Source organism: Acomys russatus, chromosome 16 (genome assembly GCF_903995435.1).
Source record: "Acomys russatus chromosome 16, mAcoRus1.1, whole genome shotgun sequence".
Lineage (NCBI taxonomy): Eukaryota > Metazoa > Chordata > Mammalia > Rodentia > Muridae > Acomys > Acomys russatus.
In genome coordinates, this window is record NC_067152.1 from 23,788,745 (window position 1) to 24,005,483 (window position 216,739).

At 52.5% G+C, this 216,739-nt stretch overlaps 2 protein-coding genes across 9 annotated transcripts; one reads left to right on the forward strand and one right to left on the reverse strand.

The window, feature by feature from the left end:
* Positions 1-19,035: 19,035 nt before the first annotated feature.
* Positions 19,036-128,458, forward strand: Arhgap23 (Rho GTPase activating protein 23). 6 transcript variants are annotated; one of them, XM_051158420.1, is made up of 24 exons: positions 19,036-19,148; positions 61,668-61,829; positions 64,453-64,498; positions 66,076-66,171; positions 66,355-66,433; positions 66,533-66,587; positions 69,699-70,857; positions 72,558-72,713; positions 72,919-73,030; positions 73,153-73,210; positions 75,185-75,328; positions 82,016-82,333; positions 83,482-83,543; positions 83,677-83,807; positions 84,452-84,573; positions 84,892-85,047; positions 88,794-88,872; positions 93,912-93,985; positions 94,233-94,322; positions 94,988-95,113; positions 106,301-106,342; positions 107,443-107,539; positions 109,382-109,413; positions 127,332-128,458. In XM_051158420.1, the coding sequence occupies exons 1-24, from the start codon at positions 19,140-19,142 to the stop codon at positions 128,334-128,336; spliced, it is 4,410 nt and encodes a 1,469-aa protein (XP_051014377.1). In that variant the 5' UTR covers positions 19,036-19,139; the 3' UTR covers positions 128,337-128,458. The 6 variants fall into 6 exon arrangements, with proteins under 6 accessions (XP_051014377.1, XP_051014376.1, XP_051014378.1 ...); XM_051158419.1 differs by lacking the exon at positions 19,036-19,148 and adding an exon at positions 32,325-32,452; XM_051158421.1 differs by lacking the exon at positions 19,036-19,148 and adding an exon at positions 32,325-32,452 and having other exon boundaries at positions 82,265-82,333.
* An 11,917-nt stretch (positions 128,459-140,375) lies between these two features.
* Positions 140,376-206,291, reverse strand: Srcin1 (SRC kinase signaling inhibitor 1). 3 transcript variants are annotated; one of them, XM_051158427.1, is made up of 20 exons: positions 206,025-206,291; positions 198,378-198,440; positions 183,357-183,658; positions 173,265-173,288; positions 168,463-168,658; positions 167,735-167,933; positions 167,205-167,298; positions 165,895-166,757; positions 165,227-165,319; positions 164,903-164,946; positions 164,447-164,637; positions 163,287-163,462; positions 156,224-156,354; positions 155,948-156,095; positions 155,378-155,624; positions 154,686-154,920; positions 152,562-152,716; positions 151,834-151,986; positions 147,323-147,463; positions 140,376-140,618 (listed from the first exon to the last, which is right to left on the reverse strand). In XM_051158427.1, the coding sequence occupies exons 1-20, from the start codon at positions 206,146-206,148 to the stop codon at positions 140,484-140,486; spliced, it is 3,714 nt and encodes a 1,237-aa protein (XP_051014384.1). In that variant the 5' UTR covers positions 206,149-206,291; the 3' UTR covers positions 140,376-140,483. The 3 variants fall into 3 exon arrangements, with proteins under 3 accessions (XP_051014384.1, XP_051014382.1, XP_051014383.1); XM_051158425.1 differs by lacking the exons at positions 140,376-140,618; positions 147,323-147,463; positions 151,834-151,986; positions 152,562-152,716; positions 154,686-154,920 and adding an exon at positions 179,987-180,088 and having other exon boundaries at positions 155,254-155,624; XM_051158426.1 differs by lacking the exons at positions 140,376-140,618; positions 147,323-147,463; positions 151,834-151,986; ... (1 more) ...; positions 154,686-154,920; positions 198,378-198,440 and adding an exon at positions 179,987-180,088 and having other exon boundaries at positions 155,255-155,624; positions 206,025-206,290.
* Positions 206,292-216,739: the final 10,448 nt, after the last annotated feature.

Genomic DNA, 216,739 nt, shown 5'->3' on the forward strand with positions numbered 1-216,739 from the left:
TACACAGAGAAACCCTGTCTCAGGAAAAAGGACAGAAGGAAGGAAAAAATAAAACAAGACAGTGTCTGGAAAGATGGCTCACCAGTTGGGATCACATACTGCTTTTGCCCAGGACCTGAGTTGAATTTTTCCAGCGTTCACGTCCAGAAGCTTACAGCCTGCTATAACCTGAGCTCCAGGGGATTCAGCACTGTACTCATGTGCACAAACACATACAGACACATCACATAATAAGGGATTAAAGTATTCAAGTTAGATCCCATTTTTCTACTACCCTGCTGCGATCTACTCAGTTTCTTTATAAGTTGTCTGATTTGTGTTGGAAATTCTCTCTCTCTCTCTCTCTGTTTTTCTTTTTCTTTTTTTAAAGGTTTATTTTTTTGTAATTATGTATACAGTGCTCTGCCTGCAGGTACACCTGGAAGCCAGAAGAGGGCATCAGATCTCATTATAGATGGTTGTGAGCCACCATGTGGTTGCTGGGAATTGAGCTCAGGACCTCTGGAGGAGCAGTCCAGTGCCCTTAACCTCTGAGCCATCTCTCCAACCCCCTCTCATTTGTTTTTCAAGACAGGCTTTCTCTGTGTAGCCTTGGCTGTCCTGGACTTGCTTTGTGGACTGGACTGGCCTCGAACTCACAGAGATCCACTTGCCTCTGCCTCCCGAGTGCTGGGATTAAAGGTGTGCGCCACTGCGCCTGTCTTGTGTTTGAGATTCTTATCATTACTGGTAGTTGTTGTAGTGTGCTCATATGGGGGTCAGAGGACAGCTTGTGGAGTTAGTCCTCTCCCTCCACCTATACTTTGAGTCTAGCAATCAAACTCAAGTCACCAGGCTTTCCAGGCAGTGCCTTAACCCACTTCTTGAGCTATCTTGTCAACCCAGTTTGTTTGTTTATTTTAACAGGCTCTCATATGTTACATAAATTGTATCTGTTCAGCCTAGGAAGCCAATAACTGACACAAAGAGACTGAACGTAATTTAAAGCAAAGCTGCAAGCACTACTGCTGGGCAGAATCTAAACTGCTACTAATCTAACAGTAAACTAAAATAAACTACTTTAATCCTCATAACCTCATATCCCAAGCACTTGCTAATCTGATCCTCCTCCGGTGGCTTCTTTCCCCCAACTCTCCCATCCACTGTCAACCATCAACTCTTAACTGTCAACCCCTCCAGGTGCCTCCTACTTCTCACCTTCTACTTCCTGTCCTCCTGCCCAGCTGATTGGCTAAACCGCTTTATTGACAACTGCTGCATCCACTCAAGGCATTCCTCCACAATTCCCCCTTTTAGTCTAATAAAAAGCCCCCTTTACCTATACATTTATATTATTACACATATGTAAAATATACACATATATACAATAAACCATATACAGCAAGAAGAACCCCAAAATAGTCAGAAATTATATTAATGACATACAGTGTTTTGCTGTCTTCAACCCCATCAGAGACTTGAGGAGTAAAATTAATTACCTGATAAAAAGGAAGTGCTAGTTAGCAGCTTCCAAAATAAAAAAATGACAGAGACACTTTGCTGCCTGAACAGTCACTCAAAACTTTCTAACACGTTGGAGCATCATCTTCAGCCTTCTGGTCCAGTATATCTGACAGGCATATTTGTGAAGCAGGGACTATTGAGGACTTGCCTACCCTGTCTTGGCAGAGTTAGGCCGTCAACTCCACCTGCATCCAAGCTTGCCCATCTCAGGTAGAATTCTGTCTGTGGCAAAAAAACAAGGACATTTTTGCCCAGTGGCTGCTTTGCCACATCTGAAGCCATCTCCATAAGGAGGTTCCTTGATGCTCATTACTTTCTTTGAGGCAGGCTGGATGTTGCCAGGAGTCAACATACCTCATTTTCAAAGAACCCTCTAAACAATTTTTTAAAAATCTTTTATGCCATATTCTGTAGGTCTCTGAGATTTTTGAAGACCTTATCTAAATATTTTACCTTACCTATTTATTGAACCTAGGATATGTATTCTTGTGATAGAATTGAATAGAATAATGAATTAAAAATAAACTTATTTTGCATCAATATACAAAATTCTATACCAATGAATTAAAAATAGCCTTGTGAGTGACAATTAAAGCCTTAAGTTGAAGAGTAGATTCACTAATCTACTTTTGTCCTATTGTCCCTATATAGTTCTATATTCTCAGAGAAAAATCCCTGAATCCAATCTCGTTCTCTCTCTGAATAAGACCAATAATAACATAACCAACTCCCAATGAAAATAAACATCCATAGCCCAAAACCTTACCCGATCCCCTTAAAGGAAATGAGATGTCATTCTCTTTTTAAGGCTTCTTCTGGCTGCTTTGGGATGAATAATACCTGTGTAGGCCCCATCCCCCAAAAAAGGGAAAATGGTTAAGCAAGCTAGAGACAGCATTTGTGGTCCAGCCTCTAAAGGTTGAGAAATTTCCAGGCTTAATAAAAGTCCTGTGTGGGACGGTCTGAAATGCTGGACCAATTGGAACCAGGAGCTTTCTTGGAAGCTGTCGTGGGAGATGTTCTGTTCTGATGACGAACAGCAACCGAAGCACTTGTGGATGGGACATGAGGAAGGCAGGATGTCAGCATCTCAGCGTGCTGGAGGATGCATCCTGTAGGGTCTGATCCAGCATCAGTGTCCAGTTCTTTTGTTCTGAAAATATATAATTTCTCACAAGCATTATACAGTTCTAAAACTATAAATGCATGAGATGTGCAGGATGCACAGAACAATTGAGGCTGGTTCTGTAGTTTGAATTCATGTACATATAGACTGACTTAAGTGAGCAGTCTCCCTTTCATCCAGGTCTGTTTCATTTGACCTCTTCCAAAGAGGAATATAATATTACCATTACCAAAGAACATAAATCATTATTTAATTGAAATCAAAACAAGATTGTATAGTTCTAAATGTCCTTCTCTAGGCTCTGTGGTGCCTGATGTATAGGCCAGGCCGCTACCTGTCTCATGAGAAAATGTATCCCATTTTAGAGACAAGTCGGTTGCCCTGAGCAAAAGAAGAGACATTAAGCTTTAAATAAACGTATACACACCCTAGGCAGTTGTACCTGGGTTTTTACATTTGTTGAAGGTGTTTTTGTCTCACCCCTTTTCTCCATAAGGGATGGACATTTTCACCTTTTAGTTCTAAATGTCATCTTGGCTCCATGGCACCTGATGTATAGACCAGGCCACTACCTGTCTTCCCAGAAAATGTATCTCGTTTTAGAGACAAGCAGGTTGCCTGAGCAAAAGAAAAGGCATTATTTAGCTTACCCTTTTAAGTATATGAATTGTAGCCTTTGAGTTTTTGGGACCTAACTAGGCTGACCTGTGCTTTGCCGCCTGTAAGTCCTCTGTGTCTTTTTCCATCTGGTGTTACCACCATCTGTCCTCTATGAAAGTAGCTGATGTTTAGAGGGATGAGTCAGCTGCCAGAGCAGTGACACCTCAACTCAGCATACAAAGGAAAAGTTTGTCAGTTTAAATCCTAGGCTGTCTCTGCAAGTGATTTATCAGCAGAGGTCACACCCTGTGGAGACCAGGCTGGTCTAGAACTCACAGAGATCCACCTGTCTTTTTCTCCATTGTGTTAAGATTAAGGGTGTGTGCCATCACTGCCCTGCACTAACATTTCATCTCAATTCCAGTCAAAATCCACAGAAATCTCAAGTAAAATTCAAAAGTTAACAAAAAAAAAAAAAAAAAAAAAAAAAAAAAAAAATCTAAGTCTTGGCTCAGTTGTGCCAATTTAGGCTTCAGTAAGTGAAGCCCTGTCTTCCATTCCTTGGATTTAGTTATTGCTAATTTGTGTAGGCGGACCCTTTCCAGAGAGAGCTGACAAACAGCTTGCTAATAAGCTAATAAGTGCTGAATTTCAGCCACTATCAACTCTAAGGAAAAGAGTTTGGTTCCTTCTTCCTTTCTCTTTCGTGGTTACTTAGCCTGGCATCTCTCAGCTTTCTGCCTTTCTCCCTGAACAACAAAAGCCAAAAAAGAGCCAAAGGGGATTCAGGAGCCTCTGCCATAGCGACTTGGAGAGGGGCAGTAGCTGTCTCTATTTTATTATTTGGGTTATATCTTAGGGAGCTATTCCCCACCAAACTATAACAAAGTATGCTTTTTCAAGAATGTGGATACACTAAATTCGTTGGGCACCAATTTGTTACAGTAAATTGTATCTGTTTGGCCTAGGAAGCCAATAATTGACACAAAGAGACTGAAATGTAATTTAAAGCTGCATTAAGCTGGGAGCACTACTTTGGGAGCATCACACTGGGCGCACGGTGCTGGGCAGAATCTAAACTGCTGCTAATCTAACAATAAACTGAAATAAACTGCTTTAATCCTCATAACCTGCATATATCCCAAGCACTTGCCTTATTGTGTGTCTCCTCTGGGCCCTGAAAGTCCTGGTTCCTTTGCTGTTATGAGAAAGCATGCTAGTGGCTGTTAACAAGGGCAGGTGGAAACCCAGAAACAGTAGCTCTGCACGCTGTGGGGCTCTGCACTCTGTGGGGCTCTGCACGCTGTGGGGCTCTGCACACTGTGGGGCTCTGACCTAAGGGCTCTGGACTAGACGTAAAACTGCTCAGATCTTCAGTTACATGCAGGTTATGTGCCCTGGGAGTGGTTTCTAGCATATCTGAGTGTTTAAGCATATAGGAAGAAAATAAATAAATAAATAAATAAATAAGAAAAAGAAAGAAAGAAAGAAAAAAGCATATAGGAAGAGTTTTCTGTGTGGTGGCTTTACATACAGCATTGGAGCGAGCAGGAGCTGAGTATGGTGACATATATCTGTAATCCCAGCAGTTTGAAGATAAGAGCAATAGAATCTGTTTGCTTTTTGTTTTGTTGCCATTGTTGTTTATAAGATTTATTTATTATTTTTATTATTATGTATACAGTGGTCTATCAGCACGTACATCTGCATGCCAGAAGAGGGCATCAGTGAGCCGTGTGATTGCTGGGAACTGAACTCAGAACTCTCCAGCCTGCTCTTTTTTTTTTCCCCTGGTTTTCGAGACATGGTTTCTCTGTATATCTTTGGCTGTCCTAGACTCTCTTTGTAGACCAGGCTGGCCTTGAACTCACAGAGATTCTCCTGCCTCTGCCTCCCGAGTGCTGGGATTAAAGGCGTGTGCCACTACACCGGGCTTGAGTCTGTTCCTTTTAAAAAGTATTTCCCCAAGGACAATACGTGCAGTAAACTTCGAACCCCTACCCAGATCTAGCCAATGGACAGGACATTCTTCACAGTTGAGTGGAGAGTGGGGTCTGACTTTCACATGAACTCTGGTGCCCCGTATTTCCATGTGTGTGTGTGTTTGTGTCATGCATGCAGGAGCCTGTAGAGGCCAGAAGACCAGAAAAGGCCATTGGGTTCTCTGGAAACAGAGTTACAGGATGTCTAAGCCACCATATGGTGCTGGGAGCCACACCCAGTTCCTCTGAAATAGTAAGCGCTCTGAGCCATCTCGACTCCCTACTGGAAAGTACTAGGACCCGTCAACTAGAATGTGATTGCTGTGCTCGCTATGCCTACAAGAAACCCACATCACTAGGAGCACCACCTACAGAAAGCCTTGGGTGCTGGGGAGAGAGGGGGCTCCAAACATCATCATATGGAGGGCATAATCAGACTGAAAATATAACTAGCTCAGAGCAGAGTATTAGAGTGGCAGCTAAAAGAAGGCCTTGGGGTTTTCAGGAATAGCATTGATGTTCTATGGCTTTGTGGGACAGAAGAATGGCCAAAATGACCAGAAGCAGTTGCCACATGTGCTGCTGTCACAGTGTCACAGTGTCAGCAGAAGCATCTGGTTGTCCCGCTGCAAATCCGTTCTCCTTTGACTCTGACGCTGCTGCTCTTATTGAAGTGTGGGTTTTGTTTCCTTCCCCGTTTACCTAGGCATTTGATTGCCAAGCTCCAGTGTGAAGAACCAAATGACGCTACCACAAAAGAAGAATTGCCAGAAAGAGGAGAGCGAGAGGGTTGTGATTCCTGGCACAGACTGTGGCTCCCCTGCAGCCCTGGGGCTTGGAAGAAGCACACAACCACCCTCCGAATGGGGCTCCTCAGTCCCCACCCCGTGCACCCCAGGACTTGATGGGCTCCTTGGAAAACTGGAAGAAGTCTTAACACTGTTTCTTTTCAGAAGTTATGTTTTGGTATTTACATTTCTCAGTGTAGAAAACTCAGTCGAAGGCAGCTGGGGTTTATACCCAGGACTTGAAAGTGGTGTTGGGGATGAGCTGGTTAGGGAAGAGGCCGGGAGGGGAGGGCTGGCGCTCAGCTGCCTCCAAAGGCAGCACTGAAGTCTTTCCATAAACCTGGGAGGAAGGCATGGGGAGGTGGAGACCTGCAGAGGAGTGAGATCGGAGCTCTCTGAGGAAAGGAAACTGTCATCTCCAGCCTCAGTTAGGCGAGGAGAGAAGGCTGCTGGCTGAGAGGGAAACCGGCTAGTCCCATTTCTCCAGGAAGTGATGACTCCCCACTCCTTTCCTTTTAAGGTTTACAAACCTGATTTCAGAATTGCCTCTCGTGGAATCAGTGTTGATTTTGTTGTACTGAATTCCTTAAGCTCAGTGATCTGAGGCAAACCCTATTCTCCCTCCATCCTCAGTCCCCTCCCCTCAGTAACTGCATTTCACTTAGGTCAAAACAATGTTCTTATCGCTTCTACCAGCTATCAAGGCAGTGGTGTCCCTTGTAACCGGGGCAGCTCAGGGCTCCAATCCTGGGCTGCTGAGGTTAATGGAGCATGCTTCCAGATTCTTCGCAGCAAAGCATACCCACAGCAGAGGAGGCAGTGTTGCCCTATCTGTCAGCTAGTGAGAGGAGATGTGGAGGAAGTGAGAAACAGCTATTGTGCTCCTAGAGGGGTCTGCGTGTCTCAGCCTTAACGGGATTTCTGTAGTGCAGAGAGGGCATCAAGTCTCATGATCATAGGCTTATCACTGTCATCGCCTCTTGGGGACGGGTGGTGGCAAGGACTTCTCCATTTTCCCGTGTTCATTATTTCCTCAGTCAGACCCCACTGCCTTTCACTTACTGGGAATCTGTCAGATGCTAGTTTGAAAGTTGCCTGGATGTGGAGACAGGAAAGAACTTAGGTGCTTGAATGGTGGTTGTGTCTGAAGATGGCCACGGCCACTCATAGGCCACATAAGTTTATTCTCCTAAAGGGTTACGCCAGAAGTAACTGTCAGAATGGGCGTGGAACTGTTGGGTCTTCATTGCTCGTCTGTGGTGTTCCACATGACGGCCATTTGAGTTCCCTCTGCTTGTGTCTGCTGCAGATGATAAACAACATCGTCGGGCTTGGGGTTCTGCATGGTTTAGGGTGAAGCCCTGTGTCTAGGTAACTTAGAGGATAGTATCATCTGGAAAGTGGCCTGTGTGCTCCCTCTGTACAAGGAGTCACCTTCCTCCTCCTCCTCCTGCAGCTAAACAGACAGGAAATGGGCTTTCTCAGCTGGCTGTAGGAAATGAGCCCAGAATGGACTGTATATGCATCCGTCCATATCTCATGATAGCCTCTTCTTCCATGGCTTCATGTTGCCAGCAGCATAAGATCATGGTTTAGAGACCAGCATCCCTGTAAGTTCTGTCTCTCGGGCACAGGTCACTCGCTGTCTTGTAGAGAGGGCCATTCTACAGTAGAGCCCAAAATCCATAGAGGTCTTCAAGTGGTTAATATGCAGTTTGGAGGAATTCTTTCTCCCATTTCAGCCACCCAGAATTTAAAAATTAGTTTTCAGCTTGTGTTTGCATGGCTCCGAGCTGCGTAGTGTGAAAGGACGAGGTAGAAGATAAGACCCCTGCTGGAGGAAACTGTAAAATGACTATTGCATAAGAAGGAATTGGAAAACAACTCATTGCAGGAGAAGATTAAGGGCCGTCTTAGACAGAGGGTGTGATCAGGGTAGACCAGATGGTCTAGGAAAGTTCTGTGGTGATGATGCTTTCGGGTGCAGGTGAGGGCAGTGTGACAGAGCACTCAAAGTACAGAAACAGAAATCCATGTGGCAAGTGTGCAGCTACCTTAGGTACCAGCATCAGTGTCCTCCTTGACAGCAAAGAGATCTAGACTGAAACTTCCCAGTCGTTGGACAGGTCTGAAGGCTAAGGGGGTGTGAGGATGTGGTGAAGGACAAAGCTAGAAGTCAGCAGTCACCTCTGTGGTACTGGGGTTACCAGTGGAAAAATGTATGTACTCAGGTGGAAACCAGACCTGCCTCAGAGCATGGGCAGCCTTCTGACCTTTCTGTCCTGGGAAAGCATATTGCTCTGTGCTTATGATCTGCATGTGTTTCACTCATAACCAACTGGCCTGACCCTCAGCTGCAAAACAGCAGTGTGGGAAACAGTTGTATGAGACCTGGCCTGGTACCCACCCGGGAGGCCTTGTGTAGAAGGGAATGAATAGTTGGGGAGTCCGTCAAGGCAGACTGACAATGCTGCAGGCTCACTGGAGAGGGGAACAGGAGCAAGGCCAGAGGCAGCACTGGCCTTTATCGTTTGCCCATGGTGGGCAGTACCAACGGAAATACAGTCTACAGAGGGGACTCAACTTGTCTTTGGTAGTTTCCTGCCAGCTTCAAACTGGGAAAGGCCACCACTTCTAGAGACCTGCTGTGGATTTCCGAGGTGTGGTTGGGGGTGTCACTACTAGACCCAGCCTAGTTGATCTACTGTAACCTTCCTGGAGACGGGTACGTGTCAGTGTAAGCTAGTGACAGTTACTGCTACAACCTGTTGTTACTTGAAATGCATATCTGTGCTGGTAGCATAGGCATGGAGCAGCAGGGGCTGGGCTGTGTGGTCCAGCTTTCCTGGTTTGATATTTAGGCTGAGCATGGCCTCGTCTCCTGCTAATGCCTAGGTGAAATAAATGTGAATGGCAGTGCCAGCCTCTTGGAAGTGTCCCATAGTTCTTGTTTCTCCTGTCCCACTGTCACTTGGGCTGAGCCACTGTTTGAGGCCAAGCAGGGAGTGATGGAGTGGCTGTACATACCCATAAGGACTAGGAAATAGATCAGAGGTCAGCCCTGGAGGCGCCCCAGGAGCCACCCCCTCAGGCTTCCCCATGCTCCTAGGAGGGCACAACCTGTTTGAAGCCCCTGTCCCCATGTGAAGTAGGGACAGGAGAAACTTCCCTCAGGTAAGGTCTTTCCCTTCCTTGTTGCCTCTCCCTGACCTTTGAGCCCAGGAGTCAGAGGCTAAGTCACTGAGATGTAACGAACTGCCACAAGTTCTAGAAGTCTAGAGTGAGCGTGTGCCCTCATTTGTAGAAGTCTTGTCTACAGTTGGGGTGTTGGGAACATCTCCACTAGTGAGGACTAGGGTTTGTTTTCCACTTTAAGAGAATGGCATGCCCCCTGTGTGGAGGGAAAGAGCTTGGAGTTACACATTTTCCCTATGGGAATCCTCTTGGTTTGGTTTGTGGGGAGAGGGTATTGCATAAAGTGGTTTTCATTTTTAGTCATGAACACAGCTGTCCTTACACTAAATTTGTGCTATTGCATACATGTAGCCATCTTTCTTTTCACTGCAGCAGTGTTTATCAGTAGTTCAAAATTATTTATTTGCTCCTGGGGAGTAAAACCTTTTTTTTATTTAAAAAAAAAGAAAAAAAAAAAAAAAAAAAAAAAAAGAAGAAGAAGAAGAAGAAGAAAAAGAAAGGCGTGCCCCATTATGATAGCTGTAGAATTACTGGGCCATAAGAGTCAAGTCTGCAAGTCCCCCTGGTACATCTGTTTTGGCATTGGAGCCCTTGTGCTCAGTACAGTGTGATGGGAAGCCTTCCTTGAACAAATGGAGAAGAACATTTTGGGGCCTGAGGCTGGGTTGAATCACCCTGGGGCTCTGGGACACGGTACTGCAGTTGACAATAGAGTGCTGATCCTGTAATCTGCCAGAGAAAGGGGCCTTTCTTTACATGCAGATTTCCTTGGTCTTTCACTGCTTCCTGGTGTTCTGGTAGGGATCACCTAGTTTCTTTCCTGTCCCTCTTGTCTGCCTGTCCTTTGTCCTGCCCATCCCACTTCATCTACCTCCCAGAAAGCCAATCCTGCATGCTGAGTTTGTGACATGCCTTTGCTCCATTTCATCCTCAGAGGGTTTTTGAGGGTCCCTGGTGCTGCTCCCTGCCCCACTGATCGATCCCTCCTCAGAACGCCAAGAGGCAGCAAGGAGCAGAGAAAAGCAGCCAGCCTTAGTGGGGAGACAGCAACATTGGATCGCAGCTGGACTGCGATGGCAGCTGTTCCTGAGACAGATAGGGAAACCAAGACACTCCTCTTCAGCCCACTTGGGTTTGACCCCTGCTGTGCTCACAGCTCCGTGGACAGTGGGTTGGTGTGACCACTCCATCCCTGGTGCTCCCAAGAGGGACAGGCAAGATCCAGGCACCGCTCTGGGCAGGCCAGACATTAGGAAGCCCACACTGGTGCTGCATGGCATAGGTGCTGCTGTGCACTCTGGTGGTGTTTCAGAAACTCCGTGCTGAGGGGTGTCATTCTGGGCTCAGTGGTTGGGGGGTGGGTTCTTCACCACAGGGGAGCCATACCCCACAACCACTCGGTCCTGCTATGCCACCCCTGCCCTCCAAGCCAAAGCGTGGCCTGGCTTTTGTCTTCCCATTTAGTTTTCCTCCTTTATTCTCCCCTTTTGTGCTTAATTTATTAAAATAGTTGCTGTATAATTTATTTTCATAAAGTATAAAAATAACTAAATGGTTAAAATAGACTTGCAGGCCAATCTTAAATGGGGGGTGGTCTGGGGTGGATGGGGAGAGGGAAAGATGTTTTGATATAAACAAAACAAATGCACTTTGGGTGTGTTTTGGTATTTTTCTGGGCATAGAGGGGTGGGTGTTGGGATGTCCCTGTAGATTAGTCCCAGAACGGGGTGTCTGTAAATATTGTAGTAATAGCATGTTTGACTCTTGTAAAGGGACATTAGTAGCTGCTGCAGGTCCTGTTTGGAAACCCTGTGTATAATTCCCGGTTTTTGTAAGTGTCAGTGCGGGAGACATTTGACTCTTGTGTTTGTATCTCCTTTTTATGATTGCTGTACCGACCCATGTCTTTTTGGGGAGGGATGAAAAGAGATTTGAAATAAAAACGTTTAGAAATGACCTGTCACTCGGATTGTGTTCTTCAGACCTTCTCCTGACCTTTCACCCCCTGGCAGCCATGTAGAACAAATCCACTGTTTTCTCTAAAGTAAGTTGTTGGAAAATTCCTGAGGCTGATAGCAGCCCACTGCCCAGAGCTGCCCTAGGAAGTGCTGGAGCATTCCAGAGAGCCTTCCTGCCAGGGTTAGCAGTGGCACAGTATGGAATGGCACATTTTATGTGGCAGCAGCCATCCTGGTCTGGCTGGCCATAAGGGTTCCCTGCTGCTTTCCCAGCCTTGCCCTTCCAGCTCTTGGGTAAGGCCCTGTTGCTTTCTTGCATATGCTGGTGTGTTCTGGGAACCACTGTAACCTCCATTTACCCTTTTCTACTGAATCTTCTGCTTCCTGTTTAAGGAGCCATTGTGCCAGGGGGTCTTCTAGAAGTGTCTGCTAGCCCCAGTTGGCTCCTGTGGGATGCAGTTCCTGTTCTCCGTCCTGATAGTGCAACAATGGCATTAACCCCCAGCAATGTTCTTGAAAGAAAAGGTGGCTCCAACAATAAAGTCAGCAACATTACAGGGGAGGGAGCTTCATCTGGGAGCCCATCACAAGAGAGCTCAGCCAGAGCACCTGAGCTTGGCAGGCCTCATCCAGAGTGTGTTAATAGCCCCAGAGGCCGAGACTGGTGGAGCTCTGTGAGTTTGAGGCTAGCCTGGTCTACATGGTGAATTCCAGGCCAGCCTGTTACACAGCCCTGTAGGTATTAGTAAATCCCAGCATGGTGGCACCAATCTGTAATGCCAGTACTCAGGGGTCGAGGCCCTATCTAAATGAGAGGAGGTAGGGAGGTGAGGGTGGGGGCAGGGGGCTAGGGGGAGGGGGGTACATAGATCCCAGCACCCATGGAACAAGCCAGGCGTCTCAAAACTTAAAATTCCAGCTTTGAGGAACCAGGCTTCCTCCTGGCCTCTGTGCACATACAAGCAGCACATGCGTGTGCATACACACACACACACACACTGCATATTTATGCAGAGACATAAGTTTGAAGTATGTTATTAGGGTATACTTTCCAAATGTAGCAGGTCACCCAATGTGGTGAGGCCTGTTGGACTCTAAGCTTGGGAAAGCTAGGTCCAGATCGCCTCTGACTTGGGCCATAAGACCCTTGGAAGAACGAGCATCCTTTGGTAAACGTGGATCCAAAATGGTCTTCACTCTACAACCTGAAACAACCTCTTCATCTCCTGTTGTTCACTTGCAACTACTGCCTTTTGTCCCAAAGACTGTCCCCCGCCCCCTACCGTGGCCGAGCGCCCTGTACATAGGCTTAACTTACAGACAAATAGGGAGTGGAAGATTGCCCTGCTATTCCATCCCATACCCCTGACAGAGATGCAGTAAGGAAGTGTTTCCTGTCTCTCTTGGCTACTCCCACATCTCAGAATGAGAGTCTTACATCTCATGACTACTGTGTATATTTGTGCCAATTGGACTCTGAGCACCCCACTATTTAGCCAAAGCTCAAAGAGTTCGGTCAGGTTCACAAGTGGCTTGTCATTGGAATCCCTTAAAGGATTCAGAAGATTTTTTTGGGTTTTTTGTTTATTCGTTTGTGGGTTTTTTTTTTTTTTTTTTTTTTTTTTTTTTTTTTTTTTCCTGTAGCCCTGGCTGTGCTAGAACTTGCTCTGTAGATCCAGGCTGGCCTTGAACTCAGAGACTCTACCTCTGCCTCACTGGGGGTGCTGGGATTAAAGGTGTCAGGTATCCCACCCACCTCACCTTTAAAGATTTATTTTATTTTTTGGTTTTCAAGATAGGGTCTCTCTGTGTTAGCTTTGGCTGCCCTGGACTCGCTTTGTAGACCAGGCTGGCCCCGAACTCACAGCCTGCCTCTGCCTCCCAAATGCTGGGATTAAAGGCATGCGCCACCAGACCTGGCTTTAAAGATTTATTTAATGTGAGTGCATACACCTGCATACCAGAAGAGGGCACCAGATTTCATTATAGATGGTTGTGAGCCACCATGTGGTTGCTGGGAATTGAACTCAGGAGCTCTTGGAGAGCAGCCAGTGCTTTTAGCCATCAAGGCATCTTTCCAGCCTCCAGGTAGTTCCCCTTTTTAATCCAAACAATTTCAGCAATTTCCCAAAACGGATTGCTTCCTGTTTCCTCCCTCTCATCCTTTCAGAAGAAGCTTCTAGAGGGCCTGCCTCTGGAGTACTGGGATTAATGGCGAGTGCCACCAGAGCACCTGCAGAGGCAGGCGGAGCTCTGTGAGTTCGAGGTCTACAAAGTGAGTCCAGGACCGCCAGAGTTACACAGAGAAACCCTGTCTTGAAAAACAAACCCCGCCCCCCCAAAAAAAGGAAAGAAAGAAAAAGAAAGAAAGAAAGAAAATTGCCCTCCCCACCCCCCACACAGAGTACAAGTCGGGGTAGTAGCAGGGACAGATCCTCCTGGCTGAAATCACCTCTGGGCTTGAATAGGGGCCTGGACTGGAACCCAGAAGGGTTCTGGGCCCCTCTGGCCAGAGGAGAACCCAGCATGTGTGAGGAGGCTGGAGGAGAGACAGTGAAAGGTGGTCTCGGGAAGGACAGGAGCTCTGAGCTGCAATTACATTGCCAACCCCCTGAAATCGCCTGCCCAGGTGATTGGAAAGATCAGGACAGGGCACGCTCTTCTCTGCTGCATCTCGTCGGTGCCAGCGCCTACCTGTAACACTTGGTGGCCCAACTGAACCGCGTAGTAAACCTTCAGTAGGGAAGGGAATTCCAGCTGGACGCAAGGCAGGAGCTTCGCGTCACCTGGTTCTAGGGCTCAGGGTCCGGGGTCCGGGTGGGGCAGTCGGGGCGAGGAGTGAGCGGAGCCGGGTTGGGGGAGCCCTCGGGCTTCTCCTGCCACCTAGTGGCTGTTCTGAGCCAGGCCACCCAGCTGCCCTCTCTGGCTGGTAGTGGTTGGTGAGGCTGGAATAAATACTCACAGTCTGCCTTTCCAATCCTGAGGATTTTGCCTTGGCCAGGAGGGGACCCTGGTTTGTCCTGAATCCTCTGAGGGACAAAACCTCTTTCTAAGATGAAGGGAGAGCCGTGTTTTCTTAATTAATTTATTCTTGTTACATCTCAATGTTTATCCCATCCCTTGTATCCTCCCATTCTCCCCCCCCCCCCATTTCCCCATTATTCCCCTCCCCTATGACTGTTCCTGAGGGGGATTACCTCCCCCTGTATATGAGAGCCGTGTTTTCTAAACTCACTAATGATTCGTGGAGATGAGACTGACAACCCCACACTGCAGTGGGAACCAACCTACAGCCTGCTCCAGCTCCCCCACCTCCCGCCCCAGCCCCTGCCACTGGTTTGATGATGGCCAGTGACAGATGCCGGATCCCTGCCTGGCTTGGTGTCATTTTAGGATTCTGTGCAGTTCTCTAAATATGTGCTGTTTGGGGGCAGGCCTTGGGGCCTCTCTTTGCATCTCCTCTGGAGGATTTGCCCTCTTGTTTATAAGATAATGAGAGAGAGCAGGCACCCTGAGGCTTGCTGGGGAAGGCCAGCCTGGCCTGTGTTACTCCCGGGCCTCCTATCTAGCTTGCACTGAGATCTTCATTGCATCATGTTAGAAAGCAGCTGCAAGGATTTGGGGAGGGGCCAGACTCTGGGTGAGGAGCTTCAGAGTGTATCCAGGAGTCTTATGAAGGGGGGGAGGGGCGGTGCATCGTGATGGGCTGTGAATCCTGAGTCAGGCGTCCAGGGACACCTGTGTACACTCTGGTGCCTGCCACCTTCCCCAACTGACAGCCACTTTCCCTCTCCAGGCCTGGCAGCCTCAGCTGCACCAGGCCAGATTGCATCATGCTTGGCTTTGTTCTCAAAGAGGCAGGTGCAGGAGCACAGCCACTTCCGGCTCATCCCTTCCACTCCCTCCTGGGTCACCCTTCTTTCTCTCTTCGGGGCTCTCAACTCCCCATTAGAGGGAGGAAAGCAGAGTGGGCTATATCACTATGGCCACCCCCAAAAAGGAACACCAGGTGGCATAACAGGATACAGACTATTAGAATTGAGTGACAAGGTCAGAAACGTTCTCCTGCTTCTAAAGCTAAAAATAACATAAGCTGAATTAATTCAACCCTTGTAGGGAGTACGAAGTGTGTGTGGCTCATTTGTGTGGACCCAGGGCTTCCTGCTCATACTCATGAGTAACTTTTACTGCAACCCTGTGGGGTGGGGCCACTGTCACCTGTTCTCTGTGAGAACGCAGACAGGTGGCATGACCACAGGGTCATTTTCAGGCAGACCTTGGACTTGAATCTTTTCTTTTTTTCTTTTGTTAGTTTTTTGAGACAGGGTTTCTCTTGTAGTCCTGGCTGTTTTGGATTTGCTTTGTAGACCAGGCTGGCCTTGAACTCACAGAGATCTGCCTGCCTCTGCCTCCCGAGTGCTGGGATTAAAGGTGTGCACCACCACACTTGACATCAGTTTTCATTTTGACAGACTTGAAGCATCACCAAGAGATGGACGGAAAATTCCATGCTGTCCGGACCTGAACATTTTCTTTTAAAAAAGGTGGGCCTGGGGCTGGAGAGATGGCTCAGTAGTTAAGAGCACTGTCTGCTGCTCTTCCAAAGGACCTGGGTTCAATTCCCAGCACCCACATGACAGCTCACAACTGTCTGTAACTCCAAGATCTGACACCCTCACACCAATGCACATAAATTAAGAGAAAAAAAGAAAAAAGAAAAGGCCTTTAAAAAATAGTAAAAATAAAAATTAAAAAAGGGGGCTTGAAGCTGGGTATAGTGACTCATGCTTACATTTCTAGCACTCAGGAGAGAGCTGCAGGAGAGGTTTCAAGACCAGCCTGAGCTTCATAGTGAGTCTGAGGCCAGCCTGGATTACAGAGTGAGACCTTGTCTAAAAATATTAGACAGCCAAAGGGGTGGTGGAGTGACCAACACACTCATCAGGAGACAAGAGTGCTTCCTTGTCTTTTAATTTGAGCGAAGAAGTAATGTAAGTAACCAAGTAATCTGGCTGTGGCAGCCCCATTGCCCACTGCTCTATCTCTCAGGTGTGGCTGCTGCTGCAGATTCTGGCTTAGGCAGGGTATGAAAGGGTAAGATGGGGTTGGAGAGGTGGCTCAGAGGTTAACAGCACTAACTGTTCTTCCAGAGGTGCTGAGTTCAATTCCCAGCAACCACATGGTGGTTCACAACCATCTATAATGTGATCTGATGCCCTCTTCTGGTGTGCAGGTGTACATGCAGGCAGAACACTATACACAATCATAAATAAACAAATCTTTTTTTTAAAGATTTATTTATTTATTTATTTATTATGTATACAGAGCTCTGCCTGCATATACATCAGATCACATTATAGATGGTTGTGAGCCACCATGTGGTTGCTGGGAATTGAACTCAGCACCTCTGGAAGAGCAGACAGTGCTCTTAACCACTGAGCCATCTCTCCAGCCCCCAAATAAAAAATCTTAAAAACTAAACTAAAATAAAAGGGCTAGGTGGTGGCGGCGGCACATGCCTTTATTTAATTCCAGCACTTGGGACAGCCAGGGATACACAGAGAGAAACCCTGTCTCAAAACAAACAAACAAAAAAAAAAAACCCCAAAAAACAAACAAACAAAACAAAAAAGAAAAAGAAAGGATAAGAGCATGTCCAGAGGTGCCCTGGCCCTGCCAGGGGATTTAGTTGGCTAGGGGACTACATATAATGATCCCAAACTCTAGGCAGAGATGGTACCATTCCTTCTTGTCTGTACTTGTAAAGTGGTGTTTGAAGTGTGTGTGTGTGTGTGTGTGTGTGTGTGTGTGTGTGTGTGTGTCTGGTGTTTGTTTGCTTGTTTGTCTGTCTGTTTCTCCCATGACAGGGTTTATCTGTGTAGTAGCCTTGGCTGTCCCGGAACTTGCTCTGTAGGCCAGGCTGGCTTTGAATTCACAGATCTACCTGCCTCTGCCTCTTGAGTGCTGGAATTAAAGGTTTGTGGTACTGCACAGGGATTGATAATTTGACATTGGGGTTTCACAGTCAAGCTGCCATGAATTTGGCTAATAGGAATCTAGTCCTCAGAGCCAGACCATCTTTAGGGATAGACCTCACAAAGACCCCAGCCAAGCAGCAGCTATTTCAGCAGCTTGGAAATGGGTGGCTACCCAGCTTTCCTTTCCTGGTCTTTGAAAGAGGACAAGAGGGAATCCAGTGGGAAAGAAGACAGTCTAGCTTCTGCAAGCAAAGTGCAGCTCTTCCAGGGTCTGGCAGAGGCCATTTGGGGCGGGCGGGGGGGGGGGGTGGGGGCGTGAGGTCATGCTCGCTTGCTGGCACTCCTATCTTTTTAGGCCAGGACACACTTCATATAAAGGGACAAAGGGTCTATTGACCCCCATAGCCTTGTGACACCACCCAAGACTGCCCTCCCTCCCCAGGCAGCCAGCAGGGCCCTTGGGTAGCAGACAGGGGCCATGAGGCCACCTAGAGGGCATGGCAATGAGGCTGAGAGAGGCTACAGTGAGCTGGATGGGGAAAGTGGGGAGGACATGGGTGGTGGCACGGTTAGCCAAGGAGGAGGGCGGGTTCAGGGACAGCACTGCTATGCTTAGAGCAAAGATCCTAATATCCTGCAGTGTGGAGGCATGGGAGGGGCTGGAGACTCCAACTGCAATAGCAAATAAATGAGCTGAGTGCTTGCTTGGGTCTCCCTGCCCCCATATACCCCCCCAACCCCTGGCCGATAAAGCCCCCTTTGTCTGGTAGACTGAGATCTTAAACTCTCCATTTCAGCTTCCCACTCGCTTCTCCCTCACCCTCTGGTGCCTGAGAGAGAGAGACCAGGACTGGGTAAAAAAAATGTGAGGCCAATGTCTTGCCAGCCTGGACACTGGCTTGGGCATCAGCAGCCAGCTCCTGCACATGAATGTTGGGAATTCTACTACCCCATTCAGGGCAGGTGACTGTCCTCCCATGGCCTCTCTGGACTTCACTCTTGCCTTGGGGGCAGAACACCCACTTCATCTATGCCTATTCATGAGATGTCTCTCTCAGTTTGGTCCTGATCTGTCTGACAAGGGACACCCTGGTTTTGGTTGCCAAAGAAAGAAGGAATCCATTTGGCACGCCTTGGTCTTCACCAGGGTTGGTGGGCCTTGTACTTTTGTCATCTGGGGCACAAAAACCCCCTTCTTGGGAGTGAGTAACCAGGTCATCATCCAGTTTGGCACATGGCTGGGGCATGGCATGCTGGGTGGGCGACTGGAATCTCCATCCATCCCTGTTCCCCACCCCCACACCCCAGCCAAAGTCCTTAGGCACATTTCCAGAAAGGCTGGACCTTGGCAAAAAGGAGCTACCCCTGCCAGCTGCCTGTTCTCACCGCCATCACCCCGTGGAGTGGCACAGTGCCTCCCCTGTGTTCCGCACTCTGTGGGTATGTCTGCAGGCTCTCGATCTCGGAAGTGGCCCATTGCCATTTGGGCCATCGGGTCAGTTCTGGCACCAGGCTTCTTGGTTCCCTTGGCCGAGCTCCTTTCTGGAGCTTGTGAAAGAAGTGGGGCCCTCTTGACCGAGCTAGCCTCAGGAAAGTGACAAGGGTCTTCCCTTGAAGAGGAGTCTTCTCTCCACTGACAAGACCCTAGGGCAGGCAGGCAGCACTGGGGGTGAAGGCAGGAGGATCCCCTGATGTATGAGGCCCTGGGATGTACTATGTGTGACAGCGTGTGTGACTCCGCGCAGCTGCTAGGCAGTGCCTGTGTGCGAAGGTGAGCTCGTGGAGCGCAGCCCCCACCCGGGCGGGGGAGAGACGGCTGAGCCCGCGGAGGGGCGGAGTCTGCGGCGGGGCGGAGCCCGCGGCGGGGAGGGCTCGGGCGGCGGAGTCCAGGCGCTCCTGGCGTGGCTCGCGGTCGCCCCGTGCAGCTGCCCGGCAAGGGTGCATGGAGGGGCCGCCGCCCCCTACGCCCCCTGGGGCCGGCACGAGGAGGACGGCGTAGCGGTCGCAGCATGGAGCAGGTCAGCGGATGCCGGGTATGGGCGCGTGTCTCAGAACCAAGGCTGCGGGTGCGGTGACCCGGCGAGGGTGGGCGAGGCGGGAGCGAGGGCCAGACCACGAGGGAGGGGTGCGGGCGCAGGAGCTCGGGGCGGGGCCGAGCTTGAGGAGAGGGATGGGGCCCGACTGACACCAAGCTGGTGCACACATGCACACACGCGCGCTCTCGGGGCACTCCCCCATCGCTGATAACCAGGGAAGCACGCGCAGAGGGTGCACTCTGCGCCCCCTTCCCACATTTAGAAGACCCTTCCATCTCCAGTCCGGAAGGGAAGCCCTTAGCCCTTGCTCCTTAAACCTAGGCCTGAGGGGACATGGGCTCTGCAGAATGGAGGGGTGGCCATACAACTCTGTTGTCCCCCAGGTCCCCACCCTCCAGTGGGACTTAAAGATACAGCGGCCCTTCCCCCTACGTGTCAAGGGACTTCTCCCAGCCTGTCTGCCTCTTCTCCCAGTTACAGCAGCTGCAGCAACTGCTGCCACCATTTCATGGCAATGAGAAGGTGGGGTGGGCTGGGAGGCTCGCCACATGCGCCCCAAATGCAGCATAGCAGCACGGGCCAGGTGGGCGGCTGCTCACCTCTTTACCCAGGTTCCTGGCAGGACACTGAGGGTGTGGGGCTAGGCATAGTGGCCAGGGAAAGGCCCCCTGCTAGAGCTGTCACTCTGCAAACCCCAGAGAGCCTTGCCAGTCAGGTCAGTGAGTAGAAGGCCCAGATTTTTGGCTCACAACCCTGGCTCTAAGAGGGACAGCAAAGGATGGGGTGGAATGCCAGCATCCCAGGGATGCTGTTTCTGTGAGGTCTTTGGGTGGGGTTTGGAGTGATGGAGTTGGCTTTTCTGTCACTGGATATGCCTGAGGTGTTGAACCCGTCCATATAAGCATTTTTTCCCTGCTCTGGGCTCCTTTCACTTGCTTAGCCTCCACCAGTTGGTGTGAGGTCCTGGCCTCTTAAGATCTGCCCCCCTCCCAGTGAGCTCAGCCCCCGTCCCCAACACTGTTGCAGAGGGGTTTGGGCATGTGCCACTCGATGAAAGGGAGGAGTCAGCAGATGGGTGGTCCTAAATTCTGGAAGGTTGGGAGGCATCAGTGTTCTGGGTTTCTTTCCTGGGCTGTGCTGTGAGGTTTGGGGTGGGGTCATGGGCTGCTCCAGGCTCTAGGCCTGTTTGGCATCTTGGCCATTAATTTAAATGGCCAGTGGCAGCTCCCCAACCACCAGGCTTGGTAGGGGGAAGGGGACACAGCTCCTCATTTTTTTTCTTTTTCCTTTTTTAAAATTTATTTTATTTCATTTTATTTGCATTGGTGTGGGGGTAAAGGTGTCAGATCCCTTGGAACTGGAATTACAGACAGTTGTGAGCTGTCATGTGGGTGCTGGGAATTGAACCCGGGTCCTTTGGAAGAGCAGACAGTGCTCTTAACCACTGAACTCTCTCATTTTGCGGCTGAGTATTGATGGAAGCACCAAAAGAGGGTCACAAAATGCCACTGGATTCTTTAATATAAAATTAGTTTTATTTTGGTCTTTGTTTGTTTTTTGAGACAGGGTTTCTCTGTGTAGCCCTAGCTGAACTAGAACTTGTTCTGTAGACCAGGCTAGCCTCGAACTCACAGAGATCTGCTTGTTTCTGCCTCCCTAAGTCCATTTTCTTTTCTTTTTCTTTTTCTTCGGCTTTGTTTTTGTTTTTTCGAGACAGGGTTTCTCTGTGTAGCCTTGGCTGTCCTGAACTCACTTTGTAGACCAGGCTGGCCTTGAACTCACAGCGATCCGCCTGCCTCTGCTTCCCGAGTGCCTGGATTAAAGGTGTGCACTACCACACCTGACCTTTTTTTGGTTTTTCGAGACAGGGTCTCTCTGTGTAGCCATTTTTTTTTTTCAAGAGGGGGAGGCTAGGGCCACTGCTGCTTCCTGTCTCCTGCAGCCCCACCCCCACCCTAGTGCTCCTCCAAGTGACCTCTCTGCCCAGACATCTACATGCGCTACCTTTTCTGGTATCAGCAGCTTCTGCTTTCCCAAATGACAGGTCCCCCAGGCCCGCTGCCATCTCTCCCTAGGAGCAGAGCAGGACATTGGACTTTCTTTTCTTCTCTGCTTTCTTCTTCTTGGTGTCACTATGATCCCCAGGCTGGGTTCCTTAGTGCTGGGGTTACAGGAGTGTATTGTGAACCTGGCGTTAGGCCATGGGACTCCAGGCCTGGCTCCGGGACTCCTGGCCTGGCTCCGTGGAGCGCTGTTGGTAGGCCTGGGATGTATATTTCCAGGCTGCTATGAGAACTGCCAGCTAGGGAGAGGGATGGCCTCTGTGTGACAGCGAGAGGCTACTCAGCCTGGGGCCTTCCAAATGTGAGTGCACTCTTGGGATGGGCGTGGTGTGCTGGGATTCCTGTGTGCATTCAGAGTGGAGGTGCCAGCCTGACCTATCTAAGACCTTGGGGTGTTCTATGCCCAGAGGCCTGCGATCCTCTCTGCCAAGGGCTGGTGTTCGAAGCTGCCGGAAGCAAGGTTTGGAATGGCTGTTTCCGAAACCAGAGCTGCAGCAGTTCCTATTTTAAGTTCCCCATGTGCTGAGCCCTCTTGTAAAGCAGAAAGAACCTCCCTGGTGTGTCTGTTTGGTATGTGTGGATTCTGGCATGTAGGGTTCCCTAAAGGGGAGGGGGCTGGATTTGTCAGGTTTCCCCAATCTTGTGGCCAGCCCCGCCCCCCTGCCCTCCCCATTGGACTCTCTTCTCTCCACCCAGGGCTGGCTCAGGGCCAGACAAAGGAGAGAGGGGCAGCTGCTGGGGATTTCCAGAGCTTCCAGGGGGGAGTTGGGAGCCGCCGCCCACCTCTTTCCTCATCTCCCTTTCCCTCCCCTTCTTTCCTTTCCTTTTTCCCTGATCCTGATCCATTACCACCTTTACTCCCTCTCTCCTTCCAGGAGGGCAGCATGAAAGTGGAACAGGCCCCTTCTGTGTGGGGGCTAGGCAGGGTCTTGGTCTTTAGATAGAACTCCCTGGAACAGGAAGGGTCTGGCTGGCCTGACAGCCCTCCGCCCCCCCCCCCACCCCCACCCTGCCCTACAACAGAGAGCAAGGACTTACCATCGGAGGAGCTTGCTTGAGTCCTGAATCTGAGCTGGGAGAAGCTGGGTACATCGCTCACCCTCTCTGAGCCAGTTTCCTCATTCGCAGCAGACCTAATTATATCCATCTCTCAGTGTTCTCACGGGGTTAAATAAAATTAGATTGAAAAGACTATGAGACCGTCACTGGCACTCAACACAGTTCAGTCCCTTTCCCCTCCATCTTGGTGTTCCAAAGCCCTGCTAGCAGGTGCCACGACCTTTGTGAACCACTGTTCAGCATTATACGTCTGCTCAGCTGCTACTCTGGCCCAGGGGCGACACTATTTGATGACTTAAAGTTAAGGCACCTTACTGTAGGGCAGAGTCCTCACCCCAAGGCCTCATCTCCTAGCAGTCAGGCAGTTCTGATGGAGCAGAGTGATGGCTTCCTGCTGTGACACTTGCCCAGGCTTCATGGGGGAGCTGCAGCCTCCTGCTTCTGCTGGCCTAGGGGCTCCCAGCTAGCCTAATGCCTTTGGCCCCAACCTGGCCAGAGAGGTCTTTAGCCTCCTTTCCCAAAGTGTGTTCAGATAGGATTTCTAACACAGGGACCTGGCAGTAGGGATCAACTAGGGACTGACATCTTTTTGAACAAATAATATCCCCCACAGACACTTCGGGATGCCTCTTGCCTTTAATCTTAGCACCCAGGAGGCAGGCAGACAGTTCTCTGTCAGTTTGAGGTCAGCCCTGGTCCACATAGCAAGTTCCAGGCCAGCCAAGGCTGCAACAGTGAGACTCTCTCAAGAGACAAAGCAAGCGGGCTGGAGAGATGGCTCAGTGGTTAAGAGTGCCGCCTGCTCTTCCAGAGGTCCTAAGTTCAATTCCCAGCAACCATATGGTGGCTCACAACCATCTATAAGGTGATCTGATGCCCTCTTCTGCAGATAAAGCACTCATATGCAATAAATAAAATAAATAAATCTTTAAAAAAAAGGAACAAAGCAAACAAACAAAAGGCTGTGAGTCTGCTGAGTAGGGGTGTGGGTTTGCCAGAGCCTGCACCCCACTCCTTCCTCTGCCATTTGCCAGGCAAGGGCCTTCAAGGGTGTAAGCTAGCCTCCCAAGGCCACTGCTTTCTATTCTCAGTACCCAGCCTCTCTCTTTTGCTCAGGACTGTGCTTGCCCCCCACCCCTCTGTCCAAAAGCGCCTTCTGTGGATCCATTACTCTCCCTAGAGTAAGGGTTTCTTGAGAGAGCACATCTTCTGTTTCATCAAACTGTCCCCACCATTCTATCACACCCTGTCTCACATGCTTTGCATAAGCAAACTGCGGAGGGGGGCAGTGTTTCCTTAGGGAGACTTCAGAAGATCTAGGAGCCAAAAGCCAGGCTTGCCAAGACCAGCTCTCCCGCCTAGCCCTGCCCTCCTCTCTTTGTCCACCAGGGGGCACTCGTTTTCCTTTATTGGCAGGACCGCTGCAAACTCATGCCCTTAAATCCGCCGGTCCCATTTTGCAGACAGTTCCCCCATATACAGTGGCTCAAGTGACAGCTTCTTAATTTTTTATTTTTGTGACAAGGGCTTGTTATGTAGCCAAAGCCGACCTGGTACTTGAAGTGTAGCCCAGACTAGCCACCCTCCTACATCGGCCTCCTGTGTTGCTGTATGTACCACCACACCCAACTCAGTTGACAAGGTTGACTTTACCATAGTGTAAAAGCAATACAAATTCAGCAGGAACCACATTAAAAAAAAAAAAAAAGATCTCATAGCCAGGCACGGTGGCACATATCTTTAATCCCAGCACTCGGGAGGCAGAGGCAGGAGGATCGCTGTGAGTTTGAGGCCAGCCTGGTCTACAAAGTGAGTCCAGGACAGCCAGGGTGATACAGAGAAACCATGTCTCAAAAAGCCAAAATTAATAATAATAATTTATTATATTAATATATTATTATTATTATTGTTATTATTATTATAGATGCACCTCTAAGCCTGACTTAAGCAGGTGGAATCCAGGACTCCAGGTATGCTAGGAGAGCACTCGAGCACCTGAGTTAAATACTCCCTGTGTGTACTTCAGCTTTTGAACTCTGACCCTTTCCTGAGGTCAGAGGTCATATGGCCCTGTCCTCTGTGGCAGCAGGATCCAATCTGCAGCAGCCCCTCAACCTAGGGGGAAACTATCTGGAATCTGCACTGTTTGACTAAATCAGGATGCTCTACAGGACGGGACAGGGGACAAGCTATGTAGACCAGGCTAGCCCGAAGCAAGCAATGTAGACCAGGATAGCTCAGAACTCAGAGATGTACCAGCTTCTGCCTCCCTAGTGCTGGGATCTAAGGTGTATACCACCACCATGAGGGACTTAGGATGTTTTTGATGGAAGTGAAACTGTGCCTCGAGTGGAGTGTTTTCCTTACAGCTGCAGAGTGCTTCGGGTCTGTTATTAAATATGCGCCTCCCTGCCTCTCTCTCACAGCCACATGAGAGATAAGGCCTTACTGATTCATGTTAAAGGGTGAGAAGGAAGTTCAGAGAATGTCTTAGTCCTCAAAGTCAGACAGCTGCCTGGTGAGGCGGGGGCCTAGGCATCTCATCTCGGAACTCCTTTGATGCCACTGTTAACTCCTTGGCGACTCAGGATCCCTCGGCCAGTTCAGTGCTGCCCTCCTGGCCTCTGTCTGCCAGTTCAGAGCTGTCCTCCTGGCCTCTGTCTCATCCTGGTGCTGCTTTTCCTCCTTCCACTCAGTCTCCCACTTTGTGTCCTCAGTCTCTTTCCCAAACACAAAGCTTTTTTCAAATGCTTGGTTTAGTTTTTAATTATATTATATGCAGATGGGTGTTTTGCCCGCATGTGCATGCGTCTGCACACCATGTATGTGCCTAGTGCTAGCGGAGACCAGGTGAGGCCATTCAGTCCTCAGGAGCTGGAGTTACAGATGGTTGTGAGCCACTGTGTGGATGCTGGGAACCGAACCTGAGTCCTCTGGAAGAGCAGCCAGTACTCTTTTTTTGGGTGGGTGGGGGTTTTGAGACAGGGTTTCTCTGTGTAACCCTGGCTGTTTTAGATTCTCTGTGTAGATCAGGCTGGCCTTGAACTCACAGAGATCCACCTACCTTTGCCTCCCAAGTGCTGGGATTAAAGGCATGTGCAAATATTTTCTTTTTTTTAAAAAAAAGATTTATTTATTATGTATACAGTGTTGTCTGCTTGTAGGCCAGAGAGGGCATCAGGTTACATTATAGATGGTTGTGACCCACCATGTGGTTGCTGGGAATTGAACTCAGGACCTTTGGAAGAGCAGGCGGCGCTCTTAACCACTGAGCCATCTCTCCAGCCCAAATATTGTTTTCTTAAAACAGTTACTTATTGATTTTTGTGTGTATACCTGTGTATACATGCATGCATGTCTGCCACCGTGTGCATGTGCAGGAGAATTCTGGGAATTAAACTCAGGACACTTGCTTTGGAGTCTTAACCTGCTGCACCATTTTGCTTGGCCCTATATTTAAAACAACAACATTGTTTAAAGGGTATATTTATTACATGTGGATGTTTTGTCTGCACGTATGTCTCTGCACTCTACACGTGTGCCTCATCCCTGTGGAGAGCAGAAAAGTGCATCAGATCCCCTTGAACTGTACTTACAGATGGTTGTGAGTTGGATCTGAACCTGGGTCCTCTATAAGAGCTGCTGAGCCATCTTGGCACCCTAAAAGTACATGTTCTATGCTGGGTGTGGTGGCACATGCCTTCAATCCCACAGAGATTAATCTACACCTTTAATCTACATAGAGAAACCCTGTCTCAAAAAACAAAACAAAACAAAACAAAAACAACATGTTCTAAAGATTTATTTATTTATTTATTTATTTATTTATTTATTTCTTGAGACAGGGCCTCACTATGTAGCCCTGGCAGTCTTGGAACTCACTCTGTAGACCAGGCTGGGCTCAAACTCACAGAGATCCACCTGCCTCTGCCTCCCAAGTGCTGGGATTAAAGGCAGGTGCCACACAGGGCCAGACTATTTATTTTCATTTTAGATGGATGAGTGTTTTGCTGGATATATGTATGTGCACCTCATGTGTACCCACAGAGGCCAAAAACAGGGGGCTGGGGGCCTGGTCCCCTAGAAGTAGAATTACCAGGGTTATGAGCTACTATGTGCTAGGTACTTTTAACTGCCAAGACATCGCTCCAGTCCCTCCCTCTAACTTTTTTTTTTTTTTTTTTGAGACAGGGTCTTAATATGTAGCCCAGGCTATCCTTAAACATGCTGTTAGACTGCTAGACTGTGATGACTTCTGGTTTGTGATCCTCCTGCCTCAGCTCCTAAGTGCTGAGATCACAGGCATGGGCCACCATACCGTCCCTGTCCTCAGCCCTTTTCAAGTACCTGTTTCATCTGATCTGTGACCTGTTTCATCTTTACCACTCAGACAGCAGCCTGCCTGGCTTGCCCTGTTCCTCCTTCCCGCCCAGCTTTACCCTCTCCCTGTAGCTCTGCCTGCTCTGCACAGTTAGACCTCTGTTTGGCTCCAAGCAACCTGCTAGGAGTCTTCTCTGCCCCACAGAATGCCATGCCACCTTCCTGTATTTCTATCCTGCCTGTCCCTAAGGCTGATCTTCCAGGTCCTGTCTTATCATATGGTCACCTCATCCCTCATGGTCTCTAGAGACTCTTTTATTTTTTAAAAGAGAATTTATGTATTTTCATGGTATGTGCACTGCTCTTTTGGTTGTATGTCTGTGTGAGGGAGTCAGATCCCCTGGAACAGGAGTTACAGACAGTTGTGAGCCGCCATGTGGGTGCTGGGAATTGAACCCGGGTCCTCTGGAAGAGCTGTTAGTGTTCTTAACTGTTAAGCCACCTCTCTAGCCCTCTCTAGAGACTCTTGAGTTGCTTCCCTGTCTTACTAGACTTCCACAATCAAGACTCTAACTCAAGACGGACCAGACCCAGGGTTTAAGCAGACAGTGAATCCACCAAGTGTAGATTATGTATGTGGACTCTGGAGCCTAAGTGCCTGGGTTCAAATCCTGTGTGGGTTTTATTTTTTAAATATTTATTTATTATTATTATGTATACAGTGCTCTGCCTGCATGTGTATCTGCAGGCCAGAAGAGGGCATCAGATCACATTATAGATGGTTGTGAGCCACCATGTGGGTGCTGGGAATTGAACTTAGGACCTTTGGAAGAGCAGGTGGTGCTCCTAACCACTAAGCCATCTCTCCAGCCCATGTTTTTGTTGTTGTTGTTGTCTTTGTTTTTATGGTTCGCTTTTTTTTCTTTCTTTCTTTCTTTTTTTTTTTTTTTTTTTTTTTTTTTTTTTTTTTTGAGACAGGGTTTCTCTGTGTAGCCTTGGCTGTTGTCTTGGACTCGCTTTTAGACCAGGCTGGCCTCGAACTCACAGTGATCCACCTGCCTCTGCCTCCCCGAGCACTGGGATTAAAGGTGTGCGCCACCACAGCCCTGGCTGCATGCCTTTAACCTTGATATTATACTTGAGAAGCTGAAGCAAGCGGATCATGAGATCCAGGGTAGCCTCAGCTGCTTGGTGAGCTCCAGGCTAGACTAAGCTTATTGGTTGAGGCCCTGCCTGAAAACTCAGCCCCCAAGGCAAAGTAAAGGGAGCCTGCGGAGATGACTCAGTTCAGTGCTTGCCGTACAAATGTGGGGGCCTGAGTTCAGACTCCGAATGCCCAGGGAACCAGGCGCAGCTCATTTCTGTAACCCAAGTGCTAGGGAAGGGGAGACAGGGGGACCGCAGAGTTCTGGGTTCAGTGAGAGACCCTGTCTCAGGGAACAAGATGGGGTGTAACTGAGGAAGATACTCAATGTTAGCCTCAGTCTAGCACACACACACACACACACACAATTCACACACCCTCTCACACATACCCACATACACTCTCACACACATACAGACACTCACACACACATACACACACACACACACATACAGACACTCACACACACATACACACACACTCACACACACATACACATACACACTTGCATGCATAAACACTGTATACACATGCACCACCCACGAACCAGACTAAAACAAAATCCACAAATGTATGTAAGTTGGTTGAAGCCTAGATTCCTTACCCATTAAACAAAGCAGTAAATACTGTCCATGGCAAAGCCTTCGTAAGTGTTAACCAAGGCAGTAACTCACCATTTGAGGCCTGGCCTGCTTACTCTCCTGGGAACATCCTCCATCTACGGTCTAGCAGTCTAAGCCTTGAAATTGTTCTAGATTCTTCCATTTCCTTCCTTCTTCACTTAGTACGTTACCAAGTTCCAAAGCCTCTGATATTTGTTGCTCCCTGCCCCTCTTTCCGGTAAATCCCACTCCACCCCGATCCCTAACCTCCTCTCTTACTGTCTTCAGTTCCTGTCCTCGCTGCGTGTCAGAGGGAACATTGCACACCGCTCCCTCAAGTTTCTGCCAGACCAGGCCAAAACCTAAGTGCCTGAGCCCAGTCTCTCACATCCTCCTGTTTCCTTCCTCATCCCTTCACACTTCCTGTCCATACACCACTGGAGCCCTCCCTGCCTCTGCCCATGGGAAACCTTCTCCTCAGCTCGCTTCTCCCCCCCACCCCCAATCACCTCATTCAGGTCTGCTCAGCCGAGAAGCCCCATGGAGCAAGAGGCAGCTCCTGCGGACAGCCCTTCTGTCTCTCCAGCCTTCCATGGCTGCTCTGGGGTCTCACCATGTAATCCTGGAGTTAGGATGACCAAGCAACTGAAAGGAAGGAGCAGGGCTTGATGCCTACATCCCCAGGGCCGCCTGCCACACCCTTGAAGGTCTCATGTTTCCTGGGGTAGGACTCTGAGTCAACAAACCATGACTGGACTGGTGGAGGGCTTTAGAAAGATGAGTGTATAGGGGATCCCTGGGAGAACACTCAGCGAGACCACTCTTGTCCCAAACCCCAGAGTAAGATCCTACAAGGAAGAAAGTGGGTCTTCTTTGGGCGGAAGGCAGGATGTGCAGACAGGAGAGAGACAGGGAGTCAGGAGAGATAGGGAGGATGGGGGGGGGGCGGCAGAGGGAGGGGGGGGGGGTGAGGTTGGAGAGAAGGCCAGAGGAGATGGATAGGAATGAGTGGCAGGAGGGGGAGGGGGTGTAGGTCAAGGTGCAGGAAGAGGTGGGAGGGGCAGCAGGGTGGGGGAGAGTACACTTTCTGGGAAGTGGGAGGGGGTGCATTGTGGAGGGAGGAATTGGCCCTGGCGCTTGGCGTGAGCTCACTTCCTCTTAACTGCCTCCTGTAGGGTCTGAGGGCTTCAGGCTCTGGAAAAAGTGAGCCAGGGGTACCCAAGGGGCCACCACCTCCTCCCTGCCCCCACAGCCTCAGCTCAAGTCTGCTCTCCTTACAGAGACAACCCTTTGTTCTGGAAGGAAAGGACCCTTGTGCTGTGGGGGGTGGGTGGGAGGGGGGGGTCAACATGCCTCGGAACACTGGAGCTACAGGCAGAAGGGCAGGGACTGGTTCTCTGTTGAAATGGAGAGGATCCAGGCATTGTGACAGGTTACAACCTGTTGGTAGGGGGGACTTTTAGGAGTAGGAGGGTAATTCTGGCTTCTGACCTTGATGGGATAAAAGAAGTCAGAGAAATCTTTCTAGGAGAATCCTTTTAAGTGCAAGGAACTTAAAAGCACACAGTGTGAGCCTGTCAGTGTGCCTTCGGGCTCTCAGGCTCTCAGGAGTAGGGGTGGCTTGGTTGACATCTCACCAGTCCCACAACCTGCATTTCTGAGCCTGAACAAGTAGCAGGGAGTGAGTGGCCTTGGGTACTTGGGTCTGTCCTGCTGGAGCTGGTGGTAAAGTGAGCATCCTTATGCGTTCTCCCAGCTCAGGGGCTGGTTTTTCTAGCAGACAGTCTTTCTGCTTTGCCTGCCTTTCTTGAAATCAATGACTAAGCCTGGCCTGGTGGCGCACGCCTTTAATTCCAGCACTTGGGAGGCAGAGGCAGGTGGATTGCTGTGAGTTTGAGGCCAGCCTGGTCTACAAAGCGAGTCCAGGACAGCCAAAGCTAACACAGAGAGACCTTGTCTTGAAAAAAAAAAAAGAAAGAAAGAAAGAAAAGAAAAGAAAGATTGAAATGACTATCTTGGGGGAATATTTAATATTTAATATCTGCTTTTCCTCCAGTACATAGTCTGGGGCAAGAAAATACTGCAAGAAGGAGCCACGTGTGGCAGCTCATGATTATTATCCCAGTCGTCAGGAAACTGAGGCAGGGAATAAGGTTCAAGGCCGCTCCACTCTGTCTCAAAAACATCAAACCAAAGTCATCCCAAAGAAAACCCCCAAACACCACCAGGTGTGATGTTGAACCCTTTTAATCCTATCGCTAGGGAGGCAGAGGCAGGTGGATTTCTGTGAGTTAGAGGTCAGCCTGGTTTACATAGTTCCAGGCCAGCCAAGTCTGCATATTCTATAAAAAGAAGAAAGACACAGACCCCCTAAACAAACAAAAAAATCCTGTAAAAAGGCTGAGGGAGAAGTTAGCATAGCCTGGAGGAAGAGGAAGGGGGAGAGTTAGATAGCAAAAAGAATTTCCCAGCTCGAGGAAGGACAAAGGACATAGTGGTCCTCGCTGGATTGTGTGGGGACATGGGGGGGGGGGGATGGCACGGGGGGGGGTTCTGTCTGAGGCCTGGGAAGTGAGTGGCTGGCTCTTTAGGCCTAACTCCCAGTGAAGCAAGAATGGTGGCTGGGGGGGGCTGTTTCTTTATAGGTGTGCTTCATGGGGGGTGGGTGTGAATCTTTGCAGATCCAGAGGTGTGAACCATAGTACTGCATTGCGGTGGGTGCCAAAAGTCTGGGGTGGTTGTTGGACCTCCCTTCCAGCCTTGACTGATGCCGTGGGATCCTGTCTGAGACTCCTCCTGGGAGGGGGCTTTTCTAGATGAGGAGCAATGCCCCACACTATATCTGGTGTGCCTCAGCTTCCATGAGCCTCTGGTGCAGTGGTTCTCAACCTTCCTAATGCTGCAGCAGTTTAAAACAGTTCCTTGTGTTGTGGTGATCCCCAACCATAAACAATTTTTTTTTTCTTTTCTTTTCTCCTCTCCCTCCTCCTCCACCTCTTCCTCCTCCTCCTCCTTCCTCTTCTTCCTCTTCTTTCGTTTTTCGAGACAGAGTTTCTCTGTGTGATATAGCACTGGCTGTCTTGGAACTCTCTTTGTCAACCAGGCAAGTCTCAGACTCACAGAGATCCACCTGCCTCTGCCTCCCGCGGGATTAAAGGCGTGCAGCACCACCACCCGGCTTAGTTGCTACTTCATAACTGTAATCTTGCTACTGTTATGAATCGTAACATAAATATCTGACGTGCACAATATCTGATATGCGACCTCTGTGAAAGGTTCTTTCGAGGCCCAAAGGTGTCACTGCCCACAGGTTGAAAACCGCTGCTCGGGCGAGCGAGATGGCTCAGAGGTTAAGTAAAAGCACTGTCGGCTCTTCCAGAGGTCATGAGTTCCAATTCCCTGCAACCACATGGTGGCTCACAACCATCTATAATGCGACCCGATGCCCTCTTCTGGCATGCAGGTGTACATGCAGACAGAGCACAGTATACATAATAAATAAATAAATCTTTTTAAAAAAGAAAGAAAACTTCTGCTCTAGAGTCTTCTCCCTAAGCCTTGTTCGTTCTTTCCTGGTCTGACATGAGGTCAATTCTCCGCCACTCACAGGCTTTCTGGGCCTCTGGGTCCATTTCTGTCCCTCTCTGGCTGCCTTTCCCTGTGCTATTGGGTGTGGGCCCTCGGCCTCTTTCGTACTCACCGATTCTATCTGGACAGGTCCCCTGGAGGCCCTCTTCCGAAATTTCCCTTGAGATCCTGTCTCTGGGCCAGGCTTGGTTCTGACCCATGGCTCCACGCATGGTACACGAAGACCCCTGTCTCGGTTCCCTTTACTTTTCTGTGCACTGTTTAGGGAGGCCCCAAGCCGAGCTTGGTCAGGAGCGTGGCTTGTTGGGGCGGAGCGGGCCGTCGGGGCGGAGCAAATCAAGCCCCGCCCCTTATGGCCCCGCCCCCTCGGTTCCCAGTTCCCCGCCCCCTGGGCCCGGGACGGTGCCCCCAACAGTGCCCTGGCCGCAGAGCCTCCACTGCGGCCCGATGAATGGAGTCGCCTTCTGCCTGGTCGGGATCCCGCCGCGTTCGGAGCCCCGGCCCCCGCAGGTGAGGACTCAGAGCTCGGATCAGGCTGGGCGGGACCAGGGACGACGTCCGGGCTGGGGTCACAGCGCCCACGTCGGTGGGTACTGCTATAGGAGATTGGTGTCCCGCTGGGGAGCCGCAGGAGGAACAGCAGCACTATGCAGGGACTTGGAGAGGGGCTCCGCATAGGGACCCCAACGGGCCCGAGGCTACCGGGCCGGGGCCACACAGCTGGTGATGGTGCCAGGCCCTGGGCGGTCAGGCAGCGGGGGTGGGAGGCCCGCGCCTTTTGTCCGGGATTTTCAGGCGGGGCGCCCGCCGCCGTTTCCTCTGCCCAAGTTTTCGTTTTCCGTTGGCGAGGCCCCCGCACAGCTGGAGCCACAGGGAGTGGGGGAGGGGTCCCAGGGCGGGACGTCCTCGGCTCGCCCCCTCCGGGTGGGGCTGCGTTGTATGGCTTAGAAACTCTGGGCACTGGGACCCTAGCCTTGCCCGGCCCTCCCCTCTGCCCGCTCCAGCTGTGGGTGGGTCAGGGAGTGGGGTGCCAGGGGCATTACTCAGCGCTGGGCTGCTTTGCTTGGGTTCTTTCATCTGCCAGCTGCTGAGGCTGGGGAGGGGCCCTCACCTTCTCACCAGAGTTTGTCCCCTGCCTTGGAGTGTGGTTGCCGGTCCTGCTCAAGCACACCCCCCACCCCAACTCACAGGGGCAGGGCAAGCTGAAGGGCTGAACAGTGTGTGGCTAGTAGTTTTCCTGGCTTAGAGTCCAGTTGGAGGGTCAAGGCCAGGATTGAGCCACTCCCTCTTTTGACACTCCGGCGGGCTCCTACCCTCCGGGTGTTGGTCTGGCGGGCACGTACTTTGTAAACTCTTCAGGAGATTCTGGTGTCTGAACTGGATGTATTAAGTTCTTCCGTCGTTGGCTTCTACCCTTCCTTCAGCCAAAGTGTGTTTCCTAATTATAAACTTGAAATTCAGGATGGACAGGGGGCGGGAGTGGAGGTCATTAAGCTTGAGTCCTTCAGATTCTGCCCCCACCAACAATACTTCATCCCTGTCCCCTTACTGTCTCCACCCCTACCCCCTGTGGGCTTCTGGTGGGTGGCCTTTGATCCCACGTGGTTTTCCCCTCTGCCAGGCAACAGCCCCATTTTCAAAGTGGCCAGCGCTGACAGCAAGAGATTTGAATCTTCATTGCAAAACTAGTCATTTGCCCAAAGGCCCCCAGCCCTGGTGGCTTCCTTCAGTTGCCTACGTGTGGTTGGTCGGATCTACCGGAGTCGGCTGGGAACTCCAAGGTCCTGTGTCCCCTGCCCTCCTGTCTCCTTTCAAATGATAAGAAAAGCGGATCACCACCATGCAATGCTAGCTTCGAGGGTTGTGTAGTAAAAGTGTTAGTTCCTACTACATTTTTCTTGTTGGCTTTTCAAGACAGGATTTCCCTATGTAGCCCTGGCTGTCTTGGAGCTCGATTTGTAGACCAGGCTGGCCTTGGACTCAGATAACCACCTGTCTCTGTCTCCCAAGTGCTGGGATTGAAGGTGTACATCACCGTGCCTGGCACTGTTAGTGCCTGTTTTACAGATAGGGTCTGACCTAAAGGTCTGGGGACCTTTCTGGTGGTGGGGAGTTCCGGCAGGAAATAAAGTTCGAGGGGAATGTTTTTAGGGAGGCAGCTTGGATACTGTTGGGATGGGTGGGGCAAGTTCTGTGGCTCCCAGCTGAAACTGTGGGCAGTGGACCTGGGAACAAGCCTCTGTGTGGGCGGTGTGGATGAGACCTTCTGTGTCCTCTCTCAGGGCAACCCTGAACTCATGGCGAAAGGATGTAGTGATGTTGGCAGAGTTGCGAGTGGGGGTGAGGGAGGGTGCGGCAGGGCAGAGCAGGACAGTGGAGGAGTGGGCTGTGGGTTGCGTCACCACTCATTGCAAGGATGCTTCAAAACGTCTCTTCTTGTATCAAGTTAAAAGACAGACTGTAGCTGGGTGTGGTGGTGCACGCCTTTAATCCCAGGAGAGGCAGGGGCAGGTGAACTCTCTTGAGTTCGAGGCCAAGCTGGTTCACATAGGGAGTTTGAGGACAGCCAGGGCTACATAGAGAAACCTCGTCAATGATAATATAAAAGATGGACTACACAGTTGGTGACTGGACTAAGTGTTGAGGTGAGGAATTGGGCTGGCTTTTCAGGAGAACTTCCAGGGACAGGTTTGTGAGCTGTAGCATCCCAGAGCAGTCTGGTACGTGGTAGAGATGTTTCTTCCAGTAGGTGGATTCCAATGCAGATATCTAGAGTGATCCAGAGACCATGCAAATATATTCAAATGAGCATGTATACTAGTGCCTGAGATTTTTTTTGAGATTGTTATTCTATTATTATTATTGTTGTTGTTGTTGTTATTTTGTTTAGAGACAGAGGTTCTCTGTGTGTATCCTTGGCTGTCCTGGAACTCACTTTGTAGACTAGGCTAACCTTGAACTCACAGAGATACCCCTGCTTCTGCCTCCCAAGTGCTGGGATTAAAGATGTGAGCCATTTTTACTTTTTTAAAATTTAATTTATTATCATTATTGTTGTTGTTGTTGTTATTTGGTTTTTCAGGACAGGGTCATTCTGTGTAGCTTTGGCTGTCCTGGACTCACTTTGTAGACCAGGCTGGCCTTGAACTCCTGCCTCTGCCTCCCAAGTGCTGGGATTACAGGCGTCAGCCACTGTGCCCGGCTTGGTGTGCATCATCCTAAGAGAGTTATTCTATCCAGGCTGGCTTTGTCTGTCTCAGTCTCCACAGTGATATAGCTTTGGTAGCAGTCCCTCTGGATCAGGATTGATATAGCTCATTCTTGTGTCACGGCACCCCCTGAAGGGAAATACTGTCTGTCAGCACCCCATTCTACAGTTGAGGTCACTGAGTACTCGGAAGGAACAGAGCAGGGGAGGAAAGGGCCCCTGGGCTCTAGACTTATGCCTGGCCCTCAGTGTCCCGCTGCCACTCTGCCTTGAGTCTGTGCCCATTTAAAAGAGTCCAGGTCTGGCAGGGCATGGTGGCGCACACCTTTAATCCCAGCACTCAGGAGGCAGAGGCAGGAGGATCGCTGTGAGTTCCAGGCCAGCTTGGTCTACAAAGAGAGTCTAGGACAGCCAAGGCAACACAGAGAAACCCTGTCTCGGAAGAAGAGAGAGAGAGAGAGAGAGAGAGAGAGAGAGAGAGAGAGAGAGAGAAAGAGAGAGAGTTCAGGCCAATTCTTCCTCCTGTTGGTTTAGAGCCTGATTGCTTAATTTGGTTGGTTGTCAGGGTGGCACTGCCTCAGGTGTCCCTTGGTGTTTGTTGGTGGGGTCATCTCATGGTTTTCAGCCCCCCCTCCCTAGGCAGCGCTCCGGCCTCCACTGGCACTCTCCTAGAGGGCTTCGTCCCTGCTCTGTTGGCTGCATTGGTTCAAAGGCAAGGTATCGGCTTGGTCAGGGATTTAGACAAAGCCTGGTCTTAATTTTCCTGCTCTGCCACTGGCCTCTGTCATGAATAGGGCCTGTGCGAGCTGGCACTGCCTCTCCCCACGCTCAATCTCCCTCCCCTTTCAAACAGCCCGACTTCGGATCTAAGCCCCTGTTTCTCGTGAACTTGTGCCAGTGTGTCAGCAGGGTAGTGCCAGGCTGTCCTGGGAGCGTGTCTTCTCTACCCTCTCAGGAATAACATCAGACCCAGATGGCCTTGGCTTTGGACATGGGTAGCCCTTGGGAGACATATTCATTACCTGTCAGAGTGGTCAGTACCAAAGGGCCTGCCGTGTTCAGTTTCTCATGCTACAGAGGAAAGGATGCTCGGCTGTGTCCTCGGCTTGTGAGTAGCGCATGAAGACTTGGGTCCTTTGAGCCCCAGGTCCTCGGGGGTTCTGTCCGTAATGCTGTTTCCCCCATACCCCATCAGTGCTAGTCTCTGGGACTGAGTCCTGGGGGTGTGGCAGAGATGAGTAGACAATGTGTCCTGTCATCTGTGTCCCCAGCACCCGGCACAGTGCCTGGCACAGGGCAGCCCTCCATAAATGTTTGTGGAGTGCAAGCCAGAAGCCTCCCCCACTGGTCTCCTGGGCTGGGAGACTTGTCCATCTCTCTGTCCGACTTAAGTTATTCAAAGGCCAGAAGATAATATGGGATACGCTCATGGTGCCTACTGCTGGCCTGAGGTATTACTGCATCCCAGCTGACAGAAAGAGAGTCCATGGCTTCCTAAGGTCACAAGTGAGTGACAACGCTGAGGCACTGGCCACACTCTTAACCTCATTCCAAGGTGTCATGTTTATCTTGGTACCCACATAGCCTGGCACCCAGCCAGTTCGTGGAGACTGTTTGTTGACTGACTGACTGACTGACTGGCTAACTGGATTCATGAATTGTGAGATAATGTGTGTGACAAACCCACACAGAATCCCGTAACCCTGCCTTTGTGCGTAGATGGGGTTAGGGTCTTGGGAAGACAGCCTGGGAGTATTGCTGTGTTGTCTGCACAGAGTGCCAGAGCCAAACCGAGGGAGGAAGGGAAGAGCCTCTGAGGGCTTCCTGTCACCCCTGCCCTCCAAGGCTTCAGGTACCACGGCCTCCAGTGCTCCTGGCTTCTCTGGCTTTCACGTGGCCCATTATTCCCCAGAGGCAGCATGTGAGGAAGATCTGTGGGCTGAATGGAAGGGCCGGCATTTCATCCCATGCTGAGGTGTTTGGCTCAGGCCATGGGAAGTTCTGTTCTTGTCAAGTTGGAGGGTGGTCTGAGCGTGTCTGGGATAAGGCCTGTCATAGATCTTAGCGCACCCCCCCACCATTTTCAGTGCTTAGTCTTGTATTGACTAAGTGCTCTGCTCCCTGATGTGTCCAGCCATTGCTCTCCATTTTCCTCCCTTGCCTGTGCCGCTGTAACGCTGGCACTAAAGGCATGTACCACCACACAAACTGATTTAGGATTAAGATTTGAATCTGGAGCCTTGTGCATGTGAGACGAGTGCTTTCTTATTATCTATATGCCTGGCCCTGTTTTTACTTTTATTATTATTATTTTATTTTACTTTATTATTTTCTGTGCATGGGTGTTTTGCCTGCCTCTATGTCTGGGCACCACCTGTGGACTTGGTGTCTGTGGAGGCATCGGATCCTCTGGAACTGGGATTATGGATAGCCACCATGTGGTGCTGGGAATCAAACCCCTGTCCTCTGGAAGAGCAGTTGGCGCTCTTAACCCACTAAGCCATCTCCCCAGCCCCTTTTTATTTTGAGACAGGATGTTGGCTAAGTTAAGGAACTGGCCTTGAATTCGCTCTGTAGCCCAGTCAGGCCTTAAATGTCTACCCCACACATCAGTTCTGGGATTATAACCGTCTCTCATCCGGCAGGACTGTTAATCAACTATACATCTCTCAAGCAGCAGGTGTTGGGTTTCTAGCCCACATCTGCCCTAAACCTTGGGCCCAGGGACATCGCCAGCTTCCTTTGACCCTTACATACCTGGGCTGTTAGGTCACCCTTATTTTCTGTTCTTTTTTCCTGGTCTGAGTTAGCGTTAGTCAGTCAGCCTCTCCCCCACCCCCCCCCCCCCCAGGCTACAAGTTCATCTGCTCATAGGGACCTGTGCATGTGTGATATTTAGCAGTCTACCTTCTGACCCAGCAGACGGGCCCTGGGAGATGAGGGCCTGGGGCTTGGGCCTGGTATGCCCCTTCAGGCCCTTGGGAGTCTGGACTAGCCGGTGGTTGAGTGTACGGATTGGGCCTTACCTTTCTTAGTTCTTATTTCAACACTACCCCATCTTTACGGTGTGGCGTTGGACACTAGCCTCCATTTCCTCTTTCATGTGGACTCGAGGCTTGAACCTAGAAGCTTATACATGCTAGGCCAGCACTTTGTGCCTGATCTTTGACCTCCCATTTTCTTAACCTCAGATATAATCCTTCACTGAGAGGCATGAGTGAGGGGAATCAGGGCTGTCTCCACAGGCAGCAGCCACTGCTAGGCAATAAGTGGGTAGAAATGAGAAGACAGGCTTTCTTGGAACCCCTGAACTGTAACCCCAGCACTCCTGGCTCAGTAGAACCCTTTAGTAAGGTGGAGTAGCTCACATCTGCCGTCCAAGCCATGGCGGTGGGAGGCAGGAGGCTTGCCACCAGTTCAGAGAGAGACCCTGGTTCAAAAGCAAACAAAGCCTAGTGTGGTGGCGCACACCTTTAATCCCAGCACTGGGGAGCAAGAGGCAGAAGGATCGCTATGAGTTCAAGGCCAGCCTGGTCTACAAAGCGAGTCCACGACAGCCAAGGCTACACAGAGAAACCCTGTCTTGAAAAACCAAGTGAGGGTGGGGGAAATCAAAGACAAACAAAAGCAAGCAAGCAAATAAATGAAACCCTCAAACACCACACAAACAAACAGAGTAGCTCATGTGGCAGAGGGCTTGCCGAGAGAGCACACACGAGCCCTGCGTCCGAATCAGAGTGATCGGGCATATTGGTGCAGGCCTGTGATCCCACCATTTGGGAGGTGGAGGCAAGAGGAGCAGAAGTTCCAGATCGCCGGAGGTGGGGTGGGGTAGGGTGGGGTGGGGTGGTGCACACCTTTAATTCCAGCCCTTGGGAGGCAGAGGCAGAGGCAGAGGCAGAGGCAGAGGCAGGCAGGAAGGATCTCTGTGAGTTCGAGGCCAGCCTGATGGTCAACAGAGCAAGTTCCAGGACAGCCAGAGCTGTTACACAAAGTGCAAGATCATCTTTGGCAACATAATGTGTTTGTGGCTAGCCTGGGCTACAGAAGACACTGCCATAAACTAACAAAACAGGTATTTACCGTCAGAGTAATCTGAAGGGGAAGGGAACTCCCGGGAAGTAGTGGGGTCCGGGGGTGGGGGGGGCGACTCTGCTTGGATTCCTATAGTGTGTTACAGCTGTTTCCTGGACTCCTGCACACTGAGGACTAAGACTGTGGCCAGACGTCCAGTCTAGGGGAGTAGTAAAGGCTGGTGTTATGGTTGGGGCTAAGTGGCTCCTCAGGGGCCTGGTTCCTGAACAGGCTGCCTGGAAGGCCTTGTATGAGGATGCTGGGGGTTGGAGAAGGTGGACTGCCACTTTAGAGCCAGAAAGACTGGGTGACTGAGGAGCAGGGAGGCACCTGGGCCACTGGTCCTGGAGGCTGCCTGATCATCCTGGCTTTGAGTGCAAAGGAGAGGGCGAGTGTTCCCTGGTCCAGCAATACAGCCTCTCATGTAGCGGGGGGGCCTGCCTCAGCTGCTCCCTGTAGCAGAGTCTGGCCCGTAGGAGTGGCACTGGGGGAAAGAAAGCCTTATGCCCAGTGCATTTTGGGGGCGTCTGGGGGTCGGGGGGAAACAGTGGAGCCTTTGTCAGCAGCTGCCAAGAATCTGGCAGAGGAGCTGGCCCTGGGTCTGACTGGGTTCTCCGCAGACTGGCCCTCTTTGAAGTGACCCTTTCAAAAGCTCAGCCTGTATTCCCGGGAGGAGAGAGAGCCTGGTTAGACTAGGGTTTGCTGGCTTCTGTAGGATGGACACGGGGCCGGAGGACTGTGGGCCCCAGGAATGTGCTGGGGCTGGGGGACATGTGGGAGCCCTGTGGGAGGACATCTACTAGGGGTCTCAGTGACAAGCAGGAGTGTCAGTTCAGGGAAGGGCAGAGTTCATTCTGGCTGGCTGCCCGCCCGGCTTCTTTCAGCCAGCAGTTTGATTTTTGTCTACATTGAGCTCCAAAACCAGCACTGTCTTCCTTGTTAATTCCTCCCGCTGCCGTGAGAGCCACTTGGGAGACCAGGGTAGGAATGCAGGACCCAGGGCACATGATAGGGGTGTGTGAAGTGGGGATCTGGGGCATAGGTGCTTTTCTCACTCCTTAGAGCCTCTAGCAAGCTGGAGACCGCCCCCCCCCCCCCCCCCCGCAGACTTCTCCTTATCAATGAGGAGACGATGATGGTTTGCAGGAGAGAGAAGAGAGAAACAGCCAATTAGAGAGGGTACCTTCTCTGTGCCCCAGTTTTTCCTTTAGGGAAACTGAGGTCTAGTGAAGAAGCAGGTTTAAGAAGAATAGAAGCAGACCAGGTGTGGTGGCGCACGCCTTTAATCCCAGCACTCAGGAGGCAGAGGCAGGCGGATCGCTGTGAGTTCGAGGCCCGCCTGGTCTACAAAGTGAGTCTACAACAGCCAGGGCTACACAGAGAAACCCTGTCTTAAAAAAAAAAAAAGTGAAAGAAAGAGAAAAGGTGCCATCCAGGTAAGGAAGAACAGGTTTCCCAAGGGGAACTTGGATCATTGGAACTGAGCATTGTGGACAGGGGAAACTTGGGCCAGCCAGATAATCACCATGCTGTGGACATATACGGCTTGCATACTAACTGTAGCCATGTGATCCATGTGGACAAGGAACTGGACTGTGGGTCTACTAGATGACCGTGCCTAGTAAACTGTAGCAGGTTAGAGTGTGCAAGTGTGTGTGTATGCCGTGACGATCCCACACGGAAACTGCCCAGTGACACAATTCTCTGAGAGTGTCAGCAGCAGCACGAACTGTCTTCACTAGTGCTGGAGCCTCTGCTTCCTCCTGGGAGGGGTTGGGCTCTCTTTATTGCTCCCTGTATCTTGAGCCAGCATCTACACAGCTGAGCTCTTATTAGCTCTAATGAGACCTTGGCCCTGGGCCCCTGCACCCTGCTGCACGTGGGGGAGTTGGGGCAGCTGAGGGTGGGCAGGTGTACAAGAAGGGAGCAATTGGCATAGGTCACCCAGGCTGGTGGGAGAGACGCCTCACTTCCTCCTCCTGCAGCCTTTGTTTCTTGCACTGGCTCCCAGAGGCCCAGGTCCCTCAGTGCTAGGGACCAGCTTATCTGAGGGACCACGCATGGCCTGGGGCTGCCAAGGACATTCCCAGGCTTGGCTGGCAGAGTGTTCTTGTCCTCCCCCAACTACAGCCTCGGGCAGCATAGGAGGCTCAGTGCTTGGGGAAAATTGGGCAGTGGCGCTATCTTCAAGCAAAGCAGCCTTCATTTCATGGGTGGTCATTACTTGTAAGCAGCCTGGCCTCCACACAGCCCTGCCCTCAAGGGGTTCCTTGTCTGCTTTTTCCTACTGCCCAAAAGCCAGACACAAAGACTCCACTAAGATTTTATAACCGTAGCTTGTGAGGTTCCCCCCTCCGTTACCAGAATATTCCCATGGGCCCCTTAAAAAGACCCTGGCAGGCCAAAGGAGCAGTGGAGTGCAGGTTCAGAAAGGGGGACTAGAGGCAAGGTGGGTGAAATGCACAGATTATGGATTCAGAAGGGCGAAGTAGGGCTGGGTGTGCTGGCGTACGCCTTTAATCTCAGCACTCGGGAGGCAGGTGGATCGCTATGAGTTCGAGGCCAGCCTGGTCTACAAAGTGAGTCCAGGACAGCCAAAGCTACACAGCCAAGGCTGCCTCAAGACAATAAATAAATAAATAAATAAATAAATAAATAAATAAATAAAGGCCCAATTTTCAGTTTGCTTCCTGGGTGACCTTGCATGGTGGTGTTTTTCTTTAGTTACTTATGTCAGTCTTTTGACAGTCTGTGTAGCCTTGGCCAGGCTGGAGCCTGAGGGAATCCTCTTGCCTCTGCCTCTTAGGTTCTGGGGTCACAGGCTGTCTACCCTCAGAGGAGCTCACGTTTGAACTGTAAATAGCCAGGCACCTCAGAGTGGCCCTTGAACATTCATCTTTATTGATTTGATTTTTAAAGATTTATTATTATTATTATTATTATTATTATTATTATTATTATTATTATTATTATTATTATTATTATTATTTTGAGACAGGGCTTCTCTATGTAGCCCTGGCTGTCCTGGAACCCACTCTATAGATCAGATTAGCCTTGAACTCATAGATCTGCCTGTCTTGGATTAAAGATGTGCACCATCATCGACAAGCTTTTTTTTTTTTTTTTTTTTTTTTTTTAATGTCTATGGATGTTTTACTTGCATGTATGTCTGCGCACCATGTGCGTGCCTGGAGCCTGAGGAGGCCAGAAGAGGGTGTCAGATCTCTTGGAACTAGAGTTGCAGATGGTTGTAAACCACCATGTGGCTTCTGGGAATAGAACCCTGGTCCTCTGGAAGAGTAGTCAGTGTGCTTCTGTGCCGTCTCTCCTGCCCTGGAAAATACTATCACTATTTTTTTAAAGACAAAGTTTAATATATCCCAGACCTACTTCAACCTTGATAGGTAGCCAAGGAAGACCGTGAACTTGCAGTCTTCTGCCTCACCTCCCAAGTGCTGGCGTTAGTGGAATACCACCATGGCAGCTTATGTTGTGCTGGGAACCCAACCCACAGCTTCATACACTTTATGCAAGAATTCCAGCAAATGAGCCGGACCCCCAGTCCCAAGTGAGAATGCTTTAGTAAAATACCTTCTTCTGGAATGGATGTTCAAAGGCCATTACTAGGCAATTGTATATTTGTTATAAAACCAAAACCAAAATAAATCCCGAGAGGGTAAGTAGGGCAGCAGCTTGGTAGACAGACTTTTTTGAGTCGTACACTTGTCCTGTGCTCACTGCTATATTGCCTGACATAAAAGTGCATGGTCATCACCTCCCACAGCCCAACATAGGCCCACCTCTCCCAGAGCCATCACCTGGAATCCAAGGAGGGCTGGCATGATAGGGGAGGGGAAGACATCACTGCTGGTGGCTCTGGTACACACACACACACACACACACACACACACACACACACACACACAGCCTGAGTGAGACTCAGAGCATGGCTGTGAGTCCCAGCGTGTCCACCTTTTAACTGTCTATTGTTGGACAAGTTCCCAACTTCTGCTGGGACATCCCCACCACCAGCTATTCAGCATTAGCAACCTCGCCTCCATAAGGGCATCTTCTAGAAGCTTCTTGGAGAAGCCTGTGTTCACTGAGAGAATACAGTGGCCTGGGATGGCGGCCCAGACCTTCAATCCCAGCACTTGGGAAGCAGAGCAGATCTCCTGAGTTCAAAGCCAAGACCAGCCTGGTCTACAGAGCAAGTTCCAGGACAGCCAAGGCTACACAGAGAAACCCTGCCTCAAAAATAAACAACGAAACAAAGAACCCTAGGATCCCGGCTACATGAAGAGTGAGCTCTTACTGCAGCCACAGACCGACAGCATGAACCACTCCACAGCCACCAGTGGAGACAAGGTGACATGTCCCCCTCCCCCACTCTGACACAGGGTCTCTCTATGTAGCCCTGGCTATCCTGGAACTCACTATGTAAACCAAGCTGGTCTCAAAGTCACAGTGATCCACCTGCTGCTGGTTCCTGAGTGCCAGGACTAAACGTGTGTGCCACCACCACACCCGACCCCTCCTGTGCACCTTTGTGTTAGGCAATATAGCAGTGAGCACAGGACAGGTGTATCACACACATAGATATATTCAACACCTTTTGCACTTGTGTTTGTGCTGACACGCCACAGCACATAAATGGAGGTCAGGCAGTTCTCAGCTTCTACCTAGTGGGCCCAGGGAGTGAGTTCATTTGTATGTTTTGTTTTGTTGCTGTTGTTGTTGGGTTTTTTGTTTCTTTGTTTTTGTTTTGTTTTTCGAGACAGGGTTTCTCTGTGTAGTCTTGGCTGTCCTGGACTCGCTTTGAAGACTTGGGCTAGCCTTACAGTGACCCACCTGCCTCTGCCTCCTGAGTGCTGGGATTAAAGGTGTGTGCCACCACGCCTGGCTGCAACCACTGAGCCATCTAAACTCAATGTTTCCCAGGCTGGCCCTGAGATCTGAGTAATTCCTACCCCCCACCCCGAACACCCTACCGCCAGTTCCGGGGTCCCCATGTACCCCCAGTTCCGGGGTCCCCATGTACCCCCAGTTCCAGGGTCCCCATGCACCCCAGCTCAGGCATGCTTTGAGCCTTTTGTTCATATCTGCTTTGCTTGTTGCGTGTCTACGTCTTTGATCTTTATAAAATCAAACTGCCTTTAATATTTGCAAATCCTTTGGGGCTTGCCGAACCAAAACTTGCTGAGAGCAGATCCTAGATGCTAGGTGTTGAGCTGAAACCTCTGGAAGGTCCCCTTACAGCTCAGGAGGTGGAGCCTTGGAGAAGGGAAAGGATGCCACCAGGGTTACCCAGTGGGGACTGCGCCCCAGGCTCCCCCGGCCCTTCTTTACCTAGTGTGCCAACCCCTCCATCCAGAGCCCCACTTGGTGATGACATTTTCATTGTTCTAGATTAGTCTCTGAAATTTGAATTGTTTGGGGACCAACAGGGCACAGGGCGTGGCCATGGACTCTCCGGTCCTTAATGTGTCTCTGAGGCAGGGACTGGGGCAGATGTCATTTCCTAAGTGCTCAGCTGTTTGTGAGCTCAGACCTGTGAATTCCAAGAAAGCGAGGCTGACCTGGGGCTAAGGTAGTGAGGGACGGTGTCACAAGGAGGCAGAACCTTATTAGGGCAGTGATGGGACCAGGAAGGTCTCCAGCAGCCATGGCATCATTGGGGTTCAGCTCTGAGGTGACTGGTGACTGATGATGACCCTAAGGGGCCTGCAGGCTTGGGAAACGCAGCCGCTCCAGCTTGTGAGTGTTGCCTTGGGTAGAGTGACCTTTCAGTCCAAGCTTGTGGTGATGCACAGAGATAGACCAAGAGATGCTGCTCTCATTTTGCATAGCCACGCCTCTCCCATTCCAGCTCAGCCCAGCCAGCAGAAGAGGCTTTTGCCCCTGGGTGCTCACATCGTTTCAGGCCCAGTGCAGTTTGTTCCACGGGGCGGGTGGGGGCTGTGACCAGGCTGGCAGCCTGGCTGCACTATTCATAGCTCCGGGGCAGGCGTGCTTCGCATATTTGTCCCTCTTCATGTCTGGCGGGACCATCCCACTCTGCCTTCCCTGTCCTCTCCTCCCTCCTGCTCCCCCCATCTTATCATTTCAGCCTCTGCAGTCACCTGATGTCTCAGCTGCCTCCTGCTAGCCTGTGCACATAAGGACACTAAGGCCTGACAGCTGCTGCCCCTTTAGGCCTAGAGGGAGTAACTGGTAGTGATGAGGTGTGAGACAGGAGGCCAAGAGCCTAGGCTTGGCCTGCCACAGGAAGATGCAGCTGGCAGGAATCGGACACACGGGGACCTGGTCCACCCCTCAGCTGACATCTGAGGATGGGGAGACTAGTCAGGAGTCATGGAAAGGGGGCAGGGGACTGTGGGAAAAGATGGGTCAGTAGTGTGTCTAGCATGTTTGAGGTCAGGTGAAGAGGGCGTGTGGCTGGAACACGGAATGTGAGGCCAAGGCATGGCTACAGAAGATGGAAGCAGAGCCCTGTCTATACTCGTGGCCCCGCCCCTCTTCTGTACTACAATGGTCCCACTTTTGGACGTAGTCCACACCAAGAAAGGACAAAAAGTTGGAGTATGGGTGTGGTGTCACAAGCCTTTATTCCCGATCTTTACAAGCTGGAGACCAAGGATCAGAAGTTCAAAGTCATCCTTGGCTAACCTGGGCTGCATGGGGCCCCGTCTCAAAACAACAAAAAGACATGAAGTAGTCTCTGTTCCAGGCGGGGCCCCAGGAGGCAGGGGCAGCCACCCCAGTGATGAGGGCATTTTTTATTCTTCCCCCAAAAGTTCAGAAGCATTGTGCTTGATGCCCACCTGGACCACATACTGTCCCTTCAAAGCAGACACAGTCCTGGCCTCCCAGGACTCACAGCTAAGGGGGAAATAAAGATCAAAATAGCCTCATTAACATATGTGCCCTGAGAGGGTGCCTAGAGACCTGGCATTGAGCACAGGGCCAGTATGTGTGTGAAGAAGTGACTTAAAAATATTAACATTTTGGGGCTGGAGAGATGGCTCAGTGGTTAAGAGTATGGTCTGCTCTTCCAGAGGTCCTGAGTTCAATTCCCAGCAACCACATGGTGGCTCACAACCATCTGTAATGAGATCTGGTGCCCTCTTCTGGCCTGCAGGCCTATCAGGCAGAGAATTGTATACATAATAAATAAATCTTTTTTAAAAAATATTAACATTTTGGGCTGGAGAGATGGCTCAAAGGTTAAGAGCACTGGCTGCTCTTGTAGAGGTCTTGAGTTCAGTTCCCAGTAACCACATGGTGGCTCAGACAATCTATAATGTGATCTAATGCTTGCTTCTGGCCTGCAGATATATATTGCAGGCAGAGCACTGTATACATAATAAATAAACAGATTTGAAAAAAATAACATTTTTCTGGGCGTAGCGGCAAAGACCTTTAATCCCAGCACTTGAGGCAGAGGCAGGCAGATCTCTGTTTGAGGCCAGCCTGGTCTACAGAGGAAGTTTCAGGACACATATGAAGGTCAGAGGATAACTTGTGGATCAGTTCCCTCCTTCCATCTTGTGGGTCCTGGGGATTACGTTCAGGTGCTCCGTCTTTAATACTAAGTGCCTTTCCTAGCCGAGCCACCTGGAGCTGGTGTGTTGCCAGATGTTAGTTCTATAAACTCCTAGGTGAGTAGGGAGCAAATCCAGGTGAGGGTTGGGGAAGCAGGGAGGGAGTTGGAGACAGAACATTCCAAAAGCATTGCAGTGGCCCAAAGGCTGGAAGGGTGCAGAGTGCTCACAGGAGCTGGAAAGAGGCCCGAGGCTGGGTGACTGGAGCATAGGGAAGGGGTGTGGTGTGTGTGGAGGCTGGAGGTGTGTCCTCCGGGGCCATGGCCAAAATATTATCCGCCTAGACTGACCTCCCAGAGGGAAACCAAGCCTCCCAGAGTGGGTGTGGGTGAGAAGTGGGCTGGCTCGCGGCCCTTTGGGTGGCAGCATCTACCCTGATGGTGGGTGGGAGGCCAGGTGGGTGACACCGCCCACCTCTCCGTTCCTAGAATGCCTCCCCAAAACTTTACTGAACAAAGAAAAGCTATGTGAACTTGACTGACGACCTCAATGTTATTTAGAAAAGAACCAAAGTGAACGCCAGGGGTAAATGTGTCCCTCCCTGGATGCTGGGGTGAGCATAGGTCTTTCTCCCAGCCTTCTGTCCCCATCCCCTCAGCATTCCATAGGCAAGCCCAGAATTCTCTATGCAGCTGTGGCCTGGGTCAGGGAACAAGATGGGGGTGGGTGGCATCCCTCAGGTTCACAAGCTGCTGTGTGTGCAGGAGGCACCCTCCTCTTCCTCTTCCTCCCCACCCCTTTTACTTTCTTTATTGCATGTCAGTGCTTTACAGGAGAGGGCAGCAGCAGATCTCATTATAGATGGTTGTGAGTCACCATGTGGTTGTTGGGAATTGAACTCAGGACCTCTGGAAGAGTAGGTAGCACTCTTAACCACTGAGCCATCTCTCCAGCTCCTCCTCCTCCTCCTTTTCCGAGATGAGGCTTCTCTGTGTAGTCCTGGCTGTCCTGGAACTTTCTCCCTCTGTAGACCAGGCTGGGCTAGAACTCAGGGATCTGCCTGCCTCTATCTCCTTAGTGCTAGGATTAAAGGCATGTGCCACCACCTCCCCCTGTCCCTGTCACCTACTTCTGCTGTGCTTATGAGTCCATGTCTGAGGGCAGAGCTGGGCTGACTCAGAGTGAGGGTCTGGACATAAGCGAGGCCTCCTTTTAAAAAAAAAAAAGCCACATGGTGGTGGTGCACACCTTTAATCTCAGCACTCCTGAGGCAGAGGCAGGCAGATCTCTGTGAGTTTGAGGACAGCCTGGTCTACAGGACAAGTTCTGGGACAGCCAGGGCTACACAGAGAAACCCTGCCTCTGGGGTCAGGGGGAAGATATCTCTTGTCCCTTTCTGGTGAAGGATCTCAACTTAGAAGCCCTCCCAACTCCCTCATAGTCAGGAGCATGAAGGGCATTTGACCTGAGAAAGCTGCCTGTCTCCTACCTCCTTGGGGAAGAGGTTCTGCTCAGAGGCAGGGCCTGCACACAGGGCAATGCAGGTTGGGCAGGGCTAGGGTGAGGGGCTGGGTGGTTTCAGAGGTGGCCTCGGGGAGATGTTAGCAATCTGCTAAACCTGCCCTCTCAGGGAATGTGGTCTCAGCTGGACTGGAGCTGAGCTCTCCCACTCCCCTCAGAGAAGCCAGTGAGTGCACCTGCTGTCTCTGCCCAGGTGGAAGAACTGGAGGGGAAGCAGGGAAGGGTGACTCAGGCGGAGTTTCCAGTCCGTCTCAGATGAGCTGTCCAGTGATGGAATGGGTGTGGGATCTCAAGAGTTACTGCAGGCAGCTCCCTGCTCAAGAATGATTGCTTCCTAGTCTCTTGAGGAGAGGGTATTAGGCTGCCTTGGTACTCCTGGACCAACGGGGAGGCTTCAAGGTTCAAAACCCTGATGGGGGAGCCAGGCATGGTGGCGCACGCCTGTAATCCCAGCACTCGGGAGGCAGAGGCAGGAGGATCGCTGTGAGTTTGAGGCCAGCCTGGTCTACAAAGTGACTCCAGGACAGCCAAGGCTAACACAGAGAGACCTTGTCTCAAAAAACAAAAACAAAAACAATACAAAACAAAACAAACAAAAAACCCTGATGGGAACTGGCATGGTAGCCCATGCCTTTAATCTCAGCATTTGGGATGCAGAGGCAGGCGGATCTTTGTGAGTTCAAGGCCAGCCTGATCTACAAAGTGAGTACAAGATAGCCAGGGCTGCAGAGAAACCCTGTCTCGAAAAACCAAAATGAAAGAAAAAAGAAAGAAAGACACTGATCAGAGTGTGTGTACATTGCCTCATTCAACTGGGACTGAGCATCCTGGAGTATGCAGGGTCAGGACAGGTCACAGGAATGACACCTTGTCTCTCTTATTTCCAAGTGAGATGACCTGAAGTGGCATGCGTGAGCCAGCAGGGGGCTCTGCTGGTTGTGGCTCTGACACACTGTGTAGTCAGGATCCTTGCAGCCTGCAAAGATAGGGATGGTCCTTCTTGGGCACACCCTTTTGTGTGTGTTGCAGGTGGTTGCAGGCTCACTGGGGCTTAGCACAGACTGGGTGTGCTCTGTAAGGTGAGATGTCAGGCAGGAGTCCCACACTGAGCCAGCGAACTCTTCAACAGTCCCATTGCCTCTGCGTGGGGCAGAGCTGGCAAGAGTGGCCATTGGTTCAGTTCCTGAGGGATGGGATTCCATCAACAGCAGGGACTTTCTGTGTCTGTCATGGCCCCCGGCAGCCCAGCAGCTCCCCCCCGTATGGGGCTCTCTAGGACCTCAAAGAGGATAGTAGCAGCCCTGAGAAGATGCAGACTGGAGCCGGAGTCCTTCAGGGCCAGAGTTATCCAGGCCCCAGGGTCACCCAGGCTAGGAGGGGTCTTCTAGGCCAGGTGTATGTGTTTGAACTCTGACCTTGCCAAATTTTTCCATTTTGATATATTTATATAACATTTCTGAGCCAGATGGTACTCCCAGCAGTTGGGAGCCAAGGCAGGAGGATCTCTCCAAGTTCTCTGCCAGCCCGGGCTACACAGTGAGTTCCAGGCCAGCCAGGCCTACAAAAGTTAACAGCTCAAGCATTTGGAAAGATTTTTAAAAAGCACGTCTATGTGTCTGTGCGGGGGTGTGGACATGTGCAAGTGCAGGTGCCCATGGAGGCCAGAGGCATCATTTACAACTGGAGTTGGGGTTGCAGGCAGTTGTAAGCCACCTCATAAGGGTTCTGGGGACCACATGTTGGCCCTCTGGAAAAGCTGCAGTGAGCGCTCTTAACTGCTGAGCTATCATTCCAGCCTCTCATGAAGCCATTTTTGAGTGTATAGTTCTGTGACATTATTAGTGCTTTGCATTGTCACCACGACCATTGACCTGACACCACCACCCAGCTCAAACCACAGCTCTGTAACCATGAAAGCAGTAGTTTCCAGTTGCTCTTCTCCCTGGAAGCCACCTTCCTTCTCTCTTTCTTTCTCTCTCTCTCTTTCTTTCTTTCCTTCTTCTCTTGGTTTTTCCAGACAAGCATTCTCCATGTAGTGTTGGCTGCCCTAGAACTCACTTTGTAGACTTGGAGATCTGCTTGCCTCTGCCTCCTGGGTGCTGGGATTAGAGGCATGTGCCACTACCACCTGGCCTGTTTTGTGTATTTTATTTTATTGAGATTAAGTCTCGCTTTGTAGCCTTGATTGACCTGGACCTCACAATGTACACCAGGTTGGCTTTGAACTCAAAGATCTGCCGACCTCTGAACCTCAGGGAGTGTGAGTAAAGGGTCATATGTCACCATGCCTGGCAAAGAATACTGTTGTGAGCATGTTTTCTGTGCTTTTGGGTTTGTGCTCAGAAGTGGGAATTGCTAGGTCATATGGTGATTCTAGATTGAAGTTTTGATGGATGCTCCATATTGTTTCCCACATCAGCTGCTGTGTGTGTGTGTGTGTGTGTGTGTGTGTGTGTGTGTGTACATGCTGTTTTAGTTTCCCCACATTGACATTTAAACAATCCTCCCCCTCTTCCCCCAGAGTCTCAAGTACCAGAAGTTGGCCTTAAACTCACCATGGAGTTTAGAATGACCTTGAACTTCTGTTCCCCATGTTGTTACCTCTTGAATTCTGAGAAAATAGTGTGTGTGTGTATGTGTGTGTGCATTTGTATAGAGGCTAGAAGACAACTTTGGCTGCCATTCCTTGGTCATGGTACACCTAGTCTTTGTTGTTGTTATTTATTTGCGGAGTGTGATGTGATGGTGCTATAATCCCAGCGCTCAGGAGGCAGGAGCAGGCAGGGCTCTGAGTTTGAGGCAGCCTTTCTATACTTACACAGTGAGTTCCAGAACGGCCTTACTTCATGGGTATTAGATGTCTGTATGCTGACCTCAGGTGCCAGAAGAGGATGTCAGATCTCCACTGGAACTGGAGATGTGAGCTACCAGGTGGGTGGTGGGAATTGAACCGAGCTCCTGTGCAAAAGCAGCAAGTGTTGTTAAACCCTGAGCCATCTCTCTAGTCTTAGATCTTGGTATGTATATATGTATTTATTTATTTATATAAGTGCTTTATTTGCATGTACACCTGCACGACAGAAGAGGGCACCAGATCTCATTATAGATGGTTATGAGCCACCATGTGGTTTTCGGGAATTAAACTTAGGACCTCTGGAAGAACAGCCAGTGCTCTTAACCTCTGAGCCATCTTTCCAGCCCTAGACCTTTTTCTTTTTCTTTCTTTCTTTCTTTTTTTCTTTCTTTTTTTTTTTTAATGTGACAAGGTCTCACTTTTCTGGAGCTCAGCAGGTAGGTTAGGGTTGGCTGGTCAGTAAGCCCCAAGGGATCCCAAGGGATCCATCTGTCTCTACCTTCCCCAGTGTTGGGGTTACACCCACACTTCCACATCTGGACTTTTTTTTTTTTTTTTAAGATCCTTGGCCTTGAACTCAGGTCCTTATGCTTGCAAGCCCTTTATGTGACTGAGCTGTCATTTCAGCCTAGCAATTTCTGAAAGCCTGCTCTGGACAGAGGCACTCCAGGGCAGATTCACTTCTGAGCAACAGTGGTCTTCATCCTTAGGAGCTCTCCAAAGGGAGAGGCTGCAGCCATACCCTGATGCGGTTTCTTTTTCCTGTCCCTAGGGACTGACAGATGTGGGCTAGGTCTTCCAGACATCCCAACATGCTGTGGGACAACAAGCCCCTACTTTCAGGGAGCAGCCAGCAGCAGAGGACCCCCAAAAGATAGGCGGGGGCATCTGTGTGGAGTGATCAGAGCGGAGGGGACTATGGTGGGCCCTGTCCCACACTGCCTGCGGTTGCCTTGGCAATAGCCTGGATGTTTACTTTGCGGCTGACTGCAGGCTCACCCTCCTCTGTAAGTGCTCATTTCTCAGCATGAGCAAAGCCTCGGTCTTTAAGGCCCTTCTTCCTTGGCGTCACTGAGGCTGGCAACAGCTCTCCTGCCGGGGGATAGTCCTGCCAGCCTGGCATGCTCCTAGCCTGCGGGAACGGCCTCCACTTGGGGTCTCATATTGTCTGTTCCCAGAGGGCCTAGAAGCCAAGTCTGAAGGGAATGTGTCTCAGTCCGTAAAAGCCTAGGGTCTGCTGTGGGAGGGGCCACGGTGCCACTGTGTGTGGATAAGTGCCTACTTCTATATGTGCCGTGTCACTGAGTTTTGTGCAAACCTGGCTGTGTACATGCCTGGATATCAAACAGCCTGCATTTTCAAGCACCTCCTGTATGCTCTGGGTCCTTTCTGAGACTTTCAGTTTTTCTTTTTTGATATGGTCTCACTATGTAGTCCTGGCTAGCTTCTAACTGCTTTCCTGGCTAGCCTCTAACTGTTTTCCTGGCTAGCCTCTAACTGTTTTCCTGCCTTCTCATTGTTGAGGTAACAGGCAGGTACCTCAGCTAAGACTTTCTTTTGTTGGCTTAATTCTCCCATCATCTTTTGGGTGAAAGTTTCTCTCCACCTCCATTTTTTCATTGAGAACTCTAGGCTTGCCTGCTGGCCTCTGTCTAGGATTGTTCCATTGCCTCCTGGACAGGTGGCAGCGGTTGGAGGCTGGGGGCATGGAAAACTGCTTCCCTGCCCCAGCCTTCCTCTTCCTCGGCTGTGACCCACTTTGTGAGGGGCGGGGATGGTGTGTCACAGACCATCCCAGTCCTGGGCACAGTGGTCTGAAAAGGAAAGCCCGGGTAGGAAAGACAGTGTCAGCTGCCCAGAGGAGCACAGGGTCCCACGTTCCTAGCTGCAGGTGGCGTGTCAATGTAGGGGCTGGACCTGCAGCTTGCCTGGCTGGCTTGTCAACTTGGCTTGTTAGGGCACGTCAGGAGGGGCCTCTGCTCTACCAAAGCTGGGAACTGGGATGTGAATGGGGCTAAAGGGTGGAGGAGGCCCAGGAGGCACTGCCCTGGAGGGAGGAGACTGGGCCAGGGGGCAGGCATTGTCTTTTCACATGCCTGTATGCCTATGGTAGCCTTGACTGTGGATTTGTCCCTGTGAGTGAGGTTAGGGGTGGCTATGGGTGTGTGTTTGGTGGTGTGAGAGACCAGATGAATGATTCTCTGCGGGTAGGGCCCTTGTTGGTCACCTGTGGTTTGGGACTTAAGATCTGGGAGGAGGTGCTGAGCCAGCAGAGGAAGGAAGAGCAGGCGGGACTGACCTTGAGCTCTGTCTCTGCCTTCCTGAGCTGCAGGCTCCACTAGCTCGCTCAGCAGGCAGTGCTATCAGCTTCCCTCCTTCTGTCCCTGACCCTTGGGCTGGGGTGGGGGGGACATAGTTCTCCTCCCTTTGCCTGGTTCCTGATGACTCTGCAGGCTTCTGCTCCTCTGCTCCCCACCCTCCTGTCCTGGAGGGCTAGCCTGGGAGCTCATTATTGCCTCTCTCAAAAGTCCAGGCCCCTGAGGTCATGTCAGGAGCCCCCTTTGTGTGAGGGGCACCTGGTGGGTGGCAATGAGAGCAGCTGGCTGGGCCTGGATCTGGAGCTGGGGGGGGGGCCTGGATCTGGAGCTGGGGGACCCTGGAGGCACTCCTGATGGAAGGGCCCTGCTGACAAGGAGTGGGTGTGCCTTAGGTTTCCAAGGGGTCTCACCCTGGCCCATGACACCACTCTGGTGTGGTAGTTGAATGGATAACCTAAAAGGTAACGTAGAGGACTGGGGGTGGCTCCGGCCCTGGGACACAGCCCTGGTGCCACAAGAGCAAGGCGGACCTGGGGGTGGCTCTGGCCCTGGGACACAGCCCTGGTGCCACAAGAGCAAGGCGGACCTGGGGGTGGCTGCGGACCTGGGGGTGGCTCCGGCCCTGGGACACAGCCCTGGTGCCACAAGAGCGAGGCGGAGCTGGGGGTGGCTCCGGCCCTGGGACACAGCCCTGGTGCCACAAGAGCGAGGCGGACCTGGGGGTGGCTCCGGCCCTGGGACACAGCCCTGGTGCCACAAGAGCGAGGCGGACCTGGGGGTGGCTCCGGCCCTGGGACACAGCCCTGGTGCCACAAGAGCGAGCCCTCTCTTTCTCTGTCCTTGTCCTCTTTGAGTGTCATTTCTGTACTTAAACATTTGGGTTGACATGGTGGTGCACACCTTCCATCCCAGCACACAGGAGGCAGAGAAAGGCAGATCTCTGTAAATTCAAGGCCAGGTTAGTCTACAAAGTGAATTCGAAGCCAGTTAGGGTGCCACACAGCGAGAGCTTGTCTTAAAAAAGGAGGGGCAGGGGATGGAGAGATGGCTCAGTGGTTCAGAGCTCATACTGTCTAGCAAGAGGACGTGGGTGTGACTCACAGAACCCGTGGGGATGGCTTACAGCTGTCTATAACTTCAGCTCCAGGGGAGCTGCTGCTTTCTGTCCTCCTTGGACATCTGTGCTCATGTGTATGTGCACACACAATTTAAAATTAATAAGCCGGGCGCGGTGGCGCACACCTTTAATCCCAGCACTCGGGAGGCAGAGGCAGGTGGATCGCTGTGAGTTCGAGGCCAGCCTGGCTTACAAAGCGAGTCCAGGACAGCCAAGGCTACACAGAGAAACCCTGCCTCGAAAAACAAACAAACAAACAAATAAAATTAATAAAAATAGCCGGGCGTGGTGGTGCACACCTTTAGTCCCAGCACAAGGGAGACAGAGGCAGACGGTTCTCTTTGAGTTCGAGGCCAGCCTAGTTAGTCTACAAAGCAAGTCCAGGACAGCCAAGGCTATTACACAGAGAAATCTTGTCTCAAAACAAAACAAAACAGGCTGGCAAAATGGCTTAGTGGTTATGGCTGTTCTACCAGAGGTCCCGAGTTCAATTCCTGGCACCCACATGGCTGCTCACAACTGTAACTCCAGTTTCAGAGGGTCACCCTCACACAGGCATACATGCAGGCAAAACACTAATGTACTTAAAATAAAAACAAACTATTAAAACAAAACAAAAACCTAAGAACCCTCTCAGAGCCAGGAACTGTTGTCAATGCCTTTAATCTCAACATTCAGGAGACTGAGGCAGAAAGGTTACTGTGAGTTCAAGGCCAGCCTGGGCTGTATACAGAGTCCTATGCCACCAGGGCCACATAGTAAGATTCTTCCCCCTCCCCCCAAAACCAAAGCCACCATGGATATCTAGCACTTAGGGAAGGGTCACAGATAGAAGTACTTTTTTTTAGAATTCTGGGTGTCCTTTCTTGGGGATGCAGTCCTGAGCCCCTGGACAGGGACCCTTAGGAAGATAAGTGGGATAGATTTTGCCAGCTGGTCCACTTAGGGGTCTGGGAGGGGCTGGCCATTGGGTGATTCCTGCAGTTGGGGAGGAAGCAGGCAGGGTGTGGGGGGAGGACACTCTGAGCAGGAAGGCTTGGAATAGAAATCTCAGCAACGCCTGGTATTTCCCAGGCTTGCCCCTCCCCCTTGGGCTCTGGGGCCCACCCCACATTCCTTTCCCAGAGGAAACAGGAGAGAGCTGGCTCCCCAGGCCTAGAAGGTCATTTCAAGCTGTGGCCCACCTTTGAGGCCCTACTGTGAGCCCTCTGCTCTTGTCTCCCCTTCTGCTGAGTCTCTGCTGAGGCCGCCTTTTCCGAATCTGCCAGACAGAAAGTGGACATTGAAGACTCTGGCCACTTTCAAGGTCTCCTTGGGCCTGGACACAAGCCATAGATCTCTGCCCTCCCCTATAGCACCCGGTCCTCCCCAAGTCTCAGACACTCATCACGGGTCAGCCACAAGGGGCCTATGGGACGAAAGAAGGAAGAATTTCTTTGCTTAAATATAAGACCTGTGCTGGCAACAAGATAAAAAGGCAGTTGCGGGCTGGGGAGATGGCTCAGCACACGCAGGTCTAAGACCTGGGTTCCAACCCTCAGAGCCTTTGTAGAAGGCACAGGTAGAATGCAAAGGCTGACTCCAGAGGTTTTCCCTTGACCTGGTAGGGAAATGGCATGTGTGTCCCAGTGAACACATACACATAAATACATTTTTTAAAAAGAAGCCTGACATTGTGGCAGAGGGGAGCACACCTCTCTGAATTCAGGGCTATCCTGGCCTATGTCTTAGGTTCTAGGACAGACAGGACAGCTAAGATGGCAGTTAGGCAGCTGCCAAGGACGTAGTAAGGAGGCCTGATGAGGGGTCAAGGACTTCCTTGTGCCTCTGCTGCCTATTTTGGGCCCCAGAGTCAACATGGCTGCAAACGTCTTAATGGGACGGCCACTTGGTCTATGAAGGTGTGGCCTTTGGGAGGGGCAGAGCAGGAGTTGGTCAGACCCAGAATTTTTAGCTTTCAGTTACCCAGCGGCTGGGAGAAATGGAGACTCTGCTTCACTGTCCCTGGCTGCCCCGCTGTCCCTGACTGGTCCTTTCCTGCTTTCCCTGACTCCCTGAGTCCTGACTCAGCTCATGGCAGCCGAGCTCTTCCCGTTGGGCTTCCGCAGGGTGGAGGTGGGGGGTCCAGCTCCTGCTTGGGCCCCACAAGCAGCAAACAGGAAACAGGAGAACAAAACCCGCTCCCTGGCTGATTCGGTCCCCCCACCCTGGGCCTCACCCTCACCCTTCCTCCTCTGTTCTTCCTTCCCTCCATCCTGCGCGCTCCCTCCCCCCCATTTTCTGGATCTATCACCTGTCACATAGGCCACCCTTCTTCCTGGAGGGTGAGGACAGTGGCTGAGCAGAGTGCTGTCCCAGCAGCCCAGCCCTGTGGCTCCGGGCCTGTGTTCTTCTGCTGAGTAGTTCCTCCTCAGAGCATACACTGTTCCATAGTGGTGGTGATTGTAGTGACAAATGCCTCCATAAGCTCAGGCATGAGTGACAGTGGAGAATACACACCACCCAGGGCCATTGCCGGCTCTGCCTCTGCTGGGGCAAAGGATGAGGCCTGGAGAGCCAGAAAAGGGGAGTAGGCCATGTCTGGAATCAGCCAGTGTCCCATCTCACTCACATACATTATCGGGTGGTAGAGGGAGGGTGGCCAGCTCGAAGGAGCCTCCTCTCAGCTTGGTGATGCCAGGGTTCATGGGAGGCTGGAGTGGGGTCACCCTGCAGCCTGAGGGAGTATCTTACACTCTGCCACACCTCACTCTGGGCTGGCAGTGTGTGTGCCACCTAAAGAGCACAGTGTCCCGAGGCAAGTATACCCTGAGGAGTGTACGCCAGTTACCCACCACTCTGCTTGTGTGTGGTTAAGTGGGCATCTCTGTAGGGTCTGGAAGGGTCTGGCATACTTTAAATAGCTGTGCTTGCATATGTTCCCTCTGGGGTTAGGATGTTTACGTGGGATGATGTCCAAAGATGTGATATCCACACTGAGGGTCTGTGAGGGACAAGTGGCGGGGGTCCTAGCCATGTATGTGAGGCACAGAGCCAGAATACGTTTCTGCAGGAGTCTGAAGCTGATGGATCCATAGTGTGATCCCGTGGCAATGTGGGTCCCGGTGTTTACCTGGTGTCGTCGGTGTGTGATGTGCCTGAAGCCTCTGGCGTGGGGCGGAGGGTGGGCTGGCGCGGCGCCGGGGCCGCCCCTGAGGGGGAGGTGTTTGTCCCAGCGAGTTGCCGGCTAGTGCCTGCCCCGCTCAGGCGGGCGCCTTCACCCGGGCAGCGCGGGAGGCGCGGCCCGGCTCCAGCCGTCCTGCCACCGTCCGCACGGGCCGGCCGCCCCCTCGGGGCCTCTGGGCCGCGGGCCCGCGGCCCTGGGGGGCGGACTGGAACCCTTGGGCTCCGCCTGCCGCGCGGGGGTTCGAGGACGTCCGCCGCTGGCCGCCGATCCGCGGAGTACCGCACTACGCATCCGGCTTCGGAAGCCAGTGGCCACGCTTGGAGGCCACCGCAGGCTACTTTGGTAGGCAGCGCCGTGTGGCGCGTGGAGCGCGCGGGCGTCGGGGGCTGGCGCTGGGAGCGCGCCGTCGGCGTGGACTGCAGCGCCCCGGAGCCCCGCTGTCTCTGGCTGCCCTATCTGAGCCACAGCGACCGCCACACGCCCGGGCTGCGTCCGGCCAGGGTGAGCAACAACTTTGGATCGGGGCGAGAGCTGGCCGTCAGCGGCTCTGGGCGATCGATCGGGTTACCCGCTCTCTAGCTGACAGCGTCCGGCATTCCCAGACGGACATCCTTCCAGTTGGGGAGTGTGTGAGGAAGTTGAGAGTCAGGTGAAGTGGCAGCGTTTATGTGGGAGCTTTCCCAGGGGTGCGAGATGGAGCGTCGAGTCTGAGTAATGGCATCTGAGTAATGGCTCAGCCCTCCCGGTTGACAGGCAGTGGAGGAGTGGAATGGAGGCTGATGACTGGAGGAGTCACTGGCATATCTAGGAATCCTGGAGCAAGGGGGCTGGCAGAGACCCAGTTAGAGCTCAGCATAGGGTTGCTAACCCAAGCAGTGGGCGCCACTCCATTCTTCTTACTTCCTATCAGCATGGACACGGACACGGAGGCCCATAAGGGTTTCCTAGTGGTCAGAGGAAGTTGAGGTGACAGAATGGCCCCCAGCAGGCACTGGGTGATTCCCAGGGCCAGATAGTGGCAGGGCTGGGGGCAGTGTTTCTGATGTTCGGGATCTGCCGGGCTGGTAGGCATGAGTCACAGTGGGCACCATGCCCAGCTTCGATACTGTGTTCTCTGCAATGACCTCTTTATGCTGGGGTGGCTTGGGGAGGGTCAGTACTGACGTGGCCAATCCATCGAGTGCCCACTTCTGCCTGATGTGTTCCCCTGGCTGTTGGCCCTAATTTAACAACAGTTGGTGTTTCTGGATGTCTTTGTTTTCTGACATGAGGGTGAGAGCCAGGAGGATTTAATCAACAATGCCTGGGGGGGCCCTCTCTGACCCCTGTCTTGTGCCTGTGTCAGAGAGACAGAGTTAGGGGAGCTGAGCTGATGGCCTTCCTAGTTCTCAATGCTGGATCTCTCTGGTTCTATACCTTGGACCTCTCTCCCTCTCAAGAGGAGAGCTAGAGTTAGTGTTGTCACAGGTCAGAGCCGGAGAGCAGAAACCTGCATATGAGGTAATATGAAGGATTGAGGCTAGGTCTGAAAGAACTTCCCACGGCGAGGCAGCCAGCTCTGACTGAGTCTGTGGAGTCTCCTCTGCTGATAGGGATGTGGTGCCTGTAAGGGTGGGGGTGGAGGGGGTGGATGGGGTGGTGGGGGTGGAGGGGTGAGGGTGGTTACTGACATTCTCAAGAGACTAATTGGATAGGGTGGGAGACTGGACCTGAAAGGAAAGAAGAGAGGAAGTGCAGAGACAGAGATAAGTAAGAAAGGGGCGCTGCTGTACTCGAGTGAGGGGAGACCAGTGGGAGGAAGGCAGACCCACTGTCCTGGATTACAGCAGGTCCCCCAAGGGAGTGGCACCCCCAGGCAGCTGGCAGCTCTCGGCAGGATGTGTGTGTGTGTGTGTGTGTGTGTGTGTGTGTGTGTGTGTGTGTGTAGGGGGAGGGGAAGGGAACATGTGGGGACCTGTCCCAGTCGCTTCTCATCACTGGGGCAGCTGGTGGCTTAAACCTTAATCCAGGACACCAGCAAAACAATGAGCCCTGCAAACACCCTCAGCTCTGCGCCTGGGTGGGAGTGGGAAGGGGGGCAGCCACACTAAAGGGGGAGCAGGGCTTTCTGTGGGAGAGGCGCTAGGGACCTGTGAGGATATCTTTCCAGACAGCAGAAATAGGAAATTGGCGGTGGGGTGGGGAGAGTGTTCAAGTCTCAAGGACTCCCCAGGGAACATTCTTGGGGTTCCTTGGACCCCCTGAATGTGGAGCTCTTGGAAGAGGCCAGGGTGTAGCCACAAGTGACAAGACATCACTGGGTCCCTGCTAAGGACTGGGACCAGGAGGGATACAGGTCTTGCTTGGGTCCTTCTGGGGGTGGAGAGCTTACAACCTAACCTGTGTGTGTGTGTGTGTGTGTGTGTGTGTGTGTGTGTTTTCAGACTATGTGGAGTGTCTCTTCTTCTGGAGCCTCATTTAGCTGTTTTGTGTCATCCACCTGGTTCTGTTCTCTGAGACTACAGCCAGCAAACCTATTGCGTCTGTCTCATAGTTCTCTTATTTATTGAGATTTCCGCATGTGCTTGCTCTCCTAAGCCTGTGGGATGGTGGCTGGGCACCTTCGCATGCTTCTCCTCTGTTGACTAGGTGAGCGGGCATACACGGCTTCTCAGACGGGCCTCCTTAGCACGCCTGTGCCATCAGGTGTTTGCACACTTTCTCCAGCCAGCAGGAGGGCATCTTTCCCATACAGTGCGAGCTCCTTCCAGCCCAGCTCTGATGGGTACATACCAGCCCTGGCCTTCCATCTCTTCAGGTTCCTGCTGGGGCTGAGGAGGAGCAAGGAGTGGAAACTTGGTGAAGGAACTGGTGGGACGCTTTTGGCTTCCTGAGGGCTTTGGGTCAGAGGCAAGTGCTAGCTCAGGCTGCCCATGGCTGTTGGCCCTTACAGCTTCCCATGGCTTGTCCCCTGATCACTTGAACACTTTTCTGTCAGCATCTCTGCATGCAAGCCATCTTATACTTGTTACTGGCTGTTTATCTCGGTGTCCAAAGACACTCAAGACAGTCCTCTCTGTCCGTCATCTTTTGCCTCCTGCTGTCTGGCCCCCTCAACTCTGCTTTGGATAGCCTGCCATCTAGGGAAACCCCAAGGGTTCCAGCAGCTTGGACAGAAGGCAGTATCTCCCTCTTGTCTTTCTGGTGAGCCAGCCTGACCTTTGGGCAGATCTTTGCAACCTCAGCAAGTCCCTTTAGTGGCCTGATGTCCAGTTGGCTCCTGATCCATGCTCCGGGAGGGTGCGTTTGTGTGTCAGTTTGTTTAGAGATGTGGTTCTCTCTGTGCTGTGTGCATGTGTGTGCAAGACTGGTTATGTGCACCTGTGCCGGTGTGCTTGTGTAGTGTATACATATGGTTCTGTATGTCTGCCTGTGTGTACATTTGCTACTTATTTAGCGTAGTTTAGTTTTTTGAGACAGAATTTCTCTGTGTGGTCCTGGCTGTTCTAGAATTCACTTTGTAGACTAGGCTGGCCTGAAACTCAGAGACCCACCTGCCTCTGCCTCCTAAGTGCGGAGATTGCGCCACCACTGCCCAGCTTATGTGTGCACATTTATATGTGTGCCCATGTTTGTGGTCTGGTCTGTTTGCTTAAGTTGTGAGTTGTGTTCATGTATGTTAATGTATGTGTGGGGACGTGCAAGAGTTGTATGCACACCTTCCTGTGCAGAAAAACTGTGTGTTCAGTGTTTGGCTCATAGAACATGTGTGTACTGGCTCCATTTCCGGGGAGGCAAAGGTGTGGTGAGGAGACTCTGAGGGAGGAAGATTTCTGGCTTTGGAGCATGTCGGCACTTCCTGTCTGGCTCTAGGCTCCGAGACAGCTAGCGGCAGGTGCTCACTCATCTCTTCATCCCTCACCCCCACCCCTGTGCTCCTGCAGCTTCCACTGGGCCCACGAGATGGGTGCTCTTCTGGGCGCCCCCTCCCCTGGCAGGGGCCGAGGACATTGCTGCTGCGTAAGAATCTCCAGGATGGCTTTGGCTTCACCCTGCGCCACTTCATCGTGTACCCGCCCGCGTCAGCCGTACACTGCAGCCTGAAGGTACAGCCCAGCCTGCCAGCGCCGCGCCACCCTGAGGAGAGAGAGAGGCTAGGTGGCTCACCCTAGCCCCCTGTCAGAGGAGTCCCTCCAGGGGACCAGCCTGGCTCCCTCCTGCCACAGTCTAAGGAGGGCTGCAAGGAGGCAGTGCCAGCCGAGTCTAAGGCACGCACTTCCTCTGTGGCTGTGGACAAACTCCTTCCCTTTTCTGGGCTCTGGGGAGGGAATGATCATCCTGGGGAACTGGGCCTCCTGGGACTCCCGTCCACTGGTCCACTGGCTCTCGATCTGCGTCAGCTCTTTATGTCCCCAGGCTGAGGAGGAGTCAGGGACCCCAGCTTATTTTCTAGGAAGAGTGCTGGGGTAAGGGGTGGGGGTCCAACGGCCCCTAGGTCTTAGTCCTAACTTAGTCTTGTTTGCTATAGATTTGGTCACTGTGGATTCAGAGCCATCTCGCCCCTCAGTGACTCAGTTTCTCTGGGAGGGCTATTGTTACTTTGATCCCTAAAAGCCTTTTCATCTCTAATCTCTCTGAATCAGATACCCAGAACTCCTCAGGCCAACACAAAGCCACCAGCTGGAGCGAGGGTCCCAAAGAGCAAAGAGTGTACAAGATGGGGGTGGGAGTCAGGTAGCCAGGTAGCACTGTGGCCTCCTAACCTCTCCATGAGACAGATTTTTTTTCTTTTTCTTTTTCTTCCTTTCACTTTGTTTTTGTTTGTTTGTTTTTGTTTTTCAAGACAGGATTTCTCTGTGTAGCCTTGGCTGGACTTGCTTTGTGGACCAGGCTGGCCTCGAACTCACAGAGATCCATCTGCCTCTGCCTCCCCAGTGCTGGGATTAAAGGCGTGCACCACCATGCCTGGCTTTGATGAGACAGATATCTATTAGAGTTGATGAAGCCCTCTTTCTCTCCCAGTGCTGGGGCCAGCCTGCATTAATTGTTGGGGGATTCTCTCTTGGGGACCTTGACCCCACCTGCCACACAACCAAAAAAGAAGAAAAAGAAAAAAAAAAAAGAGGTTTCTCTGCATGCATGCCTCAGCACCTGTGCATAGCTGTGTGTGTGTGTGTTTGTGTTGTGTGTACATGGTCTGTCACATACTTTGCAGCTTTCACATGTGTATGAATCTTTGATTTCATGGTTTTCACTGTCATTAGCTGTGGCTATGCCTAAGCATGGAAGTGTGGCATCGGATGGATGACCAAGGATGCCAGTCCCTTCCTTCCTGAAACGCCTAGTCTTTTCTTCCCTTCTTTTTTTGTTTTTGTTTTTTTGGTTTTTTTGTTTGTTTGTTTGTTTTTGAGACAGGGTTTCTCTGTGTAGCCTTGGCTGTCCTGGACTTGCTTTGTAGACCAGGCTGGCCTCAAACTCACAGTGATCCACCAGCCTCAACCTCCCAAGTGCTGGGATTAAAGGCGTGTGCCACCACCTCCCGGCTCCTTTCCTTCTCTCTAGCTCCTGCCCCCTTCTCTCAGGACACTGCGGAGGAGTGGCAGTGACAGCAGCTGCGGTCTAGCATGGTGGACTCTCCCTTTCATGGGTCACTGGCCAACTCTGGGCAAGCCAAGCCGGAGTTGCTCCCTCCCTTTCTAGAACCTGCCCCAGACTGAGCGAAGCTCTTATCCTGAGGCAGGGGAAGGTCTGAGTTCTCTGCCTGGGAGCCTGCAGTGAGCTTAGCTGTCCAAATGCATCTGTCTGCCTCTGCCACCCGCTGTCCATGCTGTCAGCTCACATCAGTGGCCATGCACCTCCCACGGGAAATGGCGGAGGCCCAGGTTTCAACAACACTCAGCAACCTTCCAGGCCCACCTTGGCCTGGCTGGGCTGCCAGTGAGTCCTGAATAGAACCCTGACCCTGCTTCTACTGTGGAGTGTCTGGATGAGATGACGCTGAAGGTCTGGTCAACTCTGAAATGCAAGACCTGCTGGCTCAGCCTGTCTCTGACTTTCTTACTGTTCTCCAAAGCCAGGACTCTTTCCCCTCATCAGGACCCCTAGACCTCCTAGCAGCTCTCCTTCACCCCTGTAGCTAGCTGCTGGAACCCTGCGCCTTGCCTAGCAACCTACTTCTGTTTATCAAAGACCCTTTCCTGGCCCCCTCTTCTTTCCGTTCAGATCAGAATGCTTTTAGTCTGACTTGTGTCGCTTGCTGGTGTCAGCTCAGCACATCCAGCCCTAAGTGTGCACCTCCCCAACACCCCCCCCCCCCCCCCCCCCCGTCACTAATCGGGCCTCCCAGCCTATTCTCTGAGAGAGATAGCCCTGTTTACACTTGTCAGGCTGCTTATCTTTGTCTGCCTGGGTCCTCGGTGTGCTTGTTGGGAACCTCCTCCCTTGGCCTGCACCCTCCCTAGGGGATGGGGGCATGGGTCCCTGGTAGATTGGATGTTCTTGGAAACCTGCGATGCTTGTGTAGTGGGATCAGCCGGTCTCGAATAGGGGGTGTGTGACTGCGTACTCCTCTGACGGCTCTTCCATTTCTTTGCTGTTGGCTACTTGGAAGGAGATAAGGGTGGGCATGTGGGTGTAGGGGTGGCTCAGCAGGGCTGCCCAGGTGCAGTATGCTGCTGATGCTGCTGAGGGCTGAACAGTTCGCCACGCCCATCTCTCTGTTCCCTGCAGGAGGAAGAGAATGGAGGCCGAGGCCGCGGAGGAGGAGGAGGAGGAGGTAAGGGGCGGGCCTGGGGCGGGGCTGGGCTTCAGTTTCTCTCCTGTACCCCGTGGGCCCCACCCTTTTCTTGTCCCTGTCTACCCTTTCTCCTCTCTATGTTCCTGGCTAGGCTAGCTCCAGGCATCCTCTCCTCACACTCTAGTCTCCCTTCTCGTTTTCCCCTTCGGCTTCCTGTGGGCCTGTCCCTCCCACAGCCATCTGATACTGAGTCCTCTGGGTGACAGATCTCCATCTGGTCCCACCCTCTCTCTACTTTCTCCCAGAACAGAGTCAAGGCTAAGACTGCAGGGCCTGTGGATCAGGGTTGGGGTGTACTGAGCATTGCTCCCCTTATGGCTGGAGACAGTGAGGTCCCGATAGGAAGAGTGGGGCCCTACCGCGTGTCTTAGAAATGTGAGCCTAACTCATCTTACTGTCACCTTTGCTATCCTAAGGCTCCTTTACTGGCTCTCAGGCTCCCCAGGGATTTAGAGATGAACTCCCCAAACAGGCAGCTTGCCCTGTGTCTGTCTGTGGGCATCCTTGGGGACCTGGTCCTCCTGAGTTCTTCTGCCACGGAAAGAGAAGGAGTCCACTGTCCTAGCACAGGTCCCAGTAGAGCAGTCTTGTTAACAAGTGATATGGTCACCCTGTGCCAACCCCAGGGTTCTCAGGCTTTTGCTTGGAGTCCCTGACCCTGGAGAAGGAGGAAGGGTGGGAGGTATGAGTGTATTGGGTATCTCTCCAGACCTGTGACACGTCGTCTCTCCGTATATGTGAGGTCTCCCCAGCTTGCATCTTCAGGACTTGACAAGTACATTATTTAAACCAATTGTTTTATGTTCGTTTGTGCCTGGCTGTATAAATATATGCGCACCATGTGTGTACAGGGAGTCAAATATGTTAGAAGAGGCTGCCACTCTCCTGGAACAAGAGTTCCAGGCATTTGTGAGCTGCCACATGGGTGCTGGGAACCAAACCCAGGCCCTGGGCAAGAGCAGCCATCTCTCCGGCCCTGACAGGGGCCTCTTTTTAGACATTTTCAACATTGTTAGCAGCTGTGCTCAGGCTAATGCCAGAGTGCGCATGTGCCACGCGGAGTGTGTAGCGTCCAGAGGAGGACTTGGTGGAGCTAGCTGTCTCCTTCCACCTTCATGTGGGTTTCAGGGATTGAATTCAGACCTCCATCAGGCTTTCATGCAGGTGCCTCTCCCCACTGAGACCTCTTGTCAGCCCTGTAGGGACCTCTTGTATGGGTCCCTTCCCTTTGTCTTGAGACTATGTGTGAAGTCTGCTTGACAGTGAACTCTGGAAGGGCAAGAGCTGTGTGTGTCCACACGTACTGTGAAGCCTGGCTTCTAGCACAGGACCAGGGACTCAATTCATGGCTCTGGGCAGCTCTTTATGTGTCCCTGGTGATGTCCTTCTCCTGGGATGGTCCCATGTCTGGCTGTGGCCATAGGTCCTGTGTGGGCCTTTGCATGCTTGTGCCTGTGTGTGATCATCCTCTGAGTGTGTGTCCCCCTGTATGTGTAGTTGTGCATGGGTGTGACCTCCAGCAGCCACCCCCAGCTAACCTGGCTGATGCCCACCAGGACCCTCCTCCCGGCACCGCCTGGAGCCCATGGACACCATCTTCGTGAAGAATGTGAAGGATGGAGGCCCTGCCCATAAGGCGGGGCTTCGTACAGGTAAGCCTGCCTGTGCCCCAGCTTAACACTCCTCTGGGGCTCCCATGCCTTTTAGCTGGGTTGGGGTTCTCGAACCCAGATGCTGGGGAAGTTTCTCCTCTCGGTGTCATTCACGCTCAGTCCAGGGGTACACTCCACCACCTGCTTTGGACTCTCACATGAGACCCCACCCCTTGTCTCTAGGAGACCGGCTGGTGAAGGTGAACGGAGAGAGCGTCATTGGGAAGACATACTCCCACGTCATAGGTCTGATCCAGAACAGGTGAGTGTTCACCCTTCCTCCTTCCAACCTGGGTCCTGCAGCAGGATTCCTCTCTCCAGGCCCTGTCGCCTCTGCTTGACCCTCTCCCTGTCTCTGCAGTGATGACATCCTGGAGCTCTCCATCATGCCCAAGGATGAAGACATCCTCCAGCTGGTGAGTCCTGTGTGCGTGGAGAGCCAGGGCACAGCACAGTCTTTGGGATCCTGTGGGAGAAAAGAGAAGGAAATAGCCTGGCATTGCTCAACTGGGGCTTCCAGGCCCATCCCTGGGCTGGGGCTGTTTGTTGCTTCATTGAAGGCTGTTCTGTGCTAGGAAGAGAGGAGGTGCTGATCTCGGTAGGCAGGATTCCTGCCAGGGTATCTGAAGAGAGGGTGGCCCAGCGGGCCCTGCCAGCCTGGCATGTTCTTGTTTGCTCCTGTGAAAGATGCCTGCTCCCTGCACCCCCCTCCCCACTCGGCCTGCGGGAACATGGCTCAGTAGGTATGTCCATACACGCCACAGTCACAGGTACCATTTAGTGCATATCAGGACACAGCCTTGCATAGCACTATCCAACTCAGCTCCGTAGCAGACACACAAGCTCACAGACTCTCCCCCTGTTTCTGTGCCACCACAGTCTGTCCACTTTTCATGCCAGTGTACCCCAATAGCCATGTAGCACACAGCAAGACCTCATAGTAGTCTCATTTGCATTTGCACCTATGTCTTGTAACACAAACGCTGCAGACATCTGGATTCTGTGCTGTTGTGACACACACAGTGGCGTGTTATTGTGTGCAGTGCTGCCTACAAGTGTTGCAGCATGCTGCAGCCCCTCTTGGCATGTAAGCTTAGCAATATCACAGGAGTCCAAGTTCATACATAGAAGATATAAATTCTGAACCCATCACCACCAATTCTCTGCATACCCATAACATAAAATCATTGGGAGGGGCTGGAGAGATGGCTCGGAGGTTAAGGGTACTGACTGCTCCTCCAGAGGTCCTGAGTTCAATTCCCAGCAACCACATGGTGGCTCACAACCATCTATAATGTGATCTGATGCCCTCTTCTGGCGTGCAGGTATATGTGTAGGCAGAACAATGTAATACATAATAATAAATTTAAAAAACTTTTTTAAAAGTTTATTTATTTGTATACAGTGCTCTGTCTGCATGTACACCTGCAGGCCGTAAGAGGGCATCAAATCACATTGTAGATGGTTGTGAGCCACGATATGGTTGCTGGGAATTGAACTCAGGACCTCTGGAAGAGCAGGCAGTGTTCTTAACCTCTGAGCCATCTCTCCAGCCCCAATAAATAAATAAATCTTTTTAAAAAAATCATTGGGAGGGTGCCACCCAAAAGCACGTCCCACATGTGTTGGGTGAAGCAAGCCCAGAGCTCTCTGTCTGGAGCTCAGAATGGTCCCTCTTGTCCGGGCCCTGTTCTTGGTCTCATGGATCCTACCCAGGTGCCAGCTTGCTTGCCCTTAGGTTACTGCCCCTCAGAGGGTGGCTGAGGGCCAAGCCCAGAGGCCCAGAGCTGCCATGCTGGCTTTGGCTGTGTCTGTGTCATTTAATGACAGGGCCACACTTGGCATGACGCCTCCCTAGGAACCTCCATTCCTGACCTCAAATGTCCCCTTGCTCTTCCTGGGATGAAGAGGAAAGAATGGAGGCTCAGAGAGGTGGATGGCTCACCCCAGGCCTTAAAGTGCTTGCCCGTATACACCAGACTTGAGGCATAGCCAGTTATGAAAGAGTAAAGGGCATGACCCTGGGGCGCCCTGGCTCAGTCCAGCTCTCAGGGGCAAGGGGTGGCAAGGGCAACAGCCTTGAACTCTGCTAAACCTAGACCAAAGTGGGCTGGCAGCTCCCAGATGTCAACATCTGGGAGCTTCCACTACCCCGCCATCTCCAGTCAGCCAGAGGGTGGGGCTCAGGCATTCCTGTGGTTGGGAGCCAAGGCTGGAGGCCAATCGGGCGGCGGCAGCTGCTGACGCCACCACCGACGCGGCAAGTCCCCTCCACACCCATCCTCCCTCCTCCTACCGCCAGGCAGCCGAAAGAGAGCCGGGTGGGGGAGAGGGGGACGCTTCAGGGAGGGCTGACTGAGGGGACTGAGAGACACAAACCAGCCGGGCAGGGGCTGTGGTGAGAGGCAGCAGGCACAGGCTGGCGGGATGCTGCCCCCGCCACAGTGATGCTGGGAGCCCCAGGAGCCGGCAGGATGGCAGGAGGGAAAGGTATGTGTTGCTGGCCCAAAATGCTAGTCTGGAGGGGCCGAGTGTGCGGGGGTGTGGTTAGCTGGTCCTTGTCACATGATGTTTGTGTTTGGGACTGGAGGGGTAGTTATTTGTGTATCTCATTGTGTGTGTGTGTGTGTCTCTCAGGGTGTGTATCTTGCCGTTTCTCTGTGATGGGGTGTAGTTTGTGTGTGTCTGTGTCTGGGCTCGCCCTCCCACCCTTTGCTGTGACAGGTCCCCCTCAGCTCAGCCAGTGCTGGGCTGGGCCAGGGCCACAAGGCTACTGTCCCTGGGGGGCTGCCTCCTTTTTTGGCTGAGCCTGGGCACCAGCCCTGTCACTCCTTAGCAATGCAGCGTCAGCTTCAGGAGCCAGTGCCAAATTCCAGGCCTAGGGGTGGCCGGAGGTGGCCCAAGGGCCCTTAGCCTGCCCAGCCCCTCCTCTAAGCAGGCTTCTGGGGAGCAAGAAGTGATCATGTTCTTCATCCCTCGGCTCAGGCCCTGGGCCCCCATTCACACCACCTTATACCGAAGGGACTGTGGGCTTCTCTAGCCTCCGCCCACCCTCGGACCACCCCTCCTTGGACACACCCCTTAGCCAGCTTTCTACTGTCTTCTACCACCTGGACAGGCTTCTGTCCACCTCCCCACTGTGCTCCAGGGGCTGTGGGCATCGTTGGACATAAAGGAACAGTAGGCGGTAGAGGACGGGACGGGGGAGGACCCTAGCAAACAGACGTTGGAATGTTGGTGGCTAAAGGCTGTCCTTGTTTTAAAAGTCTTAGAGAAATCTGGCTATTTTGAGAGGGAGAGAGAGAGACAGAGACAGACAGAGAAACACACAAACACAGAGAGAGAGTCTTATTTCTTTGTCCTCCCCCAGGACTGTCCTTGGAGCCTACCCTCATCCACTCAGGGTGCCCCTTCTTAATCGGCTCCCTTTCCCGCCCTCCTGGGGACCTTGGTACCCTAGGGCTGTCTCAATCCTGGCCTCTAAGTCCAGTCTGGTCATGCTTTTATGCCTCTGTGTTTCTGGCCAGGCCTACTCCCAGGATGCCTACCTGAGGGGCAACGAGCCATATTGTGGAGAGGCCCGCAGCATCCCAGAACCACCTCCACTCTGCTACCCACGGAAGACCTATGCCCCACCAACCCGGGCCCCTGCCTGGGCCACTATGGTGCCTGAGCCCATCGCAGCGCTCCCCACGGATCCCCGGAGTCCTGCTGCCTGGAGTGACCCAGGGTCCCGTGTTTCATCTGCCACCCGTGCCCACCTGGACAGCTCTTCATTGGGGATGAGCCAGTCCCGTCCAAGCCCTGGTGCCTTTCCCCACCTCCCCTCAGAGTCCCGGACGCCCCGTGCCTTCCCAGAGCCTGGCAGCCGGGTGCTTCCCAGCAGACTGGAGTGCCAGCAGGCTCTGTCACACTGGCTGTCAAATCAGATACCCCGCAGGGCGGGGGAGAGACGGTGCCCAGCCATGCCACCTCGGGCCCGCAGTGCCTCCCAGGACCGGTTGGAGGATGTGACTACCCACCACCCATGGCCCTGCTCCACCTCCCAGGATGCCTTGAGCCAGCTGGGCCAGGAGGGTTGGCACCGAGCTCGCTCAGATGATTACCTGAGCAGGGCCACCCGCTCTGCTGAAGCACTAGGGCCAGGAGCACTGGTGTCACCTCGCCTTGAACGCTGTGGTTGGGCTCCCCAGCGTCCATCTGCCCGCACCTCTGCTTGCCCTTCTCGGGACCTACCAGGGCCGCAGGCCCCTCCCCCCTCTGGCCTGCAGGGCCTGGATGACATCGGGTACATTGGCTATAGGAGCTATAGCCCATCATTCCAGCGCCGGACTGGTCTCCTGCATGCGCTCTCCTTCCGGGACTCTCCTTTTGGGGGACTTCCCTCCTTCAACTTGGCACAGTCTCCTGCATCATTCCCACCAGAGGCCTCCGAGCCACCTAGGGTTGTCCGGCCAGATCCTAGCACTCGAGCTCCGGAGCCTCCCGCAGAGGATCACCGCGATGAAGTGGTCCTGAGGCAGAAGCCTCCAACGGGTCGCAAGGTCCAGCTGACCCCTGCGAGGCAGATGAACCTTGGATTTGGTAATGAGTCCCCAGAACCAGAGGCCAGAGGGGAACGTCCTGGCAAGAAGGTGGCTCCTTTGGCTGCTACAGAAGATTCCCTGGCTTCTATCCCTTTCATTGGTGAGTGGTGTTACAAGTCACTTGCTAACTATTCCAGTCTCCCTCCTGTTGTGTCCCACCTACTTGTCTACTGTGCCCAAGACTCTGGGCTGTGCGCTGTTAGTATCATCTGGGTTCTCTGTCCATCCCTTTGTCGGTTCTTCACTCTTTCATCCCAGCTCCTATTTATTTATTTATTTATTTATTTTTCTGAGACAGGGTCTCTCTGTGTGGCCTTGGCTGTCCTGGACTTGCTTTGTAAACCAGGCTGGCCTTGAACTCACAGCGATCCGTCTGCCTCTGCCTCCCAAGTGCTGGGATTAAAGGCATGCGCCACCACCACCCACCCCAGCTCCTATTTATTTGTTTATTTATTTATTTTGTTTTTTCGAGACAGGGTTTCTCTGTGTAGCCCTGGCTGTCCTGGACTCGCTTTGTAGACCAGGCTGGCCTCGAACTAACAGTGACCCACCTGCCTCTGCCTCCCGAGTGCTGGGATTAAAGGCGGGCGCTACCATGCCTGGCTTCTCCCATTTATTTATTCTTCTAGTCATCGTTCCATCCAGTTTTCTTTCCTTTCCCCTCCTTCATCCATTCTTCTCTTCTTTTTGGTTCCTTTGTTCATTCACTCATTTATTCCATTTATTTTCTTTCTTTCTTTTTTTTTTTTTTCGAGACAGGGTTTCTCTGTGTCGTCTTGGCTATCTTGGACTTGCTTTGTAGATCAGGCTGGCCTCAAACTCACAGCGATCCTCCTGCCTCTGCCTCCTGAGTGCTGGGATTATAGGTGTGTGTTAGCACCCTGGCTCCTATCATTCTTAACTTTACTCCTTCCTTCCTTCCTTCCTTCCTCCTTTCTTTGTGTCTTTTATTCTTTGTTTTTTGTATTGTTTTGTTCCTCCCTCCCTCCCCCTCCCGTTTATCCTACATTCCTCCAATAGATACTCAGGTACCGAGTAGGCTTCAGACTTACCTGGGGAATGGATGGTCAGACAGAAAGCACATGGGACGGGCTCTGTGGTTTAGATGTGTGTGGCCGGCTGTGGGCTGTGGGAAAATGTTGGAAAAACAACGTTTGACTAAGAAGGATTCGAAGTAGTCTGAGGAAGAATGTTCAAAGAGGAAAGATGGTGCTCTGCAGAGCCTGCAGTGACAAAGGCAGAATGCTCTTGCAGGCCATGTGGTCCTTTTCTGTCCAATGCCAAGCTCGGGACTTCATCCCAAGAACAGAGGAGGCTGTGAAAGCTGCCTGTAGAGTTGGGGCAGGGGGGCACAAGAAGGCAGAGTGCTGAAGGTGGTCCCCAGAAGCTTAGGCAGGGTGGTGGGGTGCCGTCAGCAGCCTGTGTTGGCCGTCCAGCCCTGTTTCAGAAAAATGCCAGCTCAGCCTCTGCCAGGTGCTCCCGTCTAATGCGAAGACAGTAGCTTCTGTCCTCACAAGCCACCGATCTGATAGAACGTTCAGGAGCCCACTCCACAGGGGGTGGCTCAGGCCCACTCCTTGCTGCCCTTGATGTATTGGGAGACTCATCACCTGCTAAGAGGGATAGACTCCCTGACCACAGGCTGGTGGGCGAGGCACCCCGGGCAGTGGGCATGTTGCCAGAAATGCCCTAGTGAGGAAGAGTTTGAGGGCTTGCAGTTTGTGTGCCCAAAGCCTGGTAAGATTGGGATATTCAGTCAGCTTGACCTGTGTCCATCACCCCTTCTTCCTCTGCTGGCAGATGAGCCCACCAGCCCCAGCATTGACCTCCAGGCCAAGCATGTCCCCGCTTCTGCTGTGGTCTCCAGTGCCATGAACTCAGCCCCTGTCCTGGGCACCAGTCCATCGTCGCCAACCTTCACCTTTGCCCTCAGTCGCCATTACTCCCAGGATTGCAGTAAGTATCTCCACCCCGTGTCACCCCCTCCTCTGCTGCCTGCTCCCTGTGGGTCTTTTTCCCAATGTCTGTTTGCTTCCAAGTGGTTTTTGCTTCCTCTGGGGCCCCATGGGAGAGCCCACTCCTCACCAGAGGGGAGGGCTCCTAGGGTAACTCCCAACTCACTCTTGGCTCACCCTGCGGCCTCGTGTGGGCACCTTTTCAGGCAGCATCAAGGCTGGCCGCCGCTCCTCCTACCTGCTGGCCATCACCACAGAGCGCTCCAAGTCCTGTGACGACGGCCTCAACACCTTCCGGGATGAGGGCCGAGTGCTCCGGTGAGGCCACGTCTGCCCTGGGGAAGGGTGGTTTCCTGTTCTCCTAGGTTGGGTCATGGGTTTGGGTGGGTGATGAGACTCAGGGTGGCCCACAGCCCTCACCCTCAATCCTTGCTCCCCAGACGTCTTCCCAACCGTGTGCCCAGTCTACGAATGCTGCGGAGCTTCTTCACAGACGGGGTAAGCCAGCAAGAGCATTTGCGTGCATGTGTGTGCGTGCATGTGTGTGCGTGCATGTGCGTGCGTACAGGCATGCGTGAGGGTGTGCGTGCATGTGTGTGCCTGCATGTGTGTGCGTGCAGGCATGCGTGCATGTGTGTGCGTGCAGGCATGTGTGCATGTGTGTGCGTGCATGTGTGTGTGTGCAGGCATGCGTGCATGTGTGTGCGTGCAGGCATGTGTGCATGTGTTTGCGTGCATGTGTGTGCGTGCAGGCATGCGTGAGGGTGTGCGTGTGTAGAAGAGTGGTAGCCCGACATGTCCTGGGTTCCACAGCTGTGATTCCTGTGACTCCCTAAATGAAGTGCTCTGGCCCCCTTCTTCATGCCACCCATGTGACCTGCCTCCCACCTGAGGACTTTGTATTTGTCCTCAAATCTGGAAAGTCCCAAGTCACAGATCTCTTTATCTGTCTCTCTCCCTCCCTCCCTCCCTCCTTCCCTCCCTCCCTCCTTCTCTCTGCCTCCTGTACCCCATCCTCCCTCCAGTGTTGGGAATGGAACCAAGGACTCAAGTGTGGTAGGCAGGAGCTCTAGCTCTGGGCAGTACCTCCAACTCTTTGTTGTTATTGTTTGTTTTGAGACAGGGTCTTACTGTGTAGCTCTGGCTGGCCTCACTCTGTAAACCAGGCTGGCTTTGAACTCAGAGATTGGCAAGCTTCTCCCTCCCCAGTGCTAGGATTAAAGGCATGTGCCACCACACCTAGCTTCCAGTTCTTGATTCCTTTCCTTTTAAAGATTTATTTTTTTTAAAAAATCTTGGTTACGTGTGCACGCATTTGTGTGTGTGTGTGTGTGTGTGTGTGTGTGTGTGTGTGTGTGTGTATGGGTGTGTGCAGCTAAGTGGGGTGCCCCAGGAGGCCAGAGGCATGAGATTCTCCTGGAGCTGACTTATAGGTGCTTGTCACCACAATATGGGTCTTTCAAGATTCTTTTTTTTTTTTTTTTTAAGATTTATTTCATTTTATGTGTATGAGCGTTTTGCCTGTGTGTATTTATGTCCACTGTGCTCATGCCTACTGCTGTGGAGGTCAGAAAAAGACATTGGATCCCCTGGATCTGGAGTTAAAGGTGGTTGTGAGCTGCCACGTGGGTGCTGAGAACTGAACCTGGGTCCTCCGCAAGCGCAGCCAGTTCTCTTAAGCACTGAGTCGTCCTTCTAGCCCTTGGTTCCTTAGGACAGGCCTTGATAGACCTTGAAGACAGTTTAATCCAGGCTGGCCTCAAATCTGTGATCTTCCTACTTTAGCCTTCTGAGTGCTGGGAACACTGTACGGATGCTGTGCTGTCGTAGGGCCCTCTGAGGCTCGCTCTGTACGGATGCTGTGCTGTGATAGAGCCCTCTGAGGCTCGCTCTGAAACCTCACCCCGACACCCACTGTTTCTGGCTCCTTTTGGTAGTTTGTGCATTTCCTTTCACGCGTGTGTCTTTTGTTAGCCTAGCACCTTCAAGACATGGCCACCTGGCTCCCCTTCATCACTTCCTCACCTAACTGAGCTCTCCCTGGTTGTGCCACTGGATTTCTGTTGACACCACCACTTCCTGGTTAACTCGCGGTGGGTTTGATACCTGCCTCCTCACTGTTTCTTTGTTGATGTCCCCACTTCCCCATTGCCACAGTCGCTTTCCTGGTTTCCTCAATTCCTTTGAGGCTGTGAAGCTGATGGAAGGCCCAGCTTGGCTTTTCCAGCGTGGGGAGGCATGTGCTCTGCTGGCAGGTCGGAGCTGTTCCTCCTTCCTGGCTTCCTCATGAGGCCTCATGACCACAGCACAAACAGTCCAGAGAGGACAAGCAAGGCCCATGAGGTCACATAGCACAGCAGAGTGCAGCACAGACATACTCCAGGCCCGTGTGGCTGCCAGTGGTCCATGGGGTTCCTGAGATGCTGGTACTATGGGAGCCACCCTGAATTGCCCAATGTTTTCTCCCTACAGTCTCTAGATAGCTGGGGCACCTCTGAAGATGTTGATGCCCCCTCTAAGCGACACTCAACCTCTGACCTCTCAGATGCAACTTTCAGTGATGCCAGGAGAGAAGGCTGGCTGTATTATAAGCAGGTCCTCACCAAGAAGGGGAAGGTAAGGTGGCCTGAGGAAGGAGGTTGGGCTGGACACAGGCTGGCTCTGGTAGAACTTTCCAGGTCCTCTTACATCTGTCCTGAAGCCTCTGGAGCCAGAAACAAACAAACAAACATCACCTTAGGCTCTAGCCTGAGGAATCAAGGTTTGGTGCCAGAAAGAGCTTCTCAGAGAGGGGGACTCACTGAACCTCAAAATGGAGGCTAGCAGAGAGGCTCCTGATGTGGGAGCACACAGCAGGCTGTGTGCGGAACCCCGACCAAACTGTTCCTCAGTGATCCTGAATGACCACTGAGGCTTATGGTAAAGGAGCAAGGCCAGGATGATGCTGAGGCCCAAGAAGGAAGCAGAGGCCAGTTCTCTTGGGGACCCTATGAGGCCCTCAGGGCGCAGACTTGGCTTATGGACAACGGAACCCTTGGGGCTCTTAGAGCCAAAGCTTTCAAGGGCTCATGTGGCTTCCTGGGGTGACTTAGTGAGGGATGCCCTGGAGTAAGAAGACCATTTAGAAGCCCCCACAAGATCCAGGTGAGAGACAAGGACTTGCGTCAGTGGGTAAGGATGGGGCAGGAAGGGACCCAGGGGACTCGGAAAAGAAGACGGGGCTCTGGTCTCTCAGGCTTAGAGCCCAGGGCTGGAGAGAGGGAGGAAGAGGAGGCAGGGTGTTTCAGACAACCCTGGCCTTGATTCTTGATAGCTTGGCTTGTTTCTCTGAGGGCTCCGTCCATAGTGGTTGTGACTCAGTGTCAACAAGGAGAGCTGACAAATGCTTTTCTTAACCTGCTGCTAAGCATTTAAAAGACTTGGTCTGAATCTGAACAAGGGTGTATCATGCTATGTGTGGTGAGATCAGTCTGTACTCCAAGCTATTTGGGAGACTGAGACAGGAGGATGGAAAGTTCATGACCTGTCTAGGTTACAGAGTGAATTCAGGGCCGACCTTGGCAACTTACTAAAATTCTGTCCTTCAAGTTACCAAAATAAAATGTGAAACAAGGTCTGACGGTGTAGATTATTGGTAGAATATTTGCCTAGCAGGTGTGAGGGCTTGGTTTCAAGTCCCAGTCATAACACACACACACACACACACACACACACGCACACACACACACACACACATACACACACACACACACACACACACACACACGTTTCTTTTGGGCTGTGCCTAAGGAACTCTTGCCTGACTCATGGGAGGGCCTGGGTTCCATTCTGAGCATTGGAGAAAGAGTGTGAGGAAAGTGAGGCTGGGGTCCCCACAGAGCTTGGCCCTTGGGGGCTGCTGTCCTCCTTCCTTACTGCCATTACAGGCATCCCTCAGTATCTGGCAGGGTGGCTCCAGAAGCCCCCCTGGGTACCAGACACTCAGAGACACTCAAGTCCCTCATATAAAGCAGATTAGCACCTGCATCTGGCTTATGCAACTCTCCATGCACTGTCATCTCTGGATGACACACGTTGCCTAGTACTGTGTATTGCTGTGTAAATAGTTGTTACCGCGGGTTGTTTATGAGATGCGGAGGAAACAAACCATCTGCACCCCTTAGTACAGATGCAGGGTTTCCTCCTGAGTGCTTCTGACCCATGTTTGGTTAAATGCATGGTTATGGAACCTAGAGAAGGGATGCCCCCAGGGCTGGTACCCGGAGGGATGCACTTTGAAATCGTCAGACTTAGAGTCCTGCACAGCCACACGTTGTTGCTTCAGGAGCACACTTAGGTTCCCTGAGCTGTAAGATGAGTTAAGAGGGGAGAAGTGTAGGTTATGTAGGCCAGAGAGCACTGGAGTTTATGGACACAAAGCCTCCTGGGGACTTAAGTGAGGGAGCCAGTTTGCCCAGTCCTATCCCCTTGGGGTTGATGATCACGGAGACAGTGCTAATTGCTCTTCAGTGGCAGCCCAGGGAGCTCAGAGGCTCAGCAGGCTGGGGCTTAGGAAGACATGAAGGCTGTGGGGGTCTGTAGTGGAGAGGGAGTGGGTGGGAGGGAGTATGCAGGGTGAGACCCCTCACTAAGCGCTGGAGGGGAGGCTCAGAGGAGTGTGTCAGGAGCTGGGTTGCCTAGAGAGCGCAGAGCAGGTGGTAGAAGGTGGTAGAAGGTGAAGTGGCAGTTTGAAGCCTAAGGAACTTTCCTGTCCTGAGATGCAGGATAAAGCAGGGAGATGTGATCTGGGGGTGTGGTGGCGCACACCTTTAACCCCACCACTCGGGAGGCAGAGGCAGGCGGATCGCTGTGAGTTCGAGGCCAGCTTGGTCTACAAAGGGAGTCCAGGGTAGCCATACACAGAGAAACCCTGTCTCAAAAAAAAAAAAAAAAAAAAAAAAAGTAGGGAGATGTGTGCTTTTGCTGCGAGGAGTCTGTGTCATTGCTGTTGTCTACGTAATCGAGGCCCTGGGATGGGACCAGGAGCTGTTTTTTTGTAAGAGATTCTAGGGAAGAGGTTGCCTGATGGCCCCAGGCTGAGGGAGGTAGAGGACAAGCCGAGTGAGGCTCCTGGCTTCTGGCTTGGCTGGTGAGGGAGAATCTCCCTTGAGCCTCTGGCCACGTGAGGAGAGGATTTGGGGAGAAGCATCTCTATTGGAGCTGTGTGATCCCACAATACTTTGGCTGAGGACCTGTGAATGGAAACACATATGAGGAAGCCCACCCAAGAGTCCCTGTAGTCCATCAGGTGTGCACTCGCACCTGTGTGGCCTCAGGGAGAAGGAGGTGACGGCCCAGAGGCAGTCAGTCTCTCTCTCTCTCTCTCTCTCCTCCTGCCTCTGCCTCCTGAGTGCCAGGCCAGGATTAAAGGTGTGCGCCACCACGGAGTCTTGACAGGAAGTGGAAACTGGGAAGGTGAGGCTGGCTAGGAAACTAAAAAGATGTAGGAAGGTGGCAGTCACTCCAGGAAGGGTGGCCTAGGAGGGGCCAGGTGGGTGGCTGTGTGAGCTTTCCAAGCAAAGCCTGGTGTGGACAGCATCTTCTAAGCCCATGGTAGAGAAATATCTTAGAAACATTTCTCCCAGGGAGCTTGGCTCCCCAGCTTTGGATGGCCTGGGCAGTGTTGTCTGGGCAGGGATAGGCACTGGCTCCTTGGTTCACTGACCAGTTCTGAAGCATAGGGGCTTCCACTGTCTTGCTGCCCAAAACCCAATGTCATTTGTGTACCTGGTGCCATGCCTCAAACCCTGGGTCTACCTGGAGTTCTGTCTTGTGGCTTTATGTCATCTATACCAGTAGTCCCAGCCACCCTCTCCCATCCTTGGCCTCCCTCAGAGACCACCAGTGGCCAGGCAGAGGATGGGCACCTGCATGTGGCACTCCTAATGCCAGAGCCACTATTGGAGGGGCTTGACCATGGCACTTGCTGTTTAACCCTCGTTACTTGTCTTTTTGTTATTTAAACATTGATGATGATGATGATGATGATGATGATGATGCAGTGCTCTGCCTGTGTGTACACCTGCAGGCCAGAAGGGGGCATCGGATCACATTATTGTAGATGGCTGTGAGCCACCATGTGGTTGCTGGGAATTGAACTCAGGACCTTGGAAGAGCAGTCAGTGCTCTTAACCTCTGAGCCATGGCTCCAGCCCAACTCTCATTATTTGTTAGCAGCAATATTGATGCCAGGGGAAGACTTGACTTACTCAGGGTTATCCGGCTGCTTTGGTCACAGACGGGCCCTCGGGGCCACCTCACGCTAACACAGTCATTCTCATGGAGCAGGAGTCTAATTTAGTACATTAGTGTTAGGGCCGTTCCAGTTGGCACTGCCTTGGCCCAGCTGCTCTGTGACGCTATGCTAGGCTCATGCCATAGGATCTACCTAAGTGAGCTGGGCATGGCTGCTTCAGCCCTGCTCTCTGGAGGGCCCTGGAGCCCTCACCATCAGGACATAGAGCACACTCAATATTAGCGAATGAACACTTGGCCTGTACTCAGCCCAGGGCTTGGAGCACCTGTCCCAGCAGCTCACCATGTACCCAGGAAACCCACAGCCAGGACCTGAGGCTATGGGGCTACCCACAGGGCAGTAAAATAGTCAGGGCACCTGGTCAAGGTCCTGATGACTGGCAGCCTAGCTCTGAAGGGCAGCCACATAGAGAAGTGAGAGAAAGCCGAACACTTGGGAGGCAGAGGCTTGGAGATTAGGGCTTCAAATACAGCCAAGTGCGATGGCGCACGCCTTTAATCCCAGCACTTGGGAGGCAGAGGCAGGCAGGTTTGAAGCAGGAATTTAAGGCCAGCCTGGTCTATAGACAGGGCTAGGGGCTGGGGAATCTAGCTCAGTGCAGAAGATTTACCTGACATGTGCAGGCCCCGGGTTCAATCTCTAACGCAACAATAACAAAGGACAAAGTGGAGAGGGATGACTAGGTGGCTCAGCAGGCAAGGGTGCTTGCTGCCAAGCCTGAGGACCCAAGCTTGGGCCTAGGACCCTCATGGTTGTGGTAGGGAATGCATTCCTTCACATTGTCCTTTGACTTTCACTAGCATTCCACGGCACACCCACATTTTCCCACCCATAAAAAAATAAATAAGTAGTCGGGAGGCAGGGGCAGGTGGATCACTGTGAGTTCGAGGCCAGCCTGGTCTACAAAGTAAGTCCAGGACAGCCAAGGATACACAGAGAAATCCTGTCTCGGAAAAAGAAAGAAAGAAAGAAAGAAAGAAGAAATGGGGTCTGGGGAGACAGGGCACAGGAGAAGAAACAGCTAGTGTGTGGGCCCTAAGATAGGAAGGCTGTGGCAGTCACTGGTAGGCAAAAGCCTGGTGGCTTGACAGACAAGAAACATGGAGGTGAGTTTGGAGAGGGCCAGTATGGGGCCTCAGTGCCTTCTGTTTGCTTCACGGGGACCACCCAAAGGAGAGGTAGGTTCCTTCACTCTAAAAAATGACTGTGGGGCTGCTGCCTGGAAGGCCAAGGCAAGAGGGCCTGGGAAGGGTGACGCCGGGGTCCAGGTGAGGAGGTCGGTGATGTGGGCAGGCTGGCAGCACCCAGGTGAGGACAGGAGATACTCTTGGGAGCATGAGAATTGATTTCTGATGAGCTGATGTCAAGGGCAACTCCCAGGTTTCGGGGCGACTAGGCGGATTGACTGAGCTGGCAAAGGTGGCATGAGGGTGGAGAACAGGTTTGAAGGCCGAGACTCATGCACTACAGTGAGCAGCGAGCACGAGCCCTGCCCATGCTACATGCAAGTTACAGACGGGGTGGGGGTGGGGTGGGGTGGGGGAGGGTTGCTGAGTAGGCTCGGAGCCATCCAAAACTGGGCCAGTGCCTACTGCAGGCTGGAACTGTGTGGCTGGGCGTGGCCACAGGTGTGCACGGTGTCCCTGCAGGATGTGTGCAGGGTGAAGAGAGCTCAAGGCAGGACAGAACCTTGAGGCTTCTTTCCGAAAGGCTGCCTTCTCTGTTGCCTGTTGGGCCAGGACTAATGCTTTGTTAGCAGGCGCTGTCCGCATAAGGGAATGGTCAGGGCCATCCTTGCCTACGATCTGCTAGGCATGCTCCTCCCTTCCACCATATCTCCAGACAAATGTCTCCAAGGGCCAGGTCACTTTGGGCCTGGGGACATGGCTCAGTGGCTAAGAGCACATGATCCCCTCCCCCCTCCGATAGGGTTTCTCTGTGTAGTTGAAGCTATACTGGAACTTAGTATGTAGACCAGGCTGGCTTCATACCCTGAGATCTGACCGCCTCCTCCCCCCAAGTGCTGGGATTAAAGGCATGGGCTCCCACCACCAGCATCTGATCCTTTTACAGAGGACCCAGGTTCAGTTCCCAGTGCCCACAGGACAGATGACAGCCACCTGTAATTCCAGGTCCAGGCAATCTGGAACCCTCTTCTGACTTCCACAGGTACCAGGCACGAACATGGTGCGCATACATGCAGACAAAACATTCCTACACATAAAATAAAATGATATACAGGTCTAGAGGCTGGATGGAAAGCTGTAAAGGGCCTGAGCTGTGGTGGCGCACTCCTTTAATCCCAGCAATCAGAAGGCAGAGGCAGATGGATCTCTGTGAGTTCGAGACCAGAGTGAGTTCCAGGACAGCTAGGGCTACATAGAGAAACCCTGTCTTGAGAAACAAAACAATGAAGGGGCCCAAGAGAGAGCCAGAGGGATTGGGAGAAACCCAGGAACACAGTGCCTCATGAGTCAGAGGCTGGTGCTCGCCTTTAATCCCAGCATGGGATGTGCAAGGGATGGCTTCCTAAGGTGTTTCTTTTTTTCTCCCTCAAGACAAGGTTTCTCAGCCAGGCAGTGGTGGTGCACACCTTTAACTCATAGAGATCAGACTGGCCTCACACTCAAAGAGATCTGGCTGCCTTTGCCTCCTGAGTGGAGGGCTGGGACTAAAGGTGTCCGCCGCCACACCCAGTGGCTTGGTGAGATTTTATACTAGCTGGGGGAGCTGTTCCTTCTTGGATCCCCTTGTCTGGCAGTTGCTGGTATTTAAGAGTAGGAGGAAGTTGGCATGGGGGCGGGGTCTTAGTGGTAGGTAGGGAGGTCTGGGCAAGTGGACTGAGAGACCACAGGCTGGCTGGAGGCTGTCCAGGTACATGAGGGGAGGCTGAGTGGGCTGGGGTCTGTCTCTGTAGTCCATGGCCTGCTGCTTCTCAGCCTCAGGCAGCCTCGTGGCAGGCCTGGCTCTCACCGCTGCCCTGTCTCTTCCACCCTGTGTCTCTGCAGAAAGCGGGCGGCGGCCTGCGCCAGTGGAAGCGCGTCTATGCCGTCCTGCGGGCGCGCTCGCTCTCGTTGAGCAAGGAGCGGCGGGAGCCCGGGCCGGCGGCTGCGGGGGCTGCGGCGGCCGGCGCAGGTGAGGACGAGGCGGCGCCCGTCTGCATCGGCTCCTGCCTGGTGGACATCTCCTACAGCGAGACCAAGAGGAGGCACGTGTTCCGGCTGACCACCGCTGACTTCTGTGAATATCTCTTTCAGGCTGAGGATCGGGATGACATGCTGGGCTGGATCAGAGCGATCCGGGAGAACAGCAGGGCCGAGGGCGAGGTGAGGCCCTGGGCTTGTGCCCAGCGGGCCACCAGGGCAGGGCAGGGCAGGGCAGGGCAGGGCTGCCTCTCAGCTGCTGTGACCTGGGGTAGCCACTCTGAGCCTCGCTTCCTCTCCTAGAAAAAGAGCGATTAAGAATCCACCTTGGCTGTGAGAGAGATGTAAAGGGAATAAATACGTTTTAAAAAAGAATCCACCTTGGGCCTGCCTACCTGGGTTTGGGTGTGAGGACGAAGGCTAGAGAGCAGCTGGCACCCTCAGGCTCCAGTGACTAGCCAAACAATAACAGCTGCACCAATGACAGTAATTACTGTTAGGCTTGGGACTGCCTTGGGCAAGCTCTGGCCCAGAGAGGTCAGCTCCAGGCCAGCCATAGCCTCTGTCAGGCGAGAGTAAGCAATCTCCATAGACCAGGTGTAGAATGAGTCCAGATGCTGCACTGTCTTGAGTCAGAGGGTGGACACACTGACCTTAACCAAAGACTAGGTTTGGACAGCAGGTTAGGGGCAGGGGTAGGTAGGCGTAGGGATTTGGAGAGAGCTTTAAAAAAAAAAAAAAAAAAAGGACACCCCTGCTGGGGACTGCCCCATCTCTTCCTGGTCTGCACAGATGTCATTTCACACACCTATGTAGAGGAAGGTTCAGTCTAGGGGCTTGGAGGCTGGCGTCCACCAGGAGGGCAGTGTGCCTAGGCTCCACCCAAGTGGCATCTGGGTGACCCTCTCCCTGAGGACAAGTCTTTTGCTGGCAGGGTTCTCCCCTCCTGAGGATAGCCTCTTCTTTCCACGGCAGGAAGCCTGGGTCCCCTGCTCTCGAGGCCTGAGTTAACTGTAGTGGCTGCCTGTACTCATGTCCCTCCGTACCTGACAGGCCTGGGAGGAGTGCTGCCATGTCTGCATCCCAACACAAAGGCTGCTATGTCCACCCCGGCTATGCTTATGGCCACAGTGACCGAGGCTCAGAGATGTTAGGCAGCTTCCCCAAAGTCACACAGCTGCCTAGGGAGGTCAGCCCTGGCCTTTGTCCATCCAGAGTCTACACTGTCTACCTGGTGGATAGGGGCGAGGCTGAGGCAGGGGCCAGGGAGGAGTTCTGGTGGGGTGCTCTGTGCGGACTGATGTGGCTTCTCTCTCCTCCCCCTGCTGCAGGACCCCGGCTGTGCCAACCAAGCTCTGATCAGCAAGAAGCTTAATGATTATCGCAAAGTGAGGTAAGGCCTGTCCCCCCCAGAGCAGCCTGTGGTTGGGAGTTGTCTCTCGTGGGAGAAGATGGAGGCCAATGAAAGCGGCATGCTGGGCCACCCCACATGAAAACATCCCATCCCTCCCTTTTTCCCTCTGCAGCCATAGCTCTGGGCCCAAAGCTGATTCCTCCCCTAAAGGCTCTCGGGGCCTGGGAGGCCTCAAGTCTGAATTCCTCAAGCAGACTGCAGTCCGCGGCCTCAGAACTCAGGACCAGGCTGCAGGAAGCAAGGGTAGGAGGGCTGGGTGCAGTGTGTGCCTGTGCGGGGCGGGTTGCCTGCCCGTGTTCTTGTATCTGCCCTAAGTGTGAGCCTTCGAGGGGCTGCAGCCTCAAGGGTTCAGAGCTGAAAGCTTCAGCCACACATTCTTGTTGGGTGACCCCCAGTTTCTGCGCGTGCCCCTTGGGAATGAGAGACTCACGCTGCAGGCAGCCGCCATCTTTACAGTCCTGGGCCAGAGAGATCGCTCAGGGCTTAGGAGCATCCAGAGGGCCTGAGTTGGGTTCTGAGAGCTCACAACTGCCCACAGTACAGCTTTAGGAGATCCGACACCTCTAATATCTGTGTGCACCCCCACCCCAACCCCACAACCCACAACCCACACATACAAACATAATTTTCTTTCCTTTGGTCATGCCAAAGTGTGGACAGTACTCATGCGTTACAGGTTGGGTCCTTGAGGCCACCAACAATCTGTATGGAGACAGGATCTCCTTCCTGCGGGCTAATCAGCGCGTCCTTTCAGCCTTTTCTCTCTCAGGAGTGATTTTCAAACTCCCTAGTTCTTTGATGTCCTAGGTGTGGGTGGCATTGGATGTGCGGGACCCTTCTGAGCACCTCCAGCTGACCCTAGCTCTCTCTGCCACTGTTCATCCCAGAAGACAGTGCTGCAGCTCCCAAAACCCCCTGGGGTATCAACATTATCAAGAAGAACAAGAAAGCTGCCCCGAGGGCATTTGGGATCCGGTTGGAGGAGTGCCAGCCTGCCACGGAGAACCAGGTGGGTCCCCACAGTGCTAGGCAGCACATGGAAGGCCAAGGCAGGGAACCAGAGCTGTAGGAGTGCGGCACCAGCCCCCTCCTCATAACACACAAAGAGAAGAGACCTGAGTCCTGCAGAGGACCCTGCTGAACCGAGGCCCACCTTGGCCTGCGTCTGAGTCAGTGGCTCACGTTAGTGCTGACCCTTAGAGGGGGTCAGTAAGGGCTTCCCCTTGGGTGTCCTTACAGCAGCTCTGGCCTTTGTGCTCTCTCCACATTAGCCTCCTACAACCTCCAGCCACATCCCTAAATCCCTCTCCCCTGTCTGTGCTCCCAGCGTGTCCCCTTGATTGTGGCTGCCTGCTGCCGTATTGTGGAGGCACGGGGGCTGGAGTCCACTGGCATTTACCGAGTTCCTGGCAACAATGCGGTGGTGTCCAGTCTGCAGGAGCAGCTCAACCGTGGGCCCAGTGACATCAACCTGCAGGATGAGGTGGGTGTGGTGCGCCTGCTGGAAGAAGTCCAGGGACTGTCGGGTTCACTCACTGTGTGCTGCTCTATACTTGTCATTGGGCCAGAGTGTCCAGGTGGCAGGAGAAAGCCTGTCCAGTCAGCCAGCCCCAGTGGGCGTCTCCCAAGGATGGCTCTGAGACAAATATAGCCCTGGCCTGATGGGTACTGAGACAGAGGCAGGGGTTTTGCTTTGTTTTTCTTTCTTTTTTTTTTCCAGAGAGGATCCTCTGTGTAGCCCAGGCTGATCCTTTTGCCTCTGCCTTGTACATGTGTGCCACTGGCAGGACAGCTGTCCTCCTGTGGCTGGATGACAGTTTTGCATGAGCACTTAGGACAGCCGAGTTCTCTCAGTTAAAGTCAAATATGGTCAGAGATGGGGCTGAACACTGCTGGGAATTAATTTCCAAGAGAGCCAGCCAGGGAGTGGTTTTAGGCCTCCTGCTACTATTGCCTCGCCCCATTCCCCCAATCATCCTGCCTTCCCTTCCTCCTCTTTGCTGTCCTTTTAGCACCAGGCTGGACAAAAATGGGATGCTGACTGGGTTCCATGGGCCACTGAGGTCTGCAGAGCCCTGGCCTGGAGCAAGGGCATGTGCCATGGTCTCAGGGTAGCCAGCCCCCGAGGCTGTAGCCTGAAGAGAGAAGCTGAAGCTGAGAGCAGCTTGTAGACGTAGCTGGCACGACACCCAAGAGCCTGTAGCATGGCTGGCAGTTCTCAAATGAGTCCTAGAGTCTGAGGGTTCCCAGAGGAGCTTTGAGGGGCCATGTGGAGGTCGAGACCTCCTTTGCTAGAGTGAGGGCCACCCTGCTTTGCTCAGAATATTATTTTGAGTTTGCCACATCTATTTATTTACTTGTTGGGGACCCACATGCACTATGTATGTTATGGCACACGCGTGGAGGTCAGAGGACAACTTATGGGAGTTGTTCCTCGCTTTCCATCATGTGGTCATGGGCCTCGAACTCGGCTCCTCAGGCTTGGCAGCAGCGTCATTACCTGTCGAGCCATCTCTCACTAGCCCACCATGGCTTTCTGTGTAAGATTTTATTTGACCAAAGGGGCTCTTTTTCATAAAGGTTTTGGTGGGGGCGGGGAGGAGAGGAGCCATGAATCTGGCTAAGGAAGCACCGTAGACCCCATGACACAGAGTATTTTTGTCTTTGGGGGACGGGGAGAGAAGACAAATAGATGTGACGTCAAGGACATGAGAAAAGTGATCTGTCATCAAGGACTTGTGTAAAAGAGGAGGGAGAGACTGCTGAGGGCAGGAGCCGGGGTGGGAGAGCTCCTGAAGGTGTGGGGAAACATGGCAGCCCTGGCAGGGAGTGGCAGCATTGTTTAAAGCTCGTGGAAGGATTGGAAGGTTGGACAAAAGGTGGATACACGGTCTGTGTTTGGGGGTAGGGACTGTAAGACCCAGAGCTTGAGAAAGCTTTCTGGAACCTTTGACCTTGAGCCAGTAGCCAGTAAGGAGCTTTTGATAGTTCTTATGCTGGGAAGCACGGCCAAGATAGCGACTAAGCTGGAGTGGTGCTGAAGCAGAGAAGACAGCTGTGTATGCAGGAGGGTCGAGGGTGAGGGAGGAAGCCAGGAGGTGCTGGGACCACTAAGGGTCTGGATGCCTTCATCGGCCCTAAGTAAATGGAGGCAGAGAAGGAGGGGCAGAGAGACCAGAAGGGAGAGCTGGCAGCTGTGTGAGGAACAGGGTCGCTTGAGGAGAGGCTGAAGGAGGAAATGAGCCAACGCGTGGCCCCATTGGATTTGAGTTAATGGTACATCACCTGTATGGGTTGGCAGTACCCTCAGGCCGTAAGTAGAGTCATGTGACAGCCCGGGACCAAGGGACTGCTGTCTGGGCAAAGGCAGAGTGCCACCAGCTTGGAAGGGCAGGGCCAGGCTTGTAGGAAGCTGGGGTGGGAGCAGACCCTGTCACGGGAGACCAGGCTGAGTGGGTGGTGAATGGTCTTAGGTTTGGCAGCTGGGAGATGAGAGGCCCTCAGCCCTCAGGGTTGCGGGTGGGGAGGTAAGGAATAAAGAGGGGTATGGAGGTGCTACCCAAACGGGGTCAACATGCAGTGAAACACATCAGCTCACCTTAGCTAGGGAGAAGAGGGGCCAGAGCTGGAGGGCGGCTGGCCTGACCTAGGGTCTAGCAAGCATGCCTGGTGTGCTGGCTGTGTGTTTTGGTAGCAGGCATCACTTGAAACAATTTTCATTGCTTCAGGATGTGCGGGGAGTCAGTGGTGTGAGTGGAGCCAGTGGGGAGGGCGATGCTGGGGACTCTGTGGCACTGAGCTGAGGTTCTTTGTGATGAGTGTGCACAGGTAGGATTGTGTCCCTGTTGACCGTGGTCTCTGGCTCTCTGTGCTGTTCTGAGTGGTTCCCAAAGGATGGCTAAGCCTAGCATTAGCTACAGCATGTGGCGTGTTGGTGCCCCCTGGTGGGCAGGATGACCTGGCGCTCCCTTCTCGGCATTACTAGAGCAGTTTCTTTTCCATAGCTCAGTGGCCATCGGGGGCAAATTCATTATGTATTGAGGCGCATGAGTGTGGTATTGTATTGGAGGAAATTTGGCACCATCCGTGGCCTATGTCCACCCACAGGTGTGGTGCTTCCCTCACTCAGTTTGGAAAACCAAAATAGCCTGACTGGAGAAAGATCTGGGCAGGTAAAAGTGCTTGCGTGCAAGCCTGATGGTGAGTTTGAACGTCCCCGGAACCCCCAGGGAAAGGAAAGAACTGACTCCCCCGACTGCGTCCTCTGACCCCCCCCCCATGTGCACACACCCAAATGTGCTAGTAAGAAGCAGTATTTTTAAAGTAAGAAGAAGTGCTGGGTGACTCTGTGATGAAAGTGCTGACCAGGTCTCAGGACCAGAGTCCAGAGTCCGAGCACCCATGGCAGCCTACCTGCAGTTCCAGTCTTGAGAAGATGGAGACAGGCTCTCCAGAGCAAGATAGCTAACAGGAGCAGCCACACAGGTGTGCTCTGGGTTTGATTGAGACAGCCTGCCTCAATGGATAAAGTGAGAGAATGGTCAGGTCTCCACAAGAAGGAACAAGTACACTCCCACACACATGGCGTACACACAGGTATGAAAATGGAAAAAGACCCCCTGGGGACAAAAATCACCCCTCACATAGATCATTTGGCTCCCAGCTCCTCACAGAGCACAGCCTCATGGGAGATGGTGACAAACAAGAGACGATACAAGAAAGTCAGAGGGTGGTACAGATGGCATGGTAGTGGCATTCATGGCAGCAAGGCAGGGTGAGAAGCCATTCCTGTGAGGGGCAGAGGTGGAGAGTTCAAAAGCGGGGCCACATGTGCAAAGGGCCTAGGATAGGAAGGAGTCTGCGTGTGAGTCTGTGCTGTGCACACTCGGGCTCTGGGTGAGGAGAGTGGCCTGAGGAGCACTCTTAGCTGGATGGAGAGCATCAGGAGGCAGGCACTGGGCTTAACACTTATGGATACACTGGAGGGATCCAGGCATGCTCATGTGTGGGGCAGCTCCCCTCATTTCTGGCCCCCACATTTGGGCCCTCATGCTTTTAGTGGCAGGCACTATGGCCCATTGGGCTTAGCTGGAGTCAAGTATGTGTTCTGAACGGGCATGGAGGGCTGGGCATTTGGGTGGCCTTGCTGCCCCAGGAGCTGGTATGGGTATGGGAACGTGGGTACCTGGGATAAGCCTGCTGTGTCCTGACATCTCTGTCCCTCCTTAGCGCTGGCAGGACCTCAACGTGATCAGCAGCCTGCTCAAGGCTTTTTTTCGAAAGCTGCCGGAGCCCCTCTTCACTGATGGTGAGTAGTGGGCAGGAGTGGGAGGTGAGACAGATGGCCACGCCCCATCCCTGCCGTTCCTCATCACTCCTTGCCTCACCCCCTCTTTCTCTCTCTCTCTCATGATCTGGGTTGTTTTTTTTGAGTTTTTATTTTATATGTGTTTATTTTTATTACATTTAAACACACCAAAGAAATGGTGGTGCATGTAAAACGCACAGCCTTTGCAGCTGTGCATCAGTCCTGTTACCCTGTCCTCCCTCCCTGAGGTCGTGGCCATGCTCCGAGCATTCACTCTAGTCCAGCGCTGCTCCCTGTAACGGTTCCCTGAATAGCCCAGTCACGCTCCTTCATGGGCCAAGACACAGGGGCTCAGAGGGACAAAGGGACATGCTAAGGTCACCCAGCCTGTATGTGGCACAGCTAGGATTCCACCTCAGGCCTATCTCTAGCTCATTAGTAAAAGTTTGAGCAGGTTTAGCCGTGTATGCCTTTAATCCCAGCAAGAGGCTGGGCCAGGAGGATGGTGCTGATGAGGCCAGCCTGGGCTACATAGAGAGCTATAAAACAAAAGCCTGTTTCAAAAACAAAATTACAAGCTGGGTGTGGTAGCATACACCTTTAGTCCCAGTACTTGGAAGGCAGGGGCAGACAGATCTCTGTGAGTTGAAGGCCAGCCTGGTCTACATAGTGAGTTCCAGAACAGTCAGGGCTATGTGGAGAGACCCTGTTTCAAAAATCAGGTACAGACAAAACCAGTTCTGCCATTCTGTTGTGTTTCTTTCCTGACCCTTATGCTGTGAGTGACACGCCCGGACCAACCCAGGGTAGAGTAGGGGAGTTTAATGACACACTGGTGAGTGTTGACAGCTGGCTCTGCAGGAGAAAAAAGTCCCGGTTTGTTACATTTTCCAATTTCCATGGTGTAGATACTCTCTCACTGCGACTTATTTCAAGCCACTGGCATCCTATCCCCAGCACAAATAGGAAAGAGACTGTGTCTGCACAGCCAGTGTGAGCAGGCTATGTAGCCAGTGTGAGCAGCAGTGTGAGCAAGCTGCACAGCCAGTGTGAGCAGCAGTGTGAGCAGGCTGCACAGCCAGTGTGAGCAGCAGTGTAAGCAGGCTGCATAGCCAGTGTGAGCAGGCTGCACAGCCAGTGTGAGCGGGCTGCACAGCCAGTGTGAGCGGGCTGCACAGCCAGTGTGAGTGGGCTGCACAGCCAGTGTGAGCGGGCTGCACAGCCAGTGTGAGCGGGCTGCACAGCCAGTGTGAGTGGGCTGCATGCTCATTGTTGAGTGGAATAAAATGAAAATAACCCCAGAGCCTATGCTTTTTTAATTACTCCTCACTGCTAGGTATTTAGATCATCCCCAAACTGTGCAGTGCCCTTCTGTGAATCTGTCCTTCCAAGCCTGGCTCCGTTCTGTAGGTGGATGCTTACACATGGAATGGTATGTCAGTGTCTCCCTGTGAGAGCTGGTGTGGCGTTCTCATGGAGGGGGTCACGTTCATATTCCCATTTGTAGCAGAAGCAAGTCTGTCTTTGACATCCTTTTCAATGGAGTGGCATTCAGTTTTGTTGTTGTATTTTTATTTACATATATATAATGTTTTTGAGACAGGGTTTCTCTGTGTAGCCCTGCCTGTCCTGGAATTTGCTTTATAAGACCAGGCTGGCCTCGAATTCAGAGATCCACCTGCCTTTTCCTCCCAAGTACTAGGATTAAAGGCGTGCACTGCTCCTGCCAGGCATATTTTTATTTTTTACATTTTATTTATTTTGTGGGAGGTGGGGTAGGGGTGCATGTGCCACACATGGAGGGCAGAGGACAACTTGTAGGAGTTGGTTTGCTCCTCCCAACCTGCCAGTCTCGGGGATTGAACTCTGACTATCAGGCTTGGCAGCAGATGCTTTACCCACTAAGCCATCCCATCAACCTTTTTATTTTATTTCACTTTTTTCCTTTTGGCTTGGTTATTTATTTATTTTTTTTAAAAAATTTATTCATTTATTATTATGTACACAGTGTTCTGCCTGCATGTACACAGGCACACCAGAAGAGGGCATTAAATCACATTATAGATGGTTGTGAGCCACCATGGGGAATTGAACTCTGAACCTCTGGAAGAGTAAACAGTGCCCTTAACTACTGAGCCATCTTTCTAGCCCTTGGCTTGTTTATTTTATTTTGTGTGTATGGGTGTTTTGCCTGCATGTATGTCTGTACATCACATGTGTACTTGGTGCCCAAGAAGGTTAGAAGATCCTCGGAGTTGGAGGCACAGATTACGGTGAGCCCTGGGACTTGAACCTGGGTCCTCTGTAAGAGCAACAAGTGCTTTTAACCATCTCTCCAGCCCCTTCTTGTTTCATTTGAAACAACAATAAGTTACTGAGACTGGCTTTGAACATATGGTTGCCTCCTGAGTATCTGGAGTTACAGGCAGGTACCACCACACCTTGTTTGTCCTGTTTCCCTTTTTGCAGTCTGGACATCAACTGCAGGGCCTTGTGCGGTCTGGGCATGCGCCCTACCGCTGGACGCAGCCCCAGCTTTGTTAGTGTGTGAAAGCTGTTTCATTGAACTGCCCCATTTCTCAAGAGCTTAGGCCTCTCCCCGTTAACTCCTGTGGAGTTGCTGCTTCATACTGTGCACCCACATTTTAACTGGGTCATTTTTTTTTGCTTTTGATTTGTGGGAACAAATTTTCTGTTTATGATATACATTAACCTTTGTTGATCTTTGCACCTATTTGCTGTAGCCCTTCCCCCTACCTTTTTACTTCTCTCTTTGTTTTTGGTTTTATTTTTTGAGACAGAGTTTCTCTTATAGTTCTGGCTGGACTCACTCTGTAGACCAGGCTGGCCTCCCTCGAACTCACTGAGATCGGCCTGCCTCTGCCTCAAGAGTGCTGGGACTAAAGGCGTGCACCACCACACACGGCCTTTACGTCTTAGACAAGGTTTTGCTATATACACACCCCAGGCTAACTTCATACTTGAAACAATCCTCCTGCCTCAGCCTTCTGGATGCTGGGATTACAGGTGTAAACATCACAGCCAACTGCTATTTCCCTTTGGACTTTCCAGTTTAGAAACTGAAAACAGGCTAGGTGGTGGTGGTGCACGCTCTTAATTCTAGCACTTGGAAGGCAAAGGCAAGTGGAATCATGTCTCAAGAAACAAAAAGAAGAAGAAAAGGAAAGAAAGAAACTGAAAGCAATGTTTAGAATCTTATAAAATTATATTTATTGGGGCTGGAGAGATGGCTCAGAGGTTAAGAGCACTGGTTGCTCTTCCAAAGGTCCTGAGTTCAATTCCCGAAAACCACATGGTGGCTCACCACCATCTATAATGAGATCTGGTGCCCTCTTCTGGCATGCAGGCACACATGCAGGCAGAATACTGTATACATAATAATAAATATATATATTCTTTAAAATTACATTTATTTACTAAGTGTGGAGGGGAGGAGCCATAGCATGCATACAGAGGTCAGAGGTCAACTCTGTAGTGTCAGTTCTCCTTCCACCAGGTGGGACCCTGGATTGAACTCTGGCTGTCAGCCTTGGCAGCAAGTTCATTTAACCACTGAGATACCTCTCTGATCCTAAAAACCTTTTCCCCCCAAGACAGGGTTTCTCTGTATACCCTTGGCTCATTTGAAACTCTCTGTAAACCAGCCTAAATCAGGCTGGCTTTCAACTGACAGAAATTCACCTGCTTCTGCTTCCTGAGTGCTGGGATTAAAGGCTTGTGCCACCACTGCACGGCTGGAAACTATATTCTTAAATGCCCAAACAGTTACTTTTTTTTTTTTTTTTTTTTTTTTTGGTTGTTCAAGACAGGGTTTTTCTGTGTTATCTTGGCTATCCTGGACTCGCTTTGTAGACCAGGCTAGCCTCGAACTCACAGCGATCTGCCTGCCTCTGTCTCCCAAGTGCTGGGATTAAAGGCGTGCACCACCATGCCCAGCCAGTTACTCTTTCTTTAATGGATTGGGTATCTCAGATTTAGGCTTTGTGACTATTTTTTCACTGTGCTTTTTTTGTTTGTTTGTTTGTTTTCCTTTTGAGACGGGTTTTTACTCTTATTTAGACTGGCCTCAGACTTAGAAAAAATCCTCCTGCCTCAGCCTCCTGGGTACTGAGATTATATGCATGAACCAGCATGCCCAACTTGCCTTTTATCTTTTAAAAATATATTTATTTATTTTCTTTAGTATGGTGCAGGCAGTACGCAAACATGCAAGTCACTCATGTAGAATAGAGGTCAATGGACAGTTTGCAGGATTCAGTTCTCTCCTTGTACCGCGTGGGACCCTGAGGTTGAACTCAGGTTGCCAAACTTGGCAGCGAGTGCCTTTACGCACACAGCCACCCCACAGGCCCTCAGCTTTGACATTTCAGTTCACATATTGGACTCTGTCATACGACTAAACCAACTTGTGTGATGTAGAAATAGATGTTTTTCTCACTGGTCCCAGGTGTGTAGGAATGCCTTCATCCTTCCCACGACCTTTGTCCTGTGTGAAATCCCAGGCCTTCCCACTGCCCCGAGTGCACATCTTCATAAAGCCAACGGCTGACACCCAGTGTCTTCCTCTGTCACTCTCCACTTTCTTTTCTGAGACAGGGTCTCTCCATGTGTCTGGGGCTTGCCAGTTAGCTAGACTGCCTAGCCAAGTGAACTCTGGAGACCGTCCCGTCTCCTCTCCCGGTATTGGGGTGACAGGGCGTACTGCCACAGCGAGCCTTTTATGTCATGCTGTGGATCTAGATTTCAGGTCCCCATGCTGGCACAGCAAGCATTTCACGTGTTGAGCCATCGCCCAGCCCAAACCATGATCCTGGCAGTGCTTGTACACGGCTCCTCCGGGTGAAGTTTGTTGTATATTTTGGGGTGCTGGAGATGGTACTGAGGGCCTGGCCATGCTAAGCTCCTATTTGCTGGAGGTTGCCCCAGCTGATCTGGTGGAGGCTACCGGCCCCAGGAGCATAGGGAAGAGGGCGGTGCACGGGTTGCCTCCCTCCACTGAGGATTTTTCCTGTGTCTAGACAAATACAACGACTTCATCGAGGCCAACCGGATAGAAGATTCCAGGGAGAGGATGAAGACCCTTCGGAAGCTGGTGAGGAGATGACGTACCGGCAGGCAGGCAGGCAGGAGAGGCTGCTGGGGGCCATTCTCCCAGAGGCTTTAAAGAAGTCTTCCTCCACCAGTAGCCTCAGTTTTCCCATGTGTACCAAGGAAGGGGTTGGAAGATGGACTCCAGCTCCCCATGGCGGAGCAGCGGGAGACCCTTCGGGGCTTGGCGGAGGCTGGATTTTGCCGAGAACATCACAGCCTGACCCCTTTTCCTTCCTCCCGCCCCCTAGATCCGGGATCTCCCAGGACACTACTATGAAACGCTTAAATTCCTCGTGTGCCATCTCAAGACCATTGCTGACCACTCAGAGAAAAATAAGGTGCGTACGGCTCCCTCATGGAGTCTGGGAAAATACTGCCCGCTCTGGGATCGCTGCTACCTCGGCATGATTTGAGGCCCCGTGAGCCCGCACTCTGCCTAAGGGTTCTGTTCCTACCACGCTGGCCCGTGCACACCATTCCCTCAGAGAGCCGGCTCCTGAGTTGCTGAGGGCCGTGAAGAGGCCAAGAGCTGTAGTGCTCTGGGCGGGCTGTCATTTGTCCTCTGTTCCGTGCAGGCTGTCATTTGTCCTCTGCTCCAGTTCTTTACTTTGCATCTTCTTAATCCAGTTCTTTCTGTCTTTTGGTCCTACACTGGAAAAGAAGAGGGGACTAATAGAACAAGGGGGTCCCTCCTTGGTCTAAAATGCCGTAGACCCCCCAACATGTCCCCCACATCAGAATCCCCACTGCTAGTACTAACCTCCCAGGGCTGCCCTGGATGGGCGTGTGAGGTGGACATTGATCATGGCTGCCGGGCATAAGAGATGCTAAACATCTGGCTTTTACTCAGCTTGGCAGCCTCTCCATGCCCATGTGAGATGTTCATTCCCTAATACAGGGGCATATCAGAGTTGGGCAGGGGGGCTCTCAGTGGCCTGGAGCGAAGGGTACTGGAGGTCATGCTTAAAGCAATGAATTCTGGGATTTTTCCCTCCCAACCCAGATGGAGCCCCGGAACCTGGCTCTGGTCTTCGGGCCAACGTTGGTTAGGACATCCGAAGACAACATGACGGACATGGTCACGCACATGCCGGACCGCTACAAGATCGTGGAGACGCTGATCCAGCATGTGAGTGCCCACTGTATATTTGTATCCTGGAAGTTCAGGACCAGGCTCTGTTCCTGCCCAGCCCAACCTGTGTGCCCAGGATGCTTGCAAAAGCATCTGCAGCCAGGGAGGACACTGCTGGGTGGCTGCAAGGCCTTGGACAGTGACAGGCTGCCATCAAGGCGGAACAGGAAGGAATCTAAGTCCTCAGCAGAGGATCAAGATTGGAAGAGTCGAGGGATGGAGGAAGGGGAGGATACAAGTGATGGGATAACAATTGAGTTGTAATCTGAATGAATTAATTACATTTGAAAAAATCTTTTTAAAAAGTCCCGTACAATAAAAGAATTCCTAAAGTAAAAAAAAAAAAAAAAAAAAGATTGGAAGAGTCAGGGAGGAGAAGCAGGAATAGTACCGTGGGGCTGGAGACTAGATACAGAGGGGCCTCAGTAGGCTTTTCCTGGAGAGGTGGCCTGCAGAAGTGGGTGTACAGTGTGACTTGGGTGTCATGAGGAGGGCCCCAACACCCACACAGGCCAGCTCAGGGAGCACAGGAGGTACAGGACATGGAGCGTGGACTCAGGCCACATCCTCCGTGGTGCTCTAGTGTAACCTACTGCTTTACTTACCTTTTGACTCCTGGAGGGCCAAGGAGCCTGTAGTCGGCTAGATTCTTGCTTTTGTCTAGGAAAGATGAAGAAACCAAAGTGTCCAGCAGAGGGCGACAGAGGCCTCTATCTTCTGAGGCCTAGTCAGAAGTCAATTGCTTGCTTTTCAGACAGTGGTTCTCTAAGACCATCGGAAAACGCCAGTAACTACATTACGATTCATAACAGTAGAAGATTTACAGCTATGAAGTAGCAACGAAAATAATTGTGTAGTTTCAGGTCACCACAACACAAGGGACTGAATTAAAGGGTCACAGCATCAGGAAGGTTGAGAACCACTGTGCTAGGGGCTCAGGTGTGATTTATAAATCATCCGATTTCGCACTTAACCAATCTTGTGACAGCCACAAAGTGTGGACCCAGAGTCCTCTCCTGCAGAGGGAGTAAGGTTGGCTAGCCATTGGTCGCAGGAGGGGAGCTGTGGTCTTCTCCTTCACAGACACTTTACAGAAGAAAAGCTGCGTCCTGTCACCCACACCTATAGATGAAGGAAACTGGGTCTTAGAGAGGTGATGACGCACACAAGGTCACGCACCAAAAATGGCATCTCCGGGATTTGAACCAGGTCTGTCTACCTGGAGGCTCACTGCACTGCCTCACTCCTTCCGGCCAGGGCTGACTGGCCAGAGGGCAGCTGGTGGGCCAGGGAACTGAGGCAGCAGTGGGCTCGGGTCATGCTGACCCTGTTGCCTCCTCATCCGCCTTTCTTTGCCCTCATGGTCGGGGACCTGGCTGCAGGAGCAGTGCCACAGCCTGTTGTCCTCCCAGCACGGGCCTGGCCACTTGGATGCTAAGGCTGCTGCCAGCACCAGCATCTCTGTGTGGCCCAGGAGGGGTGTGCTGTCATCCCCAGAGGCACCCACAAGAGAGCCGTGGTTGGGAGGGAGGGCTCCTGGCTCTGTGGTTTTTGGAGACGTTGCTGGAAGCCTGAGTCCTGTGGTCAACACAGGAGTTAAAACAGCAGCCTTTGGGAAGAAAGCAGCCCCATAGCTAATCAGTTTTCCTGGAGGCAGTGTCTGTCCCTCAGGGGGACAGAGGGTGTGTCTACTTGGTACCCATTTACTAAGCGAGTGAGTAAGAGTGAGTGAGTCAGCGGACAGTTAGCTGCTAACTCTACACTCTCGACTTCCTAGGCCTGGGGCCATCTTTAACTCTGAGGAGGCTCCACCCTCCGCGGCCCCTTTGGGCCAGCACACCTAAGAGTCTGTGGTGTGTCTCTCTACAAGAGCAGCAGAGCCCAGGCTGGAGGGGGGTTGTACAGATTGGAGTCAGCCCTGGCCAGACAGTGACCATTGGAATTAGTAGGAAATATTAACTCCTCCCGGGATTTCAGCCAAAATGGCTTCCTACTGGAGTTCCTGTCATGGGGCTTGGACCACACCTTTAATTCTAACACTTGGGAGGCAAGAGAGAGACAGGCAGATCTCTGAGTTCCAGGCCAGCCTGGTCTACCAAGCAAGTTCCTACAGAGGGTACGATATAGCCCAGGTTATGTGATTGAGGCTAGCCTTGAACTCTTGATGATAGGCGTGTACCTCCATTCCAGCCTAGTTTTCCTTTCAAAGGACCAACTTTTTATATATTTATCCCTTTGTTCTTTTAGTCTCTACTTCATTAGTGTCTATGTGATCTGTGTTTTTCCTTGACATCCGCTGCTGGGTGTGGCTTGTTCTCGTTTGTGTAAGACCTTGAGGTGCATCATTAGATGACTGAGATCCTTCTGATTGAGAAAAAATGGCTATTATGTGTGTGTGCATGGTGTGTGTGTGTGTGCGCGCACGGTGTGTATGTGTGTGTGGGTACAGGGTGTGTGTGTGGGTACAGGGTGTGTGTGTGGGTACAGGGTGTGTGTGTGGGTACAGGGTGTGTATGTGTGTGTGCACGATGTGTATGTGTATATATGCATGGTGTATATGTGTGTGTGCACGGTGTGTGTGAGTGTGTGCACAGTGTATATGTGTGTGCACGGTATGTATGTGAGTGTGTGCACAGTGTGTGTGTGTGAGTGTGTGCACAGTGTATATGTGTGTGCACGGTGTATATGTGTGAGTGTGTGCACAGTATGTGTGTGTGAGTGTGTGCACGGTGTGGATGTGTGAGTGCATGTGCTGAGTTGCATGTGTGGAGGTCAGGGTGCAACTTTGTGGCAGCAGTTCTTTGCCGCCATCTTTGTTTCCACAGATTGAACTCTGGTTACTAGGCCTGCATAGCCAGACGCTTCACCAACCCAGCCATCTTGCTGCACTGTCAGATTTTAGTGAAGTGCTTTATTATTGCTGTAAAGTTTCTCTGAAAGCCTCCTTGCTGGTTCTCTCATTGGTGTGTTGAGAAAATGTAGTGTATTACTCGGTCTCCAAGTGTCTGTGCAGTTTCTTTCACTGCTGATTTCACCTCCCCCCACCCCAGAGCTGAGGACCAAACCCAGGGCCTTGCGCTTGCTAGGCAAGTGCTCTACCACTGAGCTAAATCCCCAACCCCTGATTTCAACTTTTATTTCATTTTGATTTGATGAGATAGATGAAGTTATTTTGAATCTTTTGTGTGTGTTAAGACTTGCTCTGGTGCCTAGAACGTAGTCCATTTTAGAGGGGACTTCATGGGAAGAGTGTGTCTTCCCTCTGTTGGAAGGGATACTCCATGGTTACCTATTAAGTCCATTTGATCTCTGATGTCATTTAAAAAAAATTGAGGCAGGGTTTCTCTATGTAGTCCTGGCTATCCTAGAGCTCACTATGTAGACCAGGTTAGCCTCAAATTCAGAGATCCACCTGCCTCTGCCTCCTGAGTAATAAGGTTACAGGCACCCTGCCCAGCTAGATTTTTTAAAAAAGGTTGTGTGTCTGTGTGTATGTCTCTGTGTGTTGTGTGTCTGTGTGTATGTCTGTGTGTGTGTGTGTGTGCGCGCGCGTGCATGCATGAAGTGCTCACGGAGGCTGGAAGAAGGTAGAGGACCCTCTGGAGTTACAGGCGGCTGTGAGCTGCCCAGCGTGGGTGGGTACTGGGAAATAAACCCAGGCCCTCTGGAGAGCAGCAAGCGCTTTTAACCCATCGCTCCATCCGCTCTTTATTATTTTAAATTTGCGTACAGTATGTACAGATAAGAACTGGGCATTCAAGTTGCTGTTGTATTGGGACCATCTACTATGTTACGCAAGCTTATGAGTGTTTGTTTTGTAAAAGAAGAAACATGTGTGCGAATGCACACACTGGTCACATCTTTTTTTTTTTTTTTTTTTTTTTTTTTTTAATGGTCTTAGTATATTTCTTTCAATGGTAGCTTCTTTTTTTTTTTTTTTTTTTTTTTTTTTTTTTTTTTTTTTTTGAGACAGAGCTGCTTTGGGACCATCTTTTTTAATTAAACTTTTTTTTGTATGTGTATGGGTTATGCCTATGTGTGTCTGTGCACTCCTTTCTGCCTGGTGCCCACAGAGGCCAGAAGAGAGTGTTGGATCCCTTGAAAAGGTGGCCCAGGCTGCCCATAAACTCAGTATTTAGGCAGAATGACACTGAGCCTCCGTGTTTACTGCCTGTCTGGCTTCTGTGGTGCTAGGGATCGAACCTACAAACCTCATGGATGCTAGGCAAGCACCTACCAACTGAGCTACATCCTCAGCTCAAATAATTTCTACTATTGATTTTCCTGGTCCAATGATGATGACTCCCCCCTCGCCCCATGCTGAGTAATGAATTCAGAGCCTGGTGCATTCTGGGTAAGCACTCTGCCAGCTGAGCCATACGCCCAGCCTGCGCCCGTTTTGAGGTTTACTTATTACTTACTGCTACACCAGGTGTTTTCCGCTTCCGTTCGCTTGACCAACTGACTATGGTGATCTTTGCTGATGATTAACTTTTTTTTTCCTTTCTTTCTTTTTTAATTATTTATTTTTATTTTATGTGCACTGTATATCTGTGGGAGTCAGATTTTGGAGTTATAGACAGTTGTGAGCTGCCGTATGGGTACTGGGAATTGAACCTGGGTCCTCTGGAAGAGCAGTCAGTGTTCCCAACCACTGAGCCATCTCTCCAGCCCGCTGATGGTTAACTTTTTAATCCAGTCAGCTAGTCTATCTCTCTGTTGATGGGTTGAGGTGATTTCTATGTAAGGCTGTGACTGAGCGGTGCGCACTAACCCTGTGATCTGCTTGAGGTGATTTCTATGTAAGGCCGTGACTGAGCGGTGCGCACTAACCCTGTGATCTGCTTGAGGTGATTTCTATGTAAGGCCGTGACTGAGCGGTGCGCACTAACCCTGTGATCTGGCTGCCTGGATTGTGGTGTTTGTCCTTTTCTTTCTCCCCTGTTACTATCAGGGGCTTCAGGGTTAATGTTCTGGTCCTTTTGTTTATCTCTTCCTCGTGAGATTCACTCCTTCCTGTGTTTTCAGGATGGAGATTTTTGTCCTCTGTGTAAAGAAACCTCTGAAGTTTGTGTTCACCTTGAAATGTTCTTAGTTTTCTGTCAGTTTCAAACCATAGCTCTGCTGAGCCCCGGTCAGCAGGTGTTTATTTGCACAGGGCTGGAGGTGCGCAGCGCCATGCTTTCCTGGCCTCTTGCCAGCCAGTGAGAGTCCCTGCTTTGACAGATCCTCCTTTGTAGATGAGTCCACATTTCCCCCTTACAGCTTATAATATTGTTTCTTTTTTTACCCCAAGACAGGGTTTCTCTGTGTAACAGTGCTGGGTATCCTGGACCTCGCTCTGTAGACCAGGCTGGCTTCGAACTCACAGAGATCCACCTGCCTTTGCCTCCCAAGATGTACGCCCTTCTAATATTGTTTCTTTTTACTTTTACACCTTGCTTGTAATCTGTCTTGAACTAACACTCTCCTCCCCCCCCCCCCTCTCTCTTTCGGTTTTTCGAGACAGGATTTCTCTGTGTAGCCTTGGCTGTCCTGGACTCACTTTGTAGACCAAGCTGGCCTGGAACTCACAAAGATTTGCCTGCCTCAGGGGCTGGAGACATGGCTCAGAGGTTAAGAGCACTGGCTGTTCTTCCAAAGGTCCTGAGTTCAATTCCCAGCAACCACATGGTGGCTCACAACCATCTATAATGAGATCTGGTGCCCTCTTCTGGCATGCAGACACACATGCAGGCAGAATACTGTATAAATAAATAATAAATAAGTAAATCTTAAAAAAAAAAAAGATCCGCCTGCCTCTGTACCACCATGCCTGACTAGTTTAGGGTGTTTGTTCTAGATTTGGCAATTTTTCTGCTCTGTTCCTCGACTAGAGTCTGTGCACCTTTAGCTTTCATCTCAGCTCCTCTTTCCTGTGACTGCTTAGGTTTGGTCTCCTGACCCTGGGTCAGAGCTCCTGGTCACTGTGGCCGTGCTCACCGTTTTTCTCTATTGTTACATTGTGGTATTTTGACCACCTGTGCTTTGCCTTAGTCAGTAGCTGTGAAGAAACACCACACGGCAAGGCTATGCCGTTTGTTTAAGTCAGTGGGGGAGGAGGAGTCTGGTGAGGAGCACAAGAGGAGGGAAAGAAGAGAAGCCGAGTTGGTGGAGCACTTCCTGGTGGAGTACTTTCTGGTAGAGCACTTCCTAGTGGAGTACTTGCTGGTGGAGCACTTCCTGGTGGAGCACTTCCTAGTGGAGTACTTCCTGGGTCCTCAGAACTTGGAGCTTGCCAGTTCTCTGCACCACCGGGAGGGCAGTGACCTAGGTTGCTGGCATCTTTGTATTTTGAGGCTTCAGCTCCCATATAGCAGGCTGGCCTTCAACTTGCCAAGTAGCTCAGAACGACCTTGAACTTCTGATCCTCCTGCCTCCTGGTTCCTGCTGTTGTGGAGATCAAACCCAGGGCTTTGGCGTGTTCACCAAGGACCGCAGCTGAACTTTATTCCCAGGATGGCTTAGTTGTTTGTTTTTCAGTTTTTATTTTTGTTTTATGTGTATGGGTGTTTTGCCTGGACTATGTCTGTGCAGCACTTGTCTGCAGAGGGTGTTTGAGCCGCAGGAACTAGAGTTACAGGTAGTTGTCAGTTGCATTGTGGGTACTAGGACTTGAGCTCAGGTCCTCTGAAGCACTGAGCCATCTCTCCAGCCATGTTCATTTGTCTTGATCACACTTGTCAAAGACTTTTGGATCTCTTTTTGCAGAGCATCAGTGTAAACATCTTTTATGGTTTGGTAATTCATGCCTCCAACCAGCACTTGAGAGGCTGAGGCTGGAGGATTTCGGCGACTCTGAGGCTCGCCTGGGTCAAGTGGAAGACCCTGTCTCAAACAGCACCACAGCACACATTAGATGTCTTCACTTTGCGCTTTATTCTTGTCCACTGAAGTTTTTTCCTTACCTCTTGCATCTTCGGGATTCTCTGGGATTCTCTCGGGATTCTCAGCCTTAGCTCCATAAGTGGGATTCGCAGCTCACCAGTCTCAGGTGTCTCTGTTTTATGATGAGTAGATGCAAGGCCACAACTGCCCTTACTTCATCTTACCTCTTAAGCAAGTTCTTTTCTTGTTGTTTTTTTTTTTTTTTTTTCTTTTCTTTTTGGTTTGGGCTGTTTGTTTGTTTGTTTGTTTGTTTGTATTTTGAGACAGGGTCTCTCTGTGTAGCCCTGGCTGTCCTGGACTCACTTTGTAGACCAGGCTGGCCTTGAACTCACAGCAATCCACCTGCCTCTGTCTCCTGAGTGCTGGGATTAAAGGTGTGTGTCATCACACCCGGCTAGCAAGTTCATTTTTTTTCCCCTATATATTTTCAGGAAGTTTTGGATTCATAGCAAAATTAAGCAGAAGACACAGAAATACCCCTGTCTTCTCTTCATTGTTTTGCTTTTAAAACAAGACCTTAGTGTGTAGACCAGGTTTACCCTGGAACTTGCACCGATCCTCCTGCCTCTGTCTCCCAAGCGTGTACCACCATCCCTGGTTCTCAGCCTGTTTGCTTCTGATACCATTGGAGGGTATATGATGGTTTATTTATGTGTTCCTTTACTGAAGGGTTATAGGTCAGGTCTCAGTTATTTAGTGAAATATCCGAGGTAATTAACTTGTTGAAAGATAAGTTTATTTTGGCCCCCAGTTCTGAGGCTCCCAGTTCGTGTGTGTCCCTGTTGCCTTGGCCTCTAGTGTTTGGAAGAGTAAAGCTGTTCACCTTATTAGCCTGGGAGCAAAGAGGAAGAGGTACCGCCCACCAGGCTCCACCCCCTAAAGTAGTGCCACCTGGGGACCAAGCCTTTGATGCCCTTGAAGGACTTGTCAAACCACAGCACACAGCTTGGTGGCCCTCAAGCCTTAGCCATTATACATAAAACTGCTTCAGACAGCTATGTACAGATCTGTGTGTGGACTTAAGCTTTCAGCCCCTTGGGTTAACTCCTGCGAGCAGGACTGCAGGTCACATGAAAGGAGAGCTGCTGGCTTAGTAAACAGCCATCACTGAAGTTGAGAGTAGCCCGCCATCTCATCCCAGCGAGGAATGCAAGCTGAAGTTTCTGTTGTTTCGGTTCTTTTTCTTTCTCTCTGTTTTCACTGTGTAGCCCAGTCTAGCCTTGAGCTCTGCAGCCTCTCAAAAACTTACAGAGATCCCCCTGCCTCTGCCCCCACCACCACACACACACACACACACACACACACACACACACACACAGCCTTGTTCATACCACACCAGTGTGGGGATATTGTGTTGTTTTCGTTTGGGTGCCCCGATGACGCATGAAGCGGGGCCTAAGTCGCCCGAGCCTACGGGCATTGAACCTTCAGCCTGCAACTTATCACTGGTTCCTTCCATGGATAGGTCTGCATGCCATTCAGACAGAAGCACGGATAGCTGGGGTCTCTGTGCAGTGCTGCTGTTGTGATGAAGCTCTGCAAACCGTGGCGGGCTCCTCCGTGTGTCAAGTCTGGAAGGGGCTTTAGCTCCTGTACAGTTATCACTAGGTCTCGTTTTATTCCCTGTGAGTCCCGCAGTGGCCCAGAGGAGGCTGGCTTTTAAATGCATTTTCTTTTCTTTTCTTTCTTTCTTTCTTTCTTTCTTTTTTGTTTTGTTTTTTGTTTGTTTGTTTGTTTGTTTGTTTTCTGGTTTTTCTTTCTTTTTTTTTTTAAACATTTTTATTTAATTTTTAAATTTATGTTCATTGGCGAGGCTGTCAGATCATGTAGTTACAGACAGTTGTGAGCTCCCATGTGGGTGCTGGGAATTGAACCTGGGTCCTTTGGAAGAGCAGATAGTGCTCTTAACCATTGAGCCAACTCTCCAGCCTCTGGTTTTTGGTTTTTCAAGACAGGGTTTCTTGTAGGCCAAGTTTGGTGGCGCATGCCTTTAATCCCAGCACTTGGGAGACAGGATTTCTCTGTGAACAGCTCTGGCTGTTCTGGAACTTGCTCTGTAGGCCAGGTTGGCATCAAACTCACAGAGATCCACCTGCCTCTGCCTCCCAAGTGCTGGGATTAAAGGCGTGCGCCACCACCGCCTGGCTCTAATGGCTGAGGGCAAGGTCCCAAGTATGTCCCCTAGCTCAGATGTGCCTACTGAGTTGCTAAAAGAATCATATATATATGTATTAACGTCTTCATGTGTTTACCTGCATGTGTGTCTGCTGACCATGTGTGTGCAGTGTCTGCAGAGGCCAATAGGGCCCCAGCTTTCTCTGGAACTGGAGTTACAGCTGACTTGAGCTGCTGCGTGGATGCCGGTAATCAAATCTGGGTCCTTTGGAAGAGCCGCCAGTGCGCTCAACCCAGAGCCGGCTCCAGTTCCCCTGCTTAGTTTTTATCTGCTCAGGCAGCTACAGTATTTTTCTAGTCTCCTGCAGGTCTGTGAATTGTTATCTACGTGTGTGCTGATGCACTTAACCTGTGTGTGCACATCTGGAGACCAGAGGTCCACAGGCATCCAGTGTCGTCCTCTGTCACTCTCCACATCACTATTAAGAAAGTCTCTTCCTGAACCTGGAGCTCACTGTGTCAGCTCAGAGGGCTGGTCAGCAAAATCCCTCAGATCCACCTGTGTCTGCTCTCCAGTGCCGGAGTTAAAAGCTCTGTGTCAGCAGCCCACCTTTTTATATACTGCTGCATTGCTGGGGTCTAAGCTTGGATCCTCATTTTTTTTTTTTTAAATGTGCGTTAGTATGAATATGTCAGATCCCTTGGTATTGGAGTTACAGACAGGTGTGAGCTGCCACATGGGTGCTGGGAATCGAACCAGTGTCCTTCAGAAGAGCAGACAGTGCTCTTAACCACCCAGCCATATCTTCAGCCCCAGGTCTTCATTCTTATGCCACAAAAACTTTATGGAGCCACCTCCCTTGCCCCCAGTTGTCCTTAAAATATTTTAAGATATCTTAGAGCCGGGTGTGGTGGTTCACGCCTATGATCCCGCTACTTGGGAGGTGAAGGCAGGAGGATCAAGAGTTCAGGAGCTCCAGGCTGGTCTGGCCTACATGAGGCCTCGTCTCCAAAAAAAAAAAAAATTTTCTTTTTTTTTTTTTTTTGAGACAGGGTCTCTCTGTGGAGCCTTGACCATCCCGGACTCTATTTGTAGCCCAGGCTAGCCTCGAACTCACAGCGATCCGCCTGCCTCTGCCTCCCGAGTGCTGGGATTAAAGGCGTGCGCCACCAAGCCCGGCTTAAAAAAAAAATTTTTTTTTTTTTCACAAGGTCTCTTGTAACCCTAGTTGGCCTGACTAGGCTGGCCTCAACCCTGTGGCTATCCCCCTGCTTCTGCCCTAGTGCTGGGATTGTAAGTCTGCACCCGTATACCTGGGTGTAGCCTTAAATTTAAATGAGAGTTCAGCAGGATATAAAATTTCTAGTTTCAAAGTGGTATTCCTCCAGCACAGATAGGAAACGTTGCTTGCTGTCACCCATGTCCCGCTGCTGGAAGCTCCATGTCGCTCAGGTGTTTGTAAACAGTCTGGACCTCTGGCTTCTCAGAGGCCGGGGGTTCACGTCATTTCTTAACCTGTTGTGTTTGGTTTGACAAGACCTTCTGTAGCCAGGCTGGACGAATTCACAGTGTAGCATGGGCTACCCTTGAACTCAAGGAAATTCACTAGCCCTAAGGCTCGTACAGGCATGTGTCACCACGTCTAGTGTTTGGCATTTATGAGAAAGCCATTGCCTGCCTGTGTCTGAGGGAAGCTAACACTTATTTCTGGGTACTTTCCTTCACTGGATAGACTGACTCAATGTCAGGGTGGATCCACCTGGGCTTTGGCTCCCAGAACACCACCAATTCACCTAATGACCACTAGAGGGCTCTGCTGTTCAGGTCTTCTGGCTGGCTAGGGTGCATACACCATAGTGAGGCACCCAGGACCAGTTGGTGAAAACTGCTTGTGGTGTCACCTGCTTGTGGTAGACTCTTCTAGCTCTGACCTGTTTTCCTCCCACATGTGGCCCCACTTTCTCTCCCTGTAAGTGTTTCTCATAGCTTGTGGCACTACCCGGGCCCCCTCTCCTAGGACTTATTTAAAGGAGGAGTCACCCTTGGGACTCTGGGTCCTTTGGCCTGGAAGTTGAGAGACCTACATCTTCCCTCAGTTCTCCCCATGCTAATTTTACCCCTGTCCTTTGTCTCTTCTACAGTCTGACTGGTTCTTCAGTGATGACGAGGACAAAGGAGAAAGAGTAAGTGATGAGAAGGTGGGCAGGGTCTGGTCCGAGGTAGACCCCTTGTCCTGGGGAAGGGTGTACAGCAAGATTCAAATGGGTGTGGTGGCAGAGAGATGGCATAAAGGTTAAGAACACCTGCTCTTCCTGCAGATAACCTGTAGTATCCACACTCAGTCCACAACCACCTCCAACCCCAGCACTTGTGACGCCCGCCACCTTCTGGCCTCCATGGGTACTACACTCAAGTGCACAAAACTACACTCAGACACAGATAATTACACATAATTACAATAAAAGGGAGCCAGCCGTGGTGGCACATGCCTGTGATCCCAGCACTCAGGGAGGCAGAGGCAGGCAGATCGTTGTGAGTTTGAGGCCAGCCTGGTCTACAAAGTGAATCCAGGACAGCCAAGGCTACACAGAGAAACCCTGTCTCGAAAAAATAAACCAACACAAATAAATAAATAGAAATAAGAGAGGCTGGCGAGATGGCTCATTGATTAAGAGTGCTTGCTGCTCTTCCAGAGGACCCAGGTTTGAGTCCCAGGACCCACATGGCAGCTCACAGCTGTCTATCTGGACATCAATTCCAAGCGTATCTGATGCAAACTGCCCAGACATATAAAAAGTTAAAATAAGGCTGGGCGGTGGTAGCACAAGCCTTTAATCCCAGAACTTTGGAGACAGAGGCAGGCAGATCTCCGTTAGTTATAGGCTAGCCTATAGTTCCAGGACAGCCAGAGCTGTTACACAGAGAAACCCTGTCTCAAAAACCAAAACAAAACAAAAGTTAACATCTTTTTAAAAAATTAAATCAAAAGAGGATTCTTGGTCCAAAACACCTGCAGTCTGATGGAGGAGACACAGCCTGTCCTTTCAGGAGTACCAGTCAGATAGGGACGACACAGGTCGAACTCCGAGGAAACCCAGTACTTAGCGTGTAGGATATTCCAGTCAGATGGGAGAGGCAAGCCCTTGTTCTCAGCTGAGGGAACCTTTGGGATTCCATCCTGGTGGGACAACACTAAACAGTGCTGTGGGAGACCTGTCAAACCTGTTCTCAGGGTGTTCCCATTTGGGAGGCTGCTGGCTGACCCTCCTCCTCCTGTTTACAGACCCCTGTTGATGACAAGGAGCCACAATCAGTGCCCAATATTGAGTACCTCCTGCCCAACATTGGCAGGACAGTGCCCCCCAGTGATCCAGGCTCAGGTGAGTGCAGGGACCTGGGTAGGGGGTGCCTGGGGGTGGGTTCTGCCTTCCTGAGGGTCCCAGATGCCTGGCCAGATGTTTAGCTTCCCTGGCCCCTCCCCACAGGGCCCTCGCCTGGCAGTACCCTAAGATGGGTCATGGTGGGCTTTCTCTCTCTCTCTCTCTCTCTCTCTCTCTCTCTCTCTCTCTCTCTCTCTCTTTGGGAAAATCCAGCTGTGTGCTCAGCTTACCCAGGGCTGGGCGGGGGCTGTGTTTGGCCTTCTTCCCTGATCTCGCTCCTGAGCCCTTGATGTGCATAGCTGGCGGTGTTCTTCTGGGTGCATTCCTCTTTGTAATTTTTCTTCCTTCTCTCCTTGCACCCTGGCCCTCCCTCCTCTTCTCCCTTTGCTCTCCTCCCACCTCCTCCATCCTCCCGTTCCTCTCCTCCTGCCCTCCTCCTCCTCTAGCGGACCTCTTGGAGATTTAAAGGGTATAGTGCGGCGTCGCGGCCTCAGTCACTAACAGTGGCGGGTGATTATAAGAAGGCTGGGCAGGCATGAAGAATGGTAGACATGTCTCCAGCAGTGAGGGACCCCAGCCTGACATAGCAATTGGTAGTACTGGTTCACAAGTGACCCTTGACCCCCACCCTGCCTCCTCTTATCCTTGGGTTCCCTTCTCAGAGGAAGCCAAACCCCCACCCCGACCCTGCCACCAGGGAAGCCCCCAGCTCTGTGGCCTTCCCTGTGCAGTGCAAGCACTTCAGGGTGATCAAGATAAGGGAAGCTTGCCTGTGGACCCAGCCTCTGCAGGGATATTGATGTCACCCCTAGAAGCCGTTCTACAATGACAGCTCCTGCCTCAGTTTGGGCCCTGGACACTCCTGGAAGCCCTGTTTCAGAGGAAGGACGCTTTCTGTGCTCAGAGGCAAACGGGTGGTCCCTTTCTTCCTGGCCCCAGCCACGTGCTCATCTCCCGTTCTGGCTTTACTGCCCTCTGGCGTGTCCAGTTCTTGTCCCAGAGAAAGGGCCCCACAGCGTCCCTCCAGACTGGGGGTGGGGTGGCAGAGGAGCCCCCTGTCTCTTCTAATCACCTGCTGCCGCCTGCCCCATGTGTGTCCAGTGTGGTCAGCCATTCTTGCTCTTCTCACCATTGGCAGGGGGAGGGGCTGGGGAGGGGCCTCTAACCTGCCTGCCTGAGAGTGTGAATTAACTGCACTTGCTCGCCATCCCAGGCCTTTGAACCAACCTGCTTCCTCCTCCGGCCTTGGAGAAGCACTGCCAGGTCTTGTGATCTGGTTCCTTCTCCATTCTGGAGATATTAACGAGTGGGACCCTTGGATGTGATGGTTTTGACTGGTTTTAAAAGGGGACAGGGCAGGTTGATGTCGGCTCTGTCACCAGCCCACTGTACCCCCTGTGTCTCACCCACCTCATGTCTGCTTTGTTACCTGATCACTCTCATGTGGTGGGGGTGGGGCACACACCTCTCTCTGCACTGTGTGGTCTTCATGTCCTTCAGAGTAGCTGTGAAGTGCTGTGTTGCGCCACTGTGGTTTCTGTGGACTCCATCCGATACTGGCATTTTCTCTCCAGAGTCCCAGGGGTAGGAGGGGGAGGGGAGAGGAGCCAGGCCCAAAGAAAAACCCACTTTGTCCTTAAATCTGGGCCTCTAAAAGAAGTGGTGGCTAACATCATCTTCTGCTCCAGGGCCATCCCATAGAAAATGCCAACAGAACCAATGACACTCCTAGGGCCTGGGGAGAACGCCCTCATCTCTGAACCTTTGAGGAGAGGAAAATGTGTTAACAAGACCCGGGCTTATCTTTCTTGATCTAACTAGTTTTCTTTCTTTTGCCAGCAGATTCCACCACCTGTAGTTCAGCCAAGTCCAAGGTTAGTGCCAAGGCTTCCTAAACACGTTCTGCCTGGACAAGGCAGCCCGCCCACTTGGGGTTTTGGTCCAGAGAATTAGAACCGTAGCTGGACTCGGGGGAAAGTTGAGGGTCCTATGGGAAGGAAGGTGGGAAGTATTTGCGTGTTCGGGGAAAGCTGAGAAGTTAACCCTGGTGGTGCATGGAGAGGCATCTGATGTGGAAGAGGGCCTGCCCTTGGAGTTGGGTAGCCAAGAGGCAGTGAAACATTACAACAGGCTCTACAGGCAGAAAGCCCTGAGTTCGAGTCCTACCTCTGCCACTTAGTTTTAGGATGTTGGGTAGTTCTTTCTGAATTGCAGCTTCCTTACCTGTAAAATGAAAATAACAGCAATATGTCTGCTGTGATAAATATCCCTAAGGATTCTAGGGGAACTGAGTATTATGGCTCATGCCTGTAATTCAGCACTTGGGAGGTAGAGGCAGCTTGGGCTACATACTGAGTTCCACGTTAGCCAGGACTTCATAACAGGATTCTATCTCAAAACCAAACCAAACCAAATAAACAAAAGGCTCTCTGGGAAGATGAATGAGAAATCAATGAAATTGAAAACACTTAAAAAAATCAATGAAACTACAAGCTGTTTCTCTGAAAAAAATCAATAAAATTGGTAAACTTCTAACCAGACTGACAGAATAAAAAGAGATGGCACAACTTACCAATGCTAAAGATGACTGCAAGTACATCTACAGACACACAGACACTAACACAGGGACATCAGTGCAGAACACACAGACACTAACACAGCGACATCAGTGCAGAACACACAGACACTAACACAGCGACATCAGTGCAGACCACACAGACACAAACACAGCGACATCAGTGCAGACCACACAGACACAAACACAGCGACATCAGTGCAGACCACACAGACACTAACACAGCGACATCAGTGCAGACCACACAGACACTAACACAGCGACATCAGTGCAGAACACACAGACACTAACACAGCGACATCAGTGCAGACCACACAGACACTAACACAGCGACATCAGTGCAGAACACACAGACACTAACACAGGGACATCAGCGCAGAACACACAGACACTAACACAGGGACATCAGTGCAGAACACACAGACACTAACACAGCGACATCAGTGCAGACCACACAGACACTAACACAGGGACATCAGCGCAGAACACACAGAGCACTAACACAGCGACATCAGTGCAGACCACACAGACACTAACACAGCGACATCAGTGCAGAACACACAGACACTAACACAGCGACATCAGTGCAGAACACACAGACACAAACACAGCGACATCAGTGCAGAACACACAGACACTAACACAGGACATCAGTACAGACCACACAGACACTAACACAGCGACATCAGTGCAGAGAACACACAGACACTAACACAGCGACATCAGTACAGACCACACAGACACTAACACAGCGACATCAGTGCAGACCACACAGACACTAACACAGCGACATCAGTGCCGAACACACAGACACTAACACAGGGACATCAGCGCAGAACACACAGACACTAACACAGCGACATCAGTGCAGACCACACAGACACTAACACAGGGACATCAGTACAGAACACACAGACACTAACACAGCGACATCAGTGCAGAACACACAGACACTAACACAGCGACATCAGTGCAGACCACACAGACACTAACACAGGGACATCAGTACAGAACACACAGGACACTAACCACAGGACATTCAGTGCAGAACACACAGACACTAACACAGCGACATCAGTGCAGACCACACAGACACTAACACAGCGACATCAGTGCAGACCACACAGACACTAACACAGGGACATCAGTACAGAACACACAGACACTAACACAGCGACATCAGTGCAGAACACACAGACACTAACACAGCGACATCAGTGCAGACCACACAGACACTAACACAGCGACATCAGTGCAGACACACAGACACTAACACAGCGACATCAGTGCAGAACACACAGACACTAACACAGGGACATCAGTACAGAACACACAGACACTAACACAGCGACATCAGTGCAGAACACACAGACACTAACACAGCGACATCAGTGCAGAACACACAGACACTAACACAACGACATCAGTGCAGAACACACAGACACTAACACAGCGACATCAGTACAGAACACACAGACACTAACACAGCGACATCAGCGCAGAACACACAGACACTAACACAGGGACATCAGTGCAGAACACACAGACACTAACACAGCGACATCAGTGCAGACCACACAGACACTAACACAGGGACATCAGCGCAGAACACACAGACACTAACACAGCGACATCAGTGCAGACCACACAGACACTAACACAGCGACATCAGTGCAGAACACACAGACACTAACACAGCGACATCAGTGCAGAACACACAGACACAAACACAGCGACATCAGTGCAGAACACACAGACACTAACACAGCGACATCAGTACAGACCACACAGACACTAACACAGCGACATCAGTGCAGAACACACAGACACTAACACAGCGACATCAGTACAGACCACACAGACACTAACACAGCGACATCAGCGCAGACCACACAGACACTAACACAGCGACATCAGTGCAGAACACACAGACACTAACACAGGGACATCAGCGCAGAACACACAGACACTAACACAGCGACATCAGTGCAGACCACACAGACACTAACACAGGGACATCAGTACAGAACACACAGACACTAACACAGCGACATCAGTGCAGAACACACAGACACTAACACAGCGACATCAGTGCAGACCACACAGACACTAACACAGGGACATCAGTACAGAACACACAGACACTAACACAGGGACATCAGCGCAGAACACACAGACACTAACACAGCGACATCAGTGCAGACCACACAGACACTAACACAGCGACATCAGTGCAGACCACACAGACACTAACACAGCGACATCAGTGCAGACCACACAGACACTAACACAGGGACATCAGTACAGAACACACAGACACTAACACAGCGACATCAGTGCAGAACACACAGACACTAACACAGCGACATCAGTGCAGAACACACAGACACTAACACAGCGACATCAGTGCAGACCACACAGACACTAACACAGCGACATCAGTGCAGAACACACAGACACTAACACAGCGACATCAGTGCAGAACACACAGACACAAACACAGCGACATCAGTGCAGAACACACAGACACTAACACAGCGACATCAGTGCAGACCACACAGACACTAACACAGCGACATCAGTGCAGACCACACAGACACTAACACAGGGACATCAGTACAGAACACACAGACACTAACACAGCGACATCAGTGCAGAACACACAGACACTAACACAGCGACATCAGTGCAGAACACACAGACACTAACACAGCGACATCAGTGCAGAACACACAGACACTAACACAGCGACATCAGTGCAGACCACACAGACACTAACACAGCGACATCAGTGCAGACCACACAGACACTAACACAGCGACATCAGTGCAGAACACACAGACACTAACACAGCGACATCAGTGCAGACCACACAGACACTAACACAGCGACATCAGTGCAGAACACACAGACACTAACACAGGGACATCAGTGCAGACCACACAGACACTAACACAGCGACATCAGTGCAGACCACACAGACACTAACACAGGGACATCAGTACAGAACATCACATACACAGTGAGACCACAGACACTAACACAGCGACATCAGTGCAGACCACACAGACACTAACACAGCGACATCAGTGGCAGACCACACAGACACTAACACAGCGACATCAGTGCAGACCACACAGACACTAACACAGCGACATCAGTGCAGAACACACAGACACTAACACAGCGAATCAGTGCAGAACACACAGACACTAACACAGGGACATCAGTGCAGACCACACAGACACTAACACAGCGACATCAGTGCAGACCACACAGACACTAACACAGCGACATCAGTGCAGAACACACAGACACTAACACAGCGACATCAGTACAGAACACACAGACACTAACACAGCGACATCAGTGCAGACCACACAGACACTAACACAGGGACATCAGTGCAGAACACACAGACACAAACACAGCGACATCAGTGCAGAACACACAGACACTAACACAGGGACATCAGTGCAGAACACACAGACACTAACACAGCGACATCAGCGCAGAACACACAGACACTAACACAGCGACATCAGTGCAGACCACACAGACACTAACACAGGGACATCAGTGCAGACCACACAGACACTAACACAGCGACATCAGCGCAGAACACACAGACACTAACACAGCGACATCAGTGCAGAACACACAGACACTAACACAGCGACATCAGTGCAGACCACACAGACACTAACACAGCGACATCAGTGCAGAACACACAGACACTAACACAGCGACATCAGTGCAGAACACACAGACACTAACACAGCGACATCAGTGCAGAACACACAGACACTAACACAGGGACATCAGTGCAGACCACACAGACACTAACACAGGGACATCAGTGCAGACCACACAGACACTAACACAGCGACATCAGCGCAGAACACACAGACACTAACACAGCGACATCAGTGCAGAACACACAGACACTAACACAGCGACATCAGTGCAGACCACACAGACACTAACACAGCGACATCAGTGCAGAACACACAGACACTAACACAGCGACATCAGTGCAGACCACACAGACACTAACACAGGGACATCAGCGCAGACCACACAGACACTAACACAGCGACATCAGCGCAGAACACACAGACACTAACACAGCGACATCAGTGCAGAACACACAGACACTAACACAGCGACATCAGTGCAGACCACACAGACACTAACACAGCGACATCAGTGCAGAACATACAGACACTAACACAGCGACATCAGTGCAGACCACACAGACACTAACACAGCGACATCAGTGCAGACCACACAGACACTAACACAGCGACATCAGTGCAGAACACACAGACACTAACACAGCGACATCAGTGCAGAACACACAGACACTAACACAGCGACATCAGTGCAGAACACACAGACACTAACACAGCGACATCAGTGCAGAACACACAGACACTAACACAGCGACATCAGTGCAGACCACACAGACACTAACACAGCGACATCAGTGCAGAACACACAGACACTAACACAGCGACATCAGTGCAGAACACACAGACACTAACACAGGGACATCAGTGCAGACCACACAGACACTAACACAGGGACATCAGTGCAGAACACACAGACACTAACACAGCGACATCAGCGCAGAACACACAGACACTAACACAGCGACATCAGTGCAGACCACACAGACACTAACACAGGGACATCAGTGCAGAACACACAGACACTAACACAGCGACATCAGCGCAGAACACACAGACACTAACACAGCGACATCAGCGCAGACCACACAGACACTAACACAGGGACATCAGTGCAGAACACACAGACACTAACACAGGGACATCAGTGCAGAACACACAGACACTAACACAGGGACATCAGTGCAGAACACACAGACACTAACACAGCGACATCAGTGCAGAACACACAGACACTAACACAGCGACATCAGCACAGAACACACAGACACTAACACAGCGACATCAGTGCAGACCACACAGACACTAACACAGGGACATCAGTACAGACCACACAGACACTAACACAGCGACATCAGTGCAGAACACACAGACACTAACACAGCGACATCAGCGCAGAACACACAGACACTAACACAGCGACATCAGTGCAGACCACACAGACACTAACACAGGGACATCAGTACAGACCACACAGACACTAACACAGGGACATCAGTGCAGACCACACAGACACTAACACAGCGACATCAGTACAGAACACACAGACACTAACACAGCGACATCAGTGCAGAACACACAGACACTAACACAGCGACATCAGTGCAGAACACACAGACACTAACACAGCGACATCAGTGCAGAACACACAGACACTAACACAGCGACATCAGTGCAGAACACACAGACACTAACACAGGGACATCAGCGCAGAACACACAGACACAAACACAGCGACATCAGTACAGAACACACAGACACTAACACAGCGACATCAGTGCAGAACACACAGACACTAACACAGCGACATCAGTGCAGAACACACAGACACTAACACAGCGACATCAGTGCAGAACACACAGACACTAACACAGCGACATCAGTACAGAACACACAGACACTAACACAGCGACATCAGCACAGAACACACAGACACTAACACAGCGACATCAGCACAGAACACACAGACACTAACACAGCGACATCAGTGCAGACCACACAGACACTAACACAGCGACATCAGTGCAGACCACACAGACACTAACACAGCGACATCAGTGCAGAACACACAGACACTAACACAGCGACATCAGTGCAGACCACACAGACACTAACACAGCGACATCAGCACAGAACACACAGACACTAACACAGCGACATCAGTGCAGAACACACAGACACTAACACAGCGACATCAGTGCAGAACACACAGACACTAACACAGCGACATCAGTGCAGAACACACAGACACTAACACAGCGACATCAGTACAGAACACACAGACACTAACACAGCGACATCAGCGCAGAACACACAGACACTAACACAGCGACATCAGTGCAGAACACACAGACACTAACACAGCGACATCAGTGCAGAACACACAGACACTAACACAGCGACATCAGTGCAGAACACACAGACACTAACACAGCGACATCAGTGCAGACCACACAGACACTAACACAGGGACATCAGTGCAGAACACACAGACACTAACACAGCGACATCAGTGCAGAACACACAGACACTAACACAGCGACATCAGTGCAGAACACACAGACACTAACACAGGGACATCAGTACAGAACACACAGACACTAACACAGCGACATCAGCGCAGAACACACAGACACTAACACAGCGACATCAGTGCAGACCACACAGACACTAACACAACGACATCAGTGCAGAACACACAGACACTAACACAGCGACATCAGTACAGAACACACAGACACTAACACAGCGACATCAGCACAGAACACACAGACACTAACACAGCGACATCAGCACAGAACACACAGACACTAACACAGCGACATCAGCACAGAACACACAGACACTAACACAGCGACATCAGTACAGACCACACAGACACTAACACAGCGACATCAGTGCAGAACACACAGACACTAACACAGCGACATCAGTGCAGAACACACAGACACTAACACAGCGACATCAGCACAGAACACACAGACACTAACACAGCGACATCAGTGCAGACCACACAGACACTAACACAGCGACATCAGTGCAGAACACACAGACACTAACACAGCGACATCAGCGCAGAACACACAGACACTAACACAGCGACATCAGCACAGAACACACAGACACTAACACAGCGACATCAGTGCAGACCACACAGACACTAACACAGGGACATCAGTGCAGACCACACAGACACTAACACAGCGACATCAGTGCAGACCACACAGACACTAACACAGCGACATCAGTGCAGAACACACAGACACTAACACAGCGACATCAGCACAGAACACACAGACACTAACACAGCGACATCAGTGCAGAACACACAGACACTAACACAGGGACATCAGTACAGACCACACAGACACTAACACAGCGACATCAGTGCAGACCACACAGACACTAACACAGCGACATCAGTGCAGACCACACAGACACTAACACAGCGACATCAGTGCAGAACACACAGACACTAACACAGCGACATCAGTACAGAACACACAGACACTAACACAGGGACATCAGTGCAGAACACACAGACACTAACACAGCGACATCAGCACAGAACACACAGACACTAACACAGGGACATCAGTGCAGAACACACAGACACTAACACAGCGACATCAGTGCAGACCACACAGACACTAACACAGGGACATCAGTGCAGAACACACAGACACTAACACAGCGACATCAGTACAGAACACACAGACACTAACACAGGGACATCAGTGCAGAACACACAGACACTAACACAGCGACATCAGCACAGAACACACAGACACTAACACAGGGACATCAGTGCAGAACACACAGACACTAACACAGGGACATCAGTGCAGAACACACAGACACTAACACAGCGACATCAGTGCAGAACACACAGACACTAACACAGCGACATCAGTGCAGACCACACAGACACTAACACAGGGACATCAGTGCAGACCACACAGACACTAACACAGGGACATCAGTGCAGACCACACAGACACTAACACAGGGACATCAGTGCAGACCACACAGACACTAACACAGGGACATCAGTGCAGACCACACAGACACTAACACAGGGACATCAGTACAGAACACACAGACACTAACACAGCGACATCAGTGCAGACCACACAGACACTAACACAGCGACATCAGTGCAGAACACACAGACACTAACACAGGGACATCAGTGCAGAACACACAGACACTAACACAGGGACATCAGTGCAGAACACACAGACACTAACACAGGGACATCAGTGCAGAACACACAGACACTAACACAGCGACATCAGTACAGAACACACAGACACTAACACAGGGACATCAGTGCAGAACACACAGACACTAACACAGGGACATCAGTGCAGAACACACAGACACTAACACAGCGACATCAGTACAGAACACACAGACACTAACACAGGGACATCAGTGCAGACCACACAGACACTAACACAGCGACATCAGCACAGAACACACAGACACTAACACAGCGACATCAGTGCAGAACACACAGACACTAACACAGGGACATCAGTGCAGACCACACAGACACTAACACATGGACATCAGTGCAGACCACACAGACACTAACACAGCGACATCAGCACAGAACACACAGACACTAACACAGCGACATCAGTGCAGAACACACAGACACTAACACAGGGACATCAGTGCAGAACACACAGACACTAACACAGCGACATCAGCACAGAACACACAGACACTAACACAGCGACATCAGTGCAGACCACACAGACACTAACACAGCGACATCAGTGCAGAACACACAGACACTAACACAGCGACATCAGTGCAGACCACACAGACACTAACACAGCGACATCAGCACAGAACACACAGACACTAACACAGCGACATCAGCACAGAACACACAGACACTAACACAGCGACATCAGTGCAGAACACACAGACACTAACACAGGGACATCAGTGCAGAACACACAGACACTAACACAGCGACATCAGTACAGAACACACAGACACTAACACAGCGACATCAGCACAGAACACACAGACACTAACACAGCGACATCAGCACAGAACACACAGACACTAACACAGCGACATCAGCACAGAACACACAGACACTAACACAGCGACATCAGTGCAGACCACACAGACACTAACACATGGACATCAGTGCAGACCACACAGACACAAACACAGCGACATCAGTGCAGAACACACAGACACTAACACAGGGACATCAGTGCAGACCACACAGACACTAACACAGCGACATCAGTGCAGACCACACAGACACTAACACAGCGACATCAGCACAGAACACACAGACACTAACACAGCGACATCAGTACAGAACACACAGACACTAACACAGCGACATCAGCACAGAACACACAGACACTAACACAGCGACATCAGCGCAGAACACACAGACACAAACACAGCGACATCAGCGCAGAACACACAGACACTAACACAGCGACATCAGTGCAGAACACACAGACACTAACACAGCGACATCTGTGCAGATCACACAGACACTAACACAGCGACATCAGTGCAGACCACACAGACACTAACACAGGGACATCAGTGCAGACCACACAGACACTAACACAGCGACATCAGTGCAGAACACACAGACACTAACACAGGGACATCAGTGCAGACCACACAGACACTAACACAGCGACATCAGTGCAGACCACACAGACACTAACACAGCGACATCAGCGCAGACCACACAGACACTAACACAGGGACATCAGTGCAGAACACACAGACACTAACACAGCGACATCAGTGCAGAACACACAGACACTAACACAGCGACATCTGTGCAGATCACACAGACACTAACACAGCGACATCAGCGCAGACCACACAGACACTAACACAGGGACATCAGTGCAGAACACACAGACACTAACACAGCGACATCAGTGCAGAACACACAGACACTAACACAGCGACATCTGTGCAGATCACACAGACACTAACACAGCGACATCAGCGCAGACCACACAGACACTAACACAGGGACATCAGTGCAGAACACACAGACACTAACACAGCGACATCAGTGCAGAACACACAGACACTAACACAGCGACATCTGTGCAGATCACACAGACACTAACACAGCGACATCAGTGCAGAACACACAGACACTAACACAGGGACATCAGTGCAGACCACACAGACACTAACACAGCGACATCAGCGCAGAACACACAGACACTAACACAGGGACATCAGTGCAGACCACACAGACACTAACACAGCGACATCAGTGCAGAACACACAGACACTAACACAGCGACATCAGTGCAGACCACACAGACACTAACACAGGGACATCAGTGCAGAACACACAGACACTAACACAGCGACATCAGTGCAGACCACACAGACACTAACACAGCGACATCAGCACAGAACACACAGACACTAACACAGCGACATCAGTGCAGAACACACAGACACTAACACAGGGACATCAGTGCAGAACACACAGACACTAACACAGCGACATCAGTGCAGACCACACAGACACTAACACAGCGACATCAGTACAGAACACACAGACACTAACACAGGGACATCAGCACAGAACACACAGACACTAACACAGGGACATCAGTACAGAACACACAGACACTAACACAGGGACATCAGTGCAGACCACACAGACACTAACACAGGGACATCAGTACAGAACACACAGATATTCAGACAATACTAGAAGCAACTCTGCCCATAAACTCAGTAGCTTAAAAGACATAGACCTACACTTAGACGGATTCAAACTACCAAAATTTGCATAAGATATAAATAACCTAAATAGTCCTGCATCTACTAAAGAATTTTAATTGGTGTATAAAAACCTTCCAGCAGAGAAAATGCCAGGTCCAGATGGCCTCACTGGTAAATTCTACCAAATATTTTAAGGGGAAAATGTTTGGGGTGTTTGTTTGTTTTTATTTGTCCGAAGTAGTTTTTCTTTTTTGTTTGTTTTTAAAATTACATTTATATATTGTATATTTGTGTGTGTATTCTAGCATTCCAATGCATATTCATGTGTGTGTATGGAGGTCGGAGGGCAACTTTTGAGAGTTAGCTCTTGTCTTCCACAATGTGACTAATGGGGATCCTCAGGCTTGGTGGAAAATTCCTTTACCTGCCAAGTTCTTTTTTAATTTTTAAATTTATAAGGCAGAGTCTCTCTATGTAGTCCACATTTATGGTCTTGTTACCTTTTTCCTGGGTGGGTACCTGGCTTATTTTTCTAATTTTAAGTAATTCATCTATTTATCCAAGTTTGTAGTATCTTAGTTATAAAATGGTTGTCTTATCTGTTCTGTTGCTGTGAAGAGACATCATGAACCAGACACCTATTATAAGAGAAAGCGTTTAATTAGGGACTGGTTTACAGTTTATCATCATGGCAAGAAGCATGGTGGCATGCTGAGAATCACATCTTGATTCACAGGCAGAGGGAGAGAGTCACTCTGGGCTTGGCAGGGGCTTCTGAAACTTAACCCCAGTGACATACTTCAACAAGGCCACACCTCTTAATCCTCCTAATCCTTTCAAATAGGGCCACTCCCTGATGACTCAGCATTGAAATGTATATGTGTGGGTGGGGGCCATTCTTTTTCAAACCACCACAATAGTATAATTTAAAAACACTCTCCCACTGGATGTGGTGCCACACATGCACAGCACTCGGGAGGCAGAGGCAGGCGGATCTTTGTGAGTTCAAGGCCAGCCTAGTCTACAAATCAAGTCCAGGACAGCCAGGTCTACACAGAGAAGCCCTGTCTCAAAACAAAAAACAAAACAAAAAGTATCTCATTTCACAACGACAGTCCAGTCAGTAATGGGCCACATATATGGAAGCAGCCCCACAGCCTTCTGTGTGTAATTGGTTAATACTGCAAAGTTTATGAAAGTACACAGTACGGTGTTCCACAATCATTCATGACATTTCTCAGAATTCATCCCAACTAGAAAGTGACCCACAGCTATATTTGTCTAGTATTTAAATACTTCTTTAAAGTGTACTTATGGACTAGAGGGATGGCTCAGCTGTTGAGCACACACTGCTCTCGCAGAGGACCAGTGTCCAGTTCCTAGCACTCACCTCTGATGTCACACAGCTGCCTGTAACTCCAGGTCCAGGAGATCTGGCACCCTTTTCTGGCCTCCAGACCCCTGCGTGCATACATGAATGCATGTGAACACACACACACAGACACACACACACACACACACAGAAAATAAAATAACCTAAAAGTAAGTTACCATAGGAGTTAGAAAGAAAGATGTCTCAGAGATTTAAAGTCCTTGTGGAGGACCTGGGTTTGGTTCCCAGCACCCACATGGCAGCTCATAACAGCCTGTAACTCCAGTTCCAGAGGACCTGATGCCCTCCGTGTGCACTGTACTCATGTTGAGCATACATGCATGCATATATATATATAAAAACCAAACTACTACCAGGTCTCCAAAATTTCTTCCAGGAGGTAGAAGAGGCAGGAATACTTTCCAACTCAGTCTCCAGGACCCATGTTGGTCACAACCACCTGTAAATCTGGGTCCCCAGATCTGACACCGTCTTCTGATCTCCACAGTCCACACTTACATAGACACACACACACACACACACACACACACCTAAAACAGAACCGAACCTATCGATTCCTAGCCACACAGGCCTTTCTTGAAATGGATTCCATACCATCGTACTAATGAGCAGACAGCACTAGCTGGAGAGAGAACTGGGATGCCGTGGAGGCAGAAGCTGGGTGGGGCTCACAAACCAGATCTCTGTGAGGGATGGAAAATATATGAACAGACATGAGAAGCCTACCCGAGAGGCGTTCAGAGCAAAAATGCAAAGCCCTGTGGGTAGAGGGAGGCTTGTGTGAGAAGAGATGACACTGAACCCCAAGGCGGGAGATGTCTCCAGGGGTAGCAACAAGGAGGAGGAAACAGATGGTTAGCGTCGGGGCACTGCTCGTGGGTGGTGAGGGCCTGAATTGGGTTGCAGGCCTCAGAAGGCTGCTCCATGCTGACAGTACACTAGGTAAGATCCCTAGACCAGCGATCCTTGGGGTATCAAGTGATCCTTTCACTAGGGGTCACATATCAGATATCCTGCATATCAGATATTTATATTATGATTCATAAGAATAGAAAAATCAGTTATGAAGTAGCAATGGAAATAATTTTATGGTTGGGGGTCACAGTTGAGGGACTGTGCTGAAGGGTCACAGCATTAGGAGGGTTGAGAACCACTGCCCTAGACACAGGTCCTCCCCATCCCCTACGGCCTCCTGGCTGTGGGATCCCAGCCTCCCCAGATTGTGGGCCTCCTTAATCCCCGCGTTAGTCTGGTGCCTCCTCCCGAGGCCTCTGCTCACACAGAGCCTTGAACATACACATCGAGCTTTTCAGAAAGTGTCTGTGTGACGTGGACATCCCCGAGATTCTACTGACTTGCCCAGTCATGAGTGCATGTGAGTGCACACTTGCTGCAGTCACCCACCCACCCCCACTTCGTTTCATCTTATTAGACCTCTGAGTTCTGTAACCATGCTCGCTTTATACATGGGGGAAGGCAATGCTCTGGGTTCAGGTAACTAGAAATCTGGGCTTGTTCTCCGTCACCAAGGGGCGGCGAATGCTTTGGAGACCCAGTTCTGATGCCCTGCTTTCGTGGGATAGCCTTAGCACGAGCATGAAACAGCTACCTAAGCACTGGAGAAACTGAGACACACACCATAAGCAATAGCTGTCATGGAGACAGAGACTCAGCACTGTGTACCGCAGATGGTGTCTGAAGCACGGCCCCTGCAGGGTGCTGGGAGTCTGCTGCTATTGAAGAGGCCGCAGGCGTCTGAGTCTGCAGCCTCCCATTTCAGGCACCAAGGCCTGGGCTCCCAGCCAGCTCTGGGTTCCCAGGGTAGGGACCACATCTGCGTAGTGATGAGACCTACCGCTGCCAGACTCTTTCCTCACTCTGAACTCCAGACCAGCGCTCGATCCTCAGCTATGTCCCCAGAGCCTGGTCGGGGTCATTGCCACCAACAGGTGTGCATGAGGCCACAGGCAGCCTGCTCTCCGGTTTCTTACTTGCAGCCAGGTTTCTCAGAGGGTTCTGATGGGGTTCTGATCCTGTCACAGGCCACTGGCCCAGCCTTTCCCTCAGGCCAGGGGCAGGACACCTGGTACCTGGTGGGATCCACAGCATGGGGAATGGCAGTTACACTCCAGTGTGTCCTCCCTGTGAGGACGGGGGGGGGGGGGGGGGGGGGGGGGGGTTGGTTTGTTTGTTTGTTTGTTTTTGTTTTTTTGGTGGTAGTGGTTTTTTGTTTGTTTTGTTTTGGCTGTTTCTTACTGAAATGCCGGCTGGCACAGAGCACAAACTCCTGGTTCAGGCGAACTCGTCTAGCAGTCAGATGTCCATGTTTGGAGGGAAGGGTTCCTTTTTACTTCTCTCCACCCCAACTTTCCATGTAGCCCATAATAACCAACCTGAGGCCCCCTGATCCCCAGCTGGGCTGTCTGACTCAGCACAGCCTCATCCCATTTCCCCACAGGTTCCATCCCCCTTGGCCTATCCAAAGGTCCAGAAGTAACCTCCAGGGGAGAATTATCTGCCTATGTAGAAACCACAAACACTGGAAAGAGAGCTTTTCCTCCTCACACACTCTCAGTTTCAGACCCTTTTAAAAACAAACAGAAAGCAAGGGCTGCAAAGATGGCTCAGAGGCTAAAGCATATGGCTGCTCTCCCAGAGGTCCTGAGTTCAATTCCCAGCAACCACATAGTGCCTCATAACCATTTATAATGAGATCTGGTGCCCTCTTCTGGCCTGCAGGTGTACATGTATATGTAATAAATAAATACATCTTTAAAAACAAAAAACAAAAAACCGCCAGGCATGGTGGAGCACACCTTTATTCTCAGGCAGAGGCAGGCAGATCTCTGAGTTCAAGGCCAGCCTGGACTACAGAGCGAGTTCCAGAGTAACCCTGTCTCAAAAAACAAAAAACAAAACAAACAAACCAACAAAAAACCAAGCCACATCAACAGCCATCACTAAGCACTCACTATGCTCTTTCTGAGCATGTGCAGCTATGGAAACCAGTTGGAGGTGGGGAGAGGTATCGAGATGGCTTAGCAGTTAAGAGCACTGGCTGCAAGGATCTGGGTTCAATTCCTGGCACCCACATGGCAACTCACACTAGCTGTAACTCAAGTTTGGGGATCCAGAGTCCTCTTCTGGCCTCTGTGGACACTGCATGCTAAGTTACACATGATAAATAAAAGTCAATCTCAAAAAGAAGACAGGCTGGAAGAACTTCCGTAGCTTTCCCTGGGCCTCCCAGCCACTCTGTGTGCATTCCAGCATCTGCTCCTGGTGACCCAGATGTACACTAGAGTTGATGGCCAGGGTACATCTTGGATTGCTGGGACAAAACAGCTTGCCTGGGTGGCTTAAACAATGAATACTTGCTGGACGGTGGTGGTACACGCCTTTAATCCCAGCACTCTAGATCTCCGTGAGTTCAAGGGCAGCCTAAATCTACTTAGTAAGTCCCAAGACAGCTGGAGCTACATAGAGAGACCCTATCTCGAAAAACCAACCACCACCAACAACAACAACAACAAAAACCAACGAATACTTACTTCCTGCAGCTTTAGGCGCTAGAAGTCCAAGTTTATGGTGGCTAGCAAGAGATTCTGGCGAAGGCTTCATTCCTGTTTCTGCTTTGGCTTTTAATTTAATTTTTTGATGGCTACCTCACTGTGACCTAGAGAAGGAAAGAGGAAGAGAGAGAGAGAGATCAGTCCCATCCTTAGGCCTAATGCTCGTCATCAAAACCTAGTTTTCTTGCAAAGGTTTGTCTCCAAAACCCATCATAGTCTGTGGCTTTGGTGGGGACATGGCCCGTAGCAGTGAGTGCAGCTGGCTGAGCACTGGGGCGTTGAACACCCTCATTTTTTGCTCAACACTAGCCAGACTCCCCACAAGTCCACCCCAGACACACGGGCCTGTGTTCTCTGAACAAAAGCAGGGCTGCAGGGGTCCCCATAACCTCACCTCAGGCACAGTTCATCTGTAGGGAGCTTTGGCCTGTGGCTCACAGACCTGCAAATGGCTTCTAGTCCTCAGGCTCCTGTTACCGCCCTGATCGCCTCTGTGAGTCAGCTGCCTCAGCGGATGCCCCTGGGCAAGGCCGCTGGCCTCTCTGCACTAGAAGCCTCTGGATTTGGGGGGGAGAATCCAGCACACAGGACAAGGAGACCACAGGGCTGCCACACGTATCAGTGAAAATGATGTGAAAGGAAGGGTTGGTGGGGCAGTCGCCAGAGTGTAGACTGGGTTCAAGGGTTGGTGGGGCAGTCGCCAGAGTGTAGACTGGGTTCAAGGGTTGGTGGGGCAGTCGCCAGAGTGTAGACTGGGTTCAAGGGTTGGTGGGGCAGTCGCCAGAGTGTAGACTGGGTTCAAGGGTTGGTGGGGCAGTCGCCAGAGTGTAGACTGGGTTCAAGGGTTGGTGGGGCAGTCGCCAGAGTGTAGACTGGGTTCAAGGGTTGGTGGGGCAGTCGCCAGAGTGTAGACTGGGTTCAAGAAATAGTCTGGGCGCTAGGCTCAGGAGGTTGGTGCTAGGGTGTGAAGGGAATGGCTTGTGGCGGATAAGGGTTGGGATTCAGTCCTGGGCAAAGCTGGGAGGAAACAGCTCTGCTTCTGAAGGCTGGGGCTCCGGTGGGAGGGGCTAGGGAGGCAAGGGGAGAGGCTGACACCCGGTTAGCAAAGGGCAATGTGAATGGAGGAAGTTTGGGGCAAAGTAGGTGGGACAGTGTGGCTCTCCATAGGTCGGTTTGGGTACAGACAGACACGAGATAGAGATGGGGTCACAGTTGGAAAAGGAGTCTGGAACTCAAAGGAGCCTTTGGTGTGGGACAGGGAAGCTGGAAATGGCGGCATTTAAGGATAGTAAGAGAAGAGGCTAAGAACAGAGTCCTGGAAACACCACAAGATGTCGAAAAGCAAAAGGGAGGTGAGAGGCAGACTCAAACACCATGACGGACATGGAGGTTCTTCTGGAAGCACCAGGCCAGAATGACCACGGCAGGGGGATTGAAAGGAGTGCCCCCCCCCCCCCCCCCCCCCCCCGCGCATCCAGATGGGATTGTACCAGGCTCTTCAGCAGCTCTTGGCAGCCCCTCTAGCTCCTGAATTGATCTAGGTCAGGGGCCTGGCAGAGGGAAAGGGAGGAAGTGACCAGGGTGGTGCCCTTGGAGAGAAAGGTTTCTCAAGTGGGGCGAGTGGAGAGTGACAACGATGGATGCTTGTAGCCAAAGAAACATCAGTTGAGGAGTGGTGTCCACGAAGCAGTAGCATTTACCACCCGAGATCCTGTACCAGCCACATTTTCAAGTACTGTCACTAGTATGTCTAAGGAATATATGTGTAAAGGCTTTCCTTTACCCTCCCTGTCTCCTTATACAGAGTTCGTGGGTCCCCAAGAAAGAGCCTTACGCCCGGGAGATGCTGGCGATCTCCTTCATCTCTGCGGTCAACCGCAAACGGAAGAAGCGGCGGGAGGCGCGAGGCCTGGGCAGCAGCACCGACGATGACTCCGAGCAGGAGGCGCACAAGGCTGCGGCTGGGACGCAGGAGCCATCCGAAGGGCAGCTGCCTGGCCCCGCAGCCGACGAGGCCCCCGGTCGCCTCAGCCCCCCGACGGCACCGGACGAGCGGCCCGCGGCGGACACGCGCTCCATCGTCTCGGGCTACTCCACTCTGTCCACCATGGACCGGAGCGTGTGCTCGGGCACCAGCGGGCGGCGCGCGGGCGCGGGCGACGAGGCGGACGACGAGCGCAGCGAGCTGAGCCACGTGGAGACGGACACGGAGGGCGGCGCGGGCCCCGGGGGGCGCCTGTCGCGTCGGCCGTCCTTCAGCTCACACCATCTTATGCCGTGCGACACGCTGGCGCGCCGTCGCCTGTCTCGCAGCCGCGCGGATGCCGAGGGTCCGGGCGCGGGGACGGGTCCCCGTGGTCCCGAGCCTCCCGGCTCGGCGTCGTCCAGCAGTCAGGAGTCGCTGCGGCCCCTGACGGCCGCCTCGGCACTCGGCTCCCGACCCTCACGCGTGGAAGCCTTGCGGCTGCGTCTCCGCGGCACGGCCGACGACATGCTGGCCGTGCGGCTCCGGCGCCCACTGTCGCCCGAGACGCGGCGGCGCCGGAGCAGCTGGCGCCGCCACACGGTGGTGGTACAGAGCCCGCTGACCGACCTCAACTTCAACGAATGGAAGGAGCTGGGCGGAGGGGGACCCCCGGAGCCTACAGGCGCGCGACCGCACGACAACAAGGACTCTGGCCTTAGCAGCCTGGAGTCCACCAAGGCACGGGCCTCATCCGCCGCCTCACTGCCATCGGGGGACCTAGGGGCCCTGCAGGGGCTGCCCCCACGCCGGTCAACTGCCGCCCGCCTCCACCAGTGTCTGTGACACCCTCGCCTATCCCGGGGCTGCAGGAGCTCCTTGCTAGTTTGTACCCTCCCCAGCTGTCCCCAGTACTGCAGAGGGCCGGGAGTGGGGTGTAATGGGTGGTGCTGGTGCTGCGGTCTGGAGTCAGGCGGAGTGAGCAGAGAAGTCTGAGCTGGACAGAAAAGGGGAGGGCTGCTGGGATTCAAGTCTTTTGGATAAAGAACTGCGTGGCCCTTTTCTGTGAGTCCACTTAGGGACCTTTGTTGACCATTCAGTGTGGGTGGACCGTCCAGGTTTCATATTGAAGAAAAGAAACAGGCTGGGTTTTTGCAACTGCCCTCTGCCCTCCCCCACCCCATTAGCTCCTAGCGGAGGAGAGGAGGATGAATGTCTGCCCAGCGGATGCTTAGGCTTGGGTGTCCATGGGAGAGGGAGGGGGCTTGTGTGAGTGTGTGTAGTCCCTGTGCAAAGGTGTTTCCAGTAGCGATTTCTGCCCCAACACCCCTTCATTCCTCACCCCCAAGCCAGGACCCTGCCTTCAGTGCACACAGGCACTTCCACAAAGGCAGGACTGAGTCACTCCTCACATCCTTATGTTGAGCTCCAAGTCACCCCTCCAAGCTCTTTGCCCTGTGGGCCTACCTGCCGCTGGCGTTGTTCACCCTGCTTCCACAGCTTAACATGCAGACTCTCACCTTCTGTCAGGAAGAACTCTGTCACACACCGATTAACCGGGTCTCAGCTGGGCTGTTCCTGCAGGGTTGGTGGGTCCCAGCTCCCCTCCCCCCCCCACATTGTAAATAAACCTAAAAGCACCAGTCCTCCCTCCCTCACTCATTCCAGGGGAGCCCCAGTGGGGTCACCAGCCTCGCTGCCCAAGCCTGTCAGTCTTCTTGCTTTATGCAAAGATTTGCTGTACGTTTCTCTCTCTCTCTCCCTCTTACTGTAAATAGTCTCTAATGTGTAACATATTATAAAGGATTTATAAGGATTTTAAAGATGTTTTGCTCATTTTAAAAAGTGTTGTAACTGTTGGATAAAGCCCCCAGCCCGCATGGCTCCTCCCACTGTGTCCTTGACACACCTCTCTAGGCTATAACTAAGATTCCTGCTTCTGAAAGTCCTGTCTTAAAAGTACAGTCTATATCTTGGAAATAAATGGCCTTCCTCAGGCATGAACCAGTGTCTCACTTGTTTGAATGGGGAAAAGGACAGAGCAGCGCTGGGGTGGAGACAGCTGAGGTACATGTCCTTGCAGGGAGGGTCACCAGGCCTAAGTGGCAGGATGGAGGAAATGGCTTCTCCCTGGTGGCTTTTTGTGGCCCAGGAGGCTGGTATGAGTGAGCAGAGGCACGGGGTGGGTGGTGCGAGGCCACCACAGCTCTGTAACCATATCAGCAAAAGGCCTCCAGGTGCCAACTCTGCAGTGCCTGTGCAGGCCAGGCAGGTGGGAGGCTTCTTGTTTCTCATGGCCTCTCAGAGTGACCTCAGGCAGTACCCCTCAGACAGGAGGAGACTTGGCCAGCTGTCACCCTAGGCACCTCAGGCCCAGCAACACTGTCAAAGGACAATGTGGGGCTGGCCTGTTTTCTCGGTCATAAGGCCTCGCCCGCAGGCCCCTCAGTCACGGCTCTGGAGCCGCCCCTGCCCCAGAGTGAGCACAGAGCCCACCTTGAGGGCTATGTCCCAAACCATATCTCTAACATTCAGGCGCAGGGCCATCACTATGTCCTTTCCGGATGAGAGGAAAGTGAGGCACTGAGCAGGATGTAGCTCGCCAAGGGCATCCTATTGTTAAGGAGTGTTGCCGTGGAGAAACATGAAGTGCGGGGTGGGCCTCTCTCCTCACGGGGGTAACCTTCTGCAGACAGTAACAGACTCTAAAGATGAGAAGGTCAAATAAAGATACTTTTAAATAAGAAAAGCAGAATTCATTGCAAGGATGAACGGCCTTTGAGCGGAGGAAAATACACTAGATAGCAACTTGAACCCACACACGCAGAAAGTAGCTGCGAGGGTAGATAGGAGAAGGGGAGATGTTACTGTATTTTCTTCTTTCTCTTTTAAACGGCAGCTCACTACACAAAACTAGCCGTGATCTGTACCACGAGAACCACATGAAGGTCGGGGAAGAGATAGATCTACATTGAAGCAAAGCTTTGGGGTTTTATGTTGTTGTTGTTTTAGTCAGGGTCTCGCTATGTAGCCCTGGCTGGCCTGGAACTCACTGTATAGACCAAGCTGGCCTCACCTTACAGCACTCCTCCTGCCTCAGCCTCCTGAGTGCTGGGGATTATAGACCTGTGCCACCATGCCCTGGTTTAGGGTTTGAATGGAAACTGTCTCTCTCAGGCTCCCATCTTGACCTGTTGGTCGCCGACTCACTCAGCACTGTTTTGAAGCAGAAGTAGGTCACCAGAAGCAAGCCTTTGAAGGTCACGCTGCTCTGCTTCCAGCAGGGTCTCTGTGTCCTCGCCAGCTACAATGTGCCCACCCCATGACAGACTAAAACTCCCTTGAAATTGTGATAAAAGCCAGGTGTGGTGGCACAGGCCTTTAATCCCAGCACTGATGAGGTAGAAGCTAGCAGATTGCTCGAGAGGCAGAGGCAAGTGGACCTCTATGAGTTTGAGGCCAACCTGGTCTACAAAGATAGTTCAGGACAGTCAGGACTACAAGAGAAACCCTGTCTCAAAAAACCAAATAAGTAAATAAATAAAATAATAATATAAAATAAATAATAAAAATTAATCAAATTTTAAAAATTTTTAAAAAGAAACTGTGATCTCAAAGAAACCTTTGATTTACTAAGTTGTTTCTATTGGTTATTTGGTCACAGCAATAAATAGAATACATTTTTTAAAATGGAAGATTTAGAAAAAAGAAACTGTGTGAGCTGTTACTCAGAGAGCTAGGGTAACTATTCCAAGTATGAGAGAGAAACCCTAACTAGGAACAAAGACATTTTGTTTCTAACTAGGGACAAGGACACTTTGTAACAGTCTCTAAGCCAGACTGTCAGGAGCTAAAGCAGGTGTATTCCCAAGGACAGTAGACTCAGGGATTCTAATAGGGGCGGGGTGGGGTGGGGGGAATTCCTGACAAAGCTTCTTAGCCACAATGAGATTAAGTGGGAAATCAAGAGGTTTGGAGCCAATAAGATGGCTCATTAGGCACCATGCTTGCTGCCAAACCTTGTAACCTGAGTTTCATCTCTGGAACCACAGGGTGGAAAGAGAACAACTCTTGAAAGCTGTCCTCTGAAGCTAGGAGTGGTGGCACATGCCTTTAATCCCAGCACTCATGAGGTAGAAGCAAGCAGATTTCTGAGTTCAAGGCCAGCCTGGTCTACAGAGTGAATTTCAGGCCATCCAGGACCAAACAGAGAAACACACACTCACTGTGGCACCGGCCCACACAGAGAAATAAAAAAGACTTGCCACAAAGCTGTAATCATCAAGAGAGTTGGAGGCTGGAGAGATGGCTCAACCCTTAGGAACACTGGCTGCTCTTACCTTCCCGAGGACCTGGGGTTCAATTCCCAGTATCCACAGGGCTGCTCACAACTGGGGATCCAACACCTGTGGGAAACTGCAGCTGTGCTGGTACTGACCTTTAGGTTTTGTTTTGGTTTGTTTTTTTTTTTGTTTTTTGTTTTGTTTTTTTTTTTTTTTGGTCTGTAGTTGAAACATTGTGTTCCACTGGTTGCCTTCATTTTCCTTGTTTTGAGTCTCATGATTTGGCCCTTGGTTTGCCTCCTCTTGGGGACTTTCCACAGTGCTGTTCCATTGCTGATTCCTCCCCTATACAAGCAGCTCCCAATAAATGTCATTCTCTTAGCACGGATGACCCACTGTTGTGTCGTCTTTTCAATCCCCAGACCCTTGCTGTAGCCTAGACTAGTAGCGCGGGCGCTACAAACATCCTCACACAGACACGAATGCAGACAAAACATCAATGCACATAAGATAAATTATAAAAATAAAGCAAGATAGGTGCTTCAGAAGCTGAGGGTGAGGGGTTCAATTCCCTGTACCACATACACCAGGTTGGGTGGTGCATGGTGCATGCCTGTGATCTCAAGAGGCAGGAAGATGAAAGGTTCAACATCAGCATCTGCTACATGGAGAATTTGAGGTCAGCCTGGGCCACACGAGACCTTGCCTCAAAAAACAAAACAAAAACAAAAAACAAAAAACAAAAAAAACCACAGGAACCAATACGGATATATAAAGGTAATAAGCTGAAAAAGAGGTGGAGCTCTTTTAGGTGGACTAGTGGGAAGGGAACCCAGGCCTGCTGCTGCTTCAGGGTGGTGTGGCTCAGCCAGCAGAGCGTGTGCCACATGCTGGGCAACCTGAATTCTATCCCCAGAACCCATGGCAGGGTACAAGGAAGGAACTTAGCCCCACAAGTGGTTTTCAGACCTCCATACCCACCCTGTGGCACACACGCCAGGTAACAGACAGATAGATGCTCGTTACCTGAAAATTTATGTACTGACACACACACAAATATATACAACATACAGGCTGGGGAAGGGCTGAGCTGGAAAAGGAGCATAGCGCTGTCTGACGCATGCTTCACTGCAGCTGATTTTGCAAACCCGGTACCAGAAAAGCAGCCAGGCTGCTGTGTGATCTCATCCGTGGGAAAAGTCTGGGGGATCCACACAGGGGAAGGAGATGAATAATACCCTAAGGATGGGGTGCCACAGAGGAAGGAGCCAAAATGGGTAATGAGAGTTGGGGGCTCAGGGCTTTTATGGGTGCTGAAAATATTCTAAAAATAGACTGTAGTGCTGGCTGTGCATCCTCAAATGAGCTAAAACCTGCTGATCTGCGGATGTTAAATGGGGGTTTTATGGCTTGTGAAATGCGCCTGAATTAAGCCATAAAGACCAGCCAGCTGCACTCCGACCTTGCTCCCCTGGCCATAAGGTTTGCTGTTTCCTGAGAAACGTTTCGTTAGGAAATATTAGTGCTGAGGGAAAAGAGTGGCACGCGCGTGCGCACACACACACACGCGCGCGCACACACACCACTCTGTCATAGGTGAGGACAGGACCATGGCTATCTGCACAACTAAAGTAGTCAGAGTGAGTGACCAGTGGTTGGGGATAGGGACCATAGGAGGGAGTCCTAGGATTCCTTCTGGACCATCATTTGGTGTTACTGTCCAGGCTCTGACACTCCATTCTCCCCTCCTGAGACACTGGTTTGTGACCCACAACCGTGAAAGATGCAGCAGGAGGTGTCTCTGCAGCAGCTCGGCACGTCTTAGACACTTGCCTACCAAAGAGCATAGAGCCCTGCAGAGGGCCAGCATTCAGTTCCCAGCGCCCACACCAGGCAGAGGGCCGGCATCAGTTCCCAGCGCCCACACCAGGCAGAGGGCCTGTATTCAGTTCCCAGCGCCCACACCAGGCAGAGGGCCTGTATTCAGTTCCCAGCGCCCACACCAGGCAGCTCCCAACCATCTGTAACTCCTGTTCCAGAGCGTCCAATCCTCCCCAGAAATAATCACATATATGCAAACTCCTCTCTCTGCCTGCAACATACACAGTTAATTAAAAATAAAATGTAAAACTGTAAGAAACCTCCCCATCACTTATGACAGCTCCTAAAAGACACACAGCTTCCTGTTCCTGGCCCAGGATGACGCCTATCTCCCAGACTGTCCCTCCTTCAGCTACGTGGGTTTCTTTCCTGGAAGCAGGCTACTTCTCTCTCCAGCCTTTGGCCTAGGACTCGCAGCTCCACAGGATGACTCTTTGTCTGTTTGTTGGGTTGTCCAAGCTGACTTTTTGTTTAGGTTTTTTGTTTTTGGCCTTTTTGTTTTTGTTTTTTGAGACAGGGTCTCTCTGTGTTAGCATTGGTTGTCTTTTTTTTTTTTTTTTTTTTTTTTAAGATTTATTTATTACATCCACAGTGCTCTGCCTGCATGTATGCCTACAGGCCAGAAGAGGGCACCAGATCTCATTGTAGATGGTTGTGCTCTTAACCACTGAGCCATCTCTCCAGCCCCCAGCCTTGGCTGTCTTGGACTCACTTTGTGGACCAGGTTGGGCTCAAACTCACAGCGATCCACCTGCCTCTGTCTCCCAAGTGCTGGGATTAAAGGCATGGGCTGCCATGCCTGGCTCCAAGCTGACTTTGAACTCAAGGCAATCCTCCTGCATCAAAGACAGGTTTGAGCCATGTCTAACTCCCCCAGTTGTGGTGGTGGTGGGGAAGATTCTCTCTCTCATCCAGACTGGCTCTGGAGCATCCTGCCTCAGCACACATTTCCCCACCCCCAAATGCTGGGATTATAGGCATTCTACTCATTTTTGTTTGTAAGTTGTATTATATTTATTGACATACATATTTTATTGGGGCAGGGCACAGCATGTATGTGGAGATCTGAGGACAACCTGCAGAAGTCAGCGCTTGCCATCAGCCATGTGGGTCCCACCTTTACCTCTAAGCCATTTCTCAGGTCTTTTGTTTTGAAACAGGATCTCATGTATCTCAGGCTGGCCTCCAACTCACAGTGTGGCTCAATCTGACTTCAATTCCTAACTCTTCTGCCACCGCTTTCCAAGTGCTGGGATTACAGGTGTATGCCCCACTCCCAGCTCCACTCCTGTGTTCCTTGTTGACGACAAGGTCACACTATTTGACCCTGATCCTGTAAGTCTGGAGCTAGCTATGTATACCAGGCTGGCCTCCAACCCTAGAGATTTATCTCTATTGAGAAATCTGTTTCTTTGTCCTTGTTTGCTTTTTCGAGACAGGGTTTCTCTGGGCAGCCCTGGCTGTCCTAGACTCACTTTGTAGACCAGGCTAGCCTCGAACTCACAGCGATCTGGCTGCCTCTGCCTCCCAAGTGCTGGGACTAAAGGTGTGCGCCACCACACCCAGCTTTCTATTGAAAAGTTTACGATTCACTTTTAAAATCATGTTAATGTTATACATACATGGATGTGCACACATCTTCCTCTCATTTTTGTGTTTTGTTTTGTTTGTTTTTTGAGACAAGGTCTCTCACTGAACCTGGAGTTCACCTATTGGATAACCTGGCTGGCCAGTGAGTTCTAAGGACCCGTCCACATTATCATAGGGTCGCTATGCCTGGCTTTTATATGGGCAGTGAGAATCCAAACTCAGGCCATGCTTGTATGGCAGGCATACTCCTGACAGCCATGCCCCCCAGCTCTTCCATTCCTCACACAAAAGGTTTTCCATTGGGGGGGGGGGGACTGGGGGTGTGCCTCAGTGCAGGTCTACTTCGCTCATCGCCAGTTACAGGGCTGTTTCTTGGTTCCACTGCTCGCTGTCATCCACCCTTTGCCCCGTTTCCTGGCTGGCTCCCCTGCCAGAGGCTACACTTGGAACAGCAGCCAGGAGGGGCATTTGGGAGCCACTTGAAGGGTGAGGGTTGTGTCCTGAATAATCTCTGGCAATCGAGTGACTGCAGCTCTATTTTTTTTTTTTTTCCTCCATTTTAAATTGCCGGTGGGGGGGTGGGGGGGGGGGGGGGGGGAAGGCTGCTCTCTTGATTTCCGGGAATGTGAAGGGAAATGGACAAGACCTGCTGACATGCTAAAGACTCAGGGACAGCCTCTAGGTAAAATAAGGTCTGGCTGCATTGTGTCTGAGGTCTTCTGGGGGCAATGGCAGGAGGTGACTCACGCGACAGAGTTTCCAGCAAACAACGAGCAGTTTCTCAACTCCAGTGGCCCTTAGGGGGGAAAAAAAAACAATGCTAAGGGTTCCAAAGATGGCTGGGAGCAGGTAGCTTCAGGACCCTGTCATCTCATGGGACAGAGGTAAAGATCTGGTTACTCCAGGCCTCAACCAAATAGAATATAGGAAGCCTCCAAGACAGAACATGTGGGAACTGTGGCAAGACCTTCACCCCTGAGCAGGACACCTGGCCCATGCCCTGTGCACCGTGGGTAGCAGGGACAGTCCACTCCATCCTGGGTGTTTCAGGTGTTAGTTACTGTTAATTCCCAAATTCTGAAGGTGACTGCCCTAGAAAGGACAGGGCTAACCTCTAAGCACTGGCTTTGGGGCCAGGTGGAGCTGCATTCAAATCTTGGGTTCACAGACTGCTGGTTCTGGGACACAGGAAAAATGCCCAGGATCTCTGCTGGCCACAGGTGTAAAGAACCACCTTACGGCCCATGCGGTGGTGGTGGTGGCACATGCATTTAATCCCAGCACCCAGGGAGGCAGAGGCAGGTGGATCGCTGTGAGTTCGAGGCCGGCCTGGTCTACAAAGTGAGTCCAGGACAGCCAGGGCTACACAGAGAAACCCTGTCTCCAAAAACAAAACAAACAAAAAGAACCACCTAATGGGTGGTCATGAGGACTAGATGGGGCCACTCAGGCCACACCCAGTCTGCAGATGACTTGAGAATTAGTGGGGTTAGCTGGGCATGGTGGCACACACCTTTAATCCAAGCAAAGGCAGGTGGATCTCTGAGTCAAGGTCAGCCTGGTCTACAGAGTGAGTTCCAGAACACCCAGGGCTACACAGAGAAATCCTGTCACAACCCTCCCCCCAACATTTAAAAAAAAAATAGTGGAGTGGCTGGAGAGATGGCTCAGAGGTTAAGAGCACTGTCTGTACTTCCAGAGGTTCTGAATTCAATTCCCACCAACCACATGGTGGCTCACAACCATCTACAATGAGATCTGGTACCCTCTTCTGGCATGCAGACACACGTGAGGGCAGAGCACTGTATACATAATAAATAAATCTTATATTAAAAAAATAGTGCTGTCCTTCTTCAGTATGCCCACGGAGTCAGGAATAATGTGCCGTGGGTAGCTCTAACCCTGTGGCTCTTGTCCTGCCTGTCCTTTCTCCATGCCACACCCATGGATGCAAGGGAGTCCCCACCACTCTGCTATTTACCCCAATTCCTTCCAGGTGAAGAAGCAAATAATGAGAGACAGAGCCCACAGGAAAAAGATCCAGGAGAGAAAAAAGAAACAAGTTTTATTAAAGCCCCAACACTCGGCCAGAAAAACCAAAAGGGAAGGGAAGAAAGCAGGGAGTTAGGGAAGAGAAAAAAAAAGGACATTAAAAAAGAGACAGAAAACACAGCAACCCTTTCCATTTAGAAATTGTCAAGTTACACTGACAGAGGTCACAAAATATCCACAGAAGCCATCACTTCTACACCAACACAGGCCCTACGGGGTGGACGGGTGGGTGCGGAGCTGGGCTGGCCTTGGGGGACCCCACTTGGGGTCCCACTCAAAGCCTTGGCCCTGAGGCTCCTGGGGAAACAGTATATTGTGGAAGGGGCCAGAGAGAACCCCCCATGCGAGTAACACAGCACAGCGGGCAGGGGTGAGGGGACCAGGTACAGGGTCCCCCAAGGTGGCAGTTTCTCTTGTCAAGCACACACTGATGGACAGAGCGGCAAGGTGCATGCAGCTGGGGGGTGAGGGAGATTGACGTGCTGTGGGCTTTGAGGAGACGTGTGTGGGGTGCAGGGGGGCTTGGGAGGGGAGCCTGGCGAGTGGTGCAGGGATGATGGAACACACACACGTGCACACACATACTCACACACAGAGGCCATCTCACACTCCTGCCTGCACCTGCACACAACCATATCCACAGCTCACATTATCTCCACCCATCCATATGTGGTCCTCACATGAACAGCCAGGCATGTCTACACACACATTACACATGTCCCTTCCTCCCAAGGCTCCCCTCACACAATCATCCTGTGCCCAGGCAGGTTATGTTCGCATACATGTACAAGACTTCACACACACAATATAAGTTTTGTTTGGGCACACACACAAGTTACGTAGGCTTGTGCCAGCGTGCGCACACACAGGCTGCACATAGTCCCATACAAATGCCTTCCAGGACACACATGCGCAGGAGCCAAAGTGAACAGCAATGCAAATCCCGTGGGATCTGCCTGAGTGTGTGGGGGGCAGCCCCTGCAAGGACGGTCACTTCCTCTGGCTCCCTCTCCCTCCACAAAGGACACTCAACTCAGGACAATGACGGAGGGGCGCACACTCAGGTCACAGGGCTGAGAGGGTGTGGGGGCAAGCGAAGAGTAGCAAGCAAAGAGAAATGGAGTGGAGGGGTCCCCCCTCCCCTCCCAAGCCAGGGGGGTGTCTCTGTACAGCCAAATCAAACCAAACTGCTTCACCAGACTAAAGAAGCCAGGCTACACGCCTGTCCCCAGCCCCCTCCCCCGCCAGACAGCGGCCAGGGAGAGTGTGCTGTGGTTTTCTTTTTTCTTTTTTTTTTTCTTTTTTAAATATTTATATATATTTATATTACGTATATTATATATATATAATATGTAAATATATTTTTAAAACAATATAAAATGTTAAGACACTTCACTTAAATGTAAAGAGTTGCTTGCAATTAAAAGTAATTGCATCATTGTGAGGTTCTTTTTTTTTTTTTTTTTCCTATTTTCTAGGTTTGTTTTTTTTTTTTAAGTTTTTTTTGTTTTGTTTTGTTTATTTTGTTTTGTTTCTGGGAGGGATTTTCTTCTTCTTCTTTTGTTATTTTTCAAAAAGGCTTGCTTGCCTTGGTACAAAAATGACCCAAAGCTAGAAAACAAGAGTGAGTCAACAAAACAAAAACAGAAATTAAAAACAAAAACAAAAACAAAACAAAAAAAAGAAAAAGAAACACAACCCAGTTTTCCCTCCCTCCCGGAAACCCTCAACAGCTGCCACTGCCTCCCCCCTGCCAGGCTCCAGGGTCCTGGGATTCTGTCCTGTCCGTGGTCTCTTTCTGTGCTTCCTGGAGGACTAGTCCCAAGACCACGGCTCTGTGCTTACTCTACTTTGTGCTACCCGTCTAGCCCTTCCACAGAATCTTCTTTCTTGTTCTGGGCCTGCTGGGCCTGCTGGAGACCAGGCCAGGATCAAGTCAGCCTCTCCCTTTGACTCCAGGGCCACCCAAAGGCCAGTCTGCCCTGTGCAGGACCTCTGCAAGGTATCTCAAGACTGGAGTACTAGCTGCCTGCTCTGCCTTGGGGACCCTCAAACACCTCACAAGTGGTCACCAGATCCCCACAGACAAGTCACATCTCACCTCTTCCCTGAAAACCCTTAAATCATAGAGGCTGCTTAAAGGTCAAGTTGCTCCCAGCTAGGGGAGGTCAGAGCCTTTACTGCACCCACCCATCCCCTCTCTCTTCTCCCTAGTTCCCTCACAGCCAGACCCTTCCCACCCTCCAAACATGTTTCTAGGCCCTTCCATCATTGCCCACCCCACCCCCATAAAATAAGTTAATGGCATGTAAAGTGCTAAATTAGGAAACTAAAAGTACCAAAATGCCCATCTGAGGTCTGCCCTCTCCCAAGGCAGAGCCCCAGGGGGCAGGCTGTCCCCAGGAGCACACTCCACAACAGGCATCCTGGGGGCCTGCTTCTATCCTGTGCTAGCACCAGCCGGACAGCTGTGCGACAGTGAGCCGGCTTCTCCCTTGCCACCTCATGTCCTCTTCCCCTCACACCCAGCCTTGGCCTCTTTTCTGAGGAGGCTCTCCAGGCATGCCTGCTTCCAGGTCCACCCTGGTTCCAGAGGAAAACTGTAGGCTGGCAGCGGAGTTCTGTCTCTTTGAAGGCCGGACAAGCAGTGGGGCGTCTCGGAGGCCAGCGTCTCCCTCGTCCATTGTCCAGCCTGATGCTGGGTCACTCCATGTCCATTTGTTCCTCCAGGAAGGGACCCAGCAATGGGAGGGAGGGGGTCTTGCTCCGCTCCAAGTCTCCGTGGCTCAGAGTTTGTTCCAAGTGTTCTTGGGAAGTTAGGGGGAGGTGGGAATTTTGGATGGACTTGGGAGAAAGAGGGTGAAAGAGCAGAGTGGGGGAAAAGAAGATGACAGGAAGTGGGCCTAGCAGAGGCCACCAGGGGACAGGAAGTCAAGGGAAGTTGGTGTGTTTGGTTTTTAAGTTTTCTCCTTTTGCTCTTAAAAGAAAAAGAAAGGTCACTGAAAGGGAATCACTGAAAAAACCAAAAACACCAAAAGGGGATGAGAGGGCTGAGGGCTGTGCCCCGCCACCTCCCGCGACCCATCAGGCATGAGAGTAGGGAGGGTAGAGTGGGCATGAAAGGAGGAAGGGTACGATGGCAGGAGTGACAGAGGGGCGGGCTGGGGGGGGGTAGCATGAGGGGCTTCTAGAAGGAGATGGAAGAATTCCTTGCCCCAAAGGAAGTCAATACAGGGATGGAGGTTCTGGAACCAGAGGGCTTTTCTGAGACTGGGCTCGAGGTCTCATTCGACCCGCTCATCTCTTTAGATGGTTTAGTGGCCTGGAACAAAAACAGGGGTCAGGGGTCAGAGAGAGCAAAGGACAGCCTCCAGGCTGGCTCCTGGCTGGAGTGTTGAAAAATGGAAAAGCTCCACAAGTCCGAGAGAAAAACTAACTGCAAAAGCGAGAAAGCCAGAGGGGCCGTCTGGAGCCCTCTGAACTGGGGGGACGGGGTGGGAGAAGTGTATTGGCAGGGCACAGAAGAAGGTCGAGGGGGGCCATGGGGTTGGACCAAAGGCCTGGAAACCAGAGTGGGGGGTGGGGTGGGTTCAGCCCATGGTTACTGAGAGGGAAAGACAGAAGACGGAAGAGACACACCAGAGAGACCCAGCCCAGGACAGGCAGAGGGGACAAAGGGGTGGAAGGATGGGTAAGGGAGGGAAAAGAAGTTAATAGTTAGCAGCAACAGGGGTGCATCTACAGCCAGGGCAGTCAGGGGTCGGTAGCTCAGTCCAGCAGCTAAGGGCCTGCCTCTGGTCTCTGTGGGAGGCTCCTGGTGTAAGCTGGACTGAGCTAGCCCACCTGGGAATTAGGAGTAGCCACCTACCACCACCAGCATCCCTCCCGGCTCAGGGATTCCCCACTGCATCCCTTCCTGCTCATGTCCCACCCACCCCCCACCCTCCCCACCCACCCTGCTCCAAGTGCCCATAACGGAGACAACTTAAGGGCACAAGCTGTGCACCCAGGCTATTCTCCCAGCCAGAACCCCCTGCGCGCACAAGGGCATCCTTCTTACTTCTATATTAGTGCCCCTCAGGCTTGTTCTTTGGAGCCATGGCCCCCAAAGTATGGTTTAAGAGCCACCTGTGTCATCTCCAAGGGAACAATCACAACTGCAGACTCCTGGGACTCCTTCCAGAATCATCTCTATTGTAGGGTGGGAATGTGCATCCAGGTGTCACTACTGGGGTGACAGTGACACAAACCAGGCTGCCTTGAACTCTGTTATTGTATCCAGTGACTCATCTGGAGTATAGCTACCAAGGTGATAACCGAACAGCCTTGACAAATAAAAAAACAAAACAAAACAAACAAACAAACAAACAAAAAAAAAAACCTGACGTAGTGGTGCGTGCCTGTGATTCTTGGCTATGTGGAATGAGGACAGGACATAGCAAATTCCAGCCCAGCCTGAGCTACCTGGGGAGACCCTGTCTCAACAAACCAAAGCCAACAACAGCTGAAGCCGCTCCAAAGACAAAGAAGACCAGCCTGGTCTACCGAGAGTTCCAAAACAGCCAGGACTATACTGAGAAACCCTGTCTCGAAAAACCAGGGGGAAAAAAGAGAAAGAAAGGAAGGAAGAAAGAAGGAAGGGAAGGAAAGGAAGGAAGGAAGGAAAAAGGGAAGAAGCCTGGCAGTAGTGGCACACACCTTATCGTAGCAGAGGCAGAGGCAGGTGGATTTCTGTGAGTTTGAGGCCAACCTGGTCTATAGAGTGAGTTCTAGGACAGCCAAAGCTACACAGAGAAATCTTGTCTAAAAAAAAAGAAAGAAAGAAAGAAAAGAAAGAAAAGAAAAGAAAAGAAAAAGAGAATCGAGTGGCACACCCCCAGTGACCTGCCCAAGGTTCCTGAGACCAAGGCTGAGCCTGTCCTTTCCTAAGATCCTGTGGTGCCACCCAGCTGCTAGGAAGGCTCCCCCAAGGACCCTGGAGTGGAAAGCCAGCATCTCAAGCAAATGCTGCCTACCATAGCCTTCAGAGAACCAGGAGGCCACCCCGCTGCTCGTAACTGTGGTTTCCTTGCCAGCAGGTAGGCAAGTGGCCCAGTAGTGATTCATATAGGCTCCACCAAGCTGTGGCTGGCAAGCCAACGCCTCTCCTTTGGGAGAATCAAAGCAGGCATGTGGATTCAGCAGTGTACCCTCTGCTGTGTCCCTCTCATCAGCCAGGGTCCTATCCCACAGCATTCATTGTCCACTGCCACAGGCCAGGTATGACCTAGCTCTCCCTTGGCTCCAATACCTGGGCCTGGGAACAAACTCAAAATAGGCACATAAGTGCTCTCTGCCACTTAGGTTGAGACTTCCCTGCTCCCTGATGCTGCCTTAGTGTATCCCACTTAAAAGGATTTCTCAGAGCTGGAGAGATAGCTCAGTGGTTAAGGGTGTGCACTACTCTTGCAGAGGACCTGGGTGTTCAGTATGTGTAAAGTTTAGTTCTCAGCACCCACACAGCAGCTCCCAACCACCTGTAACTCTAAACTGAGGGGACTGACGCCCTTTCCTGCTCACAAGTGCAGCGCAAGTGCATACACACTCATTCAGGCTCGCACCGCGCACAGTGATAAAATATTGAGCTGGGCAGTGGTAGCTCACACATTTTAGTCACAGCATTCAAGAGGCAGGTGGATCTCTGTGTGTCTGAGGCCAGCCTGGCCTACAGAGCTAGTTCCAGGACAGCCAGGGCTACACAGAGAGGCCCCACCTCGAAAAACAAAACAAAAGAAGCCCATTTCCACACATCGGGGGGACAAGCTGAATATAACTCCATTCAAGATCCCGCAAAGGGAACAGGTAAGACTTTGCTTGGCAACTCTATGCTACTCAGAGTTCCCTGGTCTCCTAGTGTTTCTGTCACTTCCATGTCCACCTGCCAATGATCCACTGTGAGCTTTCCCCCAGCCCTTCTCTATTCTTAAAGGTTTATTATTTTTATTTTATGTGTATGTGTGTTTTGGCTGTGTGTGTACCACACACATGCCCAGTGCCCACGGAACACAGAAGAGGGCACCAGATTGCCCTGCAGCTGGAGCTAAGGATGGTTGTGAGCCTTTATCTGGCTGCTGGGAACTGAACCTGGTCTTCTGGGAGAGTGCTTAGCCACTGAGCCATCTCTCCCTTCACCCCCATGGGTCTTGATTTTGTTAAGAGAAGCATCAGTCCCACCTCTGTGACGAGACAGAAGCCTCTGAGAGACCGGGGCTTTCCTCTGGGAGAAGCGGGACACTTCTGGACGCAGAGGGCGTGGCAGCACCCTGCCAGACCACACCGCACCGCTGCTCGGGCTCCTGCAGAAACCTGTCCCTCCAGGCTCTGGCTCAGAGTTCCATATGGGGCTGGATCGAGCTGGAGCCTTAGGCACAGTCCCCTGCCTTAGCCAGGCCCTTTCTGGTGCCACCCAGGGGACTGAAAAGAACAGTACTCTGCTGTTTGCACTTCGCTCTTCTCCCTAGGGTGCTCACAGCTCCACCTGCTACTAGTCCCTGGTCTCAGCATCTATTCCTGGGAACAGCACTCAAGGGCTCTTCCTGTCACCTCTGTGCCACTGTCATGTCCGCTGTGATGCACAGTCCCATTGGAACTTTCTTCCTACACTTGTGTCCCAGGTCCCTACCGCTCCCAGTTCTCTTCATCTCAAAGAGAGCTCTGAGGTCAGGCCTAGTGGCACAGGCTTGTCGTTATCCCACCTACTCGGGATGCTGAGGCAGAATCCAAACTAAGGTCCTACCGGACAACCGAGTGAGGCCTTGCCTTAGTGACTGATACAGGTGGCCGAAGCATCTGTGCACACTGGAGCAGAGCAGGACCAGCTGTGTGGACTGGGCAGCTGGTGAAGGGCACAAGGGCAGTGGCGACGAGATTCAGGCTGGGGGTTGCGGGCACAGATTTTAAACTGCTGTGTGTGTGAGAGCTGTCATCAAATACACATTTTAGAAAGCCCTCACAAGTCTCCTAGAAAGAGGTGACAATAGTCACAGATGGCCTTAGGAGACCACACATTTCGGTGGTGACATTGCATTTGTTTTGTTTTCTACAGTGCCAGAGGATCAAACCTGGGGCCTCCTCCCTACTAGGCGAGCAATCCTCCGCTGAGCCAAATCGCCCCATACCTGCTCCTATATAGTTTTCTTTTCTTGTTTTTTTTTTTTGTTTTTGTCTTTTTGTTTTGTTTTGTTTTTTGGTTTTTCGAGACAGGGTTTCTCTGTGTAGACTTGGCTGTCCTGGACTCACTTTGTAGACCAGGCTGGGCTCGAACTCACAGTGATCTGCCTGCCTCTGCCTCCCAAGTGCTGGGATTAAAGGCGTGAACCTCCACCACACCCGGCTCGTTTTCTTTATTTAAAAATTTTCCTAAAAAACATGTCTTGCTTTGTCAGAAAGCAGACAAACCCTGACACAGCATGAGTGACAGCAACGGCTGGCGAAAGGGCAGCATGGTTGGAAAGTGGCCAATCCTTGGAAGGGGAGGTTCAGGAAGGGCCCAGTAGAGTGCAGGAGCTGTGGGCTTTGGGGGCTGGGTGGTGCTTCCTGAGGGGACAACAATTGGGGAAGCCGGGAAGGGGGAGATGCCATCAGGTAGAGACTAGGGAAGAGCTGGAGACACTGACAGAGGAGGGGTGGAGGTGAGGAGCCCAACCCAGCAGCCAAGTCAGGCAGGGTACAGTAGGAACAGAAAGGAGCCAGGTGTGATCTGGCTGGGACATCTGACACCCGTTGACTGTCAGTGTTGCTTTGCTGGGCTGGCTAGGTGGGCATCTCCTCCCTCCCTCCCTCCATGTGCATCCCTCCCAAGGCTGCGGAATTCCATCCACCTCAGCATCCCAGGGCCTGTGGTGGGAGGACAACTTTCTCCAGTAGATTTTCCTGCACAGAAGACCATTCTTGGCCGGGCAGTGGTGGCACACACCTTTAATCCCAGCACTCGGGAGGCAGAGGCAGGCGGATCGCTGTGAGTTCGAGGCCAGCTTGGTCTACAAAGCAAGTCTAGGACATCCAAGGCTACACAGAGAGACCCTGTCTCAAAAAACCAAACCAAACAAAAAACAAACAAGGAAACAAACAAAAACATTCTTAGACCAAGGGCGTACAAGTAGACGCACTGGCCAACTCCAACCTTCATACAAGCTTTCGAGGTTCAGAAGGGAACCAGAGGGCTAGGGCTGGGGGATATGCCAAGCCAGGGAGGGGCTACACAGTGGCATAGATATGGGGGATGTCTAAGTAGCCACATTACCCAGAGATAAGGAAAGGGAGAGACGAAAGAGCTAGCATGCCCCTTGGAGGCCTTGCCATTCCCTGTGGGGAGGTAGGAAAGCTGAGAAGCAGGCTCAGGCCCATAGTGTATGGAGCAGGTAGCAGGGCTTGGGCTTTGAGGGAGCTATGGATAGAGGTGGTGATGTGTACGGCAGTGGGAGTGAGGGTGGGGAGGTGGGGGGGTAGGGGGTTATGGGTTAGGGGTACTGACTAGGCTGAAGCAGACACATGCATGGTGAAGGCCTGTCAGGTGGCCCATCCCCAGTCTCAGTCTCTTCACCTGTCCAACTAGTGTAAGGTCCCACCTCAGACTGCTGTGGAAACAGACACTGTTATGTGCCTGGCGCAAGAAAATATCCCATAGCTACCAGGTGTTTTTCTGGACATGAAATGAGGGGACCCTAGCATTCCAGACAAGACGAAAGGCACTCTTCTCCCACCATGGTAGCAGAAAATAACTGGGGGATAGGTGTCACTGGGTGGGACTGGGGACCGTAAGAAAGTTGGGGGGGCTGGTGGAGGGAAAGTGGGAAGAATGACTACTTGTCTTCCTAGGCGCCAGCAGGCAGACAAAGTCTTGTTGCCCAGGGCTGTCTGGGACTTATCATGGAAGGGGTTTGGAGATAGCTAGGTCCAGGGCTGGGTGATGGCGATGCAAGCCTTTAATCCCAGCAGTCAGGAGCCAGAGGCGGGTGGATCTCTGTGAGTTCGAGGCCAGCCTGGTCTACAGAGGTAGTTCCAGAACAGTCAGGGCTCACAGAGAAACTTTGTATCGAAAAACAAACAAAACGAAACAAAAAAAGATAGCTAGGACCCCAATCTTGGCTCTAATGTCATTTGCTGTGCAGGCCTAGGAAGTCTCTCTCCAGCTATGAGCTGAACCTCATAGGCAGCCTTGGCCATCCCTTACCATCTACTTCTGAGCTAAGGGTTTCTATCTGGACAGAACAAGGGGCCCCCCTCCCTCCCCTCCCATCCCTCCACCCCTACCCCCACCCCCGCAACAGGCCTGGCACATAGGAGCTACTCGGGAGAGGTTTTGAACTGTGCAAGTGCACTAAAGGGTTCTCAACAGCTACATCCAGGGCCCTCCTGTACTCTCCGACCAGGCAGACCTCAGGAGTAGGCTCCAGGGTCCTAAGTGCCACAGGTAAAGCCTGTCAACTCCAAACCTACAAACGGAATCAAAATGGGTTGTTGCATCTGCAGGATTCTGAATACACCTCATCAGCATTACAGGATGTGAGCTCCTCAACCTGTGGCTGAAAAGTGAGTAAAAAAACCCAAAAAAACAAAAAAACCACCCCAAACCCAAACCAAACAAACAAAAAACCCAGCTTCTCCCTGAACCGAGGGCGGGAAGAAAGATTCAGAGCAGGTGGGAGCTGTGCAGAGGAGAGACAGGCAGGAGGTGAGAAGGCTGTGGTACAGACTTTAGAACTGGCCCAACCACCAGGGCAGAAAGTGCAAGCGCACAGGGCAAGCCCTGTACCAGCAGGGAATGAGGCTCCTCTGTCTTTGAGCAGGAGACTGGCTGTGAGTGAATTCAGGCACTCATGTCTAAACCAGATCCAAAGCTTTGGGCCCACAAGGAGGAAGGAGATAGAGGATATCATGACAGGGAGGGACTCCCAAGAACCAGACCCATCGCTGGAAAGTGGCACTTAGCAGAAACTCGATGTGTGACCATCCGGTAACCCTGGGGGTCCCGTATCCTACCCTCACCTGCTGCTGGGCTTGGATCCTCATGTATTCTGCCCTTTGCCTGCTGTGTTTGCCTTTGTCGGGGCTGCCTGCTGGGCCCTGGGCCGTCTTCAGCCTTCCTGGAGTCACTGCCTTCATGGGTGGCACGCTGCCACCACCACTCTGTGGAAAGAGAGATAGGGCTGGGGTGGAACAGTTCTGTTGGAGGCGGGGGTCTCTAGAGTTAGGACCTCCTCGGGGAGGCCCTTGGAGGCCTGGAGACCCTTCCTTGACTCCACAGAACTATCTAAGACTTAAGTCCCCTCTGAGGCCAGGTTGAAGGCCTCCCTAGCAGGAGATGACCAGGCTAGGCCCTGTCCTGAGTAAGAGCCCATTTGTGATTTTCCTGAGTGGGCCCAGGGACAGCTGGTACCTTCCTTGGAGGCCCCAGGAGCAGTCAACCCCAATAAAGGACACCATCCTGGCCCAGGAGACAGAATTGGAATTGGGAGAACAAGTCTCTCATAAGAATGCATCCCCAGATCCACATCACCCCCATAGTGGGAGGCAAGAGGAGAAATTTCCCCCCAGAGATGAGCACATCTGGCCTCCTAGTCACCCCCTTGTGTAACCTCCTTCCCAGAGAGACTCTGGGGACCCAGAGAAATGACAGTGACAGAAAGAGCCAGAGACAGGAAGGGGAGAAAGGGGCGGAGAAGAAGAGAAATTTTATTCTCTGGTTTACAGAGAGCGCACTGGCACAGAGCCCACCTGGGCCATGTCCTAGCAGAGCTGAGTCCTGGGTGGGCCAGCTTCCCGGCCGCCCCTGGCTCTGCCCATAGGCCTTGGCCTGGAAACAGACTCTCAGAACACGGTGGGCTGAAACAAAGACAGTGAGGGAAGTGGGTGGAGCGGCCCCGTCCCCTCCACTCTGCAAACCCAGAGACTGGAGCAGGAAGGGAGCAGGGGAGATGAGGGGGGAGGCAGCCACCTGGGGGTGAGGGGGTAGGGGTTGGGGGCTGCCCAGACACTTTGGCGCCCATCTCGATCAGGGTGGCTTCCAGCTCCTGGAGTGTCTCCTCCAGGCTGTCCATACGCAGCGGGGTAGCATCCTGTACTGTGCTTCCTGGGCTGACCGCCTGCTGTCCCCTACTGCCAGCTTCAGTGTCACATTCAGAGTTCTGAGAGGTCTCCTCTGAGTAGCTCTCAGCAGTTAAAGGCTTCTGAGTTTCGTCTGGGGATGGTCCCCGAGGACAGAGAACGCTGGCTTCTGCACTGTGTGGGTTCTGTAGAATTGCTGGTTCTTTTCTGGACACTGAGCTCCTGGGCCAGAGTACCTCAGCTGCTAGTCCCAGTAAGGCCTGTGGGCCATTCCAAGCCCTCCCACTGCCAGTCAGGGTCCGGGGTCTTGGTATGGGGACTGTCCTAGGACCCAGTTCCTCTAAGCCGGTCTCTGGCAGGGGGGAAGAGCTGGAAGTGCACTCTGTCAAGGTGATCTGAGGGACACAGAAGACACTGGGGCCTGAGGCAGCCTGCGGGGAACAGAAAACAAGGAAGCATGTCATCCCTGCAGAAGGAATCCTGAGCTGGGATGGGGCTAAGAGATAGATGAGCCCCACTCTCTTCCTCTCCCAGCTGGGGAAACTGAGTCAGGGAATGCCCTGATGATGTCACCCAATAAACTGGAGGCAAAGATGAGCCTAGAATCCAGGTGGCTTTCCGTCTCCCATAACCTGAGGCCACCTGCTTCCTGGTAAGGACGCCAGATGGCGAAGCATGGGAGTTCCTTTCCCCTCACCCAGGTTAAACTTGGGAGCAAGTCTTAGGTTTCATCCGACACACTATAGAGCAGTAATATGGGGTACGCAGCAAATTAGGGGCGTCCATAAGGTCTCTCTAGTGAGTGTCTGGCATCATTTGGGCAAATACAAGCTACTGGCTGAATGGAACTGAATAATTGAGACTTCAGCTGTGTGAGCAGAGAGCAGACGCGGGCCTCTCCCTCATGGATGGGGCCATCTTCTTCATCTTGGGCTCCTGGTCTCACCCCTGTGAGCCCTTCCCCAGTGAACTAACTCAGCTATAAAGGGGTGGAGCTTGGCTTTGGCCTCACACACTGGGCAGTGCTCCAGCTAAACACCCCTTTCTGTGTGAGCACCTTGGCTTCTAGTTCTGGACTAGGCCTGGAGGCCTCAAGGACCCTGTGAACCCGAGTGAACTCTGCCCTAACTCTGAGCATCAGAAACGATGGCTTATGTCTTCATTTTCAACGCTTTCTGCAACCCAGGAAATGACTGTTAATCTCCACGTTTCCCCCCACCCCAACCGCCCCTCCCGCTTGCTTCCCAGGTGAGGGGTTACTACATGACTCATACCATACCCTGTCCAATTCTCAGCTAGTTAGTGGTAGAGGCAGGATTTGAACCCAGATAGCCTGGGCTCAAGTCCAGTGCTCCTTTCACTAAACAAGCTGAGAGACCCCCTCCTAGACCTCCCAAGGCAAACCCATCCAACCTTGCCAATGCTTACCTGGAAGCAGGGTGCACACAGGGAAGGCTCCTCTGCCTGACAGCGCCTCGGGATGCAGAGGGTTAGCCAGGGAAGGGGCCTTGCCTGCTGGGTGCCCTCATGACTGAGCCCCAGAACCAGAAAGGAGCAGAGCTGGGGTGCTGAGGACAAAGTCAGTCAGGAAGTGCCCCCTTTCACACTGCTCAGCCCCTGGGGACTCCTTGGGACTGCAGACAGCACTGTCCACCTTCTGACACCTGTCTGCTCCCTGGCCAGGAAACCAAAGACCACCAGGCCTCAAGCCAGGCCACAATGCGGGTGGGCTGCCATCCTGGACCCCACGGTGGGCTCAGGGGGAAAACCATACAAGGGAAGGGAAGGTGTGTGTGTGTGCATGAGTAGTTGAGGACAGAGAGCCTCTTAGCCCAACCTGGATCAACAGAGGGAAAGACAGCCCCCCCCCCCAGGCCCACACTCCCACCTTTCTCCACCCTCCTCCTCACAGTCTCCTGCTGTGCAGACAGCAGGCCCCCCACCCCCACCCCATATTCCCACTACCCCCCACATTCCCGACAGGAAATAAGGGCAGCAGGACAGTAGCAAGGCCTAACGTTAGAGAGACGAACTTCCCAAACACTGAAAGATAACACCAGCAGCCAAAGGAGGCCATGAGCTTCTCTCAGTCCAAGCTCCCTGACCAAGGTGGCAAGAACGGCCATGGGGCAGGGAGAGGCTAAGGGAAGCCATCTCCCTGGTCTGTCCCACCCCCTCCCCCCACCAACCCTCACCCCGGCCCAGTGCAAGGCATAGATTCCAGTGAGAGAAGCAGCACCCTTCCTTGGCATGAGCAGCAGAGCAGGGTATAAGGGAGGGGACCAGGTAAGCTCTCCGGACAAAGTCAGATTGAGTTGGACCCTAGGTCAATTCCTGAACAAGATCCAAATTCCAATCTTGACCCAAGCCAACTCACAGGCTTTGGACCCAGCCTAAACTCAGGCTGGCAGAGAACTTCATGGGTCACACCAGACACCCAGGCTGTAGTCTCCAAGGAAGACACCATCACCAACCCCAGCCCCGGAAACCCTGGGAACAAGGGGACAAGTTGTGCAGTCGTGCACTGCTGCCCTTGGCGTGTGCAGCAGAGTGAGTCCACGGGCGTGAAGCTGGGGCAGTGGCAGAGGGGCTGGCACGGATGGCATGTTAGCGGGTTAGCGTGAGGAGAGGTGTGGGAAAGGAAGCTGTGGAGGAATAGGCAGAGAACACGTGAGAGGTGTGGGAGGCCCGTTACCTTCCGTGGGGAGCCCAGAACTGAGCCCCCAGGGCACCCCATGTCCTGGGGGGACAGCAAGGTAGGGATCGGCTGGCGGCGGGGCGTGGGGGGGAGGGAGGATACTGAACTTCTTTCAAACACCTGGGGAGCAGAAGGCAGGGGTAGGTTTGGAGGACAGGCTCCAGTGAGGACCAAGGTGCTGGCTGAGGACCTAGACACCTACAACAGAGTGGTCCAGGATGGCATGGGCCCCAGTCTCACCCCGTGGCACCTACCCCGCTGGACCTTGAGTCTCTCCTCCACTGGGCCCCGATATCCAGGGACTCTGGCATAGGGCAAAGATTTCTGGGAGTCCTATAAGCTGTGGCTTGTAGTAATTTGAGGGTCTGAGCCCTTTGGCATGGGGTCTTCAGTATTCTGGCCTCGGAGTACTGAGGCATGAGGGTCTAGGAGGACACGAGCTGTCCTCAGAGCTGCTTGGGGAGGGTGTCAGTAAGTTCAGAATGGGTAGGTCTGGGGCTTTCAGAGTATGGTGGGTTTGGGGGCCCTTGTGTGGGGGGGGGGATCTGCGAGACTACAATGAAAACTCAAACCTACCAGGAGGAACTTTAGACCGTTTCCTTCTATTTCACAGAGGAGAGGAAATGGAAGCTAAGAAGAATGGGTCCTGGGGCTAGCGCTTCTCTGCCTGCCCAGGGCCTGCTGTCCAGCCCTGAGGAAGGCTTAGCAGGCAACCTGGCCTGGCTGGGGCCTTTTTCCGCCGTGCCTGACCCACCTCCAACTCAGCAATGATGCGTTCCTCGTCGTCTTCATCCTTGATGGCAGAGGCCATGATGGGCGGCGTAGAAGCAGGGCGGACCACCTCAGACACAGCCCGGCGCAGCTTCACCTGCGGCTTCTGGACCTCTAGCTCCTCGGACTCAGCCTTCTGTAAAGTGGGGCGCCTATCAAACCTAGGTCCTTCCCTCCTCTAGCAACGACTCCCCAACACCCCGCCAGGAAGACCCACCCCCAAGCCTGCCAGGGCCTGCCGTGGGATTAGAAAAACACACAACCCTAGATTCCAAGCTAAAAGTCAAGCTGGATTGTACTGGCTAACTCCCATACTCTCACAGGTTATATTTTTGGGTTTTGTTTTCTTTCTTTCTTTCTTTTTCAGTTTTTCGAGACAGGGTTTCTCTGTGTAGCCTTGGCTTTCTTAGAACTCTCTTTGTAGACCAGGCTGGCCCCGATCTCACAGAGATCCACTTGCCTCTGCCTCCCTAGTGCTGGGATTAAAGGCCTGCGCCACCACGCCCGGCCTTGTTTTTGTTTTTTCAAGACAGGGTTTCTCTGTGTAGCCCTGGCCGTCCTGGACTCACTCTGTAGGCCAGGCTGGCCTCGAACTCAGAGATCCACCTGCCTCTGCCTCCTGAGTGCTGGGATTAGAGGTGTGCGCCACCACCACCCAGCTCAGAGAATCTTTTAAGCTTTCCCTCCAAGTCCGCCAAACCGAGCGTGTACCTTGATGAAGGCTGAGTCTTTCTTGCTCGTGACCACCACTTCTCCAGTGCGAGTGGTGGTCAAGCCGTGGGAGGAAGGGAAACTCCGGCGGGGAGGGGGTGGCGGGGGTGACTTGGAGGGCTTCTCCGTGCGGTATCGGGGCACTGTGAGCTCATCTGTAAGTAGTGGGGACTTGGGGTCAGGGCCCCACCACCATAGTGCCCACAAGGGCTCATTCCTCCAGGAATGACCAAGAGGACATCTCAGGTGAGAGAAATGCCCCTCTCTTTTCATTTCCCCCACGCCTTCCTCCAGCAGCATGCAGCTGCTCAGTGCTGTCAGTGAGGCAGGAACACTGCAGCACCTGGCAGGCCCTGTGTCCTGAGCTGCTGACCCAGCCTGGACATGCCCACATGCAAGCCTGAGACTGTGCCACTCTGATCTCTCCCAGCTGCTCCTCAGCCCCGCCAGACTGTGAAAGCAACATCCTTTCTCTGAGGAGCTAGGTCTAGCTCACAGCCCCGCCTTCCTCCAGCCTGGTTTCCATGGCAACCCACTGAAAGGTCACTCAAGCCATAACACCCCTGCCTTTGATTCTCTTGTGGCTTTCCACCAAGCCAAATAGTCTAAGTTCCTAGTCCAGCACCTTCCACCACCTCTCAGCCTTGCTCTGCATAAAGGCTGGTCTTGGACCCGTTTCTGGCCAAGCCACACCTCTCCTGCACTTACCAATCTGCCCTCTGGAAGGTGCACTCACTGGCTGGGGAGAACCTGCACATATCTTTCTTTCTTTCTTTCTTTCTTTCCCTTTCCTTTTTCCTTTCTTTCTTTCTCTTTTTCTTTTCTTTTCTTTCTTTCTTTCTTTCTTTTTTTTTTTGAGACAGGGTTTCTCTGTGTAGCCGTGGCTGTCCTGGACTCTCCTTGTAGACCAGGCTGGCCTCGAACTCACAGAGATTCGCCTGCCTCTGCCTCCCGAGTGCTGGGATTATAGGTGTGCACGACCACTGTACCCTGCTCATTTCTAAGGCTCCAGTAAAAAGCACCCTCCTCCTTTCTAGGATTGTACAGCTCCAGGCCAGCAAAGGAGATGCCCCTTTGTGCTAGGACAACATTACATGTGGCCTGGGACAAATTACACAACCATCTGGAGCCTGTCCTCTTTGTAAAGGGCAATGGCTGTGTCTGCCTTCCACAACTGCTGCAAAGTCACTAGGACCGACACCAAGAAGGCGTGGAGTAGTGAGTGCCTGGCAAGTGTAAGGGCCTCTTCCTGCCATTGAATTCTAAGCAGAGAAGGCTCAGAGGCTACAGGTGCCTGCTCTACAACCTGATGACCTGAATTTGGTCCCCACAGCAGGAGGAGAAAATTAATTCCCACAAGCTGGCCCCTGACATGTACACACTTTCACCCACGTGCGCGCGCGCACACACACACAAATAGTAAGATATTTAAAAGTCTTTTCAATTAAAAAAAAATTCTGGGGCTGGAGAGATGGATCAGCAATTAAGAGCACTGGCTGCTCTCCCAGACCCGAGTTTGATTCCTAGTACGCGCAGGGCAGCTCACAGCCATCTGTAACGCCAGTTCTAAGGTACCCAACACTCTCAGGCCCGCTCAGGCCTTCCACCAGGCACAACATGTGGTGCAGAGATATACATGCAGGCAAAACATGCATACATGTAAAAATAAAAGTAAAAATCCTGAGCTCCCTGGAGCACCTTTCACAGTCAGGGTTGCTGGAAGGAATACACGAACCAGTGACCACAGGACATCTTGTACCTCTCATTCAGATGTTGTTTCCAGCATCCTGCAGCCACAGGAGATCGGGGCCCTGTCATACCGGTCAGCACTGTGCTTCTCTCAGAGCAGCCTGTCTCCCTCTCCCTCAGGCAGGGTGGGCAAGGACCACTCTGCTTGGATATACTCGTGTCCCCCTGCTAGCCTCCTAACAGTAGCAGGAAGAAAACTGGACGGACTCCAGCTTACCCTGTCATTTGGTACCCTGTCCCTTCCGTGACTGCTAACGGCTTGTTGCCACATTCTCTGGCACCCTGGCTGCCGTGATGCAATCTCCCCAGGGCTTCCCCCATAAGCCAAGCTCTGAGGATGGGGTTCGTCAACTCCAGAGCCTTATATCCCCATACCTGAACCTCTTCTCCCACTGGGCTCTGTCCGGGGTGCTGCCTTCTGCCCATGGGGTGCCTTTGGGGCCTTGTGGTCTGGGGTGGGAGTGGGGCCTGGGTGGGTCTTGCTGGCACAGTCCAGGTCCGGAATGGCCTTGAGCAATTCAGCCTGAGTCTCTTCCAGCAGCCGGTTGATGTCCTTGGCACTGTACTGGGTTAGGGCTGCCCGCTTCTCTTCCCAGTCTCTCTCAGCAGCCTTTTGTGGAGGGGGCAAAGGGGGCGGGGAGGAAGCAGAGCTGATGTCAGGACTCCTGATCATGAGCCCCTGAGATCCCGGGATCAGCCCCTTCCCCAGCCACATATGTTAAGAACAAGAAAAGAACTTTCCAGAGATTCAGCCCCATCTTCTGGGCGCTACACACTGTCCCCATAGCTTAGGGAGGCCACTTTCATTAATTACAACATTATTAGGCTTATTTCCGGACAGTCTACTCTGTTTCATTGGCCACCCAGCCTGGGTTTATGCAAGCACCAGATTATTTAATTAGTATAGCTGTATAGTATACTTTCTATGGAGTAGGGTAAATGTCACCAATATGCTTTTCAGACTTCTGATCCTCCTCCTAAAGGCCTCATGGGCTCCTTCAGGACCTGACATTCCAGGTGACAGCAAGAACTGTGTGCCTAGCTCCTGCCCCACCCTGGCCCATCACCTCAACAGACACAGCTTTGTCCACACTTCTCTTGCTGGGAGCATCCAGGCCTTTGGTGGGGTTGCCGCTCTTCGGGGTGAGAGGGGTTCCTTCCGCAGGCCCACTCAGCTCGTGGAGATTCAGCGGAGGACTCGGGGGTGGTATTTCAAAATCCAAGGCCTTGCTGAAGTCTGTTTCAGCTGCCACCTTCTTGGGGGACTGGTTCAGGAGATTGTTGGGGGGTGGCCAGACACCCTCATCCACTTGCCTAGGGTTGGGGAGAGCGAGGAGTAGCTTAATGAGAGGTGGTAGCTACCGGGAGGGCAACTTGCAGCTGTGAGGTGGGGTGGGGGGGGGGGGGTGAAGTTCTGGGACCCTGCAGGAGAGATGGGAGATGGAAGAGCCTAGGGAGGCAGTCGAGGGAAAGCCAGGGCTTTGGCATGTAGGGGTCATGGGGGGGTGGGGTCAGAATCGAAGAGCAGATCCAGGCGGCAGAGTGAGGGGTCAGGAGACGGGATCAGGAGTTCCTATGAGTCTGGGCCCATAGTGAGTAGCATCCATAGGAAAATAAAGAGGGAGGGGGAGAATGACCTGCGGATCTGGGCCAGCGTGTCAGTGACTGCCCGGCAGCGCTTGAGAAGTCCATCGAGGCGCTGAGGCTCCTCCTTCAAGAACTTTACCGCCTCCACCTCTACACGTAGCACCACCCGCATCTTACTCTGCAGGCCTGGGAAGTGAGCTGAGAGGGTGGGGCGGGAGGAGTGGGCGGGGCGGGAAGAGGAGTAGCTGGCTGGGTGGGCCACAGACGCACCGCAGGGGAGCAGGGTGGGGATCCCACCAGGGTCACCCCAGTCAAGGCAGGCTCACCCTTGAGTTCTGTCAGTGTCTCCCCAAGTTGCTTCAGCACCAGCGCCTTCTCCTCCAACTCAGGCCCCGGCACCAGCCGGTGGTTATGGGCCACGTCCCTCTGGATCTTCTCCACTGACTTCTCCAGGTCACTGCAGGCACAGAGAGACCCTTCTCAGCCCCTCTGGCCCCAGCCTAGCCCCCTGAAATTGAACAGCTGGAAAGAAATCATGCCACCAATCAGATAAAAATTAACAGCCATAGCTGGGTATCAAGGCTTACTCCTGTAATCCTAGCACTTGGATGGCCGAGCCAGGAGGATGGTTGCAAGTTTGAGGCCAGCCTGGGATACATAGTTAAGACTCTGACTCAAACAAAATGAAACATTAGAAAGAAAAGCAAAACACTACTTCCACCAGGCTACATGCCCAAGCAAAACTGAAAATGCTAGATCTCAAAGAGCAGGCTTTCGTATAGTGCTTTGAAAGTACGCAGTTGGGCTGGAGAGATAGCACAGAGGTTAAGGGCACTAGCTGCTCTTCCAAAGGTCATGAGTTCAATTCCCAGCAACCACATGATGGCTCACAACCATCTATAATGAAATCTGGTATCCTCTTCTGGCCTGTAGGTACACATGCAGGCAGAACACTGTATACATAATAAATAAATAAACCTTAAAAAAAAAAAAGCATGCGGTTCCCCCCACAAGTTCCAAGTAACACCAGCGCTCCTCTCTTCCTACAGCGTGTACCCTCAGACTCTTAACAATTCCCCAGAGGCAGTGGACAACCTGGGAGCCACACAGAGCCTTACGGAAGCCTAGAGGCAGCTATACACGTCTGAGGGCACAGCCATGCCCACCACCTTTTGTCAAAGGACCCTGCCACAGAACCTCTCTCCATGATGCCAAAACCGCCTCAAGAGTTCATCTGGCCCCTTGTAAACATTTACAACCCCACCTCTTCCTAAAATGTAAATCAAGGGCAGAGCATAGTAGCACAAACCTGTAAGCTCAGCCCCCGGGAGGCTGGGAACAGGATCACAAGTTTAAGGGCAGCCTGGGCTACAGCAAGACTCTGTCTCAAAACAAACAAGCAAACCAACAAAAGCAAACCAACAGGCCAAGGAGATGACTCGCTGCGCAAGCTTGAGGGCCTGAGTTCAGATCCCCAGCCCCCATGCAAAAGCTGAGCACAATGGTGCACAACTTTAACCCCAGCCTTGGGTGAGGAGGGGGCAGAAACCGATCAACCCTGGGAGCTCACTGGCCAGTTCCAGGGTCAGGGAGAGACCCTGCCTCCAAAATTAGGGTAGAGGGGTTGCAGAGATGGCTCAGCAGTTAAAATCACTTGTTGCTCTTGCAGAGGACCTGGGTTCGGTTCCCAGCACCCACACGATGGTTCACAATCCTAACTCCAGTTTCACAGAATCCAATGCTCTTTTCTGATCTCCCTGCCCCAGGCATGTGCATGATGCAGGCAAACCTATACGTAAAGTAAAATACATAGATCTTTTCTAAAAAGTGTAAAGTAAGAGAAAGATAAATGACATCAATCTCTCACATCCACGTGTGTACTCACAGACATATGGGCACTCACGACATGTCGTGTGTGCTTACAAACACATGTGCACTCACAGAAATGTGTGTATTCACAGATGCGTGCACTCACACCCATGTGTGCACTTAGCCATTGTGCACAGACCTGTGTATAGTAAACAAGCACATACATTATATATACATACATGTGTGCATACATATATGTATGTATTTAATATAATATATAATGAAAATGAAGCCCTAAGTGGACCCATCATCCTGAGACTAAACCCCAAACTTAGTGAGAGCCATTCCTTCTCTGCACAGTCACCTAATGTCTCTGGGCCTCAATCGTCTCACTCAAAGATGAGTGTGCTAGAGCTGGTGAGCTGGCTCAGCAAAGACGCACACTTGCTGCCAAGTCTGAAGACCTGACTTTGATCCCTAGGACTCATATGGTAGAAGAAAGGAACTGACTGGAAGCACGCACTGTAGTGAAAACACACCGTAGTGCATACATACACACAATAAGTAAATGTGGCATTTTTGTCAGGGTATCAAAAGGCAAAAGCTAGCTGGCTTGGAACTCACTGTGTAGACTCCTGCAATCCACCTGAATGGAATGCACCGCCATACCCAGTTAAAGCATTTTTTAAAATTTATTTATTTATTATTATGCATACAGTATTCTGCCTGCATGTACACCTTAAGGCCAGAAGAGGGCACCATATCACATTACAGATGGTTATGAGCCACCATGTGGTTGCTGGGAATTGAACTCAGGACCTTTGTAAGAGCAGGCGGTGCTCCTAACACTGACCCATCTCTCCAGCCCCCATTTTTTTTCAAGACAGGGTTTCTCTGTGTAGCCTTGACTATCCTGGACTCGCTTTGTAGACCAGGCTGGCCTCAAACTCACAGTGATCTGCCTGCCTCTGCCTCCTGAGTGCTGGGATTAAAGGCATGCACTACCACTGCCTGGCACTTTTTTTTTTTTTTTTTTTTTAAAAGAAATAGGTGCCCGGTGGTGGTGGTGGTGGTGGTGGCACACGCCTTTAATCCCAGTACTCAGGAGGCAGAGGCAAGAGGATCTCTGTTAGTTCGAGGCCAGCCTGGTCTACAAAGTGAGTCCAGGACAGCCAAGGCTACACAGAGAAACCCTGTCTCAAAAAAAGAAAGAAAGAAAGAAAGAAAGAAAGAAAGAAAGTATGTTAGGAGTACCTCCTGTGTGGCTGCTATGAAGACTAAAGGAGCAATGGTCCCTGGCGACCGCTCTTGCCTCTCTCTAGCTGTGTCACGACTTTCCCTCCCTGCTTCTACTTAGATCATTCAGAACTTCCCTGATGTCTTTATGGGTGTTGCCCTCTCTGGCCCTTTAGAATAGCACACTAATTTTTAGGGGCTGGAGAGATGGCTCAGAGGTTAAGAGCACTGGCTGTTCTTCCAAAGGTCCTGAGTGTGATCCCCAGCAACCACATGGTGGCTCACAACCATCTATAATGTGATCTAATGCCCTTTTCTGGTGTGCAGGCACACATGCAAACAAAACACTGTATACACAATAAATAAATAAATCATACTCTCGGCCTAAGACGATTCCATTTCCCTGTACACACACACTAATTTCCATGCTAATCTCAGCTTGGGTATTAAAAAACAAAAACCTCTCCCAGTCTCCCCACTCAGAGTTGGGGGTCTCTCCTGCCTCCTAAACCCCCAAGGCTCTTCTTGGCTGGCTTGTGAACTCTCTGTGCCACTGGCCTAAAGCTGTCAAGAATAACATCTCCCAGCTCAGACTCTGGTGCAGAGCAGACGCGAGGTGCATCTCTGTGGAACTGGGGCTAGCGAGGCAGCTCTGCGGTTTTGAGTACACAGTGCTCTTGCAGAGGACCCAAGCTGGATTCTCAGCACCCACCCACATCAGCGGAATTTGATACCTCTGTCCTCCGCCGGAACGAGGACACACACACACATAACCCACACATGGATACCAATATGTTACATCATTTTAGAAAATATTTTTTTGTAAAAAATTAAGTATTTTTAAATTGTAGGATGAAGGAGTGAGAGACACAATTGCTACAGGCAGGCAGGTCATCTTGGTGCTGAACCTGAGTCAGTACTGTCTCTCACTCTCACGCAGGAATATATATATACACATCAGCCCTGTACAGTCAGTTCCTTATTTTTAACATTAAAACAAGTCCGGGAGGTGGGAGCCTTGTTTCCAGTTAACACAAAGACAGTGGCTCAAAGACTAAACTACATTTCTCAGCTTTTCTTGCAACTAGAAGTGGACATTGGAGCTGGACGGTGCTGGTGCATGCCTTTTAACCCCAGCACTTGAGAAGCAGAGGCCAGCCAGGTCTATAGAGTGTGTTCCAGGACAGTCGGGGGCACACAGACAAACCCTGTCTCTGGGGGAGGAAAGAAAAAAGTGGGCATTCAGCTGAGGCCTACCCAGTGATATTGGGATGGAAAGGGCACTTGTGTAGCTCTAGCCCATAATAACCTCCCATGCAAGCTCTCTCTACACACTTTCCCTTTCTGGTTGGTAATGAAGACTGTGATCTTCCGGGTGACTATGGGAGGTACATGTTGAACAGGACAGAACCTCCGTCAGTCCGGATCACTGACGGACTGCATGTGGGACTACAGTGTTAGAAAGACAGATGTATCTTTCTTTTCTTTTCTTTTTTTTTAGGACGATATATTTGCTGAACTTTAGGTGTGTGTAGTTTATGCATACTGTGTGCGGGCCTGGTGCCTGCAGAGGCCAAAAGCACACACAGAACCTCTGGAACTAGAGATGGCTGTGAGCCAACCACATGGGTGCTAGGGACTAAATCTGAGTCTTTTTTTTTTTTTTTTTTTTTTTTTACTACAAGAGCAATAAGTGTTATTGTCTCTCTAACCCCTTTAATTAATTTTTTTTTTTTTTTTGAGTTAGGATCTCAACATATCCCAGGCTGGCTGAAGTTATACATGTATATATGTCTGTATATGTATCTGACAAGTTATCTTCTGTCTCTTCCTCCTGAGTGCTAGGAGTACAGGCTTACACCAGCTTAATGTCTTTTACGTTAGAACCATTAAATGACTTAGGAGCTTTTGGGGGGGGGGCACAGGGGTCCAAGACAGGGTTTCTCTGTGTAACAGCCCTAGATGTCCTGTACTCCCTTTGTAGACCAGGATGGCCTTGAACTCACAGAGATCCATCTGCCTCTGCCTCCCGAGTGCTGGAATTAAAGGCATGAGCCACCACTCCCAGCTGCTTTTTTAAAAAAAATGACTTATTTATTATTTATATAGTATTCTACCCACATGTGTGCCTGCAAACCAGAAGAGGGCACCAGATCTCATTATAGATGGTTGTGAGCCACCAGGTGGTTGCTGGAAATTGAACTCAAGACCTTTGGAAAAACAGACAGTGCTCCTAACCTTTGAGCTTTTTGTTGTAGCATTTGCCTTAAATAAATAAATAAATAAGACGTGGTCTTCCAAAGGGAGCTGGCAGAGGCTCCAAAATAAAGTAGTTCAAGGTCATTCATCTATTCTGTGGTGTGGCAGTGTCTACTCAGGTGGGACTTCAGCCATTGGTTCTGTTCTGTCTCACTTCCAAATGGAATGCTGTCACATCTGCCTGCTGTCTCACCAAGCCCTCACCCCACCACTGGGAAAAACCAGCCCTTTCCCACAGCTAGCTCTGGGTCAGCAGATTCCAGGAGTCAACAGGCTCAGCCAGGGAACAACATCCAGAGAGAGCCCAAGGCTTTCGCCAGACAGTCAGGTGAGTAAGCCCAGCAAGAATGAAACCAAAGCCCAGCCTCAACTGCCAGCAGGGTACCAGAAAAGAGGAAGGAACAAAGGAAAATGAACATGGGAGCGGGGGGGGGGGGGGGGGGGGAATGGGGGGGGGGGAAGAAGAGAGCTAGGGTAGGAGGCCAGGGATGGTCTTGAAGCCTAGACCAGAACCATCACAGGACCCAGTCCCCTGCCTCACTCAAAAGAGACAAGCACCAGGCTGGAGAATCCCACCAGCAGTTCCTGGGTTCTCTATAGTGAGATACGTGTGATAAGGGATAGGGGATGGCGATTCTGTGTTAATGGAGAACTGAGGCCCCCAGGAAGCCAGGATCCAGACACTCACGAAGACCAGAGCACAACTCGGTCCTTTCATCCCTTTGCCTCGGTGCTTTGATGGCGCCCTTAATTTCCCTTTAATGTCTCAGTCTAACTCCTTTTGAAAATCCCCAGCCCAGCTCCTCTATGCAAAACGGAAAGAGACAAGGAAAAGTCAGGGACGTGGGGAAACAGAATCCCTGGAAGACAGGATGGGGGGCAGCTGGTCTTCTTAGAGATGAGGCTGTGCCTGTCACTAAATTGTCACACCGGACAACACCGTGGAGGCCTGTAGTTGCTGCTGCTGGCTCGTTTCCACATGAGCCCAGCCCCTTACTGCATCTCAGTTGCATGGTGTCACAGGACTCCTTGCCTTAAATGTTGCCAAAATGCACACCAGGTTTACACGGACCCCCAGGCTGAGCTGTGGACCCTGCCCCCCTCATGGAAGCCCTGGTGTGGCTCCAAATATGACTTAAGTAGGGTAGCACTGTCCAATAGCCTTCATGTCTCCCCTGGTCTCAAGCCCATTAGTACAACCCAAGCCCTCAGCTGCTTCCAAAAGAACTCAAAAAAAAAAAAAAAAAAAAAAAAATCTGGATCCCCTACTGCCCTGTAGCCCTGTGTCACTAGAAAGGACCACAAGTAGAAGAGAGGCCTTTGCCTCAGCCCAAGTAACTCAGGAGAAAAGGCTGTGGTTGGATGGTGGGCGCTGCTTCCTGAATGGACAAGGAAAACCAGCAGCATCTCTCTTCACAGGTGCCAGACAATGGAATTGTGGCCAGACAGCCATTTGCTAAATCTGGATCAGACTGTCTTCTGTTAACCCTTCTGTGTCTAAGCAAGGTTGGGTTGTTCTCTGTTCCTCCTCCTCCAAGACTGCTTAGAGCTCAGCTTCACAGTACTGGGGGGCAGGGGTGGGGGGGCTTTCCTTGACGCTTGGTCTCAGGGATCAGGATGGCAAAGGGGTCAGCAACCACTCGGGCACTCCACCTTCTTGCTCAAGGCAAGGATGAAGTTGCCTAGGTCTTAGGTCAGAAAGCAAGCAAGCAGCAGGTAGAAGGAAAACTGACAGCTGGCTTTATAAGACTTAGCTGCAGGCCACAGGAAGCAATACCATGGCAGAGACAGGCACCAAGCCAGAAAACAAGAAATCAGGAATTATGCCAGATGGCCAAAGGTTTGTGGGTCATAGAGAAAATCAGGCCACAGCGGAGGGTGAAACCAGACTTCAGAACCATCCAACATCATCTGTTATTCCGAAGTAAAGAGTTGTGCGCCCATGTAAATCAGACTGGGTCACCCCAGCCACGCCATGTCATCGTGAGTCGTCCCTCTTCTATGGCTCCCGTCCTCCCCCCCCCCCCCCGCACCCTCCCGCCGCCGCCCTCCCGATCCTGCCCACTCATCGAGACCCAGTCTCACTTGAGCTGCTGAGTAATGAGCTCCTCGTCGTTGAGGTAGCGCAACCGCTCCTCCTCCACCAGGGTGCGCTGCCGCTGCAGCGGGTCCTCCTGCCGCCGCGCCGCCTCCGACACGCGCATGCTCAGCTCCGCCTCGGTGCGCTTCAGCAGCGCGCGCACCGACTCCTGGTTCTGGAGCTGCGGGACGCAAGGATGCATGCGTGGTCTGGGTGGGAGGAGGACGCATATTGCTGGGGAAGGGTGGGCAGAGGGCAGCCCTGCGCAAGCAAAACTCCACAGAAGACTGTGTTGCTGGGCTGAGGGTGCGAGCTGCTGCGAAGTTGTGTCCAGGCAGAAACGGGGATCGAGGACCGAGTTGGGGAGAACCCAGGAGATCTCGGAGATGATAGAGCTCATGGGCGGTTGGGGGGCGGGCAAAATTATGCTGGGCTTCGCCCAAAGCGACGTGGCTGTGGCTGCGACAGTAAAGAGCAGTACAGGGTGGGACACTGGAGGAGTATAATCTGTGTGGCCAAAGGGTGACACTAGATAGAGCCCTGATGACAGTGTGACTGTGTAGCTGTGGACGCAGGTAGCCCTAAGTGGAGACAGAATCTGGGGTGAAGGATTCATATTGAAGTTTGATAGGGTTTACCGCTGTAGCGGAAACTGCAAGATGAAGGTCCAGTTCTGAGCCCAAATGACGTGGGTGGGCGAGATCTTACCCGTGGCCCAGATGGCAGCTCTCTGCCCGCCTCCTCAGCCTGTCTCTGTTCATTATCCTCACCCGACAAGCCCTGAGCCCCTCTTGAAGAGTCTGCACAATGATGCCAGGCTCCTGACAGGTGGGACCATCTGCCAGGCAGGGCGGAGCAGCCACCCCAGGCTCAGGAAGGGGGAGCTGAGGGGACTGTGGGGACTATGGATGCGGATGCAGGGCATGAAGAAACTAGGACCGCCTCCAGAGATACTGCATGGAGCTCAGGAAGGGGGAAGGGGCATAGTGAGGGGACTGAGTTTTAACGAGGAAGTGGAAACTAGAAGAAAGGGAAGCGGAGAAAGGGGTTCAAAGGACCACTGAGCAATGAGAGACTCCGCTAGGCTAGGTGGTGGGGAAAGGTGGGACAGCGCTTGGGGAGCAGGGTCACAGCCAGCAGAGTCGGGGGCGGGAGGGAGCGGTACCTGGAGCTTGCGCAATTGCTGAAGCTGGCCGCGCAGGTCGCTAGCGCTGTTCTGTAGGCCACGCAGGTGCAGCTGCATCTGCAGACGGCTGACGGCAGTGGGCTGCCCTGCAGGGGTGCTGCTGGCCGAGGGCGGGGGAGGGCCCGACACCGGAGTGGCCCCGCTACTCCGACTGCCTGACCCACACGCAGCTGACAGGGACCAGAAGGGTGAGCCATAAGGAAAGTGGAGCAAAAAAGTGAAAGGGAGGGGCCATTCTCTCCACTCGAAGCCCCACCCCCCCAGCCAGAGAGGCACATGGCCAAGACTGTCTACCCTAAGTAGTGGGGAGTCCTAGCAGGAGTAAAGTGGAAATCTGTGGAAAGTCCCATGATGTGGCTACTCACTCGTTGTGCCCCAGTTTAAAGATTAGGAAACTAACCCTAAGACTCTGAGAGGAAGAGAAGGGTCACTCACGTGCTGAGGGAGTAGCTGCTCCATTGGAGCCTTCAATCTTCTCACTGTGATGGAACGAAAAGAAAATGATCATGGGGGCTTGCACTGGCTTCAGACCATCAAAGCTGAATGGATAGGACCCTTAAATGTCACTCTTAGAATATAATAATAATAATAATAATAATAATAATAATAATAATAATAATAATAATAATTTAAAGTGAGTCACTCAGAATCACACAGCAGACACAGGCAGAACTGAGTCCAGGGCTTCTAATTTAGCTCACTGCCCATATCTCTGCCTCAAGCTGAGGCCACACAGTGATACTGGGAGAAGGGTCTCACCTTGGGGTCTCGGGCTCTGAGCCTCGCAGTAGGGCGCTTTGCACTAGCCCCGTGAGGCTGGCAATCTGCTTCTCCATGGCCTCCATTCGCTCCCTGGGGAGGAAGGTGGTTCTGAGCACACCCTCCTGTGAACCTGTGACCCTTCCTACCCACCCCACACCCGGCTCCTGAGATAAGCAACCAGAGGACAGCTAGTCTTCCCCTGACTGCCACACAGCTCTCCACTGTCCCTCTCATCACCGCCACCTCAGGGCCCTACAAGCCTGAAATCCCAGCAGTTGGGGGACCTGATGCAGGAGGATTGCTGAGAATCTGAGTAGCCTGGGCTGCACACTAAAACCCTGTCTCAAGAACACAAAATACAAAAACAAAAAGCCCAACTCCTCCCCATCCCGAGCCTGCGCCCGTGGACTTCAGCTGGGCTCTGTGCTGGACAGCTCTCATTGCTGCCAGAGCACTGAAAGAGCTGCGTCAGCATTCCGTTTTACTGCTGGGTAAACTGAGGCTTGGGGGATATAAACTCCAGTCTCTAGAATCATCACTTGCGACTTCATCCATCCTTCCAATGTCCTCCCTGCCACATCGAAGGAACTCTGGTCGCCCCCTGTGACCTAAGTCCAGAGATTCTGCCACTCCCTTACCCTGTGGCCTCGCCTATGTCCCCTCACCTGGTCTCTGTGTCTTTGGCTGGCACCGGCGGCCCGAACCCCACGAGGGAGCGCTCCCCGGGTCCAGGGAAGAGCTCCGAAGGTGGTGCTCCGGCCGTCGAAGCGCTCCCGGTGCTGCGGGCCTTGCCTCCAGGGCTCTCAGCAAAGACCGAGGAGGAGCCCGAATCTTTGCGAAAGGACTGGCGCACCGGCGAGCCGCGGCTGGGCGGTCCCGAGTAGGGACTGTGCGGTGGCGGGGGTCCCCCGGAGGGCGCCGACACGTCAGCCAGCTTCTGCGGGGACGAGGGCGGCAGACGGAAGCCATAGCTGTCTCCGTAGAGCGGACCGCCGGCCCCGGTCTTGTACAACGAGTCCTCCAGATCCGACTGAAGCGCTGCGGCCGAGTAGGTGCTGAGCGAGCGCACCGAGCCCCGCTTGTACAAGCCGCCCGCACCCGGGTATGCGAACGGGTCACCCGCCGCTGCGGCCAGGCTCAGGCGGCCCTCGTGCAGCAGCCCGTAGGGGTCGGCGTAGAGGCCTTCGCCCTTCACCAGCACCATGCCACCCGCTTTGCCCGCCAGGTCTTCGTCTGGCTTCACGTCGCGCCGTTCCAGGATGGCGCTAGGGCTGGGGCTCACGCCCTGGCTGGCCGGGGCGCCTCCCAGTCGCTCAGCCGCGTGGTGCACGGGGCTGCCGGCGTAAGAGGGAGGGCGGCCCCCGGCATACGAGAGGCGTGAGCGTGAGGGCGAGCCCGATGGCAGTCCCGACGGCAGCCCTGATGGCAATCCTGGAGGCGGCGAGCTAGATGCTAGGTGAGATGCTGGCGACAGGTTGTTGAGGCGCCGCGTGGGCGACGACTCCCGAGACGCGTATACCATCTCTCTCTGCGCAGAAGACAGCCCGAAAAGCCCATGGAGCTAGTCCCGAAGGGAACTTCTTTCCTTTTGCTTGAGAAGCCTGCACCTCCCCCAACCAGGCTTAGGAAACCCCCCTCTGTTCTGCCTTTCCTCTCATACTGCATCCGGGCCCCTTGCCCATCAGTACTCCCAGCATGGGGGTAAACTGTCAGATGGAGAGACATCAGAATGGCAACACTCATCCCATCCTTGATGGGGACCAGGAAGGAGAAGAGAAAAGGGCGTGGCTGGGAGAGCGGCCTTACTAAATATCTATTTAAAGGCTCCTTAAAGAAATCTTGCGTGGACAACGGGGAAGGGCAATGGCCTTGTCTCAGCCTTTAAGTTCCCATCTCCAAACCCGCCCTAGCTCCGTATTCTGCCTAAACTCCATTTGCCCAGTCTCACCCGTGCCTTGGGTGCTCCCTGACATACCCGGAGGTCACCGTTGGTGAGGTGTGAACCAGGAAAAGCAGCATACAGTGGCTCCTTCCTATAGATCTTGATAATACTTCGGTCCTGGATATCTCTGTCAGGGTAGTGAGAGGGACAGAGGGTCACTATGTGCTCCCTAGCTGGGCACAGTGGGGGCAGGCAGCTACTTCAGGCAGACAAGAGGGCCCTGACACCCAACCCTTCCTCCTTTTCCTAACTCCTATACTCAGTGTCTCCTGGTACCTTGGGATACCTGCCACTAGCAAGCAAGCACGAGTGTGTAACACAGACAGACAGAAAGACAAACAGAGACAGAGAGAGGGAGGGGGTCTCCACATGTCATTTCACAGCCTCCCGCCAGAGGAAACCCACAGGATTGGCTGATTTAGCAGAGAGGATGGGGCTCTAGGGCTTGAAGGAGGAGGCAAAGGGTAGAGAAAGGGGATCTAGGGAAGAGAGCCACCAGGGGTCCAGCACTCTTTAAGAGGGCTGCGGGGAAGTCCACCCACCCCCCCTGGGGCCACGCCCACCGGACATCCTCCAGCTCGTAGAAGACGTTGCGCGCCTCGTCTTTGATGAGAATGGCAGTGTTGGGCGACTTAAGCATGCCCATGGTGAGCTTCTGCGGGAACATGTGCGCGATGAGTGCGTGCAGCGTGTCCAGGCTGCTGACCTCATGCGTGATGTGTACACGTCGCGTCTCCTCTCCGAACTGCAGAAACAGGACCCCTGCGAAGGAGACGCGGCCCTCAGGGTCACTGCCTGTGTCAGCCCGCCGGGCACCAGGGGAGCAGTGCGGTGAGCCCTCAGGAACGGCGTCGGTCCCACAGCGGCAGGGTCTGAGGCTGGAGGCCGCCCCAGAGTGCAAATGCACCCACGCGCTCCTCATGCCTCTGGCTAGCACCCGCCTCTCAAAGAACCCACTGGACCCCCAAGTAGCTGGAATCTGGACGCGGAAATAGGGCTGGGGGCTGGAGCTGGTGGGACAGAAACTGCAGGAAAGTCGGGAAAGTTGGAGAGGAGAGAAAAAAATTAAAAGCCTAGAGGAAGAAAAAAAGGGTTGACGAGGGGGCTGAGAGAGCCTAAGGGAAATAGCTCTGAGGACAGCGAGGACTTCGAGGCGGTGACAGCAGTTAGAGAAGGGAGTGGCAGGAGATTGGGGTAGCGACGGGCGGGTGAAGCGGTGGGGGGGGGGCGGGGGGGGGGGGGGAGGGAAGGAGCTGTGGCAGGGCCGGAAGACGAGCAGGCTGGGCAGTACCTGGTGAGCGCAGCTTGGTCTGGCTAGCAGAGCGCGAGAGAGGCAAGCTCTGTCGGAAGCGGTTCATCCTGCTGAAGCCCAGGGGCAGCTCGGCCTCGGACATGGTCTCCAGCGACTCAGCCGAGGCGTAGGACAGCTTGGCTGCCTGGTCTGCCAGCCCTGGCTGGGCTCCCTGAGTATGGCGCGAGCTGCGGGTCTGCAGGGGCAGGGCAGAGCGAGAGGCACCAAGCATGAGCCCCCACCCCCATCTCTTGCTCTGCCACTACCTCCATCTGGGCCCCGGAGCACCGGCCAGCCAGCAACACATGCACACACATTCAGAAGACCGTTCTGTCTCCTGGGTTCCAGACTCAGTGGGTAGCTGCAGAAAAGATTCCCCCAACTTGGCTTCCCTGGGGCACCCAGCAGGTAGGCAGTGGGCTAAGGACTGCGGCACCCTGGGAGGCCATACAAGAAACCATCTGAATTGGACCCGTGGGCCCGCCTGCTATTTTAAGCTTCCAATGAACAACAAAACAACACAAATTTGTCACCGAGGTGAGCAGCAGAATTGTTGAGCAAATTGGAGCATTAGTTCCAGACATTAATTAAGCGGCAGCATCGGGTGTGTGAGCGGCGGGTTTATTCTTCATGGAGTTCAGGGGGCTTGGGGAGCAGGGAGAAATCGCAGCAAATGAGAGACCCCAGGTTTTCGACCCCGGGAGGTGTCTGTGTCCAGAGCCACTGACTTAGAGGACTTAAAAACTAGGAAAGACTCCCAAACCCTCAAGTATACACTGGACCACAACTTTAAAAAGTGTACACTCTGCGTACATGCGAACAAAGCCAGGTATGATGGACACAAGTACGCTGTGCCTGGCTCCACCCCTCCCTGGGGTACACACGCTGTCACACAGCCTGGCTGGTCGTGAGTATGACAGCTGAGAGTGATCTAGAGCTGGGGTAGAGAAGGATGTCACAGATAATTCAGTGAGTCCCTAGGTTCAATTCCCAGTACCCCTCCCCGAAATGAAGGCCTGGAGCTATAGCTCAGAGAGAAGGATGGCATAAAAAGGCCTGACCCGCTGTTTCTTGGGAGGGTGGTGCTATCTCTCAGTTTCAATTGTTCTTCTAGCTCCTACTTTTGGCTCTCAGCCAGGTCCACAACCTCTACCACTCTGTCCTGTCCCCACACTAAACCTGGCTACTATATAGATACTCCATGGTTTAATTTTTTTGTTTGTTTTGGTTTTTGTTGGTTTTTTTTGTTTGTTTGTTTGTTTTGTTTTGTTTGAGACATAGTCTCACTATATAGCCTTGGCTGCCCTGGAGCTGGCTAAGTAGACCAGGCTGGCCTTGAACTCACAGAGAGACCCATCTGCCTCTGCCTTTCAACTGTTGGGATTAAAGGCATGCTCTACCATGTTTGGCTTTCATTTAAGTTATTTACAGGAGAAGGGCAATGAGTCAGGGTCACGCCATTCTGTGGTATGTGCATTCTACATACACATGTTAGCTTACTACCGTGAAAAAAATAAAACGTATTTAATAATATTTATTTATACATTTATAAAATGTATTTAATAGTCTTATTGTCATAGTCAGGTATGTTGGTACATGCCTATAATCCCAGCACAGAAAAGGCTGAGGCAGGAGGATAGCCACGAGTTTGAGGCTAGCCTGGGTTATACTGCTGAGACCTAATCTGAAAACGAACTTCATGAGTCACCTAAAGCCATCGACATCAGCAACCTCAAGTCTGAGAGAGCTTTCCTTACCCATTTTATTCCTTTATGAAACTGAATTTTGAACAGTTGGAACATAATACTTATACAATTGAAAAGACAATAGGAAAGGCATCTCTCCCATTTTGGTTTGTGTTTTTTGAGAACAATGGCTCACTCTGTAGCCATGGCTGGCCCACTGAGTACTGGCTGTATAGCCCAGGCTGGCCTCACACTTGTGTCCATCCTCCTGTGGCTGCCTCCTGATTGTGGAAATTCAGCGAAGCACCACCCAACCTGACAAACCTACCTCTAAAAAGGAATAATGTATTCACCTGTTCAGTGCCTTCCTCCCGCCCCCCAAATCCTGATTATCCTCTAATTAATCTCCATCTTCATATTAAGTCAATTTAGTGTTCCAATCCAATTAGCACTCTTGGAAAGGAAGAGCGTCCTCCAACAAGCAGTGTGCTCAGCTGTCCTCAATGTGGCCTTGAGAGCTTTGGGGGTGGGGTGGGGAATGGAACATTAGACTTGAGGGGCCGCAGAGGAACTTCCAGCCTCAAATGCAACTTGACCAGCAAGGAGGACATCGGGCTTGGAATGTCTGCTTGGGGGGTCTCGCATCCAGACTGTGGAACCTGTGCTTCAGCTCTAAGCTGACCAGCGGGGACAGGGATCCTCCCGCCTTCATCCTCAGAGAAGCCACCAGTGGGAAGCCTATGCAGTAGTGGGGAAGTGTGGACCAGGCTGGTGGGCATGGGGTTGCCAGGCAACTGAAAGGTCAGTGGTTCCCAGGCTGGGGTCGACGAGGGGCTACGGAAGGAAGCTGCTGGCAAGATGAGATATCAGGATAGGAGGGCATGACCAGCGTGACGATGGCCAGTGTCCTGGGGATGGCTGGCCACAAAAACAGAAACTCTAGGAGAAAAGATAGCCACGCCCTTTTCGCTACCTGCTCCTGACTCCACCCTAGCCCCACGGGCATCTTTTCATCCTTTCTACCATTATAGAAAACCCTACAGAGAGGGAGAGGCTACTAATACTTCTTTCTGCTCCCCACCCTACCCCACCACCAAAGCAGAGAAAAATGAGACATCTAGAAGCCACTAGCAGACATGTCCAACTTCTGACATGGCAATGTGACACTCTCATCTACCAAGTCCACACTTGAAAACTGAATAAAAATTACCCCCCCCCCAAAAAAAACCCACAAAGCAAATCTTATTATAATGTTTTAAATACGTTTGTGATTTTGTGCTGGGCCACACTGACAGCCATGTGTGGTCACGGGTTAGACACGCTGGCCACAGGAGATGGCAAGAGAAGGAAACAGGAATTCAAATAGAACTTGAAGAAGGGGCTGCCACGGGAGGCAGTCGTTGGGCCTGTTCCACCAAAGAACTAATGAGACCTGGCCTTGGGCCAGGATGTGGGAGCCCGGGCGAGGGCAGTCAAACCAAGCTCTGAGCTCCCAACAGCTGTCTACAGGCCTGGGCAGAAGCACCTGGGAGGGGTCACAAACTCTCTTCCCAGGATCCATCGTCCCTTAGTGGGCATCTCTGTGAGTGAAGCCTGGGGCTCAAGACTTCTTATGAAACTCTAAAAATCAACTGTAGCATCCAGAGTTGAAATCAGGGCAGAGCCCACAGCTGAGGAAGCCAGCTCCCAGGTGAGGCTTCCTAACAGAGCAAACTGCCTGGGACATGCGTTTTTCTCATCTCTCCAGTCTCGGAGTCAGCCTTGATGATAGGACAGCAATTTAGGAGGCTAAGGGAGGAGGATCACAAATTCAAGGCTTGAACTACAGACATAGGTCAAAGTCAGCCTGGACAACTTAGCAAGACCCTGTCTCAAAATAAAAGGTGAAAAAGAGGTTGGGGAGCTGGATATGACGGTGCACGGGTGGCTCTTTCCACGCTGATGGCCAGCCTGTCCTACATAGCTTGTTCCAGCCCTGCCAGGAAGACTTTGTCTCAAAACCAAACGATAACAAACAAACAAACAAAAATGATACTCTCTAAGAGTTAGTGGGGGTGACTCGGTGGTAGACTGTATGCTCAAAGTTCGATCCCCACCACAGGAGTGGGAGACCACCTCCATGATGAAGATGCTTGTTCGCTTTCCAAAGCGGGAAAACAAAGCCCGGAGGAATTTACTGTGCTAGCCCAGTAGGCTAATTAGGAGTGAGTTAGAATTCACCACTAGGCCATCAGACCCTCAGGTCCACACCCTCTCCTCTCTCCTGCCCCCTCCAGAGAGGTGGGTTGTCAGATAGATACAGCAGTCCATGATATCCTGATTCAAAGGCTTCTGGCAGGAGAAAAAAAAAAAAATGTTTGCACATGGGACACTTGGCAAGTCTGGGTGGTAGCCTGTGAGCCTTCTATAGTGTCTGAGGTTCAAGGGACCACAGATCTCAGACAAGAGGCCACAGCAGGAGGCCGAGGCAGGACTTGTCTCACCCAGCTCTGGGTGTGGGGGCCAAGGAATGCCCAAGGGTGCTCCCCCCAGGGGCATCATGGTGTCCTGGGAGTGGGGAGATAGCATTCCAGTTCTTGATAATACAAACTGTCCAGAGGACCTTGGAAAGCACCCATTCCCCAGGCCTGACCCCCAAGGGGAACAAATTTAAGAGTACAGAGCAAGTGTGTTTGCCTGATCATGGTAGGGAGCTAAAAATAATAATAATAAAAGAGCAGCCATAAGGTCTTCCTTAGAGGGACAATGTAAGTTCATGGTCCAGGCTCCACAGGGAACTTATGAGTTCAGTTTCCTGCCTCCATCAGCAGACTCTCTAGGCTGAGAAATGTCAGAAACCCTTCTCATTCTAAAATTCCTCTAGTAGGCTTGGGAGAGCTGGGGACCAAACCTCCAGTGGTGGTGTTAAAACGCCCACTCTGGATCCATAAGCCCCTGGTAGAGAAACCCAGACTCTCCCCCAAGCAGCAGCCATAGCCGACAGCCCCAGGCCCACCGCCCGAAAAGGAGGAGGCCCGTGCAGACGCACACCCCAGTGCGAAGCGTGTGCAAGGCAGAGGCAGGAAGGGGAAGGCAGGACATGCAGTTGTCACAGAGGCAGAAGCATCGCGCACTGACCTTGAAACTCCAGTAGTTTGGTTGCTGATGGAAATAAGAGAAGAGATGGTTATAAGGGGGTCTGCCAGGAAGTGGGACAGGAACAGATCAGAGATTCTCAGTACTCAACCCTGGGACATGGGCCTCCACCCCCTGGGGAGCAAACACTAGCCAATGCCTGTGCCTCTCAATTCTCTCCTGAGGCTGGACCATCCTGGTTCACCAAGGATGGGCAAGTTCCAGGTCTGCTGGTTGGGGAGCAGGATAGAGCAGTCCAGATGTTTAAAGTGTCTTCCTAGCCATAGTAATTGATCTCAGGGAGAGCTACAGGTCAGAAAAAGCACAGATGACCATGAGACAGCGATCAAAGATTTGAGGGGAGGGCAGTGATAAATCTGGACCATGGGATAGAGATGGCGGTGGTTGTGCTAAGGCCAGGTGAAATGTCCCAGAAAAGATGGCATTCCAGCTCGGCTGGAAAAGGGAAGAGCTGGAGACTGGGGAGAAAGCTGTGCTGAGCAGAGCAGATAGCTTATAGGTACCCTGGAGCAGGTAATGGGGCTGGGAAGAAGCTGAAGAGGGTGAGAGGTCAAAGGAGAAGACTAAATGCCGGAGAGCCTCTAATGGGAATTACATCTACAAATCAAAGTACAGAAAACCCACGAAGGAAACATAGTGAAAAAGGAATGGAACCCCCATGAGGCTGAGGGCAGGAAGTAGATGGTGGTGGCTGGGACCAAGGCCAGGGTAGGCAAGGCCCGTGTGTCAGGATGTGCAAGGATTGTGGAGAAAAGTGGACTGACGCCAGTGACCTCTGGCACTGGGCAGTGGATGGGGAGCTTGGGCAGCACTTGGAGCTACAGAGATGGCCGAGAAGAGTTGGAAGGGGGCCTGAGGCTTCTCCTAGCTCTCAGGAACACAGGGGTCGCCCTGTCCTCCCTAGAGACCAGAAGGCCCTTCCAGATGGCTGGCAACAAGAGAAGGACAGCCCTGAGGAACGGGCTGGTCCTTGGCAAAGCTGAGGGTACCCTGCTGACCGGTGCCAGCCTCAGCAGGAGGACAGAGGCAGCAGATGGCCTGGCCCCAGGGTGCCTGGCACGAGCAGGCAAGATTCTCCAGGCCTCAGAGGCACTGGCAGAGGGGCGGGACCTCGAGGATTCCTACTGGGAAGACATCGGGCTGTGGTGCCCTGTACAACCCGCCCCCCCAGATGCTTTGGGGGCAGGAAAGAGCTGGGAAGCGGGTAAGGATGGCTACTGATCTGAAGACTTGACACTGGCAGCTCTTCAGGGTGGGAGTGATGTCAACTAGGATCCGGGGTGAAGTCTATTTCCCATCACCCTACACACGCATGCACCTGAGCCACAATTCTTTTCTCTCCCAATTTACTGGCTCCAAAAGATGAAAAGCAGGCAGGCACATTTCTGGCAGGAGAAGGGATCAGCAAAGGCTGTAGGGACACAGGGCACCCCCAGCGTGCCGGGGGGATACCCTGAAGGGTACCACAGGAGGGGACAGGGCTTAAAGACCTGAGTCACAGCTCCTGTGACCTTGGGTAGACGGGGAAGCATGGGTACTGGCATCACAGGAGACAGCAGAGGCAGGTTACGGACTCGGAAAGGTCTGTGCTGAAAGTCAAGTCTGCGGACCAGAAATGATGGACGGCTCTGCAGAGAAGACCTCCCGCTCCATACCCACCCCACAGTGGGCACAGGAGCCACCCACAGCTCCTTAAGACATGCAGTGTTGTTCCTGCAGCTAGCTGGTGGACTCAGACACATCCTTGTCTACCTAAGGATGTCACAAACATGCCCAGACCGACAAACACACCCACCAAAGCATGCAGCACTAGAGGTCACCTGATTCAGAGCCATATATACCACACACACACACACACACACACACACACACACACACACACACCAAGGACCCTAGCTAGCACTACGCCCAGTCAAAGACACAGAGGGTGCTAAGACTGGTCACACCCACCCTCAGCACACCCTAAAGCCATAGGGGCATGGACACCCATTCACATACATACACAAACACCAGCTACAGGGAATAGTACGCAAGGACCAGCAGGACAGCTCAGTGGGTAAAGGTGCTTGCCGCCAAGCCTGATGATCTGAGTTCGACACCTGGAGCTCACATGGTGGAACAAGCGAACCAGCTCCCGAACACTGCCTTCTCACTTACACATACACACCATTGGCTAGAGCATTCCCCGTCCCCATACACACACCCCCATAAATAAATGTAATTTTCATTAGAGCAATAGGGAAAGTACACACAGGCTCAGAGAAAATGTCTTTTGTCTGTTCCCCTCTACCAGCTGGGTCAGGACACCTTCAGCCAGTATCCAACGGCTACAATGGCCTCATCAATCGTGTGTCAGAAGAGTTGATATCCTGAATCAAGATGGAATTGTCCCATCCCTAATTCTGTCATCAGTCTCAGCACAAGGGACTCGGGGTACCTGGTATAGACAACAGGGACCCGCAACTGGTGTCCCTAGATGATAGACAGACAAGATCTGGCTACAGCCACACTGACTATGCCCTCACCGTGGGTTCCAAGGCCTGTGCACACCCACTAGTCAGTGCCTGGAAGGCCCAGGCTCACAAACACGCCCAAGGGAATAGGGTGGCTGGTGTCAGTAAATAGGAAAGGTCATCCTAGCTCTGGGAAGGGTACAGATGGAAGGGGAGCTGTATTTGTGTTTAAGGGACTTACATGGACGAATGTCACTGCTGTCTGGGCCCTAGGACTTACAGCTCTGAGGGTCAGAGCCTTCTCAAGTGAGCCTTGTCTCCTTCCTTGGTCCTCTCTTCAAACTTGGGAAGAAGAATCCTTTCTGCTGGCCCCAGCTACATGGTCTCCCAGCAACTCACTGTCCTTGGAGGGGAAAATTGCAGCAGGGAGAAACCCCAGGGGAGATGGGCCACCAACCACTCTTCCAGGTGTTAACCCATGGGACCACCCTGCTGACAGGGAGCAGAAGTTCCTCCCCTATTGTGCAAGAGGGACACCTCTGATCCACACCCTTACCCCCTTCCTCAGCCCCTGCCTGACACACACCTGCTATGTAGCAATGTCCTCAACAAATCTGTGGCAACGAACAAATGCCAACCAAGCAAGCCAGGCAAGGCCAGCAGGGAAGAGGTGTGGTTCTAAACGCTAGGCCTGCTTTCCCCTCCCTCCATCTCCTAGCCAGGGCTGTTCTGAGCCTTTTCCTAAGCATGTCACAGGTCTAGGAAACCCTCAAAGAATAGCAGGGATAGCCAGGCGTGGTGGCGCACACCTTTACTCCCAGCACTCGGGAGGCAGAGGCAGGTGGATCACTGTGAGTTCGAGGACAGCCTGGTCTACAAAGCGAGGCCAGGACAGCCAGGACTACAAGAGAAATCCTGTCTCCAAAAAACAAAAACAAACAAACAAACAAAACCCCCAAAAGAATGGCAGGGATCTTGGTGTTGCACTTGGGAGGCAGAGACATGTGGAGCTCTGAGAGTTCAAGGCCAGGTTCCAGGACAGCCAGATATATATATTATTGTGTGTATATATTCAATATATATAATATGCATTGTATGTGTATATATACATATAATAGAAAATCATCTCAAATAAATAAAAATAAAAGGCAGGGACAGGAGGGATCTTGTTCCCTCTGCTCTTCCCCTACAAGACCTCACCAAAGGCAAGCGCAGGGAGGGTTAGCCTTCCCAGAACTCAGGGACCGCAAAAGAAAAAGCTGAGCAGCAGAGAAACTGACAGGGAAGGCTTGGAGGAGCTGGGACAACAGAAGAGCCAACCCATCCCTCAGGACTAAGCTTTCAGCCATGGGGGAGGGGACTTCCCCAGGGTGCCGAGGAAGTAAGCTACACCCCCCCCTCCCTCTCCAGAGTGGAGGGAACAGCTTTTTTCCCCCTCCGGGCTTAGTAGTTAACCCCTATCACGCCTCTCCGGTACATCCAGTACTTTTTCTTGGGGTTGTCTGTCCTAGAGCTGGCCCTCCTCCGCCCATTCCAGCCTCTGAGGGGCCGGACGGATCCCCATTCCGACCTTACCTCAGCTCTTTCCCCTTCTTCCCTTGGGCAAATGTCTCGGGGGTAGGCTAGGTGTCCTCATGACCCCTTCTTGACCTCGGGGCCCTAGGGAGCATCCTCCGGAGAGGAAGGCCGGCCACGAGTCGCACCCCCTTCCTTAGTCCCCAGACTGACGCACACACCCACCTCCCAACTCCTGTGAACTGGAATCTACGTAAACGCCAGCTCCCAACCTACGGCTACGCCACACGCCCCGGTGGCCGCCAGCCTGCTACCTCCTTGCCGCGCACGGCCCTCCCCCAGGGGTTTGCAGCGATACCCGCAGCTCCGAGCCCTGCGGAAGCTGAGTGTGCGGGGAGGGGGTGCGCTGCGGAAGCCACATAGCGTCCAGGGCCGGGGAGCACCACAGAAGGTCATGACTTTCTGAGGTTGGGGGAGGGGGGCGCCTGCCGCATTTGGGGGTGAGGGGCCGACCCACGTGGAAGGCACCTGCTGCGGTGGAGGAAGGGAGGGGGGCGTTTCTCCAAGATCGAAAACCCGCTGCAGTCGCGCGCCCCGCACCCCTAGTCCTCCGAGCCGCGGATCGGGACTCGATCTCCAGGTCCCCGCCCCCCCCCCCCCCCCTCCCGCTGAACCCAACGCGGCCACCGAGTCCCCACAGCTGCTCACCCTTACCTGCGGCCACAGGTGCACGCTGGGGGTCGGATCCCAGGTTGGGCGGGGGAGGGAGAACGGCCCGCTACTCCTACCCGCGCGGGCTCTCCCCTCCCCCGGCCGCCTCCGCAGCCGCCGCCGGTGCCCTTTGCTGCAGTGCTAGAGCTGTCGCCGCCGCCGAGCCGGCCCGGGCCCCGGTCGCCCGGGTAACCGCGACTCCACCTGGCGCGGCGCGTAGCGCTGCCGCCGTGCGCATCTCCTCTCGGCCCCCCTCCCGCGGCGCGGCCCCGCCGGCGCAGCCCCGCCGAAGAGCAGAGGCGGCTGGTGGCTGCGTCGCCGCGGTCACCCGATACGCCGGCCCGCCGCCCGGGACTCGGGTTGCAGCAGGAGGGAGCGAGGTTAGACAGCTTAAACGCGGGGGAGGGGCTGTGGCTTGGTCTAACCTCTGGTCCCTTCCCAGGATCCTCTTCACTGCACCCACCTCCAAAGGTCTTAGTTACCCCCGCCCTCCCGGTCCTTAGCCTCCACTCAGCAGCGCCCTTTTGCCCCTTTAATCCTCCCATGACTTAATCCCCGACCAAGTCTGGGAGGCCTAGGATGCCTAAATTTCCCTGTTGGCCTCTCATCATGCCTTGCTGTGTAACTCTGGTCCTTTGCTGGAATGTCTCTGTGCCTTAGCTTTACAAAAAAACGAACCTCAGACTTATCCCTGGTAGGAGGACTATAAGATGTACAGAGAGATGTCAAGAACCTGGGCTTACTATTAAGCTCTGGGGCAAAGGTCCCCCACAAACTCTCTTTCCTCCATCTGAGTGTTATTCCAGACAGACCTTAACCTCACCACAGGACACAACTGAGGCCACTGGAGGCCAGGCCCTTCACCCAAAGCCCTAATCCTGCCCCACACTCCATCTAAAGGACCTGAGGTAACAGGGACCTGCCTGCCCATCCTGTGCCTGTCTTCCGTACATCACTGTCGTTGTCCCAACTGCACTGACTGCCAATGGTTTCCACCACACACATGGCCACTCAAGACAACTCTCTCCCACCTGTCATCCGACCTTCAGAACAGACGCGTCCCTTGTTCCTCTGTTCCCCCAAGTTCATCCTAAATGGGGCTGAGAGCCAGAAAGGAGACAGCTCCAAGCCCTGAGAGGGATGCCCAGTAGGTCAAAGCTGTTACTGGATAAGTTCCTCTCAGTCCAGGCACCCCAGCTCTGGAGGTTCATCATATCCTAGCTGGTCACAATCTCTTCGCGTTTTCCTTGGCAAAGTCAAGCTTGAATGCAGGAAGAACTGGACCTCTTCCACTCAGTGAACTGGCAGCCACTGCCTTTCTTCTACTACAACAACCGTCAAGTCCGAAACTCCCTGGCTTCAGGTACAGTTTGAACTCCTGTTCCCCCCCCCCTCCCCCCCCATGTCTGTTATTTCTCCCCTGGCAGTGTCCAGGCCTGAGCTGGGAGTATATGCTGAAATGTATGCTATCATGAAAAATGAGGCTCAGTGAGGAACCGGGAGAGGGGCTCAGAAGCAACTGCTAGACGCCCTAGTCCTTTTTTAAAAAGTGCAAGAAGGGTAAGAGGAAGAGACCACGCAGAACTTCCTGGTGGTCAGACGGGGGTGGGGGTGGGGGGGAGAGAGGCAGGCTCCCCTCAGAACAGAACTATGGAGCCTAGACAGGGCAGTTAAGATGAGATTAAGAGCCTCCTAAGAGCCCAAGGAACAAGACTAGGTCCTCTTGTTTAAACGAGAGAAATAACTTTATTGGTTTGTTGATTTGTTTTTAAATTGTAACTTTCCCTCAAAAAGGTTCCGACTGGATTTGGGGAGGTGACGGTGAGGAGTCAGTCAGGGGAGATGTGACTACAGGGCATGGGAAGGTTACTGAAAACGAGGGCTCGTACATAAAAGAGAACAGGTGAAAAATAAAAATGTTCAGCATCCCTCCCCACACACACACACAAAAAAATAGGGCTTCCCCAAAGCCAAGCTCCCGCCATGGATTCTTTTGGATTTTTCCGGGGGAGATGGGTGGCTCACCTGGGCAGGCTGGCCAGCCCCGGAGGAAGGGTTGGAGTCGCTGTGGAGGTGGGAGCAGAGGGAGCCGAGGAGGCACACAGGGTCCACGGTCCAGCCGCCGACCTGTGTGTGTGAAGCAAGGGACACCCCATTAGGGGGAGCGGGCAGGAGCCGCTGGGGATGGAAGCAGACAGGGATGGACATACGTAAGTTCCCAGGGCACAGGGAAGATGGTCAGAGTCATGGTGGGTGGTGCGCTAACTCGGGCCCCAATTTTTTTTTTTTTTTTTTTTGGCATGACAGGATGGGGCCTTCCCCACCTGATAATTCTGATTTCCGGTTCACAACTGCCTCCTGGCACACTCAGTCAACGTTTGCCTCCTCTCCTTCCTAAAGAGGTCACACCTCTGACCTCACAGTGATGGGGGTCACTGGACAGGAATGACCTCACTCCTGTTGTCTCTGCCATCTCTGTAGAAGTGACTTCCTTCTCCTACCCAAGGCCACCAGACTTGACTCCTCCAGGACCTTCTCCTCCTGCCCCTGGCCCTCTGGCTCCAGAGTCGTCTCTCTGCCAACCAACCATTCCTTCTCCAAATGTTCTCCCAGCCTCACACCACAGCTGCACCACGCTCGGGTACTCCACCCAACTGAACGGGACCCTGGGTCCTGCCATTGAACCTCTAAGGGAGCAGACGGGGGGTGGGACAGGAGAAAGGGATGAACCAGAGCAGAGCATGACTGAGCTTCCATTCACTACTCCATAAGTATTTGCTAATTCCTTCCTGAGTGCTCACCAGCCTCCTCCTACCAAGGCACATAAGTGTCCCATGCCAGGCTTGGTGCCCCTTGAAGCCGCCACCTGACTACTCACATTTTTTTTTTCCTGCTAAACCTCCCAGACAGGTGTGTGACCAAGGTGTCCAGTTTCTCACCATGCCTGGTCTCCGAACCACTGAAACTGACCTCCACGGCGTCTTCACACCTCTGCCCAGACCCACCTAGACTTCGGCACCGCTGGCCCCACAGCCTCATCCCTGACCATCACACTCTGCTTTAATGGCCCTCTCACACCCCAGTCCCACCTCTCTTTCTCTTCTCTCTCTCTTCACTGTTCTTGTTTTGTTTTTCAAGACAGGCTTTCTCTCTGTAGCCTTTTTTTTTTTTTTTTTTTTCAAGACAGGGTTTCTCTGTGTAGCCTTGGCCATCCTGGACTCACTTTGTAGACCAGGCTGGCCTCGAACTCACAGCGATACGCCTGCCTCTGCCTCCCGAGTGCTGGGATTAAAGGCGTGCGCTACCATGCCCGGGCTTCTCTTCACTGTTCTTAAGTCTGCTGAAACCATGGTCCCTCTGGAGTCCAGAAATGTATATAAGGTGGCCCCTTGGCATCCTGGGAAGCGCCCTCCCAACTTCTCACCCCACCCCCACCCCCACCCTGTGATTCTCACCCGTTTCTGTTTCTTTCCCAGGGACTGACATCTCCCTGTCAGCTCAAAGTTTGCTTTCAGTTCTCATGTAGCCCAATTTGGCTACTAAGGATGGCCTTGAACTCTCATTATCTTCCCCTCACCCACTCCCAAAGTAATGGGATGACAGGCATGAGCCGTTTACAGCCAGTTTGGGCAGTGCTGGGAATCAAACCCACAGCTCCGGCATGCCAGGCCGAGCTCAGCCCCAGCCCTTGGCTGTGTGGTTTTTGTCTTTTGTTTGCTTGTTAAAGATTTATTTATTTATTTATTTATTACTTATACAGTATTCTGCCTGCTTGTAGGCCAGAAGAGGGCACCAGATCATTATAAATGGTTGTGAGCCACCATGTGGTTGCTGGGAATTGAACTCAGGACCTTTGGAAAAACAGCCAATGCTCTTAACCTCTGAGCCATCTCTCCAGCCTCATGTTTTCTCCCCCCCCCCCCCCCCCCGTCACTCCCTTATAGGGCCAGGCAACCAACAACCCTTGCTTAGTCTCCCCTCCCACTCTGTCCACACACTCCTTTCCTTCCTCTCCTCCTTCCCCTGCCTTAAGTCACCCAACTCCCAGCCTCAGTTTACTGTTTGTTGCAAATAGGACCCTCCTGGTCTCTACTGGCCCACCACACATTACCAGCCTGCCCCCACATGACACACTGAAACACCGCCTGCCTCTCCCAGTCTTCTGCACCAGCCAGAGGGAACCTCTGTGCCATGTCCCAAGTCCACTCAAGCCCATGCTGCCTGCCCGGAACCTGCTGATACAGTATTTTCTTCCTCTGTTCAGCTAAGCTTCATAGAGGGAGCACCTCCACCAGGCAGCCTTCTATCAGGCCAGTGCAACTGTTATCTTTGATCCTCAGACACCCCCACTGCCCACCCCGGTCCCCACAGACAACTGACCAGGACTCTCATACAATGTTTAATCTTCTTTCCACCGATCCCCTAAGGAGGTTAGGGACCTAGCTAAGCCTAAAACTCCTCCTGGTCCTCATCAACCTGGATCGTGCTCCTAAGGGGACTCTGGAGTCAGGGAAAATGCAAAAGCCAGACAGAGATAGAGAGGACATGTCGGGGCAAGTAGGGGGGGGGGTCACAGAAACACACCACTGTCTCTATGGTGAGGGGAACATATCCATCCTCTGATCCCTAGCCACACTGAGGAGCTTCTGGGAAAGGAACTGGGTGACTGATGGGATGCTGATGGGGGACCCACTGTCATCCTTCTCCCACAAGGGACATTTCCCAAGTTTCCAGAGCTGAGACACATCCGCCATGATGGCCCTCTCGACGATGCAGGGCTAAACACAGAATACTAGTCCTGAGAGAAAAAAAATTCTCAAAAAAGTTGGTGCTTGGGCAGAGAGGAGCATTAAGGAATCCAGGCTGGGGGAGACTGAGAAGGAAAGCATCCTCTAGCCCTTGGCCCTAGGCCAGAGGCAGAGGCCCCAGGCCCTCCCTAAGCCTTACTTGGAGAGAGCAGTGAGAGTCAAGGGATACTGAGGCATCCAGGTCAGTCACACAGGAGACAGTGCTGGGAATCTGTTCTGGGCTCTGTTCAAACTAGGACTAGGGACAGGTTAAATACAACCTTCCAATTTTTCCAAGGCCAAGAGAGAGGCCGCAGCCAAGCATTTCAGCTCTCCCACTGGATCCAGGCCAGTAGCCTCAGTGCCCAGAGGCCCTTCCCTTTCTCTCAATCATCCCTTTGGCCTCCGAGACACACCTTCCAGCCCCTTCCTCCCACATTCTGCCCATACCCACCCAAACTCTTGAAGCAGATGGCAGGGACCTGAGACTGACCCAGACTCCAGAAAAGACCAGAGGGCCCTGGAGACAAAACTCCCCAACTCCAGGCTCCCAGTTCTGCCCCAGATCCCAGTGATCCCTACAGATCCTGGCCCCAGCTCACACTCACCTGCTCTCGCATCCTGTCCTGTTGACCTCGCAGGGCCAGGGCGTGCTGTGGGTACTTGCTCTTCAGGTGGTCCATGAACGCATCCCGCTTGCGGTCAGCATCCGCCTTCTGGAGCCCGCTCAGCGCCTCCAGGCTCTGGGCAGCGATCACCGTGTGCCGCCGCTCGGAAGTGTGCACCAGCCCCACGTTGGAGAAGCGCCGGCCCCCGCTGCCGGCGCCGCCCCCACCCCCCAGGGTCCGGTATTCCCGAGGGTACTCGGCATCGTCAGCAGACAGCATGGGAGGGCTGCTCCGCTCCGGATCTGCGAGAGGGGAAAAGGTCTGGGATCACCAAGGCGCCATGCCAAGGGGTTGCCTATCTCCCACAAGTGTTCCTGTGGGGCAGGGTGGGACCTGATGGGGCCAGAGAGGCCTCTGGGAGAAGAAAGAGAGTAGGAGTTATAATGAGGTGAACTTAGAATTCCAGGTTGAGGGTGGGAAGCTGGTCCTGCATGCGGCTTGCTCTTTAGTTGGCTTCGGAGCCGGAGCCGGCAGGGGACACTGCTGGGCAGGGGGACAAGGAGAGGAGAGGGGTATTGGAGGTGTCTTGGTCACCTCTCCAACTATACACTTGGACCCCTTCCTAAAGATAGGGAAAGGAACTGCACTGTGCTCCAGAACACTCTCTCAGGAGAGGCTGGAGCTGCGGAGTGCCTTCTCCAGAGCATTCAGGACTGTATCCTCTAGCTGGGGCCTCTCTAGGAGAGGGACCAGGGAACCATGGGGGTGGGGTGGGAGGGGCAAAGTTCAGCCACAGAGCTTCTTCCCAGGAATGAATGGAGGCCCAGAGTCTGGGGCTGAAAGACTCCTTTTCCCTCCCTCCCCATAGACAGACAGATGGACAGACAGCAGAGGCTGGGCACAGAGAGGACAGTGAGAGATGGACTGGGACAAACTTAAAGGAGAAAGCAGTCAGACAAAACAAGTCAACTCTCCCCTCTTCTCCCCAGTCCTCCCCCCCCCTTTTCAATATCTCCCCAAGACCCACAAGGGACGCACAGGGGACAAAGGACAGAACAGAAGCAGGTGGGGGGGGAGGCCGGGGGTTGAGGTTTCACACAAACTCTTAATCCCCTCCCACGTCCCCTCAGCCACCTCTTCCTCCAGCTCCCAGCATTCCCCTGCCTGGCCTTGCTTTCCCTGCCTTCACCCCCTAAGGAAGGCAGGCCCTGCTTGGTACCCACCTCAGCCATGTTTCTGGACAGGAAATACAGAGTGCCTGCCCTCTTCCCCAGAAGTCACCTTACTGAGAGACAGCAGTCAACATACACACCACCTGAGCCCTACTGCCTACAGAGTGGCCACCCGTGAGCTTGGCCTGGGTAGGAATGCTGTATCAAGCCCACCCACCCTGACCCCATCCCGTCAGCTAGGCTTGCACTCACAGCACCCTCCCACTGCAGAGCTCCTGGAAGGACAGACTGGGCCAAAAGGAGACAAGGCTGGGAATCCTGGGACTCAGCCAGGTTCAAGAAAGCCCTCTTCCCTCCACACAACTGCTTAGCAGGCCTGCTGCCAGGCCACACTCACTCGAGACGGAGCCACATTTCAAGACTGCCTCAGCACCAACACACATTTGCACATGTGTGCACTACACACACACACACACAGAACCATTCCACCACCAACACACTCAAGAAGACAGAACAACAACAAGACAAGGACACTCCATGAGGTACCTCAGAGGATGGGGGGGGATGGGGGGAGGGGGGAGGGAGGGAGAGAGGAGAGGCACCCTGACACACACACCACATGACACACACTTCCAGGCTGTGGCCCAGGCATATGCATCTGGGGTTCACAGGCCCAGAGGACACAGCATCTCTCAATCACAAAAACAACAGCTCCCACAGGCACTAAAGTCATCAGCTGCATCCACCATTGCCATAGCTCTCAGCACTCCCGTCTGGCGCGTGTTCTTGTGGTGGTCCCCCGGTTTCTGGGATGGCTTTGCCAAACTGCAGAAACCCAATGGCAAGTCCAAAGATACAGGGAGTAACAAAAGGCCGGTGTGGTCCCAACATCACCGCCATTCCTCCCTGGACAGACGACAATGTGCGCTGAACAGAGTAAACACTGAGTACCTCATGTAGGGCTCCTTCTTTACTTACTGGTCTCCCCACAACGCTCAGGGCCCGAGTCACCACCTCTGACCTTCCGGGCACCCTTTGTCCCTTTCACCACAGTTACCATCCTTTGTGAGGCTCCCCAAGTGATGTTGACACACAGTGATTTGAAGACAATTGTTTTATATCTATACCCCTCTAGGTGTATGTGTGTGTGTGTGTGTCATAAGATATAAATTTTACTTACTTAACTATTGTGTGTCTTGCTACATGTAGTTCAGGCTGGCCTCGATTTCTGACCCTCCTGCCTCAGCTTCTCAAGGGCTGGGGTTTCCGGAAGTGTTTTATAGTTTATTCGTTACCCCTTTAGTTTCATACATTAGAACAAATCTGAGGGAGGAAGCCAGGCCGCTAGCTTTAAAGATATTATTCCTCTGAGTGGCAATCAGTTTCCTCTTAAGTATATACAGTCAAGTTCAAAGTGAAGTAGGGTTAACAGAAGCAATGGTGAACTGACACTCTGCCCACCGTTCCCACATAACAAAAGAAACCAGAGCCAAAGCCAGCTGACTAAGGCTAAGGACCCAGGGGCCATCTTCCCATCAGTCTCCGCCCTTGGGGAACTTGAGGCAGGCCAGGGTGGCCAGGGTCTGAGGCTGAGAAGGACAGCCTGGGTAATAAAGGAGAGCGGGCTGAGGGCTCTGCAGGTGTAGACTCCAGCCTCCCTCCTTCACGACACCTAGAACGTCGTACCCTACTGAGGACAGGAGAGCAGGAGGTCTCCGTGGCTAAGGGCACTGTGCTCTGTGAAATCCTCCTCCTCTTCTCTGAACCATGTATGTGTTTTGTCTGGCCTTATTACTAGACCTAACTCTGGGCCCAGACTACCTCTCCTCCTGCTGGCCCACTTTGTCCCAGAGGGCCCTCTGGACACATAATGGACTTCCCTCCTGGCCTCAGATCATCTCCTCCTCCACCCCTGCACCCCACACTGGCCCTCCTTCCCCACTCTTGGGAGGACATCAGACAGTGTACCAGCCCAAGGTAGGCGATGATCATGGGGACCCTGGGAGGGACCCAGGATGGTGGTGGCACGGAGGAAGGCGTGGAGCATAAGCACCAGCTGTACTTTAGGTCTGCTGTGACATAATTCTCTCCTGGTGGCAGTTGGGAAGGGACTGATGAGCAGGCTTGAGTGTCAAGGACAACAGGGACAAGCACCTTCACTGCCTCACGGAGGACAGGTATCGCCCGCCAGATGCCCAGGCACTGGACACTGGGGTTGGGGATGCTCTCTGGCATGGGCAGAGGCCAGGGAGGGGCTTGTATCTGAAAGTGTAGGAGCAGTTTAAGAACTTTGGAGCTCCTAGGCTTTGCTCAGTAAGAGGGTGAGGTAAGTCAGGCAATCCTGATTTCTTGCTTGGTGCATATCTTACATCTTTCTACAGGGCCCGGTGGAGCTGGGAGGACCAGCCTGAGCTGAAGAAGGAATAATCAAAAGAGATCCACTGGGGCTGGAGAGATGGCTCAGTGGTTAAGAGCACTGATTGCTCTTCCAGAGGTCATGAGTTCAATTCCCAGCAACCACATGGTGGCTCACAACCATCTATAATGTGACCTGATGCCCTTTTCAGCACTGTATGCATAATAATAAATATCTTTTTAAAAAGATTCACTTATATTCATTCATTTATTTCCTCTCTCTCTCTCTCTCTCTCTCTCTCTCTCTCTCTCTCTCTCTCTCACACACACACACACACACACACACCAGGGTCCCACATAACCGAAGCTGGCCTCAAACTCCCTATGTAGCCAAGGATAGCCTTGATCCTCTTCCCTTCCCTTTTGAGTGCTGGGACTCGAGGAATGTGCCCCCATGCCTGATTTAAGCACCACTGAGGCTCAAACCCAGGAGTTCTTCATGCACGCTAGGCAAGCACTCAACCAGCTAAGCTACATCCCAGCCCCATGATTATTTAGAGCCAGGACACCCGAAGTTAGACCTAGGCCAAGTCACCTTCCCTTAGGTTGAATCGGCTCCTCCCCTAGGGATCCCAGTTACTCATTCATTAGCCAAGCAGACCCTTCCCTGATGAGTCAGGGGTCTAATCTGTAAAACAGGGGTGTTAACCTCCAAACCCTGCGCCTGTGACAATGACGAAGAAGAGAGTGCATCGTTTCCAGTGAGAGACATTCCCAGCTGGGCACATTGGTCTCCCAACTCCCTCTGAGCCGAATGCAGCTATCAGCATAGTCTCCAAGCTGCCCTGACCCTCTCTGAACTGTGCAGTTTAAGGGGAAAAGCCAGGGTGATCGATGGCTCCAATAGGCTGGCAGCGGGCTCCAGGCCCAGTGACCAAATCAATGGTGCTTGGGGATCTGGCTGGGTTTAGCCTCGGAGGAGCATAGGATGCAGAAAAAAGAAAAGGCAGGGAGCCAGGGGTGGCGGCGCACGTCTTTAATCCGGGGCGCACGTCTTTAATCCCAGCACTCGGGAGGCAGAGGCAGGCGGATCGCTGTAAATTCGAGGCCAACCTGGTCTACAAAGCAAGTCTAGGACAGCCAAGGCTACACAGATAAACCCTGTCTCGAAATCAACAACAACAAAAGAAAAGGCAGGGAACTCAGCAGGTGGACAAAAAGGGCTTGGGGTGGGGTGTGTTGGGAGATGTGGCACTAGGAAAGCCAGAGAGCTAAAGGAGGGGCTGCAGGTCCCCTCTTTCCGAGGACTCTTTATCTACAAGGTTCACTATGATTTTCCCCCTACCCCTTTTGGCTTTTTTTGTTTTTGTTTTTTGTTTGTTTTGGTTTTTTTCCAGACAGGGTTTCTCTGTGTAGCCTTGGCTGTCCTAGCTTTGTAGACCAGGCTGGCCTCAAACTCACATCCATCTGCCTGCCTCTGCCTCCTAAATGCTGAGATTACAGGCATGTGCCACCATGCCTGGCCCCTTTTGGCTTTTTTTTTTTAGGCATCTTCTCCAAATGTAGCAGTGATTGACTTGAAACTCACTGTAGCCCAGGCTGGCCTCAGACTCTGTCCTCTCTCTCACCTGCCCAAGTACTGGGTTACAGGTATGCACCGCTACACTAGGCTCTAAGATTCTTGAGTGGGAAAATGGAGGCCATAGGGCAGATGCAAGGGACTGACAAAACGAAGCCTTGGGGCTGGAGAAACAGAAAGGGACTTCTGTCACCTCAGCTCTGCGGGGGGGGGGGGGGGGGGGACCCTAGGTAAGAGGAGGATGGCCCTGCTAGGGTGATAGGAAGTAGTAGGCGCCCCCCAGTGGCTGGCTGTGCTAAATGAGCAGGTGCCTCATAAGAAACATTGTTACTTGTTCAGCCGCTTCCAAACCCCACCCCCAGTTTATTTATGGGCCTGATTTATTTTTACCCTCCACTGAATTCTCTTACGTGACATCACTGTAGCTCATTAGAAGAATTAAGGTCCCAGTATCTCAGTGACACCATCTTATAAGTCACTCACATCCCCCACCTGGCTTCTTTACCCTGGATGTCATCATCTACTCTGTCCCCTGCCTGTCACTGGGCAGCTTTGGAACATGACATCATCTTCAGAAGAGATTATGGGAGGGGGGAACAAAGGAGAGAAAATGGAGTGTGGAATCAGAGCTGCAGTGACAGAAAGTGACAGGAAAGGACTCTCGGAACCTCCAGACAGTCAGCTCCTTTTGCACAGACACCAAGAGGCTTGGCAAGGTCCCTGTCTTGGAAGAAGGGCCTGTCACATGGTCTGGACAGAAGTGGGGGTCTGAAGGTACCTGTGTCAGAAAGGGGAGGAGTGGACATGCTCAGTGTGCAGCAATTCCTGTCCCCAGCAGTCAGTACAAGATCGGGAGAGAGTGACAGAGATTTCAAGAAAGGAAGACGGTCTACTTCAGACCCCACAGTACCCTCCTCGTGAGCACGCACACGCATCTTCAGGCAACAGAGCTCCTGGTGTCCCCTCTATAGCCAGAGTAAGAGGCGCCCAAGTCACCCAGGAGCAGCCCTGAGGCACTGCCACAGTCAATAATGCCTGACAGCTTCATCTCGCTGGCACCTGCTTTAGTCTGAAAGCATGAGCTTGGAGGCCAGAGGCCAGAGGACAAAGGTCAGAGGCCCAGGTCGGCTTCTTAAATGCCAAGGTTCTGAGAGTCAGGCCCACCCTTGCTTGCCCATGGGGATGGCTATGCTGTGGCCTGTGGGCGCCCTGCCCCTCATCCTGCTGTCAGTCTGTGGGTCCTTGGTGCAGAAGGCCCATATGTGTCTGTTTTCTAGAACCAGCTTTTCCGCCCCATACCACAGCCACCAAAGTCATTTTCCAGGCAATTGCCTTTCTGTAAACATTCCTGTGTAATATCCCCCTAAATTGCTAATGCCCCGCGCCCTGTTGAGTCTCCCTGTCACTCTAACAAGAGTCTCAGAGATGGGGATGAGAAGAATGGGGAGGAAGGGCAACTGGAAGGGAGAAAGCAAACTAGACAGGAGGTTGAGACGAGAGCGCCCACCCAGCTCCCAGACAGGGACCTCCATGCCTGCCCTCCTCCCTCCCTCCCCCCCTCTCCCCACGCGCAACTCTCCATGCTTTGCCAACCCAGCCCCACTCTAGATGTCAGGCTGCCTTACAGAACCTCACTGGGCAACGACTCCCTTTATAGGTAGTAAAGTAACAGCAAACTATCATCATTGGGTTCCCAAGAAAGGCTGGCTTTGATCCCTAACAGTCGGAGGAGGTCAGGTCAGTCCCAGGAGGACTTAGTTTCCTGGCCTCTACAGCCAGGGACACCAGGTGTGTCAGCTGGTGACATAGCTGGAGCCCTTCCTCTGTCCCATTCCACACTACCTTACTGGAGAGCTTTGGGCCCAACTCTCCTCTTGAGATAGCCAGGGAGATGTGGGGTGACTAAGGAAGGCTGAGTCACCCTCGGCCTCCCTCTCTGGGGGTAGGGGACAGGGAGGAGAGTGTTGCCTGAGTCCCTGTGTTCTTTTCCATCCCTAGGAAGCTGGGTACCCAGACTCAGGTGGGGCATGAGGTGAAAGAACCCCTCCCCCCTTGGAGAAGCCAGAAGGGGAGAGGATGACACTGGGCCTTGCCAGTCACAACCTTACGCAGGCAGAAAAACACAAACCAATTTGTGCAGATTTAAAACCCACCGAAGGCCACTTAGTTGGTTAAATGAGTTGGAATCTAATTAAAGGACCTCCTCAGGGCTGGGGAGGGAGAGCTCACCTGTCTAGGAGGAGCAGTAGGGGTGGGGCCCTGGCCTCCCCCAGCTCCCTGAGGAGTTTCTGTTGCTTTCCACAGTGTACCCTTCCTGGGTGGGAGACACCTTTAAAAAGGATGGTTCAGCCGGGGGCGTGGTGGCGCACGCCTTTAATCCCAGCACCTGGGGAGGCAGAGGCAGGTGGATCACTGCGAATTTGAAGCCAGCCTGGTCTACAAAGGGAGTCCAGGCCAGCCAAGGCTAACACAGAGAGACCCTGTCTTGAAAAAACAAAAAAACAAACCAATAAAATAAATAAATAAAAATAAAATAAAAAGGATGGTTCAGCCACCTCAACTAGCTGTCTGGGTCCTCTGTCCCCTTAGTCTGAACGCAGCATGATGCTTGCCCACCTCACCCGCAGCAGCTCCAGCCTCCAGCAGGGCATTCCCCAGGGGCAGGACACAGCCTTCCTCTGCCTTTAGGCCTCATCCACCCCATGTGACAGGGGCCTCCTCAGGACCTTAAAGTCCTTGTCTCCACCCTCAACTAGGAAGGGAAGAGCCAGCCATGGGGGAGGTGCGGGGGTAGGGGGGTGGCACTACATCCACTATGTAGTCCTGGCTGGCATGCACACAAGCCCACTGGCCCACCTAGCCCAGCACATGTAGCTCAATAATGTTGGCACAGGTGACCCCCACTCAGCTCCTACCTCCTAGACAGAGAGGAGTGGAGTCAACATAATGATCCTCTCCTACGGATCCCATCAGTGCCCAAAAAAAATCCATGGGAAACTGAGTCCTAGAGAGCAAACCTCACAGTCACACAGAGGCCAGGGGGCCAAAGAAGAAAATAAAAAAGCAGAACCCAAATGTGCTGGGCCTTGGTGGGGCAAGAACCTTTCTGTTCTATTGGGCCACTTCCCAGAAAGCAGCCCCCAGGGGAGCCCCGCTCCAGGCGCAGGGCCCCAGGAGCATCAACGCTAACAAATGCATTCAAATCACCGTGCCCAAGTGCCCAAAGATGCAAGCTAGGATCACAGCCTAAGCCTGACCCCCCCCCCCCGCCGCCCCACCCCAGCTTCCCAGCCCAGCCTGGGAGGGGTTCACCCATGGAATTCAAGGTCACCTCACCACAACCCTACCTCCACAGTCAGACTACGATTCCCCGTTTCCAAATGAGCCACAAATCAAAATCTCAAACACGTAGCCCTCCCTCTGGTCCCTGCTCTTCCCTCCCACACACAGCAGGCAAAGCTGTGGCATTACCAAAAATCACAGAATCTGCAGCTAAGAAAGCCTGGCTCAAACCCAGCGCTGCCAATAACTAGTTATATGACCCTGAGGAGGTCAGGCGTCTCTGCAGACCTCCGTCCTCTCATTTTGTTTAAAAAACAACAACATCATCAACAAAAGCGAATCACAGACAGGGTGCTCAAACTGTGCCCTGTACATGAAGGACGTAAGTAGGGGCTGGTTGCTTGTCTATCCCTATCCCTAGCCTTGCTGCCTCTCACTAGCTGTCAGATGGGCTCTGGCTTTTTTTTTTTTTTTTTTTTTTTCCGTTTTCACTTCTAATGAAGACATGACTAAGTGGCTTCCTTAGAAAAGGGGAGGTGGACATGCGGGAGGAACAGTCACCCTCCGTCTGAAGTGGGAACTGGAAAGGCTGGACTGGCCCTAGCGTGGGCCCACACAGAACAGTGTTAACAAGCCAACAAGCTAGCCCCTGCCTGCGTGGTATCACTGCTGCTCATGCGCCCAGGGAAGGTGTCCTGTCAGCTCCACATCTCTTAGAGAGGCAGCCAGAGAGGAAGGCAGCAGCCCAGAGGGAGGGAGGGAGGGAGGGAGGGAGGGAAGAGACAAAGAGAGGGAGGGTAAGAAAGAGTCACCAAACCTCTCCACTTAGCAACTGCCATAGTCCAGTCTCCTCAGGCATGGATACTCAGGGCACTGCACCTTGGCAGCAGGTGTAAACAGAGACCCCAGTCTACTCCACACCAGGTGTTCATCTTGGGCCTCAGTATTGTGCCATCACTGTGAGACCACACACCTGTCACCATGCCTGTGTGACCTGGTACCACCACCACCACCACCACCCCCACTACCACCACCAGCAGCTTCAGCCAGGCCCCAACAGCTTTGCTGCACACTCCACAGGCACTGCCATGCAAAGGGACACACAGGCCCTAACCAGGCTGTGGCCATACATGGCACTGGTGCCTGAGTCCCCAGAGAGACCGTCCTACTTCTGGGTCAGAGCAGTGCCCCTCCAGATGGGAGGGAAAGGCGGGGGGGGGGGTGCCAGCTTGGCGGCTGGGGCAAGTGTTTGTAATCACAGTGCTCAAGAGATGGGGACGGAAAGATTTGGATCCTTGGCTCTATGTAAGAGTTCAAAGCCAGCCTGGAGTGCATGAGACCCTGTCTCAAAGACCGAACCAAACCAAAGGCAACAGGGGCTGTCACAGAGCCATCACACAGCACCTTCCCCGTTCCAGTCTCCAAGTTCAGAACTAGAGAAATAGACCCCCAATCAACCTCAAGGCCACCAACTCTGATGGCCGCTTACCAGCATATGAGCCAGTACCAGTGCTGAAGTTCTTTCCTGGGGTCCTTCTATAACTACGGAAGCTTAGCCTCTCTTCTGGAGTGCAGACAAGGCATGTGGTCACTCAGTTTCTATTGGCTGCAAAACAGCTGACACAGTATGTCACTCTAGCCTGCCTGCATCCCGTGGCTAGCATCCTGAGAGGTCTAGAGGATCAGGCCACGGGAGCCAGGGTTACCAAAGGGGCTCATGGAAGCCAGGAAAGTTAGCCTGCACACATGATATGAGGGAGGGGAAATTGTCTCTGTGATCTGTCCTGAAGCCTCCCACAGGGGCAGAACTTGAGAGTGGAGAACGCGGGCTGGAAGGAGGAGGACGCATGCCCCTGTTGTGCTCTGGCACCTGCTAAAACCTGAAGTTCTCCCATCTGGTTACATCTGTTCTGGCCCCTTGAGTAGAGAGGGTGAAACAGGGTGCTGGGTCCCATATCCGGCACCTACCTACCAAAGGGGAAAAAGCTGAGCCTGGATGGTGAAGGCTTGTCATCCCGGCTAGTCGGGAGGCTGACATAGGAGGATCATAAATCAAGGCCCGCCGGGGCTACAGAGAGAGTTCAAGGCCTGCCTGAGTAACTGTAACCGCTGCTGTAGACAACACGGTGGGAAAGAGGGCAGGGGTATAGCTGAGTGCGGTAGAGTGCTTGCCTAGTGTGTGCAAAGCCTGGAGGGGTGGGGGGGGTGGGGGAGAAACGGAGGGATGGAGGGAAGGAGGGAAAGAGAAACTAAAACCAGCCAGCGGGCTGCCTAGAAAGCAGGAATGCCATCCTGGACCACGGCATGTCCCTGTGTGGCCTCAGGCATGACGACACTTCAAAGGGCACTTGTAACTATGACTCATTCAGCCTTCACAGTAGACCTGCGGGGGCTGCTCTCTGCAACGCACAGGTCAGAAAACTGAAGGCCAGGAAGGGTGACTTTGCCCAAGATGGGCATGGATGAGTGGAGCCTCTTGCTCTCAGAAGCAAGGTTTCTACCCTCCTTTCCCAGCACCCTTCACGCCTGAGCCCCAACACCCCATCTGTCCAACTCCCAACCCTCCTGCCCACTGTCCTCTGGCTGGAGCAAGGGATGGACGTGAGAGGGTAGGAAGACCAGGGGCCAGCAAAGCAACCGAGGAACCCAGAAACCAGGCTTGGAAGGGGTCTCCCAGTCCCAGAAGAGTTTCTAAGGGCCCTCTTCTCAACCTGGCAGGCTCAGAACCACCGTTACCAGGGCCCAGGCTGGGACAAAAAACAAAATTACAAGTCTTCCCCATTCATTACCCCCAGGAGCTGCAACTTGGATGCCTCTAAGAATGGAAACCTCACTATGGCAAAAGCATCCATCATTATGTGAGCTCCTTCTTCCTGAGTGAGCTGAGAGGAGAGTCCAGACTCTCACAGCCCTCCCACCCCCTGGCCTCCCACCCCTCCGAAGGTTAGACCTCTCTTTCTGGGGAGAGGGAGGCTGCTAAACCAATACCTTCCTTGTTGAGACAGGCCCTCCCTCGACGGTCTGGCGTCCGGTTTCCCACTGCACTGGCTTTGATAGAACAAACCCCCTGGTGTCACCACCCTTCCTATCTGGTGTCCCTTAAAACTGCTCCAGGGGTCTCGACAAGATCTTAAGAATGTACCAGATGACCTCCAACCCTGCTACAAAAACACTTACCCCATGAAGCTGCCCAGGTTGGGAGCAGCCCAACTTGGTGACCAAGGAATCCCCTTCCCCCACAGCCCCCTCTGGAGTATCACACTGCCTCATCTTGGTCCTCTCTCTCTCTCTCTCTCTCTCTCTCTCTCTGCATGTTCCTCCCAGCCTCCCATCTGCCTTAGGGCCTGGCCTGGCTGTCAAGTACAGGACCCTCCAGCTCTGAACTCCTCTATAGCTCCTCACAGCCAAACACGGTGCAACCAAGGTGCACACAGCCTGTATACTCAGAGTCTACCTGTGGGTCTCTGGTGAGTGGTTCAGAGCCCCAGCAACCTTGTCCAGATGCCAGCTGTCTCCAGGACATGCCCAGCCACCTCAAGGACTGGGAGGCCACAAACCACTGGCCATCTGATGTACACTGACCACACAGTACCTCCCCCTTCTGGCCCATTTCCCTCTCCGGGTGCCTGCCCTTCTGCCCAGCACCCCAGGGCTCAGAAGGAGAGAGATTCAGCTCCCTGCCCCCCAGCCACTTCCCGCACTGTGCCCGCATCTGATGCCCGTGCTCACGCGGTGGCTAATTCTGGCGTCTCATCAGACGGTAATTATGGGGGGGGGGGGAATGAGCAGAACACTGTCGCTGTCATCTCCGTGGCTCGGCACCTGTCACCACTCTGCCATCTCCTCAGGCTGCTAGGATGGGGCAGAGGCGGAGGGGGAGGGGGAGGTTCTGAAGAAAGGGCCCTCACCTCCCCACGGGTGATCGGTCCACGTCCCCCGGGGTGGTCACTGCTATCCTGGTCTCCATGCTACTCAGGCATTCTAACCAAGAGAAGAGGTCACAAGAGACGACTGCATTGGTCCAGCTCAACTGTTTTATATATCCCGGCACCTCCACATTGCCTGACACACAACAGGCCTGAGCTGTTTGTTGATTGACTGCGTGACTGTATATACAACAGATATACAGTCCCAACAGAGGAGCCACAGAAGACCCAGGGTATAGACCAGAAAACCAGGTCTGGTGGAATTGGTTACACCTCCACCAAGACACAGTAAAGATGCTGCAGAGAAATGAAGAAAAGGGCAGATGAGCTCCAGAGTCAGTTATCAAGAGCCAGGACTACCAGACGGGCCTCGTGGCACACGCCTTTAATCCCAGCACTCAGGAGGCAGAGGCAGGTGGATCTCTGTGAGTTCGAGGCCAGCCTGGTCTACAAAGTGAGGCCAGGATGGCCAAGGCTACACAGAGAACCCCTCTCTCAAAATACAAAACAAACAAACAAACAAATCCAGGATTACCAAGGAACGCCGCTTGCAGAAAGTGAGTGGAGTGGACAGCCACCCCAACAACTCAGACAACATGAGAGACTGAGTCTAGATCCAAGACAGGCTTCGGGAGGAAGGCAGGCCCCGGAAGAGGATGCAGAGATGCATCCTGGGGTCATTTACCTAATGGGCATGTTACATGACTTCCTGTCTATCTGCCTTGTCCCCTACCAAAGACAGCATCTTCATGGACGCTCTGGGGACAGCAGAGGAGAAAGAGAACTGTGGAGTCACCACTGCAAAGGCCTTAAGTCACAGTGTACCCAAAACCAACGCCACCGGAAGCTAGCGGTGTCACCGCACCAGCCATGCTGTGAGTAACTGGACCCAACTCCATTCCCCTGTCCTCAGAGCCCCTGGAAGACACAGCACATGGACAGTAGCAGGGACTAAGCCCATCCTGGCTGCCCTGGCTCCTACACCACAGCATTCTAACAATACCCTCCTCCACTCTAAAACCCGGCTACATCTTCCACTCAGATCGAAGCAAGATGGCGGGGGGGGGGGCGGGATGAGGGGGGCACACCTTTCTATGAATGCAGAAAGTAAGTCTCAAGAGGTAGTGATCTCTCCGTCACTGGGGGCATTCCAAAAGCAAGTAGGTGAAAAAGAAGAGCTGGCCCCCCCTGGCTAGATACAGCAGGGTTTCTCCCACAGGTTCAGCCTCCTCCTCAGCAGCCTGAGGTCTGTCAGGACCGGGTGAGGGCTGGCCCTCATCCCCAGAGAGGGTCTAGGTAGGACGAGCCTGCTCTGGAGTGCCGGCTCCACCCCACCTTCTCGGATTGGAGCTGAGGCAGGGGGAGGGCAAGAGCATGGCTGCTCTTTTAGGAAAACGGTAATTTTAATTAAGAGGCAGACAAACGAGCGCTCTGCAGATTGTCTCAGAGCAAAGTTATTAAAAAGCCATCAAGGCGGGCGGGCCGCCGCAGCAGTGAGGAGGGCTGCCTCCCCACCCCACCCCCCACTACCCGCCTGGTTTCGGGATCCAGGAGGGGCCAAGAGGACCCAAAGTCACTGCCATGATGGGCCCTGTGGTCCTTCACCCCTGCAGTAGGTAAGCGGTATCACACAGCACCTAGGCACAGCCAGCCCAGCCCCAGGAAGGAGGCAGAAAAAGAAGCCTCATTCGGAGCACCCTGCTCAGGCCAGTGGGGGCACTGGCCAGTGCTTTTTCCACTTCACTGCCTGACACATGTGAATTCTCACCCCGACCCAAAGGCCAGAACAATGAGGCAACAGGGAGGGAAAGGGGTTCGTCCTGGATTTGAACTCGGGCCACCGTGACTCTAGCGCTCTGAGCTGCTAGCCCTTGGCACAGAACGGAGAGCAGAGGGCTGCTCTAGTCCGGTTCCATAAGGCCTTATGGATGTCCAAGAGTACTGCTTTCAGCAGCCAGGGCATTGGAGTCTGAGTCACTGCTAGGAGGTGACAGTATGGGTCTCAGGATATTACAGGGACCGGTAGGACAGTACAAAGGGGTTTCCAGCATTACCAGGGCAAGTCAGGAAGGTGTCAATAGATGTGACACCTCATTTGGGTAGGGCACAGATGCCACCACTGGAGGCTAGACAGCTGCTACATTTCCCAGTGCTTGCCCTGGGATGCTGCATGTCCCATGCTCCCAGCCACCACTTTCAGAGGCAACACTGGTCAGGCAAGGTGGCCAGCGGTGGCCCTGCTGGGTCTCCGGAGCCTTGCAGGCTCTGTGGTTCTCCAGAGTGAAGGGAGTGAAGTGAACACTGAGAGATAAGGTGACTAAAAAAAAAAAAAAACAAGCCCTGAGGTCACCTGACCCAGCTCCCATTTCCCCCTGCCCACAGCAGAGCCCCTGGGGCCTCATCCCTTGGCAGAGGTGGCCTGCCTCTAGCCCATACCCAGCCCATTCGGACACATACCTTCCGTACATGCCTATGGCTTGCACACGCACACTCACATGCACTTGTGCACACAGACATGTATTTGCCAGGCAAGGCGCCCTCCCCAGCACGGGGATCTGCCATCCCCTCCCCCTACCATATGCCTAGCCACCCCACCCCCACCCCCACCCCACAGGGACAGCCCTCCCGCTGGCCCATTGTGACCCATTGCAGGCAGGGGAGGGCGCTGACTAGGTGGCCGTGGTGGGCTCCCTCCTGGCTTACTAACCTGGAGACTTTAAACAGAGGGAGCAGAGTCCCGCCGGCTTCCCTCCCGCCGCTCGCTGGAGCCCTGGGTAAGGGACAGGAAAGGGGGAAAGCAATGAATGAGCTGCGAGAGGTAGGGCGCGAGAGGGCTGGGCCAGGGGGCGGGAAGCAGTAAGCCAGGGCCTGAGGAGCCCGTCCTTCTGAGGTCACCAGGGTGGGGGTAGGGGCTCCTTGTAGGGTAGAGACCAGGGATTGGAGGAAGGGCAGGGACTAAGAGGACAAAAGACATCACTTGGGGACAGACAGGAGGACACACAGCACCAACATGGAAAACATGGGGGGGCCCCAGAGTTGGGGTCCCTGAACAAACAGCTCTGGTTCTCTTTCTGGGCATGGGGAGCAGATGCTTGGCTGGGGGTCCCCATTTAGAACCCCCAAAGCAGTACCCATGGGAGCCCAACAGCTCCCCCTATCCAGCCTCCTAATGTTGGGGCAGGAATGGGGTCAAGGTCAGAGGACCAGCATCACTGCTGACTGCCCTATCCCCAGCTCCCAGAGACCTCCCTTCGACCTGTCAGCCCCACCCTGCCCCAACTCCAGCTATGAATGTCCTGCTGCTTCTGACAGAGGAGACAGGCGCAACCTACAGGCGTTCACACTCAAACCTTGATAGACCTTTGGGTGGTGAAAAGCCACCTCCTTATACCAGCCTGAAGACCTTTTGCTAGCTCCCGGGCCAAGGCAGGGTTTACACAGCTTTCTCTACACATTACCTCTCTCAACCTAAATCTATGCTGCTGCTCCTTGCTATGATATCACTTTTTTTTTTTTTTTTTTTTTTTTTTTTGCCCTGGGGTCTGAGGTACAAAGCCCCTTCCCGCCTGGAGACACTGCAATCTGCCACAGCCCTTACTTGGCTAGCCCAAGCACATTCTCACTCGCTGAAAGCCCCCTGCCAATCTCACGGTTCCAATTTTCCTACCGATTACCCCGAACGCGGAGACACCCCGGGGAGAAACAGCTGCTGTACCCAGATGTGGGCAGACTACTGAGAAAGAAGACAAGACTGCATCAGGAATCCAGCACCCCAGGGTGCCCTGGATGGGGACAGTGAAAGGAACAGACGGACAGACTGACTAGGAGCACAAAGGCAGCCTCAGGAGCCCTCGCCAGTCTCCCTCCCCCACTCCCTTAGTTTGTTTGCTTCTGAGATGGTGTGAGTGGGCCAGCATGACCTTGACCCTCTGAGCCACCGTCCTCGGTGCTGGAATTACAGTCCTGTTGGCACCACCCTTCGCACCACCCTCCCCAGAGCCCAGCCCTTCGGGCTGAGTGAAGCACTGGGTCTCAGAAGCTTCAAGGTTTCCTTCAGAATCTTTTCCAACTCTGCCTGAATTCCTTCATTGAACCAGGATGTCCCCCTCTGCAAGACAGCTGCCATGAATATTTCAAGGTACAGGGAAGTGAAGCTACATCCCCAGCAAGTGTCCCTGCTGTGACCACCCACTCCAGAGCTCAGCTGCCCCCTCGGAGGACCTTCCTTCCGGCCACCCCTTGCATCAATATTTGGGAAGTGCTTCCTGAAGTCTAACCTCAGTCCATTTCCTGCTCCAGGATTTTTTGTTTTATTGTGCCTTGTTTGGTTTTCCACAGTCTTCTTGTCTCATCCTAGGGACCGGGAGGTAGGCGACAGACCCTGGGCTGTCATCAGGTAGACGACAGAATGAACAGAGTGGATGAGCAATCGGGCTCAGGACAAGGTTTCCTACGCTTGCGTGTGTGTAACACTCTTTCCTGGCCCTTCTGGTCTAGGAGCAGTAGAGGGGAGTCCCTCGAGGGCCCCTTCCTGTTTGACACACCAGGAGTCCTAAGCTATAGAGAGCCAGGCTATGAGCCTTGGATACCTTCTCAGGGAGCTGGGAGCTTAAGCCTCCTCAATGAGGCAGCAGTTGGTATCTGGGTTGCTGCAGGGACACCCACCCCTCAGCAGTTATCAGGAGAGGTGGGGGACTTAGGATAAGGATATGTCAAACACACACACACACACACACACACACACACACACACACACACACACACACACCAGGCTTTGTACAAACACCTCTAGCTGGGACCTCAATGCAGACTGAGTCAAAGGCTTGCTGAGCTGTGCTTTGGGGGTCCTCAGGGATGAGACCCCGGGAACACAACTCCTCTCCTTGCGTAAGATGTTCCATCCCGGGCCTTGCAGATAGCCGAACCTGCTCACCTCAGTTCTCAGGAAACCCAAGAGCCATGGCTGAAGCCACACCACCTGAGGGACCTGCAGCATGCGGGAAAACACGGGCTGGATTATGGTTCCTCAACAGAACGGGGTGCAGGGCTGGCAAGAACTTCCAGCCACCCCTAGGAGCTCCACCAGGCTGGAGGACAGATGCAGGTAAGGTATATCTCAGTCAGAGAGTGGGGAGCTTCTGTCTGTGAGCACTAATGTGTGCATGTGTGTGTGTGCTCAAATGTGTTGGCCTACCGCCATTTCTCCTGTCTCAGCAAAGCTGGGAAACAGCCATCCTACCCTTCAAGTGACAAGGCATTTTCTTACCTCAGGGGAAAGGAGGTGGGGAGAACTTTAGGCAACTGACAGGGAGCTTAAGACCCTCTATTTCTGACTTCTTTACTTATATTAGAGACACTGAAGACCAGAGAGGGACACAAAGTTGCCAAGGTCACTCAGCAACAGAGGAGACACCAGTCCAAGTTGGTTCTTTTGTTTTGTTTTGTTTCTGAGGCAGGGTTTCTCTGTGTAGCCTTGGCTGTCTTGGAGCCCTCCTTGTAGACCAGGCTGGCCTCGAACTCACAGAGATCCACTTGCTTCTGCCTCCGAGTACTCGGATTACAGGTGGGAACCACCATGCCCGGCTGGTTCTTCAACACACACTATATCTTTGTCTTAGGGAACCCACAGGCATTGGCTCCTGGGAGGGGATGCCACTGCTGACCAGTTCCCTGCTCCTAGCTGTTCTGCTAGCTTGTACTTGCATGCCGCCGATCGCCCCCATACGCCGATCGCCCCCATACACTGGAAAGGGTTTCTCTCTATCTGACCTCCATTCCTTCTGCCGCAGCGTGGGCTTGTTTCCTCCCAAGCTGTCCTATGCAGAGACAAGGAGAGGAGGGTAGCAGAGCAGACTTCCAGCCTCCACACCCTGCCGCTTGCCTGTGCCAGCACGGAGGACCAGGGCAGGGTGTCCTGGTAGCTGGCCCTACGCCCAGTTTGCGCATGAGGGAAGAAGGGGGCAGATGTAGCAGCCTGAATATAGGAAAAGAGCTCTTCTAGGAATTGTCCATGTTCTCTTCAAAGCCCAGCCTTGGGCTGCCAGTCTCTGCCCCTCCCCAGGTCCCCAGGTGCTCCATCCGCGTATCACAAGTCAGTCACTGTGCTGTAGGTTTCCGGCTGCTATCATTGGTCTTCACTATCCCATAAGCGCTATCCCAGGGACAGTCTAGCCCTGGTCTTAGCTCGCTGTGTTTCTTCTGCTCCGGTCCTTGGTGGCAGCAGCGGAGCTCATTTTTGTCCCTTCCTTCAGAAGTTGCTGCCATGACTCAGCGGTCTCATATCATCTGTTCTAGGCCCCCAACCTTTATCTCAGTCTTGCCCTAACGTTACAGAGGACAGGTATTTGAAAGGAGCCACAGAAGGTCTAAGGGCTGGGGTTCTGGGCTCTGCCCTGTGCCAGGTATGGAGTACATATGGGTGGCAAGGAGACCGGGCCTGCAGAAGCACCATAAGATCAGGATGGCAGAGTTGGACTTCTGCGGTTCTACACACACACACACACATTTGCATACACACATACCCGCGTGCACACACACAAGAATGCACACATACATATGTGCACACACACAAACACACACGAGAATGCACACATACATGCACACACATTTGCATACATACATACGTGCGCACCCACACAAACACACACAAGAATACACACACATACATACATGCACACACATTTGCATACACACATACATACACACACACACACACACACAAAGTTGTTTAAGACTAGGCAGGAAATAGCCTCTTCACTCCTGGCCTCTATGTCTGAGGCTCAGGTTCCAGCCCTCATTCCCGGAGTCCAGGGGCTTGGTCAGGAATAGAAGGGTGGGGACACAGCAGGCCATGCTGTGCACTGTAGCCTGAACTGAAGCCGGAGAGGCCTGATGCACCAGACTAAGCACCTGGCATGTGGCAGGCCACAAGAAGCTCTAGAGAACTCACGCCCTACAGCCAGTCCTGCAAGATCCCCTCCACCAAGGCCATACTCAACACTGGGACACAGGAGAGGGAGGGCCAGACCCACCATCCTGTGCTTAGCTCTCACCCTCTAAGACACTAGAGCCATGGGAGTTGGGCCAATGGGTGAAGGGAGCTGGAAAACTAGGCGGGATTCTGGGGCCCATGTGAGTGGTGTCCTTCCCCCCCAACCCCTGTGTAAGTAGGTGCTATTAATATATGCAAAGAATATGCAAATAACCCACAAGAGAGACACAACATCGATGGAATGTCAGAAGAGACCTTGGAGACCATCCAGCCCCACCCCCCTCACTTCAGGTGAGAAAAGAGACCTGGGGAAGGGACTTGCTCAAGGTCACACAGACACCTAGGCTTAAAACAGGATCAGCACAGGGCTCCAGGCTCGGTATTGTTTCTAATAGTCATCTGTCATCTGGAGGGTTAACCAGGGGAGAGTGGCCAGGGCCTGGCACGGAGCCCAGCGGCTTCCTGGATCCCTCTGGCCTCCCCGGAGCCTGGAGGTACTCTGGTGGGCATGGGATGAGAGACAGCTGCTTGACAGAACGCCGTTAGGGAACAAGGATCAGAAGGGCTGGGGAAAAAAAAGAAAAAAGGGGAAAAAAAAATCTGTAGGAGAGGTGAAACGCAGAAGGTAACTGAAGTGTGGCTAAAGCATGAAGAGCCCAGTGTCAAGGTGAGGTGCCTCAGATGGTGTGGGAGGATCGTCTCACACTCACACACACACACACACACACACACACACGCACACGCACACACACACACATACCATGCAGCCTTGAGTGCACTCTTAAATGCACAGCAGCCCCTCCAGCCTCCTCTCTGACAGTGATGGCACCTGACAGCCCATAATAGTCAGCTGGCCCATCCCTGCCGAGGCTGCAGCTATGGCTGTTCAGCGGCTGCTCCCCTCAGCAGCAACCCTCCACTCAGCCCTAGAAAGCAGGGCCTGAGAAGACAGACAGAAGGGAGGGGCCCCGCCAGAGAGAGCAAGAGGATCTTTGAAGGAGTAAGGGGACACTGGCAGCTGGAGGAGGGGCAGGGAGAGGGGGAGGTAAGAATAGAGTGGAAGACTGGCAGAGAGGAGAGATAGGGGGCCTGAGGTGACAAGAAGGGACTTTGTGGAACAGCAAGGTGGGGAAGGGTGCTCTAGGGTCCCAGAGGTATAAAGGACCATGCTAGAACCTTGGTACTGGGTACTGAGACCTGCCACTGAGGTGCCACGCTGTTAGCAGGCACTGGGGACCATGCCTCTGCCCCTCTGCCCATCCCTGGCTGCCAAGAAGTCGACCCACCCTCCCTCCTTTCTTTCCTCCCTCCCCTCCTGCCTCTTTCCCTTGGGGCAGGAGCTGCTTCCCAGCCAAATCCAGAGCCTTCATCTCCTCTTTTCAGAACAGGGAATGAAAAGAAGGGGAAGCGGGCTAGCACAGCCCTCAAACCCGCTGACGGCCAGATTTTTATTATCTTTGCTCAAATGGGCCCTGGGAAGGCAGCGAAGGAGTCTTCAAAGAGCCCCTGAGTGCTTCATTGAGACTGCACCTGCTCCTGCCCACCCACAGCAGGCTCGGGGCTAGGGCCCCCAACTCCACGGATGCCAGAAGCCTTCACCCTCAGTGCCTGTGTCCAGGCAGAGGCCACAAGGTTAGGAAGCCAGGCCATGACCTGGGCCAGTGGGGTATCTAAGCAGGTCCTGTCCCTGTCTGGGCCTGGACCACATAAATGAAGAAAGCTATCTCCTTGCCAGGACTTAGAGATAAGTGCTTAGAATTCCTCGAAAGAGATTACATTTATAGCCTGGGTTTTCTTCATGGACCTTGACCCGCCTGGGTACTCACAGACCACTCCATTCCTCCAGACTCCCCGGGATAGGGACAGGACAGACCCTCTCAGCCACCACCGCTTCTTGCTGTGCCCCCCAGCTCACTGAAAGAGGTCAGTGTGTGTGAACCACCTCCTCCTCGAACCCTGACAGTCCCTAGCAGCTTTAGCCCTCAGCTGAGATACCCTTGTTCCCTCAACACCAATCTGGGATGGAGGTGAGGAGCTTCTAAGAGCCCAGCCCTATGCCTGCCCAGCACTTCCGGGCTTGAGGTTTTGGCAGAGAATGCCAAGGTTAGCACTCGGCAGACAGCAGCCGTGCCCCCACCCCCAATGCTCTGACCACACCACTGAGATCGATGGCCACAGCCAAAAATGAATCAATGGTTCTAATGAACCCTTTTCTTGGGTGGGTCACTGGACGTGGAGGTTGGGGGCACGGGCCATACATCCTGGTGGGCCACTAGTCACCTTTAAAAGACTATCTGAGTAAGGCCAGGGAGAGCCCACCCCCCATTCTCCATCCCCGCTCCCAGGCCTCCTCTGCTAGGTGGGAGGTGAGCAGAGGGGAGAGGGGAGAGTCTGAGGTGGGGCATGTCTCTGAGCGTTTGTTCCATGCACCCTTACCCTAGTGAGGCTCCTCTCCCTGCTCCCAGTCTGAGACTACATTTGTTTCTTCTAGACAGATCTCTAGGAAAGGAGCCAGAAGGGGGACCCACCCCAAGCCTCCATCCTAGAGAACTTACCCTCCAGGAAAATAAGAATGCAGGACTTGGGGTGGGGGATGGGCAGCAGTAGAGAGACACCCCCCCCCCCTTGTCCTCAACGCAGAGTGGCAGGAAGGAAGGGCCAAGCCTTGACACTCAGTGGTGCCTGGGTACCAGGCAGTCTGGAAGGGAGGGACCCCCTCCCCGTATGTCCAGAGTCCTCACTCACCCTTGCTTCTATATCAGGCTAAGTCACTACTCCCGCTCAGCCTACCAAGAGCACTCCTTTGGGCTGCATACTACCCTGGACATTTATCCAGAGTGACCAAATGAGCCAAACCCCAAACCCATATATATGCCACAACTGCCCCCCAATTAAAAATACACACCATCCATGCTAGAAACCACCACCATCCCAACAGCCACCAGAGATAACAGACAGCCTCTCGGCTCCACAGTGGCTATCTCTATCAGACACGTCACAGAGACAAGGAAGGGAATGAGAAACTGAGGCACAGAGTTAAACAGCCAACCAGTTGGCTCAAGGTCACGCAGACCAAAGATGACCAGAGAAGAGGAAGGAATCATAACACCCCATCCCAAAGAGCACGAACCCCACCCAAATGAACAGCCGGATAGGATCCCTGCACCTGATGTATGCTCAGTTTCTCCACCTCCACCTTTATCCCAAACACCTTTTGAAGGGCTGAAGCCAGAAAGCCCCAAATGGGGACCCCACTTCCCTCAAAGATGGGGGAGCTGCAGAGCCCCCAGATCTAGCAAACACTTGAGAGGGGTTGGTAAAAGCAGTTCAGCACTCCTTGCTTACCCTGCTGCTCCGGCTCACCTGGCTCCCCTCGGCCCCCAGGGTCCCTCGGTCCAACCTCCTCCCTGGGAGAGCGGGCACGACCCTCGGCGGTCCTCTCCCACCAGGCCAGGGCAAAGCGCCGGAGGCACTGCCAGGGCTGCATGGGGAGGCGTGTGGCTGGGGGGCGCGCAACAGCAGCCACACACGCCCCACTGGGCCCTGCCGGCTGAGCTGCGGAGGCACCCGGCCGGCCCCCTCTACTGCCACCAGCATCCTGCTGCCCCCACCGACAGGACTCGGAGCTGGCCCAGGAGCTTCTGACGTAGCAGGGGGGTGCGTGGGAGTGGAGGGGGGGCTACGGCGAGTCCCCTCCTCAGCCCCGCCCCTCTACTTCTCCAGCCCCCTACAGTCCCCACCTCCTCATCACCCAGGACGCCCCCCCCAGCTGGGGGCGCCCTCCTTTACCCCTTGCCTCTACAGGAGGAGGGCTTAACATCCAGAAGCTCTTCCTCCGTACCTCCCTCGGTACCTCCCTCTCCCGGCCCTCCCTACCCGCCCGGCGTGCAGAGAGCAGGTCCCCAGTTTCTGCAACTCCTGTGGCGGCTAGGAGGTCTCCAGGGCTAGGGCCTCGAGGTTCAGGGGGTGGGGTGTAGAATGCAGCTTTGTATCCTGGCAACCACAGCCAAACCCAGAGCGCTCTCGGTCCCCTGCTTCCCTGAGGGACTGTCGCGAAGGGTCCAGCACTACCAGTCCAGCGCTTGCACCCCATTCTAAGAGCTGAGGCGGGGATGATCCCTCTCCCCTCTCCCCTTCCTCCTTCAACAGCCCTGGCTTTACCGCGCATGGATCCCTCCCCTCCCCCCCCTCTCCTCGCCATCCCCCTTCACCTACCCCTCCCCCTACATTGTAACCCCAGGTCCCCTCCCCCCGGGCACCGCGAGGCCCTCCTCGCAGGGTCTCCAGCTTCGCCAGCCCTAGACCCTCTCGGCTCCCAGCGCTTTCTTGTCTCGGTCCGTCCCAGCCCGGCGCTCAGCGGTCCCCTGTCCCCCGCAACACCTGCGCCCGGAGCATCCCTCGCCCGGCCGGCCGCCGCCTTCGGGGCCCGGCCGCCGCCCCCGCCCCCGGCCGAGGGGAAAACACACAAAGAAAACAGAAATACCTTCCACTTAAGCATGGAGGCACATTAGGGAGGAGAGAGACAGGGACATGCCTTGGGACGGAGCGTTCCCCATCGGGCGGGGGCGCGGGGGGCGGGGGCCCCGGGCCGGCCTGCCTGGCGCTCGCCCTCTCGCCGCCTCGCGGGCTCCTCGCTCGGCCCCAGCACCGGGGCGCGGTGCCAGGCGGGCGGGCCGGGGGCACGGGCCCCGCCGGGGTGGACCAGCTTGGGAGGGCGCCGGCGGCCGGGCGTGTGGGTGCGCGCGCGCGCGCGGGCGTGTCACCGAGTGTGCGAGAGCGAGTGTGTGTGTCTCTGTGTGTGTGTGCGCGAGGGCGCGCGTGCGGCCGGCGCGGGTGTGTCACTGCGGGCGGGAGCGCGCGCGACGCGGGCACGCGCGTGTGGCCGGATGGTACAAAGGGCCGCCGGGGGTGGCGGGGAGCGGGGGAGGGGAAGGGGCACTGCGCCTCCTCACGCCCTCCACCAGCACGCCCGGATCCCTTAGCGCGCGGCCAGGACCCGGGTGCGGGGTGCGCTCACGCTCCGCCCCCCACTGCACCTGCTTCTCCCACCCTAAGCGATCCGCCCGCTGCAGTAGAGACAAATGCATTGACCCCGGTGTGACCTCGAAGGAGGCACCTGGGGAGGTGACTCCTCGGGTCTCCAAGCACCCACACGCCTTGGGACGGAAAAGCACTCCTGGAAGCTTCGGAGCAGGGCTAGGGAGGGGACGAGAGAAGGGGGACCACTTTTCGGCCAAGGTGACCTCGGAGCGTCACAGTTGGTCTATGCCCGGAGAGTCGGGACACCCCTGTGCCTCCTGGGTCGCGCCCCCTCACCCCTTCCCCTCCCCCTTCCTCAGCTACCACTCGGCCAGGGACCCGGCTCCCCGGCGCCCCCTGCTGGACATCCTCCTAGCCCCTACTTCGGTTTCCCGCCCCTACCGCAGGCGCGAGAAGGTACTGCAAGCGAGTGAGGGGACACTGGTCCACTTCTGAAGTGGACCCCAAAGTAGGCCGCTCCAGACCTTGTCTCCTCACACCTCTTCTGGCGACACTTTTGCCACCCCCCACGGCAGCTGCAGAGCGCCAGCTGGGCACGCCCCACCCTGGTTCAACTTACTGGGCCTACCTGGTGATTCTGCAGACACCTCCATCTCTAACTCGGACACAGACACCACACGGTGACCTTTCGTACTCAGGCTTTTCCCTGCTTCCTTCCCTCGTGTTCAGTGGCCAGTTCCTTCTCTCGGAAGCTTCCCTTCGAGAGGGGCAGGTGGGCTGGGCCCTCTTCCCGTTTTATTTATTCCTGGCATTCCTAAAGGCAGTTTAGATGGTCAAGAAAAGGCCGCCCAGCGCCTGCATCTCTTCCCGGCAGTCCACTTGGGCAGAATGGCTGGCAGACGGAGCCCAGGAGAGGAGACCCCACCCCAAGTGGCCCAGATGAGAAACCGGTTTCCCCACTTCTTGATCTACTCAGCCCCAAGCTTAATCTGGGCTCTCCTGCTTTTCTGCCCGCCCCCAGGCCTGCCTCTGAGCCAGCAGCGTGCCCAGCCAGGGGCAAGGTCCTAAATGCCCCTTACAGACCAAGGTCCAGTTCCACTAACTCAGGTGGCAGGGCAAAGCAGTGGGAGGGACTCTCTCAGCTGGCCATCTCAGGAGGCCAGCCAAGAGCTGTGTCCTGGACACACGGTCCGTGCACACAACCCTAGCAAGTCAAGACCCTGACTTCTCTCCTGGGCCAGCTCCTTCTCCCTCTGCCAGCTGGATGGTGCCCATCTTTTGGCCTCTGGGCACTCACTGGGCACCCTTCCAGCTCCCAGCCTGGCTGGCTGCCCAAGATGGCCACCAAGAGGCAGCAGGCCTTGTGCACAGGAGGGGGCCACAGCTATTAAGCCTTGTGCCTGGCACACACGTCCCTGCAGACCTCCATATTGCTCTATAAAACTCCTCTGCCTTTGGGAATCTTCCCAACTCAGAATCACCCACCACCCAAGAGACAAAATATCTTCCCGTCCGTATATTCTATTTCCATCAGCCATAGTACTATACCATGGTCTCATTTAATCCTGCCATACTGGCCACCTATCAGAAATTAACGATGCACATCCGTTATTCTAGACTTGGGAGAGGCAGAGGCAGGAAGATCCACACAAATTTTAGGCCAGCCCAGTCTTCACAAGTGAGTTCTAGGCTAGCCAGGGACACATGGTGAGACCCTGGCCAAGAAGCAGAAGAAAATGGAAAGAAATAAAGGAAGTAAGGCTCCAGGAAGTATAGGCAGTTGCCCAATGCAAGAGCCTCTAAGGGAAAAACTGAGACCAAGGTTGTCCTGACTGCAGGACTTTCAGGCCCCTCTCTTTTCCACTGTCATCTAACCTGTGGCCACAGAAGCAGAGATCAGACCTGGCGCTCCCAAGTCTCACAGCCACACAGCTGCTAGCAGACAGCAGGGTGAAGAATGACACAAGAAGTTGTTGTTTGGCTTTTGAAACATAATCTTGCTTTATAATCCAGGCTGTCCTTCAACACACGGCCAGCCCCCACTTTCCTTACTGCTGGAACCACAGATGTTGGATGCCAGGCTTGGTTTGTGTAGCTCACTTTTGTTGTTGTTTTAACTTTTTTTTTTTTTTTTCCTTGGCACCGGGATAGAATCCAGAGCCCACACTTGCTGAGGACCTGTTCTATCGCTCGCTAGGTCACACTAAATAAATGATCAGTTCTTGTTATTTCTGATCATCTCAGCACTAAGAACTCATCTGACACACACCCTTTACTCTCCAAAGATCCTATACACACCCTACTCCAGGACAGCTAGCTATGGGGCCCCATGAAAGTGTGAGAATACCTTTAATCCCAGCACTCCAGAGGCAGAGGCAGATGGATCTCTGAGAGTTCGAGGCCAGTCTGGTCTACAAAGCAAGTCCAGGACAGTCAAGGCTACACAGAGAAACCCTGTCTTGAAAAACTAAAACCAAAAACAAAACAAACAACAAAAAACGCAAAAAAAAAAAAAAGTGTGAGTATAGACGTAGGGTGTAGGGGTGTCTTAAGAGAGAAATATCCCATGATTCCAAACCTACCCATCAGCCTTCAAGGACCCCACCTCCCATGGAGACCTCTGAAAGAGAGCTCTGCTGCTTGAGAAGGCTGCTATCAGGGTCTGAGCAGCCTGGGTGTTCCTTATCCAGCACAGGCAAGCAGGATGGCTTCTATATGCTGGCATGATGCCCAGCACAACCCTCACGCCAGCTTCCTCCACCTGAGATGCCTCAGGTGCTGCCCCGCCCTCTCTCATTTCTCAACTATCTTCCCTCTGGTCGTCCTCCCCTGTGGCTCTGCCAGTGCTCCTCCTTAGCCAGCAGCTGCCTGCCGTGTTTGAGGATTGGGAGAAACAGATCTTACCATTTATCTTGTCCTTCCCAGAGATCCCAGGCCCCTGGCCCACTCCAAAGGCCCACAAAAAGGAGAGTTGGGGAGCACCCTTGGGTGGAGTATTTTCACCCTTTTCTCTTCTTCCCTAAGACACCGTAGCAGCAGGTGTGTGGCACCTGGGCAAACATCTGGGCGGGAAGGCACAAAGGACGCCTTTAACCCCAGGGCTCCAGAGGCAGGGGCAGGCAGATCGATATGAGTTCGAGACCAGCCTGGCCTACAAAGCCGAGTCCAGGACAGCCAAGGCTACAAAGAGGAACCCTGTCTTGGGAGCGGGGGGGGGGGGGGGGGGAGTGCAAAGGACCTGTAAAAACCAGCATACAGCATAGTAAATCGGGTGATATGGAAATCAAGGGTGAACCCCCAAAACCACCCATTAAGCATCTGCTTGAGGTTTCCTAAGAATGCCCCATCTCCCCATTTACCTGGCCAGGGCATTTTATGAGTCCCATAGAGCCATCGCAAAGCCAAAAACAAAAAGCAGTGACCATGCACTGAGGTGGAAGATGAGGTGGGGCAGCTGAGGCGGAGGAAGGCACTGTCCCTCACCCAGGCTTGCATCTGGGGACCTCTCCCCTCACATTCCTTCATCTTCACCCTCACTCTCACTCCGCAGGAGAGCAAGCAGTAAATGGCTGTAAATTTCCAAAGATTCTCTTGATTCCCTCAGGTCCGTCCCCCCCCCCCAACCTCCCCTGCCTGTTATTGTAACGAATGCAAATGGTGCTCAATAATTCATGCCTTCATTAGCACATCAAACTGCTTTCAGAAGAATGGAGGGAAAAAGTGGAAGGGGTTCTCTGAGCCCTGCCCCCCACCTCGCAGACCCTCAGCGCTGCCTCTCACCCTCCCAGCCCCCACAATGGAGTGGGCAGCATTCTCAGAGCCCCCGGGGCTCCAGCTTCTCTGTCCCAAAGCAAGGAACCAAAGCTTTCCCTTCAGACTGGGAACTCTCCTTGTGACTGCCGCAGCATCTCCCTCTTCAAAGGAGGTTGGTGCAAACTAAATGGAAAAGCAGAGCCCCTGGAGGGCTTTTGGAGGAGAGACGCTGTCCCCTAAGTTTCAGAGTCAATAAGGGGGTGGGGTGTGCATTTCTAGCTCGCTCCCAAGAAGTGCTGCAGGTCCAGGAACACACTTGCAGAGCTAGTGGGATGGTGACTGCCTCCTGGCTCTCCCAGCTCAAGGCTTGCCCACAGAGGCAAGTCCTGGCAGGGTCTGGCCCACATGGGGAGTGTCTAAGAGGCCTTCCTAGCTCTAGTGAATCCCTTCCTTTTCCTCTCACCACCAAGACAACTTCCTTTTGCCCTGAGCATCCTTGGCTGTCCCTGCCTCCCTAACTTTTAACCACTCTGAGAGACAGAGGAGGGTCTCCTGAGAGCCTGTTGTGTGCCAAGTCCGTGCGTCCTGTCACTGGTGTCCTACAAGCAATAAGAGAAAGAGGTTTCCCAAGATCTCCTGGGGCCTAGATGGGGGTGGGAGTGTGTGTGTGTGTGTGTGTGTGTGTGTGTGTGTGTGTGTGGCGGCAGTCATAAGCACCTGCAGCTCTCTTCCCTCCCTATGTCCCCAGGTTGCCTTGAGCTGGACATGAGGTCAGGGAAACTTGTAATCTCAGCTACTCAGGAGGCTGAGGAAGATGGACCAAGAGTGTAAGGCCAGCCTGAGCTAAGCAATTCGTCTGAGGGCAGCCTGGAATGTATAATAAGACCTTGCCAATAAAAGAAGAAGAAAGCCGGGCGTGGTGGCGCACGCCTTTCATGCCAGCACTCGGGAGGCAGAGGCAGGCGGATCGCTGTGAGTTCGAGGCCAGCCTGGTCTACAAAGTGAGTCCAGGATGGCCAAGGCTACGCAGAGAAACCCTGTCTCGAAAAAAAAAAAAAAAAAAAAAAGAAGAAGGCGGGAGGGGGGAAGAAAGGAAGGAAGGAAGGAAGAACCTTGGGGGAAGAGGCCTAAATGAACTTTAATGGGAAGAGGAGATGAAAGATGAAAGGAAGAGAGGATGTAGAACAGAGGAGTGCAGAAAAGGAAAGAAGATGTGGGGGTGAGGAGGCGTGAGGAAGAGGGAAGGAGAGAAAGCATGTGATAAGAGAAGAGGGGCCCAAGGAAGGAAGAACGGAAGGTGGCCTGTATCTGACCTTAAGAAAGCATGTCTTGGGGCTGGAGAGATGGCTCGGTGGTTAAGAGCACTGACTACTCTTCCAAAGGAACTGGGTTCGATTCCCAGCACCCACATGGCATCTCGCACCTATCTGTAACTCCAGTACCAAGGGCTCTGACACACTCATACTAATGCACATAAAAAAGAAAAGAAAACATGTATCATGAGCCAACAGGGAGCAAATGGGCCACAAACTCAGCTCCTGGAGGGTCACACACCTCACTGGGCTCAGGGTTCTGGATCTGGCCATCTGGGCTTTATGTCTTGACCAGTGAGGGAGATAAATGAGGGGGTCCAGTCAGCATCTTCGGGGCCTAGGGTGGGGGTGAGGGGATGGGGCAGAGCTACTGAGCTTGTCACACATGCTGGCACCTGCTGGTCCTGTCTTTGATCTCCAAGGTCACAGCCACCACCTGTTTGTTTTGTTTGTTCATTTTGTTTTTTGAGACAGGGTCTCTCTGTGTAGCCTTGGCTGTCCTGGACTCGCTTTGTAGACCAGGCTGGCCTCGAACTCACTGCTATTCGCCTGCCTCTGCCTTGCAAGCGCTGTGCACCACCACCCCCGGCCCCCACCACTTGTTTAATAGTAAAGGCAGACGGGCCTCTTGGGCATTGCTGGTGGGAATGAAAAGCATTTGGCAGCCATGGGTGGAAAGTCAGGCAGCAGTTCCCTCCCCATGAAAACGATTGCGCGGTCCATGTGTGTCTTCTTGCTGTCGGCTGGGTAAGTAGGCAAACAGGTTGTGCTATGTCTATGGAGTGAGACCTCTGTTGCACCCAAAAGAGGAATGGAGTTGGCCGAGCCTGGGACATATGCTAAGGGGAAGGAGCCAGACACCATAGTTGCGTGTTGTATGAATCCTTTTACAGGAACGATTCCCAGCGGGTGTATCTATAGACAATGCCTGTAGGAAGGCAAAGGTGGGGACAATTGTCCAGTGGGTCTGGCTTCCCAGTGTTGGGAGACAAGATGGAAGCAGGGTTCACCCAGCATCCTGTAGGCATAAGGTTATTGTGAATTCGAATGCTGACTTCTGCATTCCTGCCCTCCCCCACCCCCACCAACCCCTACTAGGTAGGAGTCCCCTCGGAGCGGAGTCCTTTTTATTTTATTCCATCTCCCCCGACCCTGGCAGTTGTTCACTTTAGAGTTCCCGCTTTTATGTTATGTGAATTGCACCTCAATAAAAAAAATGAAAGGATAGTTGGCTGTGGTGGAAAACACCTGCCATTCCAGCACTTAGGAGGTAAGAGCAAGACAAAAAATATAAGAAATTCAGGGTCACCATGGCTAGCTACATAATGAACTCAAGGCTAGCTTGGGCTACATGAGCCTCTGTCTCTCTGTCCGCCTCTGTCTCTCTGTCTCTGTGTGTGTGTTTGTGTGTGTGTCTGGCTCTCTGTCTCTATCTCTCTTCTTCTTTCTTTCTTTTTCTTTTTTCTTTTTTGAGGCAGGGTTCCTCTGACATGTAGCCCAAGCTGGTCTGGAATTCACTTTGTAAACCAGGCTGGCCTAGAACTCAGAGAGATCCACTTGCCTCCGTCTCAGCCTCTCTACATTTCTTCTACCTTCTTTGGAAACAAGTGCTCGTGCCCACAGGTCACCAGCTCCCGCTCTGCCCAGAGACAGCAGATACCTGCTCTGAAGTCTCAGATGACAGCTGACCACCCCCAGGATGCTGCTGTCTGCAGCTAGGCGGCCTCTCCCAAAGTCTCCTTCTCTACCAGGCTGGGATCCTCCCTCCCTGGACCTGCGCCTTCCTGAGCAGGTGGCATGCAAGGATCCGCACTGAGAAGCTCAGCTTCGAATTTCAGTGAACTTCCTACCATCTGCCCCAGCAACAGCACCAGGCCCACCAAAGCCTTGTTGCTGTGCTCCGAAGATAGCTTTAAAAACCTTTTGGGCTTTCGAGGTAGCCTAATAGGTAAAAAGGCTTGCCACCAAGCCTGGCCGCCTGCGTTTGCTCTCCAGAACCCACATGGTGATTCCTACCATGTGTGGTACACACACATGCACACTCACACACTCACAAACACAACAAATAAAAGGGGGCTGGAGATATGACTCCGTTACTAAGAACACTCGCTGCTCTTGCGGGGGACTTGGGTTTGATTCCCAGCTCCCACGTGGTGACTGAAAGTCCCCTGGAATTTCAGCACCTGGGAATCTGATGCCCTCTTCTGATTTCCACAGACAGTTCCACAGGCCTTCATGCACACAGTTCAGAAACACTCAGGCCACACACATACACAAAAAATAGGGTAATAAATCCAAAATCATTGTAAATGTTTTTTATTTGATTTTTTGTTTGTTTGTTTTGGTTTGATTTTGGTTTTCAAGACGGGGTTTCTCTGTGCAGCTCTGGCTGTCCTGGAACTCACTCCATAGACGAGGCTGGCCTCAAACTCATAGAGATCTGCCTACCTCTGCATCCCGAGAGCTGGGATTAAAGGCTTAATTTGATTTTTTTTTTTTTTTTTTTTTTTTTTTTTCGAGACAGGGTTTCTCTATGTAGCCTTGGCTGTCCTGGACTCGCTTTGTAGACCAGGCTGGCCTCGAATTCACAGCGATCCACCTGCCTCTGCCTCCCGAGTTCTGGGATTAAAGGCGTGCGCCACCACGCCCGGCTCTTAATTTGATTTTTAAAAAGCCCTGTGGAAGGGCTAGAGAGATAGCTCAGAGGTTAAGAGCACTGACTGCTGTTCCAAAGGTCATGAGTTCAATTCCCAGGAACCACATGGTAGTCAGCTTGAACAACTAGCAAAACTGTTCTTTCTTTTTTTTTTTTTTTGCCGGGGGTGGGGGGGTGGGGGGGTGAGACAGGGTTTCCCTGTGTAGCCCTGGCTGTCCTGAAACTTGCTCTGTAGAATAGGCTGGCCTCAAACTCAGAGATCTGCCTGCCTCCCTAGTGCTGGGGTTAAAGGCATGTGCCACCACTGTCTACCTTTTATTTTATTTATTTATTTTTAAAGATTTGTTTATTTATTATTATGTATACAGTGCTCTGCCTGCATGTACAGAGGAGGGCATCTGATCACATTATAGATGTCTGTGAGCCACCATGTGGTTCCTGGGAATTGAACTCAGGATCTTTGGAAGAGCAATCAGTGCCCTTAACTTCTGAAACATCTCTCCAGCCCCTTTTATTTTTTTAATAAAAATTTTATGTGCATGTATATTTTGCCTAGTCTGGGTGGAGACCCCAAGAAGGTATTGAATCCCCTAGAATTGGAGTTATAGACAGTTGGAAGCCACTATATAGGTGCAGAGAATTGAACTCAGGTTCTCTGGAAAAGTAGCAAGTACTAAGCCAACTCTACAGGCCAAGATCTTGTCTTAAAATTCTTGAGGCCAGGAAGCTTGCTCCGTGGGTAAAGGTGCTAGGCGCCAAACCCTGACTTTAGTCCCTAGAACAGACAAGGTAGAAAGAGAAAACCAATTCCTGCAAGCTTCCCTCTGCCTTACACACACACACACACACACACACACACCTTGCCACACTTACACACATACCCACACACAAATAAGTAAATATAAAATAATTCCCTATGTAGTTGAAGGTGGCCTTGACCTCCTGATCCTCCTGCCTTTTCCTAAGTGCTAGAATTACAGGAGTGCACGACCATGCCTCGCTCCTCAAAATTAATAAACGGAAAAAAATTTAAAGGCCTGGGTGTGCAGCTTGAGTGCAAGCAAGAACCTGGGTACTATTCCCAGCACAGCAAAATAAAAACCAAACCAAACAACCAGGTCAGTGATGGCAGGTGGCTCACGCCTTTAATCCGAGCACTCAGGAGGCAGAGGCAGGCAGATCTCTGTGAGTTCGAGGCCAGCCTGGCCTACAGTTCCCAGGACAAGCAGGGCTACACAGAGAGAAGCCCCATCTCAAACAAGCAGACAAACAGACAAACCCTCTGATTATTGCAATCGACACTAAGACTCCATTCTTTGGGTTTTCACACTGCTCATAGGCTCTGTCCTTTCCCAGTTGTTAGGCCCCGGGTTGTC

Bases quoted from the DNA above. Each gene is read 5' to 3' on its own strand.
- Arhgap23 (XM_051158419.1), top strand. From the start codon at position 32,390: ATGAATGGAGTCGCCTTCTGCCTGGTCGGGATCCCGCCGCGTTCGGAG. The intron at 95,114-106,300 runs GTGAGTGCCCAC...TCTCTTCTACAG, and splicing joins TGGAGACGCTGATCCAGCAT to TCTGACTGGTTCTTCAGTGA. The intron at 106,343-107,442 runs GTAAGTGATGAG...TCCTGTTTACAG, and splicing joins ACGAGGACAAAGGAGAAAGA to ACCCCTGTTGATGACAAGGA.
- Srcin1 (XM_051158427.1), bottom strand. From the start codon at position 206,148: ATGCAGCCCTGGCAGTGCCTCCGGCGCTTTGCCCTGGCCTGGTGGGAG. The intron at 168,659-173,264 runs GTCAGTGCGCGA...CTGCCCCTGCAG, and splicing joins CAAACTACTGGAGTTTCAAG to ACCCGCAGCTCGCGCCATAC. The intron at 140,619-147,322 runs GTGAGGGTAGGA...TTTTTGTTCCAG, and splicing joins GGATCCAAGCCCAGCAGCAG to GCCACTAAACCATCTAAAGA.